We start from the raw sequence: 288358 nt of genomic DNA, 5'->3' as shown, positions 1-288358 counted from the left end.
ATCCTTGAGATAGGTGAAGACGACAAATACACTGATCAGTCACAACATTAAAACCATCGACAGGTGAAGTGAACGACATTGATTATATGGTTACAATGGCACCTGTCAAGGGATGGAATATGGAAGCAGAAAAAATGGGCAAGCAAAAAGATCTGAGTGACTTTGACAAGGGACAAATAGTGATTGCTAGACAAGTGGATCAGAGCATCTCCAAAATGGCAGGTCTTGTGGGAGTGGTTAGTGCCTACAAAAACTGCTGCAAGAAAGGACAACTGATAAACCAGCATCAGGATCATTGATGCATGTGAGGAGAGAAGGCTAGCCAGTCTTTTCCGATCACACAGATTAGCTACAATAGCTCAAATTGCTGAAAAACTTAATGCTGGCCATGATAGAGAGGCGTTAGAACACACAGTGTATCATAGTTTGCAGCATAGCTGCAGATTGGTCAGAGTGCCCATGATAACCACTGTCCACCGCCAAAAGTAGCTTCAAGTGGGGCCTTGAGCATCAGAACTGGATTATGAAGCAAAGGAAGGTTGCCTGGTCTGATGAATCACGTTTTCTTTTAGATCAGGTGGATGGCTGCATGTTTGTGCACAGTTTACTTTGGGAAGAGATGGCAGCAGAATGCACTGTGGGAAGGAGACAGGCTGGCAGTGTTATGCTCTACGCAATGTGATGCTGGGAACCATAGGTCCTGGCATTCATGTGGATGTTCCCTTTGAAACGTACCACTTAACTAGAGAATGTTGCACACCACATACACAAAGAGTTCATTGTATTTCCTTGGCCTTTAAATTCCCCAGATCTCAATCTGACTGAGCATCTGTGGGATGTGCGGGACCAAATCCGATCCATGGATGCCCCACCCTACAATATGCAGAATCAGCTGCTTATGTCCTAGTGCAATATTCCACAGGACATGTTCAGAGGTCTTGTGGAGTCCATGCCTCGATGCATTAGAGCAGTTTTGGGAGTACAAGGGGGATCTACACAGTATTAGGCAGGTGGTTTTATTGTTGCGGCTGATCAGTGTATGGAGTCCACAGGTAGATGTACAAGATGTAAAATAAAATTCAGATGCATGTATGACATACATTGAGAAAATTAATATTGTAGCTCTCTCCTAGAAGTGTTTTCCTTCACTATGGAGGACAATCATGTATCATCTGTTTTACCTGCACAGGTTTGTTACATTAACAACTAGGTCCCATGTACCATACAATGCAGTGACACTTACCTGTTTCCTGGACACAAGGTTCAGACAGACTGTTATAGTCGGATATTCCAAATATGTTGGAAGCCATCTTATGCCGTCTAGTAGGTTGTGATGGCTGGTCACCAACACCAAACGTGAAGCTTGACCCTCCGCCTGGAGGCCTAAGGATCCTGCGGGAACAAACACAAGTGTAAGTCAGATGCATTAAACACCTTGCATCTTCATTACCCCTATAACCAGTATTTATTGGCCATTTTAAAAGCCAAGAAAAATCTACTCTCGTTATGGTACAGAGAAACTTTAAGGGACAGTAAAATCTAAAATAAAAACTGCCTTAGTGAAAATAAAATACTGAAAATATATTTTTTGTAATGAATGGGTAGGCTAGTAATTATGTTCAATGAATCTCCTTGCTTACTCTTGCCAAGTGGGAGTAGCCATCTTTTGCCCTCTTTGGTAAGACTAAGCACAATGTGAAGGCTTGGAACTATTGCAGAGTGCCTTTATGAATTCTCTTTAGACTCCCTTAGGATTTACATGTATGCACTAAAATAGAGGCCATCTTAAATGCAATCTGGCTTAAGTAAAATAACAGATTCTCTTTGAGAGAGGCGAGCAATTTGCCAGCATTGCATTTAAAGGCAATAAAGTCTGGAGCCTGTGGGAACACAAAAAGCTATCTCCTGGGTCTCCAATCCAGCATCTGTGGATTAAGCTAAAAATCTATTTGGCCCCTATAGACCGCTTTCTTCTGGATTTGTATGCAATTAAATTGAGAGCATCAGCTGAAAAGCCAATGAATTGTTTTTACAGACATGTTGAACTGATGTCACTAATGTTGAAGAAGGGACTTTAGAGATATCTGAAGAGACTGGACCGGACATAGCTGGAAAGTGTCAAACCATATAAGAACCTGGGCTATTTAATATGAGGCCATTTCATCACGTATTTCTACCAATTTGTGAATTTTATACCCCTACATGGTAATTCACTATAGTGAGAAGTCAAGATTATTTTTAAATCTAAATAGCCAACTGGGAAAATGAGTTCTGCTTTCCATTTAGCTACTCTTGCCTTACATTTCAAATGCTTTGAATTCTCAATTTAGTAAATAACTGCATGCCAATTCAAAAATCAGAAGGCAATATATATTGTTGGGGATAGTTTTGTATTCCTAGCATTATAGTTTTCCTTTAAAGGGATAGCCACTCGAGGCGCTTCCTGCATCCAAACGGACTTTTGGTCTGGTCTCTTACGCTGCACGTCCCCACGCTCTGCATGAGGATTTCCAGCGTCAGATTCCCCCTCCCCCCCATAGGAAAGCACTGATTGAATACTTTCCTGTGGGTATGTTTAATGCACACGCGGCATTTGCCGCACATGGGCATTAGCGCCTGCTCGTCACTGGACAGAGGATGAGGTGGATCCACGACCCAGCGCCAAGGGCCATCGGCGCTGGGATAATGCAAGTAAATAAATGGTTTTTAACCCTTTATTTACCGCGATGGGATGCCAGAGAGGGGTGAGGCACAGTGAGCTAAAGTGCCAGGAATACAGCTTTGTATTCCTGTCACCTATAGTATCCCTTTAAGTTAATTCCAGGCACCTAAACCGTGGAAAGGGTGAATAAATACAGAATCAGCAGGTGAAGCACAGGTTAAATCCAGCCTAAAAGCAGCAATAACTAATGCATTATAGTTCTAGTTTATAGAGTATAATAGGTACACTGTGAGCCTGATTGAGCAGAAGGATCACTGGCTGCTCTGCATTTAACATGAGAGCAGAGTTTCCTTTGTTAACCTCACAGCTAAAATACTGCTGAGACAGTAACTAACCTCACCCAGCAGCATCCAGGCTTAAAGGGACACTGTAAACACTATTATTACATCTCATTAAATTGGTTATAGTGCCCAGAGTCTCCTGGCATTGTCCCTTGAGTTTTAAATCATTTTCAAGCAGTTTAACACTAAATGAGAAATTACACTCTTCCTTCTAGCCTTACCAATTAATACTTCCAATGGGCACTGTGATAGGCTAAATGCTGTCAGCTGACACTCAGGCTAATGCTTCCTCATTAGCCAAGCATCAGAGTATCGATGGGCTGTTTGGGACTCATTTAGCACAAAAATAAAAAACGTTTAATGCTGAAAAGGACAGCACCAGGGGATTCCAGACACTATATCCACTTTTGTTATAGTGTCTACAGTGTCCCTTTAACCATCGTACCTGGAGAGGAACGCAAGAAGCCCTCTGCCCTTTTGGGTGGCACAGTGGGAAAAGGAGCACTTCTCAGTAGCAGCGCCATGAGTCAAAACAGAAGCCCCAATCTTAATGGCAACAGCGCATTAGCCCCTTGATGGCAAAGCGCAGGAGACCCTCTCCCTCTTAAGAGTGGCATTTAGTGGGTTAAGGAGACCCTATCAATGGCAGCTCTCCCCCTTAACGCCAGTCCCTATGGGTAAAGCAAGAGGCCCTACCTCCCCTACTTTGTATGGAGAGCTGTAAGCCCCTAAGCAGAAGCTTTCATCAGCTTTGACCTGCAATGCTGGGCTAACTCATTGAGCACCAGTAAAGAGCAAGGCAGGGAGCAATACACAAGAAACTCCAACTGTGCTAAAACGGTTTGACTTCTTACATTGGGTGGATGCAAACACGCTGCTGGCACTATAACCACTAGTGCGTGCTGTAATAGTGATGGTGCTTTGAGTGTTCCTTTAATAGATGTGCCCTTAGAGCAAAGCAAGATGCTCTCTTTAATGGTAGACCAAAGCAGGATCTCCCCTTCCCCTTAATGTTGGCATGAAACAGTTGCAACATTAATCAAGTGCCATGGAGCAGAGCAGCCCCTTTATGGTGGCACCCAGAGGGCAGATCGGGAGCCTCTCCCCCTTTAAAGAAACACTCCCTTAAAGGCAGCTTGCAAGAGTGCAAGGTGGGCAGAATAAGACGCCCACCACTCATCTTGACAGATGTGCCCAGAGCAGGAGCCTCCTCGGAGGCAAAGAGCCCTCAATAAGAGACGCCTTGACAACAGCACCAAGGAGTACCCAGAGCAGGAGATCCCCTCGATGGCAGCAAATAAGCATCCTGCATCACCTGGAACAAAAAAACACAAAGGGAGGGAGCCGCCCTGTACATAAAAGGGAAAACCTGTCACAGTGAGCTGTAAACTCTGGCTTGAAGAGAACAATAACCTCCAGCTGTCAAGGTACTACAACTCACATGAGGGTGTTCTAGTGAGGACTGGAGGGGTCTGCTTTAATGGCCATCCCGGTGTTAAAGTACCAGCAGGACAAGTCCATCACATCCCCCTCCCTCAATCAGTCTCCACATACTACACAGACAAGGCGTGTAACATTGTTCTTCCACATTAGTATTATTGGCATGATACACATCTATTACATATCAGTGAACATGGGAGTGCACCGCCCTGGATAAATCCCGGAGTAGGATAAAGATTTGTTATATATTGTCCAGCAGTGGGGGTGGTTCCCATTGGAAATACTTCCCATTTCTATTCCACGTTCGTAGTTGTTTTTGGCATGATATACACAATCGCAGCATACTACAGACACACACACAATCACAGCATACTACAGACACACAATCACAGCCTCTGCAGGAATGACACCCTCAATCACTACTCCAGAATGATATTACTCCCAGCCACACACCCATCATCCCCAGCCTGGCATAAAGACATTACCCCCAGCCTGGCATAAAGACATTACCCCCAGCCTGGCATAAAGACCCCACCCCCACCAAAAAGACCCCCCCATGTTCCCCCCAGCCTGGCATAAAGACCCCCCCCCCCACCCCGGCACAATGACCCCCCCCCCCCCACCGGCACAATGACCCCCCCCCCCCACCGGCACAATGACCCCCCCCCCCCCACCGGCACAATGACCCCCCCCCCCCCACCGGCACAATGACCCCATGTTCCCCTAGCAGGCAGGGAGGAGGCTGTCACGATGCAGCCGGTCCCCCAGGTTTCTCCTGCGCAGGGTGGGATGATTCCCATGAAGCATGCTGTCATTGTTCAGCGGGTGTGGTGCCTCCAGCTCGCCATCACCGGGAACCACTGCCAAACCGCATCCATCACCGACACCCACTAACCCCCCCGAGTGCCAGAGCGGTGAGAGAGCAATGAATGCCCGGTCTGGAGATGGCTCTGGGTACTGAGGGGTTAACCTCCTTTGTTTCTGATCCCAGCGGTAAGTGACCCGGTACCACCTCCCCCTCCTGGTACCAGCACCCCCTCCCGGTACCTGGAACTGCTGCGGCCCTCCGGGTCCAGCCCGCTGAACGTTGATGTAGTCGTCATATCCACACACGGCGTCAATTTACTACTGGCACAGGCGGCGGCGAGCGATCCTATTTATACACAATGCCACGCCCCTGCGAAAAGCCGATTGGCTGCCGACAGCCCGTTAGACTCCGTTCAGTGAGACGGCTGGCAAAGGGTCTGTACGCACAACCGTTATCCAGACAGTCCAGAGTGCTGGGAATGCCTCGAGCGCCGATTGGTGCAGCCACAAGAAAGACGGTGCCCTTCTGCCGCGCGCTATTGGCCGAGGGAGGTGTCAGTCAGCTGGGGCACGCTGTGATTGGATGGGCTGCGCCTAGCCCTGATGAGATGAGGTCATAGGGATAGACCGTGATTGTGCAGAAAGGCTGAGGGAGGATGGGATGCTGGGTGTCTGGATTAACTGGGAAAATAGTTAAAATGGTTGAATCACACGTGACGTGACAATAAAAAAAAAAATTTAAAGCATGTGATGCATAATACATACCTCCCAAGTGACCCTGTGTAGAAGAACAGTCCTTATTTTATTTTAGGTCCATGTCCACCTGTCACTTTCTATCAGGTTATCCAAAATAATGGGTATCTGAGGGTACAGTGAAATCCTCACAGAAATGTGTCTTTAAACCTCAATGAAGGCATGGGCGTAGGAAGCCCAAAAAATCTGGGGGGGATAGCATTTTTACTCGCCGGGTATATTCTTATTCCGTAAACTAGGAGTTGTTTATCCCATTGTACAGCGCTACGGAATTTGCAGTCGCTATATAAATGATTAAATAATAACATTAAAGGGTCACTACAGGGAAGGGGTTTTACTTACCCGGATACAGCGCCGGGATCCTCCCGATTAGAACCACCCCTACCCTTCCCATGAATATTAGAACCACCCCTACCCCTTCCACGCATATTAACCCCCTTACCCCTTCCATGCATATTAGTACCCCCTAACCCTTGGCAGAAAACACACACAGATGTGGTCTTGCTCCAGTATGTTGATGACTTACTTCTCTGTGCTGACGACTTTTCAACTGCTGAACGTGACTCTGAGGACCTTCTTTGTTACCTGGCTGAAGAAGGGTGTAAGGCATCCAAATCGAAATTACAGTGGTGCCGGCCCTCTGTGGTCTTCTTGGGACATTGTCTCTCCCATGGCACCCGTCATCTAACCAGACAGACAATTCAAGCTATTCTGAATTTGCCGCCTCCATCAACACATCAACCCTACATGCCTTCCTGGGCCTGATTACATACTGCAGATCTTGGATTCCGGAGGCCTCTCAACTTATGCAGCCACTCTATGATGTCTTGAAGAGCGAGCCTTTCTCACTGTCATCCCATGCAATGACCTGTTTCACAGCCCTGAAGAAGACAATCTGCTCCGCACCCGCCCTACCTAACTACCAGTTGCCTTTCAAACTGTTTGTTTCAGAGAAGATGGGCCATGCTTCAGGGGTGCTCACCCAAACACATGGACTCAGACAGAGACCAATTGGTTATTTCTCATGCATGCTTGACCCTGTAGCTAGGGGTAGTCCTTCATGTCTGCGTGCAGTTTTTGCTGCCAGTGCCTTACTGGATAAGACCAATGATTTTGTCTTGGGACATCCTTTGACTGTGCTTGCCCCCCATGACATTTCTGCCATCTTACAACAAGTCCAGCCGAAACACCTCTCCTCACAACGCCATCTTCGTCTGCAGACCTCTCTTCTGCTGCCTGACAATGTAACGCTTCAAAGATGTTATACTTTGAATCCTGCCACTCTCCTGCCACTTCCCAAGGGGGGAGTGCCACATTACTGGTACAGTCTAGACATTAATCCTGATGTCCGGATGGAATTTCAAGTACCCACTATCACGGCTCCTCATGATGAACAACCCGAGAACCTGTTGCACTGTACTCTGTGGTTCAAAGACACCCCGGGCCCTGACTTATACTACGAGGAAGAGTTATTCCATTTGGTGGAAATACGCATCACACTAACAGATTTAATGTGGGATTCCAAAGGAAGCATGGTCTCGTTGGTTCACCTGCCAATGGAAGTATCACACCTCTATCACCATTGAGATGTAGCTATTCCACATGTTTCGTTCACCAAGTCCCCTGACCTTCATGGAAAGACCTTGGCCCATTGGCCAAATCTTGGAGTACTGCAACCCAAGAACAGCTTATATCGGCAGGGGTGATTAAGAAAATCATCAATTGCAACACAGTCGGTTATCCTAGGTATCATACTGAAATATGTGAAGACCAGCCACCCATGGGCCAAGATCCAGAGGCCCCCCACGATTGTTTTGAACAGATGAAAATGGAAACTACCCACTTACCAACCGTGTATGAAACTGCTCTACCAAACCCAGATAGCACACTTTTTGTAGATGGCTCCAGGTTCGCTGATGACCAGGGACAATACCATACTGGATATGCAGTCATAAAGAGGCTCAAGAGGCCGAACTAACTGCTCTCACCGCGGCCTGTAAACTGTCTGAGGGGACACGTGTCAACATCTATACAGATTCAAGATATGCCTTGTGAGTGGCACACGACTTTGGTCTAATGTGGAAAACCAGAGGGTTTCTCACAGCTACAGGTACTCCAGTGAAACATGGGGAGGCCATTGGAAAATTAATGGATGCCTTATTACTCCCTGAAGAGGTGGCTGTATTGAAGATAAAGGCCCACGGCAGATTGAACTCAGAAGAGGCCCAGGGCAACCATTTAGCTGACCAGGCTGCTAAGGAAGCAGCACGCCAAAGGTGGGAAGTGGACAGTAGAGTGGCCATTGAATAAACCCCAGTTTACACCATGCAAACCTTACCCACGGTTTTCAGGTTGTTGAGGGAACAACAAGTTGCAGCAACACCTCAAGAGAAGCAGAGTTGGAAAGACAAAGGGGCAACTCTTCACAATGATATTTACACTGTTAATCTCAAGTTCTGTCTCCCCAGAAATATGTATCCAGCTGTAGTACAATGGGCCCACGGAACTGCTCACCTGTCTAAGCATCTGATGAACTCCGTAATTGATAAATACTTCGAGGCACCTGGTATTACTACTTTGACACGGAACTATTGCAGATCCTGCACTATCTCCGCCAAGTGCAATCCTGGAAAAGTTATTAAGGCCGCACCCAATCATCTAGCTAGACCACAGTATCCTTTCCAGAGGATTCAGATCGACCATATTCAGATGCCGAAAAGTGGTCGGTATGAGTATGCACTAGTTATAGTGGATATGTTCTCAGGTTGGCCAGAAGCTTTCCCAGTTGCCAACCTCACAGCAAAGACTACAGCAAAGCACCTTCTTACAGAAATTGTCTGCCGGTACGGAGTTCCCAAAGTAATTGAAAGTGATCAAGGAACCTCCTTCACCGCTCTGTTAGCAAGGGAGGTCTGGACAGCACTGGGGGTGACCCTTGCCTTTCATACACCATATCACCCACAGAGTAGTGGTAAGGTAGAACGCATGAATGGCACATTAAAGGCCAGAATGCTCAAGATGTCACAGGAAACTAACATGCCCTGGCCCGAGAGTCTTCCCTTAGCACTATTCAGTGTACGCTATACCCCAAGGGGGAGATTTAGTCTGTCTCCCTACGAGATTTTGTTTGGAACAGCGCCTAGGTTAGGTTGTTACTTTCCACAACAGCTTTAGATTCAGTCAGACGCTATGGTAGACTATGTGACTGCTCTCTCTAATGCCTTGACCAAAATACATGCCCAAGTGTTTTCCTCTATTCCAGATCCAGAGTCAAATACAGGCACTCACAAGTTACTTCCTGGTGACTGGGTTATGGTTAAGAAGTTCCTATGGAAACACACTCTTGAACCGAGATTTGATGGTCCTTACCAAGTGTTACTGACCACGGCTACCTTAGTAAAGTTGGCCGGAAAAAGTTCCTGGATACACGCTTCACATTGCAAGAAAGAACCTGATCCAGAGGAAGCTACCCCCGCTGAATCATGAGCTTCCTGTGTGTGTTATTGCTGCTAGGCCTAGTAGAGGCCCAACAAGTTGCTATTACTAAAGATAATCATGTTTACACATTTTGGTACAATTCTTCAAACACACATGTGGCTACTTTCACCTTTGATTACTGTGATATTGTAACTTGCACCTTTCCACAGACACAACATTCTGTTATATATAAAGACATACCCAACAAGAAGGATCCATACATCTACGTGACAGGGGGTCATTGGGGACATCACTGTAGTTCCTGGAAAGCAGCAGGGTGGAACACTGGTAGAACATGGGGCTACAAACCCCAATGTGCCTTGGATAAGGTTGACAGAAATGGGAAGTCCCTACTATCCAGAATGACACTGTGTAAACCCGCAGGGTCAACCCCTATGAAACTTACTCTGAATATTGAACATCCCAGCCCAGGGGATGCTGGGGAATATGTAATGGGTATGTATTGGAAGGGAGGTCGTTCACACAATCAGTTGGGAACCTTTTACTTACAAGACATGCTCACATAACCCGACTGGGTAGGTACTACGCACATGACTGTTAATCCACTGAAACCGCACATTAAGACTTTAAAAGACATGGTTGCTATTGCCAATCCCACTTTTGAAGATACCATGGCTGTAGAAAATGGGTTCTCAGACACTAACCTGTGGCTGGAATGGATGAGATATAATGCTAATTCACACAACAAGACTAATTGTTATGTATGTGGCGGGGCTAGACCTCACTTGGGTACAGTGCCCCTTAACCTACCTCCTGAGGTTGAATTGTGCTTCCTAAGCCTTTATGTACAGACAATTACTAACTCATCAACATGTGAATCATGGAAAAAGGTGTATCCCATCACCCAGGGAGATGTTAAACCACCTGATGGAGTCACAGTAAAAACACTGGTAAGTTCGTGGGCAGATTCCCGTCTGGTTATTGTGCCACCTACCATGACCCACCTATGACTTTATTGATAAACCATGCCAAATCAGTTGGGGATATTTACTGGCTGTGTGGTGATATGCAATTAAGATCCCAGCTAGCGGGCCTATGGTGGGGGGAATGTACCCTGACCAAGGCCCATTCATATTATTTCAGATGATCATCAAGGCCCACTTGACTCCCCACATACGTATTTCCGAGTTAAAAGAGAAATTCCTCTCCGTGGAAGTTTTGACCCACATGTATATATTGATGCCATCGGGGTGCCAAGGGGGGTGCCCAACGAGTTTAAGGCTAGAGATGAGGTAGTAGCAGGGTTTGAATCCCTAGTTCCACTAATTACTGCTAATAAGAATATCAACTGGATTAATTACATTTACTACAATCAGCAACGGTTTGTTAATTACACCAGAGATGCCCTACAGGGTCTGGCGGAACAGTTAAAAGCTACCTCCCAAATTACATTTCAAAACAGGATGGCCCTAGATATGATTCTGGCAGAAAAAGGAGGTGTATGTAAAATACTCCCTGACACCATGACCTGTTGTACCTTTATCCCTGACAATACTGGGCCTAATGGGAAGGTGACTATGGCAATAGAAAAGTTGGACAGCCTCTCTGATGAATTGCAAAGGAACTCTGGGGTCCCCAACACATGGGATAGATGGTTTGGATGGATGAATGGGTGGCAGAAGACCCTATTCCAAGTTGGAATGGCAGTTCTCACGGTGACAGTCATCTTTCTCTTCCTGACATGCTGCATACTACCCTGTATACAGAAGTACTTACAAAAGACAGTAGGGCAAACTATAGACAGTTTAACTCCCACATTTCTACATCAAGATATCAACGACACAGAATGTGACACACCACACACCCCTCTGCAGTCCCATCAATTTAAACAAACAACTGCATTTCTCTAGGGAAAGACATAGGGATAGCGTCTCTCCTTGCGGGCAGAAGTATCTCGTGGGAGAAGTAGTGGGATAGCCATTGCGGGATACCCACGGAGTGAAGTGTTCGAGGCCCGTTGGGACAGATGAGCTGCAGCCATTTAGGGATATGTTAGGGACAGTAGCAGTTGTCTTTTAGCTAAATAGCCATTTTAAGGGGGGACTGTTGTGGACATGAAATATTAATATGATTTTTATATAGTAAAATGTCTATTTACTCGTAGTTCTGATCAGCATTTATAACTTCATAATGTGATTTATTTAGTTTACCTAAAATGGCCGCTAGGGCCAGGGAGTTTTCCCTTAGTCATCAAATAACACTTGTAATATCAAGATGGCACTGGAATCTGGGGGAGACTCGCAAGATGCCAGTGACATCACACCCGGTAGGACGAGCAATGAATCAACCACTTAACCCCTAACCAATAATTAATGCATAAATCAATGTTATCTCTGACAATGCATATGATGTAATTTTGCTTTATAAGGGGCATGCCACCCCCTCTGAATAAACATTCCTCAAGTTTTTCATTAACCTGAAACTTGTGTCTGGTGTGAATTACTTCAGGGAGCGTGCATGCACTGTTTCTTTAATTTGGCTAGGGGCAGATACACAAAATAATCAATTTATTGATTGATTTCCACTTCATTGAGTGTGTGTACAGGGTGCATTGAGTGTGTGTAAGGAATGCATTGTGTGTTTCTGTGTGTGTAAGGGTTGCATGATTGTGTGATTGTGTGTGTGTGTGATGGATGTCAATCTCTCTCCCTCCCTTGTCACTCTCTTTCTCCCCCTCCCTCCCTTGTCACTCTTTGTCCTCTTCGCTCCCTCCCTTGTCACTCTTTCTCCCCCTCCCTTGTCACTCTTTCTCCCCTTCCCTTGTCACTCTTTCTCCCTCTCCCCCCCTTGTCACTTTCTTTCTCCCCCTCCCTCCCTTGTCACTCTCTTTCTCCCTCCCTTGTCACTCTCTTTCTCCCCTTCCCTCCCTCCCTCCCTCCCCACTTTCTTTCTCCCCCTCCCTCCCTCCCTTGTCACTCTCTTTCCCCCCCTCCCTCCCTTGTCACTCTCTTTCCCCCCCTCCCTCCCTTGTCACTTTCTTTCCCCCCTCCCTCCCTTGTCACTTTCTTTCTCCCCCTCCCTCCCTTGTGACTCTCTTTCTCCCCCTCCCTCCCTTGTTACTCTTTCTCCCCACTCCCTCCCTCCCTTGTTACTCTTTCTCCCCCTCCCTCCCTTGTCACTTTCTTTCTCCCCCTCCCTCCCTTGTCACTCTCTTTCTACCCCTCCGTCCCCCCTTGTCACTCTCTTTCAACCCCTCCCTCCCTTGTCACTTTCTTTCTCCCCCTCCCTCCCTTGTCACTCTCTTTCTCCCCCTCCCTCCCTTGTCACTCTCTTTCTCCCCCTCCGTCCCCCCTTGTCACTCTCTTTCAACCCCTCACTCCCTTGTCACTCTCTTTCTCCCTCCCTTGTCACTCTCTTTCTCCCCCTCCCTCCCTTGTCACTCTCTTTCTCCCCCTCCCTCCCTCCCCACTCTCTTTCTCCCCTTCCCTCCCTTGTCACTTTCTTTCCCCCCTCCCTCCCTTGTCACTCTCTTTCTCCCCCTCCGTCCCTCCCTTGTCACTCTCTTTCTCCCTCCCTTATCACTCTCTTTCTCCCTCCCTTGTCACTCTCTTTCTCCCCCTCCCTCCATTGTCACTCTCTTTCTCCCCTCCCTTGTCACTCTCTTTCTCCCCCTCCCTTGTCACTCTCTTTCTCCCCCTCCCTCCCTCCCTTGTCACTCTCTTTCTCCCCCTCCCTCCCTCCCTCCCTTGTCACTCTCTTTTTTCTCCCCCTCCCTCCCTCCCTTGTCATTCTCTTTTTTCTCCCCCTTCCTCCCTCCCTCCCTCCCTTGTCATTCTCTTTTTTCTCCCCCTCCCTCCCTCCCTTGTCACTCTTTCTCCCCCTCCCTCCCTTGTCACTCTTTCTCCCCCTCCCTCCCTCCCTTGTCACTCTTTCTCCCCCTCCCTCCCTCATCACTCTCTTTTTTCTCCCCCTCCCTCCCTTGTCACTCTCTTTCCCCCCCCCTTGTCACTTTCTTTTTTCTCTCCCCCCTCCCTCCCTCCTCTCTTCCTCCCCCCTCCCCTACCTCTGTTGTAGTGTGGCCGAGCCCTGTATGGTCCGCGGGTACAGGGAGCTTTTGTTTCCTGTACCCGGCCGGACTAACAGGAAGTGCACACTCAGTGTGCACTTCCTGTTAGTCCGGCCGGGTACAGGAGACAGATGCTCCCTGTACTCGCGGACCATACAGGGCTCGGCCACGCTACAGTGAGGGAGTGACAGGAGGGACCGCTGAGTCCTCCCTCCTGTCAGCCCCTCTCCTCATGCTGCGCCCGGGCGGTGCGCCCTCATGGACGCACCAGCCCGGGCAAAGCTGCAGCCGCCTGAGGCTCTCTACAGAGCGCTCGGGCGGCTGCAGCATGAGGGGGACCGGCGGAGCTGGGGGGGATTTCCCCATAACCAGTCCCCCCCGCATGATTTGCTGGGGGGGATGCGCTCCCCCATCCCCCTAGGTTCCTACGCCCATGAATGAAGGTGTATTTTGAAGGGTCTTCATGAGGAATCGCCTCGAGTGCTGCCACTGGCGCAGTGATTTTAGACGAGCGTAAACATTGCTGTTTCTCACAAACAGCAATGTTTCACATTGCTGTTTCTCACAAACAGCAATGTTTCAAATTGCACAGAACAAGGGACGGGGACTATGCACCAAAGCCACTACATTAAAATTATTATTATTATTATTATTTGGGGCATTTATATAGCGTCAACTTATTCCGCTTTACAATATTGTAAAAAGATGGGAAATTTAACAATAAAAGAGACAATTACAAAATGTTACAGGGACAGTAGGTTAATGAGGACCCTGCTCAAAGGAGCTTACAGTCCAAAGCAGCGATTTTCAAATCAATCCTCAAGGCACGTCTACCAGTCCAGGAATTAGGGATTGCCCAGTTGTGTCTAAGGTGTGTTTAGAAAGAAAAAGAAAAATCACCTTGACACAACTGGGTAATCCCTAAATCCTGTATTGGTAGGCATGCATTGAGGACTGGTTTGGAAACCACAGGTCTATAAGAGGATAGAATGTTTTATTGTGATTAGCAGAGAAGGATGAAGATCCTTCTTGGCCCCAAGGCAGGTTAACACCCCACCCCCCTCTTTCCGCCCATTGTGAGTAAATTTGTGGTCCTGGGGCTCCTGTCTAGATCATGGACCATAGGCAGTTGCCTAATGTCAACCCCATGGTGCTTAGAGTTTCTCTTTAACCCCTTAAGGACACATGACGTGTGTGACACGTCATTATTCAATTTTATTCCAGAAGTTTGGTCCTTAAGGGGTTAAATTTGCTCATCTGCACCTCCTGAAGGATTCACCATTCTCTTTGCAGCCATTTACCAATCCCGATTCCTGATTCCTTGCAGTGATGGTGTAATATTGTTCAATAATTGGAGGACGCAATAGTTTGAGCAGTAACTTTATCACTCTTGGCGTAGACTGTGACACTTGGGACGGTTGGGAGACATGCATTGAATGCCTATCAATTCACATTTTAGTGAATGCCCTGGATGACTCTTTTATTATTAATAATATTGGTATTTACACAGTGCCAGCTTATTCCGCAGCGCTATTATCCTGTATTGTTATGCTGCTCGTATTAAAAGCCGGGGTGTTCACATATATTGCTATTTTGGGTCACACTACACACTCCCTACACCAAAAGTGTAAAGTTGTGGAAAGGGTCTGTGTTTTGAGCTATGTTACGGCAATAATCAGGACCTGTAGGAAGTATTCTCATTATGATTGTTATTTCATTTGACACTGCATGCCTTTCAGTGACAGGTGACAGCCAGTCCTCCCAGCAGCTGTTATTAAGCAATTTCAACAATCAGGGTAGGGATATCGGTTCGCTGTATCATAACATGGAGGCATCTGCTCGTAACAGCAGCTGTGTGCCCCGACAGTAACTCGATCTACAGGGGGGGGGGGGATTCATTGCATAAATATAATAATATATCCCAGCACCATGTTGTGTTTAATCCACATTTTATGTCCAAACAAATTCGCTTAGCCTGCAAGCTATATCAAAATGTCTCAATTCTGACCAATCCTAGTTTAAACCAACGACAGTGTACGTTGACATGATAATCTGTTCTTCAGGATTCCTATGTGAAACCCTTTTAATCCACTCAATTAAAGACTGTAGGACATGATGAAGTTGTCATAGATAAATAAGCAAGGCATTCCACACTCCAAGGGGGCGGCCCGCGTAGTAGGCTGGGTGGGGGGCGCAGGGAACTGCCATCGGGTTAATTGCTTCCTCCTCCCTCCCCCACGGCATTGCTAGGAGGAAGTGGTCAGTATCAGTGGACCTCAGGGAAGCCACTTGACCTCAAGTCTCGTTAATGGTCTTTTATTGAGAAGAAACAAAAATAATGATTAGTATTTACAACTGTGTATCTATGAGCATATGTGTGTGTATTGGGATGTGTGTGTGTATGTGTTTGTCCCTGTGAGTGTGTGTATGAATCTTTGAGTCTATTCATAAATGTGTGAATTTGTGAGTGGTCAAGACTAAAGCATGGAATCATCTGGATCTTTAGCATGATTTGCGACACACTCTATTTATCAACATAAAGCCAAAATGTAGGAAGGAATGAACACCACTGCAGTCACTAAATGTTCACCAAGGGTCCTGCAAGACCCTTATAATACATGGATGCTCAGGGAAGTACAGCCATTTTGCTACATATGTAAATATATTGGGAAGTTAAGGCCAACTCCTTTGAACCTAATTCCAGGGCCCAGTTTAACTTTGCACTGCAGAGAGCCCCTGGAGCAAGGAGTTCCCGAGTAAGTTGGTTAATCTCATAGGTGCAGACATGGGGCTGCTAGAGTAGGACCTGCCAAGAATAGGGTATATTGATGTTGTGGCAGACTTATGCAATGTATGATCATATACTGTAACTAAACCCCCATTATTGTTTAAGACAGGTGTTTTCTAAAAAAAAATTAAAAAAAAATATTACATTTTATGAGCTTTGTGTATTAAGAAGCAAAATCTGTTTTAATTTGGAAAGCATTGAAGAATCGTATGATCTTAAGACACTAACAGCATCACTTCGTGGAATGAACGAACGGACCACACAGTGATGGCCCCCTGGCGTGATTTCTTGTCGCAGCGTGCTGTGGGGTCTAACAGCTCGGCCCCGAGCGCAAATTGTGGGGAGTAACGGAGCTAGACTTTACCTTTTAGGTAGCACCTGGACGGCTGTGAAGGGTATGAACCTGGTTGATCGATGCCCGAGCCTGGATTAACTTCACCGGGGTTGGTCGTGAGCGGGGATGTTCATACGGTCGTGCAATAGGATTGGAGGGTACTTGGAGGTCGGGACAAAACGGGGCATCCGGTGTTGGGAGGGGCCTGTGATTGATGCTTGTCCGGAGCTGGAGTTGTTGTGGGCCCGATCTCGCAAGTATATTCGCATTGGTGCCAAATGAAAACATCAGTTAGGGAACATTCACTTCCCCAAACCATGATCAGACGGTTTCTCGGTCGATGTCAATGCAGCTTGCATCGACTATTGTCTCCTAAACTTTTCCCTTTTGTTGCACTTCATTTTGTTTATCCACTGCTTAGATAACATGTTCTGTTCCCTATTACACTCTAAGCCTCACGCAGTGTTTGTTCTATTCAAAACAATCGTCAAACTGAAAAGGTGATCCCTGCCTGGTGCCTCGACGATAAGTACTCTTGTTTTCCAAGTTTTATGCCTCTGTGAATTCCATTGCCTGCAGCAGCCAGTTCAATCATTGCTTACTCACTATGCCTGCATTTTAATTATTAACGTGTGCTGTATATATGTATGCTCGTACTGATATGTCGCGCCACATGCGGTTCCTCATTTGACTTTGGAAACAAAAAAATAAATAAAACATAATACCTCAGATAAAGATTGTAAAAAAATTAAATTAAAAATTGAATAGCGTATAATATTTATTTTTGTACAAATGTAAATTGTAATAATAATTTTTAAAAATGTAAGTACTACTTTATTACCGTATATACTCGAGTATAAGTCGACCCGAATATAAGCCGAGGCCCCTAATTTTACCCCAAAAAATAGAAAAACTTATTGACTCAAGTATAAGCCTAGGGTGGGAAAGGCAGCAGCTACTGGTAAGTTTATAAATAAAATTAGTTCCCAATAAAATTACATTAATTGAATATTTATTCACAGTGTGTGTATATAATGAATGCAGAGTGTGTTTGTGTGTATATATAATTAATGCAGAATGTGTGTGTTTGTGTGAATGCAGTGTGTGTATATAATGCAGAGTGTGTGTGTATATGATGCAGAGTGTGTGTTTGTGTAGTGTGTGTGTAAACTGGGTGGGGGGAGGGCATTCGTATTATTTTTTATATTTTTTTATTTTAATACTATTTTTTATTTTAATATAATTACTTTAATATTTTTTTATTTTAATCTTTTTTTTATTTTAATATAATTACTTTAATAATTTTTTTATATTATTTTATTATTTAATTGTTTAATTTTTTTTTGTCCCCCCTCCCTGCTTGTTACCTGGTCAGGGAGGGGGGCTCTCATTCTCTGGTGGTCCAGTGGCATTGGCTGTGCAGGAGGGGGGCTGGCAGCAAGCTGTTACTTACCTTTCCTGCAGCTCCGGTCTGCTCCCTTCACTTCCGCTCCGTTCAGCTCACTGTCTGGTAACCCGTGGCAACGCTCTGACGGCCGCGGGTCTCTCGAGATTTAGACAGTGAGCTGAATGGAGCGGAAGTGAAGGGAGCAGACCGGAGCTGACAGTGAGCGGAAGGGAACGGAGGTGAAGGGAGCTGACATGAGCTGCAGGAAAGGTAAGTAAACGCTTCCTGCCAGCCCCCAACAGGACTGCCGGGCTTGTAATGAGCCCGGCGGTCCTGGTCTGTATTATGGCAATGTAAGTTGCCATAATACAGACCCTGACTTGAGTATAAGCCGAGTTGGGGTTTTTCAGCACAAAAAATGTGCCGAAAAACTCGGCTCATACTAAAGTATATATGGTAATTTAGTTGTTGCCATCTTTGATTTTGGGGCTCAGAGAGCGTAGGTCCAGTGTCTCTAGTATCACCCCTAGGATAGTCCTGTCGTCTCGTTGCGGCCTACAAGTGAAATATTATCTAACGCTCCTGTCTCACGAATGAAACTTGCTTTAGATGGGGGGGTTTGGGAGGGGGGGTCTAAAGCAATTTCTATTTGTGAGACAAATAGGGGATAACGTTCCTTGGATCAGTAGTGAGAACAGATTTGTAAAAAGTGGATTTTTTATAAATCCAACCCACGTAATCATCTAATTGTCACCTGTCTCCCCATGTAACGCATAAACACATATATAAAGATAACTTTATTTAAAAAAAAAAAACTTGTACATTGTTATCATTAGTTTTGACTGAAGCAATGTTCTAGATATATCTAGATATGTATTGATCTGGACTCTGCCTGTTTCTCTCAGGATATGGTATTGGCAGCGTCACAGAACAGCTGATGCTGGACTCCCTATAGTGATATTTCGATCTTAAAATAAATTTGTTCTATTTTTTTTTTTTTAAAGTCAGATTGAATGGGTGTTTGTGCATTTCTACATGCTTGTGTTTATTTATTGCCCCAGACAGCTGCCCTGACTGTAAGAACTGTGTGTGTTCACCAAACATTTATCAGGAAAAAGCATCAAATACTCTTAAAAAAAAGTGAGCAGAACACAGGGGAAATCTATTATTACCTACAATAGACCTGTTACTCCGACATAACTATTCATTAATGCAGGATTGATCAGAGAATGATAAATATTTAAGGGCATAGTAGCAAAGTTGGAAAAATAATCAATTTCAACCAATTTTCTAGATTGAGTATCATAGCAAAAAAATATATATATAGATAGATAGATTTCCTACAATTTCTGGCAATTCATAGGTTTTTAGACTAACAAAAACAACATTGTACAAACAGTGAGTGCGTTGTTCCTTGTTATATATTAAGGAATATTTTGGTTATAAAGAACACCAGATGACACAGAAAATGTTTCAAACTATTGAGTTTATTAGGCTGTCCAGTAAACCACAATGAAGGGTTCTGCATTTAGAAGTGTTCACGGTGATAGGAATCTGTACGTGCAGCATTTCTGCTTAAAACGCTGCATATATCCCCCAGCACACATGACTCAGGCAGTCCAGAAATCTGTTCGAGACGACTAATGTCAATTCTGTGCAAAAATGATGTAAGTCATCAGCACGCACGGCACGCCGGTGACAGAAATTATCGGCTTCTACTCTTGCAGGCAGTGCCTCCCTTCCTAGTTTCAGCCCTCTCCGCTGTCCTCACCTCCCTGTATTGCTGAATGTGCCTCCATTTTTTTTTTTTTAAATTCTATAACTCCCTCCCCGGCTCAGAACATGCGCATGCTCTATGAGAAGGATATGATTAGACCTCGCGAGCGGGATGTGGAAACTAGCAAAGAGATCTTCGCCTGGCGCTGGATTCCATTTAACCCCTTAACCTCTGGAATAAAAGGGAATCATGACATGTCACACATGTCATGTGTCCTTAAGGGGTTAAAGCTTATTTTGCAAGTTTATGAGGGGGACCTACTTACTAACGCCCAGCACAGCATTCTAAGTACCAAAATGCTCATTAAAAAATAATTAGAGTAACTACTCTTTAATATTTTCCAGTATCCCTTACATGACCAATTATCCCTTAAAAAATGACTTTATATTATAGCCATGATTAAACAGCCAATGAGCAGTGGGGTTGTCTACAAAACAAGTGTATAAATATCTGTTAATGTGTTAAACAGAAGGAGAGCAAATGTTTTCCAAATTACTTCGTTCGTGACTTTGGAATAGAAAAGATTGAGTGTTTGTTGTTTGTTTAAGGTCAAAGGGTAGGCGTAATATTGTCCTAGCCCATATGGAGATTGGAAATAGCTTTCAGTAAGTCAATGTTGTCATTAAAGGGACACTCCAGGCACCCAGACTACTGCTGCCCATTGGAGTGGTCTGGGTGCCAACTCCCACCACCCCTAACCCTGCAACTGTAATTATTGCAGTTTTTATAAACTGCAATAATTACCTTGCAGGGTTAAGTCCACCTCTAGTGCCTGTCTGTCAGACAACTACTAGAGGGACTTCCGGGTTCTTAGAACACAAAAAGTGTTTTAAACTACGCTGGACGTCCTCACACTATGTGAGGACCTCCAGCGTCGCCAAAATCTCCATAGGAAAGCATTGAATAATGCTTTTCTACAGGGAGGTCTAATGCGCGCGCAGCCATTGCCACTCATGCGCATTAGGTCTCCCCCGCCGGCTGATGTCGGCGGGGTAGGAGAGTAGGCGGAGCGCTGAGGATGGGAGTGGGAGGGAGAGGTGCAACGAATATGTTTTCCTGGCACTGGTGAGTCCCTTTAAATGTGCAGATCTGCTATGAAATATACCTAGAATCAATTTTATCAATATCTTGAATCAAAGCTAAGTGATATTGGTGGCTATTTATTTTGGTTATTTAACGGAACACTCCGGGCTGGAAGATTAAAGCAGAAATGTAGAGAAAGGTGTTGCAGTGCATGTGGTCGACTTGCACTTTGCTATAGCATTTGATATGATTCCACCACAGAGGTTACTATATGAATTGAAAGCTTCTCATTGGCTGAGAATATTAGCTGAGTTATACCTGCCAATGAGCTATGAGCAGCGGCACTGGATTTATCTAAAAAAACGAGCCTCTGGATGCACAGGAAGAGGCAAACAGTGCATCGCATACCTCAGATAAGTTGCCAAACCATTCTCAAACAGCTGACTACTTACCCAGGGAGGGCGTCTTTGTTCTCCTGGCACCATAACAGCTACAGTGGGTTGTAGTGGTTATGGTGCTTGAAGTTTTCCTTTAAAGACACATTGCAGTAAATGGATGTTTCATGCATCTCTTAACTAAGAATTAAAAAAAAGACAGAGTGCAAAGAGTAATTGAGAATACATAAGTTTCTAGTTGGACGGGGGCGGAGCCAAGCAAGCAAACGAGACGGACGCACATAGATGGGCTCCCAGGATATATCGCTTAAAAACCCGTTTTCTCACCTAATCAAAGAGCTACAAAGACACCCCACGAACCCACTGGGGCTATGGGGAGGAAAACAAAAAAACAGCGACCAGACAAACCCAAAACCGGGCCAGATATCGGAGATTTATTCCGACATGCGCAAGGGGCACATGGGCCCAAAATGGCCGCTGACTACACAGACTCCTCAGACGACCTGGGCCTGGATGACTATACAGGCGGGATGTTTGCACCACTAGTGCAGCCAACTCCACTGAGGGGACCACCCGACCCGGTCACCACAGAGACACTGCGATCCATGCTAGGCGATCTGCAGAAAGTATTGCAAGCCGATGTGGCCCAGCTACGCACAGACCTGGCGGGCATGGTAGGCCGCATAGGAAAACTGGAGGCCTCGTCGGACCAACAGGCAAAGACCATAAGGGAGCTCCAGACATGGGTGCAGACACTTAGAAAACATCAAGAGGCCACCGACTTACGGTTCACAGCTTTGGAAGACCTTAGACGCCGCAACAACGTGAAAATAAGGGGAGTCCCCGAGGAAATCCCGGCAGAAGAACTCCCGCATTTCACACGCAGGCTCATCGGAGCACTCCTGACACCGAGGCAAGCCAAACAAACTACAATTGAGGCGGTCTTCTGGATCCCCAAACCGCAGAAAGCCCCGGCATCCGCATCCAGAGATGTGGTGAAATTCCGCACGGGCGCTGACAGGGCGGCGGTCCTCGCGACCCTCAGAGGAAAAACGCCATATGCTTTCGAGAACGCAGCCCTTACCTTCTATGTGGATCTGTCCGGAGACACCCTTCAATGGAGGCGATCTCTCCTACCATTCACGGCACTCCTGCGGCAAAATGGCATCACATATCGATGGCGCACACCAAGAGCTCTGCAAGTTCAGCGGAACAAAGCAACCTACATGGTAACCGACCTCCAGGGAGCGGAGATGCTACTCTCCACACTTGACCTGCCGGAGGACTCCCTAACCCCTCCAAGGCGACCAGGAACCTCAACCACGGCCTAATGCTGGGACCCAGCGCGGATAACACCATTCGTGCCACAGGGGAGACAACAAGAGGCAGGGGCGGCAACCACGTCCTGATCACCGGAGACCCACTGCATCCATTACCGTTCTACTGAAACACATCAATGGCAGTTCAAGACATTAGGGGGATTACACTAGAATCCATACACTGTCTTGGCATTTTTAGCTCCAGGGGACTGCCTCATTACAGGACTCTTGGGCCCACTGAGGCTGATCTGCTGCTTGATCGAATGTGGCCAGAAATGGTTTATATATTGTTATGTTTTCTATAATTTTATGTTTTCTACTGTTACACTTTTACTCTTATGCTTACGATTTCCCTTATACAACACATCATGCTGCCAAGCCATACTTTAAGCTAGGGCGCCACAGACGGAACTCCGCCCACATCTTTGATTGACAAGCGGGGGTTTTCCTACCGCCACTTAGCCGCGCCTGACCCAATCCCCGACAGAACAAGCCACCACAAGCGTGGACCCACATACTTCGGACAGAGAGCCCAATCTAGGATAATTGCCCAACTCGAGCACTCTCCATACGGAGCACCATGCTTTGTCACTGCCCCAACAAACTCGCACGATGAGCGGACGAGTCCGTAGCCCTTTATTACAGAGCTATATACCAACACGGTGGCCCGCACCTTCACCTGACCTCCCCACCGAAGCAACTCCCCCCAATCTAGACACAGACACATGGCACGCACGCACGATCCTCTGCGGCTAGACCGCTACCAGAGACAGCAGAACCCAAATCACACGCTGATCGCAGAACCACAGATGCTGTGACTCTGTCCTATCAGTACAAGATAACCCTTATGTCACTCTCACGGTAGCCCCAACCCGGGACACCATCCTATTTGGAATTAACCGTAGGACCATACTCTTCCTGACTGACTCCAAATTTTAGTCTTACAGGCATACCAATCCTGATTATCACACAAACTAAAAAAAATGTGCAAAGTCTTCTACTATGCCTAAGTTCATACAATTCTTGTAACCACATGTCTTACCTTTGCTGTTGTGGCATAATGAATCAGCTTGTTACTTTCATGCACATCAAAAATAAAGAATTATATAAAAAAAAAAGTTTCTAGTTGGACAAAAATAGTATATATCATGTCTCAAGAGCTCTGTTTTGCATCCACTTGTTTTTAAGCTGAGATTATTAGTGCCCACTCCCCCGCCACCAAAATATAAAAATAAAATATTGAGTATTAAAATATCTTCATGAAATACTTAAATTGACTGTGTTGGAATTTCACAGGGACTGCTTTGTCTTATGTATTTTTCCTATGCTTGACAAAACTGTGTGGAAAAGGCATTGTCTATGGCAGGGGTTCCCAATTAATTTTTCCCATGGAACCCTTTGACATAGTATATCAACATTGTGCCGGGGCGGGGCCTAACTGCAGAGCTGAACAGACGTGCTTGTCTGGGGCTCCAGCACTGCTAAGCCCAATCTTGTGTAATCCGCACTGACAAAGGCCATAACCGGACTTAAATTGCTGCCCAAACGACAGAGGACCGTGAGTACTATATGAAGATACCAAACATGTGGTGTTACTCACCGGACCCACGAACTTGGAAGCCGCGGCCTACCAGCATGGACAGTGTGAGAGAGACGGCCGCTCCCCGACCAGCACACCAAGCTGAACATGCCAGTGTGGAACCCCGTTCCCCCCCCATGGACCGGCGGGGGTCATCCCGGTCCCCACCGACCCAGAGCACACAGCTATACCGCATCCTGCCATCCCCCGAAGAGCCGATGGGAATGGCACCGAAACGAATAAAATGGCGGCCGCGTCCTGGTCGGGTAGGCCAATTCCTCAGCCTCTAGACGGCAACTACGTGGAAGATGCGCTCAAACGCCTTGACAAGATATTCAATGACTTCTGGGTCAAACTATAAAAGCGACTGGAACAACCGCCTCCCCCAACAACCCTGGAGGTAAAGGAGCAGGGGATGGGAGGGAGACACACCATGAGCACACTTCATCCCCAAGCTCCTGCTGTACAAACAGACAGCTCACCCAGTCGTAAGGGAGGCAGAGGACCCACCCCGATGTACCGCACACGCCGCAAGCGAACCCCTCGCCACCAGAGGAGACGTGCTCCCAAACCCATGATAAAAAGGCCTCTGAGGCACACGCAGAGAGACGAGAGTCACCGGACCGGACCCGCGAGACGGACCGACCGGGCACAGCAGTCGAAAACACCGTGGCTGACCCAGAGCCCTGTCAGACTACAAACCCCTCACAGGATGCTACAGCCCCTTCTGCAGGTACGAGTCCGGACCGGCATCCTTAACAAGCACTGCAGTGCCGCTCCATGCGCCAGCCTCAGACCCAGGCCCCGAACGGGCATAGGATGACTGGGCAGTAACATGACTTTGGAGGGCCGGCACAGGGCTTTATGGACTCTAGCCCACCAGGAGGCTACAGGACTCACCCACCGAATAGCAATGGCAACAATACCCGGCAATCTACGGCTCCTGAATAGCAGTTACAGAGATACAGTACCCACGGACTGGTGATCCTTAAGGTGCAGCTAAAGCCACTTAGTCTATAGACAGTCATAACAGTTAACCTTGCCACATCATATACATGTCGTAATGCATAGTCCCTGAGAGCGGTTGATTATGATTCATACTAGGATGTCTTTCATGTTTTAGTACAAACTAGTCTAACTACTAATATAGTTGAAACATGCTACTTTTATTCATGCAGGCCAAACTAACAAACATGCCAGGGCCAATCATAGTTAACTACCTCAGGCATATATAGCCTCATCCTGGTTCTCCATATGTAGATTTATATACTCACGCACTGCTTAATATAACGTATTCACTGTGACGTAAGCTTAAGCCTGTTTAAATTCAAAGATGTTCTTAAATTGTCTAAGCCTGTTTAAACACTACCAAGTTGTTGAATCTGACTGACAAACCTCTTAATAATGTAACACATAAAACTTTGCACATATTAACATATACCCTATTGTTACAATTGTTTCTTGAAAAGCATGAGGAATGCCGTTGGGGTACCACATGCTCATTTGTTATACCTTCATGCACTACAAAAATAAAGAATTAAAAAAAAAAAAAAACATTGTGCCCCCCCCCCCCAAAACATAAAATAAAAAACTATTTTGCGCCGTTGCATAAACCTTTTTTGTGTATGTGCTGGTGTGTGTCTGTGTGTCAAGGTGTGTGTATCTGTGTTTGTTGTGCCAGTGTGTGTATCTGTGTGTCAGTGTGTACACACTGGCACATAGTGGCACACAGAAACACACACCTTGACACACAGATACACACACCTTGACACACAGTGTATATCTGTCTGTGTGTATGTATGTATCTGTGTGTCAAGGTGTGTGTATCTGTGTTTGTGTGTTCCAGTGTGTGTATCTGCGGATCAGTGTGTCATTGTGTATGTGTGTATGTATCTGACACACTGATAAACACACACTGGCACACCTTGACACACAGATACACACACCTTAACACCCAGTGTGTATCTGTGTGTATCTGTGTGTCAAAGTGTGTGTATCTGTGTTTGTATGTGCCGGTGTGTGTATCTATGTGGGTGTGTTGTATCTGACAAACAGATTCACACACACGGGCACATAGTGGCACACAGATATACACACTGACACACAGATATACACACCTTGACACACAGTGTGAATCTGTGTGTGTGCGTGTGTGTGTACGTATCTGTGTCAAGGTGTGTGTATCTGTGTGTCAATTTGTCAGTGTGTATCTGTGTGTGTGTGTGTGTGTATTTATCTGACACACAGACACACACACACACACACACTGGCACATAGTGGCACACATATACACACACTGACACACACATATATATATATATATATATACACACAGTGACACATACACACACCTTGACACACAGATACACAAACTAGCACATAAACACACAGATTCACACACATTTACAGATACACACACTGACACAGGTACACATACACATACACACATACATATCTGTTTAACTTACCTTTTTTCTTCCTTCAGTGCTGCTGGCTGAGGATGGTGTGCCAGGTCGGCAGCTACTCACTCCCCATTGCGCTCCGCTCTCCTTCCAGCCAGTGCGTTCTGTCTGGGAGGAAGTGCTGTCACTTCCTCCCAGCATCCCATACAACAGGGGTCCGGTTACAGTCTTAGATTTACACGGACCCCCGTTTTTAGCCATACCCACTGGGTGGCTCTAAATGCTGGAGCTACCCGACGGGAAAATTGCAGAGGAACCCCAATTTTGTTCTTCTGGAACCCTAGGGTTCCGCGGAACACTAATTGGGAAACGCTGGTCTATGGAAGCTCTGCGGATCCTCAATAGGTATCAGTGTTGTACTCTCACACATGCTAAAGAGTACAACACTGATGAGGGCTCCTGACAGATGAAATGTCAGAAGCTGAAGAGGATCCACCGGATGGAGATGGAAGCAGTCGCCAGGGATAACTTCAGGTAGGTAAAATCTTCCCCTGCATCTCCAAACCACAGCACACCAAGCAGCAATGTCACCATCGGGGTCAAAACATGCAAAGACCACAGAAGGGAAAAATCTGCTTTAATTGGGGGCGGGGCCAGGCCGCCGAAGGGATCAGACATGTTTTGTCTGAGCTCCTGCTTCAGGGCCGAAAATCGACGATAACTGGGGGCCAAATGCATCCAGCGACACACTCCGGTGACCAAATTGATCCCCTGCCGTTGGGGTACGCAGTGATACCTCCTACGATCACACCCGGTACTGACGGTGACCCGACGGAGGGCCGAAGCACGAGGGAGCTTGAGCCGGGAAGAGATGGCCGCTCACCCGGGTCTCCGGCCGGTGGCTGGCGTCCCCCCCTCCCTTCTGGACCGGGTGGGTCATCCCGGTTGTTACGCTACTAGGGGTGATTTGGGTTGGAACTGAACTGCAGCTTGTAAACTCCCTAATTACAATAGTGAAGAAATGGAGAATCCTTAAGTATCAATACTGTAGCTTTAAGAAAAGAGAGAATCACTGGTAACTTGATTCAACCGAAGTTTTAATAAGTGTTAAACTTAAATGAATTGCATTTAGGCAATAATCCAATAAGAAGCAGTGCAAGTAATTAACAACACAAAGTTCATTATTAAGTATTTCTTCAGAGATGCATTAAGTAACATTAGTTCATGAGAATAATCTTCAATAGGAACAATAATCAATTAGCAATGGATATTTGCAAAGCAAGAACAGTTTATAGTGAATAAACATGATGGGAGTTGTCCTTCATGAGATTAGTAACTTGTAGCAATGTAGATTTGAGTAAGCAAGCATTAGTTCATTAATAATTGATATTGCAGACAGATAGCTGAAATATATACTTAAGGTTAATATGGGTAGTCCTCCAATAGTCCAGACATATGGTCCACTTGTAAAGTAGCAAAGTATCTGTTCTCCAGTAATCCTTTATGGCATGCAGCAATCCTTGCATTTGCTCAAAGGCTGGAAGAGCTTGTCTGAGCTTGTGGAGAGGTAAGTCTGGTGGAAGTAGTTCCCAGTAGCTGAGCCTGTGGAGCTCACAGAGGCAGCTCACACGTTAGCTCAAACAATCAATCACCAAGCACTCTCCCTCTGCCTCAGTCTCCCTAAATACAGTTAGAGCTGAGTCAGAGGGGGCGGGGTCTGGCTCCTCACAGCTGAGTGCCAAACCCTCTCCTTCACCGGACCACCATCTGTCCGGTCCAAGTGGAACAGACAGCATACTACAACCTGCCAACCTCATGGACTGGGCCTATTCAAGCCCTTCAGCTTACTTCAACAAGCGGTATCTCTTGATTGAACACTCACTCTTATACCCCATTTATGTCGCATATCCATGAGAATCACGCTAGGCCCCGGGCATGCAAGCCTCCTTCTGTAAATTGGCTAACCCCTATGGTATGCTAGGTTGCAGGTGGTTCGAAACTACACACAAGCTGAGGGTAAACTAAGCATTAATAAATAAGCCTGCTGACTTGGCGTTTTGGCATTTTGAATGCATATATACAAAGTGAGATCCGTGTCCCAAAAGCGTAGTATAGACCTGTATTAAATGTGAGAAACTAACTTAACTAAAGCTCTGACCAAACATGTATATAGTATAAGTATATTTGTACAGCCGAAACTACAATGTTACAACTGCTTATACTCTTAGACCATAATTTTAAGTATGCTAAAACCTGTTTAAAATATAAAATTGAGCATGTTAAACTTGTGCCCCGCTTGTTTCGCGTGGGAAAAGCTAGAGGACTGCCTTTGGGGTACCTCTTGCCTGATTGTGTTATATCTATGCACTACAAATAAATAAAAAAAAAAAAATCTGCTTTAATTAATCTATTTATTGAAGATGTTAAAATTGTCATCGAAAGTCAAGTGTAAGTTTTTTTAAAGAACACAAAACTGGGTAAGGTAATAGAGTATCAACAGTATATTACATCTCTAAAGAGGGGTTTGGATTAATTAGGGAATCGAATATAGATAATACCATATTGGAATAAGGTATCCACAAGCAATGTATACCCTTAAATTAGGGATCTCAAACACTGTCCCCCAGATGTTAATGGGTTACAACTCTCAGGGGGATGGGGTGGGGGAAATTAGTTTGAGATCCCTTCCTTAAATAGTGCTAAATTAAGGATAATATTCTTTTACAAACTTAGGAACATGGCAGGATTAAGAGCCCTTTTGGCTTGGTGCTGACAGTTACGATGAGCCTAATTACAGAATTTTATTTACAGATAAACACTAAAACAGTCATACCTCCCAAGCCTTGTGTATCTGGTGGAGATGGTGCTGGAGGAAAACTCTCGGAATGCAGTTATAAGAAAACACATACCCTATGCTGATCTATCGCTTTCATCGCTCAAGCAAATCCATACCCCCTGACTGCAACGCTCGGTTAAAGGGACACTCCAGGCACCCAGACCACTTCTGCCCATTGGAGTGGTCTGGGTACCAACTCCCACTACCCTTAACCCTGCAAGTGTAATTATTGCAGTTTTTTACAAACTGCAATAATTACATTGCAGGGTTAACTCCACCTCTAGTGGCTGTCTACTAGAATTTATAGTCAGCCAGTCCAGCCTGGAGAGAGAAGTATGGGCGAAGCTCAGGGCGGAAAGCCCTCGCCCGCTACTACCCGACAAATTCGCACTCACCCCAAGTTCGATACCATGGTGGTGTAGTTCATGTCTAGATCGCATAGAGAAGGGCCTGAAGTCGGCCCAGGATAAATTAATGGATATACTCGGTCCCAAATTATACTTTGCAGATCTGGAGCTCATGCAAGGATCCATCTGTTGGATCCTAACGACATGCGTGAGTGGGCTCAATGCGCAATATGCATGTTGGGAAATGCTAACGCAACACTGTGTTCCAAAAAACGCAAGTCGGCTCTACTGAGAATTGTTTCCAAATTACTAGACCTTGACTCAAAAGAACTTGGACCGCTGGCAAACAGACTTCTCTTTGGAGAACCCTTTATAGAGGAGTTGAAGAAACATGTGGGTTTATTTACCACCTTGAACAAGGCACAAACTTTGCTCAAACAAGTAGTCTACCCCCACCCACGAGGGGTGTTTTTGGGAGGGTTGGTCAGCAGCGGGGGCGAGCCACCAGCCGCTTCTGGTCTACGGGCCGCAGGTCATATGTGCAATATTCCTCATTCTTCCCAACCTCCTAATCAAGACCCTCATACAACAGAGGCTCGGACAGAGCAAGAGGCGCTAGAGGACGAGGCCGTGGTCACTTCTCGACAGGTGAGCCTTGCATTTTCCGCTCCTATTACCAATGTTACTGCAGGCAGGTTGTGCACTCAGTGTGCACTTCCTGTTAGTCCGGCCGGGTACAGGAGACAGATGCTCCCTGTACCCGCGGACCATACAGGGTTCGTCCACGCTACAACAGAGGTAGGGGAGGGGGGAGGAAGAAATTGACAAGGGAGGGAGGGGGAGAAAAAAGAGAGTGACAAGGGAGAGAGGGGGAGAAAAAAAGAGAGTGACAAGGGAGGGAGGGATGGGGAGAAAGAGTGACAAGGGAGGGAGGGATGGGGAGAAAGAGTGACAAGGGAGGGAGGGAGGGGGAGAAAGAGTGACAAGGGAAGGAGGGAGGGGGAGAAAGAGTGACAAGGGAGGGAGGGAGGAAGGGGGAAAAAGAGTGATAAGGGAGGGAGGGAGGGGGAGAAAGAGTGACAAGGGAGGGAGGGAGGGAGGGAGGGGGAGAAAGAGTGACAAGGGAGGGAGGGAGGGAGGGAGGGGGAGAAAAAGTGACAAGGGAGGGAGGGAGGGAGCGGGAGAAAGAGTGACAAGGGAGGGAGGGAGGAGGAGAAAGAGTGACAAGGGAGGGAGGGAGGGAGGGAGGGGGAGAAAGAGTGACAAGGGAGGGAGGGAGGGAGGGGGAGAAAGAGTGACAAGGGAGGGAGGGGGAGAAAGAGAGTGACAAGGGGGCGGAGGGGGAGAAAGAGAGTGACAAGGGAGGGAGGGGGAGTAAGAAAGTGACAAGGGGCGGAGGGGGAGAAAGAGAGTGACAAGGGAGGGAGGGAGGGGGAGAAAGAGTGACAAGGGAGGGAGGGAGGGGGAGAAAGAGTGATAAGGGAGGGAGGGGGAGAAAGAAAGTGATAAGGGAGGGAGGGGGAGAAAGAAAGTGACAAGGGAGGGAGGGGAGAAAGAAAGTGACAAGGGAGGGAGGGGGAGAAAGAAAGTGACAAGGGAGGGAGGGTGGGAGGGGGAGAAATAGAGTGACAAGGAAGGGAGAGAGATTGACATCCATCACACACACACACAATCATGCAACCCTTACACACACAGAAACACACAATGCATTCCTTACACACACTCAATGCACCCCGTGCACACACACACACACACACAATCATGCAACCCTTACACACACAGAAACACACAATGCATTCCTTACACACACTCAATGCACCCCGTACACACACTCAATGCACCCCTTACAGACGCACACACTGCATCCCGTACATACACAGAAACACACCTTGCAGCCCTTACACATACAAACACAGATTCACACAATGCATTCCTTACACACATATCAGGACATCCCCTACACACTCCACCCCCTGTGAACAAACTCATTGGTGGAACATGAAGGTGGACCCTGGGACCCAGACCTTGAGCTGTGTAAAGGGCCCCCAAAAAATGGAACTGCTTCCCGTTCTCCCAGAACATTGATGTTTGTGACCACAGTTACAAACAGCCTCCAGAGAGCCTGTTCTACACCAGACCAGTGGAGCCAGACTGCAGCTAGAGCCCATCATCATCCTCATCTGGTTGTAAGTAGGCAATCTAGCATATTATTCGTGGCACTAATCTCTAGTTTACCTCACATTAAAGAAACACTATAGTCCCCAGAACCACTGCAGCTTAATGTAGTGGTTATGGTGTCTATAGCCTGTCCCTGCAGGCCTTTTAATGTAAACACGGCGGCACTCCAGCACTGGCGTTAGTTAACATGGCAGAAAAATAATTGGAAAGGGTTAGGGGGGCTACTAATAAGGATAGGGGGAGAGGGGTAGGTAGAAAAATAATTGGAAGGGTTTAGGGGGGCTACTAATATGGATGGGAGGAGGGGGGAGGTAGAAACATTATTGGAAGGGGTTAGGGGAGTACTAATATGAATGGAAGAGGTAGGGTGGGTTCTAATATGCATGGAAGGAGTTAGGGGGTACTAATATGCATGGAAGTGGTTAGGGGGGTACGAATATGCATGGAAGGGGTAGGGGGTTAATATGCGTGGAAGGGGTAGGTGGGGTTCTTTTGTGCATGGAAGGGGTAGGGGTGGTTCTAATATTCATGGGAAGGGTAGGGGTGGTTCTAATCAGGAGGATCCCGGCGCTGTATCCGGGTAAGTAAAACCCCTTCCTTGTAGTGACCCTTTAATGTTATTATTTAATCATTTATATAGCGACTGCAAATTCCGTAGCGCTGTACAATGGGATAAACAACTCCTAGTTTACGGAATAAGAATATACCCGGAGAGTAAAAATGCTATCCCCCCAGATTTTTTGGGGTTCCTACACCCATGCATACAGTATACATTTTGCATAGAGAAGTGCAGGGGTGAGGGGACTGTCACTTACAAGCAGTGTAATGGTATGGAGCGGTAACTCAGCGGACAATTGATCCTGACTGTTTAGCATAAATAATACCATCTATGCAGCATAAGCCTCCTGTCTTTACCTTCTATGACCTGCTATCACTCCTCTCATAAATAACACTGTCTTTCTTCGGTGTAGGTCTAGATTTTCGACAGCGCTATACTTTGCTTATCAGATCAATGCTAAGTAGGAATTCCATGTTGTGACGAAACCAATCTCGCCACATTGTATTGGAGGAGCCTGGTTGCCCGCCTGCTGCCTTTGGACTATGGCCCTGGGAGATTGGGCCCTTTACAAACAGTATTCGGCCCTAACAGAGTGCATGTCACTCATTCTGGCCATTCGGTACTTGCCCTGTGTGAGCAGTGATACCCCCCAGATAGCTATGCCATGGAGCCTATTCATATAATGAAAGACTATGGGAAAGACTTTGGCTCCATGGCAATTAAACTGTATTTGTGTGGTCTGCGTGCCATTCACCTAATAATGTGCACGCAGACCTGAGCTATCTGGGGATATGTTAAATGTCTGTGTTTAATGTATAAAATATGACTTTATGTATTTTAAAGAGTTTTATGTTGTTTTGCAACCATGTGGTTAATGGAGTCTGCCTCTAGTCCTGGATAATTAGATTTCTTCTCCAATTATCTCCAGGGCAGAAGGGAGGAAGCCAGGATGCATTGTGGGGATGTTTTACTTTTACTGTTTGAGCCAGGGGGAATAAAAGATACTTTTAGTAACATTTGAACCCCTGGTCGGATTCATGCCATTTTTTAATATGTTGTTCCCCTGAATGGATTGATTGTGGATATGTATTTTTATGTGAATGTGATGTATGGTTTTAAAGTTATGAAAGTTGTGTAAAAGTATATTTTGAACTGTACACATAATGGGATTAAGTGTCACACTAAGGGGAGGGGATGTGTGGGAGGTAACATCTATGTTATTGGTTATTTTATGCCTCCCCCTGGGTGTGGCCTGTATGTGTACTCATGTAATAAAAACCAGGCTGGGTGCCCAGCACCTCAGACCACTGCTTGACCTTCAACACGGAGCCTTGTCTCGTTCTTGGGGGGATTCACTGTATGCTGTTGGAGATTTGACTGCTAGGAGTGTAAGCTGATGTCTGCTTTTCCTATTCATCTGCTAGCAGCTATTTGTGAGGTTCCAGCTGGAGTGCTACCTTATTCACCTATATCCAGTTCGTGAGTTCTGATGTTCTGCAGTAGCTGTGCCTTTCTGAGAAAAGGGGATTATCGCCTAAACGGATTTTAACCCCTCATATGCTGAAACGGTCCGTTACAATTGGTGGCAAGCGGCGGGATCGTTCCTACAGCCAGAAGGACAGCTACAGAACACCATTTCTTTGGATTTACAATTTGAGGGCAACGCATGTCTGAGTACAGCGACCCTGACAGCACCAGGATGGAACCAGCAGTGGAGTACAATAAGGGTGACATGGATGACCGGGATGCAATAAGGAAAGGCATCTGGTACCAGGCCCTGGATAATGTACAATACCAGCGGGGTGAGAGTCTCCCCAGTGAAGAGCAACGGTTGCAGAAGCAAGTGGCCCTGCGGATGCCCTTCCTGGGAGAGCAGCCCCTGGAGGAATGGGTGAAGGAACTAGAGCACCGGGTATGGCAGGAGCTATGGCTGGAGGATGCCTACCAGGCGCTCTGGTGGTATATGGCACAGTATATACCCTGGACAGCCGAACATGACAAGCCAGAGGGAGAGGAGTTTGATGGTCCTGGCTTGTTATGGGAGTCCTTTGCAGAGCCTGGCTTCGGGAGCCCTGCGCAAACCAGACTGCAGGACATTTTCTATGAGAGGGAGGCTAGGCATGAGTGGGATGACCCCCATGAGGTAGAGCAAGACCTGGCTCACCTAGCAGCCCTGGAGTGGGAACTGGAGCAAAACTACCAAGATCTCTTCCGCTTCATTGGGAAGGCTCAGCAGGACAGTAAGGTGACAGACCCAGATCCAGACCCCTTCCGCTGGGAAGATATTGTAGAGATTTACTGGGAAGAACCCCAGGTGGCCTGTAGAGATGGGACCGAGGTCTCTCCACCGGCCCTGCAGGGAATTGGGAGCCCAGTCTCCATTCCCCAGCGGCAGGCTGAGTTACAGGGGGCAGAGGTAGTTGGTCCCACCCCCCAGCAGCAGAGTGATATGCCGGGAAGGCAGTGTGAAGTGCAGGGAGAGGAGAGCAGCGTCCTCCCTCCCCAGCGGCAGGCTGAGTTACAGGGGGCAGAGGTAGTTGGTCCTACCCCCCAGCAGCAGAGTGATATGCCGGGAAGGCAGTGTGAAGAGCAGGGAGAGGAGAGCAGTGTCCTCCCTCCCCAGCGGCAGGCTGAGTTACAGGGGGCAGAGGTAGTTGGTCCTACCCCCCAGCAGCAGAGTGATATGCCGGGAAGGCAGTGTGAAGTGCAGGGAGAGGAGAGCAGCGTCCTCCCTCCCCAGCGGCAGGCTGAGTTACAGGGGGCAGAGGTAGTTGGTCCTACCCCCCAGCAGCAGAGTGATATGCCGGGAAGGCAGTGTGAAGTGCAGGGAGAGGAGAGAAGCGTCCTCCCTCCCCAGCGGCAGGCTGAGTTACAGGGGGCTGAGGTAGTTGGTCCTACCCCCCAGCAGCAGAGTGATATGCCGGGAAGGCAGTGTGAAGTGCAGGGAGAGGAGAGCAGCGTCCTCCCTCCCCAGCGGCAGGCTGAGTTACAGGGGGCAGAGGTAGTTGGTCCTACCCCCCAGCAGCAGCGTGATTTTTTGGGAATAGAGAGCACAGTCTCCTTTCCCCAGCGGCAGAGTGTCCAGCAGGGAATAGAGAGCCCAGTCTCCTTTCCCCAGCAGCAGGACACTGTATTGGGAGAAGAGACAGTCGGTCTCCCTCCACAGATGATGGAAGTATGTATGGGAGAGGAGCTTGCTACCACCTCTCCCCAGCGGCGGATCATTGATATGCAGGGAATAGAGAGCCCAGTCTCCTTTCCCCAGCGGCAGAGTGTCCAGCAGGGAATAGAGAGCCCAGTCTCCTTTCCCCAGCAGCAGGACACTGTATTGGGAGGAGAGACAGTCGGTCTCCCTCCACAAAGGTGGAAAGTATGTATGGGAGAGGAGCTTGCTACCACCTCTCCCCAGCAGCGGATCCGTAATGTGCAGGGAATAGAGAGCCCAGTCTCCTTTCCCCAGCGGCAGAGTGTTCTAGTGGGAGAGGAGCCTGTTACCCCCTCTCCCCAGCGGCAGCTTAATATACCAGGGGGAGACTGTAAACCCCCCACCGGTGCAGATGGGACCGTGGTCTCTGCACTCACCACACAGGGGGTAGGGACGGTCGGTCCTACCCCCCCACGACAGAGCTGTGTATCCAAGGGGGAGACAACCGGTCTCCCCACTCAGCAGCAGAGCTATGCAACTAAGGGGGAGACAGTCCGTCTCCAGCAACCAGGCTCCAACCAGACTACTCCGGTGGTAGTGCTGGCACCAGGACAGAGTACCGCTGGTCTCTGCCCACTCAGCAACCCACCAAGGCAGCCTACCAGTCCCCTACACAGCCGTGGTGAGGCACCTGGACATGGACAAACTTCTCCTCTACCCAGGTGTAGTAACTATTTATTGTGGGTGGGCTGTACTGTTTTTTTTGCTTTATGGGTGGGTTGCTGGACTAACAAGGGCACTGACCGGCAGGAGGTCAGGTACCCTGTTAGTCTTTTTGGAAAGGGGGAGAGATGTGACGAAACCAATCTCGCCACATTGTATTGGAGGAGCCTGGTTGCCCGCCTGCTGCCTTTGGACTATGGCCCTGGGAGATTGGGCCCTTTACAAACAGTATTCGGCCCTAACAGAGTGCATGTCACTCATTCTGGCCATTCGGTACTTGCCCTGTGTGAGCAGTGATACCCCCCAGATAGCTATGCCATGGAGCCTATTCATATAATGAAAGACTATGGGAAAGACTTTGGCTCCATGGCAATTAAACTGTATTTGTGTGGTCTGCGTGCCATTCACCTAATAATGTGCACGCAGACCTGAGCTATCTGGGGATATGTTAAATGTCTGTGTTTAATGTATAAAATATGACTTTATGTATTTTAAAGAGTTTTATGTTGTTTTGCAACCATGTGGTTAATGGAGTCTGCCTCTAGTCCTGGATAATTAGATTTCTTCTCCAATTATCTCCAGGGCAGAAGGGAGGAAGCCAGGATGCATTGTGGGGATGTTTTACTTTTACTGTTTGAGCCAGGGGGAATAAAAGATACTTTTAGTAACATTTGAACCCCTGGTCGGATTCATGCCATTTTTTAATATGTTGTTCCCCTGAATGGATTGATTGTGGATATGTATTTTTATGTGAATGTGATGTATGGTTTTAAAGTTATGAAAGTTGTGTAAAAGTATATTTTGAACTGTACACATAATGGGATTAAGTGTCACACTAAGGGGAGGGGATGTGTGGGAGGTAACATCTATGTTATTGGTTATTTTATGCCTCCCCCTGGGTGTGGCCTGTATGTGTACTCATGTAATAAAAACCAGGCTGGGTGCCCAGCACCTCAGACCACTGCTTGACCTTCAACACGTAGCCTTGTCTCGTTCTTGGGGGGATTCACTGTATGCTGTTGGAGATTTGACTGCTAGGAGTGTAAGCTGATGTCTGCTTTTCCTATTCATCTGCTAGCAGCTATTTGTGAGGTTCCAGCTGGAGTGCTACCTTATTCACCTATATCCAGTTCGTGAGTTCTGATGTTCTGCAGTAGCTGAGAAAAGGGGATTATCGCCTAAACGGATTTTAACCCCTCATATGCTGAAACGGTCCGTTACACATGTGTTATCTTTATTTTATTTTTTTCCACACTAAGTTTAGGCTTATCTGTCAGACCTCAGCGGCAATATCTCTCTGAATGCCATCTGCATAGTATACCTGTGGTGGAATCTCGGTAAAAATAAATTTAGTAGGCCGAGATTACCACGTGGCATGTGTACGTGCATATACTGGTGTATCGGTCGGTTGGTTGCACGTGGCAAAGATACGATCAGTAGTGTACGGAGCATGTGCGAGAATACCGGATATAGTATTCCCCTCCTCCATTGTGCTGGACAAGCCATGCGGTCAAGCAGGAAGCTAGTTCTTGTTCGTTTTGATTGGTTAAGAGAATGTGTGGGTGGAGCTTATTATAGGAGGAGTTATGTGCCTATATAAGGAGCCTACACCATTGTCCGGGGCTCAGAACTTGTTGTATTTTGGCGACATTAGTCCCTCTGAGTACCTACTGTTAACTAACTCTAGCTTCACTTAGCTTGTAATCTACCGTGCTTAACAAAAAAAAAATGTGCAGAATACTCAAATGCCTTGTAACTTGGAAATGTCTAATTAAAGGGAATCTCCAGTGCCAGGAAAACAATCCGTTTTCCTGGCACTGGAGGGTCCCTCTCCCTGCCACCCGCCAATCCCTGGTTACTAAAGGGGTGAAAACCCCTTCAGTCACTTACCTGAGGCAGCGACGATGTCCCTCGTCGCTGCTTCTTCCACTGCACCGCTCCTCCTTCTGATTCCGTCGCCGGTGGGCGAGACTGATCCCGCCCACCGGCAATGCCGCGCATGCGCATTACGTCTCCCCATAGGAAAGCATTGAAAAATAATTTCACTGCTTTCCTATGGGGAAATGAGCGACGCTGGAGGTCCTCACACAGCGTGAGGACGTCCAGCGACGCTCTAGCACAGAAAACCTGTGCTATGAAGGAGGAAGTGACCTCTAGTGGCTGTCTGGTAGACAGTGGGAGTTGGCACCCAGACCACTCCACAGAAGTGGTCTGGGTGCCTAGAGGGTCCCTTTAACTGCCTGATTAGTGCTGTTGGGGCATTGAAAGATGCTATGTAAAACATGTGCACACAAAAATAAAGAATTATAAAAAAAAAAAAAATATTTTGGCAGTGCAATATATAAACCACCTCGGGGGAGCCCGTTCCTGGGACCTGACAGAGGCAACGAAGGACATCTACAAATTTTGCCTCTCCTGCAACATAACCCTTTGGGCGGAATATCTACCAGGAACTTCAGACCTCACAGCGGATTGGTTCTCTCGCCACTGGGACACCAGCGATTGGCGACTAGAGGGCTTGATTTTCCGAGATCTGATGTCCTCAGAGATCCGCTAAAGGTGGATCTGTTTGCCTCCAGGATAAACCTCCAACTGCAGAGGTACTTCATGTCACGGTGCCCGATAATCACTTAGGTCACACTATCACGGTGTCCGATCGGCACCGTGATGTGACAAACTAAAGGAGGGAGAGGTTACTCATCTTACCTCCAGCGCCTCTCCCTCCGTTCAGCTCTCTACACACACCGGCCGGGTCCAGCGTTAGCAGCAAGGAAGCCAGCCCCTGCAAGGCAGTGCTAATTAATAATGCCACTAGTGATGTGAATGTGCGTGCGGCGTTTTTGCTGTGCACGCACGTTCTGGGGTCATAGGACCCAAATTAGCCATTTGCAGGGTTTACTAGGTTATTTAAACCCAAACCTGCAGTTGTTCAGTGCCCTGTCATGGTTTCCATCCTGTTGGTTATCGAAGAGCGCTTCCCTCATTCTGTTTATTGTTTTTTGATCTTGGCTTGGCTTGACTTCCCGTATTTCTGGTATCCCTGACCCTTTGTTCTTATCGTATTTGTTCCTTTCTGTATTCCTGACCTTGGCTCGTGTCTGATTATTCTATTACGTTAAATCTGGCCTTTCTAGGGCCCGGTGTTACTGTTTGTTTTTTTTGTCCGTGTTTGACTTAGTTCTGCGTGTTGGGCCACTGGTTCGTCCTGACATTACGACAGGGACATGGACCCTGCAGAGTTAAGTCAACACATGTTGGCTTGCAATAGAAGGCTGGAAGACAATGATCACGGTATGGATCAATTCGCCCAGGCCTTTCAGACATTGTTGGCCCGTACTGCTCACCTCCAACTGAATAGTTAGCTAGCCAGTCTATTCCCTTCCTAATGGACAGTAATGGAATTAAGGTGTACGATCCTCAGAATATGGCCAAAACCTGTGTTCAATTTTACCAAAAATTTTACAATTTAGGGAAATGTGGGGATACCATGCAACCAAATTTGAATAATGTTTATACTCCAAGTCATACACCTTCTGACATTATTGGCTATAGCCGTCAAATCCCTCATGCACCCTATAACAGAGGATGAAATTAACTCAGTCCTGAAGTCCATCACCCTGAGTAAATCCCCGGTCCGGATGGTTATACAGCCATATTTTACAGATAATTGACTATATCATCCTTTCTTACTTACTGGCTTTATTTAACTGATTGCTGCCTGATGGTCCTATGACACTGGACATGCTGTCAGCACTTTACCAAAACCGGAGAAAGTGCGACTAGGAGACTAGGAGGACTTATTAACACTATGGAGATGACAGAGATGGATGCAATTGGGTACCTTCTCATGTCATTGATTGCCTTCATTGGTTGTGTATGAGGTGTACGCTTTACTCTTTTGGATTCCCAAAATCCTTTATGGAGGCAATAATGAGTCTACTTTGGAACCTTAGAACATATGTTTTATTGGAACGTTGTGTCTCAGCAACCTTCAAAATAACTAAAGTCCCACGTCATGGTTGTCCATTATCACAGTTATTTTGTGTATTATGCTTGGAACCCCGGCATGTGCTATACAGAGTAGTGAGGGGAATTGATGTGATCCACCTGGGACAGCGAAAAGCTAGCAATGTTGCTGACGACATACTATTGATTCTACAGGAGCCCCTAAAATGCCTCCCGGCTTAATTTGAGATAAACACTGAATATGCAAATGGCCCAAACCATAAGATTAAATTCACTAAATTGCAAATATTATGCAATTATCCCTGTGCACCTCGTTTGCCTTAGATTGGAAAACCGAAGCTATACATTACTTGGGAATAAAGTTATATGCAATTCCTTCACTAAACGTATCCCTGGTTTGGAAGGCCATCCACAAATGCTTGTTAAATGGAAAAACTATGAGATATTTTTGGTAGGTCACTGTGTGGACATTAAGACGATGCTTCTACCAAAATTATTGTGTATATATCGAACCATTCCACTCATCTGGTTCATAAGGCCCCTGGGCTTTTACAGTTGGGTGGATGTGAAGAAATCTTTGTTACAACCTGCTGTTTGTTAACTATTATTGATCTTTGTGATATTCTGTGATACTTTAACATGTAACAATACTTTCGCTTTCTGTACTCATACCAATATGTACTTTCACGTTCTACCGAAAACCAATGAACACAGGGTTTCAGAAAAAAAATATTTTTCAGGTCACTGTGTCCTTTTAATATTCCTACAATACATTTTATAACGGAGTTGCCTGTTCAACATTTCACACAAATGCTTTGTACACCTGTGTTGATTTGTGAATGCGGGGGGGGGGGGGGGGGTGCTGTTTGTGGGGTTGTGTATGTGGGGTAAGCTGTTTGTAGAGTTGCAAGTGTGGGGGAGATTCTGCTTGTGTGGTTGCGGGATTGTGTGTGTGGATAGGGCTGTTTGCGGTGTACTTTGTAAATAGGGACTATTTGTGGATAGGGCCTGTAGTGTGTGTGTTAAGGGGAATAGTGGCTATAGTGTGTGGTGGGGAGTGAGCCCTATATTGTGGCTCCATGGAAATTCTCCCTGCTAAGGTTTATTAGAAATTGGGTTACAGTGATGTAAGTAAAAGTAAATGGAGATACGTGCAACCAAATCAGAGAAACAAAAACATAACCAAACTAAAGCATAGTACAGTGCAGGTTCCATATAACTGTTGAGCAGTGCCTGGAAAGGCTTTGGAAGCAGACCCCCTTAAAACCAAGAACTTTGGCCCTCTGACCTCCCCCAAAACCAATATACTGTATAAGGAATCCCCCAGCAAGGTATCATCCAGATATTCAAACAGGACAAAAAAAAAGATAAACATAAATTGCACTTCTTAATTTGTGAAAGTATAAGGTAACCATGTGCTCATGGGAGTAATCAAGTCCAGGTGTTTTATATCGATGTATCTCACTCAGCCAGACAGAGGGGAATTCATGTAGCAGAATTTTTTGGAGACCTTGAAGTGGGATTTGTTGAGGCTTGGGTAACACTGATGGTCTGTTAGGCATATCTCCACTGGACCACCATCGATCAAGTTCCCTCCTCCCTGGCCAAACTTTTTTTTTGGAGAAGACACTGTCTCCCACACAACAATTCCAGTCTCTTCCGCTAAAGCCCCCTGTCCCTTCATTATAGCCATAATGCCCCCCAATACATCCCCTATCCTCTACCACAGCCCCTATCCTCCCACTATAGTCCCTATCCCCCGATGATAGCCCATACTATTCCCTCACTATAGCCCCTACTGCCCCCAGCAAAGCCCCTATCCCCCCACCACAGCCCTTGTCTGGCCACTACAGACACTATTTCCTACACTACTGTTCCTATACTTCCACCCCAATCCCTACTCCCCAAAACAGCATCTGTACATCTGTACCCCCACAACAGCCCCGATCCCCCACACTACACCCCCTGTCCTCCCACTGCAGCCCGTAATCTGCATATATCCCCTATTCTCTCACTACTGCTCCTATCCCCCACTACAGCTACAATCTCCCCACTACAGCAGCTATACCCCATTTCCGCAACCACAGCCTCTCCTCCCCCTCAACACACACATAACAGTCAGTCTCCCACACACACACACAACAGCCCCTATCACCCCAACATGCCCACTACAGCCCCAATTCCCTGCACACATACACTACAGACTTGTTCCCCCTATACATTCTTTACAACTCCAGTTTCCCGCAGACACAAGAGCCTCAATTCCCCCACACATTCATGAAATCCATTTTCCTTCCCAAAAACAGTCATATAGCCATTGTCCTCAACAACAAACACACAAAAGGGCCATCTCCTCTCAAATACACACACTACAGCCACTATCCCCCTTAACACACCCACTACAGTTCCTGTTCGCAAAGACCCCTTATTTACACGCCCACAGATACTACATCGCAAACAGCCATATCCACACACAACCCGCAACCAAGCAAAATCCCCCTACAGTCACAAATAAACACAAGTGTACAAATGAAATGTATTTGTGTGACACGTTGAGCATCCAATTCAGTTATGTTTTGTACGAATATTAAAAGGACAATTGTGACCTTAAATTTTTTTTATTTTTTCTGAACCATGTGTTTACTGGTTTTCAGTAGAAAGTGAAAGTACATATTGATATGTGTGTAGAAAGTGAAAGGATTGTAACATGTTACGGTATCACAGTCCACATTACAGAGATCAATAACCGTTAACAAACAGCAGGTTGTAACAAATATTCCTCCATATCCAACCAAGCGTAAGAGCCCGGGGGCCTTTTGGACAAGAGTAGCAGAGTGGTTTGACATAAAAACACTAGATTCAGTATAAACATCGTCTTAATGTCCACTCAGCGACCTACCAAAAATATCTAATAGTTTGTTTTTCCATTTAACAAGAATTTGTGGATGGCATTCCAAACCTTGGATAAGTTAAGTGCAGGAATTGATGTCAGATTTGCATGAATGAAGCCCATGGAATAAGCAAAGCTAGGTGGAATGGGCCTTGACAGAGCTAGGAGGCAGGCCTATGGAGGAGTGTTACTTGATTGGTCAATTGGTAAAAGGGGAGTGGCTTAGTCATATAAATATTCGCCATTTTAAAACTGGGTTCCATTTTAATTTGAAATCTTTACCTGTTGTTAGCTGTCCCGCCCACCCTCCCTAATTTAATGGGTTAATGGTTAAGATTTATGACTCTCCCGTTTTGTCACGGCGGCGGGGGATGGTTTAGTTTAATTGGGGGTAGGTCGGTTTTTGGTAAGTGGGATAGGTCAAGAGGAATACTTACCTTTAGATTTGGTGGTAGGTTCGAGCTCGGCGGTAGCTACGAACCTGGGGGTGTAGGGGTGTCTCGGTATGCCCCTACATTGGAAATGGATGCCCTTGGTGGCTGGGACAATGGTGTAGGGGTGTCTTGGTATGCCCCTACAGTGGAAAGGGATGCCCTTGGTGGCTATGTTATGGTGTAGGGGTGTCTTGGTATGCCCCTACTGTGAAATGGGATGCCCTTGGTGGCTATGATAATGGTGTAGGGGTGTCTTGGTATGCCCCTACAATTGGAAATGGTTGCCCTGGGTGGCTGTGTTAATTGTTTATGTTATTTATGATATGTTACATTGTTATATGGTATTATGTAAATATGTTTGAGGTCATTGTCTGGGTATTTAGTTATGTTAATTGGGGGAATGTCTTTTCAAATGTTGGTGACAATGACCTCTTAAATTTTATATCTTATTTTATATATATTTATGTAATTAATAAAGCCGTGGAATATTTTTGCCAAATAATCCTTGTGTCTGTGTTTATTGGAGGTTAATTGGTTATAACTGGAATAGGCCAAAGAGACGACAATGCGCATGTCAGATCTATTCCCAATGAATGTATAGCTTTGGTTTTCCAATATAACACAAACAAGCTGCACAGGGACAGATGTATAAGGTTTGAGATTTAGTGCAATTAATCACACGTTAGGAGATATTTGCATATTCAGTGAGTATCTCAAATAAGGCCGGGAGGGGTTTTAGGGGCTCCTGTAGAATCAACAGATTGTGGTCAGCAAACATTGCTATCTATAGCTTGTTAAATGAAAAAAAAATATTAAATATCTTCGGTAGGTCGCTGTGCGGACACAAGGACGATGCTTCTACCGAAATTACTGTGTTAATTCCGAACCTTTCTACTCCTCTTGTCCATAAGGCCCCCGGGGTCTTACGCTTGGGTGGATATGGACAGTTATTCATCTCTGTGATGTGGACTGTGATACCTTAATATGTTACAATCCTTTTGCTTTTTTTTATTTATTTTTAAATATGTTTATTGGTTCCACACCATATATTTCAATGCAAACTTATTTATATTCAAGCATGTAATCGCCTGCGCAGAGGCGTAATTATCAATACACGTTTAAGTATGCGAGCTGTTTCCTACGCAGAAGCATATTAAGTCATTAATTTTACAGCAGGTTAATTCAAAGTTGGTCATATACATTATGTGACTCTTACTATGCTAGTTTCTTGTATTATGTTCATGTAGTTATCTTGTGTTGACTGATTTATGCGGTTGCTTTATGTTAGTCTGTATGTGCAGTTGTTCTGTGTAATTGCATTAAGTTTGTTGGTTTGTACAAATGTTTTATGTCAGTCCAGTTGTGCAAGAGCTTTATGTTGACTGGTTATGTAGTTACTTCATGTTAGCTGTTCAGATAATTACCTTATGTGAGCTGGTTTATGCAGGTGTTTCAAGTTAACTAGTCCGTGTAGTTGCTGTGAGTTGGCTGGTATATGTAGATGCCTTATGTCAGTCAAGTTGTGTGATTGCTGAAGCGTAGTATTATACAGCAAGCAGGCAATTAAGCAGGCATTATGAGAGCATGAAAAGCTGTTAACCTTAACTACTGACATATCTCCCCGTCTTTGCTGTTTGGACAGATGCTTATTAAGCTGTACTGCCCTGCACAATTTCAACTGGAGAAGCACTTAATAGTGAATAAAAAAAAAACAAAAAAAAACATAACGTTACGCTCTAACTCGTGGAATTAAGAAAGCAGTGTATACGCCTAACTAGGCAATCTAACGTTCCCTGAGGTATGTAAAGAGGCCTGTAGTTATGCTGTTTGAGAAGTATATGCAAAAGGTTAGTGCCTTATACTGTAAATATTCTTGCTACACAGCCTTTTTTCTGTTTCCCTCCCTTCTTTCCCCCTTTCCCCTTCTCACTCTCTTTGCCTTTTAGTTAAACAGTGTTCCCCCTTTCCCCCCCGCTTTCCCCCTTTAAATAACATAACATTTTTCCCTTGCATATGTTCATCAGTTCCTTTGGATGACTGTCCTTTAGCTGTTCGCCTCAGGCTAATTCTGGCCCTCCAGTGGGGCGTTCCGTGGCACCGTGGGCACTCGGAGACCTGTCCAGTCCAACTGACCCCCCCGCCAAGAGTCCGTGCACCGTCTGTCTCCTGCACCTCCCCAGCATCACTTACGCTGCCCTGAAGCACCGAGCCCATGTTGTTTGGACCTGTCGGTCCCGTCTGTAGCAGGTCTTGCAGCTGCCTCCCCTGCATAGGGTATCATCCGTTGGAGCTGTGGGACTTCCGGGGTTCGCTGGTTAATTGTGGGGCAGATGTTGCCGCCCATGCCCCCATGGTGCCCGGTCCCAGACCGGTCCCCCAGATCAGCTCAGGCCGCCCCCTGCAAGCATCGCGGCACAGTGGGCACTCGGGGACAGCCTGTGGTCTTACGGCCTCCCCCCCAAGAGTCCTCTGACCCAGTGTCTCCTGCACCTCCCCATAGCCTCTGAAACCACGGTGGGTACCTTTAGGTGCTCCAAATGCCTCACCCAGCGCCGGCCACTTTCTGAGGCTAGAGGACATGCTGCCGCCCAGCCACCGGTCCGCCGGAGGCAAGCAGCCCTCAGCCCTGCCGGGCTCACAGCAGTGGGGACTATTCCCTCCGGGCCTCCTCCATACCCGGAAGTTGAGCTACCATATAGCCGGTCCAGGTTATCCGATCTCGGCCCAGGACATCGAGGGCGTGCAAATACGGGTCCAGGTGCCTCACTGTATGTGAAGGAATGTCCCTATAGTCTGGTGTACTGGCTGGTCACGGCTTGACGACCTTTGCCAGGTTAGGGGATCAGCGTGGTTCCCGAGCGGAGATGTCCGTCTCGGCATGTGCCGTCCCCATGTGGCCGGGATTACCCCCACCGGCCGGGGGGGGGGGAGCGGGGCCGTTCCCCGAGCCAGCGTGGTCCCCGCTGAGGAAAGATGTCTCCGATGTGCATCTCCCGCCTGAATGGGCCTCCAGCCCCTTAGTCATTTTCCCCTGCCAGATCAGGCTTTTGAGGGCAGGTAGGCCAGGTTCATCTGTGTCGGAGTTCCCGATGTGCTGTTGGCCCTTTACAGGTCTCATTTTAAAGCGGGGGTGTTTCTCCTCCTCAGCATACTGGAATATCCGACTTTAAGGTGATTTTTGTGGGGTTTTAAAGCCATTGTTTGGGGCTCGGGCTCGGAGCCATGCTTGTCTGCTTCCAGTCGGCTCGGCGGCCCGGCCCGGCCCCGCCATCCTTTTGCTTTTTGAACACATATCAATATGTGCTTTCACTTTCTACTGAAAACCAGTAAATATATGGTGTAGAAAATAAAAAAATGTTAAGGTCACAGTTGTCTTTTTTATATTCCTACAAAACATTTTATAACTGAGTTGGCTGCTCAGTGAGTCCCACGATTCCTTTAATTTGTACACCTGTGTTGGTACACGTTTGTTACTTCATTTTTTAATGACCTCTTGTGTAGAGTAATTTCATATCAGCTGGTACGTGAGGTATGCAAAGCATAGTCATTATAACCTAACTGCACCCTGTACCTTTGTACATAGACAACACAAGTGAAAGTTATTTGCAGCATGCTGCTATAACACACTCACATGTGAATTGTCATGACATTTGCACAGACGTTATTCGGCATGTGCTAAAAACTTATATAAACCTTTGCACAGACGTTATTCGTCAAGTACTATAACCTTATACTAAATAAGACACGGACACATTTAATTCTGTTGGAGTATAAAGTCCACAGCTTTTATTAATTAAATTATTAATTAAATTATTCCTTAAATTATCATAAATTAACATAATTAACATAATTTAGGGTCATTGTCCAACTATACATTAAGTTACTATACCCCCCACACAGTCCCCCTGACAATGACCCTACCAATTGAACAATAAATAACCAAATAACAATTCACTTGAAACACGGCCTACCAAAGAGGCCCCACATCATACTGTTAACTGTAGGGGTGTACCTCAGACACCCCTACACCCCCAGGTTCGTCGCCACCGAAGAGCTAGAACCAACCAGTCCTTAATTCCATCAGGCCTACACCTCGGCCTGTCCAGTTCAAACTCCACGCCAAATTCCAATTTTCACTACGCCCTGTTCCGCCACAGCACATACCTTGACCTCCTTAAGCGCATGTGCGACCCCCACCACACCTAAACAGGGCCTGTTCTATACCTTCGTGAAAGCCTAGGTTCAACAGATCATTCCCCCACGTCAGGTGTACACCGTCCCTCCTAAAATACCCAGGTAACATGCCCTCCAACTCTCTGTGACGCACCACTACGCCCCCAGAACGTCTAATAAAAACTGCCATAATCTTATTAACCTTACCCCTTGATCGAGCTATTGCAGCCGGATCCCTGGCGTGCCGCCACGCAAAGCGCGGAACCATCTCGGACCACACCACCACCACGCCAGGAACCAGCTCCCTCAGCCGATCCACATCCCTTTTCATCCTCCTCACCAACTCCCTTTGGGGAATCCCACCTAAGTCGTTCCCCCCTCCGTGGACCAACACCACATCCGGGACCGACCCACCAACCACTTTTTGAAACAAGAAACTGCATAAACTCTGCCAACTAGCGCCCCTAAAACCAAACCAATATAGAGTCACTCGTTCCAATGGAAAGCCCAGCTGTGATCCGCTTCTGCGAACTGCGGCTCTCTTCTCCGCCCAGTACACATACGAGTGGCCCAGCAACCAAACTTCCAAACCTGAAAAGAGACAAAATTAGTGGCAGAAAAAAGGCAACGTCCCCATCCCAAATTCCTGGACCCAGTCATTTACACCAACTTATCCGGCCTTACGTACGAGCGGAATCGCATGGATTCCCACCTCCCTATCCGTTTGATCCTCTCGTCCCCCAAGCCTAAACGCGCAGCCTCCGTCGCTGCCCCAATGCGAAAAGAATGCGTCCCAAATTGGCTTGGTTCCAGGCCCAGCTTCTGCAATCCCATCCGAAAGACCCGCAGAAACTGAAATCGTGACAACGCCGAACCATCGGCGTGCAAAAAGAAACAACCCTTCCCTTCTGGTCGAACCTCACTGTACCTCGCGCCGCAAGCCACCGGGCAAGCCCCTGATCCTGGTAACTCATACAACACCACCGCACATCCTTTGCCGCAAACGTCCGTTTTAGACCGGCGCAGCCATATCTGCACCCTGTCACTACCTATGACCACGTCCTCAAGCATTAATCCGCCGTTCCCTAACCTGTTTGCACTCACCAACTCGCTAATGCGAAAAGCACCAAAGAACGCCCAGACAAATGCCCCAGAAAATAGTGTTACTTCGAAAGGGGAATTACACAGCTCTATCAACACCCCTAACAGTTTCAGTAAAACCGAGAACGACACTGGCCGCCTCGGGTCCGCGAGCTTCTTACCCCTCTTAAAACCCTTCAACGCCTGGCGTATTACGAAATTCTTCATAATGTCCTCCCACCCGTTGAATCTGAACAAAAACGCCAGGGCAGACATGCACCTATCTACCACGGCCGGTGACGCCTGTTTAGCGAACAAGCGACACAGCACCCACAACAGCACGTCCACCCTCTGCCCCTGCGAACTGTCGCCCCCTACCTGATGTACCGCCTCTTCCCATTCCTTCCAAACCTTGACGTAACCCGACCAAGTGCTCGGCGCCAGAGAATTCTTTATACACTCCCCAAGCATGCGGTCCCGAGCTGCCACATCTCGCCCGGGCAGGCCTGCCCCTGTTCCATAGCGTCCGGCGCCGCTTCCCGAAATCGTTCCCACTGAAAACGAGAAAGCGCATCAGCCACCACGTTCAACATACCAGGGATGTGTCTAGCCCTAAACACCAAGTTGAAAGACATGCAGAGAAGGACAAAACGCCGCAGCAAACATAAAACAGGGGGGGATGACGCCGACAAACTATTGACCGCCTGTACCACCGCCATGTTATCCGAGTGAAATACAATGTGCTTGTTTGCTAACACCGGCCCCCACAAACTTACCGCCACCACCACTGGGAACAGCTCCAAAAACGCTAGGTTTTTAATCAGCGAGCTCTGCTTCCAAGCCTCAGGCCATGGCTCGGCGCACCAGTGACCCCCCAAGTAAGCCCCAAAGCCTATGCTACCAGAAGCGTCGGTATACAGTCCCACAACCTCCCCTGTCGCCACAGGTTCTCTAAAAATCACCGTCCCATTAAAATCCTGTAAGAACCGGTCCCACACCATTAAGTCCGCTTCATATCCGCCGAAACCCTGATGTAATGCGACGGCAGCCGCACTTTGGACGTTGCTTGCGCAAGGCGCCTACAAAAAACCCTCCCCATGGGTATGACCCGGCACGCGAAATTAAGGCTCCCTACCAGCGATTGGAGCCCCCGCAGTGTCACCTTCTTGGCCCTCCTCACCGTGGCAACCAACTCCCGTAGCCGTGACAATTTGTCCCCCGGCAGCCGGCATTCCCATTCCCATTCCCATTCGGAACCCCGAATTTGTACGCCACCCATTGAAACACGTCCAATACCTGCTTACAACGGTCCGAGTCTCGCGGGCCCACGCAGAGAAAATCGTCAAGGTAGTGCACCACAGCGCCCCCTGCCGATTCCGTCCGCACAACCCACTCCAAGAAGGTACTAAACTTCTCGAAATAGGCGCACGAGATCGAACACCCCATTGGTAGGCACAGGTCAACAAAAATTTCCCCTTCGAAACAGCATCCGAGCAGATGATGGCAATCCGGGTGTATCGGGAGCAGTCGAAACGCTGCTTCCACATCTACCTTCGCCATCAGCGCCCCACGCCCCAGCCTCCTGACCAACTCGACTGCCTTGTCAAATGACGTATAAGAGACGGAGCTGAGGGCCGTGTCGATGTCATCATTCACCGAAGCCCCTTTCGGGTAAGATAAATGATGAATCAACCTGAACTTGCCTACTTCTTTCTTGGGGACCACGCCCAGCGGGGATATTCGCAAATCGGGCAATGGCGGCGACAAGAACGGTCCCGCCATCCTCCCCAGTTGCACTTCCTTACCCAGTTTTTCCCGCACTACCTCCGGGTGCTCCCGAACGGACTTGAGATTCCCACATAACGTACCTGGTCCCCTAACTACATAGGGAATAAAGAACCCCTCCCGAAAACCCTGCCACAAGAAAATTGCATCCTCCCTATTAACGTATCGCCTTAGCCAAGGTAACATCACGTCTATTCTCACCGGAGACACTCCCAACTGCAGTTGCGGGAGCTGCCGCCCCCGCGGACCCTCCTCCCCCACCAGTCTTGCCCTTTTTGAAACAACGGTTGACACCGTGAGTCCCCCCGCAGCCGGAACATTCGTGCCGGAACCTGCAAGTATTTCCCCATTTGCAATGTCCCTCGTCGACTCCCATCCGCCTGGACTCGCCTCGAGACCGTAGGTGTATTGCTCCGGGACCTGTAGGGAGAAGGAAACCTGGGTAGTCTGTCCTTAGCCGTCCTTACCCGCCTTTCCTCCCTACGTTCCTCCCAGTCATCCGTAGCAACGCTTCGTCTCGCAGGGCGACTGCCCTCGCGAGGTGGTCCCCTCCTCCGATCACTGAACCTCCCTTCTGGTGAACCTGATCTTCTACGCTGACTCCTCCTTTCGCCATCCCTGGAATTGCGCCTCCTGCAACAGGAGCCTGCTACGCTGCACCCGCTCCGCGCTGGGGACCTTTCCCTGCTTCCTGAACTCCCTGTTCTGCTCCTCGTGCCGCTGCGCCTGACGCTAGAGAAGCGCCGTTCTTCTCCCCACCCGCTCTCTGCGGCCTCCATGTCATGAAGCTGCCCCTGAGAGCGGCCAGATGGGCCCTCTCGCCTACCGCTGCCATCCTTAACTGACTTAAATGGAGGAGCACTCTGCCTCCCATCTGTCAGTGCTGAGCCTGGCCTCTCTTCGGCCGTCCGCCCTATTCCAGATTCAGCATCACTATCCTGGCAGATTGCCGTGTGCCCGGACCCACTTGCTTCCTGCGAATTCCCCCTGTCCCTGCAGCTGTCTCCCTGTCCTGCCTCTGTCTGAGACGTTCCTGCCATGACTCCGCTGTCCCAGCCTCCCCCTAACGCCTGAGGGGCCGTTACATACCCTCCAACATCATTACTCCCCTGCCCTCCAGCACTGTCACTAGTGGCTGACTCACCGGGACGTGTCTGCTTCGAGCCGCCGCTCACATGACCTCCAGCCGGCCCGGCCTCCGTCCCGGCCGTCTTCCGAGATCCACCCGGACCGTTCCTCCTGCCAGCCGCGGAACCGCGTGGCTTGTATCCCTCCGCCACAGTGCGCTGCACGGCCGTCCTTGCCAGGCCGCCGCCGCGCCCGCCGGAGCGAGCCGTGCGCCTGCCTGGCTCTGCTGACCGGGCTTCACCCGGACCGTCGGTCATTTCACGCCCCGCTGAAGGGCTCCTCCTCCGCCGTGCTGCGGGCCCGGCACCCGGGCTCAAACGCTGGGGTGGTCTTGTCCTCCTCGTCGGTCGACGGGCCGGTACCGCGGGAGCAGGCCCGGAAGCCCCCAACTGCTGATGAAGCCAATCCAGCCCTTGGTCCTTCACAGCTGCCCGAACACCATCCAGGATCTCTTCTAACGACGCCATAATCCTGCAGAAACGAGAAAGAAAAGAACCTCACCGACCTGACACAATTTACAGGTAAGAGAGGCTCTGGTTAAAATGGCCCCTATTCTAAAATGGCTGCTCTTTATATTCCCTGTCTCCACCCCCAAGCACCATTACCCTAACCCAACCCCCAAACACTAGCACCTGCCCACTCCCTGGCTCTGTCAAGGCCCACTCCTCCCACTGCGTTGTTCCATGGGCTTCAAGAATTGAAAGTGAATTTCAAATATGAGGCCGCATTAGTCGATCTAAAAACTTTTAACAATTAAGCTATTTTTTTTTTTTTTTAAATTCTTTATTTTGTTCGTGCAGAGAGAAAAACATGCAAGTTGCACTGCCACAACAGCTGGTGCAGATCTATTGGCATTCACATATGTTACATGGCATTAGAGACATTGCACTTTTTTTTTTTTAAAGTGAAAAAAAAACAATCAGGTTAGCATCATATACTTCCTAACCACCTAGAATGAACAGTCGCTTTGTCTACCGCTTGATAGCGAGGGTCATGCTAAAAACATCGTTTTATAGGCTTAAGTCGGGGATGAACGGCTACGTGCCCGGTCTACTCATGTTAGCGCCTAGTGCGTTGAAACAGGAAGGATATAACCCAACAAGTTTAAGAGGTAACTAGGAGTCGGAGCTCAGGTAATACGATGCCATTGCTCACTGTGCCCCAACAATAATTGTCAGTGTTCTGAGTGACATGTTAAAACAGTGTTAAGGCATGTATCATGCTTGAGATATAACATGGGTAAGACTGTCGTGGAGTAAATATGAGTGGACTGCTTGGGCATTGCTCAATTGCTTGATTACCTGCTAAAGAAGGATACATTCTAAATAAGGTACCATCCTAAATAAGGCACGATTGCGTTTGCTTGTGTAATTACTGCGCTACTGCCCGTTTGGTATGTCGCATCTTACAGTTAAGTTACTAGTTTTATAGTTGCTTGCTGAATAGTTCAGTCACAGTGAAGCTCCCTAGTGGCTCAGCTCAGTGTTGCATTTCAGTACATGACACAAAATACTATCGCTTGTAACTTTCTGAATAATGGTTTCTACGCTATGTCATAAGCTAGTCAAACATAAAATAATTATACTAAACATACAAAATATACATGCGTCGGACATAATAACTCTTAGCTTCTTTGGAGTTTACACAATATATAATTATTACAGTAAATCGTGCTAGGCTAAGTGTGCACCCACCACTACTAGTTGTGCATATGATTATGGGTGTATTGCACCTTTTTATAATGCATCACAATTCTGTAGGGCAGCATAAGGCTTATGTGTGCGCATGGAACAGGGTTAGTAAATCGATTGTGTGTTATAGTATAAGCTAGTGGGTTATCTGCATTACGCTGGGAGATAATACAGATAAATATGTAAATAAGAGTCGCGGTGGCAATAACTATTGAAGTAAAAAGTCACTGGTAACGTTCTGTCACAACGGCAGTAACTGAAGAAAAGTTTTGTGCTCACTAGATGCGAGTGTTGTGTACATTATAGACCTGCCTACTTAAAGAAAGTTCAGCCAATCCCTGTCAGCGGCATAGCTGTAAGTTGTACGCTTGTGGTGTTGTAGCTTGCCACTAATTAAACATGGAGAGGGTTGCGCTTTCACGTTTATGCCGTACATAGTAACAGTAGTACATATTAACGGCAGTATGAGTCTATCTTGTGGTATCGTGCTGATGTGGGGCAAAGTCTGTTTCAGCTGCAGGGACGTGGTGGCATGGCAATAGTCCATCCAGCAATGAGGCTTTGAGAGTCATCCGATGCCTCTAGTTGGCAGGGGTATGGCACCAGCCGGTGGATTCCAAGGGGCCTCGGTGCCGCAGACCAACGGAACAGGTGGGCCTCCGCCTCTCGGTCTCCGGCAATTACCTTGGGTGGCATGGGCATGTCCTTGGTGGCTTGCCGGTCTCTTTGTTCCCCATTGTGATCTGATGATTAGTGTCTCTGCTCTTTTCCTTAATGTGGGAGTTAAGCCCTTTTGTACCCTGGTTGCGGCCGAGAAGCGTTGTCGGCGGTTCCTGACTGTGCAGGCCGCGAGCTGAGCTTGGGACCTCCGAGTGCGTCTCACTAACTTGTGTGGTGGTGGGTCATGAGTGGGGGTTCCCTTGGTTTGTCGGGACCCTGGCAGGCATTGACGGGTGCGCGGACCGCGGCCCTGAAGTCCAGGCTTGGTTACCGCACTCCTCTGTTGATGCTCACGGGAAGGCGGCCTGGTGGAGCCCTTCAGGGTCGGTGGAGGTGTAGGTAAGGGCAGACGAGGGTCCTTTGTGGCTGTTCGGGTCCGAGTCATTGTGGCCCACAAGCGTGCCCAAAAATTATTGAAGGCTGCTGTTATGCGGTCTTCTTGGCAGGTCCCGCTTGCCTGTCGCTCTGGTCGAGGTTTTGTGAGTGTAGGCCCAGGAGCTTTATCGGCAGCCTCCATCTTGAGTGCCGATTGCGAGTTGCGTATAGTCCTGTGGCCCCATGTAATGCGGACCGGGATGACCCCCGCCGGTCCATAGGGGGGGGAACGTGGGCCCAGTAGTGAGTCTGCCGAGTGTGAAAGCGGCGGGAGAGCGGCCGTCTCTCCCGCGCCTCTCGAGTAAGTAGGCCGCATGTTGGCGCCGAGCAGGGCATCGCTGTTTGAGGTGTCCTTCTGTAGGGCTCGGTGTCCTCTGCTCGGTTTCAGCATCCCGGTGCCCGATTTGGGTGTCTATTTTGGCAGAGATCTGTGATTATTGTTTGTGGGCCCGGGAGCTGCTGCTTCTTGCGTCCGCTCAACTCAGCGGTCAGGCCCCGCCCCCCAACAATTAAGCTATTTTGACTTAAAAATTTAAACTTAGAAACATAGAATGTGACGGCAGATAAGAACCATTCGGCAGATGTAGTCTTCCCAATTTTCTAAATACTTTCATTAATCCCTGGCCTTATCTTATAGTTAGGATAGCCTTATGCCTATCCCACGCATGCCTAAACTCCTTTACTGTGTTAACCTCTACCACTTCAGCTGGAAGGCTATTCCATGCATCCACTACCCTCTCAGTAAAGTAATACTTCCTGATATTGTTTTTAAACTTTTGCCACTCTAATTTAAAGGATCACTGTAGGGTCAGGAACACAAACATGTATTATTGACCCTATAGTGTTAACACCACCATCTAGCCCCCCTTGGCCCCTCATGCCTCCATAAATATAGTCAAAATCTTACTGTATTCAAGTCTGAAGCTGTAACTCTGCATGCTGTTAGACTCAGAAAAACAAACAGTCTGCTGACATCATCAGAAGTGGTAGCCTGATCCAATCACAATGCTTCCCCATAGGATTGGCTGAGACTGACAAGGATGCAGATCAAGGGCGGAGCCAGCATGATTCAAACACAGCCAGGGGCGGACTGACCGGTCGGGCACTTCGGACATGGTCCGAGGGCCCGGCCGGGAGGGGGGCCCGCCATCAGGGGGCCCGGCCGCCCCTTTAAATGCTGCAGCCGCCTGAGCGCTCTTATAAGAGCGCTCAGGCGGCTGCAGCTTCTCACCTCCCCTGTAGCGTGGCCGAGCGGCTTTCCGGTCCGCGGTGCCCGGCCGGAGTGATAGGAAGGTGCACACTGAGTGTGCACCTTCCTGTCAGTCCGGCCGGGTACAGGAAACAGAAACTTCTCGTCCACGCTACAGGGGAGGGGGTAAAAAGAGAGAGGGAGGGGGGGTTGAGAGAGGGAGGGGGGGTTGAGAGGGGGAGGGGGGGTTAAAAGAGAGAGAGAGAGAGGGGGGGGTTAAAAGAGAGAGGGAGGGGGGGTTAAAAGAGAGAGGGAGGGGGGGGTTAAAAGAGAGGGAAGGTGGGGGTTAAAAGAGAGAGGGAAGGTGGGGGTTAAAAGAGAGAGGGGGGGTTAAAAGAGAGAGGGAGGGGGGGTTGAGAGAGGGAGGGGGGAGGGGGGGTTGAGAGAGGGAGGGGGGGTGAGAGGGGGGGGTTGAGAGGGGGAGGGGGGGTTAAAAGAGAGATGAGGGGGGGGTTAAAAGAGAGAGGGGGGTTAAAAGACAGAGGGAGGGGGGTTAAAAGAGAGAGGGAGGGGGGGGTTAAAAGAGAGAGGGAGGGGGGTTAAAAGAGAGGGAAGATGGGGGTTAAAAGAGAAAGGGAGGGGGGTTAAAAGGGAGAGGGGGTTAAAAGAGAGAGGGGGGTTAAAAGAGAGAGGGAGGGGGGTTAAAAGAGAGAGGGAGGGTGGGGGTTAAAAGAGAGAGGGAAGGTGGGGGTTAAAGAGAGAGGGAAGGTGGGGGTTAAAAGAGAGAGGGGGGGTTAAAAGAGAGAGGGGGGTTAAAAGAGAGAGGGAGGGGGGGTTAAAAGAGAGGGGGGGTTAAAAGAGAGAGGGGGTTAAAAGAGAGGGGGTTAAAAGAGAGGGGTTAAAAGAGAGGGGGGTTAAAAGAGAGAGGGGGTTAAAAGAGAGAGGGGGTTAAAAGAGAGAGGGGGTTAAAAGAGAGAGGGGGTTAAAAGAGAGGGGGGTAAAAAGAGAGAGGGAGGTAAGAAGAGAGAGAGGGAGGTAAGAAGAGAGGGAGGGAGGAAAGAAGAGAGGGAGGGAGGTAAGAAGAGAGGGAGGGGTAAGAAGAGGGGGAGGGGGGGTAAGAAGAGGGGGAGGGGGGAGTAAGAGGAGGGCAATTGCCCCCTTCCCTGTCCGCAGGCACCGTGCGGGCAGCCGGCAGGGGAGGGAGGAAGAGAGGACCCGGGAGCTCAGCCTGCAGCTCCTCTGGGTCCTTCTTGCGCGAGCACAGATCATTGCCGCGGTTACCACGGCAATGTTACGGCTCTTGCGAGAGTAAACTCTAGCCCTGGAGCTACGGGCTAGAGTTCACTCTCAACACTGTGACCACCAGGTATTCCTGGTGGTCGCAGTGGTGAGAGTGAACTCTAGCCCAATAAACACACTGCCCCCACACACCATACACATTCACACACTGCCCCCTATACACACACACACTGCCCCCACACAGACCATACACATTTACACACATTGCCTCACACACACACACATACACTGCCCACCCATACACACACAGCCCCCCATACTAACATTGCCACACACATACACAGCCCCCTCGTACACACATTGCCCCACACACCCTACACATTCACACACTACACCCCCTCACACACACTGAACCTTTCACACACACACTGCACCCCTTACACATTGCACCACTGCTCCTATACCCTACTACAGCCTCATATCCCAGCAGACCCCAGGTAAGTTGTCAAACTGTTCTTAAACGGTTTGACTACTTACTCTAGGAGGGGGGCCCGGCCCTCCTGGCACTATAACGACTACACAGAGCAGTAGTGGTTATTGTGCATGGATTATTTCTTTAAATAATCTACGAGTGCCCCAGTAGCCAGCAAGCCAGCCAGCCCACAGGCCAGCCAGCCAGCCAGCGCCAGTAGCCAGCCAGCCAGCCCACAGGCCACCAGTTAGGCTTAAAGCCAGCAAGCCACAGCCTGCCAGCCAGCAAGCCACAGCCAGCAAGCCACAGCCTGCCAGCCGCAGCCAGCAAGCCCACAGCCTGCCGACAGTAGCCAGCAAGCCCACAGCCTGCCAGCAAGCCCACAGCCTGCCAGCCGCAGCCAGTAAGCCCACAGCCTTCCAGCAAGCCCACAGACTGCCAGCCAGCAACAGTAATTAAGGTAAGAGGAGCCAACTTGGCCTAGGTATCAGCGAGCTATGTTGTGTTGCTATATTGTGAATAGGAACCAGAGTGTTGGAGAGACCCCCCTCCAGGCCCCATTAGACTCCATTGTAGTCTCTAATGGGACCTGGAGGGTATTCTTTCTAACACACTCTCTAAAGGACACTGAGATAGCCTCTGCTAGAAAGACCCCCCTTCATGGCTCATTAGCCCTCAATTGTAGTCTCTACTGGGGCCTTGAAGGGATTATTGCACTTTTGTTCCTTGTGTCTAAAGATTGTGTTGGGTGTGGCTGGAGGCGGTGCATGGAGGCGGGACATGGGTTGCGCTTGCTGCGGAGTATGGGTGGGGCCTGTAAGGGGGCCCTGGATTTATTTTGCCCCGGGGCCCTGAGGGTTCTCAGTCCGCCCCTGAACACAGCCCTGGCCAATCAGCATCTCCTCGTAGAGATGAATTGAATCAATGAATCTCTATGAGGAAAGTTCAGTGTCTGCATGCAGAGGGAGGAGACACTGAATGCTTGGTTGCATTTTAGGCAGCCATGACCCAGGAAGGATCTCTAACAGCCACCTGAGGAGTGGCCAGTAAAGTTATCACTAGGCTGTAATGTAAACACTGCATTTTCTCTGAAAAGACAGTGTTTACAGCAAAAAGCCTGAAGGTAATGATTCTACTCATCAGAACAAATTCAATAAACTGTTGTTGTTCTGGTGACTATAGTGTCCCCTTAACCCCTTAACGCCGTTACGACGTGCTATACCGTCACGGATTAAGTGGGCTTTAAAGCCGTTGTGACGGCATAGCACGCCGTAACGACTGAAGCCCCTGGAGCCCCCGGTATACTCACCTTCCCGGCGCTCCGCTTCGGGAGGACTGCCTCACAGCCCAGGCAGCCCTCCCACGGCAAATCAGGCCCCCAGGGGCCATGTGATCGCTCTCAAAGAGCGATCACATGGCCCCCTATAGCTGGCTGTGGATCTGCCAGCAGGGGGACTGTCTAAAATATTAGACAGTCCCCCTGCTGGTAGGAGGTGTAAAAAAAAAATATTAGACAGGTTATAAAATAAATTAAATGCATTTTTATAAATATAATATATGTATATATATTATATATATAATATATATGTATATTATATATATTTAACGTCATACATAGTGTATTTTAATACTAATATAAGTACATATATTAGTATTAAAATACACTTAGAATGACGTTACATATATTATATATATATAATAGATATATACACATATATTATATATATAAATACGTATAATTACAATAATAAATAAATAAAATAATAAAATTAATAAATAAAATATTGAAACAAAATTTTATATAAATTATATATACATATGTAATTTCATTCTAACTGTATTTTGCTATTAATATATATATATTGGTAACAAAATACACTTAGAATGACATTCTATATATATCTATCTATATATAAAATGCAAATAACCGCAAATATATATATATAGATAAATACATATAATTACATGAAAGATTACATTAGTATACACGTAGAATTTAAATACCTATAAATGCATATATATTAAAATTCTACGTGTATATTTAAGTAATCTTTTAACATAATTAGGTGATTTGATTAATTAAAATTTGATTGACATACCTGACAACACAGGGAGAAAGTGCTGAGAATTTAATTCGCAAGCACTATATTTGACCCTGTAACTCTCCAAGACAACATAAAACCTGTACATGGGGGGTACTGTTTTACTCGGGAGACTTCGCTGAACTCAAATATTAGTGTTTCAAATTGGTAAATTGTATTACAACGATGATATTTTAAGTAAAAGTGAAGTTTTTTGCATTTTTTACAAACGAACGGCACTTTTATGGACTATATTATTGTTGTAATATGTTTTACTGTTTTAAAACACTAATATTTGTGTTTAGTGAAGTCTCCCGAGAATAACAGTACCCCCCATGTACAGGTTTCATGGTGTTTTGGAAAGTTAGAGAGTCACATATAAGGCTTGCATTTCATTTTTTTGACATTGAAATTTGCCAGATTGGTTATGTTGCCTTTGAGAGCGTATGGTAGCCCAGGAATGAGAATTAACCCCATGATGGCATGCCATTTGCAAAAGTAGACAACCCAAGGTATTGCAAGTGGGGTATGTCCAGTCTTTCTTAGTAGCCACTTAGTCACAAGCACTGGCCAAATATTAGTTTTTTGCTTTTTTAACACAAAAACAAATATGAACGCTAATTTTGGCCAGTGTTTGTGACTAAGTGGCTTCTAAAAAAGACTAAACATACCCCACTTTCAATACCTTTGGTTGTCTACTTTTTCAAATGGTATGCCATTATGGGGGTAATTCTCATTGCTTGGCTACCACACCGTTTCAAAGGTAACATTACTAATCTGGCAAATTTCTATTTGAAAATGGAACGTTCTATATTTGACCCTGTAACTTTCCAAAACCCCATAAAACCTGTTAATAGGGGATACTGTTGTACTCGTGAGACATCGCTGATTACAAATATGTGCATTTTTGTGCAGTAAAACCTAACAGTATTATGACATTCACAGCTAAAATGTCAGACGGAAATACAAATTTAAAAAAAAATCTTATTTTCTCAAATTTTTTTTACATTTTATTCATAATGAATTATGTTCCATATATGAATAGTTAATGATAAATTAAAGCCCTGTTTCTCCTGAACAAAATGATATATAATAAGTGTGGGTGCATATATTATGAAAGAGGGGAACTACGGGTGAACAGACATATAGCGCAAATTCCAGTTTTTGTTTACTGTATATACTCGAGTATAAGTCGAGTTTTTCAGCACATTTTTTGTGCTGAAAAACTGCAACTCGACTTATACTCGAGTTAATGTCTGTATTATGGCAATTTACATTGCCATAATACAAACCAGGACCGCCGGGCTCATTACAAGCCCGGCGGTCCTGCTGGGAGCTGGCAGAGAGCTGTAACTTAACTTTCCTGCAGCTCCTGTCAGCTCCCTTCTCTCACCTCCGGTCCGGTCAGCTCCCCTGTCAGCTCCACTGTAAGTCTTGCGAGAGCCGCGAGAGACCACGAGACTTACAGTGGGAGCTAACAGGGGAGCTGACCGGCAGGGAGGTGAGAGAAGGGAGCTGACAGGAGCTGCAGGAAAGGTAAGTAAGGGCTCTCTGCCAGCCCCCCTCCTACAGCCCATCCACTGGACCACCAGGGAATGAGAGCCCCCCTCCCTGGCCAGCTAACAAGCAGGGAGGGGGGACGAAAATAAAATTAAATAATACAAAATTAAATTATTAAAATTAAAATTAAAAAAATTTAATAAAATACTAAAATATTTTTTTCAAAATATTAAAATAAAAAAATTCAAATATTAAAATAAAAAATAATAAAAATGCCCTCCCCCCACCCAGTTCACACACACTACACACACATACAAACACATAAACACACACTCATACAAACACACACTCTGCATTATATACACACACACTCATACAAACACACACTCTGCATTATATACACACACACACACACACACACACACACTCATACAAACACACACACTGCATTATATACACACACTCATATACACACATACACTCTGCATTATATACACACACACTCATACAAACACACACACTGCATTATATACACACACTCATACAAACACACACACTGCATTATATACACACACTAATACAAACACACACACTGCATTATATACACACACACTCATACAAACACACACACTCGTACAAACACACACAATCTGCATTATATACACACACACACACTCTGCATTCACACAAACACACACACTCTGCATTATATACACACAGAGTGTGCGTATATAATGCAGAGTGTGTGTTTGTATGAGTGTGTGTATATAATGCAGAGTGTGTGTTTGTATGAGTGTGTGTATATAATGCAGAGTGTGTGTTTGTATGAGTGTGTGTGCATAATGCAGATTGTTTGTTTGTATGGGTGTGTGTGCATAATGCAGATTGTTTGTATGTGTGTGTGTATAATGCAGAGTGTGTGTGTGTATATAATGCAGTTTGTGTGTTTGTATGAGTGTGTGTGTATATAATTATAAAAATCACAGAATTTCATAGCCCAAGTTTTACCCTCGACTTATCCACGAGGCATTGCATATTTCACAATTGTTGGTCACAAAACTGCACTCGACTTATAAATGAGATCGACTTATACACGAGTATATACGGTACGTTTTGTTTTGATCAGAACGTGCACTATTTACTCCGTCCTGAAGGGGTTAAGACTATGTCCTCTTGTTGTGGTAGTTTTTTTCCTTTTAAATATAGTCTCCTCCTTTACTGTGTTAACCTCTACCACTTCAGCTGGAAGGCTGTTCCATGCATCCACTACCCTCTCAGTAAAGTAATACTTCCTGATATTATTTTTAAACCTTTGTCCCTCTAATTTAAGACTGTGTCCTCGTGTTGTGGTAGTTTTTCTTCTTTTAAATATAGTCTCCTCCTTTACTGTGTTGATTCCCTTTATGTATTTAAATGTTTCTATCATATCCCTCTGTCTCGTCTTTCCTCCAAGCTATACATGTTAAGATCCTTTAACCTTTCCTGGTAAGTTTTATCCTGCAATCCATGAAACAGTTTAGTAGCCCTTCTTTGAACTCTCTCTAAAGTATCAATATCCTTGTGAAGATATGGTCTCCAGTACTGTAGCCCCATGTAGCTAGAGCGCAGCTAAGCGGAAAAAGGCCTTGACAGGGGTTAGGAGGCGGGCTTAGGAGGAAGTAAGCGAGGGTTGGAATTATGGGTAAGTGGGATTGGCTATTTAAATGAGCAGCCATTTTAGGTGAGTCATTCTAACTTCCTACCTGGTCGAGTTTGTGTTCGCCTCGGGGAGCGCGGACTTTGCTTGGTCGGATTTCTTTTGTCTCCTCTGCAGGAACAATGGACGACGTGGAGCGTTTGCTGGAAGGGATCAGGTCGGCAGCACGGCATCAAGGTGTGGACTGGCTACGGGCACAGCTTGGCCCTGCCCTGGCGGAGGCGGCGGATCGGGACGGCGATGGCGGGAGACCGGTCCGGGCCCGGAGGCCCCCGAGGAGGCTAAGCCCGGGCGCGGGGCCCGGTGAAGTGGTACCCGGTAGCAGTGGGGTTCCAGTTCCGACCGGCAGCAGGCCCGGGAGCCGCGTGGTCGAGGCCTTGTCTCCCCGTGTGCGGACGGAGCCTCGGATGTGCACTAGGCGGCAAAGGGATATCGTGGACGGGGGCGCGGCTGCTAGCAGGTCGGAGGCGGCCGGGCGGCCCCCTGGTGCTTCGAGACCCACGGAGGGGAGGCCCAGGAGGGCTTCCCCCCCTTCGGACAGCGGAGACGATGAGGAGGCTGGATCCGGGAGACCGCATGGCAGGCATCAGGCAAGTGCAGAGGGCTCAGGTCGGGGCCCTCTTGGCGGGAAGGTTGTTCGGGGGAGCTCTGCCACTGGGGGGGGCGGGAGTAAGCCGGTTGGGGGTACACAGGCCTTAGTGGGAAAGGGGGAGGGCCCTGGGGCCCCGAAGAGAAAATGTGGCTCTAAAGGAGTAAGTTCTAAGGGTGGTAGGGGTTCCCGGGAGGGGGCCAGGTCAGACAGAGGGTCTCCCGTAGGGGTGGTGGGTAGTTCGGGGCCATCGGGGTCTGGCAAGCAAGGGGTCAGAGGTAAGGGGGTGGGGGAGGGGGTTTCGGAGGTAGCTAGGCAAGGGCGTAGGGTAGGCCGGGAGTCGGGTCTTTCCGTAGTGGAGGGGCGCAGGGGGGGCCCGGGTTCCAGGAGTAGTAGTGACAGTCCCTCGCCCGTTAGATCTCTGGGGTCCCGGGATGCTCGGGGGCGGTCGGGTCGGCACTGCTCCCCCTCGGATAGCTCAGCAGGGGAAGGTGCGGCAGCCCCTCGGTATGGACAGCAGGGGCGGCTTGCTGGTAGAGACGGGAGGAGTCGTAGCCCCAGGGGTTCCCGGGTGCCACGTGGTGGTAGAGGTCAGCGGGAGGCTTCGGTGCAGAGCAGGCGCTCCCGGGGTCGGGACGGGAGGGGAGTGGATGTTCGTTACCCCCTACCCAGGACTTCTTCTCCTTGTCCTAGATTTCGGAGCCGTTCTGCTTCCTCACAGGCTAGGCACCGGGTGGGCTCCCCGGTCGGCGAGATGGCGGCGGAAGTTCCTCTTCCCGGACGTCAGGCGATCTGTACTGCAGCCCCCACCGCTCCGGTGTCGGGGGGCTTGGCCGGTGAGTCCAGTGGGTCACTACACTCTAGCGCACTAGTTACCACACTTCAGGCACTACTCCACTCATTGGGGGCGGGGGGTGACACTAGCGGCGTTGGTCAGGTGTGGGCTCCGGGTGCAGTGGCTTCAGGTTCTCGGATCCGGGATTCCGCGGGGCCTAGTTCGGGCGGGGATTTGGTGGTGCCGCAGGACGTAGGGGAGGTTGGGAGCGAAAGGGCTGAGTTGTCCGGGGGTATCCCCGACGCGGCTAGGCAGCACGCGTACGTATCTTTTGCGGGCCCACTGGGGGTCCATTTGAAACAGGACGTGAAGGATAAGATTTGGAAGGGCGAGTTCTGTGAGATTTTCTCCCTCCTCCCGTTAGAGGACTTCATTGACCTCAAGGAGGAGGATAAGAAGGATGAGAAAAAGGAGGAGGAGGAGAAGAGGAAGCGGTACCGCAAGATACCGAAGTCCTTCGGTAATTGGTTGCGGGCTTTTTGTGTGCTGGCTAGCGTGCTCGGCGAGAAATCGCCGGGGTTGTGCTCGTCTTTGTTCTGCTATTTGGATGGCATTTGGGAGGCGTACCGGACTTACGGGGGGTTGGCCTGGTGGAGGTACGACGAGCAGTTTCGGCAGCGGCTGGCGGCTAACCCGGGTATGCGGTGGGACCAAATGGACCTGCCGCTCTGGATGAAGCTAATGATGGCGCAAAAAGCGCAGCCCTTTCAGTCCGCCTCGTCGGCCACCTTACAAAAGGGCTTATGCTGGCTCTATAACGAAGGCCAATGCAAATGGGGAGCCTCCTGTCGTTTCAAGCATGAGTGCTCCGGCTGCGGGGGAGCTCATGGGCTCAACCGCTGCTTTAAGAAGGGTAAGTCCGGAGGCGCCGGCGCGGCTGTCGCGCCAGGGGGAGGGGGTGCATCCGCTTCCCCTGGGCCTAACCCCAGTGAAGCTAAGCGCGATGGAGCCGTGGCTAGGCCGCTACGGTAACAGGGCGGACGCTGCGGTGCTCCTGGCGGGGTTTGCGGTGGGGTTCTTTATTCCGTTTCAGGAGCGACGAGGGGGTCAAGGGAGGCTGCGCAACCTGAAGTCTGTGGCAGACTTCCCGGATGTGGTTAGGGAAAAGCTGGGCAAAGAAGTCGGACTGGGCCGCATGGCAGGCCCGTTTGTAGTGCCTCCGCTGGAGGGCCTGCGGGTTTCCCCACTTGGGGTGGTCCCCAAGAAGGAGCCGGGTAAATTTAGACTCATTCACCATCTCTCATACCCGAAAGGGGAGTCGGTGAATGACGGTATTCATAAGGAATTGTGCTCGGTGTCATATGCATCTTTCGACCGGGCGGTCGATTTGGTCCGGCGGGCCGGGCATGGGGCCCTGATGGCTAAGGTGGACATCGAGGCCGCGTTCCGGCTGCTACCGGTCCACCGGGACTGTCATCACCTGCTGGGGTGTTTCTTTGAAGGGGCCTACTTCGTGGACTTGTGTCTGCCTATGGGCTGTTCCATTTCGTGCTCCTATTTTGAGAAATTCAGCACTTTTCTCGAATGGGTGATACGGGTGGAAGCGGGGAGTCGTCTTATTGTACATTATCTAGATGATTTTCTGTGTGTGGGACCGGCCGGTTCCCTGGATTGCCTGCGCCTGCTGCGGACGGTTGAGTGGGTGGCGGGCCAATTCGGGGTTCCGCTGGCGGCGGATAAGACCGAGGGCCCGACCACGTGTCTGAGTTTTCTAGGTCTGGAGATTGACTCTGGGAGGGGAGAATGTCGGCTGCCCCAGGATAAGCTGGCAAGGCTTCGGGGGGCGGTGGCTGCCGTTGCTGGGGCACGCACGGTGACTCTGGTGCAGCTACAGTCTTTGATTGGGTTGCTCAATTTTGCGTGTCGGGTCATCCCGATGGGAAGGGTGTTTAGTCGCAGCTTGTCGGCCGCTACCGCGGGGGTTAGATCCCCGCACCATTTCGTACGGGTGTCGGCGGCCATGCGAGCGGACTTGGGCATCTGGGATGCCTTCTTGCGGGATTTTAATGGGACGGTGTTGTTCCGGCAGGAGGGCCAGTCGTCGGCTGAGCTGGAGCTTTTTACGGATGCTTCGGGCAGTATAGGCTTTGGGGCATATTTCGGGGGCTCCTGGTGTGCGGAGCGGTGGCCGGACTCTTGGGGTTCGAGCCCTCTTATGCGCAACTTGGCTTTCTTGGAGTTGTTCCCGTTGGTCGTTGCAGTAGCGTTATGGGGTGACAGGCTGCGTGATCGGAAAGTGGTATTTTTCTCGGATAACATGGCGGTGGTTCACGCGGTGAATCGCCAGTCGGCGGCCTCAAAGCCGGTGGTTCAGCTGCTTAGGCGACTGGTATTGCTGTGTATGTCCCGAAATGTTGTTTTTCGCGCGCGCCATGTTCCCGGCTATTTGAATGAGGTGGCTGATGCTCTATCTCGTTTTCAGTGGTCCCGTTTCTGGCTGGCGGCGCCGGGGGCATCGAAGGAAGGGCTGGCTTGCCCGGACGAGATTTGGCAGCTGGGGGCGTCCTGCTTGGAGGACTCGTGAAGGCTTCTCTGGCACCGGCCACTTGGGCCTCGTACAGTAAGGTTTGGGGCTTGTGGGAACGGTCACTGGAGGGGTTGGCCATGGACAGCGGGGAGGCCCTGCGGGACGCTTTCTTGTGGTACACCTGTCAGTTGCTGACAAAAGGGCCGTCCCCTGCCGTGGTGGACAGATCCATGGCGGCTATGGCGTTTTGGTTTCGGTGGCATGGGAAGGAGGACTTTACCAAGACCTTCGTCATCAGGCAAGCCCTGAAGGGTTATCGCAAGGGGCGCAGGGCGCCGGATACCAGGCGCCCGGTGTCGGTGCGGCTGCTGGGGGACTTGGTGGGTATATTGCATGAGGTTTGTTTTGATGGGTTTGAGGCTTTCCTGTTCAAAGTAGCGTTTGTTTTGGCGTTTTTTGGGGCATTCCGAGTAGGGGAATTGGTGAGTGCTAGTAAACTGGCGCAGGGGGGCCTGCAATTGTCGGGGGTCCGTATCCTGGATAGGAAGGTGGTGGTGCACCTTGGCAGGTCCAAAACGGACGTCCGCGGCGTGGGCCGGGACGTGACACTGGGGGCCTTGCCAGGCTCGGCTTTGTGCCCGGTGGCTGCTACGGTGGAGTATCTGGCGCGGAGGCCAGCGGTGGGGGGCTCCTTATTGGTGCATGCTGACGGATCGTCCCTTTCTCGGTTCCAGTTCACGAAAGTTTTTCGGTTGGGCTTGGGCAGGTTGGGGCTTCAAGCTGCACGATTTGGGACGCACTCGTTCCGTATTGGGGCGGCCACGGAGGCCGCACGGTTGGGATTGGGGGACGAGGTGGTGAAGAGGATCGGGAGGTGGGAATCGATAAGATTCCGCTCCTATGTCCGGTTGGGTCTATTGGATTAATGGCGGGGGACTGTTTCGTATTTCAAAAAAAAAAAAAAAAATGTGTAGAGCCATCAAATTCGAAAGGTTTTGTGTTATGATGTGAGGGGTAATGGCTATGTTGGGATGTTTCGCTGTGTTGGTTGGGGATGGGGTAGGGGTCTCTGTTGGACTTCCCTCATCATTTGTTTTCTCCCCCCAGGGCGTGTGGCATGGATCGTGGGCCATTCGTTTGTCTTCTGGGCCGAGAGGAGGGCCGCAGCTCGAGCGCAAGGCCAGCAGCTGGGTTTTCTGAGAGGCCAGTTGGCAGTTCGTTGGTTTGGGTATCGGGGTTTTTGCTGGGGGGATGTTTGTGGGAAACTGTTTGGGATGCTGGCAGCAGGGTACTCGCCAGACGTGCTGGTATTACATGTGGGGGGAAATGACCTGGGCCTTACGCCGCAGCGCCGGCTGGTGAAGTGGATGAAGCAGGACATTAATAAGTTAAGGGGCCTGCTTCCGGGGGTGATGTTGGTCTGGTCTGAGATTGTCCCGCGGCGCCGGTGGCGGCACGCTCGGGACCCGGGGGCTATGGAGAGGTGCAGGAAGAAGGTGAATAGCTTGATGGCAAGCTTTGTGCGGAAAGTAGGGGGTGTAGTGGTACGGCACCTGGAGTTGGAGGAAGGGTTGCCAGGATACTACCGCTCGGATGGTGTTCACCTCTCGGATGTGGGTTTGGACCTGCTCAACTTGGGTTGGCAGGATGGTATAAGGATGGCTCTGTTTCTTCGGGGTGGCGGAGCTCAGACAGCTTAAGGGGTCAAGGTCTGAGCTTGTGGCGGGACGGGGAGCTGAAGGAGAGGAAATAGGCTCCCCTGGATGAACGTGAGGTGGAATAAACAGATTGTGGTCATCGGTGGTTGAGAGGTTTCGAGTCCTGGAGGTGGCTCAGAACCTGGTGGGGCAGGGGTATCCGGGTATACCCCTGCCGTGGTTAATGGTGGTTGGCACTTTGATATAAAGTTGGTGTATGTTATAATTATGTATATATGTGTTATTATATGGGGGTCATTGCCTTTTGTATGGTAGCCGAAGGAACAGGATGCGAGGGGGCGGAGTATGGGGGGCAATGACCCATGTTTACCTGTTAATTTATTATCGATATTATTATTATTATTATTATTATTATTATAATTATTGGTTAATAAAGCTGTGGACAAATTTCCCCATACTACTTAGTGTCTGTGTATTATTGGGTTAGGTTATGGGGGTGGTTTGTCCTGGATTCCGACTGCCCAAATGGCGACTATAGACCTGTCATGTAGCCCCATGTAGCTAGAGCGCAGCTAAGCGGAAAAAGGCCTTGACAGGGGTTAGGAGGCGGGCTTAGGAGGAAGTAAGCGAGGGTTGGAATTATGGGTAAGTGGGATTGGCTATTTAAATGAGCAGCCATTTTAGGTGAGTCATTCTAACTTCCTACCTGGTCGAGTTTGTCCCACCCACCCTCCCTTTGTTTGTTTTGTGTTTATTTAACCCGTTTCTTTCACAGCGGCGGGACGGGGAGCTGAAGGAGAGGAAATAGGCTCCCCTGGATGAACGTGAGGTGGAATAAACAGATTGTGGTCATCGGTGGTTGAGAGGTTTCGAGTCCTGGAGGTGGCTCAGAACCTGGTGGGGCAGGGGTATCCGGGTATACCCCTGCCGTGGTTAATGGTGGTTGGCACTTTGATATAAAGTTGGTGTATGTTATAATTATGTATATATGTGTTATTATATGGGGGTCATTGCCTTTTGTATGGTAGCCGAAGGAACAGGATGCGAGGGGGCGGAGTATGGGGGGCAATGACCCATGTTTACCTGTTAATTTATTATCGATATTATTATTATTATTATTATTATTATTATTATAATTATTGGTTAATAAAGCTGTGGACAAATTTCCCCATACTACTTAGTGTCTGTGTATTATTGGGTTAGGTTATGGGGGTGGTTTGTCCTGGATTCCGACTGCCCAAATGGCGACTATAGACCTGTCATGTGTACAGTACTCCAAGTGAGGTCTCACCAGTGTTCTGTACAATGGCATGAGCACTTCCCTCTTTCTACTGCCAATCAACTTACTTTAATTTCCTGGCAACGCACATGTTAGTGAATAATCAAGACTGTCGACAGCATTCTTCCAATGTCACAACCTTAGTTTGACATTATTTCAATTTCATATTTATACGTGAAGAAAAGCAATAAAATACAGAATCTAGATAACAAGATGATAAATTAAATTTAGAAACCCACACTTCTTTCCTGGAGTTAGGCAACTCCATCTTGACTCCCTGTCTGTCATATTGTAGCCCATGGAGCAGCGTAGCTAAGGGGAGTGGGCCTTGACATTGCCAGGAGTCAGGCCATCTAGGGGTCAGTGGTTTGGGATGGGCCTAAGGATATGGAGTGGGGTGGAGTTATGAGGGAAGTATAAGTAGTGGCCATTTTAGATCTAAGGATAACTTTTAATCTAAAGTTACACTTACCTGTCGTTGTAGCAGGCTTTGTGTGGCTTTGTTTCTTCTTTTGTCTCCTCTGCAGGTCTCAGCACGATGGAAGATTGGCTGGAAGGAGTCAGGGCTGCTGTGCAGGAGAGGGGTGTCGAGTGGCTGTGGGACCGTCTTGGAGATGCTCTGCCATCCGGATCTGGAAGCTCCCAGGGTCAGAGGCCCTGTAGATGTACCCCAAAAGAAAATATGCTTTTTTTTCTGCAAGTCCTCCAATTAGAGGCTTCTGATTGAGAAGCCTCTGTTCTAGGGCATGCACATTCAATCACAGATTTCCTATGTTTCACACTGAGCTCTAGTTCAGCTCATTGAAAAAGGGAGAAGTGTCCCATGCTCACTCTGCCCTTTGTTGGCTGCCGGGTATGGCGTCACATCGAGTTTCGGCAGCCATGAATCTAGAGCAGTGGTTCCCAACCACCCGCTAACAGTCCAGGATTTAGGGACTACACAGATGTGTTTAGGTGGTTTTTAGAAAAAAAAATAAACACTTTAGACACAACAGGGTAATCCCTAAATCCAGGACTGGTAGGGGGTACTTGTGGAATGGGTTGGGAACCACTGTGAGGAGCGGTTGGATGCTGCCACTCTTCACACCTCCCTGTGAGCTGCAGCAAGGCCCAGTTACAGCATCCCGGTATGCCTGTCAGCGATACATCCCTGCTTGGCACCAGCTTCCCCGATTCAGCCCTAAAAGAAAAAAAAAATCTTTCTATCCGACACCTGGAACTGCATGTCCCAGAAGTTGGACAATATAAATTCCACATCCCTGATACAAACTGCGTGCTTTATGCATAATTGCAATATATGATTACATATATACACTGCTTAATACACACACACTGCCTATTACATACACACACACAGACACTGCCTGATATACACACACAGACACCGCCTATTACATACACACACACACTGCCTATTACATACACACACACTGCTTAATACACACAGACACTGCCTATTACATACACACACACAGACACTGCCTGATATACACACACAGACACCGCCTATTACATACACACACACACTGCCTATTACATACACACACACTGCTTAATACACACAGACACTGCCTATTACATACGCACACACACTGCCTTTTACATACACACACACTGCTTAATACACACAGACACTGCCTATTACATACGCACACACATACTGCCTGATACGCACACACACACTGCCTATTAAACACACACACAGTCTGATACATACACACACAGAGGCACTGCCTATTACACACAGACCCTGCATATTACACACACAGTCTGATACATACACACACAGAGACACTGCCTAATACACACAGACACTTCATATTACACACACACACACACACAGTCTGATACATACACACAGAGACTGCCTATTACACACACAGTCTGATACATACACACACAGAGACACTGCCTAATACACACAGACACTGCATATTACATACACTGCCTATTACACATACACACACACACACATACCAGATGGGGGCTGGGGGCACTGGAAGCAGCCCAGTCAGGCACTGTGGTACCTCCTCTGTTGTCATTCTTCCAGTTTCTCCTCAGGCACAGGACAGGGGGAGCAGCACACTGCCCTCCTCTTCTAACCTCCTGGTCTTGGTAGGAGGGAGAAGAGGCAGACTGGGGGCAGAGTTAGAATGTTTGGGGCGGGGAAAGGCGGAGTTCGTTGTGGGATGGGCGGGGTTAAGTGTTTGTGGGCGGGAAGAGGCGGAGTTACAATCGTAACTCCTATTATCAGCTGAAAGCATCTGAAATACAAGCAGGAGGGCTGATGCAGTGAGCGGAGGGCGCCAGCAGCTGTATCACAGGCAGAGGCGGATCTCTGTGCTCTCAGTGAGTGAACACGGCCAGCATATTCTGACAGGTGATTCAGACAGTATTACAGCCCCTGCGGGCGCCCCCTCTCACACAGCGCCCTAGGCCACCGCCTAGTCTGCCTATAGGGTAGTGCCGGCCCTGCAGGCGAGGCTGGAGATACAGGCTGCGGGTTCGGGAACCGAATCGGAGACTGCCGAACGTTCGGGGAGCGAATGTGGAGGTAGGAGTATCGGTGATCGGACGCAAACTGCCGAACGTTCGGGAGAGGAACGTGGAGGTAGGAGATCTGGCGAATGGGTGGAAACTGGCGAACGTTTGGGAGACGAATGTGGAGGTAATCCTACTGCTGATCGTTCGGTTCCCGGACGGGGAGGTAAACATACTGCCGAACGTTCGGGAGTTGAACGGGGAGGTAGCTATACTGCCGGCCGTTCGGCTGCCGAACGTGGAGGCAGCAAAACTGCTGAACGTTCGGTTCTTGTGTCCTCTTTTACAGGAAGGGAAGGAGAAGCGGATGCTGGTGACAGGAGTTCGAGAAAGGGGCCAATGCAAGCGCGGGCCAGCGGAAGAAGGAGGAGCGGTACGGCAGGCTTGGCAGCAGATTCAGGGAACGCTGGAAGTGCTGTTGGTAGAACAGGAACAACGGCTGCGCATCGCCCGGGTGAGTCGCCCTCTGACGCTACTGCCCCTTCTGTTGCTAGCCCACGGGTTGCCCCGGGGTGTGTCCCGGTACTGGCATGGTTGGTGACGACAGGGTGTCAGGTGGCAGGCAAGGGACTGCTAGGGCATGGAGGGGACCGGACGGGTTTAGCACCACGAGACAACATAGAGTGTCCCCAGTCAGAGGGCGGGAGCGCAGCGCTTCGCCAGGGTCTCCCATACGACTAGGCTGGGGACGACGGCAGGCTGGTCAGGAAGTTGGGGACATATCCGAAGGGAGCGCCAGCGAGGGACAGCGCTGGAGGTCAGCACCCTCCAAGGGGATAGCGCGCAAGGCTGTTGCGAAGGGTGCACAGGGTGCTAGGAGACACAGGTCACGGAGCAGCCACCGGAGGGGGATGGACGGAGACAACAGGGACCCCTGCGGGGTGGACCACACCCGGGGGCGGCGTAGCTTGCCCCCTGTCAGGACTAGGGGATGGATGAAACAGGACGATAGTTCCATGATCGGGAGTTCCCCGGAGGGAATACGGACTGCTGCGCAGGCTCTTGCCCCTCGTGGGCGGATGACTGGAGGGGAGTTGGGTTACAGTTCCCGGGACGAGGGGGGACAGGGCAGGGTTTCCACGGCCAGCCTACCCAGGATGTCTTCTCCTTGCAGGTCTCGCAGATGGTCACCCCCCAGGAGGGAGCGACCCCACGCAGTGCGGACATCAGGACGGTCGCCGGCAGGCGAGGTGGACCAGGCTACAAGAAAGGAGTCGTCAAGGTCGCCCACGGATCGGGTGAGACCAAGCGCCACAGGACTATGGCCCGATGCAGCGGAACGCTTGGGGCAAGACATCCACAACCGGACGGCAACCCCACGGTTTTCGGTGGCAAGGGGTTCGGAAGGTGAGGCACTGTCATTACAACAGTCGGGGGAGCTGTTAGCGGGCATTAGACAGTTAATTGATTCCTGGGGAGGGGGTAAAAGGAAGGACGGGGACTGTAGCCAGGTTTGGGCTCCGCAAGGGGAGGTCTCCGGGCCTAGTCCACGTGTGGTTTCCGGGGACGGCGTAGTTGGGGACAGGGGCGCGACTTCCGCGGTGGAGACTCCCGGACTGGCGAGCGAGAGGGAGAATTTGCTTGGGGGGGTCCCGGAGGCTGCGCGACAAAACGTGCATGTTTCATTCGCAGGTCCTTTGGGCTGTCACCTCAAGCCTGAGGTGAAGGAGAGGATATGGAAAGGGGAGTTCGTGGAGCTCTTTTCGCTTCTCCCCCTTGAGGAATACATTGACCTCAAGGAGGAGGATAAAAAAGACGCGAAAAAGGAGGAGGAGGAAAAGAAACGGCGGTACAGGAAGATGCCCAAAACGTTTGGGAACTGGCTAAGGGCGTTCTGCATCTTGGCCAGTGTGATGGGCGAGAAGGCGGCGGAGCGCTGTTCGCAGCTCTTCTGTTACCTGGACGGGGTTTGGGAAGCATACCGGACGTATGGGGGTCTAGCGTGGTGGTGGTACGACTAACAATTTCGTCAGCGACTGGCCGCTAATCCGGTGATGCGCTTCTACCGCCGTGTCAGCCAACCAAAAACGGGGCTACTGTTGGCTATACAATGAGGCGCAGTGCAAATGGGGGGCCACCTGTCGCTTCAAGCACGAGTGCTCGGGTTGTGGAGGCACTCACGGTCTCCACAGGTGCTTTAAGAAGGGGAAGTCAGCCTCTGCAACAGGGGGGCTCGGAGGTTCGGCCACGTCCCCTGCCACTGGGAGCAATGCCAGTGAAGGTCGGCGTGATGCTGCCTTGGCTAAACCAATACGCTAACAGGGAAGACGCTGGGTTGCTTGAAGAGGGGTTTTCCAAAGGGTTTGTGATACCGTTTCGGGACCAGGATGTGGCTCATCGGCTTCGCAACCTGAAGTCGGCCGGGGAATTTCCAGGGGTGATCAGGGAGAAGTTGTTTAAGGAGGTACAGTTGGGCAGGGTGGCGGGGCCATTCAGCGAGCCCCCCTTACCTAACTTGAGGGTATCACCATTGGGGGTGGTACCTAAGAAGGAGCCCGGCAAGTACCGCTTGATACATCACCTGTCCTACCCCAAGGGGTCGTCTGTTAATGACGACATCGACAAGCCCTTTGTTCGGTATCGTACGCTTCGTTCGACCAGGCGGTGAGTCTGGTGCAGCGAGTGGGACGGGGGCGTTGTTGGCTAAGGCAGACGTTGAGGCGGCTTTTCGCCTGTTGCCAATCCACCTGAAGTGCCATCACCTACTGGGTTGTCACTTCGAGGGGGAATACTACGTGGATTTATGTTGGTGGCTCTGCGGCAGGCAGTGGCGGAGGTACGAGGAGCGAAGAAGGTCACGCTCCGGGCGCTTCAGTCACTGCTAGGCTGGCTAAACTTCGCCTGTCGGGTGATCCCAGTCAGCAGGGTCTTTAACAGGTTCCTAGCCAGGGCGACGGGGGGTGTGGTGTTCCCGCACCACCTTATTCGGGTCTCGGCGGCTATGAAGGCCGATCTGGACGTCTGGGGGGAATTCTAACGGGAAGGTGTTCTTTCAGGAGCCGGCAGCTTCGTCACAGGAGCTGGAGCTCTTCACGGACGCTTCAGGTAGCGTTGGTTTCGGGGCTTACTTCTCCGGGCAATGGTGCGCGGGGACTTGGCCAGAGGAGTGGAGGGTCAGCCCGCTGATCCGCAACTTGGCGTTCCTGGAGTTGTTCCCGTTAGTCGTAGCGCTGTCACTATGGGGTCCGCAGTTTAGGGATAAGAAGGTTGTATTCTTTGCGGACAATATGGCAGTAGTTGACGCAGTGAATGGGCTGTCAGCGTCCTCTATCCCGGTGGTGCGGCTTCTTTGCCGTTTTGTATTGTTTTGTATGCGTTTTAATATTGTTGTTCAGGCCCGCCACGTGCCTGGACTGTTGAATGTAATTGCCGATGCGTTATCTCGTTCGCAGTGGGAGAGGTTTCGGCAAGCGGCACCTGGCGCGCGGGAGGAAGGGATGTCTTGCCCGGACGAGATGTGGCGGCTCGGGACATCATGCTTGGCGGACTGATCAGGGACTCCCTGGTGCCCGCTACATAGACAGCTTACAGTAAGGTCTGGGGGGAATAGGACGAGCTAGTGCAACAGGTGGGGGGCCAGCTCTCACGGGAGGCCCGGTTGGACACGCTGTTGTGGCTCGTATGTAGGTCGGTTACCACAGGGGCTTCGGCCGCGGTGATAGGTCGAAAGCTGGCAGCGCTAGCTTTCTTGTTCAAATTTAATGGATGGGAGGACGCCACAAAGCATTTTCTGGTGAGGCAGGCACTAAAAGGTTTAAGGAGGGGAAAAGTGTCAGTGGATTCCAGGAGGCCAGTGTCATTCGAGTTGCTACAGCGGGTAGTCGGGGTCCTGCCCGTGGTGTGTTTTTCGGGTTATGAAGCTAAGTTGTTCTCCGTGGTTTTTAGTTTCGCCTTTTTCGGGGCATTTCGGGTCAGCGAGCTGGTCAGCAGCAACCGCCAAGTGACAAGGTGGTGATCAACCTGAGGCGGTCCAAAAGGGACACAATGGGGAAGGGGACCTTGGTTACGCTGAGGGAGCTCCCAGGCGGGGGCACGTGCCCGGTTAGGTGCGCCACGGCCTTCCAGGTAGTCCGGGCGATGGCCGGGGGTTCATATTTTCAGCACGAGGACGGCTCTTCACTATCGAAGTTCCAGTTCCTCAAGGTTCTGCGGAAGACGTTGTAAAAGTTGGGAATGGACCCAAGACAATTTGGGACTCATTCCTTTCAGATTGGCGCGGCTACGGAAACGGCGAGACTGGGTTTGGGTGATGATCGGGTAAAAAAGATCGGCAGGTGGGAATCCCTGAGGTTCAGGTCTTACGTTAGGCCAGACAAGTTGGTGTGAGGCCTATGGGTGGTTCAAGGGGGATTGTTACTTTAATGTTGTGTCGTGGTTGGAATTGTACTTCATGTTTTACAGGTTGGACGGCATGGGTGGTCGGCCACTCATATTTATACTGGGCACATCGGAGAGCTGCAGTTCGACATCGGGGTCTACAGCTGGGCTTTCCGAGTTCCATGGTGCAGCTCCGGTGGTTTGGATACCGGGGTTGGGGTTGGAATGCTATCTGTGCAGAAATGTTTCGTAAAATTCTGTTGGGTCAGGTTCCGGACATAGTGTTGCTTCATGCAGCAGGCAATGACGTGGGGTCGTTGCCTCAAAAGGTATTGATCAAGAGTATGAAGAGGGATGTGGATAAGTTGAGGGAGTTAGTGCCAGGGGTTATGGTAGTGTGGTCGGAAATGGTTCCGAGGTTTTACTGGCGGCACGCGCGGAACCCCTCTGCGGTGGCAAAAATTAAGGGTAAGGCTAACAAAGTCATGGCGGCGTATGTGAAGCGTTGGGGGGGGGGTTGTAATTAGGCACAGGGAGTTGGAGGACATGCTTCCAGGCTATTATAGGCGTGACGGGGTTCATCTCTCCAAAGTGGGCTTAGATTTCCTGTTGCTCGGTTTCCAGGAGGGCCTCCAGAGGGCAATCTTTTCCCTGGGGGGGGTTGTCGCTCAGGAGCTCGAGGAGTCGAAGGCCCTATCCTGTCGCTCAGGAAGGCCCTCCTGTCGCTCAGGAGCTCGAGGAGTCGAAGGGGCTATCTGTGCAGAAATGTTTCGTAAAATTCTGTTGGGTCAGGTTCCGGACATAGTGTTGCTTCATGCAGGAGGCAATGACGTGGGGTCGTTGCCTCCAAAGGTATTGATCGAGAGTATGAAGAGGGATGTGGATAAGTTGAGGGAGTTAGTGCCAGGGGTTATGGTAGTGTGGTCGGAAATGGTTCCGAGGTTTTACTGGCGGCACGCGCGGAACCCCTCTGCGGTGGCAAAAATTAAGGGTAAGGCTAACAAAGTCATGGCGGCGTATGTGAAGCGTTGGGGGGGGTTGTAATTAGGCACAGGGAGTTGGAGGACATGCTTCCAGGCTATTATAGGCGTGACGGGGTTCATCTCTCCAAAGTGGGCTTAGATTTCCTGTTGCTCGGTTTCCAGGAGGGCCTCCAGAGGGCAATCTTTTCCCTGGGGGGGGGTTGTCGCTCAGGAGCTCGAGGAGTCGAGCTCTGAGCTGTGGCGGGGGACGGAGAGTAAAGTTGGGGGGAGAAAAGAGTGAGATGGGGGAAAAGTTTGGAGTTCAGGGCTAATAGGCCTTTGGACTGGTTTGGTAGGTTCGAGCTCGTAGGTAGCTCCGAACCAGGGTGTGTAGGGGGGTCTCGGTATGCCCCTACACTGGTGGTGCCCTTTGGTGGCAATGGATGGTGCCCTTCGGTGGCAATGGTCATGTTTCAATGTTAAGTTAATATGTTACAATGTTTGGGTATTATGTTACGTGGGGGTGGGTCATTGTCAAGGGGTTAAATTGTAAACTACAATGAAGATGAAGATACAATGAAGATGAGATACTGAAGCCATAGGAGAGATTACTTAAACTGATATGTAGCAAAGCTCCCGACCAGTGTTAATTTTGTCGACTAACAATCTTATATAAATATTTTTTAGATTTGGTCAACTAAAACTAGACTAAAACTAAAACAATTCAGATGACTTAAATACGATTAAAACTAAAATGGCTTTTTAGTCAAAATGCTATGACTAAAGCTAAATTTAAATCTGCTGCCAAAATTAACACTGCACAGAGGTGCTGTGGAAGGGGCAAAAGAGACAGACCAGGGCTTGGGAGAGAGAGACACCTAGAGGGGCTGGGGATACGGCAAAAGAGACAGATAGAGGCTTTAACTAAACCCATTAGATTTTAGTCATGTTGATAAAATCTACTGGAGATTTAGTCAACTAACACTAGACTAAAAGTAAAACAATTCAGATGACTAAAACACGACTAAAACTAAAATGGCTTGTTTAGTCAGAAGACTGTGACTAAAACAAAATAAAAAATTGCCATAAAATTTAACACTGCTCCCTAGCATACTTTAAAGTGGGATGCAGGCAGGCCAGTGTTGTGGCCTGTGTCACTGGCACAGCCCAAAGGGGCTAACCCTGATATTGAGAAATTAAAGACTTACCTCAAAGAGGTAGGAGTAGGAGATTCACAATATATATTTAGATTGTTTGAGCAAGGCCCTCATGACCTCTTTGTATGCTTGTGACTTCATTGTACAGCTATTCAAAAAGTCTTGGCCCTTTATAAACAGCAATATTAAAGGGACACTATAGTCACCAGAACAACTACAGCTTAATGTAGTTGTTCTGGTGAGTATAATAGCTTCCTTCAGGCATTTTCATGTAAACACTGCCTTTTCAGAGAAAAGGCAGTGTTTACATTGCCCCTAGGGACACCTCCAAATGACCACTCCTTAGATGGCCACTGGAGGGGTTTCCTGGCTCAGGGCTGCACATCAAGCAGCCCTGACGTTCAGCGTCCCCACGCTCTGCATGGAGGCGCTGAGTTTTCCTCATAAAGATGCATTAATTCAATGCATCTCTATGAGGAGGTCCTGAGTGGCCAAAACGGCCTTTGGCCCCACCGCCGTGCGGATTTTAGCCAATCCAATGCTTTCCTATTGGCTAAAAATCGGCCATTTCGATGATGTCACAAAGGGGGTGGACCAGCATGGCGCTGGAAATAAGGTGAGTTTTATACTTTTATACGGGGGCTAAGGGAGTGGCAAGCCACCTAAATGGTGGGTTTAGCACTATAGTATCAGGAATACATGTTTGTCTTCCTGACCCTATAGTGATCCTTTAATAATAAAAAATTAAACTGCAGTAGTAATCTTGTTACACATGGGATGCAGTACCCAAATCTGGACACAAGATGGCAAATGTCCACGTTCTTAGCACCATAACACTCTACTGCTAATTACAGCGGTTATGGTGCTTAAAATAGCCCTTTTATGGGAAAAACCATGCCCAATATTAAAATACAGGGCACACATGGTCACCTACAATAGCACCTGTCATGACAAATACAACTTAATTTTAAATGATAGAGAATCCAATTTTATCTATGCATTTTGGTAGCAGAACTTAAATCAGAGGTTAAAAACAGCCCCTCCCAATCAGTTCATCCCTTGGTGTTTCTCCTACGTGAATTCAGGCTAAGGGAAATTAAGGCCTGTAAGGGGAAGTTGGGACGTGCTCTGTGTGAGAACAGCACCAGCAGCAGCATGGAGAGAGGCAAGAAACAGCCAGAATAATTTATCACAACTGCATTGTTCAGGCAATGTTATGAGAATTGTTAGAGAGAAGACAACATGGACCACTAATCAGATGCCTTGGATTTGACCCAGATTGGATTTACGGATATTGTCTCCTGGATTTCACCACTCGGACTTTGATTATAATTATCTCTGGATTCCTCGCAAAATAATTAATTTCTATTATTTTCTCCTGAATACTACTAAGAATATTATTTTCTTATTTTGCCTTATAAAGCTTTGTCTGCCAATCATATCATTCATATAGAATGTTATTGGTGGAATATTAAAATTAAATTGCATCTCCCCTCCTTGTATCATAACCTTAAGAAAATCCTAATTTTCAATTTTCATTTTTTCATCCTGACTCGACCTTAAAGGTAAAAATGTATATTTTAATTTACTCTATTACAAATCTGGCTGTTTAATTTATTATTGTATAATACACACATAACAATCGGACTTTCCAGGCATGAAAATATCTAAATATAAATGTTCATATTTGACAATTGAGATATTTAGTGGGCTTAAAATTCAGAGTTAGGTTACTGCACTAACAAACTGTCTTTTTTTTTTTCTGTAAACAAATGATATCTATACTGTGATCTTGCTTCTGCGTAAGCCCTTTTTCTTCGAACTGCCACATATATATCAGTGCAAAAATAAAGAATAAAAAAAGAAATTAGAGTAGGATTTGACAGTTAAATAACTTGTTAGTAGTTACATTTTTTTGTTGCAGATACATATTCACACATGCTGTCCCCGCTCCCTCTGTAAACTACTTCCTGGGTGAGGGGCTGTTAGGGGGCAGATGGGAAATGATCCCTTCCCCTCCCCGTCCAGCCTCATACACAGACACTGGATGAACTGGGACAAAACTGAGTTTTACACCCTCTCTAACTGTTCCTGCAGCTTTGCTATCAAGCATTGGAGGCTGACTGAACTACAAAGGACACTGGCCAAGACCCCTAGTAGTTATCTCCCCACCAGCCCACTTATACTCCAAACTGAAAACATGCACCCCCTAGTGGACAGGTGCCTGTAAGCAGGTTTTGGTGCTGAGACTGGCCCTGCACATGTAGTAGGTATCACTCAGACGTTTGACATCATCACTCTCGGCATGGAAACACCAAACACTCCAGATGGATATCCATTGGCTAATCATGTTGTAAACACATTATTTCCTCACAAATGCAACAACTACAAATGACTATTTATAAAGCCATGGGCAGGGTTCTTTGTAAACCCTTCATCACTGATGATTCCTGAACTATGCAAGACACACAGGAAAAGGCATTAAAAAAGTATTTTTAAAAATCCTATTTTAGGGGGGCGGAGCCAGCGCCCAAAACGAGCCGGAAGTGTTTCGGAGCTGCTCCGCAAACAGGCCCGAGAACGGAGGCATACAAGCCGACACTGCCCTCGGAACAAACCCACACAAGCTCCTGCCCGATCCCCAGAGACATGGGGAAGAAAAATAAAAAACTGCGACCGGACCCGGGCTCGGGTTCCCAGGATATCGGCGCCTACATGCGCACAGCCACGCGACCTGCACCAGCCAAGATGGCGCCCGCAGCAGCATACAGACCACTGTCCTCGGAGGAAGACAGCAGCTCAGCCGATATCTCACCTCAACCGAGGTGGCGAACAGGGCCACCAACGACCACAGCACAGGGGGACTCAGCACCAGCAACCAGGGCAGATATTAAAGCCCTAATGTGCACACAGTGGAAGAAGGCATGACAGGATATGAACTGGCACAGTCAGCCACAGAAGCAGCCATGGGAGCGCTGCAGAAACATTGTGCTGACCATCAGGCCCAACTAGCCAACCTAGAAGATAAAGCCAGGGCACGCAACCTCAGGATCAGGGGAGTGCCAGAAATAGTCTCAGGAGCAGAACTCCCGCATTACTGTAGGAGGCTCCTTGCCACTCTCCTTGTGCCCAAACAGGCCAAACAGATGGCAGTGGATACCTACTTCAGACTCAACAAGGCGACCAATGCAGCCCAAGAGGTACCCAGGGATGTCCTACTAAAACTAGTTCGGGACTCCGACCGTGGAGTTATAATGGGGGCAGTCAGAGGCACCCCCACTGTGTCCTTTGAAGGAGCACAGCTAGCATTTTTTCAGGACTTCTACAGACATACCTTATCCTGGCGGAGTCCCTCAAGCCTATCACCCAGCTTCTCCAAGAAAACTCCATCGTATACAAGTTGGGGCCCCCGCCGCCTGCTTGCCGAAAAAGCGGGGAAGACACACACCATATTACACCCTGCTGAAGCGCCATCTGTCCTACAAGCTCTAGGCCTGCCAGTGGCACAGACAAGGGCAGCGGTTCACCCAACCTGGAACGTAGCAAACGTTACCCCATTTGTACCCAGAGAGGGAGCACCCGCGGCGGCAGAACCGCCACCCTGAACTTTGGGACTGTACATACTTGTATACCACCAAAATCGTTAATTGTTACCTTTCTTCACTGTTTAACTATACACCATACCTCTGTAGTAATATTGCTGGCTCCGTAAGCTTAAGGTACAGCGCTAACCTAGAGTAACCATGATTCCCCCCCCCCCCCCCCAACAGCACGGGGTCCACAAGCGACATCAACGCACAACACAGCAGATCTCTGAACACACCGCACACGACTCCAGCCACCTGTACCAGCACCAACATTCAAACATATAGTATAGCCGTGGGAAGCTAAAGACCCGCTTAAACCCCAAAATAAGCGCCTTATTAAAGAGTACATATCAGGGCGCACTGCGACATAGCCACAAGGCGCGAAAAGCCTTTTACCAGCACCCCCCCATACCACAAGCCGTAGGTCCACCTACAGAAGAGCCTGGGCGCACTAGTACCCAACTAATAAAAAATGAGTAGGTCCAGCTAGGTGATGTATGTATAACTGTACTGTCTAAATCATATACCTGCTACTTACAAAATATGTTGTATTACATGCCATTACTCGCAAAAATAAAGAATTAAAAAAAAATCCTATTTTAGAAATAGGTCACCTAGAGCAGACCCTTTTTTTTTTTTTTTTTAAAGAGTAGTGGCTTGGTAGGAACATCGTTATTATTCTTGGTGGGTACGTAACAAAATGTTTAAGGGTCAGAGCCTGACTGCCAGATTGAATGGTCTTATCTCGAGTGAACTCTGTGTGAGAATTAGTATTAAGAATAATAACTTGTGAAAACAAGTATTCTATGAGCTGGAGACAACCTGCATTGTACCAAGCTAACTCTGGAGGCATTTCTGACCACGATGGGCAGCCTGAGACCGACGCATCCTATATACCCACTTGATGATATGGGTGTAAGCTCAGGCATCCTTCAAAATGTCCACAATGGAATTTTGTTCTCCAGAACCATTTTTAGATGAGAACGAGATGTTAGAAAAATAACTTCTTGGTTGATGTTAAAAGTGCATGAGACCGCTGGGCGTGGTTTGCAGCCGAGCGAGCTGGACGTGTCCGGGTAGAGCTCCGCTGCGACCGCGGTGCCAACAGCATACAAAGGCGGAGATAAACTCTCAAACAGACCGATTTAGGCGGGGGAGACGTGATGGATCGGAGAGCCACGAAAAAACAAACGAAAAAGGCGGTGGAAACGGGCGTTATTGTGCCGGATATGTTTGCGGCCTCTCGCGCCGTGCGACTAAGCACACAAGATGGCGGACGAGAAGGCCAAACTACGCCCCGTTCCCCCACGAGCCCAGCAAGCGGTGTGGCGTCGGATACCGATACCAGCCAGATCCTGGCGAAACTTGCAGAGGTTCGTAGCTATCTGGCTTCAGAGATGGTACGTACTACCTCAGAGGTGAAAGCAGAAATACAGGCCCTGGGGGTGAGGACGACGGTACTTGAGCAGCGGGTCGAATCCACGGTTGTGGCCCACAATGCTGCAGCCGCCCAGATCAACCACCTCACCTCCCAACTACTCACTGCAGAATCGGCTATAGATGATCTGGGGAATAAAACGCGGCGCAACAATATACGCCTTCGGGGATTACCTGAGCAGGAAGGGGAAGGGTCCCTAACTGAGGTCGTTCTGGGGATTTTCAGGCCGCTACTCCCCGACATCCCGGAGCACTTGTGGCACATTGAACGGGTGCATAGGGCCCTCAGGGCTAGGAGGGCGGAAGACCGGCGTCCCAGGGATGTAATAATTAAATTCCTATCGTTCCAAACGAAGGAGGCCCTGATGAGACCGACAGATCCTCTATAACGGGGTAAGCCTTTCTCTCTATCAGGATCTTACCCCACTGACCTTGCAGAGGCAAAGGGATTGGCGTCCTATCACTGAACTCTTGCAGAGCCATTCCATCAAGTACGCTTGGGGGCACCCATTCCGGCTGATGGCCTTCAGGGATGGCCGCACGAAGCTTCTGTTCCCTGATGGCGACCTGAGGAAGTTCCTGGCCGAGCTGGGGATCCAAACCCCTGATGATTTTTCGGTGTCGAGGGGGTCGGCGGAGGCTCTTGCCGCTCTCCCCCGAGAGTGGTACGCGACGGATGAATGAGGAGGGAGGCTATTTCATTGCCGTATCCGATCGGCAGGCTGTTCTTCAGGATGGTAAGACCGCGCGGGTGGGATTAGGTTGCTTGGGTGGGCGACTCCTGGGCCCCGCTTAATGCGCCTTTGGGTCTTTATTATTAGCATTTCTGGTTGCGGCAGGCCCAGGATGTCGGGATCTTATGCGAGGCGCATTCGGGTCAGCGGGCTACTTAATCCACGGGTGGGCCTGCTCGTTATGGGGAGGGTTAGGGCTTCTCACCATCCCCAGACCTCGCCCTGGTTCCCACACTCCTGACTTATTGCTGCCCCTTCCCCAGGGGTCCTTCTTCAGATTGGCCCCCTTTTTTTTCTTCGTACGATTTTGGGATTCATGTCTGGTCCCTCAGAGCCGAGGGCAATGTACGTTTAAACACTGTCTTTCTGGGGAGAGGGATCAGGGTGGGGCGGCGGGCGGCGGGAAGCGTTCTTTCACTGTGTTCATGTTACTTATTGCTTGCTCCCCCTTCCCCAAAGGACTCTTTTCAGGTTGGCCCACTATTTTTCATAGCATGATTTTTGGGTATTATACCTGGTCCCTCGGGGCAGGGGGCAATGTACATTTTATCACTGTTTTTCTGGGGAGTGGGATCGGAGTGGGGCGGCGGGCGGCGGGATGCGGTTTTCAATGTGTTCATGTTATTTTATTATTTTCTGCCCCTTCCCCAAAGGACTCTTTTCAGGTTGGCCCACTATTTTTAGTAGCATGATTTTTGGGTTTCATGCCTGGTCTCTCGGGGCCGGAGGCAATGTACACTTAGACACTGTTTTTCTGGGGACTGGGTTCGGAGTGGGGCGGTGGGCAGCGGGATGAGGTTTTCCTGGTGTTCATGTTATTTTTTCGTTACCTATTCTAATGCATCAGGTTATGACGTTGCTTATTATTTGTCCCCCCCCCCCTCTCGCTCCTGTATCGATGCCGCCCCTTCCCCATAGGATTTTTCTCAGGCCGGCCCACTATTTTTTGGTTTCATAGCTGGCCCTTTTGGGCCGGGGGCAATGTACATTTATGTCACTGTTTTCTTCTGGGGGGTGGGATCGGGACGAGGCGGCGGGATATGGTTCACGCTATGTTCACGATTATTTTTATGCTACATACACTTTTGAGTCAGGTTATGACGCTGTGTATTGTACGTTGCTAGGTGGGGGGTTGTGTGGGGGAGGGGGGGCGGGTTATGCTGTGTATAGGTGTAAGTTTAGGGCACCTGTTAGATTTTAGAGTTTTGTTCTTTGATTCTGGATGTCGCCTGGGGGCGGCCCAGCGGACTCCCCCTTCATTTCGGTACTTTTATATAATATTTTCGAATTTTGTCTCCAATTGGGGATTGTCTGGCACCCTGGGGGTGCTATTAGTTGTTGGTCTATGTTGAGGCGGTTCTGGGGCCGTCTCGGTTCTCTGGAAACGCCTCGACATATGTCCCATTTGGTCCTGGCAACAGGTAAGACCAGGCTACTGTCTTTTATGTTTTTTTCTTTTTCTTCTCTCTTCCACTGTTTTACCACCCCTCGTTATCCTTTTTACCTTCCCTTACCCCTTTTCCTTGTTCGGACCCTGTTGGGGGGAGGGGTCATTGTGTCCGCTACGCATTATCAGGGTCGATCCATAGAGGATCCGACTTGTATGACAAGCCGATCTCTTAATTCACTACAATGCCGTTGAAACTTTTATCTCTGAATGTTAAAGGCCTTAATGCCCCGAGTAAACGGCGCCTTATGTTTAGGGAACTTAAACGCCTGAACCCTGATATAGCCTTCCTGCAGGAAACACATATACCAGCGCCAGCAAAATTTATGTTGAGGGACCATACATTCCGCATTGTACATGAGGCGAGAGCTCTAAACAAGAGGAATGGCGTAGCCATCCTCATACATCACAGATGCCCCTTTCGGATAGGGAATGTGATAGCTGATCCGGCGGGACGCTATTTATTGCTTTCTGGGAGTTTGCACTCCCACACGATCCACTTCCTCAATATATATGCCCCCAACGTCCCCTCTGCCGAATTCTGGGACGCCATGGCCCAAATGGTCAATAACTTACCGCATGGAATGGTAGTTGTGGGCGGCGACCTTAATGCCACTCCGTGCCCGGCTGTTGACCGGAGCCGTTGCAGCGGGTTGCCAAGATCACACGTAGGGGGAGTCAGGACAAACTACTCCGCACATTTATCCAGCGTACCTGCCTCTTAGATATTTGGAGAGCTCACCATCCCGATGACCGTGATTTTACGTTTTATTCTGCACCCCACGACTCTTACTCTAGGATTGACCTATTTCTAGTTAACTCGCACGCGGCATCCAAGACCTCCAAGGTCTCGATCGGTTCTATAACCTGGTCGGACCATGCGGAGATCTCGTTAACGATGGACAAATTATGCACCGCGTCTCCGTGGTCCTGGAAACTGAACACTTCGTTACTACAGGACCCGGTCGTGGTGGAGACGGTCCGTCAGGAATTATCCGATTATTTTCTTCGGAACGTAATGCCTGACCACCGCCCCCGGCAACGGTTTGGGCCGCTCACAAAGCGGTTATCCGGGGAATATTTATTCGAGAAGCGACGATAAAAAAGAAGCGTAAAATGCAACTATTATCATCCCTTCTGGAGGCCCTGGGACGTGTGGAAGAGAAGCATAAAGCAGCCCCGTCTGCTACCACGTTGGCGGACGTACAGAAATTGCGGATGTCTGTGCGAGAGACACTCTTAGATGATACAGCTAGGGCAGTGGTATGGTCCAAGAGGACATACTACGAAAAATCTAATAAAATGGACACATTATTAGCTAGGTCCCTCCGCCCGAGACAGGGTCACTCTCATATCACGAGCATCAAGGACGCTGCGGGTAAGTATTGCACGGATCCCACTGATATAGCAACAGTATTCACAGCATACTACTCTAACTTATATAACCACTCTGGAGGAGCAGACGGGGAACAACAACAGCGTGAGACGGAGGAAACAAGGATTTTCCTCAATCAACTAGCCCTACCAAAACTGGAGGGTGGCGATGCTGCCACCTTGGGAGCTCAAATCACGGCCGACGAAATAGACGCGGCAATCTCGTCCTTGAAGGGCAATAAAGCCCCAGGCCCAGATGGCTTCGAGGGCGGTTATTATAAGATATTTCGGGAAGAGCTGGTACCGCATCTTGAGACGTTGTTTAACGATCTAATGAAGGGGGGCATACCAGACAGGGACATGTCGCTGGCCGACGTGGTCCTGTTACCAAAGCCAGGCATAGACGATTCGCTCCCTGAGAATTTTCGACCGATCTCACTGATAAATCACGACTCTAAGATTCTAGCTAAGATCTTAGCGACTCGCCTGAACCCCTTTTTAACTCGTCTGATCCATCCGGACCAGGTGGGTTTTATCCCTGGTAGACAATTGTACTAAAACACTCGACGTAACATCGACCTTCTCTGGCGGCAGGCGACTAGGGAGATCCCAACATTGGTCCTGTCACTTGACGCAGAGAAGGCTTTCGATAGGGTTAAATGGCCATACTTATTCGAGGTCCTGCGACACTTTGGCCTCCCTAACACGTTTATCACTGCAATTCGGGCTCTATATACGGATGTCCGGGCACGGGTACGTATAGCAGGTTTAAAGGCTCTACCGTTTACCTTGGGCAACGGAACCACCAGACAGGGCTGCCCTTTGTCGCCCTTACTCTTTGCTTTGTCACTGGAACCCCTATTGCAACAAGTGAGATGTACCGATGAGATTCATGGAATTTCGATTGGGGACCAGCGATATGTTGTATCCGCATTCGCTGATGACGTTCTGCTGACTCTGACGGAACCGACAGAGTCAATGGATGCGCTGACAGCAGTCTTAGAGACATACGGTGAATTGGCCGGATACAAAGTGAACCTGCCCAAGTCGTGCGCTCTGCCTATAAGTATGAGTGATCCTGATATCGCTTGCGTGGGAAATAATCACAATATTCGTATTGATAGGCATCACATCAAATACCTGGGGATCCATTTGACGGCAGATCCTGCCCAGCTCTTCCAGCAGAATTACACCCCCATGATACGCACCCTTATCTCGGACATGGAAAACTGGCAGGATAAGCCAATCTCTTGGATTGGTAGAATCCACTCAGTGAAGATGAATGTCCTCCCCAGAATTTTGTTCCTGTTCCAATCTCTCCCAGTTCGACTCACCAAGTCTGACTTGGGTCCGCTTCAGCAAGCCGCAGGGAAATTCATCTGGCAAAACAGGAAGCACAGAGTTTCCCGTAATATCCTATATAGATCAAAGTCTAGGGGGGGCCTGGGGTTGCCAAATTTTTATTTTTACTATTTAGCGGCCCAGCTCACGCAAATAGCGTTTTGGCACACCCCTCCAGATGAAAGGAGGTGGGTTGATTTAGAGTCGTCCCTCATAGGACCTGATATACCCCAATTCCTTATGTGGGTTCCTCGTGAACACAGACCGACAACACGAGTTGAATGCCCGGCCATAGCGAATTCGATGAAAATATGGGACATTGCGTCGGTCAAATATGGGTTGTCCTCCCGGACATCCCCATTGACCCCCTATCTTAGAAACAAGGCTTTTCCCCCTGGACTACACGCTAGGGAATTCAAAGGAATAGAGGGTACGGGCGTCCAGCGTCTTTGCCAACTCTATGAAGGTGGCTCACTACTTCAGTTCGAGGATTTAAAGGCCAGGGCAAATTTACGCCCTTCTGACTTCTTTCGCTTTTTACAACTCAGAGACTTTGCACAGACCTCGACTAATAGGTCTTGTGCACTGCAACCGCTTACCTTTTTCGAAGCCATGTGCCTCAGGGAACAGTTCCCGAGGGGCCTTATAACAGCCTTATATGCGCATTTAAGCACTTCCACGTCAGAATGGGGGGACCTTACATACATAGCTCAATGGGAGGCGGATCTTGGCGAAGAATTGGAGGGGGTGGATTGGCAGGAGATTTGGGAAGCTGCAGCAACTTCGTCTATATGTGTTTCAATGCAGGAGCAAGCATATAAAACCATGGTTAGATGGTACACCACCCCAGTGAAGTTGTGTAGGATGAACAGGGCATCCACGGATGTATGCTGGAGATGCTGCGGTCATAAAGGGACTTACTTACACATGTGGTGGGAATGCCCTAGGATCAAATCATTCTGGAAGGGGGTGGCGGACTTACTGAAGGATATCTTTGGTAAGGAGATTGAACTAGACCCATGGGTTTTCCTTCTGGCCAGACCTCTAGAGGGATGGACCAGAACGGAATTGAAACTGTTAAATAATGTAAACCTGGCGGCAAGGCGGGCATTGGCTCAGGCCTGGCTTCAACCTTCCTCCCCCCCTTTTCACAGGGTGCTACAAAAGATTAAGGATACGTTCCTTATGGATAAACTTACAGCGAAGGTCAGAGGCACGACGGCAAAATTTGATAAAGTTTGGGCACCGTGGATGAATAGTGGCGCGGGAGAATAGGCGATAAGGGAGTTGGATCCGGGCCTCCGTCTTCCCTCCTTCCGTCACCTTTTAGCGAACAGGATGCTTACCTGACTTGTCCCCCTTACAGAGGATGTAATGGGGCTCCCATTGGGAGCCTCTAGGATACTGCTGGTCTTCGGGGATAGGTCGGGCTGTATACAAGGAATAGTGTGATGTGGTTATGAATGAGGGCACTGCCTCATAGGCTGGTGCTGAGGACGGATGACTACTCCTACCCTTCATACCTCCCTTCCCTCCCCCCCCCCCACCCTCCCCCTTGACCTTCTTTTCTATACTTTTCTTTATCCCCGCTTTTTCTGTCCGTATTGTTCTTTGTTCTCTCTTTCCTCTACTTCTTTATTATCTGAATGGCTTTAACTTCGCTTTTTTCCCTATCTCGGCCTGGGCCTTCTCCTATATGGTGGGGATCGCGACTATTTAGTGATATTCTTAGGCATCTGCAACTATATCAATCAGCGTCCATCCTGGCGAGGCTGTAAAAAGGCCCTATGGAATCTGTAAGATATGGGATCATATATGCATACTTAACAACAAGATGCCTCCTGTACTGCAGCCATTCATGTTCTTTTCGAATTTTATGTTAATGGAAAATGGGAGAGACACCGTACACACATATGGACGCTTCGAGGCCAGTGAGCCGAAGACATTAACAAAGCTATGAATAACATACGCTTTACTTTGAACAATTTGCTCATTACTCACACTGGATCTTGCTAACGTCTTTACAAATGCGATGTATATATATGTATATTGTGTTAATGGTGTTTCACCTTGTTATAAATAAAGAATTTAAAAAAAAAAAAGTGCATGAGACCTTTGAATAAGTAGTTAATAGTAATACCGCTGCAATGTGGTCCAAATCTAACTAATCACAAGATCGGATGAAAATATGTTTTCTGCGCTGCCATGTGCCAGAACCTCTCAGGATCCCGAACATGCTCATTTTCATTCTTGAATTGGAGTGCTGTTCCTGGGGGGTACATTAGAAGCTTAGTTTAATATGATATGAAAGGGGTCTTCCCAAGCATGTGCTCTATATCTCCTTTGCAATCAAGAGGAGGAAAACAAAAGTTGGTTATGGGAGAGCCAGTAAATGTTGATTTTATTCACCGGTCAAGTGACAACTGACCAAAAGAGATGAAAAAAGGATGAGAAAAAATTTACAGTCATGGGAAAAAGAAAGTACACCTTATGGTATGGTTTTACAGATCAGGATATAATATCAATTATATGTCCCTTAGCAGGTCTTAAAATTAGGCAAATACAACCTCAGATAAACAACACGTGACATATTACAATGTTTTATGAGTTATTTAACAGAAATAAAGCCAAAATGGAGAAGTCATGTGTGAAAAACTAACTACACCTTATGATTCAATAACTTGTAGAACCACCCTTAGCAGCAATAACTTTAGGTAATCGTTTTGTCAGACTTTGTCAATCTCTCACATTGTGGACTAATTTTGGCCCACTCTTCTTTACAACGTTCATTGAGGCTTGCTGGCATTTGTTTATGCACAGCTCTCTTAAGGTCCCACCATAGCATTTCAATCGGGTCTTAAACTGGGCCATTGCAACCGCTTGAATCTTTTTTTTTTTTTTTGCCTTTTGTTGTAGATTTGCTGGTGTGCTTGGAATCATTGTCCTGTTGCATGACTTCATTTCGACCAAGATTTAGCTGTCGGACAAATGGCCTCACCTTTGATTCTAGCATATTTTGGTATACAGAGGATGTAACAGAGCTCCTGTACTCCGACTGAGTAACTCCCCCAAGTCTACTTCCTAGCTGGTATTAGAGAGACCCTGGAGCACTTCAGGCCCAGTCGCCAAAGCTTGACTGGGGTCTCTGTGGACCTTTTCCCCCCCTGGACCAGGCCGCTGTGGTTATAGCTGTGTAGACCCTTGCTCCTGTAATACAGTGATTATAGCTTTTCCCTACACATTAGTGAAGACTAAAAATAGGGAGTAGAACACAGCTTTATTGTACACAACACAGGTATTTATACACATGGATATCCAGACCAAGGGGTCCTCCATGAAATGCAATGGCCCTTACAATAGTCCCATCCAGGCTCCACTCTCTAGGGTCTTGATGACAATATCCCCAGCTAACCAGACAGACTCCCTGCTGTGCCTTCCCAGATCTAGAGGCAATATGCACAAAATGTCCCCCCCAAACCACCTTTCCCTGGACAGCATTATATCTCACGGGATAACTGCACCGGAACCTTATTGTCTCAAAAAAACACCCTGATTGGAGAATCTGATCCCTGTGGTCACTTGACCTTGTATACAATCTGAGGCCTCTGTAGCTTTGAGATTTTGTTATATTCCTTTTATTTTCCCCTTAACTTTTCTGTTGCTAATCTTACTCTCTTTTTGACCCTAGGGCAGGGATAGACAACCTTCGACTCTCCAGTTGTTTTGGACTACACCTCCCATGATGCTTTGCCAGCATTATGTGTGTAAGAGCATTATGGGAGATGTAGTCCACAACATCTGGAGAGCCGAAGGTTGCCTATCCCGGCTCTAGGTTATGATTCAGAACTCCACCTTTGATGCGCTCCAGACACAGGCCTACTTAGGCTACCTCCTAGCCATTGCTAACAGACAGGAAGATGAGCCTAGCAGCCTCATTCATTATGTATGCATAGTCAGCACCAGGTACCTGCTGTCACCATAACTTAAGTTCAATGACGTTTTGTTAACCAGAGTTTTCCGTTAAACAGATGACAGTTATCAGAGTTAAATAAAAATGAACTGGACCTTCAATAATGCGGCTAATGTACCCATCTCCTACATGCTTGCGTTGTAAATCTTATTCCTCTGTAACAAAAATAAATATGATAATGCTATGACTCAAACTTCTTTACCAAAAAATAAAATAAAACTAGCAATGGGATTTAGAGATGAGTGCTAGGAATGTTAGATGCAGACTCAAAGACTTTTATATACTAGAATTCCATAGGAATAGCCATTCTGTTATACAAAGAGGGAAGAAATTAGAAACTAGCCAGACAATCTGTTTTTAATTTTTCTCTCACTACATGCTGCCGTGTACTTTTTCCTGCCATTGCCAGGTTTTGAATTGACTTGAATCGGCAAATACGATTTGCAATGTTTAGAAATAGCTACTTTGGTTAGATTTGCATCTACTTTTCTTACGATTTCCCTCATAAATTTAGTTTTCTTCCAGCAATGTTTGTATTTTACATTGCTTTCTAGGTGGCCAGTGAATGACACAAACCAAGTGTCTCATATTACTAACTTTGTGATACATGAATATATGGACATGCTACTCCCACTACCCCGAGTAAGAACAGTGGTGGAAATTCTCAGCAGTCCCCATGGCAGAGGACTTCAATGCACTCACTACTGCTGATAGCGCTAGTCTCCTTCAGTTTTGTATTGGGATTAGTAGAACTTTGATGATGTTGGGTTTGTTTTTATTAATATATAGTGGCAGTCGTATGTATTGTCTATAGCAACTCAACTTTAGATGAGTGTGTTGAAAAATGCCGATTGATGGGACTTGCTAGTACAGCAATGTTATGGGTTCTGACTTTCATAATATATTGCACAATGCTTACAGAACCACAAAATAAAATAATTCTACAGTGTAAAAAAAATGAAAGACACCAACCACACCCACATGTGTGTGAAACCATAGTTGCGTCTTAATTTTGAATTAGCTGTAATTGTGTCCATACAGTTCTTTTACCTACTAAATGGCAGTGAACTGAGCAGTGAGGCTGCAGGGGCACAATCTATGCACCACAACTGCTTTGTTAAGCTACAGTTTAGGTGCTTAAAGTGCTCGTTTTAGAGAATTTGACAAAATAAAAAAAACTGACCTGTTTGCGGTCCTACAAGCCAGAGGGGGAAAGTCTGCATGCAGATAAAGGAGTGCAAGTATAAGGATATCCCATCTATAGGTATGGGGAAAGGGTGCAAGTAAATACTGTGACCCGAGAAAGGATAATTAAATTTTACTCTATTAGTTGTGCTTTGAAATCTTGTCTTTGGACCAAAACCAAAAAAAAAAAAAAAAAACACACAGCCATCAAATCCCTTTTTAAGCGTTGTGCATCATTAGAAAACCATGGCTGGATTGAATTTTTTTGCGTGACATTCAAACAACTTTTTCATACCACTCATACAAAATAGAAAAAACAGTGCACAACATGTACAATTTATTTTAAACAAGATTTATTTAAACAACAAGATGTCAGATCTTTAAGGGAAAAACTACCTAAAATGTGTATTTTTTTTTTTTTTAATATATTTCCTAGTTATTCACCTGGCTACATGTAACAGCTACATACAAAAAATAAGGTATAAAATCATTGGTTAAAAATAAAAAAAAAATCCAAATCGAATAGGTTTGCTCCTTTCAATATGCCTTGATTTCTTCGACAACCAGAAGCACATTCAAAGAATTGTGGGACAAAAAACAGCAAAGATTAACCCACTCACAGTAAAGTTAATCTGCTGCAGAGATAAACAAAAAAAAAAAAAGTGGATTGATAAAAAAGGTAAAATAATTTACTAGAGTAAACGAGAAAGCACATGAAAACCAAAAGCAGATTGTGAGATTATGCCAGACACCAATCTACCATCTCAGCATTTACTTGGTCCAAAAGTACTTGATGGTTGTCAGGGGAAAAAAAGCCAAAATAAAAAAACCAAAACAAATATATAGATTTAACTCCTAGAATGACACACACCCACCCAATATTTATGTACAGTAAAGAATGGAGGGGGATGTAGGTGAACAAAGTTTGGATGTGGAACTGTGGAGGCAGCAGGTGAGAAGCCGAATAAGCAAAGCTTTGTCTCAGAAGGATCCGCCAGTCTGCTGCTGGAATACATCAATTGTATCTTCGTCCTCCATTTCCAACTGAGAAGGGTAAAAGAGAAAGAAAAGGTTATCAAAACTTAATTTGCAGTTAATACCATATATATAAAAAATAATAAAAAAAAAAAGTCATTCACACTACATTGAAGCCTGGAAATCCATTACAAGTGTGTCCTTTTCAAAAAAATGATTTTAACTATCATAAAGATGGGAGTCCCACCAGATATATCCATATTGCACACAATTGCAATCAGTGATCATTTACTGTACTGGTCATTGGTTTTTTTTCCCCATAGACCTACACAGCTTGAAATTAAATTGGAACAGTGCCAAAACATTCTAGAAAACAACCTAGAATGTCCCCATACTAATAAAAAGTTTGGGAAGATTTATGTACTTCGCTTCTGGTGCTTCGTTTGCCGGGAGTCTTGTCTGTAGGGTAATCTCTCACACATATGAAAGACTACAACACTGAGGTCTGAGGATACCACAAGAGTCTCCATTATGTCATTCAATGAGCTAGACCAGTGGTTCCCAACTCAGTCCTCAAGTACCCCCTAACAGTCAACGATTTAGGAATGATCCTGTTGTGTCCAATGTGTTTTTTGGAGGGGAAAAAAACAAAACAAAAATAAATAACTGAACTGTTAGGGGGGGTACTCAAGGACTAGGTTGGGAACCCCTGAGCTAGACCATGAATGAATTCCACAGCCATCACTTGAGACAACTGCTAGGATTAGACAATCTAAGACTGCAGAGCTCTGCTTTTCGCCAACCACAGATTAACCACAAATAAACAGACCATACTTGATGGTATCTTTATTGTGTTGGAATTTCAATGAAATGCAGTCAGCATCAGTATATCATAAAGACTATTTTTATTAAAGGGATTCTATAGTGCCAGGAAAACAAACCCATTTTCCTGGCACTATAGGTCCACTATATTCAATGCTTTCCTATGGGGAAACAAAAAAAAAAAATCTGATGCTGGAGGTCCTCATGTAGAACGTAGATTGTGCAGCATCAGATAACAGACCAAAGGTCCATTTCAATTCCGGAAGTGCAGGGGTTCCACAACCCAGTCCTCAAGTATCCCAAACTAAACACTTCAGACAACAGGGTAATCCCTAAATCCTGGACTGGTAGGGGGTACTTGAGGACTGGGTTGGTGAACCCCTGCACTTCCAGAGGCAATTATAATAGTTTCTCAGAAATTGCAACAATTACCACTGCAGAGTTAAGGAACATGGTGCCCAGACCACTTCAATGAGCCTAAGCGGTCTGTGTGTCCCATTAAATACATAGAAGTGACAGAGCTTCTTTAAAGATAATGCAAGTTACATCATTTACAGTTCAGACAAGGCACTGTCAGGGTAAACATTACAATGTTTTACACTGCAGGGTTAAGGGGACAGGGGGACTGCACACAGACCACTTCAATGAGATAAGTGTCAATTTAAATATAGGGATATGCAAATATTTTAAACTCTGAGAACTTCCATAAGCTCTTCCAAGTGACACTAACAAGACAAACTTTTAAGTCCAGAAAAAGCTGCAAAGGGTTAGATGAATCCATAGAATTGATACACACATTGCAGATGGGAAAGTGGATTCAGCCAGATGTGATACTCCGTAAAAGTTTCTACGTAAGAAAACTAAAATGTATCCACTAAATCCCAGCAGTGCAGAAATTTTAGGAAGCCATCGTTCAGTATTTCCAGGTGAATAAAGCCAACAACCACGCTTCAAACTTATGCTTCGGGGAAAGTTAGGGTTTACATTTGTTATTTAACACCACCTCTAGTGGCTGCCACTTCCACCAACCAGAGGGGCTTCCTTCTCCCTTCTGGAAATGCTAATTGATGTGCACCTGCACCAGTCCACCACGAGGCAATCAGATCTCAGCCAGGGAGGCGTGGTTATAGCGAGACTGGCACATCAGAGGAATAAACTTCTAATTGAACCCATTAATGTTAGTAGCCACCTGGTCACCAATGTTAAGAAAACAAACGTATTCACAAAATTAAAGAGATGACACCACAACGTTCTGTATTAAAGGGAAATACAGTAAGATATAAGGGAGTGACAGAGCTGGGCTACTGATTAAAGCAACATAAAACAAGATTAAAACCCACCCAGCATAACTAACCTATATACTGCATTTAAAGGATCACTAGTGTTAGGAAAACAACGCGGTTTTCCTGACACTATAGTGCCCTAAGGATGCCCCCACCCTCAGGGTCCCCCTCCCAGGGCGCTGAATCCCTTAATCCAGTGGTCTGGGTGACTAGAATGTCTATGTGTTTATTTTTGCATAGAGGGAATTTACAGCAAAACCAAATAAGAGTATTTGAAATCTATCAATTTTACGAGATATAATGCTTTAAATGAGCAACCTACGCACTATAACCACTATGTGGCATAATACAGGTTAATGCAGCCACCAAGCTCAGTCTTCAGACAAATTGAGCAATGTGACAAAATCCCAGCATACATTGCCCAATTACACCATCTCTACATTATCTGTACACCCTTGTTCACAAAATTAAGTGCAATGTCTGCACCATCCATTACGCTTCATGAGGGAGGAAATAGAAAAACAAAAAATTTATTTAAAAAAAATTATTTGTATTTCAGAGTGACATAAGTAAAAAGGAAAACTTATCTAAGTATTGCAATATTCGCTTATAGATTTCAGTCAAGTTTTACAACCAGAATGAGCTATAGACAGATCTTACAAAAATCATACGCCCAGGTGGAATACATACATTGATCTGACAGGTGAAGTGAGTAAAATTGATTCTATTGTTAAAATGGCACCCATCATGGAAGGGAATTAGGCAAGTGAACATCCACTTCTTGAATTTCATGTGTTGGAAGCAGGAAAAGTGGGCAAGCAAAAAGATGAGTGACTTTGACATGGGTCAAATACTGATGGCTAGATGACAAGAATTAGAGCATCTCCAAAACAGCAAGTCGTGTGGGGTGTTTCCGGTATGAAGTGGTTGGTACCTACCAAAAGTGTTGCAAGGAAGGACAACCTGGTCTTCATGGGGTGCTCAAGGCTCACTGATGCACGTGGTAAGTGAAAGCTAGCACATTTTGGTTGACTCACACAGAAGAGCTTCAGTAGCACCAATTGCAGAAAAACTTAAAGGGACACTATAGTCACCAGAACAACTACAGCTTATTGAATTTGTTCTGGTGAGTAGAATCATTACCTTCACGCTTTTTGCTGTAAACACTGTCTTTTCAGAGAAAATGCAGTGTTTACATTACGGCCTAGTGATAACTTCACTGGCCACTCCTCAGATGGCTGTTAGAGATCCTTCCTGGGTCATAGCTGCCTAAAATGCATCCAAACATTTAGTATCTCCTCCCTCTGCATGCAGACACTGAACTTTCCTCAGAGATTCATTGATTCAATTCATCTCTATGAGGAGATGCTGATTGGCCAGGGCTGTGTTTGAATCATGCTGGCTCTGCCTCTTTGTCAGTGTCAGCCAATCCTATGGGGAAGCATTATGATTGGATCAGGCCACCACTTCTAATGAGGTCAGCAGACTGCTTGTTTTTCCTGAGTCTAACAGCATGCAGGGTTACAGCTTCAGGCTTTTATACAGTAAGATTTTTCTATATGTGGAGGCATAAGAGGCCTGTGGGGCTAGATGGTGGTGTTAACACTGGGGTCAGGAATACAGGTTTGTGTGCGCTATGCCTCCTCCAACGTCACTGAAGAGCTTCAATGCTTTCCCGTGGGGATGTAACAAACGCTGGATGTCCTCACGCAGAACATGAGGACATCCAGTGTTCGTTAAATGACCAAATGTACCTAGCCAACAGGATGTGGCTCTAGTGGCTGACTGAGCCACTAGAGAGGCAGTCTTAGTCCTGCAATGTAATGCGATTCAGAAACTGGAATGATTTACATTTCAGGACTAAGTGGGACTGGTACACTGCACCCAGACCACTTCAATGAGATGAAGTGCTTTGGGCGACTATAGTATCTTTTTAATGCTGCAAAAGACAAAAAGTGCCAGAAGTGCATCACAGAATGCAGTTAGATGCAAAACTGGCAGTGCCCACAATGACCCTCTGTCCACCGCTGAATGTGTCTTCAATGGGGACATGAGCATCAGAACTGTACCATGGAGATATGGAAGAAGGTTGCCTTGTCTGATGGAGCAAAACTTTTTTTAGATTGGTTGATAGCCGGGTGCGCTGCTTGGGAAGAAGGCAGATGGAAGGAGGTAGTGTTCTGCTCTGGGCAACCTTCTGCTGGTAAACCTTGGATCCACGCATTTGTGTGGATTTTACTTTGATATGTACCACATACCAAGAGATTGTTGCAGACCACGTACACCCCTTTATGACAATGGTGTTCCCTGATGGCAGTGGCCTCTTTCAACAGGATAATGCACCCTGCAAAAATTGTAAAGGAATGGTTTGCGGAACATGACAAAGTTCAATGTGTTGCCTTGGCCTCCAAATTCCCCCAATCTCAATCCGCTTGAGCATCTGTGGGATGTACTGGAACAAATCCAATCCATTGGGGCACCGCCTCAACCCGCAGGACTAAAAGGATCTGCTGCTAATTGGTGCCAGATGCCAAAAAGACACGTTTAGAGGTCTTGTGGAGCCAACATCTCAACACTTCAGAGCTATTTTGGCAGGGGACCTACACGATATTACACAGGTGGTTTTAATGTTGTGGCTTGTCAATGTAGGTTGGTAAAAAAATTTTTTTTACAGGTTTATTAGTGATTCACGCGAGAAGGATTTCAGGGATGAAATACTGGTTTATGCAGGATTAACTCCACCTCTAGTGGCTGTCTAGTAGACAGCCACTAGGTCACTTCCTGGATTATAGCCCAGATTATCTGTGCTAGAGCGTCGCTGGACGTCCTCACGCTGTGTAAGGTCCTCCAGCGTCGCTCAAATACCCATAGGAAAGCATTGAAATTCGTTTTCAATGCTTTCCTGTGGGGAGACCTATGGGCATTGTGGGCATTGCCGCGCATGCGCATTAGGTCTCCTCAGCCGGTGGGCGGGATCAGTCTCGCCAACCGGCTAGAGTAAGAAGGAGGAGCAGTGCGGAGGAGGAGAGGGACATCGTCGCTGCCTCAGGTAAGTGACTGAAGGGGTTTTTACCCCTTCAGAACTGGGGATTGGGGGGTGGGAGGGAGAGGGAACCTCCAGTGACAGGAAAACGGATTGTTTTCCTGGCACTGGAGATTCCCTTTAAGATTGGGTCTAGTAGCAGTCTACTAGACAGCCCCTAGAGGCGCATCCTGGCATTTCACAGAGTTTAACTCCACAAAACAACGCTGATGTCCAGCATCTTGCAAAACAATGGGAAAGAATGGAGTATATACACCCCCTAGGGGGAAGGCTTAATGTGCATGTGCAGCAAGCCCTACATGTGCATTATGTTCCCTGATTGCATCGATGTTGGAGACCGATCCAGCACGGAGGGACCTCAGCATTTGAATGAGTAAGTGTTTTGAGTGTAACAGTTTGATGATTATGGGGGTAGGAAATGAACACACTAGTATTCCTTTAAATGGTAATGTCAACCACATAACCACTTTTGCTTTTTACAGTGCTCATGGTGGTAGGAGTCTGGATTTGCAGTGTTCTGGCTTAAAACACTGCACATCAAGAGATAATTAATGGGAAACTCCAGCGCCAGGAAAACAATCCGTTTTCCTGGCACTGCAGGTTCCTTCTCCCTCCCACCCCCTAAACCACAGTTGCTGAAGGGGTGAAAACGCCTTCAGGAACTTACCCTAGGCAGCGACGATGTCCCTCCTGACTGCGTCGGCCGGTGGACGAGACTGACCCCGCCCACCGGCCGGGGAGATCTAATGCGCGTCAATGCCGCTCATGCGCATTAGCGTTCCCCATAGGAAAGCATTGAAGATGCATTTCAATGCTTTCCTATGGGGAAATGAGCGACGCTGGAGGTCCTCACACAGCGTTAGGACGTCCAGCAACGCTCTAGCACAGGTTTCCTGTGCTAGGAACCAGGAAGCGCCCTCTAGTGGCTGTCTAGTAGACAGCCACTAGAGGAAGAGTTAACCCTGCAAGGTAATCATTGCAGTTTATAAAAAGCTGCAATAATTACACTTGCATGGTTAAGAGTAGTGGGAGTTGGCACCCAGACCACTCCAATGGGAAGAAGTGGTCTGGGTTCCTGGAGTGTCCCTTTAATGTGTGCTGGGACAAGTATATGTTGCATGTGCCTTATTTCAATTCAGTGCATAAGTTACATCTGTCGTCAGCATGCACTGCACCCTGCCCACAGACGCAACAGTTTCTCCCTTGCTGGCCAAATCTGTGTTCCCTCCCACACCTTTAAATATCCCTTCCCTTGCATGCACTCAGTCCTTTAAATACTCCAATCAAAGGCTTTGGAGCTTCCATGCATCAGACGTGGTTGTGCCGAGCAGCGCCACTCAGACCCAGATTGAGGTAAGGTAGTCTTAACAATTCAATGCCTATATGATCATACCTGTGCTGGTGTGTCTGTCTCATTGATTGGTTGCCCGTCAAATCTGAATCGTATCTGTCTCATTGACAAACCCTAGAACACGAAGAAAAAAAAAAAAATATTAAACGTGTACCCGAACACTTAGAAAAACAGTAGCAATCACTTGAGCAGCATGTAACAAGCTGTAAATCAATTAAAGCGTAGAATGAATGGCCGTATAGGAAAAAGTACAACCATCCATGGTAAAATAGGCACAACGCCATCTAATTGCAAATATTGTTACTGCACATAATAAAACGGTGGCTTTTTTGCTTCATTACTTTAACCCCTTAAGGACACATGACATGTGTGACATGTCATGATGCCCTTTTATTCCAGAAGTTTGGTCCTTAAGGGGTTAATACAGCATTTACAGAACCCACAACCCATTGTCGAATTGCCAACTTATGTGATTGGAATATGATGTCTGAAAAGAGTACCCTGCGTTGGTACGAACGCAAATGGAAAGCACCCTTACACCCCCCCCCCCCGCCTCCCCCAATAAAGAATTAAAAAATAAATTAAAAAAATCATTTACAGAAACAGCTTGGACATGCTCACGTAACTTAATTTGGATTGCATATATTTATATACAGTAATAAAATACCAGCAAAATAAGTCATTTTGGTTACCTGTCGTTCACAGTATGCCTTCATGAGCTTGTTGAGAGGCGTGTGCCTCTTTATTTTAAACTGCACCACTGAGCCATCTTGACCAGCCACCTTGAGGTTAATGTGGTCGTTGTTTTCAGTTTTTACACCTTCCTGTGGGGTTATAGACACGACAACAAGTGTTAAAATAAGCATCAATAACCAGTATCCAAAAACCAAAAAAATTACACACAAGAGCATAAAAAAAAAATATATATATCCATTACTTATAAAAAAATAAAGCATCCTCATAAGGTTTTTTTTTTTTACTTCACGGTCTTAATTACACCTTTCACTTCTTAGAGGAACGCTTGCCTTTGGGCAACTTTGAAATTCAAGAACCCAGAGTGTTCTTTGGGCAATATCCCCATCATTTTTAAACCCTATAAATTGTAGCTTTTTTTTGTTTTTAACCGTGAACACTCCAAATCCCAGATTTTTTTTGGAAAGTATCACCATATCCACGTTATTTACAGGTATCACCACTTTCTATAAACTATTTCACGTGCCTCCCTACATTCTTACAGCAATTCACTGTATCTCACATGGATTATATATACACACACTAGATACCAGCAACATACCGCCCACCCCCAGGCTTTACTCAGACATATTGCTTAAAAAGCAGACATGGGAGATAAAATGTTAATCTGTTTCCACCGGATGCCCATTCCCTGGAAACAGGGGGACGGGCAGTGCCCACATTTATTCACCAAGTTATATTGTATACTATTTAGCAGTATATCTCCCCAGCCTTACTCAGACATATTGCTTATAAAGCAGACCTGAGTGAGGATCTTATTCTGCCCCCCCGGTGCCCATGCCCCTATCAGCGAGCAGTGCCCACCAAGTTATATATATTAATATTGTATACCCCCCCCCCCCCAGCTATATTGCTTTAATAGATGACCGGGTGCCCATTCCCTATCAGCGAGCGGTGCCCACATTTGGCGGTGTTTTTGCACAGCCGGAGGTCTGGAGCGCGGCGTGGCGCTTAGCGCCGTATGTACTATCGATCTGACGCTCCCGCAGCCGCTTAGTAAATACCAAACCCGGACAGGCGGCTCTCAGCGCCCGTTATCGCCGAAATAAATCTCCCCCCCGGAGCCCCCTCCCTCTCCATGCCTGCCTGTGGGTTCTCGCCGCTCGCGCTCGCTCTCTCTCGCGGAGGCCCGCGCGCTATTTACTATGGCTGCTTCCTACCCCCCCTCCTCCCAGCTCCCCGGCCGGCTCTCCCCCCCCTAACACAGCCCGCCCTGTCCCTCTCCGGCCCGCTAACCTTGGGCTTGTCGTCTGCCATGCTGAGGCCGCTGTCCGGTGCTGTGTGCTGGGATTCTGCCGCCGCCGCCTCCTCCTCACAAAGAGCCTGAACCCGCGCGTATGGAGCTTATGTCGCACGGAGAACGTGCGCGCGCACGGCAGCCCAGGCCCCGCCCACTCCCTTCCTCACTCGGAGAGCCCGCCGTGGGGAGCACGTGGCGCCGTGCACGCGCACTGAGAGCTCTGAGAGAGAGAGAGAGAGAGAGAGAGAGAGAGAGAGAGTGTGTGTCTATTAAATATTATATCATCATTATTATTATAATATCTGATATTTATTGCTAATAAAGGAGATATTAGAATGGTATTGTTTTTTTTAGAATGTTCATTGTGTCTGAGTATATTACACAGCTCCACAGCCAGCAGTGTAACTCTGATAAAGTGTGTTATTGTGTGAAATGTGTTTACTAATATTGGGGGTAGATGTAGATATATATATATATTATGTATTTATTTATTTACTAAATATTGTCTCTGCCTGGCTCCCTGCCCCTGCACTCCAGCACTTAGCTCAGAGAGATAATGGAAGCTCCTAGTAGCAGCTTTTGGATCTCGCCATTAGAAAGAGAGTGACAGGAGACACCAGTTGAGAAGTCAAACTGTTACCAAAAAGTTTAACTACTTAAACTAGGGGTGTCAGAGGTACCAGGGCACTCCTAACAGCATAACCACCACAGCACATTTTTATTGGGGCACAAGGGTCCTCAGTGTGGCACAGCCATTGAGGAGGTCAAAGATCTCCCTCACGGATCACTCCATTTTATAGTGGGATATGGCCCTGGGAATTTCCAGGCTGCACCTACGGACGGTACATAACACGTTTTGCTCCAACAAGCAATACCATTGGTTATCACCACCACAACCAGCCTCAACATCTTCTCAAAGCTTTGTTCCATGTTTCATTCAACCACCCCAACCACCCACCTAATCACATTCACCATCTAATCATACCCAAAACTAGTTGCATTTAACCATCCAATGGTATAGTCCAAACTAGTCACATTCACCCATCCAATGGTAAAATTTAAACTAGTTGCATTCACCCATCGAATGGTATACCCCAAACTATTCGCATTCACCCATCCAAAGGTATACCCCAAACTATTCACATTCACCCATCCAAAGGTATACCCCAAACTAGTCACATCCAACCATCCAAACGTATACTCCAAATTAGTCACATTCACCCTGATGTGGGATTATTTAAAAATCCTTATTGTACTTGTATTCAATTATTGCACTAACTCCATTTTAACCTCATATTGTGAATCCTCCATTTTGTCCTCCTAACCTGACTTCTTCATTCCTCCATTTTGTCCTCATGACCTAACTTGTTCATTTTAAAACTACCTTACTTGACAGAATTTCCCAGCACATCTAATACAATAAGACAAAGACTGTATTTTCTACAAAGACATGATTAACACAGGAATTGCTGACTTTTCCTTAACTTGCAACATAGTATAATTTGAAGGCCATGAGAACACAGTAGTAATGAAATGTTCTATTCATAAGAGACCTTGCACCTGGCCACGAGGCCTGAGATCACCGACCGTGTAAAATGACGCTCAAGACCCCCTTGTCCCCACCCGTGTCCAGAACAATCCCACCTCTTGGTGGGTGGGCACGGGACTAACCACTTAGTTTTTGAGCCAATTAATAATATTGATAGGAGGACACTAATCCCGACACTTAACAATTAATCCAATTAATGATGTTTATTCTCTGATATTCTAATAATCAATGATGACGTAAAATGCCTCTTAAAAGGGCCTGCGCGCTCGCTTTTTAATCACTTGCCAATAAATTTTCTCGAAGTTATTTTAACCTGAACCTTGTGTGTCAGACTTAATTACTTCAGCGTATATACGCAATTCAATTTTATTAATTTGGACAGGAACAGATAGACATTTAAACATTTTGGTTTACTGCTAAAAAGTACCATAACAACTTTGGCGCCCAACGTGGGGCATCGGGCTATGTCCGGCCGGTGAGCCGTCCTAAGGAAGACAAGGGTGGACGGAGGAATCCAGGGGGAAGGAAAGGAGATTGATCACCTCCAGGTACACGGTAGAGACTTCTGCAGAGCCACCGGTATGTTCCGGCCCCTTTGATTGACCCGTCCACGTGTCTGTGACTGCTTCCCGGGAGGACATCAAAGACAGGTAATATCTTGCCCGGTGTCTCGTTACTCACTTGTTTACCTGCATTTTAGTCTATCTGTTGCCTGGGTTTGTTTGAATTGTTTGCCTGTTTCCCCATTTTGAGATAAAGGGGGGTGGACCTGCAGGGGATTTGCCTGGGGTTCTCTGTTTTGCTTGTTTTCCCTTTTTTTTGGGATAAAGGGGGGTGGACCTGAGGGGACTTGCCTGGGTCTTCAGTTTGTCTGTCTATCTGTTTGTATTTTACCCCTTTTGGGATAAAGGGGGGTGGACCTGTGGATGCGTTCCTGGGGGTCTTCTGTTGCCTGTTTTACTCCTTTTAGGAACCACGGTGCTGTGGTTGTAGGGAAAAAGGGGGGTTGACCTGTGGATGCGTTCCTGGGGGTCTTCTTTGCCTGTTTACCTCTTTTAGGAGCCTCGTGGCTGTGGCTGTAAGGAAAAAGAGGATTGTTGGAACTGTGGATTTTGTGTAGACTCATAATTTCCTGTGATCCTTCTTGTGTCACTTTGAGAGCCTAGCTAGCTTCTTTGTGCACGTGGTAACCCGCAGCTTCAAGTGTGGAGGCTGAGGGAATTCCAGTTTTCTTTTGGTAACCACAACCCCGAGCGCTGGGGTTGGTGGAATTCCAGTTTTCTGTTTATTTGTGGTAGGGGACTTAGTCTTGTGGCAGGGGACTCTGTTTCCTGGGGGGATTCAAGTAGGCATTGCTTGTTTTCCGCATCACGTGGTAGTGAGACTTATAAGTGGGTTTTATAGGGGCACTACGGGAGTGAGGATAGAGGTGGCCACATTCTTGTGGACTGCTGTGCAGAGGGAGGCTGACGGAATTCGGACCGGTGTCAGTTGTTTTCCGTGGCCGCTGGTAGTGAGACTTATGAAAGTCGTTCTCCGAGTGGAGACACTACGGGGTTGAGGGAGGTGACTTTGGAGTAAGCACACGAGTAAAGGAAAGGAATTACTGTTGATTTCATTTGAACTGTGATGCATGCACTGTATTTCAATTGTATTGTTGTCTTGTTTGTCTAATTAGGAGTCTCATGAACTCCTGTGTCTGTCTCTAAGGATTTTCCTTGCCTTTCATCTTTTCTACACTTCCTATATTATTATACTACCCACTCCCATTTCTCTTAAAAGAGAAGTGATTGGTCACACACTTCTCACCTCGCTCCAATCCGTGTCTACCACCCCGGGTAGGCGGATTCAGTGACTAGTCTACGTTTTGGGAAGACGCACCTGAGAAAGTCCCACGGTTCTCAGGTGGCAGTCGAGCATTGTAGACGTTCCTGTTCAGTTTTCCTTCTCTCTCCCTATATCTAGGACGCTGGTATAGGAGAAAAGGGATTATGGGGCAGGATTTAAGCAAGCCCAGTAAGGGCTGGTTAGCATGTGATTTAGTCGAAGACAGAGAGGGTGAGGAGATGGTTAAAGGTGTTGAAAAGATTGCAAAAGTATGTAAAATTGCTGTACCAACATGTGGAAGATTGCAACCAGAAAGTTGGCGTAGGTTACTGACAGAAAAGAAAGGCAAGCTTACAGATAATGGTTTATTAAAGACTGCTGAAGCATGGTATAGAGTAGCGAAGGCTATTCAGCTAGAAGGTTGGGTTGAAGAAGAAATAAATCACAAAGGTGTGAAATTGTTTGTGTATCATAATAATTGTGTTGCTGGGGTTTACCCTCAGCCAGCGCCCCAAAATGGCGCCCAGGGAATGTCTATCCCCAAGGTTCAGTCAGCAATAGGTGATAGCCAGCTGACTATGTTCCCCACTCCCAATCCTCCCGAAACCCATCCCATCACCTCCCCTGTCTGCCCGGTCCTGAATTCTGATGGATCTTTCTTTTCCCCTTCCCCGTCTCTAACATTCCCATCATCCTCATCCATCCCTACGCTACCTGCTGTACCTACTCCTAACATTTCATCTGCCATTCCTTCCCTGCATTCTCTCTCCGTTAATGATCCCCTCCCCTCTTCATCCGCCCAGCTAACCACCTCCTCCACCCTTGCCCCGGCTCCTCCTTCTGCACCCACCTCTACCAATCCCTCTCCGTCCCCTCCCGTCTCCACCCCAGTCCAATACCCCACCTCCTTAAATGTAAATACCCACCCTACTCTCCTCCCCTCCCCAGCCTGGCCCTACCCCTTCCCATATCCCATGGCCCTGCCCTATCCCGGCTACCCACAACCCCTTCCCCAAGCCACTCCCCAGGTTCCGGTCATGCCCAGTCCGGCACAGTCTGCCCCGGATGTGCCCACATCCAACATGGCCGCCACTTCTTCCCTTAATCCAAATGCAGTTCCCTTTCCGGCCACCAATATGGCGGCCCCCAGTACAACCCTGATGCCGGTAATTCCCGGTGACTACCTATCTGGTTATGACCCGCTAACCACCCCTACATCTGGGACCCCCTCTCATCCCCCGATCCTGTCACCTCACCCGGGCCCTGCACGTAAGAGAGCCCAGATCATAGAATTAGATGAGGAAGAGGAGGATAGGGTATCCCAGGACTCATTGGAGGCTGCAGGAGCCTCAGCTCATCGTTCTATCGATGATCCCTTTGGACACAAGGGTCGGGGAGAACGGGCCCCTCCTAAGTATGTTGCTTTTAACCCCACTCAAGCTAGTGCATTAATGAAATCGCTCCCTGACCCAGAAAAACAGCCTATGCCTTTTTACCGAGGGATAGTTCAAATTCAAAAGACTTATTCCGCCGCATGGCGTGATCTACTGAGCATTTGTGCTATTAAAGCAGGGGATGCATATTGGCCAAGTATGGCCCGTCACCTCAGTACAGATCTGCTTTCCAGTGATGTTGATTACCCCTCCGGGGTAACCTTTTGCAACCAATTAAGAGAATGGGCTAAGGACAAGCTTGCAGATCAGGCTGCTGACCTTACTGATGTTATTCAAGATAAAGGAGAATCAGTGGAAAGGTTTCATGCAAGACTGTATCAAATGTTTACAGATTTGGGGTTTGATCTTACTGACAAGATTCATTCACAAATGCTGTCAGGTGCGTTTGTCCAAGGTGTTAAAGACTCTATACGCAAGGGAATCATTGCTGCACGCCCTGAATATAAGGTTGTTCCCCTGGATACCCTGCTTTTAGTTGCTAGAGGTTTGGAATCTGCTCAGACCCCAAGAAGACCCACTTCAGCTCCTCTCATGGTATCCCGCTCCACTCCAGTCCCAAGAGGTACCAGACCGGAGGAGGGGGGACATTGCTTTAATTGTGGAGCAAAGGAGCACTTTAGAAGTGACTGTCCAGAACCAAAAAAGGAGCCAAGAGAGCCCAGAAAACCATCCAAGCCTGCCCCGGCTCCCAAAGCCACCAAACAGGTTCCAATAGTTGAAGAACCCGATGAATAGGAAATTGGCAAGCCTATGTCCGTAACCCCTGTCATGGCAGTGTCTACAGGGGATAAGGGGGGGCCACTTGCCACAGTGACTTTGCCCATTGAAGGCCACCCTACCACATTTCTAGTTGACACAGGTGCAGCCCGTAGTGTTCTGCGAGAACAAGACCTGCCAGACCCATCCTTCCTGTCAAATATTGATGTCTCTTGTGTTGGAGTGGATGGCCAGCCAAGACATAGCCCTTTAACAACTCCACTACGAGTTGGCTCTAGCCTGCTTGCTCGCTTTGTGGTATCCTCCACATGCCCAATTAACCTGTTAGGTGCTGATGTTCTCTCACGCCTGCAAGCATCCATCACCTTCACCCCAGACGGGCAGGTAGAAATGTCTACACCTCTATCTGAATCAGACACCTCAGCCCTGTGCTCCTTGCCTCTGATGCTGCATTTAGAAAAGCCCCGTGAAGAATCAGCAGAATTAAGGTCCAATTTCCCAGAGGTATTAAAAACACAGGTGCCCGCCAAGTTATGGTCCTCAGGCCCAGAGGACATAGGTCACCTAAATGTTCCCCCTGTGGTGGTAAAGCTTATTCCAGGAGCTGTTACCAAGAAAGCCACAATATCCATTAAAACCAGCACAGGCTGCTGCCATTTCTATCCACATCAAGGCACTCTTAGAGAAGGGTGCCCTGGTAAAATGTAAATCTGAATGCAACACCCCATTATTTCCTGTGAAAAAGAAAACTCCAAAAGGTGAGCCAGAGAAGTACAGGATGGTCCAGGATCTCCGTGCTGTCAATGAAGCTACCGTCCTGGACACCCCTCTTGTACCAAATCCCCATACTCTGCTCTCTGGAGTCCCGCCATCTGCAAAATTTTTCACAGTCATTGACCTGGCCAATGCCTTTTTCAGTGTCCCACTGGACCCATCCTGTCAATACCTGTTTGCTTTCACTCATGAGATGCAACAGTATACCTGGACTGTCATGCCCCAAGGGGCACAAAATTCTCCAAGTCAATTTGCAAAGGCCATGGGTACCATCCTTGACCCTTGGCACCCAGAAGTTGTTTTGCTCCAATATGTGGATGATTTACTGCTCTGTGGAGATGATATACCCACTACTGAAAAGTGTTCAATTAGTCTTCTTTCCTATTTGGCAGAACAAGGATGCAAAGCTTCACTCATCAAGCTGCAATTCTGCCAATCTTCAGTGATTTTCCTTGGACATTGCCTATCTCAAGGTACCAGACATCTTACTCGGGACCGGGTAAGAGCTGTATTGGACATTCCACCTCCAAGGACTTCAAAGTCCCTCCATGCCTTCCTAGGCCTCATTTCCTACTGCAGAGCATGGATCCCAGAAGCCTCTCTGCTTATGCAACCTCTCTATGATGCACTTAAATCTGTTTGACCATTCTGTTTGACCAATGAAGCTCTGGATAATTTCAATGCTCTCAAACGTGCCATTGCTTCTGCTCCTGCCTTGGGCCTACCTGACTACACCAAACCTTTCAAATTATTTGTCTCTGAAAGACAAGGCCATGCAACAGGAGTTCTTACCCAAACTAATGACTTAAGAGGCCGTCAGAGGCCTATTGGATATTTCTCATGTCAGCTGGACATTGTGGCCAGAGAGACCCCTTCCTGTCTCAGGGCCGTTTTTGCTGCAAGAGAGCTCATAGAAAGAACCTCAGACCTGGTCCTTGGCCACCCTCTGGTTGTTTTGGCCCCTCATGACATTTCTGCCATCATCAACCAAGTCCAGCTCAAGCACGTGTCTCCAGCCAGACACCTGCGCCTACAGTGTCATCTTCTTTTGCCTGACAACATTTCCATCCAGAGATGTCAAGTGCTTAATCCATCCACTCTTCTTCCACTCCCTGAGGGGGGTATCTACTATGGATTCATCACGGATGAGACCTACATTTACCTGCTCTGTGGGTGTATCAAGAAGATCATGCACCCACATTTGACATTTCAAGAAAATGAGAATCCTCTCTGTGAAGGACCAGATTACGCCTTCTGTACCATGTGGTACAAACCAAACATTACTCCCGAACTTTGCTATGAAGATGAGCTTTACCACTGGACTGATGTGAAGCTCACTGCTCAAGATTTCTATTGTGATTCTGAAGGCAATAGCATGGTCTTGGTCCAACTACCTCAACAACTTAACTACCTCTACCGCCATTGGGATACCGCTATCCCACATATTCCTGTTACCAAGTTGAAGACAAGGTCATGGAATGATCTTGGGCCCATGGCAAAGCTATGGGCCACCATGGATGAAGAACAGCTACAGGAAAATGGTATTGCCAAATACCCAACAACTGACCTTCTAGAAGCATGGCCACGCCATTTCCTGGAAAAGGAATTTCAAGATCTGGTCATAAAGAATGATTATGACCCAGAAACACCTCATGACTGTTTCGAACAGATGAAAATGGAAACAGTGCACTTACCAACTGTACATGAGAATCCATTACCAGATCCAGATTTTACCCTGTTTGTGGACGGTTCAAGATATGCTGATGAAGAAGGAAGATACCATACAGGATATGCCGTAACCACAACAGATGAAGTTATCAAATCATCAACTTTACCACCAGCAATGTCTGCGCAAGAAGCTGAATTACAGGCTCTGACTTCAGCATGCAAAATTTCCGAAGGAAAACGTGCCAACATCTATACAGATTCAAGATATGCTCTGGGTGTGGCACATGACTTCGGCCTAATTTGGAAGACAAGAGGATTTCTTACCACCGCCGGTACACCAGTCAAACACAGCACTGCAATCAAGGAGCTAATGGATGCCCTCCTACTCCCTAAAGAAGTGGCCGTTTTGAAAGTCAAGGCCCATGGGAAATTGGATACAGATGAAGCAAAGGGCAACCATTTAGCTGATCAGGCTGCTAAGCTAGCGGCCAGGGATCTGCAGGAAGTGGATGAAGAAGTGTCCGGACAAGAAGAAGAAGAAGTTCCTATTTTTGCTCTGCAAACTCTTCCTACTGATTTGCGAATTTTGCGAGAACAGCAAGCTGCAGTCACTCCTGAAGAAATCCAGAAATGGAAAAAGAAAGGAGCTGTCCAAAAGGACGGAGTATATTACAACAACTTCAAATTTTGTCTTCCCAGAAAATTATATCCAGCAGTTGTCCAATGGGCACATGGGCCTGCAAACCTGTCAAAAGAATTGATGGCCGCCCTCATACAAAAGTATTATGAAGCACCTGGAATTACAACATTGATCAATAGCTTCTGCAAGGCCTGTGTCATTTGTGCAAAATGCAATCCAGGAAAACCAATCAAGGTGCCTGCAAAACACCTGGCGAAGCCCATGTACCCCTTTCAGAGAATTCAAATTGACCACATCCAAATGCCCAAGAGTGGGCCCCATGAATATGCACTAGTCATAGTGGACATGTTCTCAGGCTGGCCAGAAGCCTACCCAGTGGCCAATATCACTGCAAAAACAACCGCAAAGCGCCTACTTACAGATATTGTATGTAGATTCGGACTCCCAGAAGTCATTGAGAGTGATCAAGGCCCAGCCTTTACAGCAACAGTGACTAAAGAAATTTGGACTGCTCTAGGGGTGACTCTAGCCTTCCACACCCCTTACCACCCACAAAGTAGTGGTAAAGTGGAGCGCATGAATGGCACTTTAAAAACCAGAATGTTAAAAATGTCACAAGAAACAAAGATGCCCTGGCCAGAAAGCCTGCCAATAGCTTTATTTAGTGTTAGGCACACACCTAGAGGGAAGCATTCACTGTCCCCATATGAGATTCTATTTGGGACAGCACCCAGACTAGGTTGTTATTATCCGCAGCAGTTGCAGCTCCAATCAGATGTTTTAGTAGACTATGTAACTGAACTTGCAAGTGCCTTAAACAAAATACATGCCCAAGTTTTCTCTTCAATTCCAGATCCCGATTTGGATACAGGTACCCATAACCTGCTCCCCGGAGATTGGGTTCTGGTCAAGAAGTTTGTACGGAAAAATACCCTGGAACCAAGATTTGACGGTCCATTCCAAGTTCTCCTGATTACCGCAACCTCCGTCAAACTGGCCGGCAGGCCACATTGGATCCACGCTTCCCACTGCAATAAGTCTCCTGCCCCGGAGGAAGCAAATACCGTACAAACATGTACCTCTGGTACACCTTCTCCCTAATTAGCCTAATAAAGGCCCAGCAAGTAGCCATCACCAAAGATATTAGTGGGTATACCTTCTGGTACAATTCATCATGCACCCATGTGGCTACTTATACCTTTGACTATTGTGATATTGTAGAATGCCCATTTCCCACCTCACAAATCCAGAGTATCTATAGAGATATCCCTCATTCAAAAGACCCATATGTTTGTGTAGTTGACAAGCAATGGGGGCACAATTGTGACCATTGGGGGGCGGCGGGATGGAATGCCGGGCCTGCCTGGGGTTACAAACCAAAAAGTGCCTTATCTAAAGTAGATGATCATGGTAGATCCCTTCTCCAGAGAATGACTTTGAGAAAGCCTGGGGGGGGGGTACACCAATGAAATTAATCCTTAACATTGAGCATCCAAGCCCCACGGATGCAGACCAGTATGTGATGGGAATGTATTGGAAAAAGGGTTCCTACCGTAAATTAGGGCATTTCTACCTCAAAGATATGTGCAACTCTTCTGAGTGGCAAGGGGCCACCCATATGGTCCCTAACCCATTAAAACCTCATATCCAGACCTTTCAAGACATGATGGCCATTGCTAACCCCACCTTTGAAGATACCATGGCCGCTGAAACAGGTTTTAATGATGTTAACCTATGGTTAGAATGGATGAAATACAATGCTAATAAGCATAACAAAACCGCATGCTATGTGTGTGGCGGTGCCCGGCCTCACCTGGGTACTGTGCCTTTAATCCTGCCAGTAGATATAGAAGAATGTGTTTTAAGCCTTTTTGCCTATCACTATGATTTTAACAGGTCCATATGTATAGCATGGACAAAGGAGTATCCTCTCCTAACTAAGGATGTCAAACTCCCAGATGGTATTACCGTGTATAAAGGTAATTACACTTGTTATGCTAATTATGATGGAATTGGTAGATTCTTGGGTAACTTCTCTAAGGGGTATTGTGCTACCTACAGAAATGTCTCTATGAACTTGTTGCAATTTCACACCAGGTCATTGGGGGATATTTACTGGTTGTGTGGGGATTTACAGCTAAGATCCAGAATGGACAAAGAGTGGTGGGGGGAGTGTACTCTGGCTAAAGCCATTATGCCTATACATATCATCTCTGACACACACCTCGTCACCCATGAGTCCAGGCACACTAAGGTTAAGCGTGACGCCCCAGTGAAAGGAAGTTTTGATCCTCATGTTTATATTGATGCCATTGGAGTGCCTAGGGGGGTGCCCAATGAGTTTAAAGCAAGAGATGAAGTTGCTGCAGGATTTGAATCACTCTTTGCCATAGTTACCACAAACAAGAATTTAAATTGGATAAATTATATTTATTATAATCAACAGCGTTTTGTTAATTACACCAGAGATGCCCTCCAAGGATTGGCCGAACAGTTGCAGGCCACATCCCAAATGGCTTTCCAGAATAGAATGGCCTTAGATATGATCTTAGCCGAAAAAGGAGGGGTTTGTAAAATTTTACCTGACACCATGACATGTTGTACCTATATCCCAGAGAATACTGGCCCTAATGGTAAAGTTACCTTAGCCATAGAAAAATTAAATGACCTGTCTGAAGAGTTAAAAAGGAATTCTGGGATAAAAGATCCCTGGGAAAGATGGTTTGGTTGGATGACAGGATGGCAAAAGGCTTTAATGCATATTGGTATGGCAATACTAATTTTTCTTTTTCTCTTTGCTCTTCTCTTTTGTTGTATCCTCCCATGTCTGAGAAAATCCCTCATGAAGACTGTTGACCAAGCGGCACCCACTTTCACTCATCTCGAAGTTGATGACCAAGATTTACAAGACATCAACTCACCCTGTATACCGCTGCAAACAATCCCTTTTGTTGATAAAGTGCAGGAATTCTAGGAAGGGACCAGCTTAGGGACAGCATCTGTCAGTGAATGGTAAAGGCCCTGTGTGGAGAAGTGGTGGGTTAGCTGCCATGGGACACCCATGGGTGTGAAGTGTTCGAGAGCCATGCTGACGGATGAGTTAGCCTATCAGGGTCAGATCTAGGGACAGTCTTGCACTTTGCATTAACACCTAGCTAGCGGCCACGGGGTTTCTGTGCCTTTGGGTTAACACGTCTTCCTGGTACTAACTTAATAAAGTTTTATTTCTTAGAATCCAACATTTCATAGGGGGGACTGATGTGGGATTATTTAAAAATCCTTATTGTACTTGTATTCAATTATTGCACTAACTCCATTTTAACCTCATATTGTGAATCCTCCATTTTGCCCTCCTAACCTGACTTCTTCATTCCTCCATTTTGTCCTCATGACCTAACTTGTTAATTTTAAAACTACCTTACTTGACAGAATTTCCCAGCACATCTAATACAATAAGACAAAGACTGTATTTTCTACAAAGACATGATTAACACAGGAATTGCTGACTTTTCTTTAACTTGCAACATAGTATAATTTGAAGACCATGAGAACACAGTAGTAATGAAATGTTCTATTCATAAGAGACCTTGCACCTGGCCACGAGGCCTGAGATCACCGACCGTGTAAAATTACGCTCAAGACCCCCTTGTCCCCACCCGTGTCCAGAACAATCCCACCTCTTGGTGGGTGGGCACGGGACTAACCACTTAGTTTTTGAGCCAATTAATAATATTGATAGGAGGACACTAATCCCGACACTTAACAATTAATCCAATTAATGATGTTTATTCTCTGATATTCTAATAATCAATGATGACGTAAAATGCCTCTTAAAAGGGCCTGCGCGCCCGCTTTTTAATCACTTGCCAATAAATTTTCTCGAAGTTATTTTAACCTGAACCTTGTGTGTCAGACTTAATTACTTCAGCGTATATACGCAATTCAATTTTATTAATTTGGACAGGAACAGATAGACATTTAAACATTTTGGTTTACTGCTAAAAAGTACCATAACAACCCATCCAATGGTATACCCCAAACTAGTCACATGAACCCATCCCATGGAATACATCAAACTAGTCGCATTCACCCATCCAATGGAATACACCAAACTAGTCGCATTCACCCATCCAATGGAATACATCAAACTAGTCGCATTCACCCATCCAATGGAATACATAAAACTAGTCGCATTCACCCATCCAATGGAATACATCAAACTAGTCGCATTCACCCATCCAATGGAATACACCAAACTAGTCACATGAACCCATCCAATGGAATACACCAAACTAGTCACATGAACCCATCCAATGGAATACATCAAACTAGTCGCATGAACCCATCCAATGGAATACATCAAACTAGTCACATGAACCCATCCAATGGAATACACCAAACTAGTGGCATTCACTCATCCAATGGAATACACCAAACTAGTTGCATTCACCCATGCAATGGAATACACCAAACTAGTCGCATTAAAACATTCAATGGAATACACCAAACTAGTCGCATTCACCCATCCAATGGAATTCATCAAACTAGTCGCATTCACCCTTCCAATGGAATACATCAAACTAGTCGCATTCACCCATCCAATGGAATACATCAAACTAGTCGCATTCACCCATCCAATGGAATACACCAAACTAGTCGCATTCACCCATCCAATGGAATACATCAAACTAGTCGCATTCACCCATCCAATGGAATACACCAAACTAGTCGCATTCACCCATCCAATGGAATACACCAAACTAGTCGCATTAAAACATTCAATGGAATACATCAAACTAGTCGCATTCACCCATACAATGGTATGCCCCAAAGTAGTCCTAATTACCCATCCATTCACATACTCCAAACTTTTAGCTTAAATGTATGTATGTATGAAAGGACGGAAAGGGAGGACATTAGTAAAATTGGCCATGGGGCAGAAAGAGTGTAAATCCGGCCCTGGTGGGAATGGTCCTTTAATTTTGCAAATCAATTCTCGGTTCACTACAATTTAACACACAGGGTTAATCCCCAAACTCCAGATTGTAGGGAATCGAAATATCAATGGCAAAATTTACACTAAAATTGCTTATTAGCTGATTTGGAAAACGCATCAAAGCTTAGTGACTATCCCTGCCAGTGCTGTGTGAGTTTGTTTAACTGTTCAAATGTATCCCTATTAGAGTGCTGATAGTGTCAGGGTTATTTACTAAGGTGAGAATTGTCAAGAATTCAAGGTGAATTCCAAATTAAAGGCCAAAGTATCTCAACTAGAAGAATAGCTGACTTGGAGAATAACTAAATTTCAACGATTTTGGTCTTAAATTCAAAATTCACTTTGAATTCCCGACAAATCTCACTTTAGCTAACCCTGCATGTGTATCAGCATGTCTCTGTGTGTATCAGCATGTCTCTGTGTCTGTGAGAATATGAGTGTTTGTCATTTCTAAAAATCTAAAAAAAAAATGGTTTAACAGCTTCGTCTAGTCCCAGGTGGAAATGGGGAAACACTGGACTAAGGTCGTTGGGGCCGGCGGCGGGAGGCGCACGGCGACGGGCCCTGTGGCATGGGCGGACGCCCGGGGGGGTAGTCTTTCCTTGTCCTCCACACGCCTAGCCCTCCCCTCCCCGTCCTACCCCAACACGTTAGGCGGACCGCCACATTGGTCCTAGCACCAACTCACACTTAGTACATATACGGCTCGGACATGATCCTTACATAAACCAGAACGACACACGACCCTAGCATCTGCACCTGCGCGGAGGCGGGAACCAAAAGACCCTTGGGAGATCCGATTTAGAGGCCAATCCGCAATCGGGAACCCATCAGCCACATAGGGGGGCCACAGACAGCACACACTCAGATTTTGAGGAGGGATATAGGAGGCACAGAGGGTCCCACAGCGAGCCCATTGTACGCTTCAAAGACAGTGGACTTCCAAAGAACGCTCTGAGGGAGAAGCAGATAGGGGGAACGGATGACGGATACCCCAAACAGTCCCCAGACAAGAGAAATCTAGTTAACGCACTAGACCACTGACATACCCCCCCCCCCATACACCCACGCACGTCCTGGCCCCATACCCTACCAATGGACCAGACTTCAACTGGTAGCCGCCACACTCGAGCTAGCAAGATCTACAATCTTTCATAGCAGACTGAGTTCAGTAAGACCGACGTAGACCTGTTTACTCCCCCTAATCTGCATTACGGCCAATACAGCGGTTTCCTACTGGTAACATGGGCCAAAACTTAGCTATCGGCCGAGGACACCATGTCTGGCCACTTTGATGTATAGGTTGATATAGTACAATAGAAGTGAAGTTTAACCCCTTAAGGACACATGACATGTGTGACATGTCATGATTCCCTTTTATTCCAGAAGTTTGGTCCTTAAGGGGTTAAATTGAACTTGTTTATCCATGTGATACAGACTTACTACAATATCCTTGTTCAAATCTCAAATGTCATGTAACTTTTCGCAATGTTGTCAAATAAACACAAATTAAATATTAAAATAAAAAAATAAAAAATGGTTTAACCCCTTAAGGACCAAACTTCTGGAATAAAAGGGAATCATGACATGTCACACATGTTATGTGTCCTTAAGGGGTTAAACAATTGGCATTTCTACTTTAATAATACAGAACAACAAGGAATAAAAATGAGCAAACTATGGGTGACATGCTAAGGTTTTGTGCATTTAGTAGTCAAAAAAGTCTAAGGCCAGCCCTGGCGCTGGCTCCATCTCCTCCTCCACACACACACAGTTTCTTGAACATATAATTAAATTTTTTTATTATTTTGTTGTTCCACAGAGAATTTACAGAGCTGGAACCTCATCCATGGGATCAAGTGGCTTGTTGCAAGGACCAGTATCCATTTTCCCAGCTCCCCTCTGCTCTGTACTGAAGCCGGGGCTGGGGTGACATCTCAGACCGAGCATCATTACCGGAGCCGGGAAATCAGTACAGCCCCCTCGCCGGGGCTGTGATGTACAGCCCCACATCACAGCCTGCCGCAGCACCCCGACAGGCAATGCGCAGGCCGCCAGGTGCTTGCCATGGTAGGACAGGGGTGTCACCTGGGAAAGGTTGGCCACCAGAAAGAACACTTCTGTACCTTAGCATTGCGTAAACACATCTCTTAATACGCTTTGTGGGGAACAACGTCCCTAAAATCAGTATACTAGGGAACAAATCTGGGAAAGTTGGGAGGAATAGGCTGTTTTAGCCTAGATTTTGACATTGAGTTTTCAGTTTACCATGGTTAATATACCCCCCCCCCCCCCCCGCTCCCCAATTTCCCTGAATCATCTAAAATTTGTGAATATTGCAATTCTGTAATGTTGAGACTTTACTACCACCAGCATCTGTTCACGGATATCACCCATCACGCCTGTCACTCTATATAGTGCGGCCTCATGGGAGCTGAGTAGACAATTTAATTATCTTCTACATTGCTCTCTAGGGAGGAAACTACAACACCAATACAGGCAGCAATGAGTATAGGACCCCACTGTCTGATAAGTAATGAGCAGAGGGGGAGAAGGAAGGAGTCCCTCCTTCTCCGCAACTAGTCACCGGGATCCCCAGGGATTCCAGCCTCCTCCCCAGTGCCCATATTGATTAGGAGCAGGAGATGGAGATGTGTGTGTGTGTAACTGTATGTGATTGTGTGTGGCTGTGTGCAAGTTTTTTTTATTTTTTTTTTTAATTTTTTTTTTTAAATTCTTTATTTTTCGGTGCGATGTCAGGGGTACAAACATAGTATAGTGTGCCACAACAGCATATACAAGTAATTTTCACATTTTCCAAAACATTCTACCGTTGAGGTCGAGTCGTCTTGTGCACCTTTTTTAATATATCCGTCTGTTTGGTTATAGCGCGTTTACTGTCTCTACCAGTGATGGGTTTGTGGTCTATGGCGAGTGGCGCCTGAGTGGTGGTAAGTCTCTGGTAGGGGGTGAGCTCTATGAAGCCACCCGTCTCTAGGAGTGATATTGTGTGTGCTTACTTTCGTCTGCGTGAGAGTGGTGGGTGGTGTGGGGCGTGATGGTCCGTGTCTTGCTGGGGTACAGTCAGGGTTGACTGTTTGAAGTTGTTGGTCTGCCCCTTTGTGTCAGTCTAGTGGAATTATGTGTGGTACTCCCTCATGTAACCTACCCTTTGTCCCCAGGGTAGTAGGGGGGGGGGTGTAAGCGTCATGGTGCTGGCCGACCTTCTTATTACTTCTAGGTGTCTAGCCTGTCTATGTGAGGCACCGTCTGGAGTGCGTCGACTTAACCTTTTTCTGCACATTTAACTATAAAGAGCGTTAGTGTTAAGGAGGGGGAAGAAAAACAACCAAATAAAGATAAAGATAAAAGCAAAACTAAAAAACACAATTATACGTTGTCCACAGCTGTCGGCAGGGGATGAGGGCAAAACTTTCCTGCCAAACATTACACCAAGGAAAATCTTTTACGGTAAGTATTGTCCCGGTTCAGGAGTCTAGTCCGGTCTTCGGGCTCTTGGAGTTCTGGGCTCAGGTGGTAGATTGGAAGCCGCTGTGTCTGAGAGTGCACGGTGGGTCCCTTGGTTGGCTGCGCTCTGTGGTGGGAGGCCCAGTGCCGTGAGTAGGGCGGGTATGTCCGCTGGGTCCGTGGCTTTAAATGAGTTCTCCTCCTTGGTAATCCACAGGGACCTTGGTGTTGCCCATCTGTAAGTGAGGCCTGCTGTCTGTAGGATCTTCGTCAGGGGCTGCATAGATTTTCTCCACAGCATTGTGGCTCTGCATAGATCTTGGAAGAATGATATGTGGCTGCTTTCAAATTTGTAAGGGGTTTGTCCCTTCAGTGCCGCTAACAGGGTGATTTTGTCAGTCATTGTTTGACAGCGGAGTATTATGTCGCGTGGTGCTGCGGCTGGGGCTTGTGGTGGTTTTGCTATTCTATATACCCCATCAAAGGTAAAGCGTTTGGCTTGTGTCGCCGTCAGGAGGGAGGCTGCCAGTCGCCGCACGTAGTGCGGTAGTTCTTCTAGGGGGATGGATTCTGGTACTCCCCGTATTTTGATGTTTTTCCGTCTTCCCCTGTCGTCTAGTATATTCATCTGTTTGCTTGTGTCTGTTTGGGTCGCTTGTAGATGTTGGACCTGGTCTCTCAGAGCCTTTAGGTCTTTTTTAAGGTCAGATATTTCTTTTTCATTGTCATGGGTGCGTACCTTAACGGCCTGTACCTCGGTAGTGAGTACCTCTAAGTCCGCTTCCCACATGCTCCTGAGGTTGCGCTGTAGGCTAGTGAGCATCTCCTGAATGTCTTGCTTAGATGCCGGAGTTGGTACCTCTTGCGTGAGTTGTTGTTCGCCTTCAGACCGTGTTGGGCTCTGTCGTGAGGCCCGACCGCCTGATCCCGTGGGTGGGGGGTCTTGCGGGGGTGAGTGTTCCCGGGAGCTCGCCGCCATGACTGAGGCCGGGGTTTGCAGCATCTGGCTGATGTCGCGCTGGGTCCCGCTGTAGCCCGCCGGCGTTTTATTGGATCTCCTGCCCATCCCTGCAACAGTGTGGGGTTCAGGCTGGGCTAGCAGCAGTGCTGCCGTGTCCGGGTCGCTCCACTGTGTGAGGCCGCCTAAGGTAACTAGAGGCTGGCTGCTCACGTGGTAGGCCTTGGTGCCGCGGTTGCGGTATTTCTTACTTTGGGGCTGAAAAAAAGGCATCGGCCGCTTCAGGTTTATGTGCCGATGGCGATGCAGGCGTTGGTTAGTTCGTGAGAGGTAGGATGCCGCTGATATTTAGTCGATTTTAATTTCGCTGGTCGGAGCTGTTGAATATGGCGACCGCTCCGTTGCGCTGCTAGGCTCCGCCCCCCGGCTGTGTGCAAGTTGACTTTGGGTGACTGTGTGTATGTGTATGTGATTGTACACACTAATCAGCCTCAACATTAAAACCGCCTGCATAATATTGTGAAGGTCCCGCCTTGCGCTGCCAAAACAGCTCTGATGCTTCAAGGTATGGACTCAACAAGACCTCTGAACATGTCCTGTGATATCTGGCACCAACACATTAGCAGCAGATCCTTTGTTCTGCAGCACGGGGAGCAATTATCCTGCACACTTTTGACACTTGGACATCACTTATCAATGAGGGTACTAACCATGCATTCATTTAGTAAGAGGAGTTCTGAATGATTTTCACTAAACCGCTCGCGGGAGCAGTGAGGAGCAGATAGAAGGACCCCAGGGAGATGCCCCATATCGGCTCCAAAAGGTAGGGAGCAATAAAGAAAAGTATGTGTCTGTCTGTGTGTCTGTATGTGTGTGTCTGTCAGTGAGTGCGTGTGTGTCTGTCAGTGAGTATGTGTGTCAGTGAGTTGTGTCAGTGTGTGTGTGTGTCAGTGTGTGTGTGTATGTGTGTCAGTGTGTGTGTGTATGTGTGTCTGTCAGTGTGTGTGTATGTGTGTGTGTGTGTGTCTGTCAGTGAGTATGTGTGTGTGTCTGTCAGTGTGTGTGTCTGTCAGTGTGTGTGTGTGTCTGTCAGTGAGTATGTGTGTGTGTCAGCGGGAGGATCAGATTTGGCACAGGGTGGTAGAGGAGGGTGCTGTGGTTTAGTAGAGGGGGATGCTGTTTTTTTATATACTGTACTTTTTAAAATAAACCTAAGTTTCTATGAAAATGTAAGGTATTTTTTTTTTCGGCCCACATAAACTTAAACCTTGTTTATGTGGCCCATGCCAGACTTCGAGTTTGACATGCTTGATGTAGACTGTGTACATACATAGTGTACAGGCACCGTGCTACCTTCCCCTCCGACAGAGGTGGCAGGCTGTCTGCGAGCCGCAAAATATGCCGGAAAGGCTGCCAGAATATTTCCAGCTAGATTCTAGAATTCTAAGCGGCATAGGTGGCAGTTGTCCCCCTGCTCCCAACCCAGCTCTCCCCTACCATTGTGCATCCTGCTGCCATCTCTTTCGCAGGTAAATGATGCACATATTAAATGATGGCACCTGGCCATCCACCTGATCCAAATGAAATCACACTAGACAACCTTCTTCTTCTTCTTCTTTTTTTTTTCAATTCTTTATTTTTGCGAGTTTTTGCATATGATACAACATATTTCGGTGAGTAACAGGTTAAAGATAGTCACATTACTTGTGTACAAACGTCACACAGGTGGGTCAACTCCATTTTATGTTTTGTAGGGGCTTGTGCACCCAGGCTCATCTATGGGTGGTCCTAGGACGAGTGGTTTGGGGGGTGCTGGGGTCGGGCCGCATGCGCCTTATGGCCAATCTGTGTTGCGCCTTGTCCTGTGAGCTATAATAGGACAACCTTCTTCTTCTATCACTTCATGATCCAGTTCTGATTGTCATGTCCCCACTGAAGGAATTTTCAGCTATGGCCAGGGGTCGTCATGGGCACTCTGACCGGTCTACGTCTACACAGCCCTATACACAATAAAATGAGATGCACCGTGTGTCCTGACTCGTTTCTAATATGGCCAGCGTTAAGTTTTTCAGCAATTTGAGCTACAGTAGCTCTTCTTTGTGATCGGCCTTCGCTCCTCACGTGCATCAACTGTTTTGGGTGACCACAACCCTTACGCTGGTCCACCTGTTGTCCTTCCTTGCACCACTTTTGGTAGGTACTGACCACTGCATACCGGGAATACCCCACAAAACTTGTCATATTGGAGGTGCTCTGACCTAGTCACTCAGATATTTTTGCTTGCCCATTTTTACTGCTTACAACTCATGAAATCTAACAACGGACTGTTCACTTGCTACATAATATATCCCATCTATTGACAGGTGCAATTGTAACAATATAATAATTGTTATTCACTTCACCTGTCAGTGGTTTTAATGTTGTGGCTGATCACAGTCATGTATGTGACTTTGTGTGTGACATGTGAGTGTGTGTGGCTATATGTGACTGTGTGCATGTGACTTTGTGGGACTGCTTGTGTGTGTGTGACTGCGTGTCTTGGCATTCATGTAATTGTGTAATTATTATTATTTTATTTTAATTATTTATTTTAAGAATAGGAAATAAGACATTTACACTTTACATGCAATAAAAAGTTTTTTGTATCCCCAACACTATCCCCAACACTATAGTTAGGGTTACCATACATCTTGGTTTGACCAGGATTTTCCCTGTATAGAAGCGCAGTTCACCTGTCCCACCCAGTTGGTAATTCTGTACCGGCATTACAGCGGCGGAATTATCGCTGGTGCATCCGCACACTGTCCGAGCCCATTGGGTGGTCCTCACACTTAGTGACACCCGATGGGCATCTCTGATGAGGGACTCAGCCACGGCCCTTTAACCCCTTTAGGACCAAACTTCTGGAATAAAAGGGAATCATGACATGTCACACATGTCATGTGTCCTTAAGGGGTTAACAATGTGACCGGACCTCTGTCAGATAGTGCTGGGAGGAAGTGAGAGCAGATCGTTTCCTCATAGTTAACAGTCACGGTAGGACTTGATGCAGAGAGGAGTGGGGGAGAGAGAGGAGGCATACTAAGGAAGGAGCAGACTCCCATCATTCTCACCCAGCAGGGCCTACTGGATACCAGGGAAGCCACCTTTCTGCACCAAAAAGGTATAGAAACAGGTGTAAAAAAGTATGGGGAAAAATGGCTTGTGTTTGTATCATTGTGTGTATCTGTCAGTCTGTATTTGTATCTGTGTCAATAAGTGTGTCTATTTGTGTGTGTCAGCGTGTATGTTTGTGTGTGTCAGTATGTGTTTGTGTATATCTGTGTGTGTGTCAGTATGTGTGTGTGTCATTGTGTATGTTTATGTGTCAGTATGTGTGTATCTGTGTGTATGTGTGTGTATATCTATGTGTGTATCAGTGTATGTGTGTGTGTGTATCTGTGTGTATGTCATTGTGTATATGTATCTGTGTCAGTATGTGTGCGTATCTCAGTATGTATGTGTATCTGTGTCAGTACATGTGTGTATCTGTGTTTGTGTTCGTGTGTGTGTGTGTATCTGTGTTTGTGTTCATCTGTGTGTGTGTATCTGTGTCAATATGTGTGTGTATCTGTGTTTGTGTTCGTCTGTGTGTGGGTATCTGTGTCAGTATATGTGTGTATCTGTGTTTGTGTTCGTCTGTGTGTGTGTATCTGTGCTTGTGTTCGTGTGTGTGTGTATCTGTGTGTATGTCATTGTGTATGTGTATCTGTGTCAGTATGTGTGTGTATCTGTGTTTGTGTTCGTCTATGTGTGGGTATCTGTGTCAGTATATGTGTGTATCTGTGTTTGTGTTCGTCTGTGTGTGTGTGTATCTGTGCTTGTGTTTGTGTGTGTGTGTCAGATATACACATACTGACACAGATACACATACACTAACACACATATATACACATACTGACACAGATACACATACATACTATGTGTGTGTCAGTGTATGTGTATCTGTGTTAGTATGTGTATATCTATGTGTGTGTCAGTGTATGTGTATCTGTGTTAGTATGTGTATATCTATGTGTGTGTCAGTGTATGTGTATCTGTGTTAGTATGTGTATATCTATGTGTGTGTCAGTGTATGTGTATCTGTGTTAGTATGTGTATATCTATGTGTGTGTCAGTGTATGTGTATCTGTGTTAGTATGTGTATATCTATGTGTGTGTCAGTGTATGTGTATCTGTGTTAGTATGTGTATATCTATGTGTGTGTCAGTGTATGTGTATCTGTGTTAGTATGTGTATATCTATGTGTGTGTCAGTGTATGTGTTTCCCAAATGGGGATGTTACACCCCCCTTTCCCCACCACCACCGGGTGGTCCCAGCTTCAACTCTAACAATGGTAAGCCATGATGGTAATGTTCCTTTAAGAAATGAATAACAACCCTTTCTATAGGGTCTTCTAACAGCTAATTACAGTCCACCCTGTTTCACGCACACAAAACGATTTACCATATTCAGGAATGTGAGAAATTGGGAGTTAGACAATTTTAGACCAAAATAACTAGTTATAGCCAGAATGGAAATATTCAACTTGACTATTAGCCCAGCTATTCAGGCCCAAGTATTGTAATTCACCAACAATACCCATTTTAGTAAATAATCCGGTGTGCGTCTACTGCACTACTGAAGCAAAAGTCAGAACCTGAACTGTCGTAGAAAGTACTGCTGTAGCATCCTTTAAGGCTGGCAAAGCATCATGGGAGTTGGAGTTCATAAGTGGGTATTCTGACTTAGGCCAGTCCTAACCTTTTTCACCTTCGCTCATGTACTACTATATGTTATACATTTATGTAAATACCGTCTATTGTTATTACTCCAACTGTGTAACTATACCCCACTCCCATTAGACTGTTAGCTCCTTTGACCAGAAGTATCACAACCTCTCATTCCTTTTTTTTTTTTTTGCCTAATCTGATTTTACCTGTATGTGTGCGGTTTACGTATTGTACAGTGCTGTGAAATAGTCTGGAGCTATATTAATAAAAATTATATTTGGGATACTTGGTTAGAAAAAGTTTGAACAGCCTTGATTTCAGTTTTCTGTTCCCCTTACTCTATACCAGCATGCTACTCCTAATCTCCGCCTCCCTTTGAGAGCATTAGCACTTCCCCCACTCCACTTTGTATTAGTATTTTCCCTTCCCCCACCTTACTCTTTTTGAGAGCATTAGCACCTCCCCCACTCTACTCTGTATAAGAGTGGCACCCTTCCCCCACCCTTCTCTCTCTGACATTGTTAGATCTTTTACTAAACTCAGTATTACACAGCATCATGTAAATATAGATATTTATATATATATATATATTATTACTACAATACGTGTACAGGGCCAATACAGTACATTGCACACAACTGTACACGAAAATAAAATACACTGTATCGCGATGTCCATGCAAGTGGTAGTTTATTTAATTAAGTGATCATGTTTATTATTCTCTTTACTCTGTGCTGTTTATATAGCTGCGTGCAGCCTCCTGCATTGAATGGAATTGGTAAAATCTTATTGAATTACTTTTTATTATGTGACTCAAATGGGACTCTGTAGCCTGTCTTTATGTATGATATTAACATGCTGTATAAGAGCATTTCTTTAATATCTTTCTGTCTGTCTGACCGCCCGTCCATCCGTCTGTCTGCCTGTCCAGCTGACTTTTTTTTTCATCCGTCTATCTGTCTGTCTGTCTGTCTGTCTATCTGTCTGTCCGCTGTACGGCTGACATTCCGTCCGTCCGTCTATCTACGATATCTATCAATCGATCAATATATCTATCTCACTATCACACTGTCAGGATTCTCTCCCAGGTATGTAGGTTTCCCTGCTGGAAGCAAAGTACATATTCTCGTCTCAGCATCATAGCCCTGTTACTGATACTTTGCTGGTATACACTGTGGCTATTTATAAGGAACTGGGCTCCTCCTAACAACAATATAGAGACAACAATATCCATTGAAATAGCCAGGGATCCTGCTTATATTTGTAAGGAATGTAGAACAATTGCATATTTTCCACAACAAGGTCAGCCTTGGGTGCTAACACTCTGTGTAAAATTGAATGAAGCCCCCAGTACCTGTTTGCCACAGCGATTATTGTTGATTAATATTAAAAGTGAAATATGAATCTTTATAATAAAAAAAAAAAAGAAATCGTGAATTCTACACTTCGGTAAATCCCTAACCCTAACCCTAAACTAACCCCTAACCCTACTAGGCTTGGGGTTAGGTTAGGGGTAGGGTTATGGGGTAGGGTTGGGGTTAGGGTAGGCTTGGGGTTAGGGGTAGTGGTAGGATTAGGGTTTGATTCCTGTCATCATTCCCTTAATTTTCCCTCCCTCTCCTGTTTTGCCACTTTTCAGAAATCCAAAGCACTTCGGCACTTCCGAAATTCGGCACTTCAGCGGTTTGGCTAGGCAATTCCGAAATTTGGCACTTCAGCAATTCGGGACTTGGATGGTTCGGTACGGCACTTGGGCAATTCGGACATTCGGAAGCATGCGAATGTCCAAATTGCCGAAATTCGTCCGAATGTAAATTCGGACCGAAACGAATTGTACATGTCTATTGAACTTTAATCACATACAGGAGGCTCTTGCATGGTCTAGCAAGCTATTACCATAGAAAGGGATAAGAAAATCTAAATCAATCAGAACTTGCAATAAAGCGATGATAAACTTTAGATGACTCTATATAGGAAGTGTTAATGAAGGCTGTGCAAGTCACATGCAGGGAGGTGGGACTAGGGTTTATAAACAAAGTGACTTAACTCCTAAATGGCAAAGAATTGAGCAGTGAGACTGCAGGGACATGATCTATACGCCAAATCTGCTTCATTAAAGGGACACTATAGTCACCAGAACAACTACAGCTTAATGTAGTTGTTCTTGTGAGTATAATAGCTCCCTTCAGACATTTTCATGTAAACACTGCCTTTTCAGAGAAAAGGCAGTGTTTACATTGCCCCTAGGGACACCATCAAGTGGCAACTCCTCAGATGGCCACTGGAGGGGCTTCTTGCACAGTAAGCAGCCCTGCCGTTCAGCGTCCCCACGCTCTGCATGGGGACGCTGAATTTTCCTCATAGAGAAGCATTGATTCAATGCATCTCTACGAGGAGGTGCAGATTGGCGTTTGGCCCCACCCCCTTGCCAATTTTAGCCAATCCAATGCTTTCCTCCATGGGAAAGCATTGGATTGACTAAAAATCGTAAATTTTGATGATGTCACCAAGGGGGCGTGATCAGCGTCAGTGGACCCACGGAGAGCTGAAATCAAGGTAAGGTTTTAACCCCTTCTGAGGGGGCAAGCCACCAAAATGGTGGGTTTTCACTATAGGGTCAGGAATACATGTTTCTGTTCCTGTCCCTGTGGTGATCCTTTAAGCTAAAGTGTTTTGGTGACTATAGTGCCCCTTTAATGTTATCAATGTTAAAATCATCAGGAAAAAAAAGAGCAAAAAGTTTAAAAAAGTGGCAGAAGGGGCGGGGCCTGACAGCCAAGATGGCCGGACGTGTTCCCTAAGAGCTCCTGCACCAGCGGATAAACAAAAGCGAATACTGCCAAAAATACCCACAATAGCGTCAATAAAGCTCCACAAACGAAGCAGGACTGCACGGGGAGCATACAGATACCAGTCATGTACCACGGCAAACAATGGGCGCACGGACCGGCCACGCGGCCTACATGTGAGCGGAGACTGAAGCCTGAGGGAGGCGGCCGATCCCCTGGCGCGATTCCCGACACACAAGCGCGGACTACAGCCCTGCTACCCCCCCTCTGGACCGGCGGGGGATATCCCGGTCCTCGCTAGGGAAGGTTACTCCCACAAAGCGGTCTGACCAAACAAATAAAACTGCACTTCACAGTGATAATGGAAACGCTATCAAGATGGCGGCACAGACGCGCCCGACGCCACGAGGCACTCTCCTTCAGCCACCCAGGCACACCCAGGAGTTTTTTGCCTGGCTGTACCACAACCTATGGACGAAGCTCCACAACAAGGGCCAGTCCTTCTACCTAGCCATAAAAGCAGCAACGGCATGGATTCGGCCGATTACACGGCGGCGCCTGTGCAGCAACGCAACACGGGCCTCCGGGCCGACCTCCAGCCAAAAACAGAGCCGGGAAACTAAGTGGCGGGAAAGGAAGAAAAACCCTGAAACTCTGTCTCGCACGCACCACAGCGGGACCACCAAGCTCACTCACCACACAGCGGCAATGGGAACCGTCCATCAGTGCAAGGCATCCCCACAGATGGCGATCCCAGACCCAAGCCAGTGACGGACACCTGCGGAAAGCCTCTCTGAAACGAAGGGAGGACGGGGCCTTACAGCGGCAGCTATCCCACCATTGTCCTCGGGGCAAATGCCAAGCCCCCATCGCAGAATGACCGGAACGGGTCGCGCAGAGACTAAACGCAGGAATCGGCTGAGTGCTGATAAGGGGCCGTCAAGCTGCATCTACCTGAGCACAGGATACAGAACTTAGCGGCTGCTAGCTCCATATTACGAGACTCTCGTAAGCCAGCCAAACGAAGCACTTAAAATAGCTGTTTTACCCATATGTTTATATGTTTTGTAGTTTAGCATGGTCACGGTTTAGGATGTTTGCTATCAGACAACTGTATAATTTAATTGGCGAAGTTTAAGGTCTTTCTGTTTATCAGTCTGCCTACCAAATGCCGACTTCCTCAACCTAAGTTCACTGATCATACGTATTCATCTTGTTAAGCTGTTTGGTTTATTAAATGACTAATTAATATGCTTGTAGGTATAGGACAGGGCGGGACTGTCTTCAGCTGTAGGCTCAGTAGTAAAAATATCATTATATCGCTGGCCTGAATATGGAATAACTCACTCCACGTTTCCAAGCCTGGCATAGTCGGTACTACTATGGTCACTTAGCCTGTTTCCTAAACCGTAATCAGCATTACTTGTCAGCTTTTATGATTATATTTAGATAGCCAGCTTAAGAACATAAATGTTTATTATTTCTAATTTCCGGTATCTCCCCTCTGACAAGATGTCGCCCCAGCTGGAAACATATAGATATGCCAGCTAGACTTGTTGGAATTACTTTAGCTACCATAAATATGAAAAGTGCAGTATTTCATGACATTTTCTGGTATGTTACCACTATGTGATTGCTGAATATACCCTTGAGGAATTGTCTGTGTACTCTGATTGTTACGCTCTATTGTGATAATCTACCTATACTGTGATGTAATTCCAGTAAAATACAAGTTTAGCAGGCTAAGATTGCCACAAGGCATATGTATGTATATGTGTTTGTAGTATCAGTTAATTACACGTAGCTAAGATACTGTTATCACTGTACTGACCAGGTGCAGGAATGTAAGAACTGGAATTACGCGTCCCTCTCCTTTGTATCAGATGAGCCACGTGGTTAGACCGGATGGATGAGTTTAGACTCTATTTATTAAATAGGTTAAGGGTATGTGTGGGTGTAGTTAATTGTGGGAGGAGCTACAGTGCTATATAAGGAATGTACTCTATGTATTCAGTACTCAGACTTTGCTGTATTTTGGTGACGCTAGTCCCTCTGAGTCCCGATCGGTGATCCAATAAAGAATCTCTTCCTTCCTGAAGAAACCTGTGTCCATCTCTCTGTGCTTGGCTTCCGTCAGTTTCTCCGGTATCATTTGGTGCATTGGCCGGGAAGCTCATCGTTCAACGGTAGCTGAGAGGCAGAGGCGTGAGACGGTCTATCTTTGCCCACGTTCTCTACGGCTGCACCCCTGAACTTCTGCGTGGACCTCCCTTCGTCTCGGCGCCACTGGTCTGTTGTCCAGGAGATCATCGGCCTCTACGTGAGAAGTGCTGGGGTGTCCCCGTCGATGAGTGTGAACTCAGGTTCAGGAACGAGGAGGTAAGACAACTGCTGTTTTAGACGGCAGGACCCACTAGGGGTATACCGATTGTGCGGTAGGCCCAAAGGGGTTTTGAATCTGTGTATCTGCCCCCTCTGTCGGAGGGAAGGAGCGAAGGCGCACCGCTCGATCGAACGCTCTTTAGTCAGACCGTTTGATTTGGTTAGTCAGGCGGGGTCCTGGTGTAAATAGCCCTAGCCGGACACCGGTGTCTTGTCTAGACTAGCGTTCTAGGGTGTATATTACGTTCGCTAGGTCGGAGGGACCGGGAGACTAAGCGGCGCCTGTGTAAATTCGGTTCGCTAGTTCTCATCCTATCTGGGCTAAGTGGGAAGGCGTGTAAATTTGGAACCCACTAGACTTTTGATAGTGCGACTAAGAGGCGCCTGTGTAAATTCGGTTCTCTAGCTCGCTATATATGTGGTGATTGGGCAGTGTGGCTAACCAAAACGGGTGTATATAGTTTTAGGTAGTCCATTCAAGGTACTGGCCAATAGTTTAGTTGGGAATTGTAAATGTGTTAACGATTGTTTTAGTAAAGTGTATATCTTGTTAGATAGCGCGAGCTCAGCCGTCTAGCGAGAGTGTTAATAGTGTGTTGCTGTATTATAGTGCACGGTACCATAACCCTGTATATTTACTGACATTATATAATAAGTACTAATCATTGTCGTCCATTGCATGTTTAACACCATAACCACTAATAATTGTATTGTGACCTTAACTTGTGCTTTGACCTATGCTAACCGTACTGTAACCGCTATTTGTAAAAGACGATGTTACTGGGGTGTGTTATAGACGGGTAATTCGTATATAGAGAATTATAGCGTGGGTGACTGTATAGTTACGCCAAAGGGCATAATATTGATTATATAGTGACTGGTGTAACAGCTGTGTGTGTACGGGAATTCCCTGAGTGTTTATTGTTATTGTGTACGTTTCACTTGGTAACCGTACCACGTGGTGCTGTTGCCAGAGGAAACGGGTGTGACTGTTGAATAGTACGCATGTATAGTATTCGTTGTCGACGACGTTCCATTGTTAAGTATGGGTGCGTCGCAGTCAACGATTCCGGATCCCTTAGGATGTATGGTTAAGAATTTTAAAAAGGGATTCAAAGTTTGTGATTTTGGGGTAAAGATGTCTCCTGTACGTTTGGTCACTTTGTGTACTAGGGAGTGGCCTACTTTGGTTGCGGCATGGCCGCCACGTGGCAGTTTGGATCCAACTCTGGTACAGCGCTTACACGTGGCTGTATCGGGTAGGCCTGAACTTTACGGCCAGTTTCCTTATATTGACTGTTGGAGACAGGCCGTAAATGACTCGCCAAAATGGCTCCAGACATGCCACGAGGAGCAGTGTCGCCTCATGGTAGCTAGGACTTGCTCGTCCACTAGGACTGGTGTTAGGCCCATTTTGGACACGCCCCCTGAGTCCGAGATCCCTTTGCCGCCCCCTTACTTTCCGTTAAGAAGAAGTGACGCAAACGCAGGAAGTCCTGCACCCCTCCCCTCATTACCCTCATCCACTTCCGCTTCCTCCTCCAGTACAGGATCCACCCCCCCTCGTACTAAATCTCCCCTTCCGGAACCAGAATCCACCCCCATTAGAAACGAATATCCTGATTTGGCGCCACTTCAGACTTCCGGTCAAGCTTCATCTAGCTCGGCTCGAAGTGTTTTATTTACGACCTTTTCCCAAAACCGACCTCCCACATCCCCATACCCTATCTCTCCCCGACCGGAACCCATGACTGACGCCTCTCTACGTAGCCCCATCCAAACCCGACAGTTGACTGGTGCCCAACAATTAAAGCACTATCAGATGCCTCTTCGTCTGAATCCCGGGTCAGCTTATATCGATGCCGCAGGTCAAATGGCACACGCTGACCCAGTCTTCGTATATGTCCCATTTACCACAACCGATCTTTTAAACTGGAAGACCCATAATTCCTCGTATACTGAGAAACCACAAGCTATGACTGATCTGTTCACCTCAATAGTACAGACGCATAATCCGACATGGGCTGATTGCCAGCAGTTACTAATGACTTTATTTAACAATGAGGAAAGGACAAGAATAAATCAAGCAGCCATTAAAGCATTAGAGGATAGAGCCCGTGCTTTGAACCAAGCCAATCCAGCAGCATGGGCCGCGACACACTATCCCAACACCGATCCCGATTGGAACGTAAATGGTGCTGATATGGTTCAACTCAGAGCCTATAGAGACGCTATAATTGCTGGCATGAAAGCCGGAGGAAAGAAAGCCATTAACATGTCGAAGACAGTTGAGGTGATCCAGAAAAGCGATGAAGCGCCCAGTGTCTTTTATGACCGATTATTGGAGGCATACCGCTTGTATACCCCCTTTAATCCGGAAGACGCAGACAATTCCCGAATGGTTAACTCCGCCTTTGTCAGCCAAGCATACGGAGATATTAAGCGCAAGCTACAAAAGTTAGAAGGGTTTGCAGGTATGTCCATCACCCAACTAATGGAGGTAGCAAATAAGGTCTATATGAACAGGGATACAGAAAGTAAGAAAGAGGAAGAGCGCAAGATGCGTAAAAAGGCTGATATGCTAGCGGTAGCGATCGCAGGCGTAGATAAACGGGGCCCAGATAGAGGCAATAATAGATGGAGTAGGGAGCCTTTGAGTAGGGATCAATGCGCGTATTGCAAGGAAGAAGGGCATTGGAGGAACGAATGTCCGCAAAGAGAGCAGTACGAGAGAGACCAACCCAGGGCAGGCTACGGAAACTTTAGAGGTAGAGCGAGAGGTAGAGGAGGCCCCGGAGGGAGTAATGGTTATAGAGGGAGTAATGGGAACAGAGGAAGTGTTAGGGAAGACAGGTATATTCCAGCAGCGCAAAGGTCCCGCGATAGAGAAGGTAGGGACTTTGTAGGATTGGCTGACACTGTCATGGAGGACTATTGATACCGACCGGGCTCCATCCCCCTTGGTCGAGCGGAGCCTATGGTCGATGTATCAATAGGGGGGAAAAGGAGTGCGTTCATGATCGACACTGGTGCTGAACATTCAGTGGTGACTAATCTAGTTGCTCCTCCATCTGGAAGGACTATTACTGTGATAGGAGCAACTGGAAGAAGTGCTGAAAAACCGGTTCTTAAAAGTCGACTCTGTACATTGGGAGGCCACGTAGTAAAACACCAATTCCTTTATATGCCTGAATGTCCAGTCCAATTGCTGGGACGTGATATGCTATCAAAATTACAAGCGCAGATTACGTTCCTACCAAATGGAACAACATCCTTAAAGTTTAATGGACCTTCAGGTATTATGACTTTATCCGTACCAAAGGAAGAAGAGTGGCGACTTTATACAGTGTTGACTAGCCAAAACCCTAGGAGTGATGAGACATTGTTTAACATACCAGGAGTTTGGGCAGAGAACAACCCACCAGGACTGGCCCGCAATATTCCACCAATAAAAATTGAACTGAAACATGGGGTTTATCCAGTGAGCCTAAGACAATATCACATTCCGCAGAAGGCTAAGAAGAACATCCAATCCTATCTGGATAAGTTCATACGGTATGGTATCCTAAAATTCTGTACTTCCCCCTGGAACACCCCATTGCTGCCTGTTCAAAAGCCCGGTACAGATGAGTATCGACCTGTACAGGACTTAAGAGCAGTCAATGATGCGGTTGTTAGCATACATCCAGTTGTACCCAATCCATATAACCTGCTTGCTTTAATTCCGGGCGGGGCTACTTACTTCACAGTCTTAGATCTCAAAGATGCCTTCTTTTGCCTCCGAATTGCCGCAGAAAGCCAATGTATTTTCGCTTTCCAATGGGAGAACGCTGTAACGGGCTCAAAACGCCAAATGACTTGGACAAGACTGCCCCAAGGGTTTAAAAATTCACCTACCCTATTTGGTTCAGCTCTAAGTCAAGATCTACTGGATTTCGAGTCTATCCCAGGAGAATGTGTATTGTTACAATATGTAGATGACTTGTTGATAGCAGCAGTTACAAAAGAAAAATGTCAGCAAGCAACGCACGATCTACTACATATTCTCTGGAAGGCAGGATACAAGGTGTCCAGGAAGAAGGCTCAGTTGTGTTTGCCAACTGTCAAGTATCTGGGATTCCATATCTCTGAAGGTCAAAGGATTATGGGGCCAGAGAGAAAAGAAGCTGTCTGCCAAATACCAATACCCAAGAATAGAAGACAAGTGCGAGAATTCTTGGGGGCAGCAGGCTTCTGTAGGATATGGATTCCCAGCTATGCGATACTGGCAAAACCTCTGTACGCAGCCATCAAAGGTACAGAGCACGACCCCTTCTTATGGACCCAAGAACAGCAAACGGCATTTGAAGATGTGAAGAAGGCTTTGATGAGTGCCCCAGCATTAGGTCTACCTGATCACACACGACCATTCTACTTATATGTACACGAGCAAAGAAGAATGGCTGTGGGAGTATTGACACAGTACTTGGGATCATGGCAAAGACCTGTTGCCTACATGTCTAAGCAACTGGATGCAGTGGCCAGCGGACTTCCACCTTGTCTAAGAGCCGTAGCTGCAGCCGCCCTGCTAGTAGCTGAAGCCGATAAACTCACTCTGGGTCAAGAACTTTATGTACGAGTCCCACATGCAGTACAGACGTTGTTGGATTACAAAGGAAATCATTGGTTTAGTAACAGCCGTATGACCAAGTATCAAGCAATGTTGTGTGAAAACCCAAGAGTGCATTTAGAGACTGTAAACACCTTAAATCCAGCTACCCTTTTGCCGCAACCTACTGAAAGTCAACATGATTGTTTGGAAGTAATGGATGAAGTATTTTCAAGTAGACCAGATCTTCGTGATTTTCCCATCCAGAACCCCGATGTTCAATATTACACCGACGGCAGTAGTTATGTGAAAGAAGGGATCCGCTATGCAGGATATGCAGTGACAACAATAGACAAGGTGATAGAAGCTCGGCCACTGGCGAAAGGAACATCAGCACAAAAGGCAGAATTAATAGCACTAACACGAGCGTTACAATTGGCTGAAGGTTTAAGAGTAAATATCTATACGGACTCTAAGTATGCGTTTTTAACCACTCATGCCCACGGAGCTTTGTATAAAGAAAGAGGACTACTGAATTCAGAAGGCAAAGAAATCAAGTACGCAGCTGAAATCCTACAACTATTGGAAGCAGTGTGGGAGCCGAAAGAAGTCGGTATCATACATTGTCGAGCGCATCTGAGAGGAGATGGTGATGTAACCAAGGGAAATCGGATGGCAGATAGTGCAGCTAAGCGTGCTGCTGAATCAGGAAGACAGGAGTATGTGGGGCATATAGCTGCTCTTATACCAACTCCACTGTCCCAATGGACTCCAGTTTATACAGCTCAAGAAGAGGAGTGGTTAAAGACTGAACCGGGAAAGTATTTGGAGAACAAGTGGTATCAGCTAGAAGATGGAAGAATAGTCATACCAGCATCACTAGCGGTAGAAATTGTCCAAAATTATCACAACGGGACACATTCTGGGAGAGACAGTACTGAAGAATCTCTCAGGAAACATTTCTACATACCAAGATTGTCCAACTTGACTCAGGCCATTGTACGCAGATGTGTAACGTGTGCTAAGAATAATGCAAGACAAGGACCAGTAAAGCCACCAGGAGTCCAGTTTATGGGGGGACTCCCCATGTCCGATCTACAAATAGACTTTACAGTAATGCCTAAATCGGGTGGACATCGTTACCTGTTGGTAATTGTGTGCACCTATTCAGGCTGGGTAGAAGCATGTCCTACTCGTACAGAGAAAGCAGGAGAAGTTGTAAGATTCCTGCTACGAGAAATAATACCCCGATATGGACTACCCTGTTCTATAGGATCGGACAATGGTCCAGCTTTTGTTCATCAGTGCCTACAACAACTGACTCATATGCTTGGTATAAAGTGGAGGCTTCATACTGCATATAGACCCCAGAGTTCTGGTAAGGTAGAGAGAATGAATAGAACTATAAAGAACCAGTTGGCTAAAATGTGTCAGGAAACCCAACTTAAGTGGAACGTTCTCTTACCCATAGCTTTATTGCGAATCCGCAGTACCCCTACCAGAAGGATGGGCCTCTCTCCTTTTGAAATCATGTATGGGCGACCACCTCCCGTACTTGGTAACTTAAGGGGGGACTTGAGTCAGTTGGGAGAAGGAATTACCCGGCAGCAGGTTGTAGAGTTGGGTAAGACTATGGAGGAGGTACAGAAATGGGTACAAGATAGATTACCTGTGAATATTTATCCCCCTGTTCATAGTTATCATCCAGGAGACCAAGTGTGGATTAAAGAGTGGAATAATGTACCGTTAGGGCCCAAGTGGAGAGGTCCTTATGTTGTTCTTTTGTCTACCCCTACAGCGATAAAAGTAGCCGAAGTAACTCCGTGGATACATCACTCCAGGGTTAAACCAGCAGCAGTCGATTCTTGGCAAATTACAGCAGATCCAGAGAATCCCTGCAAGATCCGGTTGAAACGCACTACTCAGTCGGAGTAACGAGGAATTATTGTGGATTACAAATTTTATTGTTACAGGTGTGAGTGAGAAGGCCATAATAAAGCCTGTCCGCTTACCAACACATAGTGTATAAGCCAGGAAAGTCTCGAAGGGACACCTGTGAAGACGAGCAGAACTCCCTTCCCTGCAGCCCTCACATCCTGGAAGCTGAGGTTCCATCGCACGGACGAAGACTGAGGATGACGGCGAAAGATGTGCTTTTGATTGTGTTTATTTATATGTGTTTTTATATTCAGGAAGGTAGAGGTACCGACACTCCTAGCTGTGAGGTATGCATTAAGACTACGAGAACAGGTAACCATATTTCCCAAACCCTAATTTGGCATTCACAATACGAATGTAAAGGAGAGGTATCAAGATGTAGATACCTAAATATAGACTATAGTGTGTGCCATTTAGGAGTAGGAGAACCTAAGTGCTTCAGTCCAGAGTATCAACCTCGTACAATTTGGTTGACTCTCAGGAATGGAGATCCTCAGGGGACCCTAATTAATAAGACGGTGTTAGAATCCGTACATTCTTCGGGTGTTCTGCTATTTGATGCATGTAAGGCGATATCAAGTGGTAGAAAACCGTGGAATGTATGTGGGGATCTTAGATGGGAGAGGACGTATGGGTCTAATGATAAATATATTTGTCCCAGTAGTAAAAATAAATATGTGAGTCCTAGATGCCCAAATAAAGACTATAACTTTTGTCCATATTGGTCTTGTGTGGGGTGGGCGACTTGGGGACAGACAGTAGATAAAGACATGATAGTGACTAAGTTGCCGACTAGCCCTTATTGTAAGTCTATGGAATGCAACCCAGTCCATATACTTATTAATAACCCCGACAAGTTCCTAGATAAGTATGGAAATTTATTTGGGTTTCAGATATACGGGACGGGTTTAGATCCTGGGACATTATTGTTTATAGGAATAGAGACTGATACGGTATCCTCCCAGACTCATCAAGTATACCATTCCTTTTATGAAGAGATGAGTATAGATAATAAGATCCCCCATAACGCTAAAAACCTGTTCATTGACCTAGCTGAAAGTATTGCCGGTAGTCTTAATGTTACCAACTGCTATGTGTGTGGAGGTACTAACATGGGAGACCAATGGCCTTGGGAAGCAAAGGAGGTAATGTCCGGTTCTGAGGCAGTTGACCAACTAATATCTACACAAGCCGATTATCATTTGAGTGTTAGAGGTAAATCTGAGTGGAGATTAAAGACCTCCATCATAGGTTATGTTTGCATAGCAAGGAAAGGAATAATGTATAATACTTCTGTAGGAGAATTAACTTGTCTAGGGCAAAAAGCTTATGATGATGATACTAAAAATACAACTTGGTGGTCGGCTTCAAATGTCTCAGAACCATCTAACCCGTTTGCTAGATATGCCAGTTTAAAGGATGTGTGGTTTGATTTATCCATCACATCTACCTGGAGAGCCCCAGCAAATTTGTACTGGATCTGTGGTAAGAAAGCCTATTCGGAGTTGCCACAGGACTGGGAAGGGGCATGTGTGTTGGGTATGCTCAAACCATCCTTCTTCTTGTTACCGATTGAAACAGGTGAGACTTTAGGTGTTAAAGTGTATGATGTGAATCATAGGAAGAAAAGGGGACCCTTAGAGATAGGCACCTGGGAAGATAATGAATGGCCTCCCCAGCGTATCATAGATTATTATGGGCCAGCCACGTGGGCAGAAGATGGTACCTTTGGTTACAGAACCCCAATTTATATGCTCAACCGTATTATAAGATTACAGGCGGTGGTTGAGATTATTACTAATGAGACCTCACAAGCACTCAATCTTCTAGCGAAGCATAATACCAGGATGAGGACAGCAGTGTACCAAAATAGATTAGCCTTGGATTACCTTTTGGCAGTAGAGGGAGGTGTATGTGGGAAGTTTAACCTGAGCAATTGCTGTCTTCAAATAGATGACGAAGGGCAAGCAATAGCTGAGCTTACTAGCCATATGGTTAAACTAGTGCATGTGCCTACTCAGGTATGGAAAGGGTACAATCCAAGTAGTTGGTTTGGTAGCTGGTATGAGTGGTTTGGAGGGCTTAAGGCAGTGGTAGGTGGAGTCCTACTGATTTTACTGTTGTGTCTACTCCTACCGTGTCTTATACCCTTAGTAGTTAGGTCTGTGCAAAGCCTGATAGGAAGTATAGCAGAGAGGAAGGCTGCTGCACAGATAATGGCGATATATAAGTATAAGGCTCTAGATCAAGGAGAACCAATGCAGGAAGATGAGTGTTAAAAGATTCACATCATAAGATAAGTCTGGTCTGGTTCATGGTAACCTGAGGTATATGCAAACCAAGGTTAAGTGATGCCTCAAGTAATTGTGAAATATCAGAGGCATCAAAGGGGGGAATGTGATGTAATTCCAGTAAAATACAAGTTTAGCAGGCTAAGATTGCCACAAGGCATATGTATGTATATGTGTTTGTAGTATCAGTTAATTACACGTAGCTAAGATACTGTTATCACTGTACTGACCAGGTGCAGGAATGTAAGAACTGGAATTACGCGTCCCTCTCCTTTGTATCAGATGAGCCACGTGGTTAGACCGGATGGATGAGTTTAGACTCTATTTATTAAATAGGTTAAGGGTATGTGTGGGTGTAGTTAATTGTGGGAGGAGCTACAGTGCTATATAAGGAATGTACTCTATGTATTCAGTACTCAGACTTTGCTGTATTTTGGTGACGCTAGTCCCTCTGAGTCCCGATCGGTGATCCAATAAAGAATCTCTTCCTTCCTGAAGAAACCTGTGTCCATCTCTCTGTGCTTGGCTTCCGTCAGTTTCTCCGGTATCAATACTACTTTCTTAAACAAAAAATAGTGCATGTATTCTCAATTACCCCATTGTTACCTATGTCTCAATATTACGTGAGGATTGCCGTTGGGGTACCCCACGAACGTATGTTAACTCAGTATGCATTGCAAAAATAAAAAATGTAAAAAAAAAAAGTGGCAGAAAAACTGGATATTTTTCCATATCACACAAAAGGTGGAATAAAGTCGCCAACGTATAAAGATTAACGTATAAGACGTATAAGATTAAAGAGTAACCGTTTAATACATAATAAAATGGTGCATATGCACAAAATGGAAGCAAATGTGAATGCAAATGCCGCAATTTTTATATGTAATCCCCACTGTCTTTAAATGTATCTTGTATCGGAGTGTGAATGTTTATGTTATATGGGAAGTTTTCAATAAATCAAAGTATTTTCCTTTTAATAAACAATTATACCAATGATGGACTGGTGAAACTCTCACTGATGTCCTCAACTCCTAGGTCTGCTCTTCCCATTTTTTTTATCTGCTTTTTCTCTTCTGCCACTATTTACTCCTTCTTTTTCTCTACCTTTCATGTTACTCTTACGTCTAAATTTTATATAAAGTGATTAATGCTACCATACTGTACATATGACGGACGTTGTGTCAGGCATGATTAAAGTACTATGGTTCTTTTAGCATGTCAGTCGGACTTTAGAAAAATAAGCTATTGGCAAAATACTTTTATTGTCCAAAAAAGGTGCCATTTATTGTTTTGTTGTTCTTTTCCTTTGTCTGTGTGACCAAGACCATGTAACTATTTTAAACCTGTTGCATGTTTTTTCTTTGTTTCTTGACCTTAAATGAAAACTTAATAAATATGTTAAATATGGAGGGAAAAAAAAGTTCTCGCTGGTATTAAAGCAAACACAGACACTGTTATAGCCACACGCAGAAACACTCAAACACTCCTACAAATGCTTTCACAGACACACATACTCCCACAGACACTCTACTCTGAGTCATTTATAAAGTCTCTCACAGACTCAGTTAAAAAAAACACTCTGACCAACATAACCACTACAGCTTGCTATATTGGCTATAGTGCTAGGAGGGTCCTAGTGTTGTCCCAGTATAAAATTTCACACCATTCTAGAGTAATATGTCACCCCTTGTCCCCCAGGCGTCCGTGCCACAGCAGGTCTTCTCCTGAAGGAAATGCTGGATGGTTCAATTCAGTTATGCATGGCAGAGACACTCACCCAGTATTGACGGCCCTCCATGACCCTGCTTAGCCGAGTAGGTTTAAGCCAGGTATGCGGCCATGGGTGCCAAATTAAACTGATCTGAAATCGTGTGACAAATTACACTAGAGTCACACCAGGGCACCATAACAGCTGCACGGGGAGAGTTTTGTTTAAGCGTTCACTCTCTGAAATGGACAGAAACACAGACACGCTTACATGCACACTCTCAAAGACACGTATGCACTCTCAGGCACATTTACAGTGTATAATCACAATGTTATTGAAAATAATAATAGCCCCATCACACTTGCTCTTCTCTATGGCAGTTTAATGGAAGGAACCTAAAAACGGAACACTTTGGCTCAGTGTGTCCATCTCTGTGGGGTGCATTTTTCTAATGGGAGACACCACTTGCTCAAGTAAGCCATAGTTTGCTCAATTTTCAGGCTCTGTCACATGGGGAGACATGGGTCTCCTTGATAACTCAGAAAGGTCTCAACGTTACATCACTGCCTCATACCACTACAATGCACCGGCTACCCAACGGTACCCAATAGTTTGTTTGTGTCAGTGAGTGTGTGTGTATTGGTCAATGTCTGTGTGTCAGTCCAGATCCTAAATCCCGGCAAGTTCCCTCTGCACAAGAAATTTAGCAACCCAGGACAATTATTTTGCCTTACTTGGGCCTTGTCAGCGAGCTGTAGCTGATATCCCTCTAGGGCAGTCATGTTCAAAGTCTGGCCCGCGTTACGGTTTAATATGGCCCCACAGTTTATTTGGCTAATCTATCTGTTGTGGCCCCCAGCGCGCGGGGATTCACTAGGGGCCAAGAGATTGTGAAAATGCAGATGGACGTGCAGTGACCTTAGTCTGAGTTCTCGCGGGACGTCGCAGGATTTGGTTCCTTCTCCCTGAAGGCAGAGAATGAAGGACAGAAAATGAAGGGGCAGAATAAAAGAGAGAAGGGTCAGAGAATAAAGGGGCAGAATAAAAGAAGGAAGGGGCAGAGAACGAAGGGGCAGAGAACGAAGGGGCAGAATAAAAGAGAAAAGGGGCAGAGAATGAAGGGGCAGAATAAAAGAGAGAAGGGGCAGAATAAAAGAGAGAAGGGGCAGAAAATGAAGGGGCAGAATAAGAGGCAGAATAAGAGGGAAGTGTCCGTGTCTGTGAGTCTGTAAGCATGGGTCAGTGTCTGTGTGTCAGTGTGTGTGTATAGGTCAGTATTTGTGCATGTGTATAGGTCAGTGTCAGTGTATTGGTCAGTGCCTGTGTTTGTGTGTGTGTGTATGGGTCAGTGTTTGTGAGTATGTGTGTATGGGTCAGTATATGTACTTGTGTATGGTCATTGTCAGTATGTGTGTATTGGTCAACGTTTGTGTGTCAGTGTGTGTATGGGTCAGTGTCCTTGTGAGTGTCTGTGCATGGGCCAGTATCTTTGTTTCAATGAGTGTGTGCATACGTCAGTGTCTGTGTCACTAAGTGTGTGTATTGGTCAGTGTATGAGTGTCAGTGTGTTTGTGTGTTCTGATCAGTGTGTCCGTGAGTATGTGTGTATAGGTCAGTTTCTGTTACTGAGCGTATGTATAGGTCAGTGTCTACGTGCCAGTGTGTTTGTGTACGGATAGCTCTGTGTGTTTATGTATGCGTTAGTGACTATGTGTACAGGTCAATGTATGACCAATAAACACACACAGACCGGTGAACACACACTCGCAGTGTGTCAGTAAGTTTGTGAGTGTGTGTATAGGTCAGTGTCTGTATCAGTGAGTGTGTGTGATGGGTCAGTGTCTCTGTGTGCATATTAGTCTGTGTTTGTCAGTAAGCATCCCCCTCCCAGGTGGTTCAGGCTGTCAGTGAGTGTATGGGTCAGAAGTTGGAGGGTGGACTTTGGGTACCATGGAAACCTACAGTTTTCATGGGTGAGGTGATTGGGGGGAGGCACAAATAAAAAACTCGGCCCATGAATTTTACAGTAACATTCTCCTATTATGAGGGTTGCGAACAGTTTCCTGACAGATATTTCCTCATGTATTTCCTTCTAGATAGCCTTGTCTTTTCAATCTTTTTAATGTGCTCCACCAGAATATGTGTACATAAACGCTGGATCGACATTCACGCTCTCATCCGTGTGGCCTGGGGAAATAGTTTAGCTCGTTTCTAAACTTAGAAGGAAAACACTGAGTGCGGACAGAGCACCTTTATTAAAATGTTCTCCCAACTTTGCCCCAAGCAAAGCATGATGGCACTGGATAAGTGACTCTAAGTCTATTAGACAATAAGAAGCTTTCTATCTTTTACCCCTAGAATATATTCTATTTAAACAACCATCAGGACACTCCCAGGATTATTAAAGGGACACTCCAGGCACCCAGACCACTTCTGCCCATTGGAGTGGTCTGGGTGCCAACTCCCACTACTCCTAACCCTGCAAGTGTAATTATTGCAGTTTTCTATAAACTGCAATAATTACCTTGCAGGGTTAACTCCACCTCTAGTGGCTGTCTACTAGACAGCCACTAGTGGTCACTTCCTGGATTATAGCACAGATTATCTGTGCTAGAGCGTCGCTGGACGTCCTCACGCTGTGTGAGGACCTCCAGCGTCGCTCATTTCCCCATAGGAAAGCATTGAAAATCTTTTTCAATGCTTTCCTATAGGGAGCGCTAATGCGCATGCGCAGCATTGCCGCGCATGCTTATTAGGTCTCCTTGGCTGGTGGGCGGGATCAGTCTCGCCCACCGGCCGACGGAGTTAGTAGGAGGAGCGGCGCGGAGGAGGAGACAGCGACGAGGGACATCGTCGCTGCCTCAGGTAAGTGACTGAAGGAGTTTTCACCCCTTCAGTAACCGGGGATTGGGGGGTGGGCGGGAGAGGGAACCTGCAGTGCCAGGAAAACGGATTGTTTCCCTGGCACTGGAGATTCCCTTTAACTACAGTGAGAAATGCCGGAACTAATTTCAAAGAAGATTTTAAAATTTAGCCTGAATTGGAAGAATAACTGAATTTTTCAATTCAGCAAATTTTGCGTTAAAGGAACACTATTGCCACCAGAACAACTACAGCTTAATGTAGTATGGTCTGTCACTGTAGGCCATACTACATTAAGTCACCAGAACAACTACAGCTTATTGTATTTGTTCTGATGAGTATAATTATTCCCTTCAGGATTATTGCAGTAAACACTGTTTTTTTGTTTGTTTGTTTTTTAAAGAGAAAATGCCATGTTTCCATTACAGCCTGGGGATACCTCCACTGGCCACTTCTCATAAGGCTGCCAGAGGTGCTTCCTGGGGCAGTGCTGCATTCAGTGTGACTGACATTCAGTGTCTCCACACTCTGCATGCAGACACTGAACTTTCCTCATAGAGATTCATTGATTCAATTAATCTCAATGAGAAGATGCTGATTGGCCTGGGCTGTGTTTGGCTTGTGTTGGCTCTGCCCCTGATCTGCCTCCTTGACAGTCTCAGCCAATCCAGTGGTAAAGCATTGTGATTGGCTCAGAAAATCTCTTCTGATGATGTCAGCCAAGCAGGCAGATCAGGGGCAAAGCCAGAAGCAGCAGACTTGACTAAAAGTAAGATTTTACTATATTTATGGGGGAACAGGGGACTAGATGGTGGTTTTAACACTATAGGGTCAGGAATACATGTTGGTCACTCAGACAGTCACTAGAGATGCTTTCTAAGTTGTGCAGCACTGATGCTCAGCATCTCCACGCTCTGCATGGAGGCGCTGAACATTTCTTATAGAGATGCATTGATTCAATGCATCACTATGAGGTGATGCTGATCGGAGCAGTGCAGCGTTTTGCGAAATAGCCTCCCAATGCTTACCTAGGGAATGTATTGGATTGGCTGAGATCGTCAATTGTAATACATGGGCGGAGCCAGCCATGGCGTACGCACGTGGCGATGGAAAAAAGATAAGTTTTATTATCTGTTAATGGGGGCAAGGATGGGCCGGGGACCTAAAAGGTGTTTTTAACACTGTAGTGTCAGGATTGTATTGTTTGTATTCTTGACACTATAGTGTTCCTTTAAATTTAAAGTTAATTTGATTTTCTTACAATTCTCATTTAACTAAATAACTCATTAGTGCCTCCTTCCTCCAATTTTTTTTTAACCTCCATGTGCTCAATATGTTGTGGTGAAAGGAGACGCCAAATATGTTTTTTTAAATATTAAAAAAAAAACTATTTGTTATGAATTTTGATTGCGGTCACTAGTGGCTCATACCAGAGGCTTCATAAAACTTGCGTCTCACTGTTTTTTAAACAGAGATACAGTAGCGATGCCACAACAGCATGTACCAGCAACGAACAACCAACAGTTAGTATTAAATATGTACATTGCACATTTTTATAAGAACAAGTTAGGCTTACATGTCGAAGTGTCAGGCAACATATGGTATCACGGTAAATTATATGGTAGACTTGTGACTTTAAGGAACTCCACTAACAACTATGTCTTGTACTTGGTTAGGTTAACCCTATTCTGGAGCTAAGAAAGTTGGGTGTCTCACTTTTGAAGGTAGACTTACAAGTTAGTTGGGCAGGTAGCTGAAATGTAAACCTGCTGCCAGGTTATATTCCCCCAAAATGTAATATAAGAGATGGGTAGGTGTAATGCAAAGGGTCCAGGGGCGGACTGAGAACCCTCAGGGCCCACGGGCAAAATAAATCAAGGGCCCCCTTACAGGCCCCACCCATGCTCCGTAGCAAGCCCCACCCTTGTCCCGCCTCCAGCCACACCCTACACAATCTTTAGACACAAGGAACAAAAGTGCAATAATCCCCTCAAGGCCCCAGTAGAGACTACAATTGAGGGCTAATGGGCCATGGAGGGGGGGTCTTTCTAGCAGAGGCTATCTCAGTGTTATTTAGAGAGTGTCAGAAAGAATCTACTCGAGCCCCATTAGAGACTACAATGGAGTCTAATGGGGGCCTGGAGGGGGGTCTCTCCAACACTCTGGTTCCTATTTACAATATAGCAACACAACATAGCTTGCTGATACCTAGGCCAAGTTGGCTCCTCCTACCTTAATTACCGTTGCTGGAAGGCTGTGGGCTTGCTGGCTGCGGCTGGCAGGCTGTGGCTTCCCGGCAGGCTGTGGGCTTGCTGGCTACTGCCGGCAGGCTGTGGGCTTGCTGGCTACTGCCGGCAGGCTGTGGGCTTGCTGGCTGTAAGCCTGTGGCTTGTTGTAAGTCTGTGGGCTGGCTACTGGCCTGTGGCTGGCTGCTGGCCTGGCTGGCCTGTGGGCTGGCTAACTGGTGGCTTGGTTGGCTTGTGGGCTGGCTGGCTGGCTACGGGGGCACTTGTAGATTATTTAAAGAAATAATCCATGCACAATAACCACTGCTGCTCTGTGTAGTGGTTATGGTGCCAGGAGGGCCAGGACCCCCTCCCAGAGTAAGTAGTCAAACCGTTTAAGAACAGTTTGAAAACTTACCTGGGGTCTGCTGGGATATGGGGCTGTAGTAGGGTATAGGAGCAGTGGTGCAATGTGTGAGGGGTGCAGTGTGTGTGAAAGGTTCAGTGTGTGTGTGTGTGTGTGTGTGTGTGAACATATAGGGTGTGTGTGGCAATGTTAGTATGGGGGTCTGTGTATGGGGGTCTGTGTATGTGTGTGTGTGAGGCAATGTGTGTAAATGTGTAGGGTGTGTGTGGGGACAGTGTGTGTGTATGGGGGGCAGTGAGTGAATGTGTATGGTGTGTGTGTGGGGGGGCAGTGTTTGTATGGGGCTAGAGTTCACTCTCACTACTACGACCACCAGGAATCCCTGGTGGTCGCAGTGTTGAGAGTGAACTCTAGCCCGTAGCTCCAGGGCTAGAGTTCACTCTTGCGAGAGCCGGAGCGTTGCCGTGGTAACTGCGGCAACGCTCTGTGCTTGCGTGAGAAGGACCCAGAGAAGCTGCAGGCTAAGCTCCCGGGTCCTCTCTTCTTCCCTCCCTGCCAGCTGCCCGCACGGTGCCTGCAGACCGGGGAGAGAGATCGGCTGGGGCGATCCACCAATTATATATACAGCCCTACTGTGTGCCTTTTTGTCTCCCCCAGTCCCTCTGTATGTTTCTTTCTCCCCCTCACTGCTCCTCTGTGTCCATGTCTCCCCTCTCCTTCCCAGTCTCTCTTCCCCCTCTGCCTCTTTCTCCCCCTCCCCTTGTGGGTCTCTCTCCTTTCTCCCTGTGTCTCTCGTCCCCTCTGTCTCTTTCTCCCCCCTTTCCCTGTGTCTCTCTCTACCCCACATCTCTAGTCCCCTCTGTCTCTTTCTCCTCCCTTTCCCTGTGTCTCTCTCTACCCCACATCTCTCATCCCCTCTCTCTTTCTCCCCCTTTCCCTGTGTCTCTCTCTACCCCACATCTCTCGTCCCCTCTGTCTCTTTCTCCCCCTTTCCCTGTGTCTCTCTCTACCCCACATCTCTCGTCCCCTGTCTCTTTCTCCCCCCTTTCCCTGTGTCTCTCTCTACCCCACATCTCTCGTCCCCTGTCTCTTTCTCCCCCCTTTCCCTGTGTCTCTCTCTACCCCACATCTCTCGTCCCCTGTCTCTTTCTCCCCCTTTCCCTGTGTCTCTCTCTACCCCACATATCTCTTCCCCTCTGTCTCTTTCTCCCCCCTTTCCCTGTGGCTCTCTCTACCCCACATCTCTCATCCCCTGTCTTTTTCTCCCCCCTTTCCCTGTGTCTCTCTCTACCCCACATCTCTCGTCCCCTGTCTCTTTCTCCCCCCTTTCCCTGTGTGTCTCTCCCTACCCCACATCTCTCTTCCCCTCTGTCTCTTTCTCCCCCCTCCACCATCTCTCTATTCCCCTTCTTTCTCCCCCTGTGTCTCACTCTCCCCCCCTATCTATTTCTCCCTCCTTTCCCTGTGTCACTCTCTCCCCCCCCTCTGTCTCTTTCCTTCCCCTCCCCCTGTCTCTCTATTTTCCCACTGTCTGTTTCTTCCCCTGCCTCTATATTTTCCCCCTCTCTGTTTTATTTTTCCCCCTCCCATTTACCAAGAGAAGACTGAAGGGGCCGGGTACATGCTGGAGCCGCCGGGCCGGGTGGCAGCCTCGCCGGTCCGGCGGCACTCCTGTCAGGCTGTCAGTAACGCTGAGGACGGAAGGAGGGGAGGAGCATGTCTCTCTCACATGCTCCTTTGCGGTTCCCACATCCTGTGCTGGGAATTGTGGGAACCGCAAAGGAGCATGTGAGAGAGACATGCTCCTCCCCTCCTTCCGTCCTCAGCGTTACTGACAGCCTGACAGGAGTGCCGCCGGACCGGCGAGGCTGCCACCCGGCCCGACGGCTCCAGCATGTACCCGGCCCCTTCAGTGTGCCACCGGACCGGCCACCCGGTGGCACTTACATGCACAGATGCCGAGGCCGCGGTGGGGCAATCCGGCCCTGCCGCCGGGCCCCCTGATGGCGGCTCTGGCGGCGGGCCCCCCTCCCAGCCGGGCCCTCGGACCATGTCCGAAGTGCCCGACTGGTCAGTCCGCCCCTGAAAGGGTCGTTTGCTGGGAGCAGGGCCGGATTAAGAGCCCAGTGGGCCTGGTGCTGACAATTATGATGGGGCCTAATTACAGTATCTTATCGACCAAAAACACTAAAACAGTCATACCTCTCAAGTGTCATGTATCTGATAGAGTTGGTGTTGGAGGGAAACTCAAAGGATGCAGCTATAAGAAAACACATACTCTATGCCAATCTCTTCATCTAATTTATGCTTTCATCTTTCAAGTAAATCCATACCAACAGCAGTGTCCAGTGAAGCAGGATGCCAATTGGCGGGGTAAAAGCCAATGCGAATCACATGACCAGAACTGCCAAAAGGGGCGAACATGCCCAAAAAGGAGGTATGTCTGTCCAAAGAATTGGAAGGCCAGCCTGGCATCAGTGTCCTTATGCATCACAGTGTCCCCATGTCGCCCAGTCCCCTAGTCTCCCAGTGTCTGTGTCCCCATTTCTCCCAGTGTCCCCATGTATCAGTGTGTCCCATGTCACTAGGATACTAGGGGACACAGATACATGGGGACACAGAGACAAGGGGACACTGAGAGACATGGAGGCACTGAGACACTTGGGGAGACTGGGAGACATGAGGGCACTTGTGGATAAAGACATAGGGACACTGAGAGACATGGAGACATGGGGACACAGACATTTGGGGACACTGGGAGAAATGGGGGCACTGAGACACTTGGGGAGACTGGGAGACATGAGGGCACTTGTGGATACAGACATGGGGACACAGACACTGGGAGACAGGGGGACACAGACACTGGCTGGGAGACATGGGGACACAGACATATGCGGACAATGGGAGACATGGGGACACAGACATTTGGGGACACTGGCTTGGAGGCATGGGGACACTGAGACCCTAGGGACACTGGCTGGGAGGCATGGGGACACTGGGAGACATGGAGACACTGTGTCCCTAGTGTTTCTGTGTCCCAATGTGTCTACCTATGTCTCACAGCGTCCCCATGTGTCTCAGCGTCCCCATGTCTCACAGTGTCCCCATGTTTCAGTGTCCCCTCGTCTCTCAGTGTCCCCTAGTGTCTCAGTGTCACCATGTGTCCCCTAGAGTCTCAGTGTCCCCATGTCTCCCTGATGCCTTTCCCCCATCCCTCACTTCCCTAAGCTGTAGGCTGCCTCTGCAGACTGGGAGCTGCTGTCTGGACTCTCTGTGCTGTGTAGCTGCTCCCCTGCGTATCAGTGAGTAAAGAGAGGCAGGGAGGGATATGCTGTAACTTCCTATACCTGCCTCTCTCCATACACAGTGACTCCTACTGGCCGGTGCTGGTATTGCAGAGTAATCTCCATTTATACTGAGAAAAATATTTGCATTTGTATTGCCCGTATTACTGCAATACCATCACAGCCAGGCAGCCTCAAATACAGGCTGTGCCTTAAAATAACAGTCAGGTGGCAAACCTAAGAGTAGTGTGTAGTAAAAAAAAAAAAAAAAAAAAAAATTTTTTTTTAGATGGGCCTATTCCATGGGCCTGGGCCTGGAGCTGCAGCTCCATCAGCCCCTATGTTAATCCGGCCCTGGCTGGGAGCACCCTTCCTGGCTCCATCTCCCAATCATTGGGTACGGGGCATACAACTGCAATGCTGCATTTCACAGTTGTGACAAAAGCTCCCATGTCATAGCCTTCTGGAGAGGTGTTAAGGCTTGCCTCCTGTCCACGCACTATGGGCCTGATCCCAGTGCCTCTAGAAAAGAGCTATTCTTACTGTGTATTCTTACTCGCTGTGCTTTCCAACTGGACTTGAGGACCTCTGGGGATCGTCTGGACTAGTCCTACACATCAAGCGCCTGACCAGGAGAAACCCTAAAACACCCTGGAACAGTTCCTTGGATCAGGTCCGGTCAATCTTTAAGCAGGTATTGCTCAGTCCCCTGACCTCCAAATAGAGAGCCATGTGGATGGTTCGTCTGGGAGGCAAGGAGGCATCGGAGGATACTTGGAGCTTGAGAGCGCTTCCATCCCCAGAGGACTAAGCCGCTGGCTAAGCATGCCAGGAACTTGGAGAATAGATGCGATCCAGTAATCTTTAACACACCGAATCTCGGGTGCGGACTCTCCGATCAGGGCGCTATTTACCAGAGATGGTGCTGGGTGATGAGCTTTCCAAGGATATGCGGGTATGGTCCATGGAAAGGGTCGGAGTTCTGGTGGACATTTTGTTTACTGTACCTTTAGGACTGTGAGGGAAGAGCAGGGAGACGATTGGGTTAGCTGAGGATAAGGTGATTAAGTGGCACCAGGGAGGGACAATTGTGCAGTACATTCTATTGTATAAAGGACTCCCTGCTGTGAGAGTGAACATTGTTATCTATAAATAGCTGTGTGGATGCAACATTCATTCTACCCCCTACATTCAGACTCGTCTAAATTGTGGGGGAAGGGCTACTGTAAAGCTTTAATCACTGCTCTACAGGAGACAGGATCTCCAGAGCTATATTCGCTGCACCCTGGTTGGGTAAAAGGGGTAATGAGCGACCAAAGTCAAGCTTCAGGTCTAAAGCACTCCATGATAGCAGCTTGGAAGCTGACCTGGCGGAGGTACTCAGTCGGAGTATGGGAGATCCTTCACACCATTGATCTTACAAAACGCCTTTGGGCAATAGACTACCCTAGAATGCCCCTCTCTCTAATGTCGCAATCACCAGCCTGATCAAAATTTAATGCAGCTCACAAAATGCCTGTGCCCTTATGTTTAGAAACACCATCATATTCTCCTTTATGCTTGAATATAATTGGGGATGTAGTTAGAGAGATATATATAATGTAAATATAATCATTGGGAACTGCAGGTGTATGATACTCAGCCGGCATGACTATGCGCACCTAGTGTGCCAGGCACACAAAATTATATTAAATTAAATTATTTGTCTTCTTTTTTAGATTTTCCATGGATCCATTTGCATAGGTTTTGGTTATCTTGTTATGAGATAATTATTGCATAATGCAAATAATTTCTTAAAGGGAATCTATAGGGCCAATAAAACTAATGTGTTTTCTTGGCACTATAGCTCCCTATAGTTAGCCATTCCCTCTCCTCCCCCCTCCCCCCCCACCCTCGCCTCGTCATGCAGAAGGGGTTAAAAACAACTTCTGTTACTTACCTAATTCCAGGACTGACTCCACCTCCACTTCTCTCCCGCCTACGTCAGCAAGTGCCACACTCGCAATAGGACTTCCCCCATAGGAATGCATTGTATAATGCTTTCTTATGAGGTTTTAGGTAACGCTGGATGTCCTCATGCATTGCGTGAGGAAGTCCAGCAATTGGATGACCAATAAGTCCAAGAAGACCAGGGTGTCCCTCTAGTGGCTGTCTGGTAGACAGTCGCTAGAGGTGGAGTTAGTCCTCCAAGGCAATTATTGCATTGTCTCAAAAACTGCAATAATTACCATTGCGGGGTTAAGGGACCTGGGTCACTGCACCCAGACCACTTCTATTAGCTGAAGTGGTCTGAGTACCTATATTGTCCCTTAACATTTTTGAATTAGTATTTTTTTTTAGTAAGTATAGATGGCATTTTTCTCTGGGTGCCCACCCTAATGTAATATGTTGCACTTGCCTATGCCAGCCTGCCTTAATGCTGACAGAACATCAGTAACGGTTTTGATTCACAAACATCCGTAGTGGAAGGTTCTCTTATTTCTTGTGAAATGCATTTAATGTGATGCAAAAAAACAGTACACAAAACATGTGGACTAATATTTGTCTTTCTCTATCTATTATTCATGGCAGCATTCACCTATAGGTAAGGTTCCTCTGATAGGACAGGATATTAACAAACGATTAGTGTAAATATAATCCCCTTGCACCAGTTTCTTGTATCTATCTGATAACCAAACGAGTGAGATCTAATCCTGGCATGAATAATGTCCTGGAAACAGAATGTCCAAGGTGACAGTAAGCTGAGGATGAAATATCTTAGTAGTGCATGATGAATGTATAGAGGGATGACTAGTTGTCAACCCTACATATGTTCTTAGGAGATACTCCAGCGTCTTTAGCCCAAGAAACGGATCATGCAGAGTGTGCTCGAATATTCTTTGGCATTAGAATTACGTGAACTTTTAATTTCCTTGTGATGGTCTTGACCGTCTAGGAATTGAGAGTACATAAGGATGCTGCTTATCCTTTGCGGGAATCCACTGGAATAATGGATGCAATTATTTTCTCCAAGATGCTGTGCATTGTATATAGGCAAATCTAATTTATGCCATCGTTCTTCTTCTACTGAGGAATCTTCTGGATAAAAAATGTTGGAAGTACAATCTCCTGGTTCAGGTGTAATGTAGATATTACCTTAGGTTGGAACTGCAGCATGGGCCATGACAGCCTTGGCATGAAAAATTATCTAAATGGCTCCACAGACGACATAGTTCTAATATCAGACATGCATTGATGGGAGACTAGTACAACCAGCAATACAGTCTTTTGAGTGAGCAAGAAAGGGTTGGTCTCCTCCAATGGTTCAAAGAAGGGTTTCAGTAAACCCTGCAAGACATGAGGAGGACCCAAAAGGGGCTGAGAATACATGTATAGGATCCCTGATCTTAATTACTGCTCTGAAGAATCCCAACACCATAGAGTCTATGGTCCATCTAACTCCCGAAAGTGCTGAAAATGCTGAACAATGGACCTTAAAAAAAATGCATGTGGAGTCTCATGTTGAGTCCTCTATCCATGCTAGCCTGTAGAAATCCAAAAACTTGTGGCAAAAAGGAGGGGAATGTAGGCTCAATTCTTAGCCAAATGGAAAATTGCTTTATATACCTTATAGTATATAGTAGAAGTTGAGACTTTCCCTAATATACACAGCTTCCTCTGATAATCATTGAAACTTCAATGATAGCGAAGTCATTAATCATAGTCTCTGGGGACAGTGATGTTAGACAGGTTCCTATGTTGACAGTTTTGACATGGGTGTCCAATAATCAACTTCTTCAGATGTTGGGACCATGGCTGTCATGGCCAACATGAAATGATGGCAAACACTTTGATTTCCCCTTGATGGTCTTCCTTAGTATTGCATAAATGAGAAGTATCCGGGGATCCAGCCTGATCTTTACCCATATTTATTTGAGAAGATTCTATCAGATCATCAAAGCCCAAGAGACTGCCCTAGCTTACTTGATGTTGAATTGTAATAGTCACATGTGTGGGGGCCACTGGGTCTGAAGAAACATAATTGCTCAGCTATGCCAGTAGTAATAGATTTGCCTAAAGTTGTCAAGGGTTCTATTAAAAAGTAAGCATTGCTTACCTATGACCTGTAGAAAAGATTTCCCCACCAATCAGCCAAGTCATGTTGGAGTCTCGGCACCAAACACGAATCTGGTAACATCGTGTCAGGGTTTCTTTGCTGTTTTAAACAGCAACCCTTCCTTTTTCAGTCACTGAGTTTTCAGCTGTAATTAAAGGGACACTATAGTCACCTGAACAACTACAGCTTAATGTATTTGTTCAGGTGAGATCTATAGCTCCCTGCAGCCTTTCTCATGTAAGCACTGTATTTTCAGAGAAAATACAGTGTTTATATTGATTGATAGGAATACCTCCAGTGACCGTCACTCAGACGGCCACTAGAGGCACTTCCTATCATGCAGGGCCCTAAAAAGGCCCTGTACACGTCAGACGTTTGAAAATACGTCTGACGTGTGCTGGAAAGAGAAGGCACTGTGTGCGCGCCTTCTCTCTCCAGCCTGTCAGCAGAGGAGGGGGGCGCGGTAGTGCGCTGAGGACTTCAGAGGGCGTCATGAATGCCGCCCTCTGAAGTCTGTGCGCATGTGTGGCGAAGCGTCTGATTGCTCCCTGCTCACATTTTGACGAAATAGGCGGCGCAGCTTCACGAGGCTCCTGGCGCTGGAACGAGGTGAGTAAACAGGGGCTCCCTGGAGAGTCCCTTTAATGATCAGCTCCTTCAGTATGTTGCCACGGTTACTCACCTGAGAATAGTAATTAACCCTGCTGCTAATCAGTTCTGCCTATTTAGGCAGTAAATCCCAGAACCTCCTTGCCCTTGCGTGGTTTCCTGTCCCCCAGAAGTCTCCTTGTTCCTGTGTTTCCTGTTTGTTCCTGGTTCCTGACTTCGCTGCTCTCTGTTCTCCTGATCCTGGCTTGTCTGACTACCTGCTCTGGTGACTGACCCCTGCTTGCCTCCTGGACTTTGCTTTTGGTTATTTCTTTATTTGTTATTTATTAATAAAGGTGTTTTTGCATCTAGTTCTGTCTCTGTCTGGTTCCTGGTCCCTGACACATCGATCATGCATGTTTTGGTGTTACATTCTTTACACTTGCCAAAATATCTTACTTGGGGCTATAGCTATCTGGGACCATGATCAGTTCCTCACTAATCAGCTTATCATTTTTCATACCCAAGTGCACAATTTTTTATTTATGATTGATTTTCCTTACTTTGACTTGGCTGTAATTAATCTCTATCTGCTTGCAGACTCTTTGGCCTATATAGGTGTCGCATTAAGCCCAAGTACCCTAAGGACCAAAATATGCTATTATCATTTGTCTCCTTGTCTGGCTTCTAACCTAGGTTTGTGTACACTAGCCTTGACAACCACAAAGTCATACGTCAAGTCACTTACACAGTCAACCCCCTACTAAGTCACACAGTCTCATGTAGCTATTCCGGTAGTCAATGCACAGCACGTCATCTGCCACCACTCACCTAGTCACATCCATCACCTAGTTACATACCCACTGAGCCACATCCAACCACCCACCATTGCATACCAGCATTACATACAAACTCATACACAATCACATGCAGACAATATGGGTAATGACAACCTGGTGGCCCTCTAGACAACATACCTGACAAAAGAAAACTTAAAAAAAAAATTGCCTTCCATAGTAGGAGTGTAAAGACTCAATCTCTCTAAAACTGAGCTCCTTATCTTTCCTCCTCCTAATACTGATCCTCCTCTTTCGCTCTCCCTTCAAGTATGTGGTACCCACATCAGTCCATCCTTGCAAGCGCATTGTCTTGGCGTCATACTTGATTCTGGCCTCACCTTTGAGCCTTACATCCAATATGTTGCCAAATCCTGTAGATTCCATCTTAAAAACATAGCCCGCATCCGCCCCTTTCTTACGCAAGATGCTACCAAGGAGCTTGTCCATGCTCTAGTAATTTCCCTAATGGATTATTGTATCCCTCTCCTGATTGGTCTTCCCGCTTCAGTCCATAATGAATGCTGCTGCCAGACTGATTTTCCTTTCTAGTCGGTTCTCTCACACCTCACCCCTCTGTCAGGCCTTACATAGGCTTCCTGTATGCTATAGGAGTCAATTCAAGGTACTAATTCACACCCATAAAGCACTGAACAACTCTAGCCCCTCTTATTTCTCTTCACAGATCCATAGGTATGTCCGTTCTCGGTCTCTCCGCTCTGCCAGTGACCACCTCCTGACCGCTGCTCGCACCCGTAAGACCAACTGACGCTTGCAGGACTTCTCGCGGGCGGCTCCCTTCCTATGGAATAGCCTGCCAACCACCAGAAGACTCTCCCCTAGTCTTGCCTCCTTTAAGAAGTGCCTTAAAACCCATCTCTTTAGGAAAGCTTATGGCCTCCCAGAGTAACCTCTACCTCACATACCTGTCTCTTGTTCTCTCCTAAAGAGCAGCCCACCTTATTTGACTGCAAATTCCTGTCCTATTGTGTTTTACACCCCACCTCCTATAGACTGTAAGCTCGTTTGAGCAGGGTCCCCTTCAACCTACTGTTCCTGTAAGTTTTCTTGTAATTGTCCTATTTATAGTTACATTCCCCCCTCTCATAATATTGTAAAGCGCAACGGAATCTGTTGGCGCTATATAAATGGCAATAATAATACTAGTGTGATTGATCTTTAATAATACTAAAGTGATTGATCTTTAATAATACCAAATTTCATTTGTTTATTGACCCCTGTAAATTTAGCCTAAACAACAGAGATAACAAGTTCTATCTTCCTAAACTTCCGATCCAAAATTAACTGAGACGGAGACATAAAAACGACAAACATAATAATAATATTTCTTTGTGGACAATGTTCGTTAAAACCACGGGCAACTATAAAAAAAAAGTTTCTGGAAGGGCCACAAGAGGTAGGAGTCACTTTTACTTCCAGGGCTCTTAAAGTAATCGAGCCACCGAGCCTTTCTTCTTTTCAAATATTCAACATTCCTCAGGAGTTGCTGGAATTCACATTCCTTCTCCACCCCCCCCCCCCCAAAGAGTAGGAAATTGAGGAGAGGTTTCATTGTTCAAGGCCCTATATGTTGAGCAAATCATTCAGTTTTATACACAAAAAAATGAATGAACAAACCCCTGCTTTCCCAAAACTGAAATCTTAATTACATCAATCCTTTGGGTATTAAGCACAATAAAAGGATGTTTCATTTAAAAAAAATGTCCCTCTTATTGTCACATCAGATCGTGATCCAATTCCAATTTATTTTTTTAAAGATGTTTGTTAATGGACCTAAAGAGTCAATATTTGTACATGATTGGTTTTATGAAATATTTTTCAATAAATACCAAACTGACATAATATATGAGGCTGGGAATTAAAAGACAATGCAGATCTGCCTCGGTGAAATTCTTCTGAATTTTTCACAAAGATGGAAAATTTATGAAAAACTCACATTTTGGTTGCATTGTCACTGTCATTGAAATTCCAATGTAATCAAATGATATTATAAGACAAATTGGCACTACTTTTATGGTGAAACCGAAAGTTGACAAAGGGTGGAGCTTCTGCTGTGTATTTTTGTTATTTCTCACAGCCTCTATCATCGAACCAGTTTTCAATACATTTTCCATGAAAAAAACTCTCTTTTTACACAAACCTTTTATGTGAAATGGTATTGCAAAAATATGAATTTAGGGCATCATTTGAAAAGTCATAATAATTTATTGCATGGGGATATTTTGGGTGTCTAGTTCGGATGATTTAAAGGATCACTATAGGGTCAGGAACACATAGGAAAGAATTGGATTGGCTAAAATCGGCAGGGGGGCTAGGTCAACTGCCGTTTTGGCCAATCAGGACCTCCTCATGCATCTCTATGAGGAAATTTCAGCGTCTCCATGCAGAACGTGGGGACGCTGAACGGCAGGGCTGCTTACTGTGCAGCCCTGAGCCAGGAAGCCCCTCCAGTGGCCATCTGAGGAGTGGCCACTTGGAAGTGTCCCTAGGGGCAATGAAAACACTGCCTTTTCTAAGAAAAAGTCAGTCTTTACATGAAAATGCCTGAAGGGAGCTATTGTACTCACTAGAACAACTACATTAAGCTGTAGTTGTTCTGGTGACTATAGTCATGCCAGTAATAATATAACGTCTCCTTTCAAAACCATTTAACAGCTCTTCAAATACCTTTCCTTTTTTTTTTTTTATAATTCTTTATTTTTGTTGTGCATTGGAGGGTTCACAGAGTAACAATGACATTGCATGGTAAAACATGAATGCTTAGTTACACGAGTGTTTTATGCCTGTCGGAGATTCTGCACTATTTTATAATTATAATGAGAAAATAACAAGGCTTGGTAACTAGTAAAGATGAGTATTAAAGATGAATATTACACAGTGCATGCAAATGGTGACTAGTGATGATACAGAGCTTGTCCTATGCACTGGTAAGGGTAGTAATTGAACTAAGAAGCATGGGAGAATTAACTGGCTATTGGTGCCACTGGTGGTAATTAATTAGGCTACAGCCCACATGGTATGTGATTAAGTTTACAGGTTAAATACCAAAGAATAGTAAAGCAGGTGTAGCTGTAGAGACTGCTATTGGCTAATTCTTATAGAGAGGTGCCTGTATGAGACTACGTGATTAACGTGGATGTGGGTGTTGTGTGGCTGGCTAAGCCTGGTAATGTGGGCTGAACAGGGTGCTTATGGCCAGTGTGTCCCCCTGAGAGCCGGGGTTAGTCCCGGAGGTTCCTGTGCTAATCCGTCGTGTGGGGTATGATTGTGTGGGTTGCTCGGTCCCCTTGTACCCTTCTGCCCCGGTTGGCATCTGGGGCGTTCGGGGCTAGAAGGGTTTGAGGGGGGGATGTGGGTGTCCCCGTACGCCGTGTGTGTGGGTCGTCATTTAGGCCCCTTACCGAGGGGGCAGCGGGGTGGGGGGGGATGCGGTTGGTGTGGGCCTGTTCCTGGGTATACAGTCTGTGCAGGTCACTATGGTCAGATCGGTACGTGCTAGTCTATGCTATTTCACCTCTGTGTTGGGTCGGCGGTCTGTGGGTAGCCTGTCCGTTGGCTGTCTGGGATGTGTTGAGTGTGTGATTAAATGAATCAACTAATAAACTTTTTAAACAGAGTTAAACAGCTAATGTGGGTTAGCTTGTTACGCTTCAAGTCCCTGCGTTCCGGCCGGAACCAACGACCTAATGTTCGAAATGTCCCAGGAGTGATCAGGACGGAGCCTCTGCTCCTTCGGGGGCCTGTCCACCAGTCCGAGTGAGGCCTCTTCTGGTGCCGTGGCTCTGTAGGTCTTGTCCTCTTCAAATACCTTTCCTAACACAGATGTCAAACGCACTAGTTTATAATATCCATTCAGTATTTTTTGTTTCCATTTTGAATGTGGCACCACTCGTGATTTAAATCAGTATTCTGCTCTAACGAATATTATACTAAGCTCCATATGTCCCTGTGGGAGTATACCATCTGGTTCTAAGGTTCTATCTGTCTTAACTTTATTTAATTGCTTTTGCACTTTGCCCTGTGTCAAACATTTTCTTTTACTGAGTAACTGAAAGTTTGTAGAACAATATGCCATCCGTTGTTTTGATCATGTTATACAAGATATATACAGACATATATTAGCTCTACAATTATAAGACGGAGTAAGAACACAGATTACATATTAATTCTTGAACTAGAGGAGAACGTGTTCTGATAAGAGGACATAGTCTTAAATTAGAGGGGCAAAGGTTTAAAAATAATATCAGGAAGTATTACTTTACTGAAAGGGTAGTGGATGCATGGAATATCCTTTCAGCTGTAGTGGTAGAGGTTAACACAATGAGGGAGTTTAAGCATGCATGGGATAGGCATAAGGCTATCCTAACTATAAGATAAGGCCAGGGACTAATGAAAGTATTTAGAAAAATTGGGCAGACTAGATGGGCCGAATGGTTCTTACCTGCCATCACATTCTACGTTTTCTATAAGCATAAAGTAAATGACAATGCGGTAACTGTTTTTGTCTGGAGAGTACCAAAGTCCCAGCTTAGTACTATTCGTGGATGAAAATCAATCAACAAATACCTACCGATTTAAGACAATACACTTAATAAGTAGACACACTATAGGAGCTTGTCACTTAGTAGCTCTTTTCTTTTTTTTTTTTTAATTCTTTATTTAGTCGGCTGCGTAACTTCACATATATACAGATAATAATGTCAAGTCTAGAGGAAACACGTAGTAAGTTTCCATATGTAAATACAAGAGGAACGAAGGAACAATGCACTAAACATACAGAAAGCACAATATAAAGTATAATAAACACTTCATATCTCATTTGAGGTAGGCCTCGATTTTATAAGCTCTCCTAATTATTCAATGCTCTTAGAAAATGTTCCAAATGATTTATGTATACAGAGTCCGTATAGTTTAATGGGGGCTTCTGTAGATAAACCATTTGAAATGTTTTTCTTACAGTATTAGATTATTATGAATGCTTACTAAATCGAGGACTTGGAGTTGGTAGCTGCTTTCTGACTGCCAGCAAATTAGGGACAACCAGGTCGTGCCTTTGTTTTACAATGGACCTGTGGAGTTTCCAGCGCTCGGGATACACAACGTGTTGTAGTGGTGGTGCAAAGATTTGCAATGCGCTTCCTCTGCCATGGGTACCTGCTTGTGGTTTGGCTCCTTTAAAGCTGCACTCATAGTGATGGGCGTATTGCGGCATGGGTGAAGCCACCCAAAGCCTTTCAAGCCTCCAGGCTTTCCCCAGCTTCCCAGTTGATGAATTATGTGTAAGAATATTAGGTTATGTTTTCAGGCATTTTAGTTCCTTTTACAAGGCTGTCTCTAGGTTCTGCAATAGTCTGAAAGGGATTATGCAGGCTACCTATTATCTCATCAGAGCTACGATAGTCATCTTGGCTACAGTTTGCTTCCAGTAGGTAATGTGAACAGGCTCAAACCCTGGTCAGATTCTCAGGACCAGGACAACCTCCACCGATAGAGGTGGAGCTGGGTCTACTGAAGACCAAATTCACAGTGAATTTTAAATTTAAGACAAGAGTAGTTTAAGTGAAAGCAAAGCTGACAATATTTTCCAAATCCACGTTTTTGAACTTAAATTTGAAATTCACCTTGAATTCTTACTTCTGTGAATAACCGGGCAGCTGTTAACTGATCTCGAATTGCAAGGAGATTTACAATTCCCTATTGAATTATCTATACTCTATAAACTAGCTTAACACACCGGGTGTTAAATTATCTATACTCTAAATCTACCTGAACACCCCGGGTGGCAAATAGATTATAATACTATAGTCCTGTGAATGCCCAAGGTTCTTGTGCCTTGGGGCCGTATCCCCCAGGTCATGCAGTATCGAGCATGCCCCCAGACTATCCTAGTTAAAACCATTGCTTGTTCTCTGTGGCCATCTTTGCTCCACCAATGGCCACCATTCCTGCCAACCAAACAATATTTTTGCTGTGAGGTGTGAAAAAAAAAAATGAAATGTAACTTGTCCATTTCAACACGACTTTTGCAGTTTGTTTTTCCATTTACTACTATGCACTGTTTATTGATCAAACCTTTAAATAAAGCACTCTAGGGTGATGAAGGCTATCCAATGTCATTTCTAACCATTCATGAATAACTTAGCAGTGCTCTACACGTCGGCTGACCTGGTTAACTACATGCCACAAAACCCGTCCACCGTTGGTAATTGTCACGATTCCGGGAACCAAACACGCTAACACACACACAGAAAAGGTGCAGTACCGGACCAGTGGCCGGGCTAAGCACACAAAGAATAGTCAGGAGACAAGCCAAGTAAGGGGAACCAGAAGACAGAATATTGAGAAACAAGCCAAGGTCAAAGGGTAGGAGAAAGTCACAAAGTTGGATAAACAAGCCAGAGAGTCCGTAACCAGAGAGAAACACAAGTTCAGTAGCAATACTAGCAAGCAAAGACCACAACAGGGCAGAGAGGAACAGGAAAGGTAAGTATTTAAATCATTAGGTTAATTCTGATTGGATAATTTCCAATCAGAATTAACAATCACACGTGGGAGATATCTAGACCTCCCACTGTGATTGAGGCACGGTGCCTTTAACGCCGGGTCAGGTGGCTGACCCCGGCGTTTAGTAAAATGGGCGGTCTCCCAGCGTGCAGCGTCATGCATGCTGCCGCTGGGGGACGTAGAGGAAGACGCGGGCGGCATCCGTGGCTGGGAGGATGCCGCCCGCCGAGCGCACGCCAGGGAGGGGACCGCGGACGGCTGGAGGGTGAGTACCGCGAGCGGACTGCAGCCTCCACTTGCAGCCGCCCGCGGGATTCTGACAGTAATAAGATGACACGTCCTCTTTACGGACAACTGACACAAGTGTTACGGGCAAATAATATCTTGCCGATTGGAATGCAGCTGTGGAAATGTACAAATTCTTATTTATTTTTACTTTGCTATATTCCTGTTTGCTCTCTATTTATTTATTATTTGCAAACTTTTATTAAATAGGTTTACATTTCGCCAGGGGTGTGATTTTTGGCATTTTAACGCTTTTAAGCTATTAAATGTCTATTTCCCTTTTAAACACTAGTGTGTGAGAGGTTTTCTTAGTGGGTTTAATAAAGCTGTACATATGTACAAATACAGTGTTCCCTGAATGACGTGTATTGCAGGGGCTTCATCAGCCCACACTAGCTTAGTCTGTAAAATTCCAGTTGAACAGTTGGGCATTGTGATGAGACCAATCTCGCCACTGTGCATTGGAGGAGCCTGGTTGCCTGCCTGCTGCCTTTTGACTATGGACCGGCATTTTAATACTTTATTTTCCTATGCAGAAAGGTCTATTCATGTATTTCTGCCCGGGCGTTCGGTAGATTCCATCTAACGAACAAACAGCCATCTATTGGCCTCCCAAGAGCCGCGGTTAACTGGCAGGCGCCGTATATTGGCCGCCCAGAAGCCGGCGAGCGCCGCCAAATGACCACCCAGTGGCTGCGGTTAACCGCAGCTTAATTGACTATATCGGGTGGCCGCGGCTACGCATACTGAACACTGGACGGCCGGTTCATTCACGGATTTACTGAATGAACTAATTTAACCCAGATAGCTATGCCATGGAGCCTATTCGTGTAATAAAAGACTTTGGCTCCATGGCAATTGAACTGTATGTGTGTGGTCTGAGTGCCATTCAGTAATAATGTGCGCTCAGACCTAAGCTATCTGGGGATATGTTGCATGTCTGTATTTTATGTAATAAATGTAACCTTGTGTATTTTATTGCATTTTACTGTCTTTTTACTTCCATGTGCTTAATGGAGTTTTGCCTCTGTCCTTGGAGATAATTGAATTACTTCCCAATTATCTCCAGGATAGAGAGGAGGGATTGTGATGTTATTGTGGGAGTGTTTAACTGTGTATGTATGTGATTGGCTACTGTATCCTTTTGGTCACAGTCTTCCATCTGTTCCCCTAGGGGAGTGTCCACCTGGTGGGAGACCTGCATAAATACTGGGCAGGTAGCCCTGAATAAATGAGTTCACTGCTTGACCCTCAACACAGAGCCTTGTCTCGTTCTTGGGGGGATTTAGTGTATGCTGTTAGAGACTGATTACCAGGAGTGTAAGCTGCTTGGGTACTTTTCCTGTTCAGCTGCTAGCAGCTATTTGTGAGGTTCCATTTTGGGAGTTTGGAGTGCTACTTTGTATCCTGTTTGGGAGTTTGGGGTTCTGCGGTAGCTGTGCCTGTATCTCTGGAAGGGGAAGATCTTCTAAACGGCGGTTTAACCCCTTTTATGCCTGGGGGTGCCGGTACAGGCATTCACTATTGTGCTGGCTGTTTCGGCTATTCGGTCATTTGTCAAAAATGGGGCTGAGATGGAATAATAGCTCCCCCTTATTATTTAGGGCCCCCACCCACTGCTAATAGGTGGAGCTGAAGGGTAACAGTAGGTTACCCCACTTTATTACTTAGGGCTCCCACTGCCAGCAATAGGTGGGGGATGCGAGGGAACAATTGATTGTGTGTTTATATCTTTGTGTGTTTATCTGTGATTATGTGTATGTATGTGATTGTGTGTGTGTCTGTGGTGTGAGTGTGTGGGTCTGTGATTGTGTTTGTGTATGTCTGTTATTATGTGTATAACTGTGATTATGTGTGTATATATCTATGATTGTGTGTATATGTCTTTGATTGTGTGTGTATAGGTCTGTGATTGTATGTGTGTAGAGGTCTGTGATTGCCCCCGGCAATGGGTGGGGGCTGAGGATGAAAATAGCCCCCCCTCCCTATCACTTAGAGTCCCCACCCGCCGCTAATGGGTGGGGCAGTGCGGGGAGGGGGCACTAGGTCCCTTTTTTAGTTTATTAGTCTTCACTCACGGGGCATGGGTGGGGGTTGGAAGAGACCCCCCTTCCTTGTTAATTATCTTAATAGGTGCCTCACCATGGGGGCATGGGAAACCTGTGCAAGGTCCCCCTTTATTGGATAGAGGGGGGGGGGGTCATTTTTTAAAACAGTGTGCAGCCACTGGCTGTTCACTGTTTAGTAGACATGCCATTACTAGCAGCATAGCGAGTAGGGGCAGGAGGGAGATTTTAACCGCCTTTATTTACTAATACTGAGTATTTTTTACTTAGTATTAGCAAAGCAGGCTAAAACTTCACAGCTTTTTAGTAGATCACTACCTAATACTTGTGAGAGTGCAATTATATGGCAGTCCCACAGGGTACCAATTAAGGGGGCTATCTACTAAATAGCTGCAACATGCAGACACGGCCCGGATCGGAATTTCATTCTTCTGAATGAAATTTAGAACCTAAAATAATCACTGAATTTCATCAATACACAAATGGACAAATTGTCGACATTCTGTTCAGACGAAATTTGGCGCCCTTGACTACAGGATGTTCATGAGTGGCGAAACCAAGCACTGCAAGAACACGGAGGAGGTGTGAGTATTGTGGGGAAACTTTCTTTGACACAGAAAATGGAGCAGACTTATGCTCCTTCTTGGGTCAAAGAAAGTCAAGCGTAGAAAAAATGCATAGGACAAAGTAGTCCCTACTTTGTATTATGCTTTAAAGGAAACTAGCTCAGAAATGGAAGAACTAATTCTGAGAGAGGAAGAGAAAAGGAAGCAATTGGGAAAAGGTAAGTTTGGCGCGACAGTGTCGCTTTAAAGAAACACTATAGTGTCAGGAATACAAACAGGTATTCCTGACATTATAGTTATAATAGCGACTTTTAGGTGGCCAGCCATTCTGTTAGAAAGGTAAAATATGAGTTTACTTACCTTTTTTCAGCGCTGCCCAGGTCTCCTTGCTGCTGGCTCTACCCCACTCCGCCTCCTTGGCTGAGATCATCAAAATTGACAATCTCATCCAATTCAATGCCTTCGCATAGGAAAGTACTGGGAGGCTATTGCGCATGCGCGGCAAAACACAGCACTGCGCCAATCGGCATCTCCTCATAGAGATGCATTGAATCTGTGTATCTCTATGGGCAGCTTCCAGCGCCTCCATGCAGAGCGTGGAGTCGCTGAATTTACATGCTGCACACTATTTAGCAATGACCCAGGAAGTCACTCTAGTGGCTGTCTGAGAGACTGTCTCTAGGCAGCAATGTAAACACTGTCTTTTATGTGACAAGGCAGTGTTTACATTAAAATACCTACAGGGACATACTAAACACACCAGAACATTAAACTGTAGTAGTTCTGGATTCTAGTGTCCCTTTAACTTGGGTTAGCCATAACTGCAAAATAACATCACTACCTATGGCTTAGTTAGAAATTCCCCATGAAGGAGACTTTCAATACATTTAAAACGACTGATATAACTAAGCAGAGGGATGCCCTCAACAAGTATGGCTGCTATATGACATAAAATGGAACAGGAACTGTGTGTCATGTGATCTATGCTTCCCTTCACGTGATTATTGTCCTGTGGTCGAAGAGGAAGTACATAGGTATGTGTGTGTATTGGTTTTTGTTCTATAGATCGAACGTTGTGTGTTAGCTTACCTCTGCCTCCATGAAGTATCTGGTATGAGTGCATGCATTGCTTGGAGTGGGTTTTAAGCCATTTATTCAGTTAGGAATTACTGTCCCTGCTTGTACAATATTCAGAATATTATTCTCTGATGTCTAATCTTGGCATTTTAGCTATTTCTCAGCTACATTCACCGTGGTTTAGCAAACAAATGCATGGGGTTTCAAGGCTAGTCATCATCCTTTAGTGTTAGTTTAGTCTGTGCAAATGAAATAAATATATAATAATAATAAAAATAATAATAAATATATATATATATATATATATCACCCAGGAGGGGGTGAAAACAACATATTGTTTATCACCCTACCTATGGAATGTTTTCCAAATGCCCTATTAGCAGTCACCTTGTAACACTAATAGATCACTGCAGGCACCAAAACTACTTGAGGTTATTAAAGTGTTTATGGTGGCAGGAGTCCACCAGCACCATTTTACTTTTAAGTGTTTAAACTGTTTTCAAAACATTTAACACCTAAAAACACTTGTTAGGCATACACTTATTCGCTAGCTCTACGTCGAACAATAAAGGGTTACAGATCCTTTTAAAAAATGTTCCAGTGCTGAGGATCCCTCCTCCTGTGACTTCACTGCAGTGGTGGGACCTCAGTTATACAAGGGGGTGGAGGGGAGGGCATTTGCATAACATTATAAAAATGTATACAGAAAAAAAATAATTAATTTATGGAACACTCCAAGCACCATAACCACTATAGTATGTCCTGGCCTTCTCCTGGAAAAGATGCCCAGCGTACCTCAGGTAAGAATTTGACTATTTACTCAAGAGGGTGTCTGGGCACTACTGGCACCATAACCACTACACCATGCTGTAGTGGTTATGGTGATTGGAGTGTTCATTTCACAGGACAGTATAAAGCACAGGATGTTATTTGATTCTGGAAATGTGACATTTTCGGTAGGTATTTTATAGATTATTTTATCAGCTTCTCTATATTGTTTTTTTTGGTCTGTATGTGTTTTTTTTTTTTTACTGGGATCTCGAAGAATATACTAGTTAGTATATGTAGTAACTTACTGTTGATCGAAAAAGGAAATTTATTGCCATTTTTTAAAGTCCATAACAATGTTTCATTTTTTATTTTTTTTGTGGCACATTTGCTTCAAATTATTTTATTAAAAATGTATATTTATTTTTTCCTTCTCCTTGTTTGGAACCACAGTGAAAACAGATGGTTTTTAATAGTGCGCTTGATGGGATTGCCTTTTTATCCACCTGTAACTATAGTAACATATTGCATGACAATCTGGGTGATGGCTATAAAGTACAGCTACTATGAATGATTGTGAAATCTGACACTGATATATTTCTCCCCATTCAGTTTGAACAAAACAATCCAGATATGGCAGAAGTAAGTATATTCTGTTTTCTTTACAATCTTTGTCACATCAGGACTGTCCTGATAAGGGATTGTCTAATTCGGGGACAGATTAATCATATGCTCAGTCTGTTATTTTGTCATTTAAAAAAAAAGTTATGATTTTCAAATGTAGTGTTTTGTTTATCCTTGTGTAAAGTTGTTAAATTAGTTTTTACTTTATTGATTAGTTTGTGAAATAATCAGTAAAGTGTACAACACATTAATTTTAGTTTTTTTTAGCTGATTCTTAAAGAAACACTATAGTTACCAGAACAACTACAACTTAATGTAGTTGTTCTGGTGAATAAACTATGTCCCTGTAGGCTTTTTGCTGTAAACACTGCCATTTCAGAGAAAAGGCTGAGTTTGCATTGCTCCCCAGTAACACCTCCAGTGACTGTCACTCAAACGGCCACTAGAACTGCTTCCTGGGTCAATGTCACAACATGCAGCACTGACCTTCAGTATCTCCCCGCTCTGCATGGAGACGCTGAACTTTCCCCATAGAGATGCGGGTTAGTTGGAATAAAGGTCAATTTTTGTAAACTTCTTTTTAAGAGGGACGGCGGCCTAAGTAATGGTTTTTAACAGTGTAGGGTCGGGAATACACGTTTTGTATTCCTGACCCTATAGTGTTCCTTTAACCACTACAGGTTCTAGTGGTCGTTAGTGGTTGTGGTGCTAAAATACTCCGTAAAAATATTCCTTTGAAATCTTTACTACTTTTTTTTTTTTCTTTCTTCTTTTATTAAAAGAACATTATAGTATTGGGTAGTAGGAAACTGTAGTACAAACATGTATTCCTATTATTGTGCCCATGTTTATGGGGGTAGGGGTGGCTACTGCCTAACCTAAAAGCTTCTACATATACTACACAAGGACTTTTGGTTTACTCTCTTAACAGGTAATTGATGGTATTTGACATGAGACTAATACATTTGTAAATAGTAAAAAAACAAACAAACCTGAGTTTAGCCACTAGCTTAGAGAATTTTCCAAGTTTGAGATGTCCGTAAGCTCAAGTTTACAACATTCTCCGCAGTTCCTGGTTTTGTGAACAGACTCCAATGTCACCGCTTTAGTGTTAAAAGGTACAACTAAGCTTTGTTTTATTTCCCTAGGAACTGAGGCGGTACTTATACAAAAAGCTTCCAAGGTAGGCTATCTTTTCCGATTTTGTTTTCCACTGCTCCATAGGATGGTCTCTGCAGCATATATGTTGACATAATTGTATTATTACAATGTTACTGTTCATCCAATATAGGAATAATACTTACAATGACAGTAGGGGGTGCTTTTAGATTTTATTACAATTAAATATATACATGTTTAATGTGTGTATACAGTGCATTCAGAAAGTATTCAGACCCCTTTGTCTCTTTAAATTGTGTAGTTGTTTTTTTTTTGTTTTTTGTTTTTTGTCAATCTTTCTTTTATTGAAGCATATAAGATGGGATACAGAACGAAAAGGGGAGGGAAATGTAAAAACAATTTACAGTAAAGGATTAGTACATCGATATTTTCAGAAAATTACATTTCCTGGATGACAATGCTTCATTTTTTTAAGTAGGTAAGTTAACTTGTAGCGAATCTAAAGCACGCTGTAGCTAGTGGCTGAGCCTATTCCGATAGACTATAGGAAAGTAACCTTAGATTATACAATAGCTTAGACTCACCGTGAATAATAACAATTTGTGCGTGACGTCTCTAGATTAAGTAAGGTAGGTAGTGTAGTTGTTTTTTGTTCTGGTTTTTTTTATTTTATATACATCTACAATCAGTAACCCATATGACATGGCAAATGCCAGATTTTTCAAAAGTTTGCAAATTTATTAGAGAAAAACCTGAAATACCAAATTGACATAATAATTCAAATCCTTTCCTATGACACTGAAAATGTTGTTCAAAGGCAACCAATTTCTCTGGATCATCTTTGATTATTTGCTGGCGCTATATAAATAATATAATAATAATTTTTCTAGACTTTGTAGTCCCTATGTGGCAGATTCAATTGACTGGACCCGCTATAAATTCAAATCCAAGCAAAAAACAAGCCATGAGTTTAAAGGACATCACTGTAGTGCTCAGAGACGTGATTGTGTCGAGGTACTGATCTGGCAAAGGCTACATAAAATGAAACTGCATTGAAAATTCCCAAGAGCACAATGACCTCCGTTAATTGTTGTTTTCCTACCACTATAGTGTCGTTTCCCCCCCCCCCCCCCCCCTTCCCCCACACTCCCTTCCCCATTTTGTGGGGGTGGCAACAATTTGTTTTAGTATTTCAAACTTGGTGTATTTTGTTTTTTCCACTTGCAGTGTGGAAGGACTTCATGGCATTGTTGTATCAGACCGTGATGGCGTACCAGTCATAAAAGGTAAACCATGGGTTTAAGATACTTGCATAGAATAATAATGTAACCCGTGCTTAGTGTGTGTTCCACTTAGAATGCATGCTTAATCATCTTCCAACTAAAACGACTTGCTGTTTTTTTTTTGGGGGGGGGGGGGGGGGGGGGGGGGGGGTTTAAACGAAGTGTTAATTCGCAGGAATTCAGATCAAATTTTGGATTTCATATCCGCAAATATTTACTTCCCCCAAGGAAATATCTCAAGTTATAGTGTCAGTAAAACAAACTTGTTTTCCTGGCACTATATAGTCCTTGGGTCCCTCCCACCCTCAGCCCCCCCCCCCCTCCCACTGGGCTGAAGGGGTTAAAACCCCTTCATCCACTTACCTAATCCAGCGCCGGGCTTCCTTGGTGCTTGTGACCTCTCCTTCCCCTCCGACGTCTGCTCCCGAGTGGAGCCGAATGCACATCATGGCCAGAGCCGCGTGCGCATTCAAACCACCCATAGGAAAGCATTACTCAATGCTTTCCTATGGACGTTCTGTGTGTTCAATGCGATTTTTCCCGTTGAGCGTCGCAGAAGCGCCTCTAGCAGCTGTCTGGAAGACGGCCACTAGAGGCTGGATTAACCCTGCAATGTAAACATAGCAGTTTTTCTGAAACTGCTATGTTTACAGCTGCAGGGTTAAAACCTGGGGGATCTGGCACCCAGACCACTTCATTGAGCTGTAGTGGTCTGGGTGACTATAGTGTTCCTTTAAGATTTGCAGTGCCTTTACTGATTATCTGCACTCGTCAGTTTAGTGGAAAAACCTTGCTGGATTTATGATGTTACTAGATTGTTATCCCTTGGGACAGTTATGTGTCTGTATTAGTAGATCTCTTAAAAGGAGAAGTGATTGTTTTATTTTAAATATTTCTTTTGAATTTAAAGGAACACTCCCTCCACCATAACAACCAATCTCATTTAAGACGTTGTGGGGCAGGTGTGTTCGGGCCCCTTCACACTTCCAGGGTTTAAATAATTTGGCAATCGTTTTAACTCCTAAGGCTCAGTTGCCCAACACTGTTGCCCCCGGCTTCCTTCCTCTCTGCCTCCGCAGTATGAAGCAGGTTTAGCCAGGCGGACAGTGATTGGTGGAGAACACCAGCTGACTCTCTCAGCCCATCACTGACCTCCCATTGAGTGAAATGGAATGTTAAATGAAGTTACATTAGGGGCTTGGGAGTTTTCCTTTAAGATAACATTGTTAAACTGATTTTATGTGGTTTTCTTGGTGTCCTCTGATTAATTTACCCAATCCTTCTGGTCACTTACCCCATTTTGCTCAATTTTGTTCCGTCCATCACATAACAGTCCAACCATCTCCTCCACCTGCACGTGGACGTGGACGTCTGCAGTATTTTGGGTGGTGTGTGTCTATAGTACAACATTCATAGACCACCTGCATTGTATGCACCTTCTCCCATCATGAAAAAGGTTACATCCATGTACCCATCCCCTGGTAGTGTCTGTGTGAATGCACACTGCTCTTATCCATTAGCTGTCAGAGCATTTTGGGACTAGAGAAATTATATGCTTGTGGAAAACTTCAAAGTACCTTGTACCACCATGGTTAAATAACACTTGTTACAATGCTGTCCTATAGACTGTAAGCTCATTTGAGCAGGGTCCTCTTCAACCTATCGTTCCTGTAAGTTTTCTTGTAATTGTCCTATCTATAGTTAAATCCCCCTTTCTTAATATTGTAAAGCGCTGCGGAATCTGTTGGCGCTATATAAATGGCGATAATAATGTATTGGACACCGTTACTTAACATAGTGGTCCTATATTATGTAGTGTGGCAGCCCCCCCCCCGAAAGGCTTCTTGTAGAGACGCATTAGTGGACCTCAGTGGGATGCACACGAACTGCACCTGCCCTAAGCCAGCCAATGGGAGGGCCAGAGTGCAGCATGGAAAGAAGGGCAGTGAGCGCATTGAATGTAATTGATGTACAGAATTGACATTAGCCACTCTGGAACAGGATTCAAGACTGTGTCTAAGGACACTACCTCCTGCAGCAACCTCATATCTCTGTGACCAGCGGTTACATACTGAAACACTGCATATACAGACTCCTTGCACCATGAACCTTCAAAGTGTTCGTAGTGCTTTAGGTAACCGTTGCATAAGATGCAATCCTCTTTTTGCAGTGTCCTGTATAATTAACACAAGCTCTCCTATCTCCCACAAATGGCGATTGATGTTTTGCATACTCTGGAATTCTGAAATCTGCTCTGTATCTTTGCCTTCCTAATTTATGGCACTTTCCCTTTTAGTTGCCAATGAAAATGCCCCTGAACATGCCCTACGGCCTTCCTTCCTCTCTACGTTTGCACTGGCCACTGATCAAGGAAGTAAGCTTGGACTGTCCAAAAACAAGAGTATCATCTGCTACTATAACACATACCAGGTAACTGAATGTCTTTACTGCACTGGGGACAATTGCTTACTCTTTGTTTCATAGTATTATGTGTGGTCCATTTAACCCGAAAGGAACACCCTAACTTTTTAAAACTGATTATATCAGGGCTCGAACTTTCCATTCGGCAGTAGCCATTGGCAAGTTTGTTGCAAAATTGGAAGTGCCTCAAACTCTTTTGTGTGTTTTAAACCTTCTTTTGGATCAACCGCAAAAAACAAATGTGAGGAAGGCTGAACTTGATGGACACATGTCTCTTTTCAGCCTGTGTAACTACCCTGGCGAGTAGAAAATGGTCTCTGAAGAACATACTATGGCTTGCAGTTGCGAAGGACTTTTTAAGGCTTACCTGAGTTCAGACTGGAAACACTGAATATTCTCTGTTTAAAGTTAGTTATGTTCCTTTAACAGAATTAAAAAAACAAAAAACAAACCTTAAGGTGTAAGAAGGACTTTTAAACACATGTTCCAGCACCAGGACAGTCTCTTCATTGCAGCCACTCCACCGCTTTTATCGATGTCTTAGTTGAGTCCAGCCCTACAAATAGAGAATCTTTGGGGCGTGCTAGTCAGTTGCCCTACTCGGGCAAATCACACTTCAGTGAATCCAGTGCATTCAGAAGCATCAGCTGTGTCCAATGGCTGTGAAGACCTTGATCATTTTAGATTGTTTCTTTAAGGAATATGTGGATTTCTATTTGTATCTCAGAAAATGCTGTCTGCAGGAGAATTGTATTTGCATTCTATAATTATCTACTCCATTGTGGTATCAATACTTTTTAACATTCGATTTAGTAATGTAGTAATGTTTTTTTTTTTGTAAATATAATTTTTATTTTTGTTTTGTTTACGTTCGAAGTTCGGAGACTCGCAGGTCTCTAGTCATATTAGAATATGCAGACAGGTTTAACTTTCAGTAACAGAAGGTCTCGGGCTCGCAGGCCCTCATGGGTGAGTATTCAGTTTGATACAATATCACAGGTGCTTGAGCAAGAGCATACTGTGTGCCCTGTCCCTTGTGGAGGGCAGTACTTTGCATGTCCAGTTGGGCTCGCAGGCCCCTTTTAGTGTCGGACACGCAGGTCCCGTACAGCGTGTGGGTATGCAGCGTTGTGTTAATCGTGTTCAGTGTACATGAATTAGTTGCGTCCCTATTGTGTGTTCGAGACTCATGGTAGTATTCACCTCCTGGGAGGAGTGTTGCAGTGCTTGGTAGTAGGTCTCCTTCCCGTTCGGGATCTGTTTGCTATGTGTGTCGCAGCGGGCCGTTGTGTGCGACCGCTGTGGTAGATGCTTAAACCTGTGTCTGGAAGTGTGGTGTGTTGAGTACTACTGTGGAGGTAGCATCACAGAGTGAACGTGTCTTTATTGTGGTAGAATGGAGGTGCGCATTGGAGCTCCAGGGTGGTCTGGTCCTGGGTTTCAGTCTCGAGTCACGTTCAGTCTAAGCTGTGATGGGAGGGGGGCGGGGGGGTCGGGGTTCAGTCGTGTCTCTGTCCTTGAGCTTGTCCAGGAAGGTGTCCTTGGCGGTTTCAAGGAGCCACTTTGTCCAGGTCTCAGCGTAGGCCTGGGGTTTGTCAGAGGTTGACATGAGCAGGTTTTCTATTGCCCTAAGTTCTTCCATCTTGGCGAACCATACCCTCAGCGGGGGTGCGGTCTTTTGTTTCCAGTAAAGGGGGACTATCTGTTTAGCTACGTTTAGTATCCTAACCGTCATAGATCTCTTGTATCTGGATCTAGATACTGTGGTGTGGTGGAGGAGCATTTCTGCCGGTTCCAGGGGGGGGGGGCGTCCGAGAACATCTTTACAATTTTGTGTATGTCTTCCCAGTATGGTCTAATTGTTTCGCATTCCCACCATATGTGGATTGCGGTCCCTGCTTCCTTCTCACACCTCCAGCAGAGGTTGGTGTGTTCTGGGTCTATGTTGTGAAGGAGGTGTGGGGTACGGTACCAGTTTGTCAGGAGTTTGAATGCTGTCTCCTGGGTCTTGCTGTGTGTCGAGCAGTGGTGAGTGAGGTAGCATATCTGCTCCCATTCTGCGTCTGTGAACGTCGTGTTCAGTGCCGCTTCCCATTTCCCCATGAATAGAGGTTTAGCAGTGGGTGTCCCTGTAAGTAGTAGTGTGTATATGAGGGAGACACCGTGTGGCAGTGGGTCTGGGCTATCGCACAGTGTCTCGAATGCTGTCCGGGTCCTGGTGAGTGCGGTGCCTTGTGGTAGGGTGCGTATGAAGGCGGTAAGTTGTGCGTGTTTGAAGCATTGTGTGAAGGTGGGTGTCTCACCCCCTAGCATGGTTGCTAGTGGTGTGCATTTGCCGTTGGTGATGATGTGATGCAGTCTCGGAATCGGGGTCTGGGGGGTGTTTTGAAATCCTTTCGGGTCGAAGCCCGGTTTAAAGTCTGCGTTATGTACCAGAGGTGTCAGGGGGGATGGGTAGGGCACCAAGCTATGAGTTTTCGCCGTTTTGCGCCATATGTCCAGAGTGGATTTAATATATGGGGACATGGCTCGGGTGTCTGGGTCTTTCCTGCCCCAGGGTATGGTTGCAAGCGGCATGCCCGCTTCCGATTCCTCCGCTATTTTCCACATTTTTCGGACTCCGCTTTTCGTCCATTCCATCACCCTCTGGAGATGTGTGGCCGTGTGATATAAGCGGAAGTCCGGCAGTGCTAGGCCCCCCATGTTTTTTGGTTTCATTAAAGTGGTGGTTTTCATCCTAGGACGTCTACCATCCCAGATGTATTTGATCATGGCTGTGTTTAGTGTGGCAAAAAACGCCCCGGGGAGTTTAATTGGGATGGTTTGAAAAAGGTATAGTAGGCGTGGGAGGAAATTCATTTTGATGACTTGGACTCTCCCGAGCCAGGATATATGTGGGTGTGCCCATTCTTTCATGTCTTTCTGGAAGGTGGTGAGTGTGGTGGCGAAGTTGGCTTGGAAGAGGTCTTTGCTATCCCTAGTCAGCCAGGTTCCTAGGTACCTGATTTTTTGGTCTGCCCATTGGAATGGGAAGCTCTGGCGTAGGGGGTCAGCGCGTTTTTTGGGGATACTGACGTTTAGGATGTGGGATTTAGTATAGTTAATTTTTAGGTTGGAGATCTCTCCGAATTCCTTAAAGGCCTGTTGGATGTTGGGCAAGGTTATTTCTGGGTTGGTGATGAAGAATAACAGGTCGTCTGCGAAGGCGGCCACTTTATGGTGGACGTCGCCCGTCGTGATGCCTGTGATGTCAATGTTGTTTCTGATATGTGTCAAGAACGGTTCTAAGGCTAGGACGAACAAAAGCGGGGATAAGGGGCAGCCCTGTCTGGTGCCGTTATGGATTGTGAGTTCGGGGGTCAGCGCACCGTTAACCAGGACGTGTGCCGTCGGTTCATGATATAGAGCAGTGATCCATCGCATCATGTGGGTACCCAGACCCGCGTGTGTCAGGGTGTCGAAAAGGTATGTCCAACCGACTCTGTCGAAGGCCTTCTCCGCGTCCGTGGACAGGAGGAGAAGGCCCCCGGCTCCCACCCCCCTGCCGTGCATGAGGGTGAGTGTGCGGATGGTGTTGTCCCTGGCCTCACGACCTCCCACAAACCCGACCTGGTCTGGGTGGACCAGTCTGGGGATGTGCGACTGTAGCCGCGACGCCAGGATCTTTGCAAGGAGTTTGACATCGCAATTGATGAGGGAAATTGGCCTGTAGTTCCCGCAATGTTCCCCATCCTTACCCTCCTTGGGGATTATGGTGATGTGGGCTGTCAGGGCTTGTTTGGGGATGAGTTGGCCCTCCCTCACCGCGTTAAAGGAGTCTACTAGTGGCTGGTATAAACTGTCCGAGAAGGTCTTGTAGTATTTTAGTGGGAGGCCGTCAGGGCCCGGGCTCTTGCCTGGTTTAGTTTGTTTAATCGCCTGTGCCAGCTCTGTCAGAGTGATAGGTTCGTCTAGCAGTGCTGCCGTTGTGTCGTCTATAGTCGGGGATGTGTGAGTGGTGAGGTATGTGCGTATTTTGTCTCGTAGTCGTGTTTTCGCCGTCTCTGTGTGTGGTTGTGGTAAGGAGTAGAGGTCAGTGTAGTACGTCCTTATAGCGGTCAGTATGTCGGTCGGGAGGCGATGGAGTTTGCCACTTTTGTCTCTAATTTTGTCGATGTATGTGAGCTGTCTCTTTTTGGTGAGCATTTTGGCCAGAAGTTTTCCGCTCTTGTTCCCGTGTATGGAAAAGAACGCTTTGTGTCTTATCGCGTCCCTGTGGAACTTAGAGTGGAGCAGCGAGGTTAACTCGCGTCTCAGCTGCAGGAGTTTCGTTTGGTGTGTGGAGAGTGGTGAGTGTTTGTTTAGGTCTTCCTCGTGATGTATGTCTGTCAGGATCTGGGTCAGGCGGGCCTCGGATCGTTTTTTGAGTAGGGCCCCTTGTTGTATAAAGTGTCCTCGAATCACGCTTTTGTGGGCTTCCCATCTAATCGTCGGGGACGTCTCTGTTGGGGGGTTGTCTAGGAAATAGTCCTTGATTTTCCCTCCGATGTGGTTCGTGAGGTCCGGTCTGGTCAGGAGATACTCATTGAGTCTCCATTTAATAATGGAGGGTCGGTAAAGCGGGGATTTTAGGCGTAGGGTAACGGGTGCGTGGTCCGACCACGTCGCCACACCAATCGTCGCGTCTTCTACTAGGGGTAGCGCATATTGTGTGGTGTAGAAATGATCTATTCTGGAGTATGTCTGGTGTGGGTGGGAGAAGTGTGTGTAGTCCTTTTCGTCGGGGTGATGAGCTCTCCAGCAGTCTACCAGCCGGTGTGACCTAAAGAGTGATTTGAGGGATTGTAGCTGTTGTGGTGAGGTATGGGACGTGCCGGAGGAGCAGTCCCAGGTTGGGTCCAGTGTGATGTTGAAGTCCCCCCCTAGTACCAGTGTCCCCTCAGCGAACGTGTGGAGTTTGCGTAGTGTCTGGAGGAGGAAGCGGCACTGTCGTCTGTTAGGAGCGTAAATGGTTGCAAATGTGTAGGTCTGTTCAGCTATCTTGCCCTTGAGGAAGAGGTATCTACCTTCGTCGTCGGTGAGGCACCCCCCCTCCTGGAACGGCACTCGTTTGTTAATGAGGATGGCAGTCCCTCTAGATTTGCCTCCTTGGAAGTCGCTAAAGTATCCATGCGGGTAGTGGTGGTCCGTCAGTTTCGGTCTGTCTCCTTTCCTAAAGTGCGTCTCCTGGATCATGACCACTGAGGCCCTGTGGGCATGAAAGTCCCTCAGGGCTCCAGTTCGTTTTTCGGGCTGGTTAAGTCCCCTGGCGTTAACAGTCAAGATAGTGAGGGGGGCGGGGGTCAGTGCCATGTTTTGCCTGGTGGGGCTTCTCCGTCAGTAGTGGGGGGTGTAGGATGAGGGGGGGGGTGTAGAGGCGTGGAATAAAGGGAAAGGACGGGGTTGGGGGGGGGTGTATAGGTCTCGTCACCTTGCGGTGGCGTCTGGGTGTAGGCGTCGGGGAGCTGCGGCGCACGGTTCCACTTGTGACCCGTGAGGGCAGCGCACCTTGGATTGACGCCTCGTCCCGTGGGGTAGTGAAAGGAGGTCAAGGCTCACCTAGCGGGCAACGTCTGAGTCCGGTCCGTAACCGTCGGATCTCTCCTTGGTCACCTACTGCCGTCACAGACCCGTGTCGATCCCCTGTGGCTCCAATGCGCGTCTCATCTGTGGCTGGTGTCTTAATCCTCGCCCGAGGTTGTGTGGCCTCACGGCCTGTGTGGGAGTAAGGTCATCGAAATTTAGCAACAACATCGAAAACATCATTAAAACATGAACAGTAACATTACATGAATTAGACAACGAGTCTATCAGAACGATAACATAGTTTTGGCCCTCTAGCTTTGGTCATCGTGAAGCTCGCCTGTGTAGTCCTATTACTCTGTGCCTCAACCCGGATCCCTCCCTCGCCTCCCCCTCCCGCACACTCTCCCCCGTCCTTTTGGTCTCTACTGCAGCGGGTAGTGTGTGATGTGTGTTCCCTGTCCGTCAGCGGTCTGGCCGCTTCGTCTTGGCTCCGGGGTGTGCCTATTGAGTGGGCTTGAGGTCACCCCCAATGTCGTCGCCCCTCTGTGTGTGCTGGCCCCGTGGGTCCCTGTCATCACTTCATCAGCGTTTTGTCTAGTCTGTGTCTGGCTACCCCGGGTTCCAGTATCTCCGGGTCACCCCGGAACCCCCTCCCCAGGTGTGGCCCGCCGGCACCACCCCTCCCGGCCCGCTCGCCGAGGGTCGTTACTGGCCGGGTGGGTGGCGGCGACAGGCCCCAGCCAGGGAGTCAGGCTCCCCCCTCCCCCCCCCCCTCCTTTTCGGCCCCGGTGTACTTGCGAGCATGGGCTCTCAGCAGTTCTGTATGCCAGGTCTGGCGGTATTAGTGTGAGCCTGGGCTCTCAGCAGTTCTGTATGTCAAGTCTGGCAGTGTTAGTATTAGTCCACCGGTATTAGTCCACCCCAGTTCTCGATGGTTCTGCTGGTGCGGTGGCGCGGCCCGTCAGGAGGGTCGCTTACAGTAACAGTTCCACAGTGCTGTGCTGGTTCCGTGTGGTGAATAGGTCAGGCAGTGTCTCGGGGGGGCATGTGGTCGGGGGTGTTCAGGAGGGCCGTGTAGTGTTAGGCCAAGTCTTTCACAATGTCCAATCTCGGGCAATATCTGCTTCGGGCCGTTAGTGTGGTGCGCCAGATGGTCTCGTAGCTTGTTGTCGGGGCCTCCTCACTCGTTGCTGTTGGCTTGGGGCTGGGGGGTTCGGCCCCTGTGGAAAGGAGTAAAAGTTCAGGGGGTCTGGCCAGGTCATTTGGACCGGCGTGAGGTGTAGCTCTCTCAGGAGGTCTTCCATGTCCTCCTCGCTTTTCACAGTGAAAGGACCGTTCTGTGTGGTTGCTTGTAGGCCCGTAGGGAAGTTCCATCTGTATCGGACCTTGTTGGACTGCAGTGTCCGTGTGAGAGGGCGCATTGCTCTCCTGTAGGCAAGAGTCGCTGGTGATAGGTCGGGGAACAGTTGTACCTCTACCCCATTGGAGATCACTTGTTTGGTGTCTCTGGCTCTGTGTAGGATGTCTTCCTTTGTCTGGAAGTGGGCAAGGCAGCAAATAATGTCTCTAGGGGGGGCATCTGGGGGTCCTCTCGGCCTGAGGGCTCTATGTGCCCTAATGAATTCTATGTGAGTGGTTGGCGGTCGGCCGAGGAGGTTGTTGAAAAGCTCGGACAACGTGTCTCTGATAGGGGTGGTTTGATCTAAGTCTTCTGGCATACCTCTGATCCGTATGTTCTGCCTCCGCCCACGGTTATCGAGATCTTCGATATGCTGCGCCATTTGCCGTAGCTGGGCTCCCTGCTGTTGGAGTTTGCAGGTATTTGCGGATTGTGCCGCTGCCATGTGGTCGCAGTCGGCTTCTAGTTGGGCCACCTTCTGTTGGGTGCCCTGGATGTCCTCCCGCATGGTGCGCAGTTCCTCTGAGAGGGACTTGTGTAGGGCGGCGTTGGCCTCTTTTAGATCGGCTTTAGTTGGCAGGTTTCGGATCATCTCGATCCATTCAGGCTGGGGGTGATGGGTGCTGTTTCCCCCTGGGTGCTCGACATGTGGTGAGGTCGGGCGGGAGAGGCCTGAGGCCTCGGAGTCATTTGAGGCCTGGGCTGGCGGCTCGGCCGGCGGCACGAGAAATTGCCTCATGGCTGAATGTTGTGCCCCCTTCGGGGTGCTGGAGGGCTGACTGGCCTGTGATGTCCGATGGTTTCTTCCCATTTATGCGGTCGTTATCGCTTGTCGGGCGAGGATTTGTGCTGAGCCTTTGGGGAGCTCCCGGTTTACGCCGCCATTAGCCTCGGCGTCCAAGCCACGCCCCCATGTAGTAATGTTTTGCCTAGGCCTCCTATACTGTGCGATATTTGAATGCCACGGTTTATATCTGTTCTTTTGATCCTTTGTCGTAATATGAACTTGAATTAAAAACAAACCTATAACTAGGCACGGACACCATACTGTTGTATTTGCTCTTTATCTTGATTTGTATAATGTTTTCTAGAAGCAGTTTCAATGTCTGCCCATAGAGAGGGACTAACCCTGGGATCTTAACATAATCTAAAGAGGGACTGCGGACATCTTAGAATCTCTTCTTGGGATTAAATGCCCTTTATCCAACCTAAAAATACATTTTAGCAAAACCAGGTTCGGAACATCTGTAGCTTTCTGGAATGCTAACGATTAAAGTCTCTTCCTTAATTATGATTTAAAGGCTGTGTGTACCCCATCAACGTCTTAACCATCCAACTATTCTTAGGAGTGATGTGGAGTTGGGCTAAAATTTAGAATTGATTTATAGTATCACTGTGACTTTCTTTCTTAGGTCCGATAAGATCTTCACACGTTCCTTATGACACTGCACTGCACCCATTCTATTTTCTCCTGCAAGGATTCGAGGAACCATGTATAATGACTGAGTCACTTGGCTTTATTACATCAGGAATCCACCGCGTACTGTTTTCTGATGCCCACACTTCTCCAAACTAGGGGGGAACGAGTAGATAGCAGACAGTCTATGAATTCTTTACATACTGCACGCAGGAGGACAGATTTATCGTCTGCTTGTCATAGCACCTAACTTACAGGAGATTGTCTATGAGCTCTATAACTGCGTGGCCACCCTAATTATTCTAGAAGAAAGTGCATTCAAATTTAAGAGGAGCTCCTTTCCCATTTTAATGCAGGCAATTGTAAAAGTTGAATGACATTTCTTGTAAGACTGCTTCTATTTATTCATTTGAGGCTCCAATTCCTAGAAAGGACACCTACATTAGAATGCAATGCAACCACAACTTATTTGGTGTTTTCACCAGCACTAAGAACCATAACTACTGCAGCATTTTGTAGTGGTTATGGAGCCAGATATGCTCTGGTGTCCTTCCAGTGTAAGTAGTCAAACAAGTTTTTAAAATGGTTGGCGGATTACTTACTGCCTTTGTTAAAGATACAGGAGAGCTTCTGCTTGGAAGTGTCCTTTGGCGCTAGTCAGCTAAGCCTTGCAGTGCAGGGCTAGATTATTGGCTGAAAGTGTTGTGGTTATGGTGCTTGGAGCTTTGCTAAAAATGGAAGAGGGTGTGAAGATATGTATTTTTTCCATAACTAACATCTGTGCTAAAGCCAAATCATTTTAACATTCTCACAGCATAGTCCCTCTGTCTAACAGCCGAACCTTTTTAAAAAAAAAAAAAAGAATCAAAGCCCCAACGTATTTTTTATTTTTTATTTTAACTTTTTTTTTGTGAAGTTAAATACAGCTTAAATCCAGGCTGCGTTTTTATTTTTTCTGTCTTATTATTGCCTGGGAGGGAGATTAGACCTTTTTAAATCCCATAAAGCACACACCAATTTCCAGAATCGAAGGGGTAGGGGCGGCACAAACCCCCTTCCTGCACACAGGGAAAAATAAACTCTTTTTCATGCAATTATTCTAACTTGAAATGAGAATTGGTCAGAATCAAGGGCACCGATGAGTAAGCTAATTATGGCTATATACTTTTCATTATAGCGGGCCTGCATATAGCTGCTTACCCTGCCTAGTCACACAGTATTAATTCTGTACTACTCGGCAAACCTCTCACGGTATTAAGCAGATCATAAGTTGTGACATCAGGTTAGGCATCTTTAGTGCACTACTTGTTTCAACACCCTCGTGTGCTCGGCCATCAGAGTTTGCACGTAGCCCTTCTGCGTGGTGTGTGGGTACCCCTTACAATAGTAGCCCCTGTCTCTATTGGAGCGCCCCAGCTAGCGGTTTCTATTATTTAAGAAACCTGTTGTACTCATATATAGCTCTATATCTATATATAATTTTAACCACCCAGGTGCTTTTGCATCAGACATATTTCTGTCTCTCTCCCATTCCCCCACTTTTTTTGTACATAGTTCAGTTTTTGTGTTACTTAATAAAGTTATTATTATTTTTTCTAGACTGTTGCTTTGATATTGATGTATGTACGCATACACGTGTGGACAGACTGTGTTCTTTTCTTTCAATTCCTTTACTATTTAGGGTTAACCCCTGGTCTGTCCTATAGGACCCACTGCCCTTTGGCCATTTCTCCTCCTATACTGAAATGAGAATTGTGCTACAAAACAGCTGTTTAAATGAAGCCTATTGCTATGAGTATTAACATTTATATTTTTTTATTTTAGGTGATTCAATTTAATAGACTCCCACTTGTAGTCAGCTTCATAGCAAGCAGTGAAGCGAATACAGGTATGTATTTGGAAAGTTTAATTTATAATGTTAGTCCTTTTTTTTTTTATTTTTTATTTTTTTTAAATTTTCCTTAGAAATAAGTGTATTGAATTTTATAGTTTCAGACATCAGATAAAACAGCTACCTCCTCATGTTGAAAGTTCTACATTGAACTAAACAGTTTTTTTTTGTTTGTTTGTTTGTTTTTTTACATTTGGTAATTCTTTGTTTTCCTATTACGGCCCTTGAAAAGTACATGATGAAGTGGAATTTAAAAACATACACTGTAATATGATAAAGCGATGATTAGCATTAAAAGGGCATTCCAGGCTGACTTGACCCATTCAGTTATATTCCATTACACAGGGCATAAAAATATACAAAAACAAATACATGGGTAAAGCAGTAAATTAAAAGAAGTGGATACCCACATTTGAAGTTCTAAGAACTCCAGCCACACCATAAAGTGGCGATGTTGACTGGAAAAAACCAAGGAATAAAAAAATAGAAAAATGTTGAGACCTGAGCAAAGTCAACTGTAGGGCGGGTTAGTGAGTTTCTTGGCATTTGCCCGTTCTCTGATTTTTTTTTATTTTTTTTATATTTGTTTACTTTTTTTAATCTCATTCTCTCGTTTAAAAAAGAAAAACAGTCATATGAAATAAAAAGCAGAAAAGTAGAAGTAAATTAGCAAGGAAGGTGTTGGAAAATAAACCCAGAGATCCCCCCCATTTTGTGGATGTTGGGTAGTACACCCAGACCACTTTAATAGGATGAAGTGGTCTAGGTACCTAAACAATAATACATATTCAACACTAGGTGGTGCTAAAGGGAAAAAAAAATGATTGTGGCAGGCGTATGCAATGTATGATCCTATACTGTGAGGAAACCCCTATTATATTTTTGCCTAGCTGAGTGAGGTTTTTTTTTTTTTTTTTTTTTAAACAAAGCGATTACATTCTGTGCCGTTTAATGAGCGAGAGCGCGTACTAAATATTTAATCTAATTTTAAAAAGCAAAATGGACTTCCTATTACCTAACATTTTGTAACCTTTTAGAAGTTCTCAATAAAAATTATACTGTGGGGAAAAAAACAAACAAACGGAGCATCATTTGCGGGGTAAAATATTATAAATGTTATAGGTAACTTTTAGTATTTCATTCGAAGGTGTAATTTACAGGGAAGTGCCGCTTTAAATGTGGTATCTCCGTAAAGGGATATTTTGCCTGTTTGCTCGGTTTACTATTCATTTTAAGTATAAACTGCAAATGGATTTTATTGAGGGAAACAATCTGATTACCAGGACTTTGATTTCACAGCCATTAAACCGGCACATTATAACAGAGTAAATCTAAAATGTTTACATAATCAAATAACACATTCAAATGTCTTGTGTTCTAATCCATAATTGAATTGCTTTTGTAACGATCCTTTCTGGATACAGATTCTAGGCAGCCGTCGCTATTTTATATCTGTGATCTCTTAACAACATTTCAAGGGACTCGTAGCAATCTGTCATGCACAATGTGACCAGGCAGGGCCCCATTTTAATGTGCAAATCAATGCAATATTTGATATCTATCTTTTGATGCATCTGTAAGAATCCTGAAGCATTGAGTCCATAAAATCTAGACCGTTTAAAAAAAAAAAAAAAAATCCAGAGTTGCTGTGTGAACAAGTAATATATGCTTGAATTATTTTAATTGCCTTATTTAAACCTCTTCTATTTATTTTCTTCCTAAAAGGGCTGATCCTAAGCTTGGAAAAAGAACTTGGACCCTTGTTTGAAGAACTGCGTCAAGTTGTGGAGATCTCTTGACCTGGATAGATCGATTTATTATTATTATTGTTACCCAAAGCTTTCATTGACTTTAAACATGAAAACGTGAATATTTTATTTACAAAGCAAGTTGTTAAATATGCATTAAATTTTGTACATACCGCAAATCTATATTTGCATATCGCTTTTTGTTTATATCTGACCAGTACCAGAGTGCCACTTGTTGGATTGCTAATGCCGGCAAAAGACATTGCAGAGCTCTCTCTCAGCTGATCTCTCGACTTGTGAAAACTCATTGTGTGTATGCGCTTTGTAGCTTTCACTATTTCCGATAGAGAAGCATTAGCCAGTGTTTCTCTAGCAGAGGGATCTTATTGAGGCTATCACTGTGCTTGCATTGCAAATGCCCTGGGAGGTCCAATGAGGGACAGTAAGTCCTAGTAGTACACAAATGCTTTATAGAGCAAAATAAGCATTCGTCAATTGTAGGACTGGAGGTAACCCATTAGATTGATGTCTTCGCTGGGACACACACTTCAGAGGAAGCAGCTGTCCCAGGTGGCAGCTATTTCAGCTAAATAACATGAACAAACCGATAAATGAAATGCAATAATCTTGGCGGTAAGGTGTTTCCATAGATTGTTTCACGCAAGGAGAAGGGGCTGAACTCGCCACTGCCGTGAATAGAGCAGTCCAGGTAACCATGCCAGTACAGTGTTGTGGTAAACATTCATTCTACGCAACAGGTGCAAAAATACAATGAGCTTCTCTGAATCGCTTCAGTAGAGAGTCTATGGCCAAATTTAAAAAAAGGCTTTATGTAGAAAACCTCCCATTTTAGAATCTCAACTTAAAGTGGCTGTGTCACCTTTTGGGGTGCTGCCATTGTGTTCTCCCCAGTTCATGATGTCTGCAGTTTGCCCTTCTGTGGGATTCTTTTGACTGATGGATTGAGGGTAAATTAACTTGGCAACTGAAATTGAGCTGTTCTCAAGTTCTGCCCATTGCCAAAATTATGCTCCCCATAAGAAATGAGTCCTAACAATTATAATGTAACAAAAAACAAAAAAATGAAGGTGAATTTGAAAAATGTAAAAAACAAAACAAAATGAGAAATAGATGGACAAAATAGTGCAAAGAGACACAGAGCTGCTTTAACTCCATTTAACGAAGGAGAGGGCTGTGCTTGGTAGCAAAATTCTATGACTGCTTTCCATGACAAAGACTTTAAAGAAGATCTATATATCTCACCATCGTAAGTTTAATATTGCCCTAATTTTAGTTATAGTAAAAGCAATTGGTCTCAGAAGCTATTATTGGTCTTGAGATTAATCCGCATCTACCAACCTTACATCGTCCAGCTCTCCAGGTTATATGCAATTGATCCAGAGAAACCAGCACTTAGAATAATTTGAGCGAATTTCCCACTCCAAGGAGATAAGGCCTCAGCTTCCTTGATTTTCTCAAGCCTGCTGAGCAAGTGTTCTTTCATGGGGATATTTGGACGGTTCTAGAGGGCATTTAACCAGATGTCGAACAGTCCTCTCCCTGTCTCCACTCCTTGAACATTCAGACGGGATCGTGGGGAAATACCAGGTGTAAGGGAGCCATAGTTCGATCCATGAGGATAAGAATTTATTACTTACTTGTATTTGGAAGTAACCAAACTGTTATATGTAATATGTGTACTTTACCCCATTGTTTGTCCAGGAGTCCTTCCAAGTATTGTTTGTTTGAATATGTCTGCTTTTACTTCCTATCCCTGACATATGCTGGTAGAGGCTCACGATGGCCTTTTCCAAATCTACTCGCCCCATGCACAGACCCTCAAACCAGGTGACTTTTTTATGAGCTAACCCATATGGAATGGATAGGCAGGCCACCTGCAAGGTTTCGGTTATGTGTTCGAAGCAAGAACCAGCTCGGCATGGCAGAAAGATGAGGTGATCTGCCCATTGCAAACCAAATTCCAATTGTTTGAGCTGCTGGAGGTCCTGTAGAATTTTTTGAAGCAACATTCCACACCAGTGACAGAAGTTGAATGCCAAACCCATCCTAGTCCAAACCAGCCCATGACATAGTGTGTATGAAATGTACCATTCTAGAATCCTCTGGAGAGCTGCTGCCTAGTAATATTTAGGGAAGTCTGACCGGGCTATTCTCCCCTCCATATATAAGCTATCACCAATGTCCTAAGGGAAACAAAGAATGCTCTAAGAAGATACAGCAGTATCATTTGAAAGAGAAATTTGGCACAGCCAGGAAATATATGGATTGTTCCACTGCCTCAGGTCCTACTGTACTTTGTGGAGGAAGGGAAAATGGTTGCTCTGATATATTTTGTCATGGTCACTAGTGGCCCAAACTCCCAGGTACTTAATCTGAGCCTTACACTATTTGAAGGGAAAGTGTGTATGTATGGCTATGAATTTTGCCCAATGAAAAGTAACAATAATTACCTCGAATTTGGTGCTGTTTAACTTACGGCTAGAAAGGACAACATATTCCTTGAATGCATGCATTATGCATGGGAGGGAAGGTAAATAGTTCATCATCACCATCAAGGCTATAGGCTTTGTAGCATGCCAAAGAACATGCTGGTGGGGGCAACAACTTTGAAACGACTGTCTTCTCTGCTGGGTGGATCAAATCTCACATCTTTCTGAAATCAGTCTTGACAGTCATTTTATTCTTTATCTTTTTTTTGTGTAGGTCAAGCCATGCCTTTTAGCCATGTTTTGTTGGCAAAATTAGTTAAATTCCAGTAACTGCCACTTTTAAAAGCAGCTCCAGCAGAGCCTGGAAATGGCTTAGCTCGTTGCCGGGTGCAAAATTTGCCCCTAAAAAGAGCACCTTTGTGCTGGAATGTAAAGCAAAATGTGGAAATTAATCGATGGAAATTCTATTTGTAAAAACAAAAATAGTCTGGTCTCTTACATGGCACTGTAACTTTGCAAATTAGTGCCAAAGACATCTATTGGGGTTATTCATTTATTCAGAAGAGTTTGCTGAGCACAAATGGGGGTGGGGGTTGATCAAGGTCGGTCAATGTTGGGGGGAGGGAGCTGTAATCTTCCTGCTCAGCTCCCCCGCCTGCCGCTTTATGATGGTGGAAGCCGGAGTGGCATCATATTCTGGCTCCAGCATCAACCCTGAGGAGTGCAAAGGAGCTGAGAAGGAAGAGCTCAGAGGACAGCGCTCCCTCGCTGCCCGCCCACAATATGAGCAACTGCCCCCCTCTTGGGCTCCCCATGAAATAGTCTAACAAGCCTTGGATGGCACATTCGGAGGGCAGCAAAAAAACTGCCAAGGCAGATGCCTTGTTAGCCTCTTTCCTGGGGGGGCCTTCTCAGCTCCTCAAGAGGGGGGCCTTCTCAGCTCATTTGCACTCCCCAGGGGTGATGCTGGAGCCAGAATATTACCCCACTCTGGGTTCTGGCATCATCAAGCGGCAGGCGAGGCAACTGAGCAGGAAGATTACAGCTCCCTCGCCCCCAACATTGACCGCCTGCCCATCCACCCAGCTGCACAGCAGCCCCAGCAGCAGACAGCTGTCTGTGCAGGAAGATTACAGCTCCCTCGCCCCCAACATTGACCGACCGCCCGCCCGTCCACCCAGCTGCACAGGAGCCCCAGCAGCAGACAGCTGTGTGTGTGTGTGTGTCAGTGTATGTCTGTGAGTGACAGTGTGTCTGTCAGTGTATGTCTGTCTGTGAGTGAGTGTGTTAGTAAGTCTGTCATTGTATGTCAGTGACTGTGTGTCTGTTAATATGTGGCTGAATGATTGTGTGTCTGTCAGTGTGTGGGTGTGTCAGAATGTGTCTATTTGTCTTAAACAGAAAAAGGTGAGGCCTTGACAGGAAGGGGTTGGGCAAATTTAGAAGGGATGGATGGGGGAGTGCCAGAGTTTCGTCATGCCTAGGGAAGCACAAATGCAAAATACACCACTGACACCATATGACATACTCTGGAGTGTCTACTTCCACAAATGGTATGCCTTTGCGGGGTAATTTCAACAGCCAAACTGCAATAATGCCCCAAAATAAAACATAGACAAATCAAATACATCTATGAAAATTTTAACTGTAGGACTAAAAAAGCCAAGTCTCTTACATGGCACTGTAGCTTCACAGGATAGTGGCAAAGGAATACATTGCAGGTATTGTTATACAGAGAAGATGTAGCTGAACACAATATGGGGTTTTTAACAATAGAAGCACACATCAGGTTTACAAAATACTCATTTATAAAACCTTGTTATAGGTGTGTATTTCATAAATCAGAAAAAAAAATTAAAATTTTACACCAATATTTAGTACAGATTTGCAGTTAAATGGCTGCATAATAAGTCAAAATACCTTTAGGTAAACAGCTAATGTCTACTTTATATGAATATATACTTTTGTAAGACAAAGTTACAAATTCTAACATTGCTCCACATTGAAATTTTATCGTGCTTATATTTTATGATCTGTAATTACTAAAAAAAAATAAACAGAAATCCTAGACATATTATTTACTCACTAAATCTGGACAAAAATATAAATTTATTTTGAATTACTTTTCTTAAACTTCGCTAATTATACACATATTATTATTGCCAAAACTGTGAAAAATGCTTTAAAAAATTACTTTGGTCCTTAGGTGAAAAACAAACAAACAAATAAAGCCTGGTCCTTAAGGGGTAAGAATAAAAATTACAATATGTAACAAAACAAAACCCAAATAAATAATAAAACATTTAAAAAAAAAAAAATAACTTTTGCTCTTGGTAGATACATTAATACAGTTAGGTCTACGCTAGGTGGACCATCAGAAAGTTTATTCAGTAAACTGGAAATTGATGAGAACTTGAAGACATTTTAGGGCAAATTAGCCAAAATTTGAGGGGGGGGGGAAATAAAAAATATTATCAATTCCGCCAAAAAAAAAAAATTCCACGGGCGAGCTATTTTAACTTAAAACGTGGTCAGTTCTCCGCAATGTTCGCTGCAGAGGATACAGAGTTTTAATGAACATGTTTTATTCTCCCCCCCTCTCACAGCAGGCAATGCCGCGGACAGCCATGGCGGCCTTAGAAAGGACCCCGGAATCACGCGGGAAACCGGCAGCGCTGGAACATGGAGGAACTGGACGTGGAGCCGGCGGAAACTGTAACCAACTCATTATCTTTATGGGAGACACACTGATACAGCTCTATTACTATTATTATTAATTATCACAGGGGACACACTGATACAGCTCTATTACTATTATTATTAATTATCATAGGGGACACACTGATACAGCTCTATTACTATTATTATTAATTATCATAGGGGACTCACTGATACAGCTCTTTTACTATTATTATTAATTATCACAGGGGACACACTGATACAGCTCTATTACTATTATTATTAATTATCATAGGGGACACACTGATACAGCTCTATTACTATTATTATTAATTATCATAGGGGACTCACTGATACAGCTCTATTACTATTATTATTAATTATCACAGGGGACACACTGATACAGCTCTATTACTATTATTATTAATTATCACAGGGGACACACTGATACAGCTCTATTACTATTATTATTAATTATCATAGGGGACACACTGATACGGCTCTATTACTATTATTATTAATTATCATAGGGGACACACTGATACAGCTCTATTACTATTATTATTAATTATCATAGGGGGACACACTGATACAGCTCTATTACTATTATTATTAATTATCATAGGGGACACACTGATACAGCTCTATTACTATTATTATTAATTATCACAGGGGACACACTGATACAGCTCTATTACTATTATTATTAATTATCATAGGGGGACACACTGATACAGCTCTATTACTATTATTATTAATTATCATACGGGACACACTGATACAGCTCTATCACTATTATTATTAATTATCATACGGGACACACTGATACAGCTCTATCACTATTATTATTAATTATCATAGGGGACTCACTGATACAGCTCTATTACTATTATTATTAATTATCATAGGGGACTCACTGATACAGCTCTATTACTATTATTATTAATTATCATAGGGGACTCACTGATACAGCTCTATTACTATTATTATTAATTATCACAGGGGACACACTGATACAGCTCTATTACTATTATTATTAATTATCATAGGGGACACACTGATACAGCTCTATTACTATTATTATTAATTATCATAGGGGACACACTGATACAGCTCTATTACTATTATTATTAATTATCATAGGGGACACACTGATACAGCTCTATTACTATTATTATTAATTATCATAGGGGACACACTGATACAGCTCTATTACTATTATTATTAATTATCATAGGGGACTCACTGATACAGCTCTATTACTATTATTATTAATTATCATAGGGGACACACTGATACAGCTCTATTACTATTATCATTAATAATTATCTTCATAGGGGACACACAGATACAAATCTATTATTATTATTATTAATAATTATCATAGGGGACACACAGACCCCTATATTAATATTAATAATCATCGTAGCGGAGACACTGATACCACTCTTATTATTATTGATTTTCTTCCCCCTGGACTCATTATAACCATACTGACTGCAGACTGACAGCCCTCCAGTGTGTGCTGTGTACAGCACACTAGACTAGACAGCCCTCCAGTGTGTGCTGTGCACGGCACACTAGACTAGACAGCCCTCCAGTGTGTGCTGTGCACGGCACACTAGACTAGACAGCCCTCCAGTGTGTGCTGTGCACGGCACACTAGACTAGACAGCCCTCCAGTGTGTGCTGTGCACGGCACACTAGACTAGACAGCCCTCCAGTGTGTGCTGTGCACGGCACACTAGACTAGACAGCCCTCCAGTGTGTGCTGTGCACGGCACACTAGACTAGACAGCCCTCCAGTGTGTGCTGTGCACGGCACACTAGACTAGACAGCCCTCCAGTGTGTGCTGTGCACGGCACACTAGACTAGACAGCCCTCCAGTGTGTGCTGTGCACTGCACACTAGACTAGACAGCCCTCCAGTGTGTGCTGTGCACTGCACACTAGACTAGACAGCCCTCCAGTGTGTGCTGTGCACTGCACACTAGACTAGACAGCCCTCCAGTGTGTGCTGTGCACTGCACACTAGACTAGACAGCCCTCCAGTGTGTGCTGTGCACAGCACACTAGACTAGACAGCCCTCCAGTGTGTGCTGTGCACAGCACACTAGACTAGACAGCCCTCCAGTGTGTGCTGTGCACAGCACACTAGACTAGACAGCCCTCCAGTGTGTGCTGTGCACAGCACACTAGACTAGACAGCCCTCCAGTGTGTGCTGTGCACAGCACACTAGACTAGACAGCCCTCCAGTGTGTGCTGTGCACAGCACACTAGACTAGACAGCCCTCCAGTGTGTGCTGTGCACAGCACACTAGACTAGACAGCCCTCCAGTGTGTGCTGTGCACAGCACACTAGACTAGACAGCCCTCCAGTGTGTGCTGTGCACAGCACACTAGACTAGACAGCCCTCCAGTGTGTGCTGTGCACAGCACACTAGACTAGACAGCCCTCCAGTGTGTGCTGTGCACAGCACACTAGACTAGACAGCCCTCCAGTGTGTGCTGTGCACAGATTACTAGATTCCCCTCCACATACTTTGTATTAAGTATTTTTATATCTATTCTACATTTACCCTGCAGCTCATCCCAGGAATGGGGCAACTGGATCGTCCTATAGGATTTGCCTGGGGACCTGGAGATCTCTTGCTGTATGACACTCAGTACCATGATTCAGGTAGAAGTTGTCTCAAAGCCATTGGCTCACAAAGGATGTATTCATTATACCGAGAATTGTTTTACAGTGAATGGTGATAGTATACAGAGGAGCTTGGGTTAGTTTCCTGAATAGAGACTTTGTTATAAACCTGACTGGCATTTGCTGTCCTATGTGATCCTATGTGGGTACCTTTCAAGATGTGTTAACAGGAACACTTCAAATCCCTAAACTACTCCAGCTTGCGTCTTTACTCCCCCCCTCTCCCCCACACTTCATAAAAGTGATGATTTTAAAACAGTATAGCGCTATAAATAAACTTATTATTTATAATGCTGGATTGTTCCTTTTAAGTTGTATTTTGTGGTGTAGATGTTTTGCTGTGAATGGTGATATTTTAAAACAAATTACAAAATTCTTGGTAATCTTGCCAAGCTGTAAGTGTAGCTTAGATGGGTTTCCCCCCTCTCCAAATCCTATTTTGGTTTAAAGTTTGTAATTTGTCTCTCAGTTCATTATTACTGAATAAACCTTGCGGCATTCATGAATTTCTCCAAGTAGTAATGTGAATGTGTGGAAACGTCTTTATCTCATTGAAATCTTTCACCTTCTAATTAGATTTGAGAGACAACACAGATTTTTTTTTATCTTTTTTAAAGGGAGTGATGTTATACATTGCTAGAGGGAAAAAAAGAGAAAAAAAAGACATTGTCAAAAGCACAGACAGATAAAAGAACCGTATGAATGGTAGGCAATAGTATACAATTGAATAAATAGACCACACAATGTAAACAGACACAAATTGTTAACTTTTAACATTTATTGTTCGAGGCCATGGTGTTTTATTTAAAGCTCAAGGGGACAGAACAATCATACACTTTAAAACGATTAACCAAATAACATATAACATTTAAAACTTTGTGCCCTATATTCGTTAAACATCACTGAATTGCCATCTAGTCCTAGATGACATGACCGCCTTTAATACCATTTATGCCTATGCTCATAACTCGCCCCTACTGTAACAACTGGGAGAGATGTGCCCCCCCCCCCCAGCAAAAGCCTTCTCAAAATATTTTGTAGATCCAAGTTTAAATTTTAAATTTTAAAGCTACACCTGTGGGAGAAATCACTCACCAATGTAAAATGTTTTAACACTGCAAATTCAGCTTCTGGCAAGGTCATTTTACTCTAACCAGCGCAAGCTCGGAACCAACACAGGTTACGCCAAAACAGCTGTAGGGAACAGTGCACGAAGGGACATATTCTTTTTTTTTTTTTCCTCTTTTTTTTAGTTACACAAAATATTAGACTTAATTATTCTATCATCCTTACCCCCTGAACCCAATTAGAACAGCTGGAACAGGACATCTTGATGAGCGATCCAAAATAATGCCCATTATTTGTGACATTTTTAGGCCACTCACACCCACACACTCAATATATTGCCACATCTTCTTGATTTGTAACACAGGCTTAGTCCATATATTCTAGTTCCAAACCTTTGCATGGCCCACTTAATAAAATAATTACCTATAACCCAAACGCTTTGTTACGGTACCGAAAGGAAATAACAAGGAATGACAAAAAGCAGATAAACAGAACTTCATATTATTATGCCTTTTTCTTTGAAAAGACAGTGTTTACAGCAAAGAACCTGCAGGGACATGGTATAGACACCAGAACAACTACATGAAGCTGTAGTTGTTCTGGTGACTATAGTGTCCCTTTAAACTATTCAACTGTTGCCAGATGAAAGTAGCAGATTTAGTAGAGATACCAAGGAATACTAAACTATCAAAAAAAATCTAACAAACTGGAACAATGTACACCTGAAATAGAACCATTAAACAAAATAGTGAATACGGTGCAACTTTTGTTTAAATACAAACCAGTTTAAAACTTCCATCCAAACAAGAATGGAAATCAGGGATTAGAACAACCATAGGGAGTACAGGAGACTGAGCAATTTTCATTCTAAAATTAATCATTTAATGATGCACAAGCTGTGCAATTGATAAATGAGGAATTAGCCGGGAAGACATTCAAATGTCTTCTAAATGCTGAAAACCCCACTACAAAAGGCTTACTTTCTTTCTTCCCAAAACAAGCAGACTAGATGGGCCGAATGGTTCTTATCTGCAGTCACATTCTATGTTAAGTGAAATATACAAAAAGACTAAATTAAGCGTGGAATAAATCTACAATACACCTCAGTTCCATGCTCCTCCCCCCCCCCCCCTCTTAATCTTCTCCTTTACCTGAGCTGTTAAGTGGAAAGCTAACAGAATGCTCTATGCTAACCGTTCTTTTCTGGTGTACTCTTAATAAAACACTACTACTACTCCCACTACACCAAGCCTGAGCTGGACCTCTTTATCTACATCAATAAGCGAGGCTAATACTTCACAAATTTACACATTTTTGTAATTCACCAGAAGTACCAGTTCTGCCTTGAACATCCATCTCTAGAACTGGTATCTCCTCCAGCTGAAACTCACTTTCCACATCCGAGCTCTATTCCAGCTGATGCTCACTCTCAAGCCTCCGAAACAAGTGTTTAGGCAAGCCCTCACCTCAACCTTGCACTTGGATAGAGCCAGGAGAGAGAAGTCTCTCTGGAGATAGTCTTACTCTCCAGGTGCTGTCCCTTTAAGTTCAGAAGACTGGCATTACAACATTGTGTTTTCCTACTTCTTGACAGCAGGTCGCGACTTCCCTCCACTTCTTCACACTTGCGTGCTTACACAATGATGAGGACTGCAGGCCACCTTCCTTCTCACATGGCAGCTCAATCAGTCAATGAATTCGGGGTTAATTTGGTGATGCAGCTGCTCGAGGCTCTTCTTCAATGTGTGAAGCACCCAGAGCCAAAGATAAAGAGCTCTTCAAATACCAGGCCAGCTCCAATCTTCTAGCAACAGCACGGTCATCTACATCTGCTTAACTAACTGGCTAAATCTGCCCAGCAACTAATTCCCTCTTTCTAAACTACCTCCCATATTTACCCCACTATTAACTCTATCATTATCGCCATACATATGTACCACAGTGCACACTGCCTGTGGCATTTAAAAAAATAAAATAAATATATATAATTTTAACAAAGCTTGAAAGATCCACGGAGACACAGAAAAGGAACCTTGTGCTTTGTATTTTACCTTCCAATTGGTCACAGGAAGTAAAAACAGACATTACACATTTGTAAATATAGACTAAAACACAACCCGGTGACTCTCTGTTCCACAATTACTACTCACTAATGTTGTCCTTGAGTAGGCACAGGACATAGGGAAGGGAGTGTTCATGCACCTAGTAGGTAGTCTCTGTGCAGTGATAGCCTTTCAAAGCACAGTATTTATGTATAACGTTGGGAAGATGCAACTTAATATTACGTCCTCCAGGCATTATCAGCCAACACGCTGTGTGGGAATGAACTGGAGCTGTAAAAGCCAGATTTGCCACTGCTTCACGCAGAGACATTCTGCTCTCTTCCAGTCCAAGAGGGGCTGACTGTATAAGGATAGAGTGTGTGACAACTCTGTTTTTAACATCAAAGCCCTATTTGGTTAATGGAAATTAACAATTTGTTTTGTCTTTTGTAATGATTTTTTTTTCCATTTGTTATATATTTACAATTTATTTTATCTACTTTAAGATCCTCCTATAAAAGCTGGAAGCAGAGATGGTGGTTTTGAGCCCTGTTGTTTTATGTACATTGTGCGCCATGATGAAGATCTATATTCGCCAGTTCTTCGTAAGCTCTACAATGAATCACACGGCATCTTTGTGGGTCTGCAGAAGATTGATGAGGAATCCAGCAAGTCTCGAAAAACACAGTATGTCTGTGATATGTATTTGATGGGTGGGGGACATACTACAATGAAGAAGGGGTCCATGGCACTAAGAGGACTAGTATTACTGTAAATATTTGGTTGGTTTCAAGGTTAGCAAGTGTTAAAGAAATATCAGTTTAATCTGACTGGTTTTGAATAGTTACCTATTCCTTACCAGAACACATTGGGTTGTCTAGTTTTGTGGCTGGGAAGGTGTCAAGTGCACTATTTGTTAGATACAAAGCACCTACTGAAGATTACCCATAAACAAAGGCCAAGAAACTTTTTTAAAAAATGCAAATTTTAGCCCTAGTTCAGAACTCTGGTGCTTGTTGTCTGTTTTGTTTGTTTGTGGAGTTTTTTTTTTGTTTTGTTTTTTGGTGGTCCGAAAATCTTACACTTTATTTTTTTGGTGTGTGTTCTCAGTCAATCTCAGCCAATGAGCTAACCCCTGTTCCACCATGCTTAGCTCTGTTCTGCAATGTCTGTCTCCAGGTGAGATAGTGACCAATGCCCAGTGGACCCCAGGTATATTAGTAGTAGTTGTTTGACTACTTAAAGAGTTTTTTTTAGTTGTTTTGTTCCATATTAGGTTATCTGTCCTGTATGGAGGCTGCAATATCCACTTGTACATTACTGTGGCTAAAACTCTGAATAAACATACGTATGATAAGTAAAAATTCTTCTTTTTTTAATTTTTTTTTAATCAGGTTTATAGGAGTGAGTAAGAATTATCGCTCAGTACTCCAGGCTTGTATACACGAGATGCACCAACTAACTGGTGAGTAGAAGATCATGCTGATTGTAAATGCTTATTGTAATTATAAACGGCTATCAAACACCTAAAAAAGACAATACTGCCCTTTAAACCCCAAAATACAATCCTACGAGTGTATTAACTAAAGTGAGACGTGTCAGCAATATTAAGTGAATTTCAATTCTGGGTGCAAAGTATCTGAACTTGAAGCATAGCTGACATGGATACTTTGGCTTCTCTTGCCAGCCTCCATGTCTTGTAAATTTTGATTTGAAGGGCTTCCCAGAATGCCTCTGTTCCTGGACCGCCTTGTTTGTTGTTCTGTTCAATCTCTCCTGGACAGTTACAATTCTGTTTTGTATATGCAATTCCTCCTGCACATATTACTCCTCTCCATATATGTTTTATTCCCTATTAGTTTCTACACGTGATGTTGCTGAAAGTAACAAGTACTCTTTCCAGGTGGGTAAATTGGATACTCTGAGTGGGTGATGTGTAATAACATATTATAACCGACCTCATTACCCCTCACAATGTGTTTAAACTGAAGTATGTTATTTTCCTTAGGTTTCCATACTATCTGCCATGGAGCTGACCTGGAACCTCTGTGAGATACTCTTCATTGAAGCAGCATCAGGTGAGAGATTGAAGGACTTGAGGTTAAACCAAAAGTCATTGTGTATGTTACGGACTGTCAGAGAGCAGTTATGTAGACCGGACACAGGCTTGTTTTGACATAAAACAGACAATTTTTAAAAATGTATTACTGACATTTATAAAGCGCCAACATATTCAGCAACGCTGTACAATTGTGAAAACAATACAGTATAAACAGACCGATACAAAAGGTAGATGACCCTGCCTGTGAGCTTACAATCTAGGTAGGAACCAATCAACCCGAAAGGATAGTTTAGTTTCCAGGAATGAGTTTCCATTAAAGAGAGGTTCAAATATATAGAGAGAGATTTTTGCTTGGAGTAGCTCCACACCTATCTCAAGTTTAATTAGTCGCCTCACCTCTAACCTGGTTTCACGGGTCAGTTTGAGCACCGTAAGAGATTTGCATTGCTGCAAAGTATGTGGCACTTTCAGTTTCCTGAGCCCAATGCCATTTAAAAGAATAACTTTTAGTGACAAAGGCTGCCAGTCAGATAACTAGAACACTTGGCTCTGTATTTTTGTCCATATTGTAAATGCTGTGTCCATGCACACAATAGGGAAGCCTATCTCCTCCCTGGAGAGAGCTGAATCATGGACTGTGTGTGTGCACTGTCTGGGACTGTGCTGATTGCAAAACACAACCTCGTCCAGTAAACAAAAAGTAACAACATTTGTATATGGTGATGGGAGAACATGGTTAGTTTGAACACTGAGCAAGTCCAGATACTCCCTACATTCTAATTGTCTAATGTATCGAGAACTTTAGTCCGAATACAAGCAGGGTGCATTGTGATGCAATGTAACACTTAATATTTTTTTTTTTAGCCGGTCCCCTGTTAATACTCCTACTTGACTGGGTGCGTCTCCATGTTTGTGAGGTGGACAGTCTTGCCCAAGAAGTGCTTGAAAGTCAAACTCCCACACAACACGACAGATTTTGGGATGCGGTGAGTGTTGAATGCTCATCAACCTCACACCCTTTATTTTTTTTCTTCTCCCTTTTCTGTCTTTCTGTTGTCATTCTCTACAGACTCAAGCATATCAGAGCCTAGGCAATAGGCAAGTACTGTCAATAACTTGGATTTCTGAGTATAGCCTCTAGCTACAACCCCTTGGCTATCAGTCAGCATGTTGCGTACAAGTTCTGATAAACACTGTACACCCCATCTCATTTTCAGATCACTGGCTGTGTCCTGCAGGGAAGAATGGATGAAGCGCGGCAGTTACTGTCCAAAGAAACCTCTTCCAACGTGAACTCCCGGAGCATGTGCCGTGTCCTGGACGACCTCTTGAAAAAGATGCCCATGCTGAGTGTATGCAGATAAATATTATTAATAATGCTATACTTGCATTAATGCTTTGATATTTCAAAATACAACCCTGTAGAGGGACAGTAAAGTTAAAATAAAAAGGGGAGGGTGAATGGTGGTAAGCATGACACTACCTATAATTATCATCACGTATATTGTGTGGGACATGTGTACTAAACAATTGAGCAAACCATCTGCTTCTCAACCATTATAACCCCATCCCTTGACTATCGGGATGGGTTATTACAAGAATGAGAATAAGGAGGTTCAGCCTTTATCCTCTTAGCCTCTCCACAGTGACCATCAATTGTGTAAATGGAACTATCGACTGGAAACGGAAAGCTATGATGACATATTAGTGATAGGATGGGTTCTGTAATACCAGGAATATTATGCCAGAAGTACCAGTTGTACTGTTCACATATCTGGGCAGGTTGAAATCAAGGAGTGTTTTTTTGTCTATCTGGCTATTGAATGCCAAATCTCAGCACTGATTGATAATGTGATCATTTTTGCTAGTCTAGACTGAGCATTAGGAATTTAGTGAGTTAACCGGTCAGCTTTTTAAAAATAAATAATAAAAAAAAAAAACAGATTTTTTTTTTAAATGCTCTACCTTATTATTAAAAAAAAATTTTTTTTTTTGCTTACCTTTGCAGTCCTCAACAGCACAGACTCTGACAGAATTTGAACTTAAGTGGCAGCATTGGCGTGAAGAATGTACACATCACCTGATGTGCGGGACGTTCTCCTCCAGCCAGGACATGGAATCTATCTGCAAGGTAACAGTGATTTCATAAAATAACTGGTTATTAGCCCCACTAGGCTGGATTAAATCGTGACACCTATGTTTATGTCCACAGATTCTTTTGGGCGATGAAGAGACTTTACTGGAAAGGAGGGAACTTATGACAACCTGGTATCACTACCTTGTGTCACATCTGCTCTTTACACATCCAACAGTGAAACCCACAGAACTGCATTCCTATGCACAGGTAAAATATGGATGGGGATAGTTTTTTTTTTGCACATTGATAGTGTGATTGTATTCCTCCTGCAGAATGTCATTATTTATTCAATAACACTGTCTAAAATTGGGACTCTCAGGAGTTCACTTAGCTGTGAATTTACAAAAAACAAAACAAAACCCACAAAATAAACTGTACATTATTACAGGTGCATTCCCATCCTCCTGACAACTTAAGCTTATTTTATTTGTTTTGGATAACCTATCATAAAGGTCCTCAGCACTCAGGCGATACGTATTGGTGGTTTACTCAGCCATCAAAGTAATAAACCACTTGTATGTATTGCTGAGTCCTGAGGATCTTTATTTGATTTTGTTCATTATTGGGCTCTGGTTGATCAGAAACACTACGTTATATTGTAGTCAATGGAGTATATTAGAAGCTTGGGCTTGTCACCAGTGGGGTACCTCAGGGAACTGTACTTGGACCCATTCTCTTTAATATTTTTATTAGTGATATTGCAGAAGGTCTTGATGGTAAGGTATGTCTTTTTGCTGATGATACTAAGATATGTAACAGGGTTTATGTTCCAGGAGGGATAAGCCAAATGGCTAATGATTTAGGTAAACAAGAAAAATGGTCAGAGCTGTGGCAACTGACATTTAATGTGGATAAGTGCAAGATAATGCACCTTGGACGTAAAAACCCAAGGGCAGAGTACAGAATATTTGATAGAGTCCTAACCTCAACATCTGAGGAAAGGGATTTAGGGGTGATTATTTCTGATGACTTAAAGGAAGGCAGACCGTGTAATAGAGCAGCAGGGAATGCTTGGTTGTATAGGGAGAGGTATTAGCAGTAGAAAGAGGGAAGTGCTCATGCCATTGTACAGAACACTGGTGAGACCTCACTTGGAGTATTGTACGCAGTACTGGAGACCGTATCTTCAGAAGGATATTGATACTTTAGAGAGAGTTCAGAGAAGGGCTACTAAACTGGTTCATGGATTGCAGGATAAAACTTACCAGGAAAGGTTAAAGGATCTTAACATGTATAGCATGGAGGAAAGACGAGACAGGGGGGATTTGATAGAAACATTTAAATACATAAAGGGAATCAACACAGTAAATGAGGAGACTATATTTAAAAGAAGGAGAACTACCACCACAAGAGGACAGTCTTAAATTAGAGGGGCAAAGGTTTAAAAATAATATCAGGAAGTATTACTTTACTGAGAGGGTAGTGGATGCATGGAATAGGCTTCCAGCTGAAGTGGTAGAGGTTAACACAGTAAAGGAGTTTAAGCATGTGTGGGATATGCATAAGGCTATCCTAACTATAAGATAAGGCCAGGGACTAATGAAAGTATTTAAAAACAAAATTGGGCAGACTAGATGGGCCGAATGGTTCTTATTTGCCATCACATTCTATGTTTCTTATAGCATTAGAACCAAAATGTGGATTACCACAATAGTGCCTACCAGCACTATGTACTTAAGTGGATTTGGCACAGGAGTGTCATGGCTCTGTCTTACCTTCAGAAGTTTAACTGTTCTGCCATGATTTACACCAAAAGTTGGCGTTCCCAGGCTTGGCATCTCTGCTTACTTACTCTTTGTGCTGCAGTATGAGGAAGATTTAGCCCGGTGGCCTGTGATGGACTGAGAGTGTCAGCCCTAGCCATAACTTTCTTGGCTGTGACTCTGCCAACACGGGGAAAAATTGTTTAATTTTCAGTCAGCCCTTACAGCATAGTGTGTTTACAACTTTGGGCACCAATTTTAAAAAAACGAGATATCAGAGCTAGGAAAGGTGTAAAGATGAGCTACAAAATTAATAAGGGGAATGGAAACTTTTGGAAAGGCGAGAAAAACTGAATTTTTATTTTTTTATTTTTATTTTTTTTATATAGATAAAAGGCATCTCAGAAAGCATATGATAGCACTGTACAAATATATACAGGTTCAGTACAACAGCTTTGTGCTAACATGTTCTTTAGCAGTAATATACAAAAGACAGGTCACCCATTGAGACTGGAAGAAAGGCGATTTCACTTACACCAGAGTGAAGGGTTCTTTACAGTAAAAACAATATAACGATGTGGAATTCTCTAGCAAAAGAGGTTGTATTAGATTCTATATATAATTTTTTAAAAAAGGCCTGGATATGTTTTTTTGTTCTTATTTTTTGCAAAAACTGGATATTCAAGGATATGTGTTTGTTGGTCCAAGGAGAGATGCCATTATGGAATAAAATTATTATTTTTTCTTTCATTTTCTGTGGCAAATTGGAAATTGCTTCATTTGAGGATGGGGTGCCAACAACATAAAGTAACGGGTTTTTAAAGCTTGAACTTTGAGTGTTTGTTCAGCTTAGATTAGTGTGTAACTATCTCCTTCTCTGTTAATTGAACTTCCATCAAACGCAGGGAGCTACTGTAGGCTCTAGCAGTCTAACAGAACAGGAGATAAAATGAAACACTTTTTGTGGAATAAAGGAAGTTTAAAAAAAAAAATAGATCTTTTTGGGGTAGTGTGTAGGGCAACTGTATGAGTCTCAGCCAATGGAGTTGTCAATAGGGCTGCATAAACAAAGTGACTAAACTCCTATAAATGGCAGATAATTGAACAGTGAGACTGCAGTGGTTATATATATTTGTTTTCTATGTTTCTATGTTTTTTATGTATAAAAATATAGCAGATAAATCTTATTAACAGGGCTATACTCCCATTAAAGCTTTTGATATTTCAAATTACAACCCTATAGAGTGACAGTCAAGTAAAAAAATGTTTTAAAAAAATGTGAGGGGTATCAGCGTGATACTCCCCTATAGCTATCACCATGTATACTGTGTTGGGCATGTGTACTAAACAATTGAGCAAACCAGCTGCTTCTCAACCATTATTACCCCTTCCCTTGACTATCGGGGTGAGTTATTACAAGAATGAGAATAAGGAGGTTCAGCCTTTATCCTCTTAGCCTCTCCACCTCCCCAGTGAACAGCAATTGTGTAAATGGAACTATATATACACCAAAACCGCTTCATTAAGCTAAAGTTGTTTTGGTGCTTAGTTTGACCTTTAAAAGATAAATTTTTAAACCGAGGCTTGATTGTCAGTATAATCGAGAAGAGAAACGAATAATGTAAGGTTTTCTTATTACAGAAATTTTAGAAATGACTCCTAAAATGTTTTTGGGTGCATTTTGCTATACTTAGAGCGCTGTCTATCATGCAGATCCGGTGCTACTCTGCAGCAAAATGCAGCTCGATAAGATATATTCTCTTGCTTTCTGTACTGATTGCTCCCGATTTAGCACTCTGAGATTTATCCATCTCTTTAGCCCCTGGGTAACACTGTTTTTTGATTAAATCAAGTCATAAACTAGAATAATAGAACATTCTTCATTAGTGAGGGTGTCTATTGATACACTTCTCAGTATTTCTAGTAGAGGATACACACAGAATGGAACTTCTGATATTTTGGTCAGACAAATGCACAGCTTATTGTAACCGAGCCTTTCTTCCACTGTTTCAGTCCAGCCTTAACATATTTTTATCAGGAGAGAGTACCGCAGAGCCCCTGGACAACATCCTATTGGCTGCATTTGAGCTTGACATTCACCAGGTCATTAAGGAGTTCAGGCAAGTTTGTGGATTTTTCTATTAACGTTGAAGCGCTATCTCTAGCTTGCTTTGTACAACTTGAGCTTTCTGTTGTCTCATGTTGGTATAATCCATCTATCTACTGTATTTTTTTCCCCCGTTGTGATGTTTTTCACTTCTTGTTCTCTTGTTTTCACAGCATTGTCTCCAGTAACTGGTGGTTTGTGGCTCACCTGACTGACCTGCTAGATCACTGCCAGCTCTTCCAGTCACACAGCTTATAGTACGTGTCTTGGGTAACGGGTGGGGAATATTAAAATGTGGCTCTGGTGCTTTTCACATCTCCCTAGAGTGCAGTTTGTTTAATCGAGTGTAGTGTCAAGCGAATAGCTTAGCTGGCCATGCTTTGGATCCTACATTATATTATCTAATTTTTTTTTAATGTATTTATTTTGTTATGTGAGAGCTGCATCCAGTTAATCTTGGTCCATATATATATATATATATATATATATATATATATTATATTTATTTATTTTAAAGTTTTTATTGAAAATTAAAGGGACAAAAAGGTATAGCAGAAAATGTACCAAGTAGCTTAACATATCGGAGGTAACGTGCGGTTTAGATTGCGATACATGCGTTAAGCAGCATTATAAAATGGGCATCAGACAAAAACATAGTTGCAGGTGTTTTCAGATGTGGGAAATGCAAGACTTCATAGAGTGTATACTTCTATCCAGATTAGGAATATCATGAATTAGTTCTTGTGATGATCCCTGAGCAGTTGGAGTAACAATTGATGACCGTGTGAATTATAAATGGTGAACTCTCTGGGTTGGAGCAGAGCAGATCTGGTTGGAGTGTAAAAAAGAAAAGTGTGAAGGTTATCGTGCTTCCATCCCACCATACTTGAGCAGCTCCATAGATAGCATCAATAATGTCAAAGTGCTTCTTCTTTATCCATATAGGTTATGTACAATAGACTAAATGTTATTTGTGGGCTAGGGCCTAATGCGTAAATGAACAAAATGGCAGAGTGAGGGATGAAAAAAGGCAACTGCATCCCTAGCCTTTTCATACCTGCAGGAGGTGGGTTATTTAATTAACGGGTCACTATAAGCACCATAACCACTTAATATTTGTGAAGTGATTATGGTGTAGAACCTGTTTTAATTTTGGTGATAGTTACCTTTTTAATTCCGTTTTATTACTGGAATACTCTCTTCCTGGCTGGCAACATCAATTGCACACTGAACAAGCCTGAGGTGCAGAGGTAAAAAAATAAAAATTGGGAATTTATGCTGTGTTAAAAAGTAGTGTAAGAAGTTGCCTGCTACTGCTGGACAACAACTCCGTCATGCACAGTAAGTCTGGCTGAGGCTGGTGGGAGTTCATATGTACATGATGAGGCAGACACTTGCTAGACAACTTATGTGGAATATAACTCCAATCAATCTCATCCAGTGACTAGAGAACAATATTAGACCACAATAGTTTGATTTAGCAAGTCAACATTGTATTGGACACATAGAAATCCTTAAATCTCAGTAAAAATACCAACAAATAAAAAGTTAGAGGCACAGGTAATTGCAATACCTAAAGGCTTAAATGATACAAACAGTTTCTCCTGAGCTGCAGCTCCTATCTCACTGTAATTCCAGCAGTGAAAACCAAATAAACATAGAAAAACTTAGTTGTGTGCACAAAATGTGCTACCAGGCATTTATTTGAAGGACAAGCAAACGTTTCGGGCACAAGCTCTTTTTCAATGTCAGTAAAAACAACTCATCTCTACAAGAAGCATTTGTTTTGTCAATGTCCAGTATATTAACAAAGAAATATTTGTTCAAATTTTAGTAAATGTTATATGTTTATTTATGTCCATGGTTATACGCATTCCAAAACATGCATTTTTGGACATTACCATTTAACCCCTTAAGGACACAACTTCTGGAATAAAAGGGAATCATGACGGAATATTTCCGTCATGTGTCCTTAAGGGGTTAATATCAGCTTAGATTTATTTAGTTTTTGTTTGTTTAGTATTTGAATTTAAAAAAAAACAAAAAAAAAAAAAAAAAAACACATTTTAATCCAAGGCACTTTTATTGTCAGATCTGATTTTAATATCCGATTTCCAATTCACTGTGTGGCAGATGAGTTTTTAACATACGCAGTACTTTTGTGAGCGATGTCGGTTTATTTGAATCGGTTACTTCATTCCAGAGGGATTGAGTATCTCTCCGGCACTGCATTTAAAGGGGCCCTCTCGTCATAACCGTTACATGGCTAGCTGACATTTTTTTATCCAATGAATTCCATTCAAAGTTAGACGGGATTTATATTTTTAAAGTGGTAGTGGTTCGCTTTAGTGATACCTGTGAAGAAGGGACAGATTGCAGGTGCCGGTGGAACTCGGGTAATTGTCAAAATGTTTGGATAGTTTCACTCTTGACTGTGAGATGGCCGTGTTGAAAGTTATGAAGAGATTGCATGGTGTCTGGCTCTTGATAACCAGCTGTTCTTATCATGTTCACTTTATAGTTTTGGGTCAAACATGAGAGAGTTTCTCCTGCTTGAATATGCGTCTGGACTCTTCTCCCATCACAGGTAACCTTTATTGTCTTGAAATCATTTCTTGCACTTTCAATCTGTGTCTCTCTTTATGTTCTTTGTACCATTTGTTTATATATTTATTTATTTCCCAATAGCCTTTGGCAACTAGGAGTTAGCTATTTTGACTACTGTCCTGAGCAAGGACGTGCGTACCTTGAGCTTCACATAGAAAGAATCCCTCTTACTACTGAGAAAAAAGCTCTGAAGGTCCTGCAAATCTGTGAGAAAAGACAGATGACTGAACAAGGTGAGATCAATGAAGATAAATGTAATGTCCTTTTAACAAGCTTAGTACTTTCATTACCAGTCATTTATGTAAAGGGACACTAAAAGTACCATAAGCACTACAGACCATTCTAACCATGGTATAGGGTGCCTACTGACACCAGCCCATATTTCTTTGAGTGTTTTGACGCAATCTGACGTTACCCCAGACGCAACTGCTCACAACATTGCTACTTCCTAGTTACACATGCTCATTGGCAGTGCCTGTTTGGTCCAAATTTGGAGAGAATTCATTGACTGTGTGAATGATGCCCAAATTTGGCCATTGGCCCCTGGGAGTGCTTCAGTTTTTGACAAAGTGCTCAAATCGTTTGATGCTGAACTGGGAAACGGTGTAAGTGGCCAGCTAGTAGCACAGTCACCACATGGGGGTTTATGGTGCTTAACGCGCCCATTAAACGTTGGTGTTTTGGGAGTGTCTGCCTGCCATTAGGTGTCCTATTTTGACTGGCTTTTGCAAGTCAAGTTATTTATAATATTGAATATATCTTTTATTAATAATTAAGTCCGCAGTATCTGCAAGACATTGGCAATGAAGGCCCTGCGCAATGGCCGTTTGGGATCAGCATTATCGTGGAGTATTCGAGCCAAAGATGCAGCTTTTGCAACACTTATATCAGACAGGTGAGTCTGGGTGCTGAATTACATATCAGTCCGGTGAGATTGGGTGGATATTTAAATCGAAACTCTACATCCAAAAATGCATTATTTTTTTTTGTAAATAAAATGTTTATTGTTATGTGGTTTGCAGGAATTATTGCCATGGTATACAACATTAAACATTCGTAAAGATTAGACTTTTCGGTCTCCCAGATGGTGTTGAGAATTGAGGCGCGCAGGCCCCCTTTTCTGTCTAAGAAATATAAATGGTAGACTCGCAGGTCTCTCATACGTGTGGCACAGTAAATCACTATGGGACACGCAGGTCCCTGCATGACGTGTAAAGAGTGAGATTGTTAATATATATTAAATAGTCAGGTGATGTCAATATCAGTACACTAGGTTGCTTAGTAACCGTAAAACAAAATCAGTGAGCAGAATTGGCATTTCGGAGCATGGGTTCGGGCAGGACTCGTAGGTCCAACTATAGATGTAACGTGTGTGGAGGCTCTCCGGCCTCTGTCTTTCCTAATTGCGCGTTACAGGAGACTCGCAGGTCTCAGGCGTTCAACGTGCATTGAATCGTCTTGGGACATTAAGTCCCGATGTGTCAGTCTAAGGGTCATTTCAGAAACCTGTGTACGTTAGTGCATTTGGCCTCGTTATGTCCGCTTTCGGTGTGAGCGACCAAGGTCGAGCTAAGGTTCGTGTATGGCTTTGCCCGTCAGTCAGTCAGGCGTCGGTGGGGGGGAGTGGGGGGGGGGGGGTCAGTGGTCGTTAGGGTTGACCGGTCTCCCCGAGTGCGTCCAAGAATTTGTCCCCTGTCGTTGTCAGAATCCAGTGTGTCCAGATGTCCAGGTATCGCTGTGCCCTATCTGTAACCGTCATGTGTATGTCTTCCGTCACCCTGAGGTCTTCCATTCTCGCAAACCATTCCCTAAGGGTTGGGGCCTCTGTGTCCCTCCACTGTTGGGGAATGAGTTGTTTTGCAATATTTAATATCCCAAAAATGCATTATTAAAGGAACACTCAAAAAAACTTGGCTTGCAGAAGAGTGGTGTGGTGTGAACAGTGTCCTTTTTTTTTTTGTGCAGATTTTAATACAAATTACCAATTTAATAAATTAACCTTGTTAACACCCCCATGGCTGTCACATTTTGTCCTGTTACTTCCGGGTTGTTTATCTCAGTGGAGCTAAACTCATGAATCCGCAATTTCCCAGAGCACCTGCCTTGAGCTGCATTGGGAAGTCTGTGATTGGACAGCCACATAAAGTATGCGCAGGGTTAGAAGGGGAGGGCTTGCAAAGGCTTCAGAGAAGAGATCTGTAGCTTTCGAACACCATAACAATTTCCATACGATGCAGCGGTTATTGTGCTTAGAGTGATGAAATCTGTATTTCCATTGCAGGTTCCTAAACGATTATTGTGAGCGTGGGAAATTCTCAGACTTGGACCTGCTTGACAACCTGGGTCCTACCATGCTGCTCAGCGACCGTCTCACATTCCTAGGTTAGTGCATTAACTGGGGCAATGGCACATTTTCGATTAAGATGCTTATCTTGGCTGCTGTTTTCTTACTGTCCTTTCCATTGACACTCATTTTGATCCTAGGAAAGTACAGGGAGTTTCATAGGATGTACAATGAGCAGCAGTTTACAGAAGCAGCTGGTTTGCTGCTCTCTCTCTTGACGGCTAACATAGCACCAAGTTTCTTCAGGCTCACTCTCCTGCTGGACGCCCTGCCGCTCCTTGAACAGAACGAGGTGAGCTAGACGCACGACTCATTACTGTAAAAAGTCAATGCACTGATCACTCTCTGAACTCTATGAAATAGCTAATCCCACTAACATGATTTGCAATCTCATTTTACTTGAAAAGGTGATCTTCTCTTCTAAGCAAACCTATGCATTAATGAAATGCTTGGAAGACCGGATGACGGTGAAACAAGAATTGACACAGGAGCCAACATCACAGGTAAACAAAACATTCTTAGATTTCAGTGGCTAACCTATTGGTGCAGATCTGTATTGGCAGTTTGTTCTTTTTTTTTTTTTTTTTTTTAAATTCTTTATTTTGACGTGCATATAGTTAAAGCAATTACATATGAGATCATCATGCCCCAAGAGCATATGTTCCCGTGGTAACAGTAAACTGCGAATTACAAAGACATGGCATGACAGCACAATGCACATTTTAGAGTATGCGATATAGAGTAAGTTCAAGGTTATAATTGTTAAGGTGGAAATTAAAGTCACGTCTCAGTAAGACAAAACTATTACTAGACATTAAGTAAAATATAATAAAATAAAATCTTCATTTCTATATCTGCCTGTAGATCAGGTAGTCTGTTAGGTTAAATCGACTATGTCAGAGTGAGCAGCGGGCCACTGCGTGTGTGATAAGGCACAGTGCGTGCACATATGCATAGCTTGTTTTTTAGCGGAGTGTATGGGTGAGTTTCATGGGGTGAGGCTGAACTTAAGTGACTATTCCTGTCTGTGAACCCTGTGGGGTAAGTAGCAACACATTAGCATTAGTAATACAGGTAAAGTCAGCATCGGCCCATGGAAGGGGCTTGTTAGAGTCACTTTTGGGATAGTTCAACAGAACCCAAGAAGAGAAAAAACAGAAAACAACAACAAAAAGAAAGGCAACTAGAAAAGAGAGGACAACAAGTGGTGTCGGTTTCTGGAAAACTTGCATTGTCCCGGTTAATCCTCCGTGCCGTCTTGTGGTCTCGCGGGACTCCGGAGCCTCGGTAAGGTGTGGGCCGTGTGGGTAAGAGAGTCTCTTTATGGGGGGTCCTCCCTCCCTTTCAGGTGTGTGTCTCTCGCAGTTTTGCTTCCCCGGTTCTGCTTCGCGTTGATGTTCGCCGGTTTCTGGACCCCTGTGGTGGGCTGCTCCGGGGGGATCGGTGCTTGTGTTAGAAGACCGTTTAGAAACTTCGTATGATCTCCAGTGGCCGCCAGGGTGTGGATTGCGTCCCCCTGTGATACCACCAGTGTTCCCGACAGCCCCCAGCGGTATTTGATACCCTGATCTCGGAGGGCCCGGGTGATAGGCGCGAACTTGCGCCGTTCAAGGAGAACCGCGAAGGGCAGGTCTTCGTATATAGATATCCTATGGTTGGCGACCACCAGGTTCGGGCTTTGTCTTGATCGTGCCATGACAGCTGTTTTCACTGTAATGTCTCTTGAGACCACTATAATGTCGCGGGGTGCGTCCGCGGGTGCTGTGGGGGCCTTCCGGACCCTGAAGGCCGACGTCAGTGGTGGTCGGTCGCCTTCCGTCCGGACTCCCAGTGTTTGTAAGACTTCGGTGGCAAACCCTATCAGGGCTTCTTGTCCTACTGTTTCCGGGGCCCCTCGGATTCTGAAGTTTTTTTCTCCGGTGGCGCGTTTCCAGGGAGGTCACCGTGCGAGAGAGGTGTTGCACTTGTTGGGTAAGGGCAGTGATCCGAAAGTCGGTGTCATCTTCCCGCTTCCCTCTCTCTTCTTCTCGGGCCTCTATTGCACTCATGCGGCGGTTAAGGCCTCCTATTTCCACTTGGACCCCAGCAAGGTCCGCCTTCCACACCGCTCTCAGGTCCTGCAGGAGATTCTTTATGTCTCCCTTAGTGGACGGCGATTGATCAGAGTCCGAGTCCGCTCTCTGGTGCACTCCGCTATGGGTCTGTTGTGAGTGAGTTGCCTCATCCTCCTCTGAGTGCTCAGATTCACTCGAGCCGCTTGGCTCCGCGGGCGCCATTGTTGTTTGGGTTTGCCGCGGCGGCCTGCAGAAGGACCGCCTGATGTCCGCATGTGTCTGACCCTCCGCCAGAGCCGCTTTTCGGTGCTTTCTGCCCATTGCACTCCGAGGGGGGTTCTGAGTGGGTAGGATATAAATATTTGAGCTTTGTTGCGGTATAAAAAGTCTATTTTTAGGCCTCAGGAGCGGGAGCTCTGCAAGTCTATCCCCACTTTTATACCTGATAAGTCTCGAACCCCTCGGCAGTTTGTTCTTTAATACATTTTGGTTGGAAGTATAGGGTAATGGATGTAGATTGGTTCACCCATGGAGCAATAAGCTTTAATGGATTATAAAGGAATAGGTGGTGGCCAGTAGTGCATCAATGGGTATGACAAAATTGGATAAAATAAATATGGTACAATACCCATGTCTATAGTGTTTCCTAATGGTGTCTTTTATTGAATGGACATTCTAAAACATTTGGAAATTGTAATATATATATATATATTAAATGATTTGAGGGTATATTCCACCTGGTGCAGGAGAGAATGAAGGGGCCCCATGTGAGGTGATGCCCTCAATGCATACTATGATATATAGGCCAGGTATAGGCAACCGTCGGCACTCCAGATGTTTTGGACTACATCTCCCATGATGCTTTGCCAACATTATGGGTGTAAGAACATTTTGGGGGATGTAGTCCACAACATTTGGAGTGCCGAAGGTTGCCTATCTCTGACATAGGCAATTATAAATTGTGTTCATACACATTTTATATATTCCACTAAAGGAAGGATACCGTGGCCACTGTAAAAATTTGCTAATTGACTATTCCTTTGAGCAGGGCTCAAAATTACCTTTCCTCACTAGCCATTGGCAAGCAAAAATTCACTCCTGGTGAGTGTGCCACAGGCTCTCCAGGCTTGCAGTAGCAAGTAACTTTTAAGACTGGCTTTTTGCGTATGACTTGTATAGTGAATGGATCGTAGTGGACACCTGTTTATGGCTTATTTTGGCATTCTATATTGCAGTACATAAGAATAAAATATCTGTTTGTAGACCGATGTTTGTCCTTTGAATGGGGGCAATATTGTCAATTATTTAAAGGCAGCGTCATGCACATGATTGGTTCCAAAGTAAATTCTCCTGTAAAAGGACTGCAAGACAGGTTTTGTTTGCTTTTTTTACTATGAAAAGCATATAACAAACATTAAAAAACTTGGTCAGATTGCAGTTTTGGGCACATCGCTCAGCCAGGGGCATTTCTTCAGACTCACCCTCACCTCTTACCCACCCATTAATTAACCCCTTAAGGACACATGACATGTGTGACATGCCATGATTCCCTTTTATTCCAGAAGTTTGGAAGTTTGGTCCTTAAGGGGTTAATTCAGTCCAGACCAGTCTACTTCTGCAAGACCGCAAATTACCTAATTATTCCTGAGCCAAGAATTATTTCCACATTTTGGAAATGATGATTCGAACATGGTTATTCATAAAATCTTTGCATAACTCTTGAGGACTGTAGCTTAGTTTGTCTGTGTTGCATGTTTGTTTTTTCCCTTCTATTTACGGATTATGATTAACTCTGTATCTTTAACTCTAGGAGCTGAACATGGAGAATACTAAAGTGGAAATGCTGAGATTGGCTCTTGCACGAAACCTGGCACGCGCAATTGTGAAAGAGGCTATGCTAAAAGCATAGAACAAGGTTATTTTGAATACATTTATTTATAACTTTTTTTTATGTTCTGTTATTGTATTTTTATCCCCCCCCCTTCCCCCTCATTGAAGTTTTTCTATCTAGAAAGACCTATTATTGCTGACACCATCATTCATTGTTAAACCAGTTAAAAACCATGAAGTGTGAGCCTCCAGTTACCATAACCATTTCAATGATATGAAGTGGTTATGGTGCCAAGAGCGTCCTTTTAATACTGGTGTGTGAATTTAGTCAAGAAGAATTGTTGGAGACAATGTAAATTACAAGGCTGAATGTTTATACTACTGTTTATACTCCATTGGATTTTTTTTTTTTTTTGTTACCTGAAAATTAATAATAAATACTTTTATGCATTATATATAATAATCTTGGTATATTCCAGAACAGAGCGTGTTTTTTTTTTTTTTTTTTTGGTGGGCATAAAGCAGACCCGGTGGATATAAACACACTTTATCAATTTTTTATTTATGCCAATGAAGCTGCTGTTGCATTTTTGTAGGTCTATAGTAAATTTATTACAGAAAGCACCATAAAGAGTGTGCACTGTAGTGGTTATGGTGCCAAAAGTCCCTTGGTAATGTTTCACTTTAAGCTGTCCTACAATTTACAAACCTCTGACGAGGTCCTTCTAGGCTGCAGTGTTAGCAGACTCAATACTGCCCAAAGTAGGTATGTTACTGCAGATATCTGAACTTGTGGTTCCTGAACCAGTCCTCGTGGCCCACCAACAGTCCAGGGTTTATGTATTTCCAGGTTTTATCCCAGTGATACTGGACTGTTGGTGGGTCGCATATCAGTGAAGTCCAGCCCATAGGTGCCCAACACAGCCACAATTATGTTTATTTATAAGCACTACATAGTGCCAGGAGTCTCCTGGGGTCATTCAAAGGTAACCAGTTATTAAAAAAAAAAAAAAAAAAGTAATCTCAAGAAGTCACAATTGCGGCATTTTTACTACAACCTCCCCAACAGAGAAACGATACACAGGGAGCAGACGTGGTTTGAACACCTATGTGTGACCAATACCGGCGTAGAGTATCATGCATCTACCAGCAGTTGATCACAGGAGACCACACAAGTAAAAATGCGTTTAAGAGACAATGGGAAGAGTTGACAGATAGGACATACACAGAGGCACAATGGGAACAGATATTAATATTGCAGCACAAAAGCTCCATAAGCACAAGATATCAAGAGGTCAACTTTAAGCTAACCTCTCAATGGTATAGGACCCCATCTCTACTACACAGAATATTTAGGGGAACCGCAGATACATGCTGGAGATGCGAAACCCAAACAGGCACCCTAAGGCACATCTGGTGGGACTGCGCGCTGATTAGGCCATATTGGGAGGACATAAAGAGGGAAATTACGACAATCTTGGGAGAAATACCAGAATTTAGCATAGAAATGGCCCTACTACACTACACGGAAGGCTCGATAGCCCAATACAAACAATCGATATTAAGACACCTGCTTAACGCAGCAAAGGCATCTATACAAGTTAGATGGAAACAAACCCATCCACCAACCATTGCAGAGTGGCTACAGAGAGTTGAGAAAATACACACAGCGGAGGCGCGGTATGCAGAACTAATAGGGAGAAGCACCAAGCATGTCGACATCTGGACCCCATGGTATGTTTATCTCCCACGTCCCAGAACTTAGGGAGACACGAACACACAACACAGCACCTGAGGACTTGGGATGCCCGGGCGTACCTCGACACATGTTATCCTCCACCCCACACCCCCACCCTCTCGCTTTACCTACCACATCATATTCACGTAACTTTTCTGAGGGACTACGTAAATGCGGTGTGACTTGCATCCGAGGAGGCCGGAGCCTGGAGGACCCGAACACGCTGACGCATGATATCTAGACATGACACGAAGCAACTCACATAGACACGATATATCGACTTAAACAAAGGCCGAAAGACAGAGGTAGGATGGGAACAGACACATGGAGAACCAGTTTCCAAGACAAGACACAACAAACTGACGGGAGGATAGGAGCTGAGCATTCGCTCTATGGCAAATAAGGGCGACTGGATGCAGACACAACCCATATCTGAACAGAGTTTATAGGAGAATCCGGGTTGAAGCTGAGATTTGGGGAATCGCTTTCTAAAAAGTCACATGTAAGGAATTGGAAACTGACTCGCAACATTAATTCCAAACTACTAGAATAAGATAGGTGAAGAAGACCTTAACCTTAGCTTTATAACCTATGAGTCACATATCTCATAATATTGACGATCCTGCCTTTATAAATTACAAGTCATATAATTCTTAGCATTGATGCTCCTACCTTGTTTTCCGTCAGACCTGTAGGCTTAACTATACAGTGGTAATCTATAGTACTGCAGCAATTCATCATTTCTGTTCAGCCTGTTATTATCAAGTTTGTCTATGTTTAAACAGTGCGCACAGCCACACCAATGTTAAACCTGTATGCATCTTAATGAACGCTGTAATGGCGCTTGACGAAAAACACGGAACCAAAGAACACAAATGCTCACATATCTGTACCACTATTCAGCATGTTTAAATGCGCTTGTACGCTGTTGTGGCGTTTGTATATGTTTTTGTACTCACCTGCGCGACAAAATAAAGAATTTACAACAACAACAATAATAAAAAAAAATCTCAAGAAGTGTCACTTGAGCTGGCTCCTCTGTCTCGTTTCCTGTCAGAGAAATTGTCAAATTTGATCCTAGAGGAAAGGACCCTTTCAGACACAAACCAATGTGAAGGCAATGACAAACAGAAAAACAAATCCTTGATATCCATGAGAACACAGAAATAGATTTGTTATATCTTGCAGTAGATGCAGCCAGTGAATGTTTTTTGCACTTGCCAGACTTGCCCTTACTACGCAGAACACACGTCCTTGGAAAAACGAATTAAGTGAGTTTTGGAGCCAATGTTTTCTGTTTTGACATTTTCAATGGAGAACGTATTCTGTAATTTGAAGGAACATGACTGAGGGAAGAGATAAATAAGTCTCAAACTCCATGAAACTGGGGCATTTACTAGCCATTTTCCCACCATGGTAATTGGAATAAGCCAACACTTTGATTAACCAACTGAATGCAGGAAAGGAAGGAACAGATGCTCCCCGTGTAGTGCCTGATCCAATATGTTAAACCATAATTCCTGCTTCACAACACGTTAAAATAAACTGCACAGAAAGTTATGATTTAAGAAGAATAAACGAAGAGTGTGCACAATTCATATAATGTCCCCTGTTTTGACATTTTCCATACCCCTTTACACATTATTTATATTGTGTGGATCCCGGTTAAGGAAGGAAGTAACACGCAATGCTTTATATGAGACAAAATATTTATTCAACATGCAAGCGCCAGCATTTAAAAGATACTCTCACTTCAGTTCTGCAGTTTGTGACAATACATTTTTACACAACATAAATTACAGGACTTGTCGGCCGCCCTTCCATATCAATAACTCATTATTGGAGTCCACATTAATATGAGGATTCCTCCCTCACCCCGTACATACACAACCATTATATCAATGTATTTTGCCAACATTCCGCTTGCAGTCAATGGCCTTGTATTTGTTTAACCTCTATACTGTAATTTTTTTTTTTTTTTTTTTTTTACAGTTTTAGGTTTGGTTGAATATAGCAATCCATTTATCTACAACTCTAAAAGATTGTCTGGAATCTAGTTGGGGGTGGGGGAGATTCAAGTTGAGGTTGGTCTAAAATGCTAGAGCACCAACTCTAAATGCAATGGGGTCCCTCAATTCTATGGACTGAAGTGTGCCTTAAATTGCTAAACCTGCGGGTGTTTTCAGATTTAAATTGACATCAGATCATATTCACAGCATGAAAAAAAATGGAGAGATTTCGAAAGTATTCCAAGAATTGCATGCTAGTAAAATAGACTTTATAAGCATTACAAAAATGAATGCTAAAAGTCCACACAGGAGTGTTCCTTTAAGATGGAACAGTAGCCCCTTAACATAGCCAGTGTAATTAAAGGGACAGTCCAGCAGTATAGTGGTTATGGTGCCAGTGTGTGCTGGTACCCCCTTCAATATAAGTAAAGCAAATGATTTAACAACTTACCCGGGGCCCGCTGGGTACCACTCACCTCTTCCACTGAGAGCAACCAGCTGACACAGCGAGGCTAAGCAGAGGAGAGCTAACGGAAGCTTCTAAATTTCCCTAGAGGATGTCACTGGCATCCAGTGGACCCCAGATGAGTTTTTAAACTGGTAGCAAATGCTTGAACTACTTCCCCTGGGAAGGCACCTGGGTACTCTCAACACCAGAACCACTTCAGCACTCTGTAGTGTTTTTGGTGCTTGGAGTGTTCTTGACTTGAAAATAAGAACTACTGCTTATAATCCCCCGCCATTGGCTAGCCTAAAGACCGACAAAAGATAAAGTGTGCATAAACAGATAAAATACATAAAATCAGTTTAGATATATAGAGGGACATCTGGTCTTACCATGAGAAGAGGAATAGAGCTGTGTATCTGCACAGGACAGCATACTGTCACTGCATTTATTAGGTCTAATTAACAAGTCCGATAAAAGGAAGATGGTAGTAAGAATGTACAAGATACAATTAAGCACATCGGAAAGCTATCTAAAGGCTGCATCTAGGAAACAGACTTTTTTTTCACAACATTAATACAGAGGAACAATTCCCTCTACATACTATGCATATTTATATGCTTATACACACACACTTTTCTTTTTTTGTCTATTTTATGTAAGAAAAGCTCTGTAGAGCACGCAGACCTAAAGCCCTCTAACATCTTCTGAGTTGTGATTACAATTTGTCTCTTAATATGTTTTGTTTTTTTTGGACCGTGAATGTCGCAGTGTTTTGCCTGATCTATTTTCTAACACTGGATAATATCATGGGATCTGAAGTCACAGAATATATCTTCTCTGCCTAGCCTAACATGGCCAAGAATCTCACAGTGTTGTATTAAACATCCTCTAGAATCCAGTTTCTTACAATGAATATCAGAAGTATACAGAAATATAGTTTATCTGCCAAGCATATGAACATTGAACAAACAGGTCGACATGTTTTGTTCACCTCTTTTGGAAGGGCTCATAACTACATGATGTCTAGATGCACACGTATTCCAAATTTAATAAATCTATAACTATTCTAATAATACTGTCTAGAATATAAAATTACAATGGCCATTAATCCTCTGACCACAAGTCATTACGTTGAGGCTGATCAAGAAAACAGCAGTTATAAAGTGGGTATGTTTTTAATGTCTTACCTATTTACTGTCTACTCTTTGTCTGCCTCTAACCTCTGGCTCAGAAGGTCACAAAGAGTATATATGTGAAAATATTTAGGTTTTGTGCATAAATAAATGCAGGGCTGAAAAATCACAGGAGTCGGTCTGTCTCCTAAATATTTGGGGGGAGGGGCACAATGCAGTTCTTCAATTCAAATGTATTTACAAATTTGGAGTGGGTTAATTGTCATGAAAATGAAAGAATCTGCAAGACAAAAAAAAAAAGAGAAGGAGGGTCCACATTTTGACATGCCTGCTATACAGGTTGAACGCATCAGGAAATGGTCCACTCAAGAAAGTCAGATTAAAGTGCATTGAGGGTCTCTTATCTATTGGTTTGAGTTCAGTTTATCCTTCAAACAGACACAGTGCAGACAAGACGTGTAAACAATCTGAACCTCAAGGTCATGTCACCTCCGGTTCCTTGTCATAGGACTAGATTTACAACGGAATCTGGGTCATAGCTTCCCCCACTGATCAGGTTCTGGAAACTGGTCTACTTCGCCCACCTCCGTGTAGGACTCTTCCCCTAGCGTAAAAGACAGCTTGTACCGGAGACGGACTTTTTCCTAAAGTAGAAAAGAAAATACGAAGACTGTCACTAAAACATAGTATATTATACATTACACTCCCAATAACCTCCACTATGTAAAGGGCAAGAAATGTACAGATCACAAAATAGTGGATCTACAACTATGCAAAAGTGTAGTATTATTTAACTTCTCTATGAAAGTACCAAGAGTTTGCAATTAGAGTTTTAAAAGTTAGGATTTAAAAATAAAAAATATGAATTTTAAGGACACTTAATTTCCTTATTACCCTCCATCTTCACACATTACCTTCAGAGGGTTTGCCAGCAGCATGACTTGTGTAATGGCCGCAGGAGGCTGAATGGGATTAAAGGGTAACATCTCTGTGCCAGACGGAGGTTGCAACTTCACCTTCATTGTCTGAAATGACAAATAACAAAAACTGTTACCCCCAGCAAAACTTGCACCGAGACAAGTTTCAGGTGGTTGACCTGCTCACTTTGGGTACAGCAGCCTGCAGGAGAATGTTCTGGATTGGCAAGGGCGCCGTGTTAAGCATAGATATTACTACCACCAGGACATCCGGGCGAGCGGGGGGACACTCCTTGGCAAAATGCAGCAGGATTCGGAAACCATTCTTGTCATACGCAGTGATAGGTAAGATGGTACCTACAGGGGTAGCAGCATATATTAGTATTTGGGCTTATTAATATTAATGACCGCAATATTAGTAAGATGAGAGAATGTGTATCAAGACTACAATTATGAACAGCAGAGAAACAACAGATTTGACAGACTTTGTTAAACTTCATTTGCTAGTAGGTTATTGCCCTACTGTACAATGTACTTCCGTTAAAGTCTGTACAATTACATTTTAGTCCAAATATATTTAAATGCATAAATCAGCCATCCCTTACTAGTTGTTTCAAATCATCTCATGTCTCATGAGAAACTTGCAATGAAAGCTGCCGATGTTTATAAAAATGTTGGTTCTGTGTAAGAATTCTGGCTCATAGTGTGCTTCTATTGCTGTGCTGGGTGAAGGTTTATTAATAACCTGCATGATCAACTCACTGGGTTTGATTGATTCCAATGGAACGTTCACATTTGCTAAGGAGATAACTGGTACTTTCGGGGGGCTGCCCTGCAGCTGTGAGGAAAAGAGGGGGCTTCCAGGAGCCAAAGGAAGCGAATAGAACGGAGGGGCAGCTGACACAGAATTTGGAGGGTTTGCAGGAACGGAGGCCGGCAAGGTGCTTAAACCAACAGGTGAAGACATAGGTTTACTGGATGAGCTGAAAATGAAATAAATTGAGCACAAGAAAGATTTATGGTAACACTAATAATTAATTTACCGTTGAACACGTATTATTGAACTTGAAGAAATTAGAAAATTAAATGTGTATACTAAACAACGCTTACCTTTTGGCCTCCTCAAGTAGCTGTGCACCTAACATTTCCAGCTCGTGCAAGGCAATCCCCCCAGAAGGAAAGCTACCTGCTGGGACAGGCGGTGGCCCTGAAGTAGCAGTAGAGAACAAAGGGGAATACACTGAGGATTGCGATGCCACCGTGGATGCACACAGTGGCTGTAATGATTGTGTCTCCAAGGCAGTAACATTTGAAGAGGACAAAGGAGGTCCAGCAAAGAAATCCAGTTCCCCCTCATCCCCCTATGAAAAAATGGATTGAGTGAAAATCAAGGAAACAAGGCAGCACAGAGCAAATAACATATATGCACAGACAGAGTTGGAGTCATACACAGTTAGAACCACTAGAGGGAGACACAAAGCTGGCCTTGCATTAATACATTAGAAATCTATGGCAAGAAAGCTACTTAGCAAATGTAAACTGCACATTTTATCTGGTATACAGTTTTAAAGCTTAAATCTTCATTGGTCAATGGTCTTGCCTTGAAAGCTATACACCCAAACCACACATGTTCAGTCGTGGCACAGCCAGGGCACACATTGTATTAGAGTAGGAGATGTTTACAACTTTTACAGGTGCAAACTACAGAGCTTTTAACAGTGATTGACAGAGAGTCAAAATGTAGGCACTCAGTTCCAAGATGTATTTCGCCATTTCATTTTTCAGCCGGCACAATTACAATTACATATTTGTTAGATACAGAGGCTATGTAAACATTATATTAACAATACAACAGTTCCTCTTTAAAGAGGCACTATAGGCACCAAACCAACTTTAGTTTATTGAAGCCGTTTTGGTGTAAAGATCATGCCCCTGCAGTCTCACTGCTCAATTATCTGCCATTTAGGAGTTAAATCAATTTGTTTATGCAGCCCTCGCCACACCTCCTTGCATGTGACTTACACAGCCTTCCTAAACACTTCCTGTAAAGAGAGATCTATTTTTTTTTTTAATTCTTTATTTTAGGAGTGCAGTGAAAAGTACAAGATGCATAATGACAGTATGTAAACAGATAAGGTCAAGATGCGCTGCACTCATCTTTTGTAATGATAACATGCTTATTCACCTGAAGACAGTAGTTAAGTAGTAAAAATAACAAAGGTCGTGCATATTGACCATGCAAAGAGATGAAAGAGTTAGACATGTAAGTGGACAGATATCACCTAACAATAGCCAACAAGCTGGGATTATACTGGTACTGAACAGCATGGGACTGCACACGGATAATAGAGAGGTAGAGAAATCGGCATGAGGTGTGCTATGGAATTGTTCTGCGCTTGAAATAATAAGAAAAGGTGCAGTATGGTGCTCAAACAGTGGAAGTGATGTAGGTTAAGAGATTGAGAACAGTGTAACACATAGAGCCATATACTGCACAATATGGAGCTTACGTTACAATGGCATTGGGTTCAAGTTTTTCAACCTACGCCTGATGTATGGAAGATGTTGCTGGGTGTGTAGTTTATGGCTTGGGTCTCCAATGTTAGCACCCCGCCAGTCCCAGTTCCCGGTGCACTCCTGAGAACCTGTTGTGTCAGTCTCATGGCAGTCTCAGTGCTGCTAGAGCTCGGGGTGCCCCTGTATAGTGTAGTCTCCCAGGTGGAATGGTGGTCTCCAGGAGGGGGTACTCTCTGGGTAGGTCGCTGCTTGGAGGTAGGGCGGCATACCGCTGGTCTGATTTTGTGGTGTAGAGGTTTTGGTCGGGTCACTTGCCTTCTCCTCCCCGCTATTCGAGCCGCGTCATGGCCCCATCCAGGATTTGCTGGCTGCTGCACGACGTCCTGTGGGATTTTTGCCGGTGGTTACGCCTCAGAAGTGCCCCTACGAAGAGCGAGTTTGGCCCAGAAGTCGGTTAGTAGGCGATCAAGTCTCTCCGATAGAGGGCAGCGGGGAGCTGGGCGTGGAGTTGCACGTGTCGGCAGCCATGCTATTCCTTGCTTGTTCGGCAATGTTGGCGTTTTGTTGCTGAGCCGCAGGTTGTTTGCTGGGATATCCCAAACCGGCAGGGAAGGGGGGGAGAAGAGTATGCCGGGGAGACCTCCAGCTGAGACGGCTGCAGCAGCTAAGGGATCGTCCGCCTCCCCCTTGCCATCTGGATTTGCCCTCTGTAGGCCTCAGGTCAATCCCCGGAAAGAAGCCTGACGATTTCTGTTGAAGATTCTGTTGCTTGTTGCCGCTGTGGTAGACCCTGTCTCTGGGGCTATTGTGCAGGCAATAATTAGGGCTTTTTGAGTGGATTTCGGCTGTATATGAGCACTTTGGCTTGGAGATTGTGTAGTGTGCAACCGCTCAGCGTGGCTGCCAGGCTCTGCCCCGAGAGATCTAATTTTTATATTTCCTTTATTGTACGGACTATTTAATTTAAAGTTTCGTATCTCCTGCACGTTTAATAGCTTGCTAGACCGTGAAGTTGCCTCCTGTGTGTGATTAAAGTTAATTTTATAGAGCAGGAGAAAAAAAAAACATTTTGTTTTAATGCAGACTGTGTCAGTTACAGCCAGGGGAGGTGTGGCTAGGGCTGCACAAACAGAAACAAAAATAATTGATGTCCTAAATGGCAGAGAACTGAGCAGTGAGACTTTATAGGCATGATCTATACACTAAAACTGCTCCATTAAATTAAAGTTGTTTTAGTGACTGTAGTGTCCCTTTAAGCCTTTCCCTTTCTAGTTTCAGACTGTGAAGGTCTGTGAGGTTTTCAATAACCTTGTTTAATGCTTCATTACTACTCCACTGCTCATGCGTTGAATACCTTCATGTGATTTTATTAAGGGCATCACAAAGACAGACAGACTCATACCTGCAACATATCACTTTTGGAACCCGAAGTCCCTTCTAAAGTCTCATTTATAGCTGAATCTTCTAGACCTGTGGATGAGTGAGGAGTAATTGAAGCTAACTGGACAAAGCTGTACCAGAATCCGTTTCATTAAGCTAACACAGTAGAATCAAATCTCAACACCTTTCTAAAGGCTGAAGGTAACATTATGCAGGAATAATTAAAAGGACAACAGTCGGGTTCTTACCTAAAAACAACAACTCCTCATCCAGCAGACAAACAGAGCTGGAAATACTGTTCATCTGAATTAAAGCATTATCTGCGTGAGATGACTGGCTGCCTGTGTGTGTTGGGAGTAGAGGAGGCGGGGGAAGGATGGGTATTATAGCTGGCAGCTGCTGTGGCTGTGCTGGCATTACGGGAACTTGCTCCACCGGTGGGCTGGGGGCTTCAAATCCTCCGAGATCAATGAGGGTGGGTATGTCCTTACTGGAGGAAGACTCTGTGTAACAAAGAGTAGTGGATCAGAAGGCAATAGCACATGCCAACAAAAAGTCTTAAAACAAACTCAGAAAAAAATGTCATACTATAGTTATCTAAAGTTTTCTATACTGGTAAACCAACAGACCTCAGAACAGATGACAACTATATATTTTTTTGTCTTCACCTCTTCGTTTCTGCTACCCATTAATATAAATGCAATTGTAATGGGTAGCAGAAAGGAACAAAGGTAAAGACAAAAGAAAGGGGTAGGCTAGCGTAGTGAGAACAGGGGCCATAAATGCTTAGTGTGTGGTAGAAATATAGAATGAAGGATCATTACTGTCAGATATATCTGGAAGATCCAATTCTCCATTGATGTCTTGACCTTCTACAACTTTCTTGTACAGGTTGATGACACGCGATAAGTTGTCGCTTGCTTGTAGAATGTCCCCTGAATGTGACATAATGATTCATCCATTATCACGCATGCTAGCACGTGGAGACAAAGATTCCTACGCATGCACATAACATGTCATATAAATACACATAGAAACACAATGTGGCAACATTCTAAGGTCACGTGAGCAGCTCTGTAAACCATAAAGACATGGGGAGAAGGCAATGAGGTAAATGCATGGAGAAACGTAAAGAGAACATTATATGGGGAGGATGGTGGGTGATATGATTAAGGTAAGGAGAGAATTGCATTTCTTGTATGGGACGGATAATGAAGCTAAATATTGACCAGAGGGTTTTAATGCTTCTTGTGATCTAGTATAGAGTTACAAATTCTGCAAGGATTTCCTACCCAGGCTACTGTCATTATCCTCGGTTTCACTGGCCATTTTGAATAAGGTGAGCCTCTTGGTTTCGCACCTCTCAAACAGCTCCTGAAGACACAGGATGTAAAAAGTGGCCATTGATTAAAATCAACTGTATTTTCAACCTTAAATTGCCCACCCAAAACCCACTGCTGTAAATGAGGCTTAGAATCAACCCCACAAGCACTGATATGCGTTTTTTAACTGCTTTCCCTCAAAATAGTGTCACAGCCCAATAGCTACAAATCATTAGTGTTTTAACCTTTACCTGACCATCCTAAGACATTTTCCCACCCCGTGTATTTCTTGCTATTCTCATTCCCTGTACTTCGCATTCCATGCTAATATAAATCATAGTATAACAATGACTTAAAGCACAATACTTAACTACCCTTCCACAAGCTGATCTTTGAATTTTAAAATTAGACGTTGCCATGGAGATATACAGTATCTTGTTCTCTTTTTTTGGGATCAAACAGATTGCGGTCAGAAAGCTCAGAATTGGCCAACCATCGCTGCTATAAAAGCTGCCCAAGGAGGTGGCTGCATTTTCATGAGTGTTTCTACTGCTAAACGTCTTCTAAAAACCTCCCGTGAATTCTTTTATCAATGATGGTTCTGTATTTTGAATAGCGCAGTTTTATTAACAGTGCCTTTCAACATGGCTCAAATCAAAAACAACTGTGAAATCTATGTTAATATCCTGCAATCGTTCAGTTTGGGAATACAGTAGAAACCTGTTAACTTCATGGATTAAAAACTACAAAGGACCATATAGCAGGGAACAGGGACGGATCTTACACAAGGCAAACAAGGCATTTGCCTTGGGTGGCACTTTGCAGGGGGCGACAAAAAAAGACACCCCCAAACGCTCAGGCAGATCCTTTGTTTGCCTCGTGTCCTGGGGGGCACTGCTTTCTTCCTGCTCAGCTCCCTTGCGTTCCGCTTAATAAAGCTGGGAGCCGGAGCATGACATCACTCCGGCTCCCGGCATCACTAAGCGGCGCGAGGGAACTGAGCAGGAAAGTTCAAGCTCCCTCGCCGCCTACTCTGCTTGTCTGCCCCCTGCCTGCCTGACCAGCAGCCCCACTCGACCGCAGGTTAGTAATCCACTCCAGCTCTTCCAGGGAGGCTGGATGGATTTAAAATAAAATTTAAAAATAATAGTTTGTGGCTGTTTTTTGGAAAATGTGTTTGTGTGTGTCTAAGTGAATGTGTGTGTGAGTGAATGTGTCTGTAAGTGTGTGTGAGTAAATGTGTCTGTAAGTGTGTGTGAGTAAATGTGTCTGTAAGTGTGTGTGTCTAAGTGAATGTGTCTGTAAGTGTGTGTGTGTCGATCAGTGAGAGTGTGCGTCTGTCGGTCAGTGGATGTGTGTGTAAGTCGGTCAGGGAGTGCGTGCGTCTGTCAGTGTGTCTGATCAGTGTGTATGTCATTGTTTGTCAGTGTATATGAGAGTGTGTGTCTGTCAATGAGTGTGTGCGTCTGTCAGTGAGTGAGCATCTGTCAGCCTTGACAGGAAGGGGTGGGGAAAATTTTAATTAGGGGGGGTGCCTGAGCACCGTCCTGCCTAGGGCAGCACAAATCCTAAATACTCCACTGGCAGGGAAGACCATAGAGACTGACTAACTGTTTTCAAACACTGTCTGACTCAAGATGAATGTATATGGCAGAATGGTCCCGTCATATTCTACATATACTTCTTTTAAATATATGATTCTCTTTCAATACTCAACGAAAGGATTATATATTTTTTGAGGTGACAGTTGTTCTTAAACGTAACACCTTTCTCTAGCACCTCACTAACCCGATTCAATTCCTCTTCTCCAACTGCATCATCTAAGAATTAAAATGCCATCAGTTTTTTCCAGCCCCGCCCACAAGTATATCCTCCTTGTTACTAAGATAAACCCCACAGATCTCACCTTCATAAGCTCCCTGTCTCCCTCTGATGACTCCTCTTTGCTGTAATGTATCAGCATTTCCTGTAACAGCTTCACATTGTTATTCACCTCCTCCAACGTGTGAACACGCTTACTCGCTCTCTGCATACGCACCTCATCCTGTTAGGCGAACACAAAAAATTAAGATCCAATCTAAGTGGTTGGCAAGAGTTTTGCTTTGAAGACAGGAAAGATTAATGTACATAGATAATAACCATTAAGAGATTTGTATGAATGCAACTGTATTACTTCATCCATTATCAAAGGCATGCAGAGAACAACTCGCTGCAGTGATTAAGGTGCCAGAAGTGCCCTGATATATCCCCAAGTTCTTATCGGGGGTAGCCGGCTGCTGCTCCCACCTCCACTACTTCCAATGGAGAGCAGGGACCTTCTAAGCAGGAGATATAGGTATCATGACTGAGCTAAACTCTGCAAAGATAGCTTATTGGCTGAAAATATCAGCTGTTCAACCTCAGGTTTGGTTTGATTGCCTTCAATGGAGGGGTGGGGGGAGGACATTTCTAGCACCATAACCACTAGAGTGTGCTGTAGTGATCCTGGTGCTCGGAGTGTCAATTAGAGGGGATTATTTTTTTTTTTTTTCCAAATATATGTTAAAAAAAAGCCTGGTGAGCTCACCTGTTTTTGTTTCACACATACCTCCTTAACCATTGATTTAATCAGCTTGTTTGCTTCCTGGAGGTCATCTGGATTCTTACTTTTTAACAATTTTGCCAAAAGCTATAAACAAAAATAAACATAGACTATTGGGAAAGGGGTAACATCAAGAGACAAAACAGCTGTTCTAGTACACAAAGTCTGAATACCAGACACAACAAAATGGTAAGCCACAGGCTGGTGACTCCTTACTGGCATGAATTCACCGGTGCTTACAAAGTCCTTGCTAATACAACACCCACTAGTTAAAAATAAACTAAAAAGGGGGTCCTAAGGCCAACACTAAAATAGAAGATGGCAGACAGCTATGTTCTTTTGTTTAAATAATCTCTGACCTCTCTAGTTATTCTGCCTTGACCTTCTCTCATCACTTTATCCCACATCTATTTAGAAAAGCAATTACTCCCCTAATAATTCCCCATACAAACACCTTAATATGATCGCCTACTCTTTAACCTACCACCTGCATTAACCATCCAATTTCTCCAAAAAAATCTTCATTTATAATGGGATCTCTCTTTTAATTAACCCCTTAAGGACCAAACGTCTGGAATAAAAGGGAATCATGACATGCCACACATGTCATGTGTCCTTAAGGGGTTAAAGTCATTTCATCTATCTCCCATGTTCGCTGTGCAGGCACACCTTACGATAGCACTGTAATCTCACAAAAGCAGAACCTTCAATCCTCTTTTCCACCAGTCTACATATACACTACAATTTGATGGATTGCTAGCAGTGTGACACTTTCTTGGTAACGATCGCGTATCACTTCAAAATACACAACAACTACATGGGGCAAGTAAAAAGTTATTCTGCAAATGTGAAAAATATTATGTATGTATTGCAGAAATCCCACCTCACCTTGGATCTCTCCTCATCTTCAAAGATGGGATTCTTCGGACGAGCGGGTGGAGAGGGTATTAGAGTGTTATCTACTGGTATTAGAGGATCTGAGATGACAATGCCTAACAGAGAAACAGTATTAATTGTCAATAAAGATGGGGTAGATACAAATCAAGATGGTAAGAAACCAGCAGAGAGAATGAAGTAGTAGGTTTTTAAAGGCTGGACTGGCCACATGTATGTTAAAAATCGAAGCCAGGTTTAAACAAATTAAATCGATTAGGAAGAAGAACTCCTTGACTTCTTTAGCTGGTCCATTTGTAGCTGAAGGTAATGAGGTACAAACAGTAGAATGCATCTTTTAAGCTGTACCTTGTCTCTTTAGCATATGGTAAGCATCCTTTATCTTGATCTCCTCGGGTAGGGCAACTGTCCAGCTATATAGCAGGCCAACAACTTTACTTTTCACTTTCTCTGACACTCTGTCCCCTAGATACTGTTTGGATGAAAACAAAAAAAAAAACACAGTAATAAAGTTAGTGGAAAATTATACTTGTCCTAATATGTTTTCCTATTCATCAAGTTGGACAGTCAACGTGATGATACATTGCTAACCCAAACTTTACGTTGCAGCGGAACATTTTTTTTCCAGTTCTGACTCTTCTCACCCCTCTCCAGTGTGTGTATAAAGAACAATGCTCTGATTAAACTGGACAAGGCAAATAGTGCCAAAATAATAGGAGCTCACAAACCCCTATCTGCGATTGGGATGTAGACAAAGTAACTCGGAGAGTTCTATACACAACTTAAACCACTGGTGAGTGTAGATTCATTATATATTTATTAGAAATCTGTTTTTAGAAAAACTAAAGTTTATTTTTAAAGAAGTATGTAACTACTGATATAAATACATTTGGGAAATCTTATAAAATTTTGCTTTTAATTTTTTCTTAATCTCGCTTAACCCCTTAAGGACCAAACTTCTGGAATAAAAGGGAATCATGACATGTCAAACATGTCATGTGTCCTTAAGGGGTTAAAAGGACACTGTAGACACCAAGATAACTTCAGTCCATTAAAGTGGTCTGGGTGCCAACTCCCATCACCCTTAACCCTGCAAGTGTACTTATTGCAGTGATGGGGGACGGAAGGGAGGGGGGCACTCCAGGATTCTACAGTGCCAGGAAAACGGGTTTGTTTTCCTGGCACTAGAGAATCCCTTTAAGCCAGGTAAGTAAATAACTACTGAAAAATATAACAAATCCAAGTTCAACAAATATTGGTTTAAATAAAACAAAAAATAACGGCAACACCTCTCAAATGCCCTTCTATGCTTTCTCCTAAACATGCGTTCAATGCTTGTGAATTGCAGGAGTGATGTTTACAGTCACTGACCTTTGGGGATACAACTTTAATCAGCTCATTGAGGAAGCGGAACTTGCCAACCTCATTGTGGAACCTCCTCCCGCAGTTCTTCATACAGGCTTCTAGAACCTAGAGTGAATATGATCACAGATTTCTATCAGCCCTGGGTTGGGACCCAAAGTTAGGTCTCCGTGTTTTTTTCTAAACCAAATGTGAAATGGTGCACAATAAAATGTACAGTTGAATGTTTAAAGCACACAATGGCAATTGGTTGCTGAAAAACACACACACACACGCGCGTCTACAAGGTGGTAAAGGGTACAATCCTGATTGAACACACTTGTCCCTCATATTTACCATTTAGACAAATACCGGAGGATAATGGAGGAGCTGAAGATCCAACCATTGTGAATCCAGCCATTCTATATTGTACTTCGCTGATATATGGCATCACATCTTCAAGGCTACCCTTTAATTTGGACTCATAACAATTCCAAGGTTCTTCTACTGCCTGTCCAACTTACCACACTTAACACCTCTCACGTTACCTATTTCACTAGCTTCTCCCTTTATAAATAGTCTCGTTCCATAATCTATTTTTTCTACTGAATTTCTCTGATTGAAATATTTTTTTCTGGGTCTTCAATCATGGCAACTTTGTCACAAATTCTTCTCTTAATTAGCACTATCGTCTAACCGAGGCCACAGGAAACAAAGACAGAGCAATTAGCATTCTACTCTAACCTACTATACTACATGATATTGAACTCTCAAATATGTGAAGTAAAATTAGTGTCGATGTTGTATGGCAATGAATATAGAATATATGAAGGAAAGTACTCACAGTAAGTGCTTGCAGAGCTTCCCATTCCTGAGGGGATTGGATTTTGTGAGCCAAAAGTCTGACAGCAATCTGAGGACTAACAAGAACAAAATCAGCTTACCTGCACCAGAACAAAAAGCAACACAAATTGCAAGTATACAAAATATTCCAATGCATTAAAACAGTCAGCAATACCAGATCACTGGTTATAGGTTTGGTTCCATCAAGTCCAATGTTTTTATTTAATTCAGGGGACTATTTGATGCCCTTATTTGAAAGTGCTGCCACAGTAATTCAGATTCATTAAAGAAACACTATAGTCACCTAAATTACTTTAGCTAAATAAAGCAGTTTTAGTGTATAGATCATCCCCCTGCAATTGCATTGCTCAATTCACTGTCATTTAGGAGTTAAAGGGACACTCCAGGCACCCAGACCACTTCTGCTCATTGGAGTGGTCTGGGTGCCAACTCCCACTACCCTTAACCCTGCAACTGTAATTATTGCAGTTTTTCATAAACTGCAATATTTACATTGCAGGGTTAACTCCACCTCTAGTGGCTGTCTATTAGACAGCCACTAGAGGTCACTTCCTGGGTTCTAGCACGCTCAAAACCCCATAGGAAAGCATTGAAATGATTTTTCAATGCTTTCCTATGGGGAGACGTAATGCGCATGCGCGGAATTTCCGCGCATGCGCATTAGGTCTCCTCGGCCGGTGAGCGAGATTAGTCTCGCCCACCGGCCGACGTAATCACTAGGAGGAGCGTCGCGGAGGCGGAGACAGCGGCGAGGGACATCGCCGCTGTCCCAGGTAAGTCACTGAAGGGGTTTTCACCCCTTCAGTAACCGGGGATTGGTGGGTGGGAGGGAGAGGGACCCTCCAGTGCCAGAAAAACGGATCGTTTTTCTGGCACTGGAGTTTCCCTTTAAATCACTTTGTTTCTGTTTATGCAGCCCTAGCCACACCTCCCCTGGCTATGATTGACAGAGCCTGCATGAAAAAAAAACTGGTTTCACTTTCAAACAGATTTAATTTACCTTAAATAATTGTATCTCAATATCTAAATTGAACTTTAATCACATACAGGAGGCTCTTGCAGGGTCTAGCACGCTATTAACATAGCAGGGGATAAGAAAATCTTAATTAAACAGAACTTGCAATAAAGAAAGCCTAAATAGGGCTCTCTTTACAGGAAGTGTTTATGGAAGGCGGTGCAAGTCACATGCAGGGAGGTGTGACTAGGGTTCATAAACAAAGGGATTTAACTCCTAAATGGCAGAGGATTGAGCAGTGAGGCTGCAGGGGCATGTTCTATACACCAAAACTGCTTCATTAAGCTAAAGTTGTTCAGGTGACTATAGTGTCCCTTTAACTTCTTTCAAGAGAAACAGTGAAACTGTATTTTAACCAAAACAAACCGACCTGATGAGCACACGAACCAGTACCCAAGCTATCCCTGAACAGGTGTGCTGGCTATGTAAACCTCGGGCACAGCAAAAATAACGAATAATAAAAATCCATAAGAGTGGTCTTTATGACTCTTTAATAACCAAGTATGAGCAAGGGTCCCTTAATCCTGCTGGTTATTACAGGTCCCTAGTTCCTGGTCATATTTTGAAAATGATCGTAATTTTTTTGGAATGCCAATTTGATAACTCATTCACTGCTGAAATTAAAACTTGGAAACTGCCTCTGAACTGACCAACTAGACCGCTTCCGATTAAACTCAAAATGCCAAATATAGATTATGCAGACTCGGGGAAGTAGATGCACGTTTATGAATTGCTTTTCCAAAACTGCTTGAATCGTTTTTCTTGTTTCCACCGATTTGGTCTATAAGTAAATTCTTAAGCAGACTAGATAGTGGAAACCGCACTCATTCCCAGCGGCCACGGGTGCTCCGGATCAGGACCAGCAATCCCAGAATAATAGGCAAAGAAGAAAGAATCTTTACGGTGGAAACGTTGCATTGCATTCTGTTACAATAAAACTGCCTGCGGCTTGAATTCGGAGTGCCTGTGATTCTTTCTTCTTTGCCTATAAGTAAATTCTTAACTTAGTAAACATCTTTCAACGTGCTCAGATTTCAGTTAGTTTGTAACTAACGGTATTCTGCCTTCTAGACTGTCAAACACTCCCATACATAAATCTTGCCCCTTATCCCCCCTCCTATCCCAACATACATACCCCTCCAGTTCTTTATTAACTTGGTCACAGAAGCTGATGATGTACTCCCAGTCTTCCTGACGGTTGCAAGGGTTTGTGGCTTTATCTGAAGGCATAAGAAACAGATCTCAGAAGATAACATAAGCAAAAATAGACCGATTACACAATAAATGCATAAAAACTGAAATGTTCTTGTGAGTAAATAGCTGGGAAAAAACATGGCACCTGGTCTTCCAAATAAATGTTTGTGTATAGGTACATGTGTACCACAAATAACACACTTTCGGTTGAAATGATGTAGTGTGATGTCTGTAACGGAATTGGTTATATAAACAGATACATTTTGACTGATGAATGATTTACTGACCTCACGTCATCCAAATTCTACCATTTCCAAATACCAATATTTGGTTGAGAGAAATGATGGCAAAAACACCAATAGTGTCAATGAATAATAATGACTACTTGCATCTACTTACATTACAGACCAGTGTTAGTTCACAATGACAAGCCGACAATCATGAATACCTAGACAGCTTGCATCTACACCCATTCACTGCAATGCCAGTTTACAACAGTTGATCATTGTGGTAGTTTATAATGTAACTTTTCTCTCTTTATAATCGTCAATCATTTAAAGGTACATTCTTAGCACCATATTTGTATACAGCTCTATGTAGTGGTTATGGTGCCAGGTGTGTCGTGGCACCATCATAAGGTGAGTAATGTCAAACCATTTGCTAATGGTTTGACAACTAACCTGGGGTGCACTGATCACCTCATCTACTGAGAGCTGTGCAGGCATCGCTGGGGTGGCCTTGCTTGGCTAGCTCAGACTGGAGAGCTTCTGGATCTTAATGGAGGAGGGGACTGGACACAAGGTAAGTTGTCCAACTGTTTGAAAATGGGATGGAATGCATAGTAAAACAAAAACACTAAATTGATTTGTGTGGAACTAATAACAGGGGAGGCCAACAGGGTTAGCTGCGAACGACAACAACTGAGATATGCCAACATTGTACTGTGCTAGCAATAGATAGTATTAATAAAGGCAATGTGTGTTTGCTAAAGGTTCTAAAAGAAGACTCCAGTGTTACAAAAAAATAAATGATAAAACCGTTTTGGTATTTGGAGTGTTTCTTTACTACAATAAATGCCAGGTAACCCTCACACACGAAAACACACACCTTTTTATCCAGCGGTAAGTCCTTTCTTGCCACTGCTCTACATCGCACAGTCTACCCTGACTCCTCAGACAAAATTGCAACATTCACGGAAATTGCCGCAAATATGCAGGTTAGATGCGGCAATTGCCCAATAGAATGCTTCTCGAAAGGAAATATTGACTAATGATTGTTCAAGCAGAAGTTTGTTCACTTCCACTTGAATGAACGTTCAAACGGTGAGCCAGAAGGCCCACCTAACTGTGAAAGGGTTGTTTCCAAATTGTTCCAATTTAATTTATAAAATTGCAGATTTGTCTTGAAATCAACATATTTGTGAATGAAACATGGAGGACCTTCTGTTAACCCCTAAAGCATTTTAGCCAGCTGGGGACTGGAGTGTCATGTTTGTGGGCATGCCAGCAATACAAACTGATTATTTATAACAATAAACTAACAAAACACATCGAGCAACACGTATCACACAACACACATTTCCTCTACCATATCTGGCACATCCTGTAAGCATTGTGAGTAACAATTCCTAAATTGTCAATATTGGTTATTTCAAGCCACAAACGCCAAACGGTAGGTAAAGGAAGTTTCATTACAGAATGTTTACAAATCTGCTACATGGGCGCAAAATCTGACACATTTTTTCTCAATTCTCCACAATTTCCAATTTAATCAACAAACCCCAATGTCCGGTGTGCCAAAAGTCGTAACTGGCTTCTAAGAATCACGTATTAAAGGACCACTATAGTGCCAGGAAAACATACTCGTTTTCCTGGCACTAGAGTGCCCTGAGGGTGCCCCCACCCTCAGGGACCCCCTCCCGCCCGGCTCTGGAAAGGGGAAAAGGGGTAAAACTTACCTTTTTCCAGCGCTGGGCGCTGAATCCCCGTCGGCTGAATGCGCACGCGCGGCAAGAGCTGCGCGCGCATTCAGCCGGTCACATAGGAAAGCATTCATAATGCTTTCCTATGGACGCTTGCGTGCTCTCACTGTGATTTTCACAGTGAGAAGCACGCAAGCGCCTCTAGCGGCTGTCAGTGAGACAGCCACTAGAGGAAAAAGGGGAAGGCTTAACTAATTGATAAACATAGCAGTTTCTCTGAAACTGCTATGTTTATAAAACAATTAGTTAACCCTAGCTGGACCTGGCACCCAGACCACTTCATTAAGCTGAAGTGGTCTGGGTGCCTAGAGTAGTCCTTTAACCCATAGGTAAACATAGCAGTTTCTCTGAAACTGCTATGTTTATAGAAAAAAGGGTTAACCCTAGCTGGACCTGGCACCCAGACCACTTCATTAAGCTGAAGTGGTCTGGGTGCCTATAGTGGTCCTTTAAAGGGAAGCTCTGTCTACATGTTACTTCTCTATAGAACATAATTTAATAGGGTGGTTAAAGTAGATGTGCCGGTTAGAGTTGAGATATATGTATATATATCTGACAGTCATTAACAGGTACGATGATGTCACTCCCTCTTATTGCAGGATGAAGGAAAGCCTAAGTGGGTTATTCGTCAAAGTGTAAACGGTTGGGAAATAAAATAAAATGATTCAAGTCAGCTAGGTTTTCATGTTGGCAGTTTTCGCATAGAACGAAACTCAATTTGACTTTCGTATGAGTAAACTGGAAACGGTTAGTATATATTGACACATACACCACACACCCCTCCCCCCCCCCCCGGGGTGCTCCACCGAACCTGTGACTATTTACACGTTACCGAATAACCGCGTCTGTGGGACTTATTCACTAAACTCTGAAATGTAGTGAAATGGAACCTGTATGACGACATAACGCTTAAAACAAACCCCAAAACCCTGGGCTAATTCGCCTCTAGCGTAGTCCCAGCTCGGTTACTTCGGCCTGAATTCTGCCGTTCGGGTTAGAATTCCCTATCGGTGCTAGTCACTAGACGCAGGCGTGGGCAACCTTCGGCACCCCAGGTGTTTTAGGACTACGCGTCCCACGATGCTTTGCCAGCATTATGGGTGTCAGAGCATTATGGGAGATGTAGTCCAGAATGATCTATCCTCGCTGGGCTAGGGTGAGAATTCAAAGTGAATTTCCAGTTTAAGGGGCAGGTAGTTGAGGTGTAGAAGCAATGCTCTGAGTGATCTCTGGCCTGGATTCTGACACCCCACCCCCCATTGAATGACACCTGGTGACCCGACGTGTGTCGCTGTCACTCACTCAGCCAGGACTCCAGGGTCTCCCCGTCACTCTCCGCCATGTTGTCAGCGGAGGCCCCGCCCCCTCCCTCAAACAACGAACGTCAAAAGGGGGCGTGGCTCAAAAAAATCCGGATCTCGCCAGACCACTCGACCACACCGGAAACCCCCCGCGAGATCTCAGGTCAAAATGGCGGCTCCCTCTGGCACACTGCTGGCGGCTGGGATCCGGGCCCGGATTGTGAGGTAGACAGTGAATACCGGGGGGAGGGGCTGGGGAGGGGCTGGGGGACAGAGAGGGGGGAATGAGGGGCTGGGGAGGGGCTGGGGAGGGGCTGGGGGACAGAGAGGGGGGAATGAGGGGCTCATCATATCGCTGGTTAGAGCATTAAACCCCCGGCCAGGCTTTGATGACATTGAGAGAACCCTAACCCAATCACTGCCAGAGCCAGGACCGTTCCCCCCCAGGGGAATATACTGCTTAATATCTAATATACACTACACCAGGACCCCCCTGGGGGAATATACTGCTTAATATCTAATATACACTACACCAGGACCCCCCGGGGGAATATACTGCTTAATATCTAATATACACTACACCAGGACCCCCCGGGGGAATATACTGCTTAATATCTAATATACACTACACCAGGACCCCCCGGGGGAATATACTGCTTAATATCTAATATACACTACACCAGGACACCCCCGGGGGAATATACTGCTTAATATTTAATATACACTACACCAGGACCCCCCGGGGGAATATACTGCTTAATATCTAATATACACTACACCAGGACCCCCCCGGGGGAATATACTGCTTAATATCTAATATACACTACACCAGGACCCCCCTGGGGAATATACTGCTTAATATCTAATATACACTACACCAGGACCCCCCGGGGGAATATACTGCTTAATATCTAATATACACTACACCAGGACCCCCCGGGGGAATATACTGCTTAATATCTAATATACACTACACCAGGACCCCCCGGGGGAATATGCTGCTTAATATCTAATATACACTACACCAGGACCCCCCTGGGGGAATATACTGCTTAATATCTAATATACACTACACCAGGACCCCCCCCCCGGGGGAATATACTGCTTAATATATAATATACACTACACCAGGACCCCCCCGGGGGAATATACTGGTTAATATCTAATATACACTACACCAGGACCCCCCGGGGGAATATGCTGCTTAATATCTAATATACACTACACCAGGACCCCCCGGGGGAATATACTGCTTAATATCTAATATACACTACACCAGGACCCCCCCCTGGGGGAATATACTGCTTAATATCTAATATACACTACACCAGGACCCCCCCGGGGGAATATACTGCTTAATATCTAATATACACTACACCGGGACCCCCCCGGGGGAATATACTGCTTAATATCTAATATACACTACACCAGGACCCCCCCGGGGGAATATACTGCTTAATATCTAATATACACTACACCAGGACCCCCCCGGGGGAATATACTGCTTAATATCTAATATACACTACACCAGGGACCCCCCGGGGAATATACTGCTTAATATCTAATATACACTACACCAGGACCCCCCTGGGGGAATATACTGCTTAATATCTAATATACACTACACCAGGACCCCCCCGGGGGAATATACTGCTTAATATCTAATATACACTACACCAGGACCCCCCTCCCGGGGGAATATACTGCTTAATATCTAATATACACTACACCAGGGACCCCCCCGGGGGAATATACTGCTTAATATCTAATATACACTACACCAGGACCCCCCCCGGGGGAATATACTGCTTAATATCTAATATACACTACACCAGGGACCCCCCCGGGGGAACATACTGCTTAATATCTAATATACACTACACCAGGACCCCCCGGGGGAATATACTGCTTAATATCTAATATACACTACACCAGGGACCCCCCCCCCCCGTTGAATATACTGCTTAATATCTAATATACACTACACCAGGGACCCCCTCGGGGGAATATACTGCTTAATATCTAATATACACTACACCAGGGACCCCCCGGGGAATATACTGCTTAATATCTAATATACACTACACCAGGACCCCCCTCCCGGGGGAATATACTGCTTAATATCTAATATACACTACACCAGGGACCCCCCCGGGGGAATATACTGCTTAATATCTAATATACACTACACCAGGACCCCCCCGGGGGAATATACTGCTTAATATCTAATATACACTACACCAGGACCCCCCCGGGGGAATATACTGCTTAATATCTAATATACACTACACCAGGACCCCCCTCCCGGGGGAATATACTGCTTAATATCTAATATACACTACACCAGGGACCCCCCCGGGGGAATATACTGCTTAATATCTAATATACACTACACCAGGACCCCCCCAGGGGAATATACTGCTTAATATCTAATATACACTACACCAGGACCCCCCCGGGGGAATATACTGCTTAATATCTAATATACACTACACCAGGGACCCCCCGGGGAATATACTGCTTAATATCTAATATACACTACACCAGGACCCCCCTGGGGGAATATACTGCTTAATATCTAATATACACTACACCAGGACCCCCCTCCCGGGGGAATATACTGCTTAATATCTAATATACACTACACCAGGGACCCCCCCGGGGGAATATACTGCTTAATATCTAATATACACTACACCAGGACCCCCCCGGGGGAACATACTGCTTAATATCTAATATACACTACACCAGGACCCCCCCCGGGGGAATATACTGCTTAATATCTAATATACACTACACCAGGACCCCCCCGGGGGAATATACTGCTTAATATCTAATATACACTACACCAGGACCCCCCCGGGGGAATATACTGCTTAATATCTAATATACACTACACCAGGACCCCCCCGGGGGAATATACTGCTTAATATCTAATATACATTACACCAGGACCCCCCGGGGGAATATACTGCTTAATATTCAATATACACTACACCAGGACCCCCCCGGGGGAATATACTGCTTAATATCTAATATACACTACACCAGGACCCCCCTCCCGGGGGAATATACTGCTTAATATCTAATATACACTACACCAGGGACCCCCCCGGGGGAATATACTGCTTAATATCTAATATACACTACACCAGGACCCCCCCCCGGGGGAATATACTGCTTAATATCTAATATACACTACACCAGGACCCCCCCGGGGGAATATACTGCTTAATATCTAATATACACTACACCAGGACCCCCCCCCCCCCCCCCCCCCGGGGGAATATACTGCTTAATATATAATATACACTACACCAGGACCCCCCCGGGGGAATATACTGCTTAATATCTAATATACATTACACCAGGACCCCCCGGGGGAATATACTGCTTAATATTCAATATACACTACACCAGGGGTTTACAGCCTCTGGAGGTGTGTTTAGCTCCGCAATGCGTCCCAGTACCAAGGCCACTTCATTAAGATAAAATGGTCTTGGTGCTTAGAATGTCGCTTTAATAAAAACAAAAGTGTATTGCAGTTGTGTCCGTTCATCCCCTACGCACAACTAGCATGCATTCAGTTAATATAAGCTTGTCTAGTGAGAGGCTCACAGTTTCCTTAAGTGCTAGGTCCATAAAGGGATACTATAGTTCTAAAAATGCTAGTCTGTATTCCTAGCATTATAGTTTCCTCCTCTCCCCCACTGTGAGGGTTATTAAACCCTTACTGATTGTCTGACTGACAGCCACTAGAGGCAGTCTTAGTCCTGCAAGGTAATTATTGCAGTTTCTCTAAAGTGTAACAGGGACATTGTGCACGCAGACCTTCAATGAGCTGAAGTGGTCTGTGTGCCTATGGTGTCCCTTTAATTTTATATGCAGACACGAGTGGGAATGCTAGCAGGGTTCCTGTTACCTGTTAAAAACAAAATGGGAATCTCACATGTTTTCCCCAGGCATGTGGTTTATGTAATAATTGTGAAGAAAGGTAAAGAAAACTACAGATGTGGTAGAGAAAAGTTTTCATGACCATCATAACTGGTCTACGTTTAGAGGAAAAGTGGTGTTAATTTTATCATTGATGCGTATCCTCATTGTATAATTTTATTTGTGTTCTCAAGTCTTACCCAGGTAAGATGGAGCAGATACAGCCCTTTGTACCTGGATCCAGAAGTCAACAAAGAACATTATCGCCGACCTGTGGACGAATTAAGTGAAGAAGAGCGTGCGGAATGGGAACTTAAATCCGTCAAACCGATCAAGGCATCTCCAGCTAATGTGACAAGTTCCGTTTTTACAGACCCAGCTATTAGGTATGGAGCAAGCTCTGAGAATCTGTATGTAACCCAGGCTGCAAGACAACTCAATCTATGACAAATCTGCTGTAAAAAAAAAAAAAATGATTTACTGAACAGAGAATTATGTAGAACTGATAAGAGGTAAAATAGCCAGAATTCCTCCCTTTATCATGGCCGTTTGAACACTATTTATTTAGTCCTTCTCTAATTGTATGCAGGTTATCATTTGGTATTTGGAAGGTGTGGTTTGCGCGGTATCATATAATTTGGTGTTTTTCTGTAATTTCAGTAAATTCACCAATATGATGATGAAAGGAGGTAACAAGATTCTGTCTCGCTCTATAATGAACCAGGTTAGTACCGTTTGTAAAGTTACACGTATGCCTTCACAGGATGTGACAAAATATACCTTCTTTATCATTTATACTTACGGCAAGTCCATCAAGAGAAACTATTTATTTGAATTTCCCATTCTTTACTGGAAAACTTTTTGTAATGTTGGTTAAAAATATTTAATGAAATATCAGAGATATAAAGCAAAATAGAAACCGTACAGTACATAAGAAATCAGTGCAAGTATAAGAGCGCAATCATAAGATTTGCGTATTTGGCGGCGTGGAATATTGCCAATTAATTAAGCCATAGTAGGCATGGAAGGCTTCTAAAATTAAACTTCAGTAATGAAAGAAAAAAGACACTCAACCTTTTACATGTGGAGGAAAGGGTTCTGGGAAATTTGGACATTTATTTATATTTTGCACTGGAGCCAAAAATATCCTCTATGTTCAGTGTGACCGTTTGTGGAAAACCACGATTTCTCTTACATATATACTTTTTTTTTTTCCTTCATTTTAATGACTTACAGTTTTAGGAAATTTAAAAAGAGGGGGAGTTAACAAAGTGCTATTATAAGCAATGCATTATGTGCTAATTTATGGTAGGTTAAATTATTTTAGAAAAAAATAAAACTACTAGATTCTAAAATCTATTGAGTTTATCAATTCATCAATAATTTTGTACTTTTAAAAAAAACTTTTTTTTAAGCACCAATTGTCATTGCGTTTTGCTGCTGTAGCCTAGAATTAGTCCTACTTACAAACCACAGAAACCAGTACACTTAAAGGGGATTTGTACTGACTTACCTGGCCCTCTGCTCCTCTACCGCAATCTGCTTACACTTCTGTAACACCCACCTCCGATCTGTCCTCTACTCCTCCCGCAGACTTCACTGAATTTGCCCTGTCAAGCAGGGCAGACCTTCTCCATGATACGACATGCTGGCTTTGTTGCCAGCAAGCTGGTGTCTGAACGAATTGACGTCCTGTCACTCTGTTTTTATACCCCCGAGCCTGTACTAGCAGCTCCAGCTACGAAGGTACCATAGCAACCACAGGTCATGCGCTATGGGTGGAGAGCCCAAGGTGCCTGTGGGTGTTCTTCTTCAGTTTTTTTTTTTTTTGCTCTCGTTTATCAATAAAATCTTGATTCATTGGGTGAGTGAAAAACCTTTTTGAAAAGAGAAACCATAGCTTTGGGCACTATAACATTCCAACCATAAGACATGGGCTTATCCTTGGCTTAATCTGAATAAATGCATTTAATACGGTTTGTTTTTAAATAGACTTTGGAACAGATTAAACGAATCCAGTTGGAAAAATATTACAAGGCTTCAGAGGAGGAGAGGAAGAACATTGAATGTAATCCATACACCATCCTTCACCAGGCTCTGGACAATTGCAAGCCCATTATTGGTCTCACTGGCATTTTAAGAGGAGGCAAATCTTATCAGGTAATCACAATAAGGCACAGCAAAACCAGAGTAGCTCTTAACCGTGACACTCAAGGGAGAGTTCAAGGTGATTTCAAAGTGAATTTCAAATTCAAGATTAAAGTAGTTGGAACTGAATAATCCTCTGTCAGATATGTTTTCAATTCAACTACCCTGGTCTTAAATTTGAAATTCACTTTCCAATTCTCATTTTAGTAAATAACCTTTGATAAAACGCTTACCTATTTTCGTCGTAGGTCCCTACACCTCTGACTGATAGCAGACGTCGATTCCTGGCAATGAAGTGGTTGATTAAAGAATGTCGTGAACATAAGCACCGGAGGACCCTAATGTACGAGAAGCTTTCTCAGACTCTCATTGATGCCTTCCATGGGGAGGGGCAAGTGATCAAGAAAAAGCACGAGTTGCACAAGATGGCAGAGGCAAACAGAGCATTTGCTCACTTCCGTTGGTGGTAGGCATTTGCCAATCTCTGTGGATATCCATGAACTATGGGAATAAAACTATGTAAGACTATCTGATCAACTTATATAACGTGCTTACATGGGATGCTTCTGTCCTGCACTTGTTGGAGATCTTGAAAATTGTGACTGTAAATACTTTTTTTTTTTACACATATGTACACCTAATAAATAAAAATCTATTATTTAAAATCAGAATTTGCAAAAAAAAAATGTTTTTCCAGTAATCCTCTGACATTTTATAGATATCTTACTAGGCCATAATTAGTGTATCAATCGATTACTTTAAACAAGGTCATGGAACCCCTCTATATTCAAAATTTCAAGACCTTAAAGGGACACTCAAATTATCATAACCACCACAGCCTGCTGTAGTGGAGCAAAGCACTGTAACGCAGGGCAACTGAAAGAGTCAGCTGATCGCTCCCAGCAAAAAAAAAAGGAACTGTACGGCTTATCTCCGTGGCAGAACTTCTAGCTACATGACACATCTATTTGTTCAGACTGTTCTTAAATTAGTTGATTACTTACTGTTGGAGGGCACTCTTGGCTCCATAATCATTACAGCATGCTGCAGTGCTTGGTGTCAAAACGGTTACGTACTACAAATAATTTTTTTTCTCAGCGGTAGTATGACTTCCTACCCCTATCTAATGTCTATTTGTTAGCTTTGTGACTGGTGTCTGTGTAATTCTTGGGAAATACAAGTTCATGGATGTTTGGTAAGGTTTGACGGGTATATGAGAGGGGAATAGGTGGTTTAATCTATATAAATTTTATTTTAACTATATGCTTTCGTTAACTGTCTAGTATAGGGCAAATACCCCGGTGTGCTAATGCAATACAACAGGAAATATTGTTTTAAATTGATTTGTAAAAAGAAACGAAAGATTTTTCAAAATTTATTAAACCCTTATTAAAATGTCACAATTGGTCTCCCAGGTCTATATTGCTTAAAATTACAAATGATGAGTAGAACTTTTAAAAAGAAAAGTAGAGAAACAGGCCATGAAAAGTGGGAAGTCTTAAAATACAAAATATAAAACAGTCTTAATGTCAAAATATCCTTGTTGTCGCTCTCCGGTTTAGAATTGGCAGTTGTAAATTATTAATATCCTTGTCGCTACAGAGGAAGTCTGAGCAACAGTTTTATTATATATAATAATAAAAAAATGAATTCTCATAAAATGACCTTGATGTTTCAGCTCACGCAGCACAAAAATCCAAACTAGATACAAAACGGTTCCTCTCTTTAGGAAGAGAAACTAAAAGATCCTGAGAGCTAAGCGCAGCCAGCACCAAAGACCCAGGTATTGCGCAAAGCTTGGATCGTTCGGAGGCTCTAGATTCTGAAACAGATTTTAATGATGGAGTGTATAACCATTTTTTATTTTTTTTGCATTTCTGTAAGTCTGCATTTTTTAGTAAGACTGTTTTTGTTTTTTGCCTGTGGGGGAAAACAAGTCTCAAGTCTGGATTCCAGCTCCAAATTTTTTTAAATTTTTGTTTTTGTAGAACTGTTCAATTGTAGAAGTAAAGCCCAATTCATTTTGAATGCTTAAAGAACGAACAATATATTGTGTACTCCTGGCAATGAATGGTAGAGTTGTTGATTCACATTCCTGAGTTGGATGGGCATATTTTAACTCTGCCACTTTGGCATTTTGTACCTCCAAATTCCATTTGGCAATTAATTATATTGAGCAGAGTGCAATTTGCAGTTTTTGGTTATTTTGGGAATAAAACTGGATATGTTTTGGTGTAAACAAGTAATAATTAAGGTCAGAGTGTATTCTGTTTTCATTCACCTCTCTAAACAAATTTTTACAGAAGGAAAAAACAAAATCAGAATTCTACACTTTGTTGATGGCAGATTGCAGTTAATCCGGATTAATCTCGTTACACTGAAACCATTATCCCGTTCACAAAAATCCATCCAGATGGTATACTTGAAGGGGCTCCATCCCCTCCAAGGGAAACAAGTCTATATATTTGTGGAAGATTGCTTTACATTGCAGACTCGGTTGAATATCAGAGCACCATCAAAGTTGATTGCTGAGAACACTAATCTAGACCAGTTCGCTGGCATATTCATAACTTATTGTAAAATATCAGCAATTTGTGAGTTTTAAAATGTAACTCAGTTGTTACTACAGGAAGATTTCATTATTTCAGCACCATGCAGTCCAGTTGCAAAAAGGCCCGATACTCTCAGACCTCACCTATAACAACTCTACCTGCAAGACACATAATTCTTCTAGTAGAGACATTCCAAAAACCATAAACCCTATCTGTTGGATTTCACTTCGCTCAGAGGCAAGCAGCTGCAATTCTAGTGGATATTTTGTTCAAGCAGAGGCATAGCGTAAAATGCCGATACTTCTATAGTAATGCCAGTTGGTAGCCTTCAGCGTTGCAAATTTATATTCTCAACCAGTGCACTCAGCTATGTCTATAAGCTAGATGAGGTTGTAAAACTAAAGCAAATTTCACCATGGATTACAATGGTTCCATCGGTGAAGCAACAATTTGACGATGAGCATAAAACTATAACATTACCACCAGCACCACTACCACACTAAAAACCTTTAAACAATTCAGCAGGAATTATAAGTGTGTTAATAAAAATGTAATTATAAGATGAAGAGATTTGGAAAGATACAATGCAGAACTGTTCTCAGCTAAATATTTAATCTCTATATTATTAGCTAGCCACCGAGGCAGAACATGAAGCTTAATGCCATCTGAAACGGGTTTCTGTCTCTTTTTTTTTTTTCTTCATATAAACTTGATTCCCTTTACGAAGATATTTAAAAAAAAATAAAAAAAAATCTAATTTTGATTTTAAAGGACTGAATGAGCTCTTGGCAAATTTCGTCCAATCAACAACCCTTTTGGGCTGCAGGTTACCCATATCAATCCATTCGGGTAGTGCTGCCCTAAACATGACACTTCAGTTCTCTTGTACCTGTGGGCTTAAAATGTTTACTTTTGTAGAATAATTGTTTATTATTATACCGAAATCCACAATCGGTTGCTGCTTTATAAAATCGGCTGTAAATTTAAAAAAATCCTTGCGCTGTCATTCTGATTATCGTCCAGGTTCAGAGCAAAGTCTTGTCTTTTACAATGTCTTTAAAATGTGCTTGAATAAAGTAATTTTTGAAAAAAGGTGCAAAGTATTCCAAACTCTTCTGGCAGCAAAAAAGTAGAATAAATTCCTTTACCTTTGATTTAAAACCCAAATAGAGCGTTCTGATCAATTCATTGTTTTCGGTGTGATCACACTCCACTGGAGCCATTACTTATGGGATATTCAATCTTTCTAATGGAGAGGCAAAACAATCTCAGAAATCTTTGCAAGTACACCACCTTCATGTCAGCCACAAGATCTAGTAGAGACCATGTCCTAAGAAACTTGAGAAAGGTTATACCAGTCATATGGAGGGTGGGTGGTAAAGGTGTTATCCTGAGGCCAAGATGGTCGACATCCATTGGTTCTATGTTGAGCTGGACAAGGCATTTTGGAAGCACCACAGCTGTTCCACCATCTGCTCCAAAGGGCACTTTCATGGGAACTGGGAAGAAGTGAGATTGTAAAGTAAACATAAATAAATAAAACAATCTTGCAGAGCTCCATAAAGTTCCACCATCTCCTAAGGCGGCAGGAAATTAACAGAGGACTTCCAGTGGGAGGAGATGAATGGTGGTTGTAGTTGCAAGGATATCTCAGGCTGCTTATCCTCTCCAGTTAAGGCATCAAATATCCTATAAATTATGGCTCTCGTGGATCGTGACCACTATTAGATGAAAATCCATCCTACGTTGGAGTCACTCTGACACTTCGCTGTAGTAATATTTGTGAGCGGCGTCTGTCATTTTCCAGCCAGCTGCCCGAAATTCAATCATCTCAAGCAACAAGAGCTGAGCCATTGAACTAAGGTCTCCCTGCAGGAGAAATCTGTCTCTCAGTAAAGAGAAGAGCTCATCCATGCGCTGGGCATTCATTTTCTCCAACTGCTCCCCCACACGATGGAGCTGTAACACAAGGCAGTCTACCTATAATACAAAATTTAGTTAGTGGAAAACAGAGTATTCGGCTATTGAAGTTTAATTTTTATGAAAGGATCAGAACTGACACAGACCATAGATGAAGACATAGCAGCACTATAGAGACAGAGCATTTTAGATTGAACACAGACTTAAGCTCACTATATTGCTATTCACTAAAGTGTGAAATTAAGGTGAATTTACAATTTTAGGCCAAGTCAGCTCTATATTCATTTTGGCTATTTTAACCAAAAAAACAAAAACATAGAATGTGACGGCTGAAAAGAACGATGCGGCCCATCTAGTCTGCCCAATTTTCTAAATACTTTCATTAGTCCCTGGCCTTATCTTATAGTTAGGATAGCCTTATGCCTATCCCACGCATGCTTAAACTCCATTACTGTGTTGGGGAATCATTCATTGATTCAAAACGGTTATCTGATTTATCCCTGAACCATAATGCTTGTATTATTGTGATGGAAGTACCACCACCATTATGTGGCACAGTACTGTTCTGAATACTATGCGGGAATGATCTTTGGAAATTCATAACAATCTAAACACACTCTTATATCACAGAAACCTGTGTTTTATTTATTGTTTCCCTGTACATTGATACATTGTTAAGATAAAGCAGGATTAAGAGTTGGACGGTGTTCGGAGTCATCTCCTCAACTCACCTCTTCCTCCCTTCTCAGACTTTCGGGCTCTGCAAGTTGGAATAAGCAATCATACACAGGATTGACCAAAGCCAACATTGGCATATTATTTACCTGAAAAAGAGTGAATCCATTGTTTGTCTACTTAATAACATTTAACATTTGCTCACATAAACATATTTATCACAGGCAAGAAAAAAAAAATGCACACAAACAAAAACATGGCCGGTGGTCACCTAAGCAGTTTGTAAGAAACTATCGCGTGAGGATTACATGTCGTTCACCTGTCTGCATCAGTCTTCACTGAAACCTTCCCTGTCACTTTGTAACCCAACCCCACATAGCTCAACGTATCAATGTATTTAACCCCTTAAGGACACATGACATGTGTGACACGTCATGATCCCCTTTTATTCCAGAAGTTTGGTCCTTAAGGGGTTAAAGGGCTACTGTAGCCCACTGTAGTCAAGAGTGCCATGAGAACCTAATGCATCCCAAGATGTGAACCTGCTTTAAGCAACCTCATTGCATCCAGTATTCTCAAGCAGGAGAAGACTGATTTATTTACAGAGCAAAGCAGGACCATGCTGGACATCAATCAGTAGCTTAACATTTTACCATTGGACTGCGCAAGGGCACTACAACCACTACAGTGAGCAGTAGTGGTTATGGTACTTGTAGTGTTTATTCAACCAAGAGCATGTAGACATTTTTATCTAACTAATTTATCACCAACTTCAACCAAAAGTGTCACAAAGACAATGTAGCTCCCTACTGCACTTTACCCACATCATGGAATATCATATGTAAAAGAAGATACTTGGGCTATTTAAAATGGGGAATTCTGAGTCTTTTCCATCAGCAATTTTATCATTCTCATTCTTTAAAATCGGCATCATTACAAGAGTATCTCAAAGTTCAACCTTAAGAAAAATCAAACAGGATTTAGATATTGCCCTCCTAATATGATGAAATAGAGTCACTTGTAATGAAATACAATGGATTCTTTACAATGACTTATCAAGACAAATACCATTCCTCCCAACAACTTTTCCAACACGTCTAACACTGAGGCACACAATCTTGAAAAGGCATAAATAATGATAACATTCCTTAAGGTTACTTTCCACTCTCATCTCACCCTTAGATAGTCAAAGACATTGCAGATGAAAGTCACGTAACACACCCACTCCTGAACCGATCGAGCTTTCATTTCTTCCCGATTCAGATACTCGTTCTGAAGCCGAATCAGAAGGCCGCTACGGAATACATTACGGCCTGTCTTCTTACTTTCAGCCTACGGCAATAAAGGATGTTGACAGCGAATTATTGAAAGAAAGGATATTATTTATTTTTTTAAACAAATCACAGATATACCACCACTCAGAGAGAAATTATAAAGTGTGTTTTTTTTTGTTTTTAATAAAACCATTTAATTTTCATACTTTTAAACAATGTTGCTTGTTTTTTGCAAGAAGGAAACTTGCAAAAAACAGACTTTTTGCTGAGCATTTTTGCCAGAGCTTACTTGATGTTTAGTAATAGGTTCTATCACAATGTAACTTAGAAGTTTGTATTCTTCATTGAGAAGCTAGATTTGCATATCATCTGAATTGAATCCAGAATTTCCCAACATAGGTGAACAATTCTTATGGCCGGGGTGGCAGGTAGTTTTTTCCCAATTTGAAGTAAAAGTTTGGAGTCCCTTTTGGAATGTTGAGATTCTTGATTATATAACTGACCCTTTCTTCCGGGGGCACCAAATAAACTCATACAAATATTGGAAAAAAAGAGAATGGACAGAGGTCCAATGAGGAGGAGAATAGTAAAAAAGGAAGCCCTACCTTTAATAATACTAAGGAGAAAATCAATTAAAATAAAAAGATGTATATACCAAAAGAGAGGAAGGGGGCAGCCCAGAAAAGGCTGCTATTTGGACAGTGAATTAGACTGCAAATGAGGCTATAGAGGTACTAAGGAGGATGTCAGTCTACTTACAGTGAAAAGAAGGCTATCTGGGTAAACAGAGAGAGAGAAGAAGAAATCCCCATAAACAAGAGGATGGAGCAAGACCCCCCTCCTCCCTCCTTGCAAAGAAATCCCCAGAGAAATAGCTATAAACTGAAAAACCAGTCTGACCCTGAAGTACCTCGGCACAGTGGAATCTCCACTAGTGCCTACAGGAGCCCCTGTCCCTTCCTCTACTAGAAAGTTATCACACACTTAACTTACTAACTAAAATACGTACATAGTGTTACCTAGTGAGTAAAGTGCAAAATAAATAAATAAATAAAATTGCTCGACGCGCGTTTCGGCGTGTCAGCACGCCGTCGTCAGGAGCATTCATACAAATATTGACCTCCCGAACGCATGCACAGCAATGCTGGCAAATAGTCATAGAACTCCGAACAACCTACGTGTGCCTTCCACTCTTAACTGCTGACTCCTCTAACATGGCTGCTTCCAGCACACCACTCTACAGTGTTAGCACTGAATGTAAATGCCCCAGTGTGTGTTCCACTATCAGAAGGGAGGGACAATGGGAGAGAAATGCAAGCCTATGTCTGGTGATAAACTGTGAAGAGTTGAATTTCGGCTGCAATCCCACTAGCCGCCATTAAAGCTACATATTCTTCTGGGATCCTGGGGGCTGATGGCCTTTTATCTAAGAAGGAGGGGAACCTGGAGGGAAGGAGATGCCATTATAACACTTTTCTGGAGCTGCCTTTGTGGTTCCTAAGGAATGATCACCATAATTTGAGTACCCTCTAAAAATACGTTAGGAAAATAAATTCTTTCACATGCCACTGAAACGGACTGCACATTATTTCACTCAACACATAGACATGACATATTTACAATTGCATTGTACCATGGGGCATTTATATAATCTTGTTACAAAGTAGACTATGAACATAGCCACTCATGTGTTAGTGCAACCATGAAGTCTGTGCTTTAACGTGTTCCCTTGAATGGGTCTGTGTCAGTCATCACTTCTGGTTGGTAACAGGCTTCTTGACCTCTTACCTGGATGATTGTATAGCACATCTTCCCAGCTTCTCTGCTGAACGTGGCATCTCTCAGAGACTGTTCCACTATTACATTTGCCACTTTGTCCAAGTCCACGCTGTCTGGTTCTGTTATGAAAAGAAAAGAAACAAATTAATGCTGCAAATGAGTGCCAGTATTTCTTCAACAGGTAGACAAGCATGCATTCCAATGTCATAATATGATGAAGTAGAGAAGCAGGAGATAAGTACATAAATGCATGATTCTGAAACCCCCACACAGTCAGAAAGGGGGAAATAAAATTAGATCTCTAAAAGAGATAAAACGGCTTAGTGATTTCCTGCCACTATACGTTCTGGATTTAAAACATTGCCATCTTTTAAACAATAAAGCAAAATTTAAGTCTGTTTCTAGGTTTGGAAAAAGCAGATAGATAGTTCAAAGGCCAGTTGTCACAGAGACACAGGAGTAACAGACAAATATGCATTTACATATTTGGCTGTATTCAACGACAACAAAATTTAGAGAGATTTCAGCCAAATGTGTCCCTGCTATTTTTTTAATGATCCTAACCGTTGGATTCGGAGTTTAGTAAGAAGACCAATAGGGATCATCACTGTGTAAGGAGTCTTGTATACATTTTCACAGCCTGTATACTTATCAGTACTAAGAGTCGTGTTTATAAGCAGCGCACGTGCCTTATATGCTCTGCTTTTGGGTACGCTAACTGGATACTGAGCCGGTGCATATACTATCTCTAGTATAAACATTGTTGCTATATTGTGTTAGAGTACTTTCTGTAATCCTTACTGTATACTGCATATACAAGTTATTCTCTATAGAGCACTTTGTATATCCTTTCAGTATATAATAGAGTTAAGGGCACTCTCAGGCCGAGAGTTCTCACAGGGTTGGTGATATTTAATGGACAGAGGATGTGTAAATGTGTTCAGGAGACCAGCGGGGCCTCATCTCCCTTCAGCAGCCTTGGTCAATTACTATTACATTTACAGTTCATACTACTAACAGTTATAAATAAAATATTTCCCATTATACAGCAACATTAATGTACAATGTAACAGAAAACATCAAAACACCTGATAATATACTAAGTGATAATATACCCCAAACAAGTAAATAAAACGTTTACACTTTATCACATCATTATACTTCCTCACATAGTGAAGAGCCTTAAAGTTATTACCTAATGAATATACCAGCAGTAACGAACACTATGATGAAGTCATCGAAAACCTGAAAATACACTATAGTCACCAAAACAAGCTTAATTAAGCAGTTTTGGTGTATAGATCATGCCCCTGCAGTCTCTCTGCTCAATTATCTGCTGTTTGGGAGTTTAATCACTTTGTTTATGCAGCCCTACCAACACCTCCCTGCATGTGACTTGCACAGCCTTCCTAAACACTTCCTTTATTGCAAATTCGGCTAAAGTTAGAATTTCTTATCTCCTGCTCTGTTAATAGTTCGTTAGATCCTGCAGGAGCCTCCGGTGTGCGAATAAAGTTCAATTTACAGAGCAGTAGTTAAAAACTTTTAAAGTAAGTTTAATCTGATTGAACGTGAAAGAATTTTGTTTTCATGCAGGCTGTGTCAATCAGAGCCAGGGGAGGTATGGCTAGTGCTGCATCAACAGAAACAAAAATGATTTAAGTCCTAAATGGCAGTGAATTAAAACTTCAGAGGCATAATCTATACACAAAAAAGCTAAAGTTGTTTGGAGCCTATAGTATCCCTTTACCTATCCTAAATGGGGAGCATTCACAACATTCGCAGATACTCCAAATAAAAATTGGTACATTAGTAATGTACTATTGTCATTGGGCACAATTTTTATGGCTAATATAAACTGTAAATTACGCTAAATCCTGACCTTTCAGCGCTGTCTTGAGAAGATTCTGTGTTTCAGCATCAAATCCCTGGATTTTGCACACCACTCGGTCGACATCCGCCATGGCAACAAGTTTTTAAAATCAGAATACACTGACAAAGAAAAACAGATATTAATAATCAGGATGTGTATCATGCAGCTAATACCCCTACCAATCAGTCATTTGAAGATTCTGCTTAACCCCTTAAGGACCAAACTTCTGGAATAAAAGGGAATCGTGACATGTCACACATGTCATGTGTCCTTAATGGAATCTTCATTTGTATACTTATTTGTTAAATACTTTGTTGTTATTATTATTAAAAAAATATCAATTTTTTTTTTCTCCCCACAGTTTTGGTAATAATGCATGCATAATATGTGCAGGTTAAAGTGCAAGAGTCTGCATTGAGATCTATGGTGGGTCACACGAGACTCTCCATAGACAGAGCCAATTTCACAGGTGAAAGCTAGGAACTTGACACTTCTAGATGGCAGTAGCTCCACACAGTGTGTAGAAGTGTCAGGCATAGGAAAAATACTGAGACAAAGTAGTCCCTACATTTTGACTGAGTTTGAATTTCAGTGAATTCATGTATTTCTCTTGATTTACAGAGTACATAAAATATCTATGATTTCAGTTTGTTTTTTTGTAACACAAGGAGTAAAACAAATGTGCATCAACACACAAACTACTTTTGCAGCTCGATTACTTTGTTTGTAGTATTTGACACTTTGTTTGTAGTATTTGTCAGCAATAGCATTACTTTAGGAGCTGTGTGGAAAATTGTATCAGCAATAAATATACATAAATATATATTTTAATCTATCTTATTTGGTGGTCCTTCCTAGAACTCTATTTCGACATCTGAATGCAAGTTAAGTTTTAACCTGATTTTGTGGCACAGAGAGGAAGGTAGGGGGTAGAGTCTGGACACTGTAGGGTGTTTTTTTTAAAATTGTATTTAGAGAATGGATGGCTGAGCACCATAGGGGTGATAATCATAACAACTGCAGAGTCTTTTATTTTGCCTGATAATTTACTAAAAAAAAACAAAAAAACAATCCCATGCCTCTTTCCAATTACCATTCACAATTACCTTGTTAGCCCTCCACAGTACATTAAATAAACACAAAAAAATTATATATATATATATATATATATATATATATATATATATATATATATATATATATATATATATATATATATATAATGTCCAATGTTACCCAGCACACACACTCAAAAAATATATGAAAAATGCCGGGTGCATAAAAGCCATAGCCAAAAATACTATAATTTGTAATAAATGAAGGCTTGCACTCACGGTCTGTAGATAAGTAAAACAATTCTTGTTTATTCCAATTCGATTAAAACATGGTTGCTGCCATCAACCTTTCAGCCACTCCTGTGGCTTTCATCAGGATCAATTCAGCATCTGAATTGATCCTGATGAAAGCCACAGGAGTGGCTGAAACGTTGATGGCAGCAACCATGTTTTAATCGAATTGGAATAAACAAGAATTGTTTTACTTATCTACAGACCGTGAGTGCAAGCCTTCATTTATTACAAATTATATATATGTATATATATATATAAATAATCAACCATAGCATACAGTGTGAATGCAAATCACGTGGTACAGAGAGGAAGGTGGGGGTAGAGTATGGACACTGTAAGGCGTGTTTAAATATTGTATTTACAGAATGGATGGCTGAGCACCATAGGGGTGATAACCATAACAACTGTAGAGTCTTTTCTTTTGCCTGATAATTTACTAAAAAAACAATCCCATGCCTTTTTTTCCCAATTACCATTCACAATTACCTTGTTACCCCCTCCACAGTATATAAAATAAACACAAAAACTGAAAGTACACAATTGTGATATGAGAAGTAAATACAGTGTGAATGCTAACCACGTGGCACAGAGAGGAAGGTGGATGGGGGGGGGGTAGAGTATGGACCCCATAGGGTGTTTTTTTTTTGTATTCCCAGAATGGATGGCTGAGCACCATAGGGGTGATAACCATAACCACTGCAGAGTCAAAATGTAAACACTACAGGGTATCCCTAGTACCAGGAAGTGGGGAGGACACATTTATTACACTGTGTGTGTGATATATATTGTGTATATAGCCTGACTGAGCCGGAAGTGGGTATCCCAGCAGTTATATTATAATATTATTATTATTATTATTATAGGACAGTAATAGAGTGCAGTCTGTATATTAGGAATGGGGCCGCGGCTGCCCATGTGCCCCTATATTAGGAGTATTACGGTGATATCCACCCCCTGAGCTATGTCTCACCTGTTAGCAGGAAATCAGCATCCCCCACCCCCTCCCTCTGTTTACATAAAGGCCGCTCTCTCTAGGAGGAATTCATTTCACGACAGGCCGTGGATCGAGGCTGGAGCAGGCCGCAGCACGCTTTGCTCACAGCGCCACCTGGCGGCACCAGGTATCAGCCGAAAGCTGGAGAGCAACAGTGACCCCCAGAGGCGGTAATGGTGCACAGCAGCGCCCCCCTCCCCAGGATGGATAAAACTCACATCTCTCACATTTCTGTCAGTACAGCAACTGGGGTGACTGCAGTACCAGCTTCATTGTAAATGTCAACTTAATGTAAATTGTTAATTTTTAAATTTCTAATGGGACGTCTTGATTAAATTATTTATATCAGGGATCCTGGAAAGCGAATGTGCTCACTCCAGCCTGAATGAGCCTCTTTAATGGATTTTTAAAAAAATAAAAAAATTATATATTATTATTATTATGATATTTATATAGCGCCATCAAAATCCGTTTATATACCGTATTTTCCGGCGTATAAGACGACTGAGCGTATAAGACGACCCCCAACTTTTCCAGTTAAAATATAGAGTTTGGGATATACTCGCCGTTTCTGTGTATGTGTGCAAAGGATGCATTGTCTTTATGTGTAAGGGTTGCATTGTGTGTGTGTGTGTAATTGATGCATTTTGTGTTTCTCTGTGTGTATGGGAAGCATGTTGTGGTTCTGTGTGTGTGTAGGGATGCATTGTGTGTTTCTGTGTATGTATAGGGATGCATTCTGTGTGTGTGTGCGCACTAGTGTGAAAGAGCTCCCTGTCTTATAGAGCTCTCTCTTCCGTCCCTTAGAGCTCTACTCTGCCCCTTAGTGGTCTTTCCTTTCCCCGCACCACCCCCTACCGGTCTCTTCTCACCCCCCCTGTGTTTTCCTCATCTCCCCTTCTCCTCACCTCCCCCCTCCCTGTGTTCTCCTCATCTTCTCACCCCCCTCCCTGTGTTCCCCTCATCTCCCCTTCTCCTCACATCCCCCCTCCCTGTGTTCTCCTCATCTTCTCACCCCCCTTGTGTTCTCCTCATGCCACCCCACCCTATGTTATCCTCATGCCACCCCTCCCTGTGTTCTTATCTCCCGTTCTCCTATCCCCCCTCCTTGTGTTCTTGTCACTCCCTCACCCTCCCTCCCTCCCTATGTTCTATATCACCTGCACCCGGCGTATAAGACGATACCCGGCGTATAAGACGACCCCCCACTTTTGACAAGATTTTCATGGGTTTAAAAGTTGTCTTATACGTCGGAAAATACGGTATATATATATATATATATATATATATATCCTTGTTGAAGTGCACTCGCAGGACTCAGTAGTATTTCTAATCGTGCTTATTTATTGAAGCATCAAATATTACATATTTTTTTCGACGTTTCAGTTCTATCTGGACTTTTTTCAAGACGGAGCTTGCACCCAGGCGTTTAAAAGACCGGGAGCAGTGAGTGCGGGACACGTGGAAAATTATTTATATATATATATATATAATGACACTTACATTTGAAGTTAAAGCTTTTGCAGTAAATGCCCATGCATTACATTTGCTGGCTGGAGTTAGCAAAGCCCAGATTTGAAAGTGATTAACCAATCAGGATGCCTCAATGCTATTCAGAGTAAATTTGCTGAGCCTAATAAAATGAATAATCTTAAGAAAGAAGAACGTCTAGCGGCCGTCTGTCTGATTTTCAGACAAATGTAAGATCCTCAGTAAAGGTGATGGTTTATTTTGTCCAATGATGCAAGCTATGTAGCAAAACCACTATATTAAAGGGTAATTATTGTCACCAGAACCACTACAGCTTAACCCCTTAAGGACTGAGGCAGTTGTACAAGCTGTGATCAATACAAAACGTAAACAAAACTTTGAATTTGCGCTATATTTGTATTCCGTGATGTCTCATATTTGTATTCCTTGATGTCTCATGTGTAAAACAGTACCCCCTATGTACAGGTTTTATGCTGTTTTGGGAAGTTGTAGGGTCAAATATAGCATGTTACATTTTTCAGTTTTTTTGACATTGAAATTCGCCAGATTGGTTACGTTGCCTTTAAGACTGTATGGTAGCCCAGGAATGAGAATAAACCCCACGATGGCATGCCATTTGCAATAGTAGACAACCCAAGGTATTGCAAGTGGGGTATGTTCAGTCTTTTTTAGTAGCCACTTAGTCATAAACACTAGCCAAAGTTAACGTTCATATTTGTTTGTGTGTGAAAAATGCAAATAAAATAATTTTAATGCTTATATATTGAGATTTATATATATATTTTCATTTTCTTCTAAGTGTATTTTTTTTTTTTTTATTCTTTCTTTTCTTTGTGCAAGGATAGAACACAGGCTTACAATGCCCCAACAGCTAGGGTAAGCGGTTATTCAAACATAGCGGTACCGTAGGTAGGCATTAGAAGATACTGCACGGGGCGGAGCCAAGAGCTTGAAGCGAACGGTCGCATGGCCGCAGTCCTCCGGGCCAGAAAGCGAATAAACCGAGAAATCAGGGCCCACACACCCGGCTCACACTCGCCAGGAAAGCGCCTAAGACCCGCACGAACCAGATGGGTCGGAAAAATAAAAAAGCTAAACCTGATAGTCCCCGCCAGAACAGGGATATCGGGGAACTGTGGCGGCAAGCGCATGAGGCCGCGGAGGCCAAGATGGCGTACTTACATGGCGGCTGCTCCGATTTCACGGAGGGCTCCTCAGACGAAGAGAGTACCTCCATGGTGGCCAAGCCAGCCCCAGCGATCACACAGGCGCCAACTCACAAGAAAGCCCCTACTCCAGTAACCATGGAGGCGATCGGGGACCTAATGGCGACCCACCACGAGAAACTTGCGGCCGAAGTGGCCCTCATCAGAGGTGACATTCAGGGCATAACGACGAGGCTGAAAGCGGTGGAAGCCTCCTCCACTGATCACACCACCCAGCTAGCAGACCTCCAAGCGGCAGTCCGGGTGTTACAACAAAAATCCTGGCAGCATGAGCAACAAATCTCTGCACAAGAAGACAAGAACCGCAGAAATAATTTGAAGCTCCGGGGAGTCGCCGACTCAACACCCGACGAAGAACTTCCGCACTTTATCAGGCGGCTCCTCTCTGAGATACTGACCCCTAAAGCGGCAAAAGCAATCGCCCTAGAAGGCCTCTTCTGCACGCCAAAACCACCGAAGGCCCCGCCGACTGCCTCGAGGGACCTAATAGTCCAGTTTCAGTCCGCCAAAGACAAGAGAACAGTGCAAGATGCCACTAGACACCAAGCCAACTACCACTTCGAAGGGATGATCCTCTCCTTCTTCGCAGACCTCTCAGGCGGGACATTGGCGTGGAGAAGATCTATGAGCGCATTCACGGCCCTACTTCGGCTCCACCAAATCAGGTACCGCTGGGGACCCAGCCGCACCATACATATTGACAGAGGGGATGCCAAACACGTTATAAGGGACATGCAAGAAGCGGTGGCAATATTGGGCCTACTTCACTTACCCACAGACTCGCTCACGATCACGCCGCGCCCAACAGGCAACACTACCACACTAAGAAGGGATGCCATGAATGCCCCGGAGTTTATCCCCCGGGGGAGGCCTTCAGACCCGAACGCCAAGGCTGCCCACTTGAAGCCGGACTCCAACCCAGGCGAGCACCGCTAAACTAGCACCAGACCGCAATGTGGTAACATGAACGGTTTGACTACTCCTGGCAATATAGCCACACACAAGATACTCTTTATAACCGTATTTTTTCTTTTTATTTGTATTTTTATCTTTATCTTTCAAACTGTGTTAACCCGTTCTTTCCAAAGTAGCCTTTCGATAGTAGGCTGTTTACCTGCTGTAACTGTATACCCTAGCATTTGTCTGAACTATAGAATGCCTACTTAACTCAAGCACTACATATGTAGTAGAACGGGCCTCGGACCACTGTCATTAGATTTAGATTTTATGATACGTAATTTACAGCCTTATGTGCATGTTAGTCTACCTCATGCGACAATTATGTCCCGACCCTGCAGGCACCATGTATCCCCGGTACATATAACTTACAGCCACGATGCCCATACCGAGCTCGGCTGTAAATGTATACTCAGGCCACAGGGGCGAACCTCACAGCGGCACCATACTTGGGCAACAATAGGCAATTTAGGTACAGCGACACCTTACATCACACAGAGACACTAATGAGGCTGTAAGCCGACCCACCCACAACAAATGCCACTACGAGTTCCAGTCACTGACATAGCTCATAGATATTAGCTAAACACCTAGCAGACAAATACGCTGGATAATACCGCTGAGCCGAACGAAGGCCTAAGCCAATATGCACAACATATAACCCTCACATTATGTGAGAAGGTACTCCGACCACCATACGAAACCACACTACATATAGGAGTGATGGGCTACAAGAACTTAACCTAATTTAATTAGAAGGCCGAACAGGTTATCCCCATGTGTATTCTCACTTAAAACAGTGCTGTATGTGCTCTTACGCCACACTGGCAACATGTCGTGAAAATGCATGCAGCTGCGTGGTCATAACTGCTCCTTTAGGCATAATAATATATCGTAATACTGTTCCCTAACTGTTAAACGTTCATCACTAGTTCCTTCAAATGTTAACAGGCCTACGGGCTGATATAGACCAACGTCTATGACGTACACTCACATTACCCTGCAATGCTTAGCATATATGTTTTATATTGTATTAAACAAAAATGTGCTGAACCAGCGAAACGAAGCAAATGTCAGCTTATCAAGGTTAATATTGTATGTATTCTGCTTCATTGTGTTATATGCATGTTCTTGCACCCGTTATTGTGACGGGGCAAGACGATTTGTCCACTTTTGCACAATAAAAATAAAGAATTAATAGAAGATACTGCACATTTTTAAATGTATTATTGTCGCTTGTCAAGTAGTGTCTCCAGATCTGCTTATCAGAAAAGGTGTGATACAAAGTTAGGTCAAACAAGATAACATGAAATAGCAGAGTATTAATTCTAGAGATTAAAACATTGCTAATCTGGTTTATAATGCTAACCTTGCTTGGGTGAACAAGTATTCTAACATGGTGGTATCTTAGCTAGGCATTAGGTTCTACTGCATGTTTTAATATATATATATATATTGATATCGCTTTTCAAGTATTTTCTCCTGTTTAGCTCATGTGAGCAGGTGAGGTACACGTTTAGCTATGACAAAAATGCATAAAACAACATATGATCTGCACTAGGGCTCAGGGTCATTTAGTGTTAGGTAAACAGGCTAGGTAGGGAGGCAGTTAGAGTGCCATTGGTTACTAGGCTAGGAACATGTATAGACATATATAGTGACATGCAGGGCCAGATTAAGAGCCCAGTGGGCCTGGTGCTGACAATTATGACGGGCCTAATTACAGAATCATATCGACCAAAAACAGTAAAACACTCCCAAGCGTCATGTATCTGATGGAGATGGTGCTGGAGAGAAAGAAAACAGCAGCTATAAGAAAACACATACCCTAGGCTAATCTCTCACTAATTTATGTTTTCATCTTTCAAGTAAATCCATAACCCCTAACAGCAACGTCCAGTCAAGCAGGAAGTCAATGGGCACGGTAAAAGGGTGTACCACTGACACAAATCATGTAACCTGCCAAAAGGGGCGAACATGCCCAAAAAGAGGACATGTCTGCCCAAAGAATTAGAAGGCAAGCCTGGCATGAATGCATGTCAGGCTGACTGCCAATCATGCAGCTGGCCAACTAAGGGCATACTATGCAGACAGCACCCTGAGCTTGGCATAAATGCATCTAATGATGCAACGCTTTCTAAGGACTGTCCCCTAGCACTCACTGGTCCACTTGTCTACTTACCTTCTTACTAGCAAGCAGACGCTCCTGGTATATAGTCTAGGACAGAGAAAAGCTGTGTGTAGTGAGTGTAGAAGAAAGGGAACATGCCACAGTGTTAGAGAGACCAAAGTCAGCATTACCTTGAAGGATCACTATAGGGTCAGGAACACAAACATGTATTCCTGACCCTATAGTGTTAACACCACAATCTAGCCCCCCTGGGCCCCTCATGCTTCCATAAGTATAGAAAAATCTTACTGTATTCAAGCCTGAAGCTGTAACTCTGCATGCTGTTAGACTCAGAAACACAAGCAGTCTGCTGACATCATTAGAAGAGGTGGCCTGATCCAATCACAGTGCTTCCCCATAGGATTGGCTGAGACTGACAAAGAGGCAGATCAGGGGCAGAGCCAACATGATTCAAACACAGCCCTGGCCAATCAGCATCTCCTCACAGAGATGAATTGAATCAATGAATCTCTATGAGGAAAGTTCAGTGTCTGCATGCAGAGGGAGGAGACACTGAATGTTTGGATGCATTGTAGGCAGCCATAACCCAGGAAGGATCTCTAACAGCTATCTGAGGAGTGGCCAGTGAAGTTATCCCTAGGCTGTAATGTAAACACTGCATTTTCTCTGAAAAGACAGTGTTTACAGCAAAAAGCCTGAAGGTAATGATTCTACTCACCAGAACAAATTCAATAAGCTGTAGTTGTTCTTGTGACTATAGTGTCCCTTTAACTATATTCATTGTCAGCCAGTCCACACAAGTTTTGTTCCCATACATCCCTCTTGCGTTTCCATACTTAAGTAAGAGTATGTGAAAAGTAGTTAAGGTTGCCACCTTTCTTGGAAAAACATACCGGCCTTACTAATTTGCATAATTAAATATGTATGGGTGACATCACATGATGTAAATCACAAGGAGTGACATAAGAGAAAATGCTGTAAAATCACCAAAAAACTACTTAGTTTGATTCTGCTGTATAGATGGATTCCTCCCAGTGCCCTCATGTCTCCCAGTACCCTCATGACTCAGTGCCCCCATGTGTCGATTACTCCAGGTCTCAGTGTTCCTATGTATCAGTGTCTCAGTGCCCCATGTCTCCCAGTGTCCCCTAGTGTCGTGTCCCCAGGTCTCCCAGTGATCCTATGTGTCACAGTGTCTCAATGTCCCATGTCTCCCTGTGTCCCCATATATCCCAGGGTCCCCATGTCACTAGGACACTAAGAAGACGGGGAGACCTGGGGACACGGGGAGACCTAGGGACACTGAGACACCAGTAACACTGGGAGACTAGGGGACTCTGGCTGGGACACATGGGGACACTGGGAAAATAGGGGACACTTGAAGACATGGGGACACAGCCACCAGGGACACAGACACTAGAGACACTGGCTGGGGGACATGGGGACATTGAGATATGGGGGCACTGGGAGACATGGGGACACTGAGACACCAGGGCCACATACACTAGCTTGGAGACATGTGGACATTGAGACACTTGAGGCACTAGGAAACATGGGGACAGTGAGACACTGGCAGACTGGGGGCACCGGGAGACTAGGGGGCACTGAGACACCACAGTCTGTGTCATAATGTCTTCCAATGTCCCTTAGTGTCTCAGTGTATGTCTCCTTGCAGCCTTTCCCCCATCCCTTACTTCTCTGAGCTATAGGCTGTCTCTGCAGGGTGGGAGTTGCTGTCTGGACTCTCTGTAGCTGCACCCCTGCAGATCAGTGAGTATAGATAGGCAGGGAGGGATTTGCTGGAACTTCCTATCTCTGCCTGTCTCCACATACAGTGACCCCTACTGGCCAGTGCTGGTATTGCATAGTAATCTCTTGTTTATACTGAGAAAAATACCAGCATTTATATTGCCAGTATCACTGCAATATTGGCACCAGCCAGGCAGCCTCAAATACTGGCTGTGCCAATAAAATAAAAGCCAGGTGGAATCCCTAAGAGTAATGTGTGAAAAAAAAATGTAAAAAAAAAAAAAAAAAATTATTTTTTTTTACATTTTTTTTTAAATCAATGGGCCTATTCCATGGGCCTGGGCCTGGAGCTGCAGCTCCATCAGCCCCTATGTTAATCCGGCCCTGGTGACATGACATATATAACCATGGGTTATTTCTGCAGGAGATGGCCCTGTGGGGAACTTGGGAATAAGCAGGTTCCATGTGTATTGGTCCCCGGATGGTAGTTATGGGGGTTATAGTCCAAGTCCAGCCCAGAGAATAATGCTTAAAAATAATGCGGTTCAGCTCGGGCAGGGCGCCATGGTCACTAGGTACTTTCAGGGTTGTAAGGGTAGTCATCCGAGTAGGTAATGTGGCGCGAACAGTCCATGCCAGGGTTGGTGCAAATGAGCCGGCGGATTAAGGGCATGGTGGTAACTGAAATGCACTGGTGGTACCTCCGTGGGATTTCACCCTATCTCTTGTCTTGGCGCCTGACCTCCTTGGTGTGCGTGATTCTGTAATGTGGTCAGGCAAAAGAACTTGCATGTGGGCAGTTTAGCGATGTGCTTCATGTCTTCAGGCTCCGGTCTTGTCATGTGGAGCCGAGCAGTCCCTCGGGCGTTGGCTGCCAGGATCACCGGAGACCCTCGGCTGGGTGCAGGCGCAAGTTTCCCCGTGTCTGGCTTTGCTTTTGCCGCTGCTTGTGCTGGTAAGACACATGAGACCTGGGCTGCCTTCTCCGCGGGCTCCTCTTCCCTGCAGGAGCCGCGGGTATGATCTTTGCTCATGCAGGGCGCCATTCGGGTAAGGGGCTGCTTGCCTGTAGTGGGACCTGTTGCAGTGCCCGTCTCTCCAGTTTTCTCCAGAAAGCCGCTAGGATGGCCTCTAGGTTCGCCTGAAACGTGGTCTCTGTAGTGGGATATTAGTTGCGAGGGAGGCACGAGGTGTCCGCCATTAGGGGTGGGTCAGTACTGGGTTTACATATATATTTTATCGCCATCCTGATGAAAGCCCATGTACTGGGGCTGAAACGTCGATATTTTTTAATGATTATAAAGAAGTTATATTTTATTACTAACAACATTAAGTCCTTGGAGTGTGGTCATTTTCAGTTTTTCTGTATTTTGTGCCTGACCAGCACCGGGCTAAATCCAGGAGTGCAAGCATCATGAGATATATATATATATATATATATATATATTAATTACATATTACACTTTTAAACCTTTATTACAGGAACTGGGGGGGACTGCCTGGCATTCCAGGCAGGCCCCCTGCAGGCACTGCTTTGGACGGCTATTCCATCTATGTGATCGCGACCTCACCGCGATCACATGGCCCGTGAGGGCCATATCAGCCGCAGGGGGACTGCCTGGGATGCCAGACAAGTCCCTCCATCGCGATCGCCGGTGTGGGATCGCTAGCGATTAGGTAAGTGGGAAGGACGGTGTGTACGTGTTTAGGATCGGGTCCCCAAGGTTGGCATAGTAAGCCCCCTGTCCTTAAGGGGTTAATGTAGTTTTTCTGGTATCTATAGCCTGTCCCTGCAGGATATTTAATGTGTACACTCTGCCTAGGAATTCCTCTAGTGGCAGTCCCTCAGATGGCCACTAGAGGTGCTTTCTGTGTCAGTTCAGCTTCTCCATGAGAAGATGCTGATTGATGCAGCGTGGTGTTTTGCTGCACATACGCAATAGCCAAGTATTTTTCTATGGGAAAGCACTGGATTGGCTGAGATTATAAAGATTGATGTCAACCGTGGAGGATAAAAAGTGAGTAAAATCATGTTTTTATGGAGATCAGAAAACGGCCAGTCACCTTCAGGACCATAGTGTCAGGAATACAGGTTTGAATTCCTAACACTATAGTGTTCCTTTGACAGTGTTATTCACTAAGGTGAGAATTACTGGGAATCTAAAGTAAATTTAAAAACTTAGACTAAAATAGCCACATTAGAAAAATGATCCAAGTCAATTATGTTTCGAGTTTGGTTAATTTGGCCCTAATATTCTAAAATCGGCTTTAAATTCCTGACAATTCTCTCTTTAAGAAATAACCCGGTAACATGTAGTGGTTTTAGAGCTTTGAGTGTCACTTTACACCAGCTTTCATTTTATTCTGGTTGCAATCATATTTCTAACAATGAGAAAACAAGGCGCTGAGTTATTCACTAATACTGATTTAGCAAATTGGATTTTTGCGACTAACAATTTAGTGCTTTAGCATTATATATAGAAGACAATTTTTGTGAAAAGTAGTTTTCATAGTTCCTTGTGTACCATAATCCTACCAGATTAAGGACTCATCACATTTTCATGCATCACTTAAAGGAACACTCCAGACACATCCATCTTTTTGCCTCCCTTTTCCCCAAGAAATAAGTTATGCATTCTCAATCACTGGTAAACCAGTGTAATGGTCTTGTGGTCTGCACCTTTCAAGGGTGCAGTCCACTTGTGCCTCTATCTCCGCAGTGGACTTTTCCGTTGAGACAGAGCATTGCCATTGTAACCCACAGCAATACTTTGAATTCCCGAGAGATGTCGGCGAATGTTGGAGGGTTACCTGTGGTCTACCCACTGGAGGATCTTCTCTGATCTCCCCAACGTGGTCGTAGCCTCACTTACCATAGGTAACCTATCCCTGCAATATAATCTTGAACTGATTTAGGTGACCTGTAAATTTTAATAGTTGTATACCAAGAAATGGAGAACAAATATTCAGAATATTATACAAAAGTATGAAATGTTTATTTTTTCTATATAGTTTTCCAAGGGAAAACAACACAGTACTGAAGAATAAATACAATACCCATTGCCACAAATTACATCGTATCTAGTGTGGAGAACATTTTTTTTTCAATTAAACAGTTCAGAAATTCTTCTAATCTGTTCGTATTCAACTTCCTCTCCATTTGTAGTCAACAGTTCAGAAATTATGGTGCATTTTAATACCTATTTCTTTTCCAACTTACTTTCAAAGCAGTATAATGTTTTTTATTTTTGTACTAGAATGCATGTATACACCTGGGGCTAATTAATCTAAATATTCTCCTTACTAAAATAGATTTATATAGAAACCCTAAATATCTATAAATATAATCTAGTGCTATAATGGCATTCTGACATGAATTCAATCAATCAGAAGCTTTATTCAGTGTACGTGTAATAATAAGACGTCAAACACAAGACAATTCAAACCAACATTCTATCTATCAAATTCTTGTGTTTTAAAAATATCCAACAGTAGTTTTATAACCTCTCCGATACAGTCTGTGTGTTTAAGAAATGTATAACAGATAAATACAGGTGCATGAATTCTGTGTCTTTTAAAACAAGGACACATTTCATGACCGAATATAATCAAAATAAGTGCTTATCATGTCCCTAGCATCTGTAATGTGCACGAGGCATCAAGACATTTTAATCCAGAGCTGTCATCCCCAACACGTTTTTCCCCATACACCGCTATGCTCGCAGGAAATACATGAATACTGCTGTTTCACAGCATGTAGAATTCACATGCTGTCAGAGACAATCACTACAGCAGTATGTGAATACTATCTACATACCAGCCCAAGAGCTACTGAGAAAGCATTGATATAGCATTGATAAACGTGAAATGCGTCCTTTAATTTTATTTGATCAAAGAATTGTTCCCCGAGGGGACCAAAGATCCCGAATTACCTGATTAAATATCCTGTATATGCTCTATTTTTGTAAGGGTAATTCCAACATTTTCGGTTCCCTTGGGGAACAATTCTTTGATTAAATACTTGGGGTTAGGCCCTTTTGGTTGGTAAATTCACGATCACGAGACCTTATTTCCTATTTTCTTCTTACTACTTTAATTTTATTTGTCCTTTTTTCTGTTTCACCCTCTTGTATATGATGTATGGACTTATTTTGTATTTTTCAGGTCCATACTTTAGTGGACACCAGCTGCCGTGTACCTAAATTTTTTTTAAATATACGAGCACTTCTTTGGAGTCCGGCGGAGTCATTCGAGTGCAGTCAAGCTCTCATTTAAGTGCTCTTCCCAACAGCTTGCAGAACTGCAAAAATATGGCCAACCTGACAACTATGTTTTAATCTTATAACGCGTTATATTTTTAAATACAAGTCAGATGAAATGGTTGACTGGCAGAGTTGTAGTATCCAGTACAATTTTCTGTCCCCGTCGGTGCTATTTCGGAGTTGTTGAAGATCCCTTGATGTGAATTTCTTTGTGTTGTTCGGTGTGATTTTCTGTGACTCTCTTCATGTTTAGAAACAGACTGCAGAACATCTCATAGGAGAAGAAAGTGAGTCCAGTGGAAACGGCAGCTTTCAGTAAACTGGGAGATAGACCTTTAAATAAACCTCGTAGACCTTCCTCCCGTCTTATCCGACGCAAACAGTCTGTAAGTCCGCGGTACGTTCGGACCTAAAGGGAAAAAGAAAAGAAAACTACAGGAGTCTGCGCACTGGGCTATATAATGGGTTTCTACATTTAGTCACATACTAAGCTCATTATATTATACCTCATTTTGATTTTAAACTTCGTAAAGGACACACTGAATATTCAAAGGACATCTAAATCATTTAACACCCATTTTCATCACACTAATTATTGCACAAGTTCTTAACATGTGGTACACATACCCCAGGGGGGTACGCACACCACAAGAGGTGGGTATGCCAGGCGCTGGACACCTTATGGCCCATCAGGGTGCAGCTGGCTGTGCTCTAATGCATAGTAGGCATCTGATCATTTTGACGGCAGGTGCCTACTCTGCCCGAATGTGTTGTATCTGCAGGGGAGAATGAAGGTGGGTGGCTAGGCAGCACAGATATCTGTGCTCTCCAGCTCTGCTCCCTCAAGCCCTGCGATAATGCCGGGAGCTAGGTTATAACTTTACCCCAGCCACATCATCACTAAACTGTGCGCAAGGGAGCATTGCTGGAAGAGCAGGAATATGACAGCAGCCACACTAAACCCAGGGATAGGATCCCCACTGGACACCAGGGAAAATATCCACTTTTTTTAAAGGAACACTCCAAATGCCAAAACCACTACCACGTGCTGTTTGCCAATGGTTTGACAACTCAACTGGGGTCTGCTGGGCATTAGTGAACTCCTCCATTACAGAAGGAAGTTCTCTGCATTAAGGATAGTGCAGGGCCTAGCTCATTGGCTAAAAACACTAAGCTGATGCAGGCCTTGGCTCAGGAGAGCTAACTAAAGCCATGTACAGGGGTTTCTGGCTCACAATGGAGGATGTGACTGGTGAGAGGCCGACCCTAGGTAAAATGTCAAAAAGACATTTGATTTTGAAGTTGCGGCATGAAAACAAGGCTTGAAGACATCTCTGTACAGAGTTACATGTAATGGTCTGGCTCTGAAATGAGGCTTGGAACACATGCTGAAATTCAATGAAGCTTCCTGTAACAACTAAGTCCCTATTCAGTCCAGGCTCAATGTTAAAGCTTTGGTGTCTGTCTGTTGGGTGGCACCGCCCCTGCCAGTATATCTTCCTTCTTTGTAGATAGAGGGTTCAGAGGCGGGAATCATTTATTCAAATATTAGATAATGATATAGTGGTTAGTGCTTGGAGTGTTCCTTTAATAACCAGTCCTGGGTCTTTCGTGTGAAATGACACAGTACTTCTTTTCTATCCAAAAACAATCTCACCTCTCCAAAGGCTTGCCTCGCCTGCTCAAAGCCGCCGACTTGAAGCCTCTTCTTGATGAGATCAAGAGGATAAGTTACTGACTTACTGATCACACCAGCGCCACTGCCACACAGCAGATTCCCAAAGTTATCTAGATCAAAAGAACAAGGTCACCTTAATATTTAGACAACACTGTCTTAAAATTAATAACATTTAGAAAGCAGTTAAAAAAGGGCACTCTAGGCACCATAACCACATCATCTCAAAGTGATTATGGTTCCTGAAGCTCCCTGGCACCGTCCCCGTTACATGTTAAAATGTTTTAGAACAGTTTGACACTGAATGAGGGTGCAGGGTCGCTGCAACCAGGCCCCCTCTCTGCCACTCAGGAGAATGTCTTCTAAATAGCCTGAACTGCGACAGGCGGCAGTAAAAGGCAGAAAGTGTCAGCTACCGCACTCTCAGTCTAGTATGCAATGGTACGACAAGGAGTGTATCAGCACATTAGCTATACATGGAATCCGAAAAAAGCACTATACTTCCAAAGGGGAGGTGAAGCCACAGGCTCCCTGGAACCCTCATAAAGTGTCAGAATGTTCAGGAACAATTTCACATTGACGAGTGGGATGGTATTTGGGGATTCCTGGCAGCAAAACTCCTAGATGTGATTAATTGGTTATGGTGCCTAGAATGTCCTTATTCTCATAGACTGTAAAAACGTTTGAGCAGGTCCTTCTTTACCTCTACAGATATGTCCATAACTGTAAAGTAATTCACAATATGTCTGCACTAAACAAATGTAAATAATAATTATGAAAAATTATGAAAAAAAAACCACTAACTCAGCTGTGTATATTTGTGCTCCTGACAGGTCACAGTTAAGGTTTACCCACAACTCTAAGAGAATAAGTCTGACAACAATGATATGTAGAAAAAGGCACAAGCTCTCCAAATACAGAGATAGGAAATGGACCCAATCTCATTTTTATTGGAGATTGAAGCAGATAACTCACTTCACTTTTCAATTTGGAAATATAGGGAACATTTTTATAGTACACCGCCTCCATCCCTCCAGAGTTACAGGTTCAACAACTGACGTTTGTCAGAATTGAAAGAGTAATGCACTATAAAGCTTTAATTAGAAAGAGAGATCTGTATAAATTGCTATAAACGATTACTTTGCTGGGTTTTATGAGGTGTGGAGCATGTAAACAGAGAACATCATTAACCAAGAATAACCAATGCCACTTCCTGGCCTTTGAAATGATCACTGCAAAAATTAGTCGATCCTGGGGGGGTGCAAACATCTTCACAAACACGAGTTTCTGATTTTTAAAAAAAATGTTTAATTCAATGTACCTGTAGAAGCTTCACTACCACTTATGTTGGGCCTCTGCCTTTATTGTACTGGTGTTTTTTTGTTTTGTTTTTTTTCCAATCCATTTTTCACTTTGCATTTCTGACAATTTTCACATTTGTGAATAAACCTGCAAATTTCATGCTTCAGCTCACAATCTCTCACATCACTATACCAGCAATAAAACCACCTGCCATTCACAAATCCTCACCTATTCCCCGTTTATTTGTCTGGTCCGACGGTGCCACCAGCTGCCAAGTCCTCTTCAGCAGATTGTAGAAAGAAAACTGGAGGCCGGCATATGGAAACACAGCAATGAGGGTAGGGAAGAGGCCACGGTAAAATGTGAATAGTCCCTCTGTCTTGTACATGATGGCGATGGCCTGACGTAGGTTCTGGTACACCTAGAACACAAAATGTACATGAATAACAAAGTTAAACGATTAAGCTACACTGGGAAGTCATTTTAAAATGCCTGCAACACTGAATAAACATAGAAACATAGAAACATAGAATGTGATGGCAGATAAGAACCATTCGGCCCATCTAGTCTGCCCAGTTTTCTAAATACTTTCATTAGTCCTTGGCATTATCTTATAGTTAGGATAGCCTTATGCCTATCCCACGCATGCTTAAACTCCTTTACTGTGTTAACCTCTACCACTTCAGCTGGAAGGCTATTCCATGCATCCACTACCCTCTCAGTAAAGTAATACTTCCTGATATTATTTTTAAACCTTTGTCCTTCTAATTTTAGACTATGTCCTCTGGTTGTGGTAGTTTTTCTTCTTTTAAATATAGTCTCCTCTTTTACTGTGTTGATTCCCTTTATGTATTTAAATGTTTCTATCATATCCCCCCTGTCTCGTCTTTCCACCAAGCTATACATGTTAAGATCCTTTAACCTTTCCTGGTAAGTTTTATCCTGCAATCCATGAACCAGTTTAGTAGCCCTTCTTTGAACTCTCTCTAAGGTATCAATATCCTTCTGAAGATATGGTCTCCAGTACTGTGTACAGTACTCCAAGTGAGGTCTCACCAGTGTTCTGTACAATGGCATGAGCACTTATCTCTCCCTATACAACCAAGCATTCTGCTAGCATTTCCTGCTGCTCTATTACATTGTCTGCCTACCTTTGAATGAAGGAACAAGGAAATTGCAGCCAAAAAATTGAGTGGATGGTACACTGAAAACCTAGGATAAATCTTGAAAAGGTATCCATTTACCATGTTTTCCAGAAAATAAGACTGGGTCTAATATTAAATCCCCCTCCCCGAAAATAAGCCCTAGTGCTTTTTTCAGGGGGAAAATTAATATTAAACCTAATCTTATTTTCGGGGCGATGTCTTTTTTCGAGGAAAAACGGTTGCAAGCATGTCCCAGGAAGCAGGTCTATGTTCGGGGGAATTTCCCCGAACATTGACCAGTTCACTAGCACATGGAATCCCGCGAATCTATGTTCGGGGAAACTATCGAACATAGATTAGCGAACTTGTGACTAGTAACTAGGGCTTATTTTTGGGGTAGGGCTTAGATTACGAGCAAAATATAGCTTGGGCTTTTTTAAAAAAAAAAAATTTCAGGGGATGTCTAGCAATTTCTCTGCACAGCGATATTTGTGTTGTGTCCAATTCAATATTTTGTTTTAAGTGACACAGAGCAGTAAAATACAAAACCTATACTTGCACTCGGATCAAACAAGTCTTTTTTTTCACATTTTAACTGTGATATTGAAGAAGGGGCCTCAGGCACTCATAGGGGTCTAACGATGACGCAGATATATTGGATAAAAAAAAATGCAACAAACCAACGTTTCAACATAAACAAAGGCATTTGTTTAGGTGGAAACATTGCTTTGTTGAGTTTTTTGTTCCCAGAAATTTGCATCATCTTTGAACCCTGCAAGTGTCTGAAGCCCCTTCTTGATGTACCATGTGCTACAGATTTGCTGGTCCTTTTTCAGTAAGCACCCTGTGGTTTCTAGGTATTGTGTGTGGTCCCTCCTTTTTTTGGTGGCAATATTAACCTAGAATAGGCTTATAGACTTGTATAATTGTAGTTTTTTTTTTTTTTTTTTTTTAAAAAGGCATTGCTGCCAGAATATTAAGGTACCAAAAGGAAATTGGCTACCTTTCACTGCCTGTTGAAGTGCAGTAAACATGTTGTGTTGAAATAGACCAACACTCTGAGTCCTTTGTATGTCATTTCATGCACAGTCAGCTGTCACGCTGCCTCACACCTTGGGCTCCCCCTGAGCGGCGAAGCGTGTCCTCAGCGTGTCCAGGGGCTGCACAGTCAGAGTGGCTGAGCAGGCAGATAGCCCCCCACAGAGAAAATGTACTGACGGGGAACGGGGATCCAAAGACATGGAGGTGTGACAAAATTCGGTAAACATTTCGAAGCTTACAAACTGTAAGAGGGAAGGAAACAGAGGTTAGTGGGATCTAGCACGCAAGATATCTGCATTTAACCGTTCTAATACAGTGCTTTACAAAATTATGGAAATAACTTATAGGTTTGATTTAAAGACAGAATGATATATAATTGGACACAGTGAAACAAAAAAAGCAGAGAACCCTCCTCGTTGGTTTTATACAAATATAGCATTTTTATAGAACGTTCTATGTACATAGGCACCTGAGCTTACAATCTAAAGCAGGGGTACCAAATAGGTAGATTCCCATACGTTCTAAAACTACAGCTGCCGCAATGTTTTGCCATTCTAAAAAGCATTCCAAAGGATGCAAATCATGGGAGTTGTAGTTCTACAAAATCTGGGGATCTACCTTTTGGGCACCCCTGATCTAAAGTCGCTAAAGATACAATATGCATTGAGACAAGAGGAAAAAAATGCAGTTTATAACTAAAAATAGGAGTGACTTCTTAGAAAGTGTATTGGGGAACTAGTTAGCAGGTGATTAACAGGGATTTCACCCAACTGTTTCAACTGACACCCACCTGCACGGCTCCATAGGAGACAGAAAGGAGTTGAGCCGGGATGTGTCCTTTCCAGAATCCCTTGAGCCCTTCCTCTCGAAGAATAACCCCGGCTGCCTGGAGGATTCCTCTGTATTTCCCCCGGACGCCATCCCCAGAGAAGCTTTCGATTTGCAGCTGAGATGGGATGAAAGTCATGAATGTCAAATCTTCTCTGATCCTTTACCTTAACTCGGTATTGCACCCTCCCACCCATTAACAAAAATAGCCTGGTCTTGGGGATAGATTGCACATTAAGATTAATAATTTTTTGGGGGAAAAAGGAATATTGGAAGGCAAAAGTTACTAAGGAAAAGGGAAATATTAGAATAGGATCAGAGGGTAGACCAGTCCTAAGAAAAGTATAAGACTGGTCTATGGCATCGATTCATGCAGACTAGAAGGAGAAACATCCCAACAGGGCAGAAATAATATAGGGTCATCATCAAAATTAGAACAAAATGCATATTTTAAGGTATATTATAATAATGTGATATTTTGCCAATGCTGTCTATTCTTTTAATACAAAGAACGGGAGATGGAAGAATAATGCAGGACATTATGGGATTATGGGACATACCTGAAAGCGGATTTTAACGACATCCAGGGGGCTTATCAGTGCCCTTGTGACAAGTCCAGAGAGAGACCCCGCAGCGGCTACTTCTGATGTTGATAGAAGTCTTCCGTCTGAACGAGGGTCATAACCCACCATTCTCCAACAATGAACCTCTACAAACAAAGGCAGCTTTTGTAACTCTTTATTTTTTGAGAATTGATGAGAAATATACTTGGTACATGATTTTACAGAAATAAAATATGTGGCATGTTATGGAGTGTATCCATTTATTGTTAGACATTTACTTTAGTAGTAGATGCTGGTATTTTTAATGAAATGGTTTTACATTTCTTTAAAGGGACAGTGCGGACCTCTAAAGCACTTTAGTTTGCTATTACACTCTTTGGTTTTCAAGTGGACAACCTGTCCAATTACTTCCTGGTTTGGTTAGCTCAGTGGAGCTAAACTGAAGAGGCAGCAATTGCTCAGTGCACCTGCCTTTCTATGACTTCTCATTGAGCTGCATTGGGAAGTCTGTGATTGGACAGCCACAGAAAGTCTGGGCGGGATTAGAAGGGGAGGGTTTGCAAAGTCTGCAGACCTGCAGCTGTTTCAAGCTGTTTTTAGATATACCAACAATCAAGAAAATGCATCATTAAATGCATGCGCATTTTCGCATTACAAACATATTCGGTAATGGATTATGAAGAGTAAACATAACATGTCAATGTTCATTTGCTCCAAATCCCCAGAAACCAATCCTGCTCTTCCCATCGTTTTCAATCTCAAAAGATGGGATATATCCCACAGGCAGTAGTTGTTACAGACCTATGTGGCGCAGCTGTACTTTTACACATTTTACTAGTCAGTTTCATTTACGTCATGAATGCAGCTTCTATAGAAATTAAAAGCCACGACAGACCCCATACTAGTCACTTGTATTATACAATGTGAATGCTGCACATGATCTTCTATAGGTAAGTGAACGAATAGCATTTTATTTTCCATTCGTCAGTTATTGTCATTTTCTGAGGAAATAGAATGGACACTGGAGGCGCCGTGTCTGCTTTATTTCATTAAACCTTTCATTATACCCAAAGAAGTATGCTCAGCACAAATGAAGCCTGTAAGATTTGGCAGCTCTTAACCCAAAGGATGAGTTTGTACTCTGATATAGCAATATCCTCTCAATAATTTACGTTATTGAAGGAAACCTACCATTCACACTTAGTATAAAAATGAGGCAGCACATTGTATATCTCTGTATCAATCTGAAGGAAGCAGCTGCAGTATGTAATGTGACCACAAAACACATTTACGTAGTGACACCTAGATGCTTCCTACAGAGCAGCAAAGTCTGGCTGCATATTAAATGGACATAATACCCAGAACTGATACTTTCAACCACAAATGTTTCACAGAAAGTGAACTGCTGGGAAGGCTAATGTACTTTACAGTGAATCTCAAATTCTAGGCCAAACTGAAAAACAGAGATGATAAGGTTTTTTTTTGTTTTGTCAATCTTTCTTTTATTATGGCATTTGCGTCACAGGGTACAGAATAAAGAAGGGAGTTATTACAAGGTATCAGCCTGGTTTGGAGTACACTCCCAAGAAAGACTGCCACATTTTTTTTTTTTTTACAATAGGTAAGCATAATAACACAAGCGAGGTATAAAAAAATAGGTTCAAAGAATAATTATAAAGATTACTCAAACGGTGCTTTTCATGAGCAAAATATAGCAAATTAATCATGCTAAGTGTTAAACAATAGATTCTTTTTTAGTAAGTAGAGTCAAGGTAGGTAACATGCATTAACAGAATAAGTCTGGTAGATAAACGTGTCTATAGGTGAACATAATGGTACAAGTAGCGTAAGAATATGTAAAGATTACTTAAGCTGTGCTTGTCATAAGACAGATATATATAGGAAATTAAACATGCCAAGTGTTAAACAGGCTTGTACAATCAGACATACCTGTAGACCGAGCAATTAGTAGACTATGCACAAGGTAACCCGCTACTCTCCCATCTACGACTTTGTACTCAAATCACTGATCATTATTAGTAAAAATAGTTTTTATAAAATTAAACAACATTTGCCCTGAATTTGAACCGAAATATGTTAACAAAATGTACACATCATGGTGAAGAGGGTAGAAGAGCGATATAGGTAGAGAACCTGTCTAGTGTAAGTGAATGTACATAGAGGTTTAAGTACTAATAGAATAAAATCCTCCAGTACTCATTACTGACGTATGTGTGTTGATGAGTTGCGTTCTGTAGACTAGGAGTGTGTATCGCAGAATGATTGGTCGGTTGGGTACTGTTGAAAGTCACATGCTATATGTATCTGGGGTATAGTTACAGGTTCAGCTGTTTACAGTAGTACTGCATTTCACAGCTGCTTAGCAATCAACACATTTGTTCAGAACATAGTTGTAATGGTATTCTAGCACACGTATGTTACGACAAGGATTTGGGGGTAATTAGTTCAGGCCGTGACTTGTCGTCCGTCTCTCAGTTGAACAGGGACGACCTATAGGCTATACTGCTGAGTATGTACTGTTGGGGGTCCATTTGTGTATACATTTGAACTGAGATGCCTCGTGAATAGAGGAAGCAGCGCGTCAATTGACTACCAGGTCTAATTGTGTCTGTGAGGAGATATAAAGCGACCCACATGCCCCCCGGGCCTGTTGGTATGCATGGTAGATTGCGGGGCTAATTACGGTGTGCTCCTGCTTTACTCAGTCCATTCGTCATTAGGATATGGGCTTATACAGAAAGAACAAGGCATACCTTACGTGTTAAGGCCTAATTGACGTCTTTGGGTTGGGGCGCGTCTGAGAGGCTATTTCTGAGCAGACTACCGATCCAGTTAGTGGAGTGCTTCTGGGGTGGTGATGGTGGTTGTGGTTGACCCTCGGGCCCCCTTTGACTTCCATTCTAGTGTGTCGTATGTGTGTCAGGGGGGATCCCGTGTACGGGTGTGCCTAGCTTGTGAGGCGTTCTTGTGTGGTCCGTATGGTGCGTCTACATAGTTGGAGGTATGGTCGCCCGTCGTGGGCGTATCGTAATCTGGCTGGTTGTGGGCTATTCCCGGGTATTTTGCCCTGTCTGTGTATCTAATGTTAACAGTTGTGTAGGCTGGTAACGGTATGTGGTTGTAACTGAACAAAAACAAAACATAATATAACATCAATTTAACAAAGGTATCTAGGCACCTTGTAGCCGTTTGTTGGGCGGCTTGAGTCCTGGGATGCATTTACGGGTACCGCGCTCGGAGGCAAGTGGCACTGCCCGCCAATGCTCCGGCTTGGTATGACCGCATGATCCCCGGGATTCCCTCAGCTGAGGGTGCGGGGTTCTGGCATGTGGACGGTCCGTACCTCTTCCAGGCCATAGCACTTCCAGCTGAACATAGGTTGTGCCTGCTCGTAGTCTCAGTGCAGTCCCCAGCAAAAGTAGCGGCTTACGTGCGTCCATGATGCAAATGTCCCGGGTGTCGCCCATTCACTCGGGAAAGGCGTTCTCGGTCCGAGAAGTAGCATTGGTTGGGTTCCCGTGGGGAGCAAGTTCCCACAGAGGGCAGGAGCGATAGTGAGGTGCGATTGGATTGTGGTGCGGCTGGGGTCGGAGTGGGAGCTCCGTCTAAGTCGTGACTGAGGCGTAGGTCACTGGCGTGGTGTTCCGTGGTATAAATGGAGCGCTCCTCTCCGGGTCCCAGTTGTGGGTCGGGGTGGCGGGGGCTCGGGGTTCCGCTTGTGTGAGCGACTCCTGAGGCAGACCCAAGGTCTGCAAAAGGGCTGCTGCGTCTCGCAGACCCTGGATCTGATGAGTTGTCTCGCCCTGCTGCACGAGGAGTGTATGGGAGGACCGCCAGCGGTATTGTACGTTGTGGCGTCGGAGTGTGGCCGTGAGGGGCCGGAGTGTTCTGCGCCATGCCAAAGTCATTGTAGAAGGTCAACCTTGCATTTTCGAATTGTATGGGGGGTTTACCCCTGAGGGCGGTGAGGACCGCTGCTTTGTCTGACCCATTTTTGAAGGTGAGTATAGTGTCCCTTGTGGCCGTGTCTGGGGCCCCAGCGGGTTTCGGGATCCTGAAGAGATCTGCAGGTGTAACATGATTGGGTTGACCTGGGGGCAGTATGGTGGCCAGCAGGCGCCTGATCGTGTGCGGCAGCTCTGCCTCCGACATCCCCTCCGGTATCCCTCTGACCTTTATGTTGCACCTCCGCCTCGCGTCCTCCTGGGCATCTAAGCGCCATTCAAGCTGCCTGTTTTTGTGGGTCAGGTCGCGCATGTCCTTCTGCAGCGTGGCGATAGTGTGCTGGTGTTCCTGCGAGACGTTTTCAAGTGCTGTAATACGGCCCGTCAGGCCTTGTAGCTCTCCCCTCAGAGCGGTGACATCCGCAAGGATATTTTTCTGTAAATCCGCTAAGAGGGTTTTAAGCACTCCAGTGGTTACCAGGTCGGCATCAGGGTTATTCTTCGGTGTGTTCGGTTTCGTCTTCGGCTTTGGGTCCGGTGCTCGGGGGTAGTCCTCATCGGCTCCCTCTGAGTAGTCTTCCGAAAAATCCAAGCAGCCTCCGTGGAGCGCTGCCATATTGGATTCACTCGGGCCACATGCTTGCCGCCACATCTCCCCAATTGTGAGCCCTGGGGCAGGTTTGTCCGGCTTTTGATTTTTGTTTTTGCGTCCCATGGAGCTGTAGGGGTTCTTGCGTGTGGTCCACGGTTAGTGGGGGTAGTATTTTCCGTGTTTAGGATTATTATCTCTGGTTTTGGCCCGGAGCTCCAGAGGTGTGCGTCCGTTCGCTTCGGCAGTTAGGCTCCGCCCCTCTTTTTTTGTTTTTTTTAAACCATTTTAGACTCAAATTTTTCTTTCAAAATTCCTGAAAATTCATGCTTCAATTAAGAAATCTAAAAGAATACGTATTTTGAAGGAACGCTCTAAGCCCTAGAGTACAGTGCTGTAGCAGTTATGGAAATAGGATTGTTCTGGCGCCCTCCCACAATAAGTACTCAAATTGTTTTGGCAAGGTCTGACAACTTACCTGGGTCTCCCAGGTCCTGCAGGAAAAGTCAGATGTCTCTGTAGAATAATGCAAGGCTTATCCAGGACTGCACTCAATGGCAATGGCAGAGCACCGTCTTAAATAGCCCTGCCGAGCTCTGTAGATTTAACCAGATTCTACGTGTGTGTGCATATATACATTACACGTATACAGTCAACCATCTGTTCCTTAGCAGGTCTTAAAATAAGGTAAATACAACTTCAGATGAACAACATGTGACATACTACAATGTGTCATGATTTAACAAAAATAAAGCCAGTAAATCATGACACGGTGTAATAGGTCATGTGTTGTCGTTCATCTGAGGTTGTATTTACCTAATTTTAAGACCCACTTAGGAACAGAGGATTATTATTATATCCTGATATGTAAAACCATAGAATTCAAATTTACACACACACACAGAAATTAAACTTGCAAAATTTAGGCTTATATAGCCAAGATGATTATATCACATCTTAATTTGCCATTTGGTTTCACGTCGCTAGAATGTTAGAGTTAACCCCAACAGTGTGTCAACAAACCTCAATCTGCGGATTATAAAAGGTGAGACTGTATTTCTTCGGAAGAATCTTCTCTATGTCGGAAGAATCTTCTCTAACCAGGTATCCCTAAATAAATGGGTCGGATAGTCATTCGACATATTACAGGGAGACTACATTCATACCGCTGGAGCGCAGAGACTCGTTCTATACCAGCTTGCTGTGCTCTTTACTGCCAACAACAGCTTATCTCACCGCCCAAGGTAGGTAGGATTCCTCCTTTATTGTAAATTAGTTTAAAGCTGGCTGCTTCCAATGCGCTGAATACAGAATATGAGAAGAGGTAAAGTGGGAAGCGTACAACACAGCTAATCATCCCGTTACAAATGACGAGTATATGAATTAAACCTCAGCCTTTCTGTAGCTCAAACACCGGAACCATCTGAAGAGGGCTATAAAACGAAGCCACAAGTCAATTGGGATCAGATAGAGTCCTGGCAAACACAGGCTTTAATAATTAAGATCTAAATTATTCAGGCTCTGCTGCCTTACAAAGTGAATCGTACGCATTAGGTTTTAAGAAAAGAAAAAACTATGTAGCATATCGTTTAGCACGATCATTCATTGAATCAGGAACCATGAGAAACTGATATGTGGTTTTAAAAAACCAATTAGGGCAAAATAGTCGAGCTATCTATAAAACAAAGTTTTTTGGCCGGAAAAAACCTTTAAAGCGGCTGTCACCTTTGCATTTAATGAGCATGTGTTGTATGGCGAATAATAGGTGCCCTTTAAAATTAATTCCTGAAGCAGGTAATATGCTGTTACACGTAAACATGCGTACGAGACCAGAATCTATCAAATGCACTTCATTTTTATTGGTGTCTGGAATCTGACTTTAACAGCCACCGTCATCCACCCACTGAGCCGTTCGTTTCTGGTTCTTTTCAGATGGTCATTGTGTCTAAGACACCTGGCATGGCCAGACCGGGTTCGGAATGGATGTAGTGGATTTGAAACTAAGAAATACATGAAGGGGTATTTGACTTCACTGAAACAAGGACAAGGCGGAGGACTTGAGCAAGAGAAAGGACGGAACAAATTGCACAGAAAGACAACTGAAAATAACCAGCCTGAGCTAGACTTTGAAATGAGAACAAGGACTCGACAACTATTTTAGGCATGTCAATGTTATAAATATATACATTGAAGGGGACTTGACAAGGACAGCATGAGGCAATAGCTGAGTGCTAACAGCATAACAGGAACGAAGAATTGGAAATACATTGCAATATCAGAACCAGCTTGAATTTGAAGTCTTTGATGTAACAGACTTCTGCTTTGCGCCAATGCGAAGGTTTTAAGAGGAACCTTACATGTGCATGACAAAACAGAGTACTTTTTATAATCCAATACGAATATAGACAAGTCTAGAATATAGGGAAGGCCCCTAAAACGCAAGAGGGACCCTGACAAATAGCCATAGGACTGGTCCTACGTAGCTCAGTGGAGCTAACCGAATTCTCCTTGCAGGATAATTTGGAAATGGGATTGTGGCTGTAGGTGCCCAGACGGAACAAGGTAAGTTGTTAAAATAGTCACCACCAAGATCACTTTGTCTGGGTGCACTGGCCCGGGGTTTTAACCTTACAATGTAAAACGCAGCAGTTTTGTAGGAATAGCAATGTTTCCATTGCAGAGTTAAACATACCTCTAATGCAGAGGTTCACAACCCAGTCTTCAAGTACTCCCTAGCAGTCCAGGATTTAGGGATTACCATGTTGTGTCTAAAGTGTTTTTTTTTTCCTTTCTAAAAACACCTTAGACATAACAGAGTAATCCTTAAATCCTGTACTGTTAGGGGGTACTTGAGGACTGGGTTGTGAACCTCTGCTCTAGTGGATGTCTTCCTGACAGCCATTAGAGGCACTTCCCCCATTAGAACAGGAGGGGAGTGGAAGAATAGCAACTGAAACTCAGATAAGGAAACAGCTAAGTGCTCTAAAAAATAATAAAAAAAATAAAAAGCTTTTTAACTTACTTTTTTCCAGCGCTAAGATTCCCTCAATGCTGCTTGACTCTCTGCAAAGCATTGCCTCCTTCATCGTTGGTCCACTCCAATGGTCCTCATAGAGGAGCAGCAGTGACCTCATGTGAATGCGCAGAGTCCCTCACGCATACAAACTTCCCCATAGGAAAGCATTCTAGTGGAGCTTTCACGTTATGTGACCAAGTTTTTATTATTTATCTATTCGGTGAGTGCTGCGGAAGCACCTCTAGTGGCTGTAAGGAAGAGAGGCAAAAAGACATGACCATTGCACCACAGCACCACAGATCAAGTGGCCTGGGTGACTTTAGTGGTCATTTAATTTGAGTTCTGGAAAAATCTCAAAGTAGCAGTTCTTTAATCTAAAACTTTTCCCTTCTGTTACAAACTGCCATTTGTAACTGTTATTTTATTCGACAAATTGCCCTGCGAATGCGCGACCACCTGGGAGCTGGAGTGTGCCGTCAATTTACCCCCCTGAAGCTGCGGTTAACTGCAGCTTAATTGACGAATCCAGGGTGGTCTTTGTTCGGTTACCGACCACGAGGCGGCGGCCATTTTAATCGTACGAAAGACCAGCGGTGTTCGACAAAGATTCTATGGAACTAAAAACGGACACTTATTTGCACGAACACCGCTGAGCCGTCCGTCTCCTGGTTCCTATTCGTGGGGATGTAGCCAAACAGCCGTTCGTTCGGTATTTTGTTTTATGTGAATATGTGGTAACCCAGATAGCCATGCCATGGAGCCTGTTCGTGTAATTAAAGACTTTGGCTCCATGGCAATTAAACTGTATTCGTGTGGTCTGAGTGCCATTCAACTAATAATGTGCACTCAGACCTGAGCTATCTGGGGATATGTTAAATGTATATATTTACTGTACCATTTGTCCCATTATATATTTAAAAGTGTTTGCTGTCTTTTGTGTCCCCACGTGTGTAATGGAGTTTTGTCTCTGTCCTGGGAGATAATTGAATTACTTCTCAATTATCTCCAGGATAGAGGGAGGAGATCAGGATGCATTGTGGGGATGTTTTACTTCTGTAAGTCCGGAAATGCTACTTGTCTGTCCTTTGTTACAGTCTTCCATCTGGTCCCCTAGGGGAGTGTCCACCAGGTGGGAGACCTGCATAAATACAGGGGCAGGTAGCCCTCAATAAAGAGACCTCTACTTGACCCTCAAATCGCAGCCTCAAATCGTTTTGTGGGGATTCACTGTATGCTGAAAGAGACTGATTGCCAGCAGTGTAAGCCGCTTGGGAGCTGTTCCTGTTCGTCTGCTAGCAGCTATTCGTGAGGTTCCAGTTCGGGAGTTTGGAGTGCTACCTTATTCCCTTGTATGCAGTTCGGGAGTTTGGTGCATTCACTTATATCCAATTCGTGAGTTTTGGTGATTCTACAGTAGCTGTGCCTGTCTTTGAAAAGGGGATTATCGCCTAAACGATTTTAACCCCTTGTCTGCTGAAACAGTCCGTTACACCTTCTATACAATCCAATTTTAATAGCAAATGAACTCCAAATAGCAAAATTGAGATCAAGGTCTCCCACTGAGCACCAAGGAGTTTAACCCCACCTGGGCCACCATTACCTCACTAACCTTCAGAAAACTAAGCAAAGAGAGGGACAAAACACAGAGCACCCCGACAAACTACCAGCACTTACCATATACTACGGGAGGAGACAGTCAGAGTTATTTATTCTAAACTGTAAAACTTAAAGGGTTCGTGAGAATTCTAAGTGAATTTAAAATCCAAGGTGAAAATAGTCGAAAAAAACTAAACTCTCATTCAGTTTGGCTGCTCTGGCCTTAAAAGAACACTACAGTCACCTAAACAACTTTAGCTTAAAAGGACACTATAGGCACCCAGAGCACTTAATATTATTAAAGTGGTGTGGGTGCACTGTTCCTGTCTCCTTAACCCTGCAATGTAAATTATTGCAGTTTCAGGGTTAAGACTGCGTCTAGTGGCCGTCTCCCAGACAGCCACGAGAGGCGCTTCCTGGCTTTCCACAGTAAAACAACTCAGCATCCTCAAAGCATGAGGATGTCCAGTGTCTTCAAATCCCCCATAGGAAAGTATTGATTGAATGCTTTCCTATGGGGAAGACCTAGAGTGCGCTCGGCATGCGCATTAGGTTATCCCCATTGCCGCCGTCAGAGTGTTTAAATGGGGTTTTAGATGGAGAGCGAGATGAACACACATAATAACTTCATGGCAGAGGTACACTATAACATTTAGAATACCGTTTGGCGTTCCTGATATTATAATGCTCCTTTAAAAGGTATACTATAGGCACCCAGACCACTTCAGCTCATTGAAGCGGTCAGGGTACAGTGTCCCTATTGCCCTTAGTGCTGCAATGTTAAACATAGCCGTTCCAGATAAACTACAATGTTTACATTGCAGCATTAAAACAGCCTCTTGTGGAGCCACTGGAGGCACTTCTTGGATCCTAACGGACCTTTGATCCGGTCCACGCTGGACTTCCTCACGCTCTGCATGGAGACATCCAGTGTCCGATTTTTCCCCATAGCAAAGCATTGATTCAACGCTTTCCTATGGGGAGGTCTAAAGCTGGAGAGGTACCCTCTCGCTCCCACCCCCCAATCCCCGGTTACTGAAGGGGTGAAAACCCCCCCAGTCACTTACCTGAGGCAGCGACTATGTCCCTCGTCGCTGTCTCCTCCTCCGCACCGCTCCTCCTCCTGATCCCGCCCACCGGCCGAGGAGACCTAATGTGCATGCGTATTAGGTCTCCCCATAGGAAAGCATTGAAAACAAATTTCAATGCTTTCCTATGGGGAAATGAGCGACGCTGGAGGTCCTCACACAGCGGGAGGACGTCCAGCGACGCTCTAGCAAGGAAAATCCTTGCTAGAAATCAGGAAGTGACCTCTAGTGGCTGTCTAGTAGACAGCCACTAGAGGTGGAGTTAACCCTGCAATGTAATTATTGCAGTTTATAAAAAAACTGCTATAATTACAGTTGCAGGGTTAGGAGTAGTGGGAGTTGGCACCCAGACCACTCCAATGGGCAGAAGTGGTCTGGGTGCCTGGAGTGTCCCTTTAACACCCGCTCATTGCGGGGATGTTGGGGGAGGTGGAACTGCAACCCAGCAACGAGGGACATCGCCTTTGGGATCAGGGGAGCAAAGGGTTTTTAACCATTTAGTCATTGTGGTGGTGGGGAGGGTGTGAGGCAGAGAGCGCTATAATGCCAGGAATTGTATCCCTTTAAAGACACATTACTGGGAGTATTATTGCTGTGGAGCTCTGTTATACACTCAGACACATTACTGGGAGTATTATCGCTGTGGAGCTCTGTTATACACTCAGACACACCAACAATATGGAGCTCCTAGAAAAGAGGGACATTAGGATAGAAGTGAGGGACAGAGGGATTTGGGCCCCAGATAGGGACTGTCCCCCCCCCCTAAACAGGTAACCCATGGCTTAGCCAGATCTCAGATCTAGAATGTAGGTGTGTGTGTGCAGTGTCCCATGACATGTTACCAGGCTGGAGGAAGGGGGTGTGTTAGGCTGTGGAATGCTGGCATACTAAAACCCATATAAAGATCACAGGATTCTATTCTTTATACACTCTAGGTTCCAGAACGTTCAGCCCCCACACATGATGGATAAGCAGTCGCCAAATCCCCTGACCTGCCACTTGCGACCTTACCCCGATCTCTCCACCGCTGGTTGTCAGGGTCTGCAAACAGGCTGCAAGCGTCCGCACATGCGCAGGAGAACGTCTCGGCAGCGCATGCGCAATAGCTGCCAGTACCGCTAACAGGTCACATGACCTGGATAGAACGCGGGGGGGGGGGGGGGGGGGGGGCAGCGCACCATTAACTGTTTGAGTGCCAGACCTGGCTAAAATGGACCATAGCAGCATCAGGGAGCATGGTCTATTATTGATCTATTCATTATCCCTGTATTCTGTCTCGGGAATGGGTTTTTCACGTGATGCTAGTAGAGTGGCTGGCTGAACATTAATGCACAGCTGCCAAGTGACCTTCTTTACAGAGACACAGTCCCTCTATGTATATTATATATATATGGATAAATATCAATAATAATGATAAATAACTGGTAATTTATAATAAATAAATAAGAAAAAAAAAATACTGCAGATTTTTGCAGTGACCTCTGTCCAGAACCGGATGTGTCTTAGGCAATCTAGAGGCTATTATTATATTTAGTGGAGGAGCTTGGACCTATTTTATAAGCCCATGCCTAGCAGGGATTGACTTGTGAGCACCATAGTCAAAGTGTACCTGTCTTGACTAAAATTACTTGTTTATGTAAGGGGGAATGGAAGGGGAATATTCACTGCTCTCTGTATTGTACCAGATTAGAAACCAAATTGACAAAACTGAGCTTAAAACAGTTACATTGGGGAGGGAGTGGGTACATAGGTGGTCTATTTTAGCCTAAGTTATGCTTGTTGTATTCGTGTCTGGTGTCACTATAAACAGCATGCAATGTAATCTACAGATTGTGATAGCAATGTAAGCTTGTTTGAGCAGGTCCTTCTCTTCTTGTGTCTGTTAATTTTTCAATGTCAATTACTTGTCCTCAATTGTATATGTTGGCGCTATAGAAACAAGGGAGTTTAAGCATGCTTAGGTATAAGGCTATCCTTGCTCTAAGATAAGGCCAGGGACTAATGAAAGTATTTAGAAAACTGGGCAGACTAGATGGGCCAAATGGTTCTTATCTTCCGTCACAGTCTATGTTTCTATGCTAGTAGTAATAATAATACGTAGCTAATGTAGTAATGAAAAGTCTTATTCAGTTATAGATCGTTTTCACCTTCTCCGGCTTTACTGCTATGCCGTCAACTAAGCTGTAAACACTGCAAGTCAAATGGCTGCAAGGCAAGTCGGTCTTTGATTTATAATCATGAAATTGCAGATGTCACTGCATTGAGATGACTATATGCTGAAAATAAAGCCAACATATCAGCGATACAATGAAAGATAAAATGAACTGGTCTTGACATGCTCACTTTAAAATCTGGATTTGCCCATTTAGAACCAGAACAGTCTAGCTACAAAGTGAGAATTTCCTCAACATCAGCTATGCTTCTAGCTTAGCTACTTCAGCTATAAAAATGCCACAGTGGTTGTGGTGCTCTGAGTGTTCCTTTAACCCCTCAAGGACCAAACTTCTGGAATAAAAGGGAATCATGACATGTCACACATGTCATGTGTCCTTAAGGGGTTAAAGGAACACTAATATATTAGGAGTACTAAACTGTATCCCTATCACTATAGTGTCCCTCTGCACCCCCCATGCCCCAGCCAGTAGGCATGTGCATGGGGAAAACTTTCGGTTCGGTTTGGCATTCCGAAATTCGGGACTTTCGCAATTCGGGACTTCGGCAATTCGGCACTTTAAAACTTCTGAAATTCGGCAACTTCGTAACTTCAGCACTTCGGAACTTCGGCACTTCAGAAATTCGGCAACTTTGGCACTTTGGAATTTCGGGACTTCGGGACCTCTTTTCTAGCAGCTTAGTAGATAACTCCCTAATTCCCACGGTATTAGGGAGTTATCTACCAAAAGGCTGAAAGACCTAAACTGGTCTTTCAGCCAAATTTACTAATACTAAGTAAAAATTACTTAGTATTAGTACATTTTGCCCCTACTCGCTATAACGCGAGTAGGGGCATGTCTAGTAAACAGTGAGCAGACTGTGGCTGCTCACTGTTAAAAAAAATAAATAAAAAAAATAAATAAAATAGGGTCCCCCCTTTAATCTAAAGGGGGGGTCCTATTGCCCCCCCCCCCGAGCGGCTTGTGGGGGCCCTACAGTAAAATAAGGGGGGGACCTAATGTCCTCCCCCCTGGCCCCCACCCTGGAGCGGTGGGTGGGTGCCCTAAATTATAATAAGTGGGGGGGGACCTAATGTCCTCCCCCCTGGCCCCCACCCCTGAGCGGTGGGTGGGGGCCCTAAATTATAATAAGGGGGGGGACCTAATGTCCTCCCCCTGAGCAGTGGGTGGGGCCCCTAAATAATAATAAGGGGGGGGACCTAATGTCCTCCCCCGTGGCCCCCACCACTGAGCGGTGGGTGGGGGCCCTAAATACTAATAAGGGGGGACCTATGGTCCCCCCCCTTGGCCCCCCACCCCTGAGCGGTGGGTGGGGGCCCTAAATTATAATAAGTGGGGGGGGGGAGACCTAATGTCCTCCCCCCTGGCCCCCACCCCTGAGCGGTGGGTGGGGGCCCTAAATAATAATAAGTGGGGGGGACCTAATGTCCTCCCCCCTGGCCCCCACCCCTGAGCGGTGGGTGGGGGCCCTAAATACTAAAAGGGGGGGACCTATTGTCCTCCCCCGGCCCCCACCCCTGAGCGGCGGGTGGGGGCCCTAAACAAAAATTTTTTTGCGCTCGTTTTTTTTTTTATTGCGTCGGTTCTTATGGATTTTTATTTGGCCTTTTTTGGGGCTGAAAAAAGAATATTTAGAAGAAAGAAAACATCGAATGGTAAGTTTTTTTTTTTTTACAGGTACTTAGTTTAAGGCTCCCCCACTCATTATTTTTAGGGTGAGGGGGGTAGGTAGGGGGATATATTTTTTAGGGGGGGGAGGGGTTGACTAGGGGTTTGGGGACCCCTAGTCTCCTGGGGGGGGGGTAATTTTTTTAGGGCCCCCACCCGCCGCTCAGGGGTGGGGGCTGGGGGAGGACAATAGGTCCCCCCTATTAGTATTTAGGGCCCCCACCCACCGCTCAGGGGTGGAGGCCAGGGGGAAGGACGTTAGGCCCCCCTTTTTACTGTAGGGCCCCCACCCAGCGCTCAGGGGTGGGGGGGGCCAGGGGGGAGGACATTAGGTCCCCCCCTTATTATTATTTAGGGCCCCCACCCACCGCTCAGGGGTGGGGGCCAGGGGGGAGGACATTAGGTCCCCCCCTTATTATAAATTAGGGCCCCCACCCACCGCTCAGGGGTGGGGGCGGCGGGGGGCAATAGGTCCCCCCTTTAGTTTAAAAGCCCCCACTCACTGTTTACTAGACATGCCCCTACTCGCGGTATAGCGAGTAGGGGCATTATTTACTAATACTAAGTCATTTTTACTTAGTATTAGTAAATTTGGCTGAAAGACCAATTTAGGTCTTTCAGCCTTTTAGTAGATAGCTCCCTAATACCGTGGGAATTAGGGAGTTATCTACTTATTCATCCCTGTCATTACATTGACAGGCTAAGTAACTTACATTTTATATGAATGTGTGTTACTTGATTGTTGTAAGTGTTGCAAATGCTTACAGCTGAATCCTGGCTATGTTTGTATACTTTTTTTTTTATTTAGAATTGTATACAATGTAACATTCTTCTTCTTTCGCTGGGTAAGTATATTAGTACTTAGGCAATACTGTGCTTCGGAACTTCGGCTATTCGGAAGTACGCGAATGTCCGAATTACCCGAAATTCGTCCGAATTCATATTCGGACCGAAACGAATTGCACATGTCTACCAGCCAGTCATAAAATGGGTAAAAACCTTTTCTTTCACTTACCTGATTTGGCACTGGCTTGGTCTTCTCCTCCCGGGACGTCACAGCAAAAGGATGACCTAATAACGCACAGGCATGGTAAGCGCCACACACATTTTATAACTCTCCCATAGGAAAGCATAGACTATGTCCTCATGCAAAACTTGAGGACGTCCAGCGTCGTATCTGGAGGACAGCCACTAGAGGTCATCTTAACCCTGTAATATAAACATTGCCGTTTCTCAAAAACTACATGGGAGGGCTAAGGTGACACAGACACTTCAATTAGATGAAGTGGTCTGAGTGCCTATAGTGTCCCATTAAATGAATAATTTTAAAGCATTGTTAAAAAATAGTTGGTTTTTTTTGTGTAGTGGTAAAATATAGTCCCATCTTATTAAATATTACACCCAGATCTATTCATGGACACCCCCTTAAGATTGTTAACCTTATTCTGCACCTAACTAGAATCTGACTTGTTTAGAATTCACAAGGTTGTTGTAGATCTTGGGCCAAAACTGCCAGGTTGGAGAAATAGTGGACTTTTAGAATTTTCTAATTGTGGCCTAGAATTTGCATTTCAGATTTAAAAAAATAAACCTCTTCTGCTTACCTTATGTATTCTGTTACCATCCATTTGAATTTGTAAAAATTTTTTTAAATCTGTTTCTAGATATCTATAATGGTGTATAACATCATACATCCCATCCCACTTTAAATGAATAGTTAACGTGTTTATTGAGCTAATAGTGACAAAAACCATAATGAATTGCTAAGGACAGGCATTGCTCTGATGTTTATGTTAACAGATGTGCATTACTGGAGACAACCTGCAGTTAAAGGGACACTTTAGGCATCCAGACCACTTCAGCTCATTAAAATGGTCTGGGTGTAGTGTTCCTGTCTCAATTAGTCCTGCAATGTAAATCATTGCAGTTATTGAGAAACTGCAATGATTATGTTGCAGCACTAATACTGCCTCAGGTGCCTGTCAATCAGACAGGAACTAGAGTCGCTTCCGGGATTCTAAGGGACTTTGAGTACCTTAAATGACGCTTGACGTCCTCATGGGACTTCTCTATGGCAAGGGCCTGCGGCACTCAACGTTCATGCGCATTAGGTCCCCCTGTCGGATAACAGTGGAGGCAGAGCAACGAGGGACATCAGGGCTGGAAGCAGGTGAGTAAATCAAGTTTTTTATCCCATTATCTGACGTGCAAGGGGAGGGGAGTCACAAGGAAGGGGGAGTTAGAGGGCACTATGGTGTTAGGAATACAGATTTGTATTCCTAACACTATAGAATCCATTTAAAAGGTTATGCCAAAGATTACAGAAGAAGCATCTCAATAAGTCTGTCCTCTTTTATTCCATACCTCCATGCTTGGAAGCTCAACTAAGAATTGTGTACAGCCCTGCTGTTAATGGGAAA

The 288358-nt window shown here is 44.9% G+C and overlaps 8 protein-coding genes across 12 annotated transcripts in view; 3 read left to right on the top strand and 5 right to left on the bottom strand.

Moving 5' to 3' along the window:
• Window positions 1-5730, bottom strand: part of JPT1 (Jupiter microtubule associated homolog 1) — a 9222-nt gene extending 3492 nt beyond the window's left edge. The window contains exons 1-2 of the mRNA XM_063425485.1: window positions 5491-5730; window positions 1244-1392 (exon numbers count right to left, since the gene is read on the bottom strand). Of these exons, the coding sequence (XP_063281555.1) occupies window positions 1244-1392; window positions 5491-5546 (205 nt within the window). The 5' untranslated portion in view covers window positions 5547-5730. The remainder of the gene's footprint in view (window positions 1-1243; window positions 1393-5490) is intronic.
• An 88204-nt stretch (window positions 5731-93934) lies between these two features.
• SUMO2 (small ubiquitin like modifier 2) lies at window positions 93935-103190 on the bottom strand. Its single transcript, XM_063459151.1, has 4 exons — window positions 103062-103190; window positions 101765-101896; window positions 101115-101186; window positions 93935-94642 (listed from the first exon to the last, which is right to left on the bottom strand). The coding sequence occupies exons 1-4, from the start codon at window positions 103080-103082 to the stop codon at window positions 94580-94582; spliced, it is 288 nt and encodes a 95-aa protein (XP_063315221.1). The 5' UTR covers window positions 103083-103190; the 3' UTR covers window positions 93935-94579.
• Window positions 103191-124131: 20941 nt separating this feature from the next.
• On the top strand, window positions 124132-184726 carry LAMTOR3 (late endosomal/lysosomal adaptor, MAPK and MTOR activator 3). 4 transcript variants are annotated; one of them, XM_063425484.1, is made up of 8 exons: window positions 124132-124279; window positions 141945-142037; window positions 167722-167751; window positions 168882-168916; window positions 170080-170138; window positions 172432-172565; window positions 182741-182804; window positions 184533-184726. In XM_063425484.1, exons 3-8 carry the CDS (start codon window positions 167743-167745, stop codon window positions 184604-184606), a joined length of 375 nt encoding a protein of 124 aa, XP_063281554.1. In that variant the 5' UTR covers window positions 124132-124279; window positions 141945-142037; window positions 167722-167742; the 3' UTR covers window positions 184607-184726. The 4 variants fall into 4 exon arrangements, with proteins under 4 accessions (XP_063281554.1, XP_063281553.1, XP_063281552.1 ...); XM_063425483.1 differs by lacking the exon at window positions 141945-142037; XM_063425482.1 differs by lacking the exons at window positions 124132-124279; window positions 141945-142037 and adding an exon at window positions 166241-166298.
• Window positions 184727-189658: 4932 nt separating this feature from the next.
• NUP85 (nucleoporin 85) lies at window positions 189659-212722 on the top strand. Its single transcript, XM_063425479.1, has 19 exons — window positions 189659-189720; window positions 192272-192365; window positions 196003-196183; window positions 196891-196961; window positions 197356-197399; window positions 197505-197574; window positions 198423-198544; window positions 198776-198910; window positions 199567-199689; window positions 199771-199902; window positions 203412-203518; window positions 203679-203762; window positions 206027-206092; window positions 206194-206345; window positions 206890-207007; window positions 208394-208494; window positions 208597-208748; window positions 208864-208959; window positions 212321-212722. Exons 1-19 carry the CDS (start codon window positions 189688-189690, stop codon window positions 212417-212419), a joined length of 1980 nt encoding a protein of 659 aa, XP_063281549.1. The 5' UTR covers window positions 189659-189687; the 3' UTR covers window positions 212420-212722.
• A 4241-nt stretch (window positions 212723-216963) lies between these two features.
• Window positions 216964-235044, bottom strand: GGA3 (golgi associated, gamma adaptin ear containing, ARF binding protein 3). Of its 2 annotated transcripts, XM_063459149.1 has the most exons (17): window positions 234977-235044; window positions 231635-231719; window positions 229465-229540; window positions 228651-228749; window positions 227628-227751; window positions 227274-227377; window positions 226392-226472; window positions 225711-225848; window positions 223775-223856; window positions 223307-223417; window positions 222731-222985; window positions 222505-222572; window positions 219696-219946; window positions 219348-219568; window positions 218773-218942; window positions 218583-218693; window positions 216964-218312 (listed from the first exon to the last, which is right to left on the bottom strand). In XM_063459149.1, exons 1-17 carry the CDS (start codon window positions 235014-235016, stop codon window positions 218202-218204), a joined length of 2127 nt encoding a protein of 708 aa, XP_063315219.1. In that variant the 5' UTR covers window positions 235017-235044; the 3' UTR covers window positions 216964-218201. The 2 variants fall into 2 exon arrangements, with proteins under 2 accessions (XP_063315219.1, XP_063315220.1); XM_063459150.1 differs by lacking the exon at window positions 234977-235044 and having other exon boundaries at window positions 229465-229533; window positions 231635-231691.
• Window positions 235045-235103: 59 nt separating this feature from the next.
• Window positions 235104-242202, top strand: MRPS7 (mitochondrial ribosomal protein S7). Its single transcript, XM_063459146.1, has 5 exons — window positions 235104-235200; window positions 239103-239294; window positions 239569-239632; window positions 240901-241068; window positions 241305-242202. The coding sequence occupies exons 1-5, from the start codon at window positions 235145-235147 to the stop codon at window positions 241524-241526; spliced, it is 702 nt and encodes a 233-aa protein (XP_063315216.1). The 5' UTR covers window positions 235104-235144; the 3' UTR covers window positions 241527-242202.
• Window positions 242203-242418: 216 nt separating this feature from the next.
• MIF4GD (MIF4G domain containing) lies at window positions 242419-251231 on the bottom strand. Its single transcript, XM_063459147.1, has 5 exons — window positions 251139-251231; window positions 249266-249375; window positions 247380-247535; window positions 246260-246352; window positions 242419-245588 (listed from the first exon to the last, which is right to left on the bottom strand). The coding sequence occupies exons 1-5, from the start codon at window positions 251218-251220 to the stop codon at window positions 245361-245363; spliced, it is 669 nt and encodes a 222-aa protein (XP_063315217.1). The 5' UTR covers window positions 251221-251231; the 3' UTR covers window positions 242419-245360.
• A 14168-nt stretch (window positions 251232-265399) lies between these two features.
• Window positions 265400-283199, bottom strand: SLC25A19 (solute carrier family 25 member 19). Its single transcript, XM_063425478.1, has 7 exons — window positions 283108-283199; window positions 271840-271988; window positions 271242-271397; window positions 270523-270693; window positions 268494-268686; window positions 266946-267076; window positions 265400-265697 (listed from the first exon to the last, which is right to left on the bottom strand). The coding sequence occupies exons 2-7, from the start codon at window positions 271969-271971 to the stop codon at window positions 265458-265460; spliced, it is 1023 nt and encodes a 340-aa protein (XP_063281548.1). The 5' UTR covers window positions 271972-271988; window positions 283108-283199; the 3' UTR covers window positions 265400-265457.
• Window positions 283200-288358: the final 5159 nt, after the last annotated feature.

Source organism: Pelobates fuscus, chromosome 6 (assembly GCF_036172605.1).
Source record: "Pelobates fuscus isolate aPelFus1 chromosome 6, aPelFus1.pri, whole genome shotgun sequence".
Classification (NCBI taxonomy): Eukaryota; Metazoa; Chordata; class Amphibia; order Anura; family Pelobatidae; genus Pelobates; species Pelobates fuscus.
Note: the sequence above shows the minus strand (reverse complement) of the source record. Positions and strands in the feature narration are given on the sequence as shown.

Coding starts and splice junctions, on each gene's coding strand:
- SUMO2 (XM_063459151.1), bottom strand. CDS start 103,082: ATGGCAGACGACAAGCCCAAG. Junction 101,897..103,061: donor TGGCAGACGACAAGCCCAAG/GTTAGCGGGCCG, acceptor ATAACCCCACAG/GAAGGTGTAAAAACTGAAAA. Junction 94,643..101,114: donor AGACAGACACACCAGCACAG/GTATGATCATAT, acceptor TACCCTTCTCAG/TTGGAAATGGAGGACGAAGA.
- LAMTOR3 (XM_063425481.1), top strand. Junction 167,752..168,881: donor ACAATCCAGATATGGCAGAA/GTAAGTATATTC, acceptor TTATTTCCCTAG/GAACTGAGGCGGTACTTATA. Junction 172,566..182,740: donor GCTACTATAACACATACCAG/GTAACTGAATGT, acceptor TTTTTATTTTAG/GTGATTCAATTTAATAGACT.
- NUP85 (XM_063425479.1), top strand. CDS start 189,688: ATGGAGGAACTGGACGTGGAGCCGGCGGAAACT. Junction 198,911..199,566: donor AAAAGATGCCCATGCTGAGT/GTATGCAGATAA, acceptor TTACCTTTGCAG/TCCTCAACAGCACAGACTCT. Junction 199,690..199,770: donor ACATGGAATCTATCTGCAAG/GTAACAGTGATT, acceptor TTATGTCCACAG/ATTCTTTTGGGCGATGAAGA.
- GGA3 (XM_063459149.1), bottom strand. CDS start 235,016: ATGGCGGAGAGTGACGGGGAGACCCTGGAGTCCTGGCTGA. Junction 227,378..227,627: donor CCATATGCTAAAGAGACAAG/GTACAGCTTAAA, acceptor TTTCTCTGTTAG/GCATTGTCATCTCAGATCCT. Junction 222,986..223,306: donor TCTTCCAGATATATCTGACA/GTAATGATCCTT, acceptor TTTGTTACACAG/AGTCTTCCTCCAGTAAGGAC.
- MRPS7 (XM_063459146.1), top strand. CDS start 235,145: ATGGCGGCTCCCTCTGGCACACTGCTGGCGGCTGGGATCCGGGCCCGG. Junction 235,201..239,102: donor ATCCGGGCCCGGATTGTGAG/GTAGACAGTGAA, acceptor TGTGTTCTCAAG/TCTTACCCAGGTAAGATGGA. Junction 239,633..240,900: donor CTCGCTCTATAATGAACCAG/GTTAGTACCGTT, acceptor GTTTTTAAATAG/ACTTTGGAACAGATTAAACG.
- MIF4GD (XM_063459147.1), bottom strand. CDS start 251,220: ATGGCGGATGTCGACCGAGTGGTGTGCAAAATCCAGGGATTTGATGCT. Junction 249,376..251,138: donor TCTCAAGACAGCGCTGAAAG/GTCAGGATTTAG, acceptor TTTTCATAACAG/AACCAGACAGCGTGGACTTG. Junction 246,353..247,379: donor ATGTCTTTGACTATCTAAGG/GTGAGATGAGAG, acceptor ACTCTTTTTCAG/GTAAATAATATGCCAATGTT.
- SLC25A19 (XM_063425478.1), bottom strand. CDS start 271,971: ATGGTGGGTTATGACCCTCGTTCAGACGGAAGACTTCTATCAACATCA. Junction 270,694..271,241: donor TCTCCTATGGAGCCGTGCAG/GTGGGTGTCAGT, acceptor TCCCTCTTACAG/TTTGTAAGCTTCGAAATGTT. Junction 265,698..266,945: donor CGAGGCAAGCCTTTGGAGAG/GTGAGATTGTTT, acceptor TTTTCCCTTTAG/GTCCGAACGTACCGCGGACT.